This window comes from Tachypleus tridentatus, chromosome 9 (genome assembly GCF_004210375.1).
Source record: "Tachypleus tridentatus isolate NWPU-2018 chromosome 9, ASM421037v1, whole genome shotgun sequence".
Lineage (NCBI taxonomy): Eukaryota > Metazoa > Arthropoda > Merostomata > Xiphosura > Limulidae > Tachypleus > Tachypleus tridentatus.
Window position 1 is genome coordinate 43,594,113 of NC_134833.1, and position 248,179 is coordinate 43,842,291.

Below are 248,179 nucleotides of genomic sequence, written 5' to 3' on the forward strand. Positions count from 1 at the left end.
GCAGTTCCCACTTAACTCGTGGGCAAAGACTTCTTAAGTTGCTAGAGCTCTAGCTACCTACTTTTCTGTTTCACTCCCTTAAGAGAATAACTACTCTATCCATGTAAGAAAGAGTTGTAAACTGACATCTTGTGTATGAAAAAAGACAGTGGTTTTCATAAAAGTAAGTCAGATGATATCTTCAGATGATATCTTATTTTTTAACAGGAATGATCAGTTTCTCGTGTGGCACAAGTCACTCGAGAAAAATATGACGTACGTTAATTTATGGCTCCAGCCATGCAACGTGATATTTTATCAGTCTGTTAAAAACTTTATGTACAACAGTTTGGAGACGGGGAAGTCATTTTGACAGACCAGATCTAACTTTCAAAAAAAAAAACAAAAAAAACACACACACAAAAGACTGTCTTCCATCTACAATGAATGTACACACTGTGTTTCCATTTCAATTAAGATTATTTTATACATACATATATATTTCTGTCTAGATTTTTTTTATTGTTTACGAACTTATTTAAACTCAGGATCAAAGTTTAATAAATATTTTTTTCGAATTTCCTGTTATTCTACAAAACTATATGCATAAAAGATAGCTAACGCAACACGTGGAGAGACAGTGTATATTGTTGTTTTGCTGCAGTTGGTATACTATAAATCTCGGAAACTAAAACTGTAATTAACGCTTATTAATCGTAAAACTACAGACATTTCACCATGAATATTTGAAGATTTCGAACATTACAAACCGTTTAACTTCAGCGGATTAACGTCAGACATATTTTTACGAAGGCATAATATAACTTCAGCTGTGAAAAATTCAGTATGATAATTGAAGAGCTAGCTAGCTCCTCGTTCAGTGAAGTATGTCTATATCAACTCAGAATTAATTTGCTCATCTGAACCATTGATAAAATATTCAGTTCCAGATCAGATATAAGACTTAATATTGTTTGTAAATTTGTGAAACTTTTGTACATAAATCATTATTTGTAACAACCGTTATCATACATTGTATTATTGTTTGTATATTAAAATATATTTGTATTAAGAAAAAAAAACCCGATGTATTAATCTTCTTGGCAAATATCATAAATTTGATACATTTCGATATATGAATGTAGATAAGAAACAGAAGAATTAGCTGAAAACCATCATGTACGAGCTGTGTCACCAATTTGACCAAGTAAAGAAGCAGGTGATCTATCAGCTGAAAGGACTAGTTGCCGATATAGACTATGCACAAATGCATGAGAAGGCATAATTAGCAATGGTCTTTGTAAGAAGAACATCCTGATCAATACATTCATTAAGATGGCCTTCTTATAAGATTATACAACGTCATCAGAGAAGTGGATGGTTAGATCTGCGTATCTTCACCAAGACAAATTTCAAGCACTTGGAGGGTTAAAAACCAGCTGTCTATTCCAGACGGAAATGTAGTGCAATCAAACTACTCTCTGATAAATAGACAATGTTATGCAGATTTGCCCATGGTGCATGTGCAATTGCAAAGATACATATAACTACAAAGTCTACTCATGAGATAAATAATACAGCCATGACTAATGTCTCTGTTGTCCTAAATGGAAAGAGCAAAACATCTGTTCTGTATGTATATTAGTGACACATCAATGATGGAGTGCCCATACATTGTAGCACAGCAAAGATGTCATACACCCATAAATACACAACATTAGTACTTTGACAAGTTTTAAGGTACTTAATGGTACCAGTAACAGCCATCACATTAACAGGTCCAGCATAGTCACCAATAAACAAAATCATAACTATTAGAATCTAAGTTTGAATTGGCTACTAGTTTTGTAGAGTATAGTGAACAATGTGCATGATAATATTAAATGGTCATATAAGTTCTTTCAGGACTGAATGGAGCTTGGTAAGTGCTGATAAAATTATAATAATGAGAGAATAAGATTATGGTAGAAATAGGAGTAGCGAGGACTCTAGGGGGCCTCGTGTTATTTCATACATTTCAAGTTAGGCCACACTCACAACCTAGGAAATCAACTCTGTTTTGGCAAATGGTAATAGACTAGAGATTATAGGAAAAGTTGTATCTGGCTCGGTACAAATGGTGTTGACCACAATAACAAAAGTAGTCATTTTTAATCTCAGATCTAGAATTGGCATCCAGGGGATGGACATGCGAAGAATTTATTTATCATTTTTGCCTGTGCAATGGGTAAGTTGATGTCCCTTCGAAAAGTCATCCAATGCCATCCAGTAGCAACTGATTGCATGAATGTATGTAGTGAATGAAATAATAGTATCTCCATCTACACACTGATGTGTCTGTGCTATGTGATAAGGTCATAAGAGCTGTAATGCACGTATGATCCACGTAATGACAGCACTTATTTTGTTAATTCACTGTACTTTCCTACAAATGTCTCTACCAATAAAGGATTAAGATACAACAAAGATGGCGATGAGGATGAGATCCAAAATCTGCGTACAAAAGTAAAACTCTTCAAATGCAAGAAAGTAAGTTATATTGTTAAAGCATGCAAAAATAAACATATGTAACAACATCAGCTGTGAAAAACGTGTGATCATTGAAGAGCTAGTCAGCTCCTCGTTAAGTGAAGTGTACTTATATCAACTTAGAATTAATATGCTCATCTGAACATCGGAAGAGAAGAAGTGGTTTGTGCCTCTCTTTACAAAAAAAACACACAAAAAAACTGGTAAGTTCGAAGTTAATAAACAAGTTACAAAATATAATATGACATTCACTATTGATAGTGTGTCAACTGTTTCCATTGTAGGAGAAGAGGTTCCCCAAATATTCACAACATATGTTGTTAGATGAGCCAAATATAAATAAAAATCATACACAACTCACAAATTTAATCTTATTGGACAAGTTTAAATGAATGTCAGTTATGAAAACTAAAATAACTATTGCCACTGATTATTCTTAGAAGTCAGAAAACAGCGCTTTATGGACAAAACTAGATGAGGGAAATCCCATCTGAACTGGAAAAGTATATTCTTAGTAATATAGAATACACTTCAGCAGGTGCTACAAAAGTATCAGTTTGTATTTGACGGAGAGACAGGCAAAATGAAGGATTTTGAAATCAGAATTGAGCTGATAAAGGATGTAATATCGAAGCTCCTTAGGCCAAATGTATATTATGGATTTACATATCGAGAGGTAAGAAGAAAATGGAATGATTACCAAAATAGAAAAAATGAGTGGGCATCTCAAACTGTTGTAGCACCCAAGGCAAACAGCAAATGTTCATTAAATGGAGATTAAAAAGTGTCCATAAATAATGAGGTAGTGGACCAGCCCTACCCTCTTCCTATGTTTGACGGGATATTTACTACATCGGCAGAAGACACTTGTTTCAATAATATTGACTTGTCAAATGAATATGCTCAAGTGAAGGTAGAAAAGAAATCCAAAGGATATTTTACCGTAAACGTAGTCAACGAACTTTATAAAACAATAGATTACTACATGAAATAAAGATAACATCACATATTTTCTGATCTATCATAGATTAGATTTTATAGGAAACCCAAAGTATGTATTGGTTTGTTGATGATATTTTGATAACAACTTTGAATGATGAATAACGTCTTTGCCATGTTGAAATGGTACTGCAGAGGTTATAGAAGTATAATATTCGTACCAAGAAAGTGAAAGGTTTGCTTTGTGGTCCCACAGCGAGTTATTTAGGCCATATTATTGACAAAGATGGACACTATCCTCTTCCTAAGAAAATAAAAGCAGTTGCAGATGCCAAAAAACCAAAAGATGCAGAATTTCTCAACAAACCTAGCACTATTCAACAACTTACTTCGTAAGTAAGTTCATGGAGATGAACAATATATTGCAAAAAGGCATTTAATGATCTAAAGGAAATGCTAGCACGTGGCGATGTTCTGACTCATTATGATGCCAAATACTAGTTTCTATTGGCATGAATGTATCACCGTTTGGGGTTATAGCAATCTTATCACATCACAATAAGAATGGAGAAAAAAGGCCAATAGCATTTGCATCCTGCACTCTGGCAACAACAAAATTAGGATATTCACAAATTGAAAATTAAATTAAGCTCTCGGTCTTGTGTATGGCGTAAGAAGTTCAAAAAGTATTATATGGTTAGAAGTTCAATTTGAGTCAGACTGCCAACCTTTAACTAAAATATTCGGAATGAAAACTGAAATTCCAATTCTTGTGACTAATGTTTCAAAGGTTTACTGTTCCGTATATATAATATCTGTCCTACTTGTTGCAAAAACGTCAGGGATGACAGTGCCCTTCTTTGGTAGAGCAGATTATATGTATGGGCCACAGCCTACCATATACTGAGTAATTAGCACTATTCACCATGGATAAATCCAAAATTCCTTGTTAAGCATAAAGCATTGGATTAAAATATTTCTACACAGTATTTTAAGTGAGTTGATCAACAGAAAGTCATCTCTAGAGAATAATAACTATTAATTAATTTACGAGTCCAGAAAAATACAATCATTCAGTGTTCTGTATTTCAATGTAAATAGATTGTGTATTTTGCATCACACATCATTTCTTAGTCTAAAACACAATAAGTTGAGTCAATGTCAAACTTACTTTGTAATCTATCCTGCCAAGCCTCACATTACAAAATGGACCTATCTATAAATCTTTGGTTATATATGGAAGCTAATATGTAAATTTGGGAATAACACAATAGATAGAGAAGGGAAGTTGTGATGTCATGGCCACAGAATGTATTGAAGAGCTTTCTGTTTTTATAATGTGTATACTTCTCTGATAACTCTTGAGTAAATGAGTTTAAAGCAATTTTTAACTGAAAAAAATGACATTTTCTCCAAGTAAAAACATTTATGACTGAGGAGATGTTTCTTGCTGGAGAAAGATAGCTATTTGTGAAAGATGTCAAGTCTAGGAGGAATTATTTTCTTGACATAAGACTTTTGCTAATGTTGTGAAGGTCTCTGACATGAGCTTCCTCATAACTACCAACTCAGAAAGACATGCTAATACCTGATGACCTCGGAACAGCACATTGGCAGTTGCCCCTAAAGAATAATCTTAGTTCAAGAGTAAAGTTAGTACCTCAAAAACGTGAGACCATATAAGGGTATTTACATGATTTCCAAGGTTTTACTAGCTAGAACATCACAGCACTAGGTATGATTAAATGCATTCAAAAGGGATTGGGTATACTGCTGTGGATGATCTCAGCTAGTACAGCTATTCACACAGAAAGTGAAATAGTTTGTACCCTCAAGTGAAAAGTGTAAACCACTGGGTAATACTGAGTTTCTTAAAGTCGATTCATATTCCAGGATGAACTTGTATTGTTATGCACTTATAACATTAGCAACATCTCAGTCAGGCATTGGTGAAGAATCTAAGAGAAAAAAAAAAAGAGTCTTTAAGCATTCTAAAGGTTCCCACGAGTAAAGCCAAACAAATTTTGCGCCAGTATCCAAAGTATCAGCAAAACTAGACAAGGACAACTTCTTGAAGACTTTCCAGCAGGTAACTGCTTGAAATTACTGAACTCAAGAGCAGAGAATTTAAATCTTATTATCTGGAATGGTACAGTCTTGGGAGTCTAAGTATCATTTTAAAATTGTGAAACAAAAAGACTAGAACACTTTTATAGCTGAGTTTAACCACCAGTTTAAACCAGTGGTCCATTAGGTTGAATTAAAGGCTTGAAATAGGAGCACCATTGAGAGTCTATGTCCTTACAAAAATGATATGTATTGTCTGTAGAGCAACGCTTGTTCTGTTATGCCTTCACTTGGCTTGAAACTGGCCCCTTACAAAGGTGATACGTATTGTGTGTACAGTGAAGCATATTATATTATGCCTTTGCTAGATATAATTTAACATAGAACTCTGTTGGACTCCTGATTGTTATTGAAAAGAATTAAAAATCGTATTAATATATATTACATAGAAAACTAGAAATCAAGTGAGTAATTATGAGTTTATGTGTTTTCTCATAGCAAAGCCACATCGGGCTATCTGCTGTGTTCACCGAGGAAATACGGCCCCTTATTGCAGCAGAGTGAATCCAAAGACTTACCGCTGTCCCAGCAGGAGACAAAAGGTAATTATGGTCAGGATGTTCTGTCCAGAAAGTTTAGTGCAGGCTGCCATGCCATAAAACATCAAATACTTTTCTTACATCTGCTATTACCTGAGCGTCTACTCAACTATTCAGAACACACAACCAGACTTGCCATCAGTCATGAGGATTTACAGGATATTCAGCTAAACATAGAGTATTCTACTAAACTGCTTCACATTTCTGCTACCTCACAGCCGTATTCCAAATCACCCTACTTACCAGAATCTGCCATAATAATACCAACAGTACTAAAAGTTAATTCTTATTTAAATACAGGTAACAAAACGAACACGCCATATTACACCTATAGTTCAGTAAATAATATTACTTTCTACAAATCTTTAGACACTTTGTTTGTTCAGAAGTTCGAGCAAAGTTATACGAGGACTATTTAGCAGTGAAAAACTAGACGGATGACAGCTAGTCATTACCACCAACCTCCAGCTATTGAGCTACTCTTTTACCAACGAATAGTGAGATTGATCGACCTTATAACGCCCTCACAGCTGAAAGAGCGAGCATGTTTGATGACAAGAAGATTCGAACCCGCGCCCCGCAGACTGTGAGTCGAGCCTCTAACCATATGGCTATTCCAGGCCTATCTTTAAATGAACCTTATAGTTTTTAGTGAGTACAAGCAGAAATTCAACAATTTTCAAATTTGATATTTACAATACCTTTAATTTGGAACTCTGACTGAACATTCTGCCTGAATTAAGATTGTTTTCGTCTGCAATAATATTGAAACTTATTTAATGTACTACGTCTGATGTTGAAAACATTTTTCACAGATTCAGAATCAGAGCTCACTTTTCTAATTCAGAACAGTTTTCAGTGCTTCTACAATAGATCTTTTCCTGAAATTTAAAAATGATGTTAGTACTTGGACTCCACCTCCCGATAACTCACTGTACTAGACTTCTTCACTTAGGAATGCAGAAACGAAATTAATAACCTAGATTTGGATGATATAGTTAGATTAAAAATTTCAGGAAATCTTAACTTTAAAATTTGAGTAACATGCAGAGAGAATTGACTTTATAGTCAAGCCAACTGACAAGGGAGGATAATTCACAACAATTATATATATATTTACAAGAAACTCAAACCTAATTAAACAATCAATGATATTAGATACAAATTTAGGAAGATCCTTTTCCAAGTTAGTGTGAAATTGTAAATTTAACCCTCAAAGAATTATTTATTGACTGAAATACATCCAGTAATTTTTACCCAAGATCCACAAAGAAGAGGTTCCAGGCCACCACTTTCTCTCAGCTTGCATATGACCCTCGGAGAAATTTTCGTGGTGTTTTGTCGTAATATATTTACCAGGATACATTGAGAACCCAAACAATTGTCTGATTATTTTCAAAAACATTCTTCTCACTAGCTGTGAAAACTGTATATATTTACCATGGACATTATATCTCTTTACGCTTGAATTCCACACACTAAGTCTTCTTGCGCTCAAGCATTTTAAGGACCTAAGTCCTCCATCACACTCTATTTTTCGTTTGGTTGAATTCAAATTTAACATAACTGCTTTTTTTTTTCTATGGGGAATGCTATAAACAAACCCCTGGTTTCGCTGAGGGACATTTGTTAGCAAATCTGTTTGTGGGCTATGTTAGAAAACCCATCTCCTAAATACAAAATTTAGTTATACATTGCAACTAAAAAAATCATGAAATAGTTGGATATTTTATGTAATTTCTTAATAAATTACAATACATTTGTATGAAACATACTTGAACCATTTTCGAAACGCTGTGCAAAAGAAAAATAAATATAGAGGTAGTTTATGAATTTGACCGAGTAAAAAAAGTTGCAGTTGAAAAATACTATTAATAAAATTTTATTGAAGTGCCGTTGTAATGGATTTACTAGTAAACACTTATTTTAATATATATTTCATTTTGATGCGAGTGACGTATATTGTTGAATATGTATTGCGCAAGTCCCGCCTGTTCTCTATATTTGCAGATTCTTGAGCGTAAGAATCAAAAATACATATTTTTAAGAATACATTAGCGTATCTTCTTATATTATTGTAATTTCGAGAATATGTCCTTAAAATTTATAAATCGGTTTGTCGAGAGACAATAATAGAATACTATTGTTCAGCTATAGTCAGTAAACTATAAGCCTTGAAATCTACGATTGTGATTAAGTTTATTAATCGAAAAACTACAGAATTTAACCAGGAGCGTCTATAGATTTCGAAAATTACGAGCCGTTCAACTTCAGAGGATTAACTTCGGACGTTATTGTTTCTACGAAGCCATTGAACAACTTCAGAAATAAAAAACAACAGACGTGTAAAGAACAGATCTCGCTAGCACTCCCGTCAAGTGAAGTGTATCTGTTTATCAACATAAGTAATTTGCGCCTCGTGGATCTGGACAGTTGATAAAATATTCGGTGCCAGACCAGATAGAAGATTGAAAATTGTTTGTGAATTTGTAATAACCGTTGTGATAAATTGTAATTTTTATACTAAAATATATTCGTGTTAAGAAAGAAAAGTGTTTTTGGCAATTTTGCATTTTTACAAAAATTAACAAATGAAAGCAATACATTTGCTGTTTTCCAAAATTTAGTAACATATGAAAAATTATGTGACACAGTTATCGTGCATAAAACACACATACACATGTATACACAAGGCTATCTCATCCAGCTCTCCCAATTTTCAATCTTGTCAGATTGGGAATGACAAAAATTTACCTCTTATCAAGCCATTATTATGCAATTGAAAATAAGCACTGAATAGAATACAAATGAACAGGTAAGACGTGATCTTTATGAATGTCAGTTAATCATTCACTCCAAAGAGAACATGAAAATGGAGATATGGGCAATTTTTCACCAGGTTTTAAAGAGAGAGAAAAAAAGACGATGTTTCAACTAAATACATTTTATATTGTCTACATTTTATTTATATTTTTATGATTTTTAAAACATCTTGGAAGATTGTTTGTTTCCAAGTGAGAATCTAACTATGTAGGTAATTTGGCAATTATAGCTTGTATTTTTCAAGATAAGAAATTATACATTGTTCCAAAAGATTTGGCACTTTGTTGCATAAAATTGGAGACTCGTTAAATTTGTTTGTTTGCTTAGAATTAAGCACAAAGCTACACAATGGGCTATCTGGGCTTTACCCGCCACTGGTATCGAAATGCGTTATCTAGCTTGTGAAGACCGCAGTCATACCCCTGTGTCACTTGAGGCCGCATTGTTAGTAAGAAATTGTCCTATTTAAAAAAAAAAAAAAAAGTCAAACATTTTTCAGTCGAATATAAGAGAATAATTTTTTTTTCCAAAATTATTGGGAAATAGAAAAGACATACGAAAAAAAAACCCATTCAATTAATGTAAAGAAAACTTCGATCAATTGCTCTCAACTGAAACACCATTAAAAATTTCTTGAATGTTTACAAAAATTAGAAAATCTGTGGTCGACTTTATTTGAGTATCGTATTCAAGTCTTATAATTATAATTTTTTCATAAAGTATGCATCTTATGCTTTATCAAAGTGAAGCCAGATTTTACAACAAAGTACGAAATTTTTGCAAACTTTTTATTTATGAATTGTAATTCAACATCAAAAGTTAGTTTGTTTTAAATCAAAATTCAGTAACCATGGAGATGAGATATTGTCCTGGATCCTATGAAAATGAGGGAGTTTTACCGAAAACCCCTGAAGAATTAGGCCTATTATACTTTCAAACACTACAATGTTTACCTAGTCACTTAACGATTTTCAAGAATTAGAAAAGTATATAATAACAGAATTCTAAATACACTTTATGATATTCATTATGGCCAGGTGGGTTGAGGCGTGCGACTCATAATCCGAGGATCGCGGGTTCGCATCCCCGTCGCGACAAACATGCTCGCCCTTTTAGCTGTGTACCAAACACATCGCGGGTTCGCATCCTCATCGCACTAAATATGCTCGCTCGTCTTTTCAGCCGTGGGGGCGTTATAATGTGACGGTCAATCCCACTATCGTTGGTTTAAAGAGTAGCCCAAGAGTTGGCGGTGGGTGGTGATGACTAGCTGCCTTCCCTCTAGTCTTCCACTGCTAAATTAGAGATGGCTAGCGCAGATAGCCCTTGAGTAGCTTTGCGCGAAATTCAAAACTCCTAGCAACTTGAAGCATTAAATAAACAACTACAAGTTCTCTTCAATAACAGTAAATAGCCAGCACTACATTCTCTAATGAGTTAATATTTTTCTCTGGAATAAAACATAAGAAAACTGTGTTTACATGCTCATGGTGAAGTAGAATATGGCACTACATTGAGTAGGAACTGTAAACATTTTTGTGTGAATGAAAAACAACCGAGAAAGATGAAACTACACGTATATATGAATGTTTAAAACATAATAAAATTATATTCTGTTACAACATAATATTCAAAGGTAATATTTTTATTTTTTGTTCCCTTATACTTTCCATTATGTTTTACACAGTTACTCTATATTCATCATAATTGTATAAAAATATCATTTCAAAATAGGAACAAGTCTTCCTTCAATGTTTCTAAAACAACTTTATATTGAATCAACAAAGGATAAAATTAACACTAACTTTTGTTAAAGCACTAAATTTGACTACATTTACATGTATTTATTAGTTTCAACTCAACTTTATACATCTCAATAACTTTATTTCATATATTTGGACATAAGCAGGAACTATTATTTCTTCTTGCTGATATACATTTATATAGAGGAAAATAATTAGTTGAAACAGCATTTGATAGTTACCTGTTATAAGGAAACTGTTTCAAATCATCACTAATTTTTATCACAATTTTTAACTAAAATATATGCAATACAATATTCACTTATTCACACAAAAAAATTAAATATGAAACTAAGTAAGGACTTTCTTAAACATGAGGATAAAGTGTTAAAACTCTTGATCTACACTGTTATCAAATCTTTTGTAAGTGAAAACATACACAGTAAGGTGATGTAGAAATAAAACTGCATTTTTGAAAGAGAACCATTTTTCAGATTCCAGCTATAAATTTATTATAATTTCTAAACCTTATTGACCCATTACTCATAAAGGGCTACTTACGTTTCACCAAAATTAAGAAAACTATATATATATACAACATAATACACTTACTATTATGAATATGAGCATTACAGAACACAAAGCTGTGCCTGAAAAAAAAACAAGTAGTGCATGAAAGGCACTACTCAAAGCAGTCTTTAAGTTGTAATAGCATATATATGTTTAAATAATGAGGGAGAACCTTATTTTGAAATAATAGACAATCTTTGGTGATCACTAATAGTATCTGTCAGGAATACACACAGATTAATACCATAAATAAAAAGTAAAAAAAAATACCAAAATTATGTAAGTTGTGTTTATAAATTTAAGAAAGTGTACGAATCAAACAATTCTGTTATGTCAATAATACAGATCAAGTGATATATTGAGAAATAATGAAGCTAAATGACATGAAGAATTGAGTTCAATATAAATTTATGAAAAGTTAATGATTTAAAACTTGCTCTTTACAAGTATACAAACAACTTTCAAAATAAGGTTCTCCCTCAGTTTAAAAAACTACTTAATTAAAATAACGAAACTCAGACTACAGTTTTATGCGCACAAAAAATTCCAACTAATTATTTATTATTAACTTGCATCTGTAAAATTTTATTTTTAAGCATTAACAAATAAAAGTCTGACTCAACAAGCTGGAAACTTGCTAACAGTTTCGATCTTAACAGCAATAACTACATTGAAATGATTATTGGAATTATATTACTCATAGCAAATGTAAAATGAAATAGTTGAATATTTCTAGCCCATCATTTGTTTATTTTATTTGTAATATAAAGATTATGCTTATGTTAGAATTAGACTATGCATAATTTTGTGCCTTACTAAATAAAAATATTGAACTTTCTATAAAGTTTTTCTGTCTCACCTATTAAAAATAACATATATTGAACAATATTTTATTACATTATGTAAAATGACACCAATTATTTGTGCAAGCTCAGAGACATTATACCCAAATAAAACAAACACTATTACAGAATGAAATATTCTTTTTTATTCCTTGTGTAACACAGTAACCTCCTAAAATAAAGGTTATGCAAATTATTGCAAGCTTTACTATGTCACAAGTTTCCCAAACTGTTAATGTAATACATATTTTGGAAGAAAAAAAAAATGTATAAAACAATCTATGCATACCTGTGTTCCAATGTAATAAACTGTGAGAGACAGACCCATGCTGTTTAGCATAGTTCTTTGACCATTGTACCTGCTGTTCATTTTAAATCTGAACATTTCCAATTACAACTAATGAGTATGACATTTTGGAGAATAAAATACATAATTATTCTTCACCTAATATAAAATGATATACATATAACAAATCTAATTACACTTTTAGCCTTCATTCCCACATCATAATTTCATTGGGAGGCTTAAAAGTTTATTAGTTCCACCATTACGTAGTACAGTAATCATTTCAGAAAATTTCATTACATTTAAGCATTTATAAATTTTTCATTTTAAACAATTACTGTCATCAAAATCTCATTCAAACAACACAATATTTCATCATTTAAAACTGTAGTATTATTATTTAAAACACACTGTTAGAGGTTAATCCAACTCATAAAAAAAAAAAGTGTTAATCATGCTCCTGCTAACAACTTCACCTTGCTCTATATAATTAAATAAGCTTTTAAAATCTACTGAACAAGTAACATTTATCTGAAATCCAATTTATAGCACTTCTACTGTTACTTGGTTTCAAACAAACTGTAATACATCCTGTAAAAATTATGACACTAACATAATTCAATAGTGAACTACAAGTATGAAAGAAAAACTCTGAATACACAAAGAGGAATGTGTAACTCTTTTAAACAGCACTACTAAACAAAAAACTCATTTCTATGGCATCAGAAAGCATGTGTCCCTTTGAAGTATAAATATATTTTAGGATAAGAAACATAATTTTGCAAACACTGAAAGTAAGCAAAGTTATAGTACTTTTTTTTTTACTTATATCTAAACGTACATGTACAAAATATCTAGTGATAATTCAAAACAGTTGAAGATATTTATTTACTGTGAACTGTATTTATGACAGCTGACAGGGTCACAGTTCAAAGATGAGTACATCATATGTGACACCCATGTGATATATTTCTTATTCCTTACTAATATAAAAAACAAATCTTTACAAAGGTTTCCTTCAGAACATGAACAAATAAATTTTCAGTACAGACAACTCTATGACCTTGGTCTTGCTGCCTTTCTTAAACTGCCAAGATATATGCCAGTATGGCATGATATTTGAAGTCAGATTATTTTACACCTTTTATCTACATTTGTAAACAAAATTATATATATGACTTATTTTCACAGGTCCATAACTAAAGTTTTCAGAATTTTCTGCCTTACTGAGCAGCCAAGTTTGTTTTTCCAACTTTATCTGTTTCTTCTCATGATTCCAGTTATATCATCTACTTTTTATGTATCAATACTCAACTACTTGTACCACTTTTTACAGTTCAAAAAAGATCTAATGAATAATTTATTTCCCTACCATTGAAACTCACTGGCTTCAGAAGTAAAACCATAGCTGTTTGCTTTTAGTGGTTGCTTTGAACAAACTTTGGAATTTTTCTGCTTTTAATTACAGCTTGTATGAAGTTAATAATAGTTTTAATCAATTTACATATTTTTAAGGTAAATGGCACACAGTAAAGCAGTATATGCAATTGTTTTTAATTACTCTGAAAATCATTATGAGCTGCCAGTAACATTTATTTTGTCTGAATTTTTTAAAGTGTCTATGTCCACCTAGGTGGCCTGTATCTGTAAGAAAATTAAATACTAAAAAATACTAATGAAAAAAAAAGGCTGATATTTATCATGCATATGGTTTCATATTATTATAAAATATCCTTAGTGCAATGTAAAATAATTATACATTCTGATTTTCCTTAAATAAAATTGTTTTTTACAACACCTACACAAACATAATTCAGTCTTTTCAATTAATTCATACAGAGTTTTAAATACACATAAAAAAACTGGCTTATATACTTCTCAGCCTACATAAATATTGAGCTCTTCTAAACCCATCTTTCCTCTGTGTTTCCAAGTGCGATATCGAGCCAAATCCTTTCTTGTTACAATTCCAATAACCTAATCACCAAGTGAAACAATATTAAACTTAGTATAAGGCTACCTTTTACAACACCTTATTACTGTTTTTGATGTGTTAAAATGTTTATTCACACAAATAATATCATAAGATTTCTTTCTTTCCTCTTAAAACAATTTCAACAAAAGTACTGAACAAGGAAAAAAAAATCATATTTATCTAAATAGGTAAGCTAAACCCAAAATTAAAAATCTATTCTTTCTAGTAATAAACTTTTAGTGAATTGAAGACAACTCTTAAAACCTTTTTTTCATCCTTACCAACTAAACTGTCAGTGAATTTAAACTGCCATTGATAATTAAAAATTGCACATTGTTAAATTCTTTTTAAAGTTTCTATAATTCTAGTTTGAAAATAGTATTTAATATTAAAAAAATAAAAAAGGATTACCTACTCTTCATGTCACCATAAAACTTTGTATCTAAGATGAATTAATAATTAAAAGCATGTGACAATAAAAACTGGGGTAACTCTATGACAGCATGAGCTAACTTATAATACAAATCAAGCATCTTGGAGACAATTAATAATTTGTAAAGACTGATTTTTGTTATTATACAATAAAACTTTGAGAATATACAATTTTTGGTTGTAAAATTATACATTTTTAGTATTAAAATAAGTTTCAAATATGTCATTGCTTTTGAATACTTAAAACCTTTTTGACTTATTGCAATCATACTGTCAACAACCATGTGATTTAAAGTTCTCAATGTCCTGAAAACAATGTAGAGCATGCACCAACTTACCCATAATTTCTACTCCCACATTGCCCATTATACATGAATCTGAAGATCTTACATAAGTTATGCTTTCACAAAATTCAGATTTATAAGATGCAGCTGGTTTTGAGGATATAGGTACCAATGTATTTCAGAGGAAAGTGCCTGATTGAAATTCATTTTAATTCTAAAAATTAAAAGTAGGTACATGTTCGTTTGAACCATGGAAAGCAAGAATACCCATACTGAGAAGGGATAAGGGAGGTAGACTGAGAGTTAAAATTAGACAAAAATATAGGTTAAAATGCAAGAAGATAATAATGTGTACTACACAAAAGTGTTGGAGATAAATCCAGGAAATATTCAAAGAGCTGGATTTGAGAGAAATTAGTTGAATGGACCTGCCTTATATAATGATTGAATTTAAAAACACTCTGAATGAAAACATATTTCTTAGCAAGATTCCACTTCTCCATGAACATCCTTTAGTTTGTACAGAAAAAAGGTTTTGTCAGGGTTGTAATGTGTTCACTTGCAAAGCTAAAACATTGTGGCATAACAGGTAGGAGAAATACTTTTATCATTTTCCAGTAGTGGAAGGTTATCAAAAGAGTAGTCTAGTCAAAAAGTATGAGTGGGCATACACCCAGGGCTTCAGTTATTCTTCATCTATACTTAAAGAGGCCAATGAGACATGAAATTGAACAAAATCAGTGGCCATTCAAGAACAACTGAAGATCCAAGCTGTCCAAAGCATAGAGCTCAATAAATTGAGAAAAGTGCAATAACAATATTAAAATAAAACAAAAAAAAAAGAGATGTTCCCCATACTAATCAAGCTTTAATATAAAATTTAAGAATGAGAATCTCACCTCAGGAAACTCTAATGTTACCCAGAGATGTATTCATAGAGAAGGCAAAATATTTGCCAATGCAATATCAGCCTATCAGTCACCAGATGGCACCCTTTGTCAATTTTCAAAATGCATTTCTTCTTCAAAAAGCATCTAATTAGAGGATTGAATTATGTCTGGGAAAAAGACAGAGGTTCAAATAAGATGCAACAATTCTGACTAGATGAATCCATACAAATAAGATTATTCCAAATCCAAGATGCCTGTGCCACCACAAACAATAAAAGTGTGAGCAAAACAGTAAATAATCATTCAATAGAGAATACTATATAAAGCCAAAGTACAACAACAAACTCGGAAAATGATGAATCCTCAATGTAGCAGTTTCCAATTAATGTGCTATAAACTGCATAAACTATTTTATAATTAATGAACAATTAGTAAAACTTCAGACCTTTTTTAACAGCAGAAAGTAAAGAACTTATTAAAAAAAGAACTCAGATAACATTTTAGAGGGTGGAAATCTCAACTTGTGAGAATCAACTTAAAATTAGCCTTACAAAATTTACACAAGTTTGTTTAGTAGCCATGCACAAATTTTGGCACAGTACATCTAGCCATTTTTGCTGTAGGCTTTGGTACTTGAATGGATTTGAAGAGAAGCCTGACCAAATGATTAAACATCTTCTCTTTCAAGAATAAACATAAAAAGTCCCATGACTTGCATAGGAGTTTTTTAGCAGGCTCACCAAGGTTTGAAGAAAATATTCAGGACTGTTTTTATAAAGGCTTGTGAAACAATAATAATATAAGTAAAACTAATAACAACAGGAAGAATAAATATACAACCTTTTAACTCTGTCTAGTAATCTGAATATCAAGTTTTTCCTATTATCAATACTGGCTGGGGTTCTTGTACCCTGGACAGAAGTTATGTAAATTCATGTTTAATGAAAGGTTATCTTAGGACAAGAAAAGTTGTTTCCCTTATATTTATATAAAAGGCTATAAAAACAGAAAAACACAAAATGTTAAACCCTAAATTTTCATGCATCTCCTCATGGACTCAACAAACTTTCATGCCAAATTTGGTGAAGATCCATCAACTGGGAGAAACAATGGCAAATAAAAAACAACACAAAGCAGTCATTAGAGTCAAAAAAGCAAAACTAAAAATGTGTGTGTATTTCCTCATTGACCTAATGAGCTTTCATACTAATTTTGGTGAAGATCTATTCACACTCTGCAAAGTATCTACATGGACATACAACAGACAGTACTATTGTATTTATACAGATGATGCCAGTGCATTAGATCCATGTGTGATGTATTTGTTACATCATATCTGCACCCTGAAAATGGAGAAAAATAAAGTTCTCCGTGATGGGAAACGGAGGTGAAATGGTAAAACTGTGACCCCTATTGCAAATATACATGCACACAGGATAAATATTTTATGAAGTTTGGGCTGAACATGGAGTAACGAAAACATTTTTCCAGTATTATATAAGCAAAAGTTCCATTATAGAATGATTTTTAGCAGCCCTGACCATTGAGATAGAAGGCCTTGAGCATTGTTTCAAGAATAAGTCTGCTTCTTAAGATGGTTTTTACCCTGTCCTTTTAAAAATTTTTGTGAAATTCCTGGGGAGTCTCCATTATGAATCAATATCATGATTCATGATTCTAATTCCTATGAAGAAAACTAGGATACTAGGAAAAAACAAAAAAAGATTTTCTCCCACTGATCTGTGAAGAGATGGAAGAAAATGGCAACATGTAATAGTAAATCTTTAGTGTAATCAAGGGAGTTGAAGAGAAAGAAATTTCCTGATAAAATTAAGCTGTAAATGGATGTTGCTGCAAAACAAAAAACCCATTGGAGTTTTCAGATGATGCAAGTATACCACAAGAGCATGACACTGTGAAGTGAAATCATTATTCTCAAACCAGAAGGATGTGTCTGACAGTAGATATTGAAGATAGAAGAATTAGAACATGAGACATCAAGGCTTAAAACCACTGGAGATTGTTAAGGTGTTCCTTGAATAGTGTTAATCTAAAATCACACTTGTGCCAAATACTGTTCAGTATTACATGGGAGCTGCAGTTGTGAATAAGCAACCCAAAAGCAGATAGGTGGTCAACTGAGTGAATACGGAAAACTAGCAATAAATTTGACTACTTAACAGACAACACATGTACCCAAAACAATGTGAAGAGAAAAGCAATGGAATGATATATTACTATCCATTCCTGATGGCACAAAGTAAAATGACAGGAGTGTGGATAAACAGGGACATAAACAATCATGTATATCCACTATTGTCATACAATGGTTTTGACTAAAAGAAAAGTCATAATAACCTTATACTCAATTTTGAAAACAAGGTACCCCAAGGAAAAGATGAAATGAGGCAGGTCCATGATAGGTCCTTAAATTATTGATATTCTCAGAACTACAAAGTTAGGAGTAAAAACCAGAAGATGTGTGATAAATGATTGAAACTACCTCTTTCTGAAATAAATGAGATTTTCTAACCCAGAGTTTGTGAGGATGAAAATAAAAAAGATTTTAAGATCAGATTGACGGATCTATTGAAACCAAGGAACAAAACTGCTTGAATGTAAGAAAAAAAATCTCATGGGTTATTAAAAGATGATTTTAATGTGATTTATTAATACTAATTTACAGTGTCATTTTTTGATTCGCAAGCCTCAGCTTCCATAGGGAAAAAATATGGAACAAGTTAAAAATATAATCCAGTGATGAAGGATACAAGAATTACTTAAACATTAAGTATAACAAACATATGTAAAGAGATGAAGCTTGATTATTAATCTGATTATAACAAGCTAAAAATATTTGGCTTACAACTCATTTCAATTTGGTAATATAAGCTCACAAAACAAAAGTGACATTCACTTGGGAGTAATTAATATTTATGTGAGTTTTCAACTTTTATTACAAATACATAGTAAAGTAAGGAAAATGTATATACATGTGTGTGTGTGTGTTTGATTAGAATATGTGAATTTAATGCTTTAATATTAAGAAATAACAATCACCATGTTTATCACTGGATAAAAATTTGAAAGAAATAGGATTAGTAAGCATTGTTTCACAAATTCAACTAAATATGGTATTCCAATATTGTTAGAAGGTTTAACTTAAAATCTTGGAAAATGTTAAGTAATTTATGACTTTCAATATGACCTCTCTGCACTACATATTGCTATTAGGTAATACTTACAACAAGTTCTTAAACATATGAAATGAAACTAAAACAAGAAAAACATTTTATGCTTTCTTAAGTCAATTTTCAATATTTTTATTCCCATAATAATTCCAGCTTTAACAGTACAGATGAGAATAAAAGGAGTGACTGATTCAGCTTGAATATTTGCAACTACAGCAACAACAAATAAGAATATAATCCAATCATTAAGAAGTGCTTAAAATAAACTAATAGAGAAAAATAAAGAAATCAAAATAAATAAGCTAATATGTAACTGAAAACAGTTAAATATTAGTTATTTACTGTACATATTAAATTTTGTTTTTATGCAATAGTACAAAACCAACAACATTTTTTGGTTTAACTGAAATTAGTTTCTACTTTAACATTCTAAAATCTATAAAAATCAACTTATTTACAATTTGTACAACTTAAAAATGAGAAAACCTTAATTATGTGCACACAAATTTAGAATTTAAAAAGTGTTCAGAAATAATAAAGATATACTTCATTAATATTTGAAAAAACAACATCCAAACAGTTTAATTATTACTCAATCAAAAACTGTAGTGTCAAGCAAGGAATCCTTACAATTACCGCAATTATGTGATAGATAGCATTAAAAGGTGGTAAAACTATCATTCAGCAAGATTAGATTTGTTACTACTTTGAATTTTCGATAAAACAGTCTTTAGTCAAATCTATCATTGCAGCTGGAACGTATATATCTCAGTGCTCCCACTCCCACACACTGCAACTGGGACAGATGTTTCCCTTTGCCATTCAAAATTGCCGCTTGTGACCTATAGGAGTAAAATAAATTAAGAAGTATTTATTGGTATCCCAACTACTGTTGACATATAGTTTCCCTCAGTGTTTTCCACCTCGCTCTTCAGAAACCAACAAGGTGTGTAGACAAAATGCAAAGTAACTGTGTGCCAACTATACCTGCATGGCTAAGGCAGTGAGTAATAGCCATAATTATTAAGCAAATATACTTGATGTGCTTGAATGAGATAGCTTACAAGATAGTGAACCTATGTTAAGTGGTATTCAAACATGTGATGACGAAAAGGCAATGAAGCAAGAGGAAGCTAACTCTTCATCTAGTGGTGATAGTCAAGACGATGAAACTGAACCCAGCAGAGGTAGGCATAAATGGCATCAACAAAGGTAAACATTTCTCCCAGTCACAGCAAATAGGTTAAAAATATTTGTGCAATATAATGCCATATGTTCTGAGCCACACATAGAAATAACTTACCTATAAAGCAATTTTTCTGATTTTGCACTTACTGTTTTAAATTATACATACAAAATAAGATTAAATATACAATGTTTAGCTGAAAACCACATGCATAAATTTCTCTAATAAATACTTTATGTTCTAAACCACCATAACTACTTAAAAGCCATACCTCATGTTGATCATTGACTACAACAATATGTCGAAGTCCAAGAGCCCTGAAGAGACGAAAGATACGAGGAAGAGATGCACTCTGTTCAGAATAAAATATCTTTCAAATTCTTGTACAACAGTTATGATTTTTAAAAATAAATCAGAATTTTTTGAAATTCCTCAATGTTTATACTTTGTGTAATAAACTATTGTTGAGTTACTTATGTAAACAGATGAATTCTGAAAATTAATTCATCAAGAAAACTGAGTTAAAAATGGTTAAGTTCAAGATAATGAGAAGTTGAATAAGTTCAACAATGAAGTTTAATGTCTTTTCAATTTCTTTAACAATGCAAATGAGAATTATTATTCAGAAGTAAAACCACATATCATTGCATATTCTATGTCATCAATGTTTTAGGTAAATTTTATAACTGTCCGACAGACTTCCATTTAAAGCTAATATGGTTCAACAAATTTAAAGCTTTTGATATAAACTAAGTAAATGGAGATTTTCTTGACCTGCTACCAAACAGAATTTGTTCAGACAGAACTAAAAGCTTCAGGCATAATTTAAAGTAAATAAGGATTTTCTTGACCTGCTACCAAATAGAACTTGTTTATATATATCTAAAAGGTTTATGCATGAGCAAGATAAATAAGGACTGTCCTGACCTGATATCAACTCGAATTTGTAAAACTGATCTAAAAGCTTTGTGCATAAACTAAGTGAATATGGATTGTCTTGACCTGCTAACAAACAGAACTCTATCAAACAGATCTAAAAGCTTCATGCATAAACAAAGTAAAGTTACAATATTCCTATATGGAAAATGTATTTATGATGGGTACTAACCTCCCATCACAAAATTAATTATTCACTTTCAGTGTTGCCCTCTATACACAAACTATTTTTCACATGCCACAAGCCTTCTACTGCTCCCTCTTGGAATTGAAAGACTCAAAGGTATCTCTCACAGAAATCATCATGCATCACTTCTCTACCAATAGGAGAATGACATGCTCATGCAACCCCTCTACTGAACCATCACTTCAAAGTACGTGAGAATATGTAAACACCAGATTAAAGTGGGAAGAATGGTGGAAAGTGTGAAGGGAGGAAAGTACTTATCAGAAATACATTTTCAGTATTGGAAAATTATAACTTCCAACACAGTACTTATCTTCTCTCAAAAAAATTAGATAGAATCCCACAGTGAATAGGAGAAGATACTGGTTCAATGGAATGATAGAAGTATACACCTTCCCACAAAAAAATAAAGGTGTCCAAAGGATACCCCTGAAAATAAGTGTCAAATCCAAAGATCAGATGAAGAAAACTGCAACACTTCTGTATAAGATATGATCTTCACCTCACTGTGAAATGTGGAGAAGGTAAAAGCAGTGAATGAAAAGAGCACATCTAAAGGTAAAAGAACTGTTAGGATAGTTTTTCAAACCATATAAAATATAATTCAATCCCATAATTAGAAAAGTGGGTAAGACAATAGATGTGCCCTCATGTATAGAGTGGTTAGGGCATTATGAATCATACTCTGTTAATCAACTATATCCAAAACTCATGCTGTGAGGGTATGAGGAGGATCACATCATTTAAACATGAAACACAAAAGACCAGGGGATAGAGAATTACTCTGTCTCTCAGGTATATCACAAGTATTAACACTCAGCTATTGATCTGGGAACATGATATCTGGTATTGAAAGGATGTCTATAGCATACAACAACTCCTCCCAATCAAGAAGAGACCAGAACCATCCAAAAGGCAATAATGTTCCGAAATTAAGATAGGACAAGGGAGCCAAGAGGACAAAACAGCAATGATCCCATGTATCATTTCTGTGATCCACAACACAAGACAGTGCAAGACTGACAACTCAAAACATGTGTGAAAACTTGAATTGATTGCTTCTATTCTAAATCCAAAACTAGGCCATGAAGTAACAACACTCATGCAGGGGTAAGATGATGGCTCCCAATCAAAAAGGTGAGCAGCACACTACAGGCATGGCAGGAACAGACATTTCATTCCACTTAACCTTAGAGCCCTGGGTGGTATAGTCCAGGAAGTGCATGTTTATGAAGCAAATATTGCAAGATTATCCATCTACAAGTAATCTTGTGGAACACCCCATCTCAACAGTCAACACTGTTGAAGCCATGAAATATAATGCACAAGTCAACATGGCTATACAGTGCAGATTTCTAGTTAAAGAATGTCTAGTTAGGCACCCTCAACACAGAGTAGGATCCAAAAATGATAAATGAAAAGAAGGTCCTTGAAAACAAAAGTGGAACCAGCTATAAGGAAAGCAACTTGATGGGAGAAACTGGATCTACTTACCAAGGACTAGATAAAAGCCAGGCTTGAAGATGCAAGCCATTAAGTATGGGATGTTTGACCCGGCAACCAAGATCAACAAAGACAGGCAGGAAATAATGGAAAAGTAGCAGGTGCTGTAACCACAAAAGCCAGAGCTGAGCTGGCCAGAATGGAGCAATTAGAAGGACCAGACAAGAAGTGGTATGAATGAGAGAGATAATCCAATAAAGTAATCAGATAGGAGAATATAAACATAAAGGTACATGTGGGACCAATCTTGGCAGACAGCATCAACTATCAGAGCCTGTGATACCAGTGACCAAAATAGATGTACCTTGCAACTGATGCTTGTTGCAAATGCATCCACATAGGAAGAACACTACTGACTGCAAAGCTCCCAGAAAACAATGTATCTAAGGACCACTAAATCAGATATATCTAGTCAGGATGAGAAAAACAAACTGCAACAAAACTGAAAGCACCTGGTGCATACCACACAATGAGATGATATGTTCCATGCAGGCCCAGTGTAATGATGCACTGTCCAAAAAAACATAGATATCTCAACCAGATAACCCCTTGGTGATTGACATATATGCCACAACCGTACAACTGTCAGAATGATCCATCACTATAAAAAAGTCAAACAAGAAGCAAGTGAATCAATGCCCAACATACAAATATAAATTCAACAGCACTGATATGCGAAGCTTCCCATTGTCAGAGAAATGGTCCAAAGCTTCCTGGTGATTGATCCATGCACCCCATCCTTGCAGGGATGCATCTGTAAAAAGATGTAGATCCAGATGTGGGGGAGAGAAGTGTGGATACTATCAACTGTTTGTCCAAAAGGAGTCAATCATTATGAAAGTGTAAAAGCACAAACTGATCTGAAGCTTGCATGAGATGAGACACACTAATCCCATCTCTTAATTGTGAGGCAAATTGATCAGCATGAATTCAAATGTTGGGGAGTGAGGAAAACCAAAAAGGGTGGGAAGATTGATTATGGAGTAAGGAAGGATGTGAATCATAATAAATTGCAGAAAGAGATAAAACATCACATACTTGAGAAACAAAATCCAAAAAGAGTGCATTACTTCTAACTGATTCCTAAGGTGGGATGTGGGAAGGTACAGTAAAATCACTAGGCAGAAATAAATAATCAAAGTCCTTATCAGTCTAAATACACTCTGTTTGGGAGGAACTGAAACGAGGTCCACGAACAAAGTCTGGCAACATTCAAACTCCTGGTAGATAAATGAAGATAAATCCACTGTTGGGTCACTGACACCCGAGGCCCAGAAAAGAACATCAGTCACTGAGTTGTCCAGTGAAGTGGTGGTGCAAATATCAGAATCCATTGTAAAAATGAGTCCAACAAATTCAAGAGGTGAAAAAGAATAATGTAAATGGAACCAAATAACAAAATTTTAAATTGAAGAAATTATCTGAATGAAAACTAAATAAAAAAACCATTTTGTGAGGAAACTTACACAAAGAAGAAGCAAACTAAGTCAGTAAAGATTGTCTTGACATAATACCAAATAGAACTTAAGATAGATCTAAAACCTTCATACACAAACAAGATAAAGATTGTATTGATATGCTACCAAGTAGCTTTTGGTCTGAAAGATATAAAAGTTTCATAAATAAACTAACTAAAACAGACTGCCTTGATCTTACACAAAATTTTGCAAAATGAAGCTATCACAAAATCTATTAAACACATTTTTTTAAAACACAAATGCATTGAAAGAATGGCAAAGAGAATTGTTATGAAAAAGAAAGTGCTGAAATAAATAAGTAAATATCAACTTCATTGTGCATTAAATATTTCAATGTTGTCCTTTTCACCATTTTCTAATTAAATGTCCATTATCCCACTTAAAAAGTAATTACTCATCTCACTAAAATAAAAAAATTATGAATATTTTAATGAGACTTAACATAATTTGACTTTATAACAAAGAAAATAATGCTTTTATATTCACATGTGAAACTGCATAAGCTGATGGGTTCATAAAAGGCCTCAGATCTACAGAAAACTCTCTCTCCTGTGGTGATATGTGAACTCGCTAGAAGAAAAAAAGAAACAAGAGTACATTGTTATTTTATATATTCAAACAGAAACTTTCTGTAATTCTCATCTGAGAAGGTGTTTACAAAGACACTTGGAGGACTGACTTAAACCTTTCAAAATTAAACATTTCCCCATAGCTTAAAAATATAAAACTGTTTGCTAACAATTTACAAACTGTTGGTTTTCTGATTTGGAAACCAGGCTTAAATAATTTGTAAGTTAACAAAATATAAATTAGGGATAACACTTTCAAAAGAAATTTCAATAAAGGGACAAAATAAAAATTCAGAATAAAAAAGTCTGACAAATATTTTTTGAAATATAAATTTAAAAAAATTTTCTTTAAATTATAAATTTTAAATTAAGTGATACATTTTACATATTGTATATTCTGTACACAGTACAAGTAATTTTATGCTGTAATTAAATAGATAATTTTGTGTTTAATGACAAAACAATATTTCATGTCAGAAATACTATTCTGAGCCTGATTCCAGTGACTTCTAATTTTTAAGAACACTTTTTCATATATTTACCTTTTTTCAATCTTGTATGAACAAAGTAGAAGAATATCTTTCAATAAAATGTGTTTTATAAAAAACTTTAAAACTTTCTTTGAAACCTCTTGAAACAAGGTTCACTGACTAGCCATCCATCCGGTACTTAGAAGCAACAGATTATAAGAAAGGCACCATCCACCACTAAATATTGGGGTACTTTTTCACCAGTAAATAGCGTGAATTACTGTCACATTATAATGCCCCCAATAGCTGAAAGGGCAAGCATGTTTAATGAGGATTCAAAACCAAACTAATTTTCAAGGAACTAATTTACAAAATTGACAAAATACGGATCTCCAACAAAGTTAAACTAATAACATTTTATTATGTTTATAACAACGACAGTTAACAGCTGTACACAACATTCTAGAATTGACAATAGCACTTGAGCAAGTGTTAAACACTTATTCAAGAAATAAACAAACAAAAAAAAGTCTGCTTTGGTTTGAGTTTGATTGATTGATTTAGTGTTTTATGGCACAAAGCAGCTAGGCTATCTGCACCAAACGTCCGGTAAAAAGGTAAAAATAAAGTAAATGTAGTAATATACATAAAAGGAAATGAAGGTAAAACAAAACATTATTGAAAAACAGAAAAAGTATAAAACCAATGTTGACACCTAGTCTACAATGTTAAGAGAGAAACCAGAGTAAAGGAAGTTGTAAAGTACTTACTCAAGCAAAACGGTAATGATCATAACCCGCCAGGAAGACTAACAGGTAAGTTCAAGAAAAACCGTCAGTCACCTGAAGTTGGCCTTTCCAGTCCTGGTTCTGGGTTATGTGTCATAGCAGCCATTATCAAAATGTAAAATAATAGAAGTTTTAAAAAAAACAAAAAACACACCAAAATCGTAATAATGAGTAGCCAAATGTCCAGTAAAAGGGTAACTCAAGTAAATGGAGTAAAATTTGTAAAAGTAAATGAAGGTAAAAACAAAACAGCAATTAAAACAGAAAATTGCATAAATCCAATGTTGATGTCCAGTCTACAGAGTTGTAAAGTATTTACTCTAGCAAAATGGTAATGATCATAACCCGCCAGGAAGACTAACAGGTAAGTACATCAACCACCGTCAGTCACCTGAAGTTGGCCTTTCCAGTCCTGGTTCTGGGTTATGTGTCATAGCAGCCATTATCAAAATGTAAAATAATAGAAGTTTTAAAAGACACATAGAAAATCGTAATAATGAGTAGCCACATGTCCAGTAAAAAGGTAAAAGTCAAGTAAATGGAGTAAAATTTGTAAAAGTAAATCAAGGTAAAATAAAACAGCAATGACAACAGAAAATGGCATAAAACATATGTTGACATCCAGTCTACAAAGTTGTAAAGGACTACCTGTAGCAGAATGGTAATGATCAGAACCCGCCAGGAAGACTAACAGGTAAGTATAAGAACCACCGTCAGTCACCTAAAGTTGGTCTTTCCAGTCCTGGTTCTGGGTTATGTGTCATTATGGCCAGTACTAAAAGGTAAAATGATAAAAGTGTTAAATGACATGCAGCAAAAGTGTAATAACAACTACAAAGTTGTATACGACTACCTGTAGCAGAATGGTAATGATTATAACCTGCCAGGAAGACTAACAGGCAAGTATAAGAACCACTGTCAGTCACCTGAAGTTGGTCTTTCCAGTCCTGGTTCCGGGTTATGTGTCATTATAGCCAGTACTAAAAGGTAAAGTAGTAAAAGTGTGAAATGACAAGCAGCAAAAGTGTAATAACAACTCGCCAGGACAACTAACGAGTAGTTCAAACAGCAGCGTTAGGCACCTGAAGTTGGCCTTTCCAGTCCTGGTGTCGAGTTATTTAATGTTCTGGCCATCTACCAATATCAAATTGTACAAGAGAAAATGAAACTGTTAAAAAGGAACCACAATTAAAAAGGCGTAATGAATAAATATGCAACACTTAAATGAGATTAAAAAGATTAATGGCCATTAAAAAACTAAAAACTTTATCAAGGTGGACAGTGTCACCATCACCAATAACACTATCCAATGTTACAGATAAACCCTGGGAAAAAACATGTTTAAAATATTGCCATCGTTGAGAATCGTAACGATGGCAAGATAATAAAATTTGGCTGATAGTGATTTGAGTGTTACACAAACTACACATTGGTGCATCAGTTCCAGATAAAAGAAAACGATGAGTTAAAAAACTGTGACTGATTAATAGTCCAGTTAGAACAACTTCCTCCTTCCGAACTTTACAGAAGCTAGATATATAGCCAAAGCTCAATATAGGGTTTTATTTGAAAAAGCTTGTTATCACGTTGCTCACTCCAAGTGGACTGCCAGCTGGCATGGAGCCAAGCCTTGAATACAAGACCATAGTCCATGTACGGTATAGGCACACTGGTGACAGTGCCGGAGCAGATAGATTTAGCTGCCGTGTCTGCAAGCTCGTTCCCGCGAATACCAATATGGCTTGGTATCCAGAAAAACTGGATAGAAGTAGCAGTTAATGAGAAATGGGCCAGTCGGTTTTGAATATCAGCGAGAATAGGGTGTGAGCCAACATGTAGCGATTCCAGGGCCAGTATAGAACTAAGCAAGTCAGTATAAATAATGCAGTTGGAGTACTGCTTAGCTGCAATATGATCCAGGGCAAGAGATATGGCATACAGTTCAGCAGTGAACACAGAAGCTGTAGAGGGGATTCTGCGCACAACTACAGAACCGCAGCAAACCATAGCAGAGCCCACAGAATTACATGATTTGGAACCATCTGTATAAATGTGAACGGAATGATTGTTCGAAAGACGTTCATTAAATAAAAGACGGTACTTCCAATCTGGAGTATCTGCCTTTTTTAAATGACTGAAAGAAAGGTCACATTTGGGGGCTGTAATAAGCCATGGTGGGATGGGCTGACCTGTGGAATCTGCAATATTATCCAAGGACAGACCCAATTGCGCCCGGATGTAAAGGCCAAACGGAGCAATAGCAGATCGTCTGTTCTGAAAAAGTTCGGCCCACCGAGGAAGGAAAACACATCCCCAGGTGGGATGCTTTGTTAAAAAACGAAGTTTTGAAGAATATTATAAAGATAGTTGCAAACAGAAAAGGTGCAGAGAATGTTCATGAGATTCAACGTATAAGCTTTGAACTGGAGAGGTACGGAAAGCCCCAGTGCAGAGTCGAAGTCGTTGGTGATGAATGGGGTCCAGCATCTTTAAGGCCGAGGGTCTGGCAGACCCATGGACCATTGATCCATAGTCGAGTTTTGATCGAATAAGAGCACGATATACCTTTAACATTGAACATCGATCTGCTCCCCAACTGGTAGAAGAGAGGACACGGAGGATGTTCAGTGCTCTTGTGCATTTGACCCGAAGCTGCTTTAAGTATGGTATAAAGGTCAGCTTACGGTCAAAGATAAGCCCCAAGAACTTGGTCTCAGGGACCACTGGCAGCAAAACTTCACCGATATGAAGTTCAGGATCAGGGTGAATACCCCGTCGATGGCAAAAGTGCATGCATACGGTTTTAAAGAGAGAGCGAAATTAAAGCCATTCACCATAGTCCACTTCAGTACACGATTTAGGGCAATTTGTAGTTGCCGCTCAATAAATCTCATGTTCGACGACTGACGAGATGTGAAAGTCGTCGACATACAGCCCATTTGCAATAGTGAGAGGGAGTTGTTCAGTGATGGCATTTATCTTTATACTGAAAAGTGTGACACTGAAAACACAGCCTTGAGGGACTCCAAGTTCCTGTACAAAAGAATGGGAAAGTGTCGAACCCACATGAACTTGGAATCTCCTGTCCATTAAAAATTTTTTAATAAACATGGGTAAATGGCCACGTAACCCATATGTATGGAGGTCTCGCAAAACGCCATACATCCATGTTGTGTCGTAAGCCTTCTCAATATCAAAGAATATTGATACAAGATGTTGGAATTTGAGAAAGGCTTCTCTGATTGATGTTTCAAGATGAATTAGGTGGTCTGTGGTGGAGTGCAGTCGTCGGAACCCACACTGGGTGGTCGAGAGAAGGTTGTTTGATTTGAGGAACCAAACAAGACAAGCATAAACCATCCTCTCTAAGGTCTTACAGAGACAGCTCATCAAAGCAATTAGACGGTAGATTGAAGGAATCTTGGGATTTGTCCCTGGCTTAGAGAAAGGTAAAATAATAGCTAGCGCCAGGCATCAGGAAAATCATTCTCCTGCCAGATCTGGTTAAAGACAATCAGAAGGACATCAAGAGAAGCAGGAGATAAACAGTGCAGCATGTCATAATGAACATCATCAGGTCCAACAGATGTACTGGCAGACCGATGAAGGGCCATTTTTTAGTTCCACCAGTGTAAAGGGACAATTATAGTCAAAGAAAAAGTCAGTTTGAAAGGAAAGAGGTGAACGCTCTGACCGAGTCTTGATGGCCAAGAAGGTGGAGGAACAAGCAGAAGTGCTAGATACCCGGCAAAAGCTTTCACCTAGAGTATCAGCGATGCTCCGGACATCAGCCACCTCCTGACCATCAGAGAGTAAGATCGAGAGGGGGACAGAATTGTAGTGCCCATTAACCTTTCGAATCTTGTCCCATATGATCTTGGAACTGGTGGTAGAAGATATGCTAGTTGTGAACTTAATCCAAGATTCCTTCTGGCTTTGACGTCTTACCCACCTAGCATGTGCACGGACCCGTTAGAAAGCGACGCGGTTTGAAAGTGTGGGATATCTACAAAAAGTATCCCAGGCCCGTTTTTGAGCCTTCCGTGCTAAGTGGCAAGCAGGATTCCACCACGGACGAGGATATCGTGGAAAACGTGTAGAGGTTTTAGGAATACACTGAGCAGCTGCTTGTATAATACAGCCAGTTACCGCTGCCACACAGTCGTCTATTGATGGCTGATTTACGATGGCAGGATCAAGTTCTACGAGAGCAGTGAAAGTGGACCAGTCTGCCTGATCCAGCTTCCACCGGGGCACACAGGTAGGGTGGCATCAACCACGGCCAGTCTCTCTCAAAAAGGATAGGAAAATGATCACTGCCTAGTGAATTACTGTCAACCCTCCATGACAAATGGGAGAATAATGAAGGGGAGCAAACCGAGAGATCAATAGCGGTAAAGGACTGACTAGGTGTATGAAAATAAGTGGAAGAACCAGTATTGAAAAGAGAAAGATTGTGATCAGAGAGCATACGCTCTACAGAGCGACCCCTCCCATCAATGACAGAACTTCCCCAGAGGGGATGATGTCCATTAAAGTCCCCCAGGATTAGAAATGGAGATGGCAACTGTTCAACGAGAGCATCAAGGTTTGATTGATCAAATGTCTCTCCAGGGGACAGGTAGAGAGAACAAACAGTGATGGTATGACCCAAGGAAACACAGATGGCTACGGCCTCCAAGGGTGTGTTGAGTGACAAAGACAGGGTGAGCACATACTGATCAACCAATAGTGCCATCCCTCCATGTACTTGTCCATCACACAGCCTGTCATTTCTGTACAGAGAAAACTGCCGAATGGAGACTGTATCAGCAGGTTTGAGAATTTTTTCTTGCAAGGAAAGACAAACAGGATGGTAGGAAGCAATCAGTGTTTTGATATCATCCAGATTATAACATAAACCTCGACAGTTCCATTGTATCAAGGAGGCCATTTTTAATGACAGGTAGGTGAAGTGGTTGGAGAACCATTCTGTTTACAACCACGTCTTTTTTCCTTACTGTCCTTAGTCGGAGGAAGTCTATCAATCTCCATGGATCCTGCCCTGGGTCGAGTGGGCAGGTCATTGTTATTGGAAGGGGATTCCAGTGACTGAGGACACGAACAAATGATTGTTTTGCCTCTTGGGGTGGAAGAAAAAAGATGTATCAGAAGAAATGCCTGTATTTGAAACTGAAGGATGTGGATCTTGAGGTTTGTTGGAACGTATGGGAGGAACAGAGATGGGTGTGGAAGTCGATTCATCAACCTTTTTAACCGCGGAGGTCAAAAGGCTTTTCATTTGTTTTGAAAACGATTCTCTTGAAGGCACAGAGAGATCTGGCTGCACTCCCACTGTAGTTGTGGAATGAAGTGCAGCAGCATATGTCCGAGATGGAGTGGTGAGCAGCAATTTCCAAGCCTCAGGATAACTAATGTTATTTATCATTTTAAAATGCTGCACCTCTTTTTCCTCCAACCATTTTGGGCAAGAACGAAAGTAGGAGGGGTGAGAACCATTGCAGTTGACGCAATGTGGGTCCATGTCACATTCATAGGCATCGTGGTCCTTGCCCCCACAACGAGCACATGTCAGGGAACCACGACATGATGTCTTTGAGTGGCCGAATCTCTGACATTGGAAACATCAAAGAGGGTTTGGTATGTATGGCCGAACCCTGCAAATGAGATAACCTGCCTTAATGGTGGCAGGTGCACGTGGTGAAGTAAATGTTAAAACGAGGGTATTTGTTGGCAGTGTAATTCCATCTTTTCGAGTGGAGATGGCGCCTCACTGCAGAAACTCCTTGAGTGGAGAGACCAGCAAGAATCTCTGACTTGGGGACGTTCTTCAAATCCCTCTCAACAATAACTCCTCGTGATGAATTCAAGGTAGCATGAGGTGTAACCTCAATAGGTATATCCCCAATTGCCTTTGAATTCAAGAGGAGTTCACTGTGTTGGGATGTGGATGTTTCAACCAATATGTCTCCAGATCAAAGCTTCATTACTGACTTTGGAGAGCCAGCAAGTCCTTCTAGTCCCTTCTGAATAAAAAAGGGGGACAATTGCCCTAAAGGTTTTTCCGAAAGAGAATGTAATATAAGAAAATGAAGTACGTGTGTTACAGATGTTGAAGATTGCTGTTCAGAGTCTTCAAGACGTGGTCGCTTACCCATTGACTGTTTTTTCACTATTTTATTTAAATTTTTTGAAGGAGGATCCATAGGGAAAAAAAAAACATTTCGGTACCCACTGACTCCATCCACCATGGAGCCCTACAAGGGGACGCACTACAAAGTCATGCAAGGACAATGCAGCAACGCCAGGGTTTCCTGAGCACTATACCCAAACACTAGCATCAGGCACAATGTCCATAACACCCATTGAGAACTTCCAACACTGGTACTTGGTTGACTCTAGCCCAAGTGGATCAGCTGATTGACCCAAGGGGGGCCACCCATCTGCAGGAATTCAAAGCCAAAGTGGTGTGTCAGGGTTGGACCCCTCAATTACCAGGATCCTCTCCTCCCCTTCACGGGTTGCCACACACGGCAAACACGTGGGTGGATGTTTAAATCCCAGAGAAGGTAACCATACAGAACAGAACCTTCCCTGGGAGGTCCCCTCACCACGTACAGGAATCCACACCGAGAGGCTTTGGTTTGAGTTTCACACAGAGCTACATAAGGGCTATCTGCACTGGCCATCCCTAATTTAATATTGAAAGACTAAAGGAAAAGCAGTTAGTCATCACCACTTATTGCCAACTCTTCTGCTGCTCTTTCACCAACAAATGATGGGATTGACCAACACATATGATGCCCCCAAGGCTGAAAGTGTGAGCATATTTGGTGGGATACAGATTTGAACTCAAAACCCACAGATGGCAAGTTGAATACCCTAACCACTTGGCTATGCCTAGCCTAAACATATAAAGAAACAAGCTACAAATTCTAGATTACTACATTACTAAATCAGCATTAAGGATTTCATCTTTTACAGTTTACAAAGTATACTTCACTTCCAGTTTAATAACAAGTGATAAAACCTTGTCTTTCTCTCAAACATTGTGATTTAGCCAGAAAAACTCAAAATTCCTGAAGTACATAACCAAAGCCAAATAATAATTATAAATAACAATGCAACTTAATTATTTGAAGCACTTAGTAAACATTATGAACCTTCATTAAGCCACAGATTCAAAAATATACAATGGCAATTACACCAAGAATTTGTTATACTCTATAACAAATGACATTATGCAACTTGCATACAACACAATAAATAGTAGGAAATAAAATATATGTTATAACAATAACCAAATCACACATATTAAAAGAGATTTGAATCAAATGGAAAATCTGTGTTATTCAAAGATGGAAGAAATATCTTTATGCATAACTTCTCTTTCATCAAAAGTTCAGTTTCACACTTAGCAGCTGAGAAGATTCTTAAGTTTGAGAGAGAAATCAGATGGCCTATTTCTGCATTATGTTGCTAGATGATGGAGTTGAGAAGGTAGTAACTTATTTCCAGCTTTGACTGATACACTCAGATGTTCAAGTGCTCACACTTAAGTGCAATGTATGGTTCATCTCATGTGATGACATCTTCCATTTGACATATGCCAGTTACCACCCATACAGCTTTTGATGGTTGAAATGGCTCTTGTGCTACTCTTCAGTTATGTTGTTTACCATTCCAACTGAGGTTCCCTTTTGAACTGCAACAGGCTAATGTGTTCTCGGACTATTTCTTCTAACAAGCTGTTCAATTTATTTCACCCCCTTTAGTGTGCAGCTGTTAACTGGTTATGAAATAGCCTGTTTTATCTCTGCCCAAATCATGCTGTTCCTTGCTTCACTGACATAGTTCAACAACACAGATATTCCTTCTTTTAAATGCAAAATGTTTGTATCTTGCATGCTTTTCTTTTTGTAGAATAAAACTTTGGAAAGTCCTGTAATATGACTCTTACACTCAGTTTTTATCTATTTTTACTTCATGTGTGTGTCATAATGTATTCTTACATCTCAATAAGTTATCTTTCTTCCAAAACATTTCTTAAACAATATATTTTAACTTTCCCATACTGTTATATTAATAAGCTTCTAAACTTTTAAAAACAAAATGAAAGTTAAAATTGAAAGATTCCACCTTCTAAATACAGGAAAATTTTCTACAATGTTTGGCACAAATTTCAAGAATTAGAAAAAAAAAAGGAAACATAAATAATTCCTCACACAATTTAATTAATTTAAATACTTCTGTTCAAAACAGCTACACAAATGGTAAATTGTGTTGTATATACAATTTTATGCAAATATATGAAATCTTGTTATTTGAACACTTTTGAAAGATAGACCTTTAAATAGTGCTCAAGTTATAGTTTCTCACTGTTGTCCTGAATTGAATTTTTTGAACCAACATTTTCAACATCATAAAAAATAACATGAACTAAAAACCTGTGCAATTTATACATCTACAACTCATTTGATTATTAAATAAATAAAAAAAAACACTTGTAGCATAAATCTATCATATAAACTAGTGCAACCTGAGTACTTAATATAAAACATACTTGTATAGGTGGGTATCTTGGATAAGCATCTCTGAAATCATTTAGAGTAAGTTTTTTGCTAGCCCACTGTCTTTCTGCTGTTTCATTGAAAACCTGGAAAATGAAATTTACTTCCGGTTACATAAAGGATTTCATATTAAGCAAACAGCGAAAATATATTATACATATAAAACTAAAAATTAAGATAAGTATAAAAGGTTTCTATTGTTTACGTGTATTGTAAAATACATTTTGAAATAATCTACCTTATACGTATACTGTTATCTATGAGATAATTCTCTTACTTCAGTTTCTGGTGTGAGTGGTTCCGAGTTCAAATCTTACATTAAGAGAAAGATGTGAAAATCAGAATTATCACACAAAAAATAGCTCTAAACATAGGCTGTTCCAAGACCTTGACATATGTCTGAGGTAGAGCTGTAATGTGAATACAATGTACCTTATTCTCACATATACACATTTTGTATCTACCAAGCTTTTGAATTTTTATAAGGTTCTAGTTTGTAAAATCCTAAGTCTAGTCAATATCACATTTCATTTACCCAGAGGTACTACCATTCTGTAACTGGTCTAGTTATCTACTGTTTCATGGATTAGTTGTATTATGACCTGTTTTATCTTTGGTATATATGAATTCTATACAAATGTGACATGGAACAGAGCTATTTTCTGATTCATGCAATCTTACTTGTAATTGGTCAACAATAAAGAGAATAAGGACTGGGGAAGCACTTTTTATAATTCAGGGAGATTTCATTCTGCTTTAAAAAAGAATAACATCTGTGGTAAAGTGCTATGATTTTGTGCTTTTTCTTTAATATGTATGCTGTACACACACTGCCATATCTTAACTTCAATTTGAAGTTCAGTTTTGTTGCAATTAATTCTACACATTTCAATCCATGATGACAATGTATGGAACAGTCAAAATGTATTAAAAGTCTGCCAAAGAAAGTAAACAAAATTGCAGCTGTTTTCCTGCTGTGTTTAAGTCTCCTACTGAATAAAATCCACATTAGGTTATTCTCAGGTTAACAAAGTTCCAAACTCTTTTTGGTAACCTTAAGATGGTTGAAACATTGTTTTCTACTTTATTTTAATAAAAGTTTTAATATCCATATCAGCTGTCTTGAGATATACTGTTACTTCAAGTGGATTTCTTGTCATCACAAAAATCCACAGATATGTAATCGAATGCATGTACACACATGCTTATTTATATCTGTCCAAATTCAATTAATCGTATGAAGCAAAACACACGTTTGCCAAAGTACAAAATAACGGTTTGAGAAAACGAAGGTAAAATGCTATACATGCTGTGAAACAGAAGTTCACTTTGATGTAGGAGATAAAATAGCCATCCTATGGAGCACAGAGCCAGTAAGAAATGTCAATTTCTGTGGTTTAAAAGCACCACAGGAATGTGCTGTATTACCAAGATGTTTCAAAATAAAATGTTAACATATAACATAAGTTCATGATAAAAAGAAACCCACTTCAAGTAAAAATGTTTCCTGGTTAACCTGAACATGACTGAAGAAGGTGGAAATGTTATTCAGTACTTTATGTTAAAGATTTAATACCCATATCAGCCATCTTTAAAATACATATGACAAAAATGTCAGAGTCCAATGTTACCTAGTACTCTACTGTTCTATTCTTATAGCTCTGTACTACCAGTAGGCTGAGAGTTAGGTGAGTGATGGCCAACTTGTGAAGTCATTGACTTGAACGAAATCATCACAAATAATACTACATGTCATATACAGTCTGTTTGACTAGCTAGTGAGTAATGTTTCTTGGTATACTTGAGAACATGGTTCTTAACAATATTCTTGCCATTGTTTAGCTCAATGTACATGGCAAGAGTTTTAGTGAATTCTGGAACAGTATAAAAGTCTAACTGTGAAGGAACATAATAGCTTTGCAAGTAGGTTTTTTTTTTAAATCTGTAGATTCACTATGTGATGAAACGTGGAATATTCATCCATTACAGAATAGATATGCCAATGCTGACTTTTCTGTTCACTCCAGATATTGTCAGATAATATCCATACTTACCTTTTTTTAAATAGCATTCTTTATTGGAAAATGAGATGCCACTTTCTTTCATAAATGCAATGTATCTCACTCTTCTATAGTACATTTCATATTTAAAATACTTCTGATATTTTTAATATGTTCTAATTCAGAACATGCTCAATGCATTCAAGGTTACAGGTCTGAGGAGTTACTTTCTATAGCTGGTTCAGTCTAGGAACTTATCAATTCTTTCATGGGCTTCTTGCATCATGTCTTACTTTACTTTGTATGTATGAGTGCTTTACATATGTCATGTGAAGTAGGGATACTTCAAAGTTTTGCAATCCCATTTGAAGTCAGACGACAACAGAGAGAATGTGGATGGTAAGAGCAGTTTTGGACACCCATGAAGAAAATATGGATCATTAAAACATCATTGGATAGCCATATAGAGAATATGTATTGTGAGAACAGTTTTGGAAAGTTAAATAAAGTATAAGAATTGTGAGAGCAGTTTTTGGGAGCTATATGGAAAATATGAATCTTTAGAACATTTTTGTAGAGCTGTACATATAACATGAATTTTGAGAACAGTTTTTTGAAAACTATATAGAGAATATGGATTAGAGCAGTTTTAAAGAGCTATAAAGAAAATGTTAATTTTTTGAGCAAACTTCGACAGCTGTAGATAGTTAATATGAATTGTAAAAGCAGTTTTAGTGAGCTGTATAGAGATTATGAATCTTTATAGTAGTATTAAGGACCACCATACAGAACAAAAATTTTTAGAGCAGTTTTAGGGAGCTATATAGAGAATATGAATTGTGAGAGAAGCTTTGGACAGCTCAACAAAAAATGTGAACTATTAAGAGCAGTTTTGGACAATCACATAAAGGATGAGGGTAATTAGCAGTCTTGGACAATCAAAAATAGAAGATGAATTATTACAACAAGTTTTGTACAACTACATAGAAAAAGAGAATAGTGAGAACAGTTTTGGACAGCTAAAAAGATTTGAATAGTGGAAGAAATTCTTACACACAGAGGTTAGCTTCTGCTTTGAAAGGATGAGACTTAAAGTGGTGTGTTTTTAAGAATGTTCTTCATTGCATATGATGGCCTGGCATCGTGATACTTCAGTTTTAGTTTAAAGTTTTAATTTTAGTGAAAATAAGTATAACATACAGATTTTTCAATTCAACTAAAATTTTGAGATCTATCTCTGAGATAAATGGTGGTGATAAGATATTGCAGATATGTACAAGTTCCAAAAGCTTCATTACATTAAGAGGGTATACTTCATTGTTTGAAAACTAATTTTGTGTTCCAAACTTAATCACTTATATTATGCATTATACAAACCTTGTTGATATTCCAGAACTCACAATTATAAATCTTGAATAACATTTAGCAAAAACATGTAATTTCATGACATTTGTTCTCAGAAGTTTACCTTATTATGTGTGTGTGCACGTATGTAGAATCAAAGGAGAAGAAAAGTTGTACCTACAAAAAATTAAAACTGTGTGTACATGTTCATAAACCAAAAAATTAACTTTTTTTAAATTTAAGGTAAATAAAAAAAAATATATATTTAGTGTCAATGCTCTGTCAAACACTAAGGTTTTAACTTTACAACTTCAAATCTTGCCAATAAAATTAATCCACACAATATATACAAAACTAAAAAAGAACATTTCATTAAAATTAATGGAAAATCTACATTTCTTAGCTGTTCTTTTTCAGTCTTTTTAAGCAAGAAAGTTCAAAAATCTGGGATTGATACAACTTTTCTTGGGTACTTTTATTGGCCTAAGGATATATTCATCGACTTATTTTCAATAATATGTAATAAAGAAAGTACAAATGCCAAATGCAGTTCTGTTTTTTATCAATTATTAACTTCAAAAATATCATTAAAACAAATATTTTAAATTAATGGTTCTTCCTTGGTGAAAACTAACTATCAACAGAATCTGAAATTCTTTCATAAAGTTCTGATAGTGCTAGTAAACTGCACAAACAGAACTTAAGTAATTATTTCAGATAGCTATTTGAGTATGTAATTATGATAACAGTGAAATCTGGCAATCTATAAGATTCTGATATTTCCAGGATTAATTAACTTCACCACATTAGTTTACGCCTGTCTTCAATTGTTTCTACAACAAATATCACATAACATAACAATAGGATAATATACACCTACCTTGTGCTGTAGAAGTACAATAAGTTGCCACCTAAGGATCAATCCACGAAACCTTCCAAATGTTCGATTATCTGATGGGGAAGCTGGCTAAAATAATATAAAACAAACTGTCTTTTGATTTTGTAAAACTGCTGTTAGGTATAAAAGTCGTCCCTACTTAAGTATTGCTGATAAATGAGGTTCTCTTCATTCTTACCACCCAGCATTAAGAGATACCTATGTTATGTTTATAGGTGATTTTTGGAAGTAAACTAGCATTGACTGAAACTTATGTTTTGGTACAGGTTAAATGTTGAATTTTATGTAGAAATAAAATCAATTTGCAGTTTAACTTCAGAAATAGAATACATGTATCTACAGAGTTTTACCATTAGAAAAACTAATATTTTATTTGTTGAGTCCTTTAACATGTTAAGGTAGATATAAGGTTTATTTTGTTTAGTTACTTCACTATTTGGCTGTAAGAGGTTGGTGATAAGGTATTTCTGTTTGGTTACTTGACTGATATAAAAATAATCTTTTGTTAGCTTATGTTTTCACAAAAATAAAACAAATAAACTATCATTGTGTACAAGTACTTGGTGTAACAATCATTAATTTAATGGAGGAGTTCAACATATAATTAAACACACTTTTCATTTTTAAATTCTGTGCATACCTTTCATAAGTCTTTCAGTAGCCTAAATTTGTGTTAAAAAAAAAAAGTCCATCAAGGGAAAATACTTGCTTATTATGATGCAACCTCAAGCTATGAATTACCCTTGGTAATTTACATGAATAAAAGGAGATGCAAAAGCTTATTATGCATTTTTCACAATTACAAGTATTAAAAATAATTTTCTTTATGATCACAAATTTTTCATATTATAAATATTTCTGTTTTACATTATATTTTGTGAAGCAGTGTAATAATTAGTTCAATTTGTTCAATTTTGAGTCAATATGTTGAATGTTTCATAAATAAAAAATAACACAAAGTACATGCGTTAAATCATACTACATATGTCGATGACAGATTTAGATTTGTATTTCAAATATCATTAAAAATATAAAAATACATAAACAGCACAAAAATTCTTACTCCTATTTGTCTTTACTGTAACTTATGGTATAGTGGACAACAGAACATTAAAGCTAGAGAGGTGAAATAACAAAATGTAACCTAATTATAGAATAAACTGTAGGCAATATTTTCCATATTACCAAGACTCAATATGAAATAAAATGCTTTGGTAAACTGTAGATCATATATTTATTTGTGTGTTTGTAAACCTATATTATTTACTTGAAATTAAGGAAATGTAAGCCGAAGCAAGAATTTAACATAAATACATTTTCTGTATAGGAAAATTATAACTTCCAATACACAACTTATCTCCTATCACAAGATGGGCAGCTATTTCATTCTGCTTTACCAAGAGTACATTCCACAGCAGGCATGTTTATGAAGCAAAATATCATGAAGACATGAAACTACAAGTCATCTGGTGGAACACCCCAACTCAACTGTGAGCATCCAAAGACATGGAAGATAAAGCCCAAGTATTTATGGTTGTACAATGCACACCTACATTTACAAGAGTACCTAGTTAAACACCACTCACCACATAGCAAGATGTAAATAATGTTGAATAAGGAGAAGTCTCCAGAAAAAAAAGTATGGATAGAAACTTACCAGTCAAAGTCTCACTGAAGCCTTGAAAATGGCCAGACATGGCAGGGTCATTCCATGTCAAATCATCCAGATATTGGAACATTTTTGAGGTAACTCCCTCAGAATGCCTTGAAAAAATTCACATGTGCTCATCTACCCATATAATGAAAAACTGCCAAAGATTAGATCAATCTCTCTAATAGTTTCTGATTTACAGCCCTGTAAAATTTTATTTTTATTTTTGGCAAATTCATTTTCGGGCAACTTTGGCTGCTTAAAGCTTGAAGAGTGATGGTGGTAGAAGGCTGAAAGTTGCTACATTGACTGAATAAATCTCACATAATTCAAAACTGGTCTCAAACCAAGTTTATGTCTCTTAGGATTTGCATAGTGAGGCTGTAAAATCACCTAAAAACCCCAAATCGTAAAAAACATTGGTTTATTTAACAAGCCATAGCTCTAAGACTTAATATGATACAAAGCTGAATTTTTTTTAGTTTGCTATAACACATCAGTTGATAAATCAGCAATTGTTGTAATTAAAAGTCTATTAGATATCCTGTAAAAATAATTTAGTTGCATGCAACTTTTTATGATTTAGCTAAAAGTAGCCCTACTTTAGGCCCCAGTTTGACCATGTCACCAGTTATTCAGCTTTTTCACATTTTTACCATATATTCTTACATCTCTGAACATGATCTTCAAAAAAAAATCAAGGTTGTGAAAAATAATAAATTAACAGGCAGCCTAAATAAAATATAACTGATTTATTTGAATTACATATTTGTAAAACAAAATTGGTTGTTTGGGAATGTTGAGATCTTATTTCTGCAGTCAGTGTAGGAAACCATGGTCCCATTGATTGCTTCATTATTACTCAATATTTCACACAAAAATTCACTTCTGGTAAAAACTTTCACTTTAACTGAATATATAAATGCAATAAAGCTCAATGGAGAAAAGTACCAAAAGTATTTGCCTATTCCTCAGCAAGCTGATATTAGTTTAACTTCAGATAAACAATACATCTGCAATATTAATTTAATTAATTATATACTGTATGACCAGTGACTTTTTTTCTTACATCATCCTGAAACATTAGAAATCTGTCCAAAGACATTTGGTTACATTGCACAAGAATGGCTAGATTCTTTTAATAATTGAAGAAATTCTGATGATAACATAATCCTAATTTATTGTGCAATAATGGATCAGTATAAAAGCCAGTGATGTAATCTCAGGGGTCATTAGACCATTATGACCACTGAGATGGAGGGGTATGCATGATTTATCTGAGTGCAGTATAGGAACTCATTTAGCTGATCCATGTCACTTAAAGAAGGATTGCTGTAAAAATGCAAAACTGTGGCAGATATTAGGTCAAATCATAGCTTTATTCCCCACTCTACCAACAAATTGTATATGAGAAGGCTATCAGATGATGTATACACAGTTGTAACTGTTGGTAGTAGTAATGAAAGTGATGCTGCAGCAGCTCAAATAGGATCTAATGATAGCAATGACAATTATCAGCCAGGGAAATATGTGGCACGCATATACGATCATGAATAGTATGTGGGAAACAAAGATAGATCAGATGAGCATTCTGATGTATTGGTGTCATTTATGAAGAAATCAAGAAACGAACTGTTCTTATGACCTGCAAGGTCACGCAAAGATGAAAACTGGATTCCTTTCCAACATATTCTTTGTCTGATAAGTGCACCTACCATGCAACGCAGTAGTGCTCACCACTATGTTCTAAGTCAAAGTGCTCTCAACATAATCAAACTCGAATTTCAGAAATTTATTCAAGCTGTCTGAACAAAGCAATGTTTATTTGATGTTGTTTAGGCTAATTTATCACCAAAGCAGTTTTTGAAACATTTCATTGTCATGATTATTTCAGTTTGGTGTGACTATAATATTTCTCAGTTATCCCCTGTTGTGGCACTGTGCTTTTTGTGTCTGATTTACCTTTGTATTTATTATATTATGAATCTTAAACTCAGCCATATCTACATAACTGTAATATATACACAATATATTTGCATTGCCATGTGATCTAACTAGTTATACCAATAAACTTGTTCAGAAATGAATTAATTCTTTCTTGTTTCTTACAACTTCATTATTTAACATGAAAGGCTGGTTAGAATAATGCAGTGGGATTCGTAAAATTCTGACAGGTACTTTTCAAAACTGTATGGATATATTTGCATACAGTAACACACGTGAACTGAATTTTTTTTAATAAAAAAGGTATGGTCAGAGGATACTTTAAAAAATTATAACTCAAAAAGTAGGTTGTATCATATTAAGTCTTAGAGCTGTGGCTTATTAAATAAATCAATGTTTTTACGATTTTGGGTTTTCAGGTGATTTTACAGCCTCACAATGCAAATCCTAAGAGAGATAAACTTGGTTTGAGACCATTGTTGAATTCTGTGGGATTTATTCAGTCAGTGTAGCAAATTTCAGCCTTCTAACACCATTACTTTTGCAGCTTCAGGCAGCCAAAGTTGCCCGAAAATGAATTCACCAAAATTAAAAAAAAAAAAAAATTTACAGGGCTGTAAATCAAAAACTATTAGAGATATTGATCTAATCTTTGGAAATTTTTCATTATATGGGTAGATGAGCACGTGAATTTTTTCAAGGCATTCTGTGGGGGTCACCTGCAGCACCCTGGACGATTTGACATGGAATGACCTGGCAGATGAAATCCCAATAAAGAGTAAATCTCTATGCAGTGGAGATAATGGGAGATGAATGTACTGGGTGTGGTACACATGCTGAATTGCACAATCTTCTCCACTAGATTATGATTAGAAGCAAGAAAAAAATGAAGTGTCAGATCTGATAGAAGGACACCTGAAACAAATTTCAGGAGGAATAAAGTAGAGAGGAACAGTCCAAATGAACCAAAAGATGAACCCAACAGGTAATGGTAGAAGGTGAAAGATTGCCAGGGGATAAAAAATCAGGAATTTGTACCCTAGAAGGACATAGTACAGGTAATATAAGAACAAAGAGTCCAGGCACAGAAGCCTATACTGAACTGGTCAAGAATAAAGATGTGAAGTGAAAAAAAAAGGAAAACATGAGAAAAGTAAGAACCATCTTCTTGGGCTGTCAAGGTCTTTAAGAGAAAGGAATGATCTGGATAAAGAAGACAGGAAGGGTGATAAAAGGTGTGCGAAATGTCAATGGCAAACAAATCCAATAGTTAATGTCCACAGACTAAGAGAAGAAAGAAATGAGTTTGAAGGAAAAGATGAAACATGGAACATGAGGAAAGTGGTTTAAACAGGGGCAAAATAAGGGAATGGAAGACCACAATAACATCCTAATCCAAAAGCTTAGGTTGTCTGCATGAGCATGGTAAGAACCAGGGAAGTAAAAATTCTGAAGTATTGGAAGAAAGAATAAATAAGGGATAAGGTCACCTGATATCCAGAAAGCAAGAAGATAGAAAACCCACAGTCAAAGAGTCAAGTGAGAAATTCCACTACATAATTCACAGTAGACTAGACAAGCAAACCCCATAGTTGTATATCAACTATAGAATACATTTGACTTATTTTTGAACATCACCATGGATGATAGATTGATGGAATTAGCTAACAAGGAAGAGACTTAACATGCAAAACCAGATCTTCTTGCTTCTTGCCAATGACCACACAAAAGCTAGGCATGGAGATGCAGAACATGAAGCATGTAACTGAGTTTGATGAAGAAGGCAGGGAGAAAATGGAAGAGGGACAGGAGGGGCAAAGATCATTTGTAGCCTTGGAAACCATAGATGAGTTGGCTAATAAGAAGCAATCAGGAGAACCCAACAAAGATTGCAGCAGATGACAGAAATCACCCAATGAAGTAACTGGATGGAATGGTAGACAAAGATACTTGTGTAACCAATTCCAGCTGAAAGCATAGATTACCAGAGGCTGGGGATGAAGTGCATGTGAACAAGAGATAGGTAACTTGGTGTTAAGGGTTGTGGCAAAATCATCCATGTGGGGAGAATACCACCAATGGTAAAGATCCCTGATAACAAAGGATCTAATGCATACTCTGTGAAATACATTCAGTCATTAGTACAAAAGACGATCAGTGACCAGATTGAAAGCACCTGAGAAAAAACACCCAATAATATGAATGAAATGTGTGGACTACGTTCCCTCTTGGTGATTGATGTGTTACCACCATAGAATTGTCTGAATGAATATTCACCAGACAATGCCAGACAAAGAAAAGGAAGTGATTCAACATCTGTTGCATGTCAGAAGTTTGAGAACATTAACAAGTTGCTTTTCTCTACAGACCAGTGGCCAGAAGCCTTTTGGTGATTTACCCATGCACTCCACCTGCGATGCATTCTGTGAAAAGATATACATCTTGATGCTGGAGAAGAAGAGGCATGTCCTCTGAAGTATGTGCTTTATTTGATCACCTAAATAGATCATCTAACAAAAATAAAGGAAGACAAAGTTGGGTGGAAAGAGGATTCTGAGCAAGATTCCATTTATCAGGAAGCACCAACTGAAGGGATCACATTAAAAAGCTTTCAGTCTAGAAGACTCATCAGGTTGGGAATAAGAAAGAAAGCCAAAACCTGAAGATTGAAAAAGATGATCAAAGTCATCATTAGCCTGCACAGGATCAGCCTATTCTGAAGGGGTCTGGGCATATAAAGGCAGAAAAGTCCACTGTTAGGTTGCCAACACCTGAGAAAAAATGCTAGTTGCTGATGTAGACCCTGAAGTGGTAAAGTTAAATTTAGAATTCATTACATAGAAAGATTCACCACATTTCAGAGCAGAAAATAAGGTAACTAAAATTAATTGATACTAAAGGAAGAAACAGGATGAATGAAAGCAAATTAATTTGAAAAACAACCACTTGTAAGGAAACAAAATCAAACATGAAGCATTAAACACATGCAAAAGTACTTCCAAATCAAAGCAATGCCAGATGAAAAGTAATGGTAGAAGAGTGTAGAGAGAGTCACAACTTACATGAGCATGTGATGCAAGATAATTTGTCTAAGAGACATTTTGGAATCTTGAAATTCTAACAGAAGGGAGCAGAGGCTTCAAGCATACATAAAGAAAAAGACTGCTTATATATAGGACAGCACTAAATGAGAATAGCAAATCTGTAATATAAATACAATATAAATACTGTATTGGAATAAAACATTTCTACATTACACAAGTTATTATGTAATCACAGTTAAATACCTGAAAGGTAAATAAACTTACATTACCTCAGTGCTGTCAACTACTGGAAAACCATTGTGAGGCTCTGATGTTAATGTGTCCACTATCCGTCCAACTTTCTCCACTGTACAAAAAGTCGTTACTGGATGACTCATCACCTCACTAAAAATTACATTTATCATTAGGCCAGAATCACAAAGACAGTAACTAATAAGACTTGCAATCAATTCAGTTACTGAAAACTAATAGTGGGAAACACCAAAGCTGGACAAAAATAAGTAGCAAGATGTCATGGATTACTATAAAATTTATATATTTTTTTTCTAACCAGAAATAAGTTTGTACAGTTGTGTCTTATTCACAAAAACACTGACAACCTATTGTGATACTTTATAAAATATAAATATTGCATTATGGTGAATTTGGAAGTATATTTATACAGAGTTTGAGAAGGGGAAATTCAAAATACATTTTAAGTCCAGAGATACAACTGTATTTTTGGATTTTTATATTTACACATTTTACACAAAATATCAAATGCAAATATTGCAATAATATTTTCAAATGTATTTATGTTCTTGAAATTTACAAGGATGAATACTATCTCAAAAACAACGATAATTAGCAACAAAAATTACACTCAGTTCTCTGACACTACTTTAAAGTCACACTGTTCAGCAGTACCAGATTAGAGTTCTGGGACTCTTCTGATAAATTTTGCACCCCACCTCCCAAATTAGACAAACCATGTGATAAACAGTGTATAAATATAAAATTTTGATAAATTCTAACTGTCATATATACCCAATTCTCCTCTTTCATTTTGTTATTATTTTACCCTACAGTGGCTGATACCTCTTCCGAGTTGAGACCTTATACAAATCCCCCTAGTACACGTTGGCTAATTCTGCATCTGCTGTTCATTAACCTCATATTCAAGAACTATTTGTAATATTATATGTACAAAATAGTGAAAAATGTATAATATTGTATATGGATGTCTTTGCAAAACATTTTCCCATCAAAACAGTTTTTTTTTACAAAAATTATTTTACATAATTAATACTTTTCTAAAAATTCTTCTTGTCTCTATCCACCTAATGTCCAGTTATGACAATTGTGGATATGGTTTCTTATGTGGATATGTTTAATAAATTCAGTAAACACAAAGAATTTAGTGTTAAATTTTGCAAAAAGCTACTCAAGAGTTATCTACTTTAGCCAACCCATATTTAGAAATTATAAGACTAGAGGGAAGACAGTAAGTAAACATTATCCACTGCTAACTTTGGGGACACTCTTTAACTAAGGAAAATTGGGAATAACTGTCATAATATAATGACCCCAGACCTGAAAGTGAAAACATGTTTGGTTGTGGGATTCAACCTCACAACCTGCAAGTTGTGTACCCTAAACACTAGGTTATGCCATGCCTAAATATATCTAATATTATTTCAATCAAAACCTAAATTGGATGAAGTGCAGATATCAGGGTTCTTATAACTTGTCAAAAAAATTAAATGAGGTCCATCTTTTATGATAATTTAAAGAGAATCTTGCATTCCTTCACTATTATATCAAATTCAGAGGAAGAGTCTCTGGCTTATTCCTAACACATATATCTTTAAGTGATCATATACAAGCATCAATGTACAGAGATTTTAAATAAAAAATTCTATAGAAAGGTTTAGTTTGTTTTTGACATTGGTGCAAAGCTACACAAGGGCTATCTACACTAGCTGTCTCTCATTCAGCAGAGAAAGACTAGAGGGAGGGCAGCTAGTCATTACCATTCATGGCCAACACTTGGGCTACTCTTTTACCAATGAATAGTGGGATTGACCATCACATTATAACACCATCACAGCTGAAATGGTGAACATGTTTAGCATGATGGGGATTTAAACGTGCAACCCTCAGACTATGAGTTGAGTGTCCTTATCACCTGGCATGTTGGATCTCTACAAAAAGTACTTGCACAATCTAAATATTTGAAAGGAATTATGGCAGGAATAGAGTCATGGGTTAACCCCATCACATAGCTCAAAGGAAAGACAACTGACACATCTAGCCAATTCAAAGGAGTCAAAGCACTAGCAAGGTTACAGTGACGTAAAATGTAAAATTATTATAACCACAGTAAATAAGCCTTATGAAAAATACAAGAAAATGTACACTATAAACAAAATAGAAAAAAAAACAGATAACTAAAGAAATATTTTAAAATCCAGTATTAGACAATGGTGAAACTCTGACATTATTTTCAATTTTCCAAAATTGTTTTAATGTCCTGTGCTTTCACCATTTTGTTGCCTAGCAGACAAAAGGTAAGAATTTTTTGATTTCCACGTTTCAATACATTTAACTCTTTCAGCATGGGTTCAGTCTCAAGAACTTACCTTGTAACCATTTTGTGCTTGTTATAGTTTTCATGCTGTAACTTTCAAATTAGTAAATGTATCTTAAAAATTTTGGAAGATTATTAGTAAACATTACAATGCTTTCATACACAAAACGTCAAATGTTTTATTAAGAACTTGAGATTTATTAAAGTATTTTTCTCAAGCCTTTTTTTTTTCACATGTTGCCTGTCCAACACGTAATTTTCATTTGAGATTAAAAATACTTTTATACACAACAAAAGTTTCAAATTTCACATGAAAAATCTTTATGATGTAAAAATAATTAATTTACAAATGTTTTATTAACAAAAAGCTATTTCTTTTATCTGTAATTTTCACTATGGAATCTCTGTATGGGTTTTGGTAAAATTAACCCATTTCATAACCACTAAAATAAATTAGGAAATGAATATAAATTGTTTTTTTTTTCATTCTTGAATGACAGTATAATATGAAAATATAAATTTTTAGACTAAATAGTTTAAATCTCATAATATTATACATCTGTCTATATCTATATATAATTTCTTTTTTTAATTACATTGACCTTTTAACCATACCTGACTAAAAATACAGAAGTTACAATGATATAGCACATGTGCACTCACGTAATTGTATCCAATAAAGTAAAAACTAAAGGTCAGTTTTGTAAAGTAAAATACAAGTAAAATACTTGGCTGTATTTTAGTACATTAGTATTTTGAAAAATGCACTAGTCACATTTCAATTACTATAGACAATTACTATTTAGAAATAAATTATTAATCTTGTTATTCTTAAAACAGAGAACAGTAACAAAAGTAAAGCAAACAATATCTTCCAGTTATGACCTTTGTACTTGGTTGCTGCTTAATGTACGTTGGAAAATATAAAATGAAATTTTATATTTTATTTATGTATATATAGTTGAATAAACAAAAAATCATAAATTACTGTATCAATACCATAGAATTCCACTATAATTTATAAAGCTTGGTAACTAAAATGTATTTCCTAAATTGAAAAAAATAACATCCTAACATTTTAAAATTGTTTAGAAAACCACTAAGAGGACATTCTGATCTTTTGAATGGTTATTCATGTCAAATATTGAAGTAAGTTATTAAATCAAGATGGTAATTTAACTTGTTACTTTATCCATGACCAGTTTTACCTTAGTTTCTATCACTGGGCTCCAAAATCAAACCAAAAAGTATGGTTCCTTCCCTCTTGATTGTTCTATGATATTTCTGTCATAATATCCTAGACAAAATTTCCATGCAGTTGCTTTCTCTATTTTACTCCTTCAAATACCTTTCCAAATTTTTATGGCCATTACTTATATAGGTCTGGTGAACAAAGCAAGGCAGAATTAAGTATAAAAACTGGGGTATTATTCACATACATGCTATACATATTAAGCCATATTAATGTTATAGCTATCCAATATCAAGGAAATCTTTCCATAGACACATCTAAATGAGGTGACTGATCCAAACCAATCTTGGAATGCTCACCTAGCAGTCCAAAAGCAAACCAAATTCATATTAAAACTTCCCATATATTGAAAACTGAAAATATTTTACAGAATAAACCCTATATCATCAATGAAGTATCTTTTGTAAATTGCTGGGTTTGAATAAAAACTTACACACAACAATATCCTACAAATTGAAGACTGTAAATAACATTTTTAGCATTTTGGTTTCTTTTCCATAGTAACTGCTGCTGTTTAAGTTCCCACAATTTCCTGATTCAAACCATTTAACTTCAAGTTTATATATGGGTTAGAATAACCATTTAAATTTGATGTACAGAAGTATTTCATAATTAAAATATTTTGTAGGATATTTCTTATTTCTTGATGCAGAATGTAGTTTTCTGTAGAAGCAAACATCAAAATTATTATTAAATTTAATACAATAAATGTACAACATCCAGGCAGAAAAATTCTTAACCACTTCTTTACTGTGAAATGAGCTTCTTTGAAACAAAAAAAATAATGCAAGTGTTTTGTCATTTCTGCTAAGTTTCTCAACTTGACTTCTAGACCTTTTCACTTGATTCACTTTGTCTTAAACAAGTTTCTTGGAGAATGACTGATACTGAACATCCTTGCAGATATTTCTCTCATTTTAACTAGTTTGTGTTACCCACATTTTCAAGAGATATGAGAAGTCTCCAAAAAATAACTTGCAAAACATTTAAGATAAAACATTTAAAGTGAGTTGAAAAATTTCAGAAAAGAAAGCACATCATCTATTGAGAGTTCACTTTTACATGAAGACTTTCACAAAATCTGTCAGGACTTCACCAAGGGTAGAGCTAGGTATATAACTTGCCCCTCAAGAAATTAGTCAAACTGCATACCTACTTAACTTCTGTCCATGGTTCATTTGATCCCTTTGCTGGAAATATGATTTATGCTTTCTAATTTTTTACCTTAAAAATGCCTTTGAGACCATACTGCAATATCTTCAGCTAATTCACTTGCCTTAACTTTTGCTATGCACTGAATCAACTTGCAGCACAAATATAATTCTTTTGTTCTTTCTAATTCCCTTTAGATTGAGAATGCCATTTTTTTTATTTTTCAAATGCATTACTTTATTGCACAATTGGTTTTCTTTGGATTCTGAGAAGTATATTTTTAACTTCTCATTTTTAGACTGGAAATGAATATGTTGACCATCTTACTGAAGTTGCTCATAAGGATACATCTGTAAATATTACATCTCCTTTTGGTCTGAACAAAATGTATTGTAAACTGTTCTTCCATATAACTTGGTCTTTGATATCTTTGGTGGCTTTTTCCCCTGCTGGTTGATTCATATTTAGCATTCTACACTCTACACATTGACAACATTTATGTTCACTTTAGGACTTGTGACCCAAGTTTGATTTTAAAATAGTTATTTGTTACTCTCTTTCATGCAGAAATTATAGTATAACTTCAGAGACTACAAGCTTTTTTGGTTGTTTCAGTCACTCTTTTTCCAAAACCAGAGTCTAACATATTATTTCAGGTAGGAAACTTTAACAAGTGCTCAAGATCTGTTTCTTCTTTTCAATCTCAAATGACACTCGCCGTTTTTCATAATGCTTGATTTCCTCTAATGTACAAGATATGTATTTTTTAAAACTATTTTAATACAACATTTAAGTTTTGGAGGTTTTATATCTTCGCTGATACAACTTCTTAAGCACTTCTTACCTATGAATGGTAAATTATATTTGTGGTGAGAAAGACTGGAGGATCAAGATAGGTCAGCACAAACAGAAGAACTAGTTTCCTTCCATATACTCAGTTTAAAGGTGGGAAGAAGTGTTTAGAATATGTTCATTGTCAAAAATCAATGAAGACAGTATCAAGCTCATATCTGTGCTCTAGAAATGATAAAATACTGAACTCAATGTTTATTTACAGTAAAAGTTTGTAAGGTAAAAGAACAAAGCATAAACAGAAGTTAAATCTTTCAAGGAGAAGTAACTGGCAAATATTGCATCTGTAAATGAAGGATAAAAAAACAAATAAAACTTTAAATGTTTACAACAGAACAGAAATGATACTTCTGCAGTACACCAGGGTACTGTGTACAAAATATCATTACTAAATATTGTGCATGTATACACTCATGTGAATAATTTTTCATTACAACATAGTTACACCAGAGTTCCCTAAAACCTATATTTTTAATAAGAGAGTCTGTATTTATAATCATAACAACAACAAAAAAGGCAATCAGCAAATTCCATGCTGTTTCCATGTCAATAAATAAATTCCATGTTCTAAAGTGCTGGGAAACATGTTTGTTGAATTATGTGATTTTCAATATTGGGAAAATGTGTACATTGAATTAAATACTTGGAAAATAATGTCCAATTCCATGCTTTCTAAGTAAGTTAAACCCTGTTAAAATCCTGTTTTTTGTCTAAACTGTAGATTGAGAAGACAAAATTCTTGATAAGTTTATCAAAAGATATGCACATGAACAAATAAGACATCATAAAGTAGAGACTGATGTCTAGCTCATGAACACATTAACATTTCAATTTTGCCAACATCCATTTTTTTCATTGTTTCAACTATTTTGTAACTATTAAACTTTATTAACTATAACATTATCATATTTTACTTGATGTATACATACATCATTTGAATTTTATTTTCCTTAAAAATTAATGACTGTAATTCTCATTGGATTCAGTTATTGAAGTAATATGTTGATATTCAGATACATTTTTACTTTATATCTTTCCTCAAATTTTCTTTTCAAATGTATAATGGTTGCACTAAGTACAAAGAAAGTTCAAGATTTTACAGGAATAACTGTACATCCCTAATGACAGTGTTCACTAATGGCAGGTACCATTAATCTTTGTTACACCAGAGGATATTCTTAAATTTCAAGTTTTGTAACCATTGCAATTAATACAGCAAGCTCAAGATTTTCATCTTGCACTAAAAGCAAATGTTGAACAAAACTGTCACTAATTGAGGGTTATCAGGTTATAGGTAGGTTTATTCTATACATTATTTTATACATGAATAAACATATACTAATTCAGGATTACCAAGAGTTAGGTTTATAATGCATGTGTGGATGTCTGTGCGAGCAAGATTATTTGCAGCAGATGACTGAAATTTGCTAGCAGTAAATTTCAACAATAAAGAAATGGCACAATGCCCACTTCTTTAAAATTATATATTTAACCTAAATGTACATACAAATGTTTGTTACACAGCTGAATCCAGAGCTATAAATACTTCCCTTTTTTACTCAAAAGTCCAAACAATCTGGTTCCATAACTTTGGACCCTAACTGGCAAGATGAATTATTCTTCTCTACTGTGTTATTTTAATAAAATCAGTGATTATTACACTCTAAAAGTCACCACTATACACATTTCATAATCAATCAGTCTATATCAATCTCTATCTCTCACTAACTTTTTCCCTTTTACTTAACTTACTATCATAAAATTTTCTACACACTAATAAATATATTATGCAACAAATCTCAATTAAATCAATGTTTCTCAAATTTTAAGGATTTGTGTACCACTTTTGAAACTTAAATCTTTTTGGTGTACCAATGTGTGTGCGTAGGGATGGGTAAGTAGTCACTGATGTCCGACTGCTGTCCAAGAGAAGAGGATAGTCACAATCTGACACACAGACAGGATTATCCAGATATGGACATAATGAAGAAAACATTGACTTAAATTTCACATGAAAACAGAGCTTGGTAATTAAACTGACTATCTATGAGCAGCAATTATACCAATTAGTGTCACAAACTACTTGATTACATACAATTCCAACTGTCAGAAAAACATCAATTGTTACCAGTTATTCTAACAATCAATCAAATTTATGATTAAATCAAATATTACAAAAATAATCAACTAATCACAATATTACCATTAAACTTGCTTGCACAGACTCTGTTATAGCAAAGCTATTAAGGCTATCTGTTGCTGTCACTAATTTTCAAACTATTAACTAGAAGGAAGACAACTTTTGGCTGCACCAACTGCCAACTTATTTTTTTGTTGTTGAACAACTGACTTGAGAGAAGGTTGATTGGTTGGGCATTGCCTACTAACAACTGTAATTTTTATAGCCTTCAATTTTGTTACATTACAGAACTATCAAATAGAAAATCAGACCCCTCTTGCTGCATCCTCTATTTCAGGATTTGTTAATTCTATATTATCCATAATCAACTGAAAACCAAGGTTTTAATCTATTAAATAATGTATTGTATAACAGTTTTCTAAATGAACTATCAATTTCACCTTTAATACAAACTTCCTTCCCATGGGTAAGATAACTAGCTTGGATGAGTTTCTAATTGCTCTTGATGCATTGTTATAAACATAGAAAAGTTTTGAGAGTTAGAGGGAAATTGTCTACTTTTTGCATGTTATTAGCCTATGTTCTTTGGTGTATTATTTAATCAAATGAAATGTATTTAGTGCATCACTAACATTAGTATAAAAAACTAAAAGTCACTGACAATTGTTTTTAGTAGCTAAAATGTAAAAATAGGGATCTTTCCAGATTGGTTATGATTATATCAGGTTAAAATAAATAGTAATAATAATATAATAAAAACATTTCATGAAGCATACATATGAGCAGCTCAGAATAGCTTGTGGGTTATGCAAATTGGTGGTGTAATGTGAGCTGTATAGCTATATGTGCACCAAATGATTTACAAATGATAATGGCTTGGATAATAACTAGACAGTTCATAGGGTAATAAAATAATAAATCTGATTATCAGTAGATGTATACTGTTACATTAAGCTACTTAGGATAAACAAATGTAGGTTCATGTTATAATTTAATGCCATTCCAGGAAGAAAAAAAGGATAATTTGGATTTATTTATTTTTTGGTAGTTATGGAGTCAGTCAAATTGACCAATTTCATTTTGAAACAAGCTAAAGTAAACAGATAAAATATGAAGTTTTAATAAAATAAAACATTCAAAACATATTTAGAAGATATTAGGGATTACAAAAAGAAATGCAAGACTTTTTAGATGAAGAAAAATATTTTTAATTTTAACATGAAAATTACTTTGCACATGAACTACTGAAAACAAATACTCAATATACTCATGGACAAATCTTTTAATTTGAAAATACCTCACTAAAAAATATGATTTTTTTGTGTGTAAGAGACTTATAATGTTAACCGAAAGACTGCCAATCTTGATAGAGATATACATACAATATTAAAGGTTCATAATATACATATACATTTAGTATATTACAGTGATCTCTAACTAATCTGTTTGGCCAAAACATAAAATATGCTAATAAAACTGCAACTTAACAATATTTGGATAAGAATTAGTAATTTTTGAAAGACCTTTTTCATGTCTTAAACACGTTTTGATGATTTAATTTTCTATCTCACATTCATATACCTTGTAGAACACTGTAGTCCATAAGATATATAGTTGGTTACTGAAGCTTAAAAACTGACATCTTTTATGTTAAAGAAAAATTGTAGCTTTTTGTAATTTTTTAATGGTTACTTCTCTTATTATACAAAGAGATCAATTATGGTCATACTCATACATCATGATACAAACATACACAGTGACATGTGTGCTTCCATAAAAATGACTTATATGCAAGGATTTTACAGCATTTTACAAATGGTTTGGATAGTTTCATGATAATATGCTGATTGACCTGGAGTGTAAATTCATACAAAATTTTCTGGATTTTATTGTATATTGTCAAAGTTGAAACCATAAACTATGTTAACAATTATAAATAATAAAAATAGCAAAAACCTGGCATAGATGTTGTGTGACAAGGGTGGGGGTTCCCAAGCTAACAGTGGAACACTAGAAAGCTGGATGTGAATATCATACAAGCCCTAAAAAAATAAAAATTCAATGAATTAGAAGATTAAACTAAAGATGTACTTAGAAGTGTTTCTCAATATAATTACTAATAGTGTAGAAATTAAAATATAGTATTAACTTTTCACTTTAGATAAAATACACAGATAGTAATGACAAAAATAGTTACACACACACACACACACACACACACACACACACACACTGCTGGCCAAAGTTTTAAGGCCAATGAATATAAAGAAAAATATGCATTTTGCATTGTTAGACTCAACCACTTATTTGACCAGAACTTCGAAAGATGAAAATAAGAAAAGGGAAAATAAAAATAAACTTTTTTAGCATTTAATAGGGAAAATGTGAACACTATGAAAATACCCTTAATACTAGCTGGTCAAAAGTTTAAGACCATACCAAAAAGAAGTCCTAAACATGGTAGGAAATGCCCAACAAGAGGTCTCAGTAGTGAATTGCACAGCCGCCATTGCGAATAATTGCAAACATTCACTTTGTTACGGGGTCAATATAAGCATTTGCAGAAGGCTGGCTGGAATGTTATTCCAAGTGGTAAAGATGGCTTCACGAAGATCATGCACTGTTTGGAATTGATGTCTATTTCTATAGACTTCCCTTACCATCCACCCCCAAACATTTTCAATGGGGGTTCTGTTTGGACAAACACTAGATGGTCCAAAAGAATCACGTTATTCGCCATGAAAAAGTCCTTTGTCCTGCGAGCATTGTGAATTGCAGCATTGTCCTGCAGGCATTGTGAATTGCAGCATTGTCCTGCTGAAAGATCCAGTCATTTTCACACAAGCAAGGGCCTTCAGTCAAGCATTCCAATGTAGTCAGCTGCTGTTTGACACCCCTGTATAACTTGAAGCTCCATTGTTCCATGGAAGGAGAAAGCATCCCAGATCATGATGGAACCTCCTCTACTGTGTCGTGTAGAAAATGTCTCTGGCGGGATATCCAGCAAAGTTTAACAGACCTGTTTCGTGGTGTGGAAGGAGGCGTGGCCTTTATAGACATTTACATTTTTTAAGCTTTCTCTCGTAGATGCCACCTTATTTTTCTTGACCTGCATTCTGCATCCATAAGGGCCTTAATATGGTTCAACGAATGGTTGGTGTCTTGCTGGACAACCCGCCGAATCCTCCTCCTCAATGCCGGCAAAATTTTCTTGGACCGACTACTTAAAATTCTCATTCTATATCCCTTAGGGTCTTTTAAGAAATTTGCAACAGCAGTTTTACTATGACTAATCTCACCAGCAATGGCACGTTGAGAGAAACATTGCTTTTGCAGTTTGACAATTCTGCCACGTTCAAACTATGTCAACTTTTTAGCCTTTGCCATGTTTTTCTCAATGTAACACAGGAGATGCCAGTGGGAGATATTGACAACACTAATGCTTGAACACAAATGACTAAATTTTGTTACATGTTTACCAATTAATGCTTCGTTTCAGTATGGTCTTAAACTTTTGACCAGCTAGTATTTAAGCTAAATTCATAGTGTTCATATTTTCCCTATTAAATGCTAAAAAAGTTTATTTTATTTTCCCTTTTCTTATTTTCATCTTTCAAAGCTGTACTCAAATAAGTGGTTGAGTCTAACAATGCAAAATGCATATTTTTTCTTTATGTTCACTGGCCTTAAGATTTTGGCCAGCAGTGTATAAACTAGTGAAAATTAATACATTTTGTTACAGTTAAGTGAACAAAGTCACAAGGAAGGACTCCATTAAAAACATCAAATCCAAAGCTCTGACTAATTATAGTACTTTGTTATAACTTAAAAACAAGCCAAAACAAAAATAAACAAAAAATGCTGCAATAATTGAAAATATCCCAGGGTACAAACAATAATGTGGGACTATAAAATGTACCCTAGGTTTTGGAGGTGGCTGCTGAAGTAAAACCCACTTTGTGGTGGGGGTACACTGTCTGTTAATCTTAACTTCCATTTATCAGCCTCACATAAGAAATAAAAGAGTAACAATAAATACAGAAATAAAAATTAGGAGAGCAAAATGTGGGTGCTCAAGCCCACAGAGTCCCACATCTATATCATCTTTCACTGTCTGCAGATAGTTGTGAGAAGGTGACTGCTCTCTGAAGTAAAGAAGAACAATTAATTCAAATAAAAATAAGAATAAGAAAATGAAGTACTACCATTTGGGGGCAAGTTCAAAACTTATCTCTTGAAGCTAGCATTTCAACCCCAAATATGGTAGAAAGGCACTTATTGATACCACAAAAGATGAATTATATTGGTATGAAGCATCCCATCTAGTTATCTAAACAAACTAGTATAGCTCCCAACCACAAACAGTTTATTAAGTCTACTGTGACTATCATGTTCTAAACAAGCTTGTGCATGTGGCAAGGTGTACATCCACATGAAGTAGTGCCAAGTTGTTAAATGATCTTATTCATAAATAAAAATAGTTATTAGAAATTTTAAGTAAAATTTCTCTAATTTTTATTTCTTTATATTTATTTAATACATTCTTATATTTGTTACAGAATAGTTTAATAGCTTTGAAGTTTCTTTATTACATCCATTAACTATTAATTTTTGTATCAGTATTTCAACATTACTGATAAAAATACTGTAATTTACTACAAATTTTACAATATCTGAATAACTGCAAAGTTATGCTTATAACAGAAGGGTATGGTACATTACTATTAAAAGAGGGTAAATGCTAAATTAGAAAGGCAAAATATTTTTTTTATCAAAAATATTTATATTGACGCCCTTATCAATTATTTTAATTTTTAAATCTAAATAATCTATTTTGTATTAGATATTGAGTACTTTACTTGAATTCTTAGTTTTAAGTTCCTTCTGAAAAAGCAGTAGTAACACCTAATGTAGGACACCAATAAAAAAAAAATGTCTGTTTTAATTCTCAGAGAATTTATCCACAAAGTAGACATATGTTTAAATTGGAACTTCAGGTGGGACAAAAGTAATAAAATCTTAACCAAAAACCTCATTCCAATGCTAAGAGAATACTAAAGGTACTTGATAACTGATTAATCATTTGATTTGGCAAACAATTATATTTGGTTAAATCATTATTCTCACATGAGACTTGAGTAATTGGAATCTTCAAAAATAGTAAAATTGGTAATGCTAATATCAATTAATTGGTTATTTTCATGAATCGTGGCACTATATGTAATTAACTCTCTCAAATTTGCAACTCTTAGATTGAAGGTCAAGTGCCTTAACTATCAGGTCATACCACACCCAACAACTTAAGTAAAATTACTAAAGAAATACAAAGCATATTTAGATCAGTAGTATAATTACTACACTTTCAATTAATATCTGTTGTCATGTATTTATACTAGCAAAGTCACATTTGACAAATTAACTTTTGTCAATGTAAATTTTTGAAATATTACTTAAATGCAACAAAATTACTTATTATCAATTACAATTGTGTCTCCATTCTTTTGGTTTCCATTACTTGATGTAACCTCATCAATCAGTGCTTTGTAAAAAGAAATACTGGAATCAATTCTTTCTTTGCTAGCTAACGGCTGGCACATATTTTTAGTACTATATTTAATGGGACAATTCTTTTCTCATGTACTGTACACAAAATACTTTAGTCAAGAAATTCCTCTACAAAACTATAAGTAATAAGATTCTTTTTTATCATATTGTTTTTCTTGATATTACAGATTATGAAATTTTACAGCATGACAGCAGGATTTGAACTTCCTAAGCAAAACTATTGAAGTACTTTTTGTTTCAAACAACAGTTCATTTTCTCCCTCAATAAATCATCTCAAAGAGAAGCATACCTCATTAAAATAGTCTCCAACCCATTTGGCCACCATAAGAACTATCATCAGTGGAAGACCAAAAGTAATATTTCCTGTTGCTTCAATCAGAATAACCGTCAAACTGATTGTCATTCGTACCACACCACCCAACATGGATGCTGCTCCAATCAAAGCAAATTTTCCTGGACAAACCCAGTCCTAATAAATATATATACAAACACGATATTTTCATCATTTAAAAATTCTGGCCAGTTACTGATGCTCTCATAGTATTTGATATGTGTTTGTAAAATTATGAAAACATTTACAGTAACCTAGACAAATGGGTATAAATAGAAAATTGTGTGTAAAAAATAACCTATATAGCTTTAAAAACTACAGCTTCTACTCATTTTTCCTAGACATCCACCATTTAGATAAAATGAAACAATAGTCTATCTACTGTAAAATAGTATATAATTAATAAATATGCTAAATAGTTATATACAATAATTGTACTAAAGGCTATAACATTAGTTATATATGACCTGTCCTCAGAATTTTATAAAATAAACTGCTAATCATTACCCTTAATAACAAATTTTCATGAAGTTATAGTTTAAAAATATGGTTGTTTTCTAAGTTTGGATACATATACAATAACTAGTAATATCACTGCAATTGACCAGATACACTTATGTGTTTTCTAACTAAATGTAAAATTGTTCAAACATTAACTGAGTTTTGTTTTAATTATTAAATTTTTAAGTTATTACTTGCAAGATACTTTAGTTTCATTGGTTTATGTAAAATAATAAATAAATTTAAACATATGATATAAATCAAAATTAGGTAAAATACATGCTTCACTAATATAATGTAAATGATTTGTAAGTAAGGTTTGAATATTCATACAGCACAAATACTATTCCTGTGTGAGTGGAGAAGATTACAAAGTTTTCAACAATAAATTTTCTTTCCAAGGTGTTTTGTACCAAGCTCATAACAAGGATACATTTCCAATAATTATTAGCAGACAACTCTTAAATATTTAATCTAAAATAATACCCTTAAAAATTATTGGGATAAAACATGATAAAACTGTAGTTAAGGCACAGAGAAAGAAGTTTATTATTTAGACATATATTTGTGGTAGATCAGAAAACCAATGCATATTCATGTTTTAGATGTAATCACCTACGACTTTAATTACTTTGAAATTGTAAGCTTGAAGTTGAATTTCAGTTTTTCTGTGACATTACTGCATGTACAATAGTGTGCAAATTTATTAGAACACCCCCACTGTTCCTGTAGTTCTGATTTGTTGCCACATTCAAAATAAAATAATGTATATAAAATGTCACAAAATATGATCAAAATAGGCAAATTACTGATTTTCTCACTTTATCTACAAATTCAATGTTACAGTTAATTAAGTGAACACTTAAAGAAAACAAAGGCATAATAGAGTTATGAATAATTAAGTAAAGTAGATTTTGTAAAAGTTCTACAAAGACAAAGTGATGTAATACTGTCACCCAAAATTGTTTTTAGTTTCTGTACCAGTCACCATTGACAAAAATTTGAGATTTTTATATTCTGAGTTTTGAAAATGCAGGGATATGTCACATAAACATACAGTGCTGTACAAAAAAATTATGACAACATCAAAAATTAGATTTCAGGCTACTTTTAAAGAAAAATGGAAGATGAATCACAGGTGAAACATCAGTTTTATTAATCTCCATACTCAGTAAAACAAAAACTCCAACAGAACTGCTTAAGTTCATATTTTGTTAGTCCCCCTTTTGTTTTAATAACTGCAGACAGTCTTTCAGGCATTGTTGAAGATGTTTAACTAGAGTGTCCTTTGGGATTTTACTCCAAATGGTTCTAATACACTCCAATAAATTTTCCTTGAAAGTAACTTTTGATTTGCCAAGTTTTTGATCTATGAAATCCCAGATTTGCTCAAGTGGGTTGAGAACTCTATGAGGACCATTGTATCATTTGAATGATTTCAGAACCTTATTTCTTAGCTAAGGAATTTTTGTACAGGTTGTATGAGTGTTTGGGGTCACTTTTTTGTTAGTACAATCCTTTTCTAATAATAGGCAAAACACCAGGTATAAAATAACAGATCGGTATTTGATGGTACTTGTATTAGTCCATTATTCAATATATTTTCCAAATATTTTCTGTTGTCCCAGCAGAAAAGCACCCCCAAACCATAACACTTCCTATCTCCATGCTTTATGGTAGGTGCTATGCATTGAGATACATTTCACCTTTTTCTGCTATATGTACAACACATGTTTTCACCATATGTTTCAAACTTGTAACTCAACTATCTATAACACCTTTTTCCAATCATGAACAATCCAGTTTTTCTACATTTTTAGCAAATTTCAGACTCTTGAAATATTTGGAGATTGAAATTGATTTTTTAAATTGCTACACAACCAAATATTCCATTCTCATTCAGTCTTCTTGATAACATAGATGTGGACACTTTACTGTCATTTGGTACATGGTCATTTACTTTATACTTGAGATGAGTGGCAGTCTTTCTTTTGTCCCAAAGGCTGCACAAACAAAGATTCTTAACATAAGTATCACTGAGTTTTGGTGTTCTACCTCTTCCTTTCCTATTTTCAAATTTACATATCTCAGTCTCAAAATCTAGGGTATACTTGACAGTTTTTGCAGAGCATTTCAAGTTTACAGCAATTTGTTGAAGAGTCTAACCAACACCACATAAAGCTTTTAAGCAAACTCTCTGCTCTACTGACAATTCTATACACTTTTAGGCTGTGGAATGATACGTTAAATATATAGTGTTAAATATTGTTTCTATTGAGGTTTATTTGTGAAGTGCCATTAAAGTGTTTTCTTCTAGTATATACTGGTACCTTATATTAACTTTACACCAGCTTCTTTCTGTATAGTTCAGAAACTGTATGGATTACATTAAGAGTTATTCAGACCCTAAATGTGATCACTATGTCCATTCAAGCAGAACCTTATGGTATGCCTTTGAAACAAGTATAACCCTATGATCTACTTATATAATTCTCTAAACTTTTTGGGCCATGACATGACAAAAAACTTAATATAAAGTGGTAAATATTGTTTTTATCAAGGTTTATTTGTGAAGTTCTAATAACTAATTTCATCATACACCAGTACCATAAACTAGCTCCTTGCTAGCTTCTTTCCATATAGTTAAGGCAATGTATGAGGTATCATGACAGTTATTTCAGACCCTAAATTTGACCAGTATCTTCATTAAAGTAGAACCATTATGATATGCCCTTGATACAAGTATATGGGAAATCTAAATAACGATAAATATTCTCACCCTGGCTGATTCAGTTGTCAACAGGGATCAGTGAAACATTAACATGGTATTGAAATTTACATTTTGTAATAATACGAATGGATTATCCCCATAAAATGAAAAAAAATGAAAAATATTCCCTTGTCTTCACATTTTTGCAGAGTGGTGTACCAAAGATTTTTTCTTTAAACATTTTCTAGTACAGTTAATACACAGTGTGGTATTGTATTAAAATTCCATAAGAGAGAATATACATGCTGAGTCAGAGCCAAACGCTTGCAAGATGTTGGTTAGTTTAAGAAATAGTGTAAAAGATCTTGGCTGTTAACCAAACACTATTATGTACAAATTTGAATACTACAAAACTTAATTTTATAACATCAGGAGACAAAAGAAAAAAGCTCAATGGAACAGATGTTAGCTTCCTCAAAACCAAGTACCTGAAAAAATGTGAAAATAATTACTCATGTCGAAATAAGTCATACATTGATAATAAAGTGTCAGAAAAATGCAGTCCCAAGAACACTGCAGAACTGTGGTCTTTGGGGAAGAGTAACAGCATTAAACCCTTACTGTGCAAAAAGAAGGAAGCAAACAGATTAACTTATGTGAAAGAACATGCATCTTGGTCTTTGAAACAGGGGAATATAAAGTGTCTTGTAAAGATCAATCTAAATTTGAAGGTTTTTTTCCAACCATATTTACATTTAACCATGAACGAATAAGAAGTTGTGGAAGTAGTACCTGTGATGGCTTGGGAAGAAATATCTGCAAACTGTATTGGTTATCTTCACAAAACTGATGGACATCTAGATCAGCATCAGTGGTAACTCACAGTTAATACTACAGAAGATGCAATTGATATTTTACTCTCTTTCCTAAAAAATAGAGAATAGTAAAGCAGGTAGTTACTTTAAGACATCTTAATTTATTTATGTGTGAATTCAAGATTTGTTTTTTTTTATAGAACATTACATCTGTAACACTGTCTTGCCAGACAAGGGATAATTACTGTTTAAATTATAAATCTCCAAAGATAAACTGTCACATTTTGTTTAACTAGTCACTGCATATCATTTAATCAAAATAGTTTTTGTTTGCATCTTACAAATGCTAAACAATCACAGAATCACTGAATTTGAACCAGCCCTTGATAACCTTAAGTGTTTTGCAGTCTTTCAAGAATTTTACATCCAAAACAAAGACAGTATAGGTAGTAATGTGAAAAATAAGAAATATTTATTTAAAATTTCTGTCTTACTTCTCCACCTCTGATAAGCTGCCACTGATCACGATCAAGTACTACAGTATGTTAGTTCATTATGCTAAACCATCTGGAGAAAATCTGACTCAGATGAATTTCATATTTCAAGAAGATAAAGATCACAAACACATTTCCTAGGAATGTGAAATTTATGTGGCAAAGAAATAAAGCTCAGGAGATCTGTTGTGAATAGAATAGCTGACACAAAGTCCAAAATTTAACCCTACACTAAAAACCTGGAATTTACTACACTTCATGATTGACAAAAGTATGAAATATACTAAAAAAAAAAGCTTTCAGCCACATTATGACAACAGACAAAGTTTCACCTACAAATTTCATTTTGTAATGAAACTAAGATATTGATACCAAAGGTGATCATACTAAATATTAGCAAAGAAATTTAAACATATTTTTTGTATTCTAATTATACAATACTTTTCTGAAAGATTACTTTGCACTAATTATAAAATAATTTTCATAGTAAATCTATGACTATTTTACTTGTAAAATTCAAAATGAGATTCATGAGGTGTTCTGATAAACTTGCACATTTGTACATATCTGGAAACTTGCTGATAATTATATATATATATATATATATCATGCAACCCAATAATGTTCTTATATTACACACCAATATTATTGCTGAAGCTATAAAAGCTTACATATTTTACATTGCAGTACTCCAGTATAAACCTTACATTTTGAGATGCTAAAGAAAATAAACAAAAAATTCTGCTAAGTACACATTTGAAATGAAATTTCAGCCAGTCTTTCATTCCATCATTATTTCAACTTCTTAAAACTTTGATCCATCAATTCTCCAACAGGTAAAAAAAAAAGCAAACAACACACTTAAACAGACTAGAGCATATTTATAATATCTGATACTGTTCACATCTTCTTACCCCTGACGAACAATTTATAAAACTGTATAATATTTGACAAACCTGTCTATCAAATAACCATTCAGCACAGATGCCCATAATTCTACCCCAAGCAGCACCTGCAAGAAGCGTTGGGATGAAGAGACCACTAGAAATACTGAGTCCATATGTCCAGCATGCCAGAATGAAGTAAAAGAGAAAGAAGATCCCCAGAGAAGTAAGAGTCCAGCTTCCTAAATTATAGTGTTGATTTCATAAACAAGTTTTTCAAAAGCAAATTATAATATGATAAAACTGTATTTTTTTCTTCTTAATTTGAGGAAGGGGAAAATTTGAAAACAAGAAATCCTGTTACTTTTAAAAACCAATGAAATATAACTCAACTTTAACCTCATTAAATTGGATTTCCTGAAAATGGTGTTTGCTATATTCAAACACCACAAATAAATTGGCAATTAAATAATAACCTACATAATAAAATTACTTTTAAGGAACATTTCTGCCCGAAGAGAAATAGACAACTTTTGGACTGTGTGTAATCTTTATTAATAAAATAACAACAAAAACTTACAACACTAACTGGTACTCTGTAACTATCATGAGTTAACTTTATACTTTTGGTCAGTTTCCAGTAAACTACATCTTTTAACAGACATATTGAAATACTAATTTCTCATACAATTTTGAATAAACATACACTTATTCCAAATACCAATTGATAAATAAAGCTAAAACTATATATATAACAAAATTACTAATATTTATTTATAGGTAATTATACCATGTCTTTTGGTTTTGGTGCACACCACATTAAAGTTTTCTTTCCTAATCACACTGTGACATGTCTGACAGTCTGTGGGTATTTACAATCATTTGATATTTATCAAAAAAATGTTACGGTTATAGTTGTTTACTACTACTTTTTTAAATTTGAAGGGTAAATTCAATATTTATTTAACAGAAGTAATTTTTCCCACCAAAGAAATTTTAAGTTTTATTGTACTGTTCATAGAGATCAATTGCTTATTACAAGAATTAGAATGCTAACAACAGAAGCTACGTAAAATTTCCCTAGCAGAGAGGTTGTAGTAATATTATGAGCAACAGCTTTATGAGAAATGGTTGCATATGAAGAATGGTAGTTTCTCAAGGTAAGATGATGTGGCATTCAGTACCAATATATGTTCTTACTTTTTAACTTCATTTTTTATTTATTACATGAGTCCTATGATAAGAAACTAATTATGTTAGATGATGTGTATTCCTACCACTGAGTCAACTTCTGCAGATACCTCCACTTAAGATATATTTTACTCTTCCCACAGTGTAGTTTGTATTCTACTTTTTCTTTATGACTTGAATTTTTATGCAAATGAGATTTTTTTTGTCATCACACAGTTCAAAGATAATAACTCTTCAAACAAAATATAACATTGGTCTCTATACATGTTCTGACAGTTTCTCTTGTTCATAAGTTTTTGAATGGAAGACTCAAGTGCTTTAGCAAAACTAAAAAGATTAAAAATGCCTTGTATAATTATGCTTTCTTACTTAGGTAGTCTAATTCTTAAAAACTAAATTGCTGAATTGTTACATACACATTATACATAATTTCAACTATGAATTGTCTTTAAATCAACACGTCAGAAAACATATTTTTCCACTTGAAACACTATTAAATTTCTAGTTCTCTTACTTCAACTCTTTACCACCACCACCACCAACTTTAATAGTAATGACTCGTTCAATTTTGTTAATAAGATCATCTCACTTCAAACCCAGGAAGATTACTTTATGACCAGCTTTGAAATAACATTACTTTTTTTACCAAAATTCCACTCAATGAAACTATCAACATCTACCTTTATAATATTTTCAACACTGACATGCAGCTATTAAATGGTTTAAATTCCTAACAAATGACTTCTTCATTTCATTATTACCAACACTCATTTTTATTGATTTCTTCTTTGACCAAGTAAAGCATTGTTGTGGGATAATCTCTTAGACTTGCCCTAACTAACACCTCTCTCTGTCACTATGAAAAATTCAGCTTAACAACTGTCTGGTTAAATTAAATATGATCCACAATACAAAGTATGATAATGACACTTTTGTAATATATTATTCTAAAGATTATACATCAAGTATTAAGAATACCTAAATTCTTGTCACCCCAATTAAATTTTACTTTAAACTGAAAACAACCTTACTATGTCCTTTTCAGATATTTTGCAGTTTTTTCTATGTCCATATACCATCAGAAAATCTCCACATGTGCTTCAACAAGTTTTCACCTTACTACAAATAAAACCTGATCACTTACTTATTAGAGCTTACTGGATTTATTATTCTTACTATTTCCAACATAAAACTTTACACATTAAAAAAAAAAAAAGTCTTACATGGACCTTTTCTTGAAAGCATCACTCAAGATTTTAATGAGACACTCAATATCCTCAGCAACACTTAACAGATTATTGTCCTTAATTGTCTTCATGTATTTATGCCTTACTTAGATACACAAAGCTTAAGCTTTTAAAAAAAGCAACCCACTAAACTGTTACATAAGTACAATAAACCAATTCAACTGATAATTGTCTTCAAATGAACATATCAAATAAAATATTTCTTTCCATTTAAAATACTGAATTCTGGCTCACTTTGTTCAAGGATCATTTTCTCATATACATGTGGTAGCTGAAATGTTACCCACAATGATAAAGCCAAATGCCATTTAACTGTACATATCCATGAACACTTAAAGATTTCCTACAGAGCTAGTCATTTATCATCTCCCTGCACTTCTGCTGTTTGCACACACAATCAAACTAATACATATAAAACCCTATTGATGATATTTATGTATAAGCCATATGAGTTTGTGACTAAAGATTACAATTATCAAACAATATCTCTCTGGCTTAAATAATGAATTCTGGTACATATCCAAGTTAATTTTCTGCTTCTTACAGCCCTCTCCCCTCCTTTGAGTCTTTACACTGCCCTTACAAATAATGCTTAAACTTTTATTCAACATTCACATTATTATTTGTAATTATTCTTTTGCGGTTACCATAGGAATTTACTGAATATTCCGAATCACTGGTTAAATATGTTGGTATTCATCACTTCTATAGTTGCATTATTCATCAATAAATTTATTTAATTTTGAAATGCTTTCATTTCACATAAATTGACAGGCAATATTGTGAATCATTATAACATCACTTGAACAGCACTGAAACCTAGGTTTCAATATTTATGTTTTAAAATGCATAATTAAAAGGTTTACATATTTTCTTAAGTATATTTCAAACACTGCTGCAGCTCTCAAAGCCTAAAATCTTATGCAAGTGTGAGATAAATTTGTCAAAGGCTTTTGCATATCTGCTAAAGATACTGTAACATGTCTTGAGGACACCCAATAATATGTGTCATGAAAATTTCCTATTCTTCTTTAATATACTTTATTTTTCTTACGTAGTATAAGTAAAACCTGGTAATCAAACACATGGTTAAATAACGTAACATTACAATACTTTTTATGTGCCGTTAGTGGATCTTTGAAAACAAACTTCAACTCAAATTAGCCTACACTAACAAGATTAGCAGAAATCCTGCCCTATGGGTGCCTGTTTGGGCTTGTAATTACTAATCATAATATTCATACCTACTGAAAAAAAAGAAAATATTGAAAAAGTGAACGTTTTTTTAAAAAAGGTGTTTTTTCTAGGAAGTACTGTGTAGGAAAAGTGTTAGGATTGTGCTCTTTAATCATATGCAATGCATGCATCAAAATAATTCAATGTATAGAGCTCAAACTTTTCATAATATTTCTTGATATAAAAAGTAATGATTTATTCATTAAAAGTGGTCCTATTTATTTTTTAAAAAATCATTCTAAGAACTCCAGTTTCTCAGTTCTACGTTTACAAAATTATATTAATAAAGATATAAATAAACCTTCATGTACAGTCCCAATGAAAAACATTCTTTTTTTAATTAAAATAGTGTTCTGCTAAAGAAAAATGTTTGTTGCATATAAGAGATACTTTTCTAATTATCTGAATCTTGAATAACCAAATTGTGAATTTTTTTATGGATTTTTGTTTGTAGTGCTATTCAACAGATGGAAAATGAGTTTTTGGTTACATACATAGATACTAATACATTTTCTATGTATATTATATTAAAAAAAAAAAGATTCTAACCTGGTGGATCATGAAAGAGGCTCTTTACACTAGCTTCTGGAGTTTGAAACCAGATGGCACCCAAGGTACTATATTTTCCATCCTCACAGTGAAACTGTAAATTGATTTAACATACATATGAAATATTCAAAGTATTATGTTACTAAATTGTTACTTATCAAACCACATTTCATAGAACAGGTGGTTAGATGGAAATTCTAATTTCTTTAGATGTATTTAACTATTATGAAAAAATTTGTTAAGTTGTTTAAAAATATATATCAGTTGAAATTTAACTTCTTACATCTTTTAAATAAAAACATTTCTAAAGAACCTGGTTAACTGGTCCAAACTTTTCATATGTTATTGGTTTTAAGAACTTTCATTTTAGATGAACAGACTATTCCATGAGTGATTACTGAACATTCCAAAACAAAACACAGTGAAGTATCTGCATCTTTGATACATTTGCTTGCAAGAGTGGAAAGATGAAAGGCTGACTCTTTAAAGACATTGAACTTAACAGCAATAAATTCCAAATGCTATGAGAAAAAATACACACTACTGAATATCAATCTTGTCATAGTGATGATCAGGGCTGGCTTTAAGGGTTTTTTTGTACTGTTTTTTAAATGTAACTAATTTAGTTTAAGAGAGTGGAACAGTTAAGATGAACCAAGAACTCCCAAGTTGTCCCAAAACGTTATTTTATGTTAGGTTCCATTAAAAATACACACAGTCTAACATTATTTGCATAAAAGCCCTGTTCACAGCATAATAAATACATGCTGTTCAACACCAATCACATACAAGTCCAGTCAGACACCATGAAAAATACACAAACCTTAAATTCAGTCAAATGCTGTGAGAAAATAATGTCTGGGAAATCTATGTAACATCTTCCTAGCATTTGAAATATCATTCAATATCTGTTAAATTGTCAAATAGCTAAAAAAACAGAGATGAATTTCATGAAATATAGTTTTCATCAATAAATGTCTACATTAAATTGTTTATGAAAATGCACTGAGGAAATAAGCTGTAATTGAAAAGATCATTAAATACATTGTAACTAAATTTGAATAATAACCTTAAAACTATTTAAATAAAATGTGAATGTCTAGAGAATAACTGAAATTAATAACTAAGTAATCAATACACACAAAAGGATTGATATGCTGGAAAAATGTATTAAAGACAATACTATGATTAGGAAATGTGAAGTTACAATCATAAATATGCTTTTGTACAGAATATTATATTTGCTACATCCTTGTTTTTTTTTTTTTTCATTGTGGTATGGTTGGATGTAGGAAGTTCTTTAAGTAACCAACTAATTTCATTTTTCCCTTAGTTTATATGCAAATGGGGTCAGCTTCATTCATTGTTAATGTCTTGTGTGTTTTATCAATACACTGAAAGTTAAAAATTTACCAGTACTTGCAGCACTTTTATAACTTGCCAATTGCTACAAAATTCAGTTCTTGTCTGTCACATTTATACTAACATATACATAGTTAATATTCAGAGACAGTGGGGAATTTTTGCCAAAACCTTCTAAGAAATTCTGATAATTTGAGTGTTTATAAGAATGTGTGGTGTAACAAAATCAATAATCTTTGCACATATTACTGAAGTCAAAGGTTCTGCACTTTCATAGGTATACAAGTTTTGGTAATTTCCAATTCTGAAACTGTTAGTCCACAGATTAAAACTTACTGCCAGATTACCAAATACCACCACAACATAAAGAAAAGGAAGAATATGCATTTTATCTTCATAGAAAATATTTAACACTACATTGGTACAAATACAGTTACATATAAAACAGCAACAGCACCTGATTTTATACAAGTAAACTTTAGTTGAAAATCACAGATAGAAGATTTGAACTCTAGCACAAATAAAAAAACTGTAGTTGTAGGTTATAGCATTTTCCTGAAGAAAAGTATGATTTGAATAGTTTTAAAATTATATTTATTTTAGTTATAACAGGACATTTTTTAAGTTTTATTACAATGGGTATGGTCAAGTATAAAGTTTGATTTAATACTAGCCCATCAAGCCTTTTCTTTTTTCTTTAAAGTTTAGATAATTACTCCTACTAGTAATTGGTTATAGGATAATAAAGCATCAAATATTAGATGGAAATAAAATTTCTTTTATAAGTATTAGATAACCAAGAAGGATAATTTATTTTGCATGACTGTTTCTTACAGTAAACTATTCATATTAGCATTTAGTTGCATGAAACTAAAAATGCATTTTTCACTATAGCTGTGGTACTGATATTAATGATTAATGGCATAAATATTAGTTAATAAAGGATATGGTGTTACATCTATTTTCAGTTCAATAACATTTAATCTACAGTTTGGCCTATCAAGTGTAATACAACCTTAACTACAGTTTAAGTTTTTTCAATTATTGGTAACTTATAAAACACGTAAAATAAATGTTATTATTAGTTAAATATAATATTAAGGCTATTTATTTGTTACTTCATGTCGTAAAGATAATCCTAATTACTTTAGCAAGAAGATAACACAGTAATAAAATTGTGTAATACATTCAACTCTAATGTTAGGCTTAGCAGTGTTGCCAGATTTCAACCTTCAGATTATGCTCAAAATAAACTAGAGATGTAAATTGGGTAGCTGAATTAGTTAAAGATACTGATCTAACAAGAAAAAACTTGGATATGAATTGTTAAATATTCAAGATAGAAATGTTTCTTACAGACAAAAAATTAGTATCAGCAAATAAAAATTAGGTCATCTCATAAAGGGTATGAAAGATAAAAGTAAAGAAAAGCATTATAAATATTACAAGTTTAAACTGACTGAATGACATGAGATTTGTAGAATTACAAAACAGAATTGTTCAAATGGGAAATCAGGAAATTAAAAAAAGAAAAAAGGTTGATAAAAATGTAAAAATTAATAGCAAGAATTTTTCATACACACTAAAGGTAAGCTTTGTTTGTTGTTCAGCTAATGCTACACAATGGTTGATTTGTGATATGCCATCAGAGATTTCAAAACTTGGTTATAAGCATTACAGAATTATATTTCAGAATTACAGTGGAGTCACTGGGAAAAGGGTAAGCACAATGTTAGAGTAAGAGTAGGGCTGTCAAGGACAAACAGAGGGATGCTAATATATGAAAATTATGAGTTTAAAGAATGCTGAAGCTCCCAAGCCAAATAATATTTACCAAAGGATTTTGAATTAGGTTAAGGATTGTGTATGCAGGTCATTGGCTACAATTTGTTTTGAGAATTTGAATAGTGAGGAAATATACAAAAACTAAAAGTTGGATAATGTTACTTTTCGTTGCAAGTGAGAAGAAAATAAAATAATAAAATTAAATGTAAATAGATATATACTGTTATAAGTCTTAAGTTCTTTGGGATAAACAAATGTAGTTTCCTGTTATAACTTCTAGTCATTCTAGAAAGAAAAAAATAGTTAATTTAGATTTATTTAATATCTTCTCCAAGGTGGTTATTAGGTCAGCTGAACTGACCAAGTCCATATAAAATTTAATCTTAAAATAAAAACCACTTAGCACTCAAAGTAGTCAACACTCTGATTTTCATATATTCATGGATAAACCTTTAGTAAAAATAATTTATTAAAAAAAATTATTTTTTTTGTGTATGAAAGAGTTGTAAAATTTAATAAATGCTTGTTAAATTTTGTGAAGATACACACAATATACTATCACAAACACCACCCTATGGTTGACTGTTCGGTCAGGATCTTGACGAAATGAATGGTATGCTTCTCTATCACAAAATTGCTCCTGACTTCTATATGCATCTCAGGTAACAAATTGATGTGCACCTGTATTTCAGGCTTGTTCTTTATTTCTTTTCATTGAATCTTGCCTCATAACAGCATGATGATCTCTTTTTTGCTCCTTCTTTCTGTAATTTACATCATCACATAACACTTTCTTTCACAAAGTTTCAGACTTTCTCTGTGATGAGTTACTTCCCAAGTTAGCAATTTCTGGTATTGTGATTTTCAACGTTTTTGGTCACCATATACTCATCCTGAAGAAAAAAATGTGTGCAACTTACAAATAATAATTTAGCACAAAATTCCTGCAAATTTATGCAGATCAAATTCCATACAAATGCCTTCTGATCCTTTTGGTCATATAACCATTCATAGCCTTCACGAAGATTCTCCAACAGGAAAAGTCACGTTTCTTCTGAAATATTGCAATGGTTCTCCACTAAAAGGCTCACTTCTAAATTGAACTCACTTTAACATTTTAGAAGTTTTATTTAAAATAAAATTAATTTTCATTGGTAATAACAAAATTAATGTACAAGATTAAAATGGAGAGAAGTAGCATTTCTCCATTAAGGAAGAGAATTAAGAAAAAATGTTTAAAAAGAAGGACCAATTATTTTTTAAAATAAACTTTATAAATCTAATTTTAAACTCTGTAGGAAATTCCACTTAGGATGTTGAAAATTTGAAAGAAATTTCATTGAAATTGGACTTAAAACTGTAGGAGGAACTCTGCAGACAGATGGACATTAGTTTCTTATATTTATATAGATTAAAAGTTATAGTATGGAAACTGTAATGATTACTTTGTGGCTATGAGGATAATCAGATTGCTAGCCTATATACATGTATATATATATGTATATTACAAAAATAAGGAAATACAAAAAATGTCTTAAGTTCCAGGTAGCTTCTATAAACATGACAGAATTCTCCTAAAAATGGGTCCACAATCTAATGGGATACAAAAATTTGACTGATTTGAAAAAACTCTGAAAATTAATTTCAGGTAAAATTATGATACAAAATAAGTATGGGCTAATTAGGGCATATTATACTACGACTCATAAATGGTAATTTAATAAAAACCAAACCTCTTACCAACTTTATTATAGATACACTACTAATGCACATTTTGGCAAATTGTGAAATCTATGGTATCAAAAGATTGAAATTATGAGTTAAAATTCATTATGAGAATGTCAGTTAAGCAAAATGGTAATGCCACAGATGTGCTAGTATATGTTTTTGTATTTATTTCAATATATTCAAATTGATTTTGATTCTAAGAAAAAAAATTTTCTTTCAGAAAATTGTCAAACTTTACCTGCATAATGTCTATGATGTTTTTAAGTAAATATTAAACATTTTTTTTTTACAAAACTATATTTTATCTGCTGTTTTCTCTACCTTGATAAACCTTGTAACTATCATAAAAAATTAGGAAATTTTGTCTAAATCACCCCTTTTTTCTTGTTAAAATGACTGCAATTTCTAAAACAAAACCACAAATATTTATTATTAATAGCTTAAGACTTGCATTGGTATATACATATCTATATATATATATATATATATATATTTATTTTACTTCTGGGCTGTGTATAACTAATAGTTCTGCCACACAAGTTCAAAGTCTTGCAGCAAACATGCAGCTCACATTATCATACCAATTAGCATAAAACTAGCCTTTATAAAGCCTTTCTTTTATGTGTGATTTTTTACTAGCTTGTTTCACTAAATAGATGTGAGCATGTATGCATGCATGCATGCACCCATATCATTAAGTAATAACACCCAAGTGCACACCCTCAGGATTCACTTAGAATATACATGCAAAATGTCAGGTTTCCACATTTTTTATTCTTGGATTTATGGCAGTAACACCCCCACACACACACATAGCTTTTATTATTATTATAGATTTAACTTTTTCTAGGTAAGTTTGCTACATTTAGTGTTCGAGTAGGAAAAATAAGGTAAGATATGAAGGTTTTATGTTTTAAAAAATTTTGATATTCATTTAGAAGGTTCTAGAGGTTGTGTAAATTAAATATGAAACTGTTAGATGAAAAACGTATTTTTATTCTTAACTCAGATCAGTAGAATCTAATAAGACAGACTTAGTAAATACACAAACAATGCTTTGGTAAAAATACTTTATCAATGCTATGAAATTTTTGTGAAGAAAATACTTATAATGTTTACTAAAACCTTACCAAATTTTATGAAGACCTACCTGCTAAATTCAGAATTACAGTAAACATTAATTTTCCAGTACGAGTTCTATCTAGTTCACCACCTTGTGCTCTTGAGAGTTAATGGAGAGTTTTACAGTAATTAATTTTATAGTAAGATAGTACAATTATTTTATGAATTATACTATGTTTGGCAATTTTCATATTCTTTCAATTATCAAAATTCTAGAGTTTTGAATCTGAATAACTTGAAATTAGAATGAGAATCTTAATTAATACAACAGCCAGTACTGTAAATAGTGTTATATAAAATACTAAAACGTTTATCATTAGGCCAATTTTTTGCTAATGATTTACTGATTTTGTCAGTATTTGTATCAAGATTTTCCTTGGGACACTGAATTATGGTTGAGATGAATTCCGAGTTAACTAATAAAAGCAATAAGGATGATTTTCTAAGACAATATGTAATTAAGTATAAAATAATTTATAATAAAATAAATTCTTATTTTTCTGCTTGCATCTTTAGTTATTAGATAATAAAGCAGAAAATTGAGTAAATAAAATAACTTCCTAAGGTTTACCTGTAGTGCATACTCAACTGGATCACTACCTAACACTTGACAATCCCATGAAAAGTACATCATGGTGAATCCAACTGTTGCTGTCATCACGCCTACAAGTGTAGCTTCTATAACTTGAAGCCATTTTAAGTATAGGTACCTTGGAATGATGAAAATAAGTCAGTCAGTTAGTTAAACTAAATAAATATGTTATGCATAATATAGAAGATTAACTTAAATACTTTCAATACTCACAATTATTAACACTCTACTACTTGTTTACAACAGTGCAAAGCTAGTCCTTAAAATGTACTATCAGGAATTGATTATTCAAAGTTATTTTCAGTAAGTCTTCATTCAAATGAAGATCTATGCATGCACTTTCATTTCAAATATTTTTTCTTTCTTTTGAAAAAAGTAAAACAGTTTCAAAGGCATGAGGAATAGAGAATAACATAATAAACTTTAAGTGAATTTTATTCATTTTAATTATATAATTTAAAAAGTATTTCCCACCATCACATGTATCAGATGATTATTTAGCATATTACATATGACATTTATAAAGTAAGTAGTAAAAAAAATATGGTTTATTTTGAATTTTTGCACAAAGCTTCACTAGGACTATCTGTATAGCTGTCCTTATCTAAGCAGTGAAATGCTAGAGAAGGTAGCTAGTTACCACCACCAACTTTTAATTATTGGCTACTCTGTTACCAATGAATAGTGAGATTGACTGTCACATTGTAATGCCCCATGACTAAAAAAGTAAGAATGTTTAGCAGGATGGAGATCTGAGCCCACCAACTGCAGATTTCAAGTCAAGTGCCTTAATTACTTGGCCATAACAGACCAAAATAAACAGGGAATTATGTATTAATTATATAAATTTGAAATAACTAACATTGTACAACAACAAAATAAAACACATGAAGATAGAAGCTGTTAAAAATATAAATTAAAAAAAAAACTCATCAAATTGCAATTTTGGTTTTAACAAACTACTCCTGCCTGTTTGTACAGTGAATGTCATTTCTATGTCTATAGTGAGGTCAAAGTTATAAGTTTCTTTGTTGATTAGTGCAATCCTGTGAATAAGTTCTTTTCTTTGTATTTTTTTTTCACTGTAAGTGTGCATATCTGGAAGAATATTCTTTATGTTGTTTTGTAACAGATGTTATTTCAAGATTGCTAGTGTCAAAACTGTGGTCTCTGCTCAGTGTAAGATAGTGTAATTTGATGTACAGGAATACTTTATCTTGATTTTTACAATAGTGAGCCTCGTCTGTAGTTCTCAGCTAAAGGTCACAATCCCAAGAATCATGGTACAACCAAAATCTAAAGATTTATAAAAACAGAATTTCAGTATTTAAGGGAATGTGTTAACCACTGATTTTCTTTTTCTTTTCACAGTAGCAATACTTAAAAAAAAAATGCATGAAATGTTTAACCTTTGTAGTTTCTTGATTAAACTTCACTAGAAGCAAACAGAAAGCTGTCTGTATTCAAGTTTATATTGCTTACATCCTAGACAATGGAACCTCTTTCTTATTGAAAGATGGTGATGCAGTAAGATGCACAGACAAATACAATGCAATTCAAGGATTCATAAGATAAGATAACATATTTCAACAACAAATATCATGCAAATGTTTAAAATTCTACATAATATATAGTGTTTTCATTACATTTTTAATCATTTAACTTAGATGCAGAGTAAAGTTAATATTTTTTGGTAGAGACAAAATAGAAGGTAAATAAATAACAGTTTTAGCATCTAGGTTGGATATTAGGATTCAAGTCACTAAAATCACAAATTTTTATGATTTGGAAGCTGCAGGACTACAACCTATACTCCCAATAAGAAAATCAGCACAAAACAATACTATTTTATTATAGATCCCCAAGTTAAGCAAGAAGCTTAAGAGGTTATGCTTCAAGATCAACAGTGGAACCCCTCTAAGCGGCCACCCGTTGAAAGAGGTCATTCAATCAATCCCTTTTTTTGTTTACATAATTCCTAAGTATGTACAGTGGAACCCCTCTAATCAGGCCAGTTTGTCTCAGTCCCGAAGGTGGCTGCTTTAGAGGAGTTCCACTGTATTTATTTTACATACTTCTCACAAATAAGTAAATATTAAACTTTTTCATTCTATACAGGGGATGGACAAAAAGTGCATCCCCCTGAAAATGTTACATCTTTTATTATATAACAGAAAAATATGTAAAAATTATATGTTTTTAGAATGCACTTGATAAGATCTGTTCAAATATGATTAAATCCTAATTTTGACACATAAATACCTGAACTTTATGATTTTAGTTGTGTTTTCTTATAAAAAGTGTTGTGCATCTGCTGTAGTTTCTTAAATTTTCTTATTCTAATTAGTCTACAGAACAATCAAACAAGTCTCTCTATAGTTAAAGAGCCATTGAAAGATATCTTAGAAATAAAATTGATGTAATGGAACAGTCTTGTCAATCACCTGATATCAATCTTATTAATGAAAGATCACAAGCAAATCACAGGAGATGAATTTTTTAAGTACTCAAAGAAGAATGGCAGTCAATCACTTAAGAATATCTGCACAAACTCATTGAAACCATGCCACATTGATGTGATGTGAAACATACCATATCGATGTGATGCAGCACTGAAATCCAAGGGAATACCAACTAAATATTAACTTGTGAAACTGTTTTTTTTTATTTTGAGTTTTATTTTTATCTTTGATAATTGGAATAATAAGATTTAGGAAACTACAGCAGATGCACAATATGTTTTATAAGAAAATGCAACTAAAATCATGAAAAGTTCAGTTATTTACAAAAGCCAGTGTTAAAATAAGGATTTGAGATCATATTTGAATAGATCTCATTGAGTGTATTTTAAAAACTTACATATTTTTCTGTTATCTAATAAAAGATAAGTCAAATTAGCAACATTTGGGAAGGTCACTTTTTTGTCCACCTCCCCTGTGTATATTTTTAAGATCTTCTCTAATAATTGTGGTTTAACACTATATTTTACACTTACGACTAAAGGGCAAGTTCTTTTTTAATTAAAATAAAGGATTCAAGAATGATGATGATTTCCTTAAATGGAAATTATAAGTAAAATATAATTTGTCAAAAATCCAAATTCAGTTACTATATAGTCTCATGGCACACGGCTTATGTTCATAAACAATGTTACCCGCACTAACAGTTTTCACTCTCACCCAAGAGATCTAAGATATATTTGAAGTGGAAGTAGTTGGTGCAATAATCACCTCTGCACTGTAGAGCTGATTCAAAGTGTTTAAGTACTGTGGATAATTTTCAACATGTCTTTATAACAGAATTAGTTATAATTTACAGTATTTGGGTTAGCTTGAAAAAGAAATAAAGTGTATCAAGTTCATCTGAAAAGATGATTTACACCTAATGCACATCATGATCATGTGTAAGAAGAACAGTGAAAAATACCTAATGTCACTGTGGTCGACATAAATCCAGCAGAGAAATGAACTGACAAAATGTTTGAAAAGTATACAAGTAGAGTATAAACTGCAGATCTTCAGTCTTTCTTAATAAACAAATTGCTTAATGAACAATGACAGTAATTTACTTAAGACAGTAACTAACATAATAAATCTGCAACTGCTAGTTTGTAATTATATTCAGAAGTAGGTTAATCTGTAGCCTAATGAAGTTATGCTCTTTTTAATTTGTCCTACTATTTGTTTGTGCAAAGAACATGCATTAAATATCATAATAAATACGACCCACAGTCAGTAATTAAATACATGCATAAACAAGGTAAAATCCTATGCAATGTACGTTCACTATATTCTATGCATCAAACACACACATATTGGGTACTTCCAGTTCTAATATACCCAAGCATTCTCAAATGAAAGAGAAGTCTGTTACAGTACCAACAGCATCCTAATGTTATTTCTGCTGAATTTTTAAGCACCATTCTGATAACAGACTGTAAACAGATTTGTATCTAAGAATAAATGTATGAAGGTTATAGTTCTCATTTACATAAAAACTGAAGGACTTACCGAAGTCGGAAAACAGTGAGTTTATGATTTAAATAATTGAAGAGAGCTCCAAACAGACCACCTGAAGGTAAAAAAGAATAAATAAAAAAATTAGTATAACAAATTAAATGCAACATTCATTTAATAAGATACAAGTATTAATAAAACCCACAACTAGAAACAAACCATGAATAAAAGTAATAATCCAATTAACTAAAGCTGTATGAGATTTATTTATAGAAATATATGAAAATTGTATTGTAATTTGAGAGAAGTTTGTTTGTCCTCTAAATCCTCCTAGCCTTTTGCATTTAGACCTGTCAAGTTAGGTTTAATCAAGTGGGAATGAATTAGAATGCATCCAGAAGTTATTTTTCTTTTAAATGCATATATTTCAAAGTTCCAATGATAGCTAAATATAGATTATTAAATGGGAGTGGCCACTAGAAGTACTGATAAGATTTCTGCAGTTTCCTCTTTTATTACAAGGAAAATATATATACAGTTTATATACAGTCTATGTGTTTTCAGTTATTACTAGTATACTTAGCTTAAAACAGAAACACTACTGATATTCATAACTGGTGCAATATTAATTTTACAGTCTCATTTCAAATCCCATCAATTTCTTTTTCATACATTGTTTATACATATTTTCAAGATAGACACACCAACATTAGGAGAGATGTTTTTATGTCACACATTACTTACTGCTTTTTGATAAAAAAAAACCTATAAAAAATAAAGTAATATTTAAATAATCAAGCCCAATTGGCATAAATGATTTTATTATGTACTTTCAATCTTTATGGTGCCAATGTCATATTTCTATTTAAAAAAAAAGACATTTTTGTTTTCAAAAGTGTTAAAAATTTCATTTCCAAATGTTATCAATTATTTGAAGGATCTAATATTTGTCAATACAAACTTCTCATAGCAAGTTATCAACATTGTATGCTTTGTTGTATCTAAATATGTAATTTATTTCTTTTTTGTATTTTACACATCAGTCAATATATGATCATACCAAAGAAAGCAAAAACTTAAAGAACAGAAAGGACAACTGAGAAAAAAACAACAAAAGGCGAAGATCTAATAACAATGATACTGTTAGGTCTTAAAGAATTTAATTTCAAAGGGAAGCAACAGCATAAAAGAAGACAAAATGAATGTTCTGTTAACACAGCCACAAATCTCACTAAAGTTGCAGACACAGACAGAACAAAACAATGACCATTAGCCACAAAAATCAATAAATATATCATGTATATATGAATTTGTTAAGTTTCATAAACCTCCTATTATGCATTTGTTAATTGAATATAAATATTAATTTTGTATTTAGACTGTAGCAGTAAAATAATTTTAACTCTATTTCAACAATTTTAAGATTATCACTGTAGAAAACTTTATCCATATTCCATCAAAATTAGCAAAACCGACAAAACAGTAACTAGTGCGAGCCTTAAAAATCATAAAATTTGATTTTGTTTTGTAACTTAGTGTGCTGTGAAATGTTCAAAACTTTGTTGTGTGACACTTTTTGAAAAAATTAAGAATATTTGACTTATTTTTGAATTTTGATGTTTTGTCGTTGATCAAAAAGTTCCATTTTACATAATTAAGTTTCAACTTAGTTGATATTAACTAAAATATTTCCTTTTTTTAAACCGTATTTTACTGATGACAGTAGTAATCACTTCTGACAACAAACAGCATCAAAAACAGTTAGAAAGTTTTAAATACAACTGAAAATGGCAGATTATAAATTATTTACATCAATGCACAGTAGACAAAGTAGTGTGTGAGTATGTAGCAATTCATGGTTTTGTGGGAAAGTGAACAGATGGAATTCTTGCACAAATGGACAGTAAAACTTAATGGGAAATTCAAAAGATGTAAGGAAACCCCCCATAGATCTGAAAGCTTTTATAGTTTCTTTAAATATTATTTTCATTCCTGAAATTTGTTTGGAAGCTACAAAAATTTCTTCAGAACATCAGTTGGATTTAATTTGCATGATAGGTAGCATCAAAATATTACAATGATACAGATCCTTATAAACTAAATATTTCTGCTAAATTTAATATTTTCAAACAATGCATATAATTGTTTTATTTTGTTGTTGTTGTTAAGCACAAAATGAATTCTGTGCTAACATCACTATAGGTACTGAAACTGTTTTTAACATTATAAACGTTCAGAAATTATGCTGAAAATGCATTTTAAATAGGTACTATCTCCACTAAAAAATTAGCTATTCCTGTACAGTGCTGCCCTCTACATGCAAACTTCTTCTATATCCATTCCACAAGCCTTCTGCTCATCTCTCCCACTGGAATTGAAAGAAACTGCAAGATGATGTAGATAATGGGAGTTAAACATACTGGGCATGGTTTACTTGCCTGATTGTAGAATTTCCTCCAATGGACAAAGAAGAAGATGAGAAGCGAGTGAAAATGTAAGGTGTTTGATCTGAAGAGAAAACACCCAGAACAAATTTTGAGAGGAATAAGGCAAATAGGAATAAGCCAACTGAATCAAACATCAGACCCAATTAGTAAGGGTTGAAGGTGAGAGATCATTAAGAGAGGAAGACTGCCAGGGAATAAAGATTCAGGAACTGGTACCATGTAAAGAAGCCATATGAGCAATAAAACAAAGAACAGCCCTGACTGGACACAGAAGCCTATCTGGATCTGGTTGAAGACAAAGATGAGAATAGAATGACAGGAAATAGGTGAAAAGGAAGAATTACTCTCCAAAGCCTTCAAGGTCTTGGGAAGGAAGGAATGACCAAGAAAAGGAACACATGAAAATGGTAAAGGCAGATGAACAAAAAATCTTACGGTATGGGATAAAACCATCCAGTAACCTGCGATAAAGGAGATCAAAGACCCCCGGGCTATGGAGCAATTCTACCACCTGAGCCATAAATATGCAAGTGAGCAAAACATCCCCAATTTGTAGATCAAATGCAAAATGCCTTCCATATCACTAATGCAACTCTATGAAAGAAGAACATATGGAACCAGCTTAAAGGAAAGCAACTCAAAGGGAGAAACTGGATCTCCTCACCAAGGACTAGAAAAAAGCCAGGTGTGATGATGCAGAATATGAAGTGTGGGATGAAGAACTGACAAATAAAGATGATGAAAAAGGAAAAGAGATAGTAGAAGAGGTACAGAAGAGGAGAGTAGCAAATGCTGTAACCATGAAAACTATAGCTCAGCTGGCCAATAAAGTGTAATCAGGATAACCTAACAAGAAGTGATATGGATAAGAGATTATCCAATGAAGTAAACAAACAGAGGGATAAATGTAAAGATATTTGTGGAACTAAGCTTGGCTAAGCCATAGATTGCCAGAGCCTGAGAAGGAGGGACTGGTGACCAAAAGAGATGTAATTTGTAATTGGGGCTCACAGCAAATGCATCCACACAAGAAAAACCCAATGTATCCAAAGCTGCATGAAAACAGAGTTCTCAGGTTGCCTCCCTCAGACATAACCAGCTGGTTTGGGAAAAACAATCTGCTACAACACTGAAAGCATCTGACACATGACACTCAATGAGATAAATGTGTTGCATGTGGGCCCAGTATAAGAGATCCAATGACTAAAAACACAAGTTTATCAATTGGGTGCCCACTTGATGATGTGCCACCACTCTACAAATGTCAGAATGAACCACTACCAGACAATGCTGGGTGAGAACAAAATCATGATTCAACACCAGAATTTTGAGAACGTTGAAATGCAAAGCACTTTCATTCACAAACCAATGGCCAAAAGCTTCCTGGTGGTTGATGACCATGCATCCCAGCCCTGTAGGGATGCATATATTAAAAGAAGTGGATCCAGACAAGGAGGAGGAAATCTCATGTCCACTAATGTATGTGCCTTGTCTAACTATCAAAGCAAATCATCTCATAAGGTAAGAGAAAGGATAATGGGAATAAAAAGAGGATCCTGCACTAGATTTCACTGATTGTAAAGAGCCCACTGAAGGGTGTGTTTTCTTATAGCAAAGCCACATCAGGCTATCTGCTGAGCCCACCAAGGGAAATCAAACCCCTGATTTTAGCATTGTAAATCTGTAGACATACTGCTGTACTAACGGGGAACCCCACTGAAGGGATCTTATATGAGTATGACCATGAGGAACCAATAACATCATTAATCTGCGATGATGAAAAAATCCACTTGTAGAGAAAAATATATGTAAAAACAGCTGGTATGGGGAGAAAACTCTGTAGAGGAGCAAACGTTTCGACCTTCTTCGGTCATGTGAACCTGAGGATGATCAAAGAAGGTTGAAACGTTGTTCGCTCCTCTACAGTGTTTTCTCTACCCCATACCAGCCATTTTTATATATATAAAAACGCCACTAAATATCACATATGTAAAAGCAAAAGAACCTCATTAGCAGTATCTGATGCAAATGAGAGGGTGTGGGTCAACTAAAACTTCCACAGAATGAAGTTTTAAACATAATCTAGTTCTATTAAGTAGAATATAATATAATAGTGAAAACATTTGCAACTCACTTAAATATAGCCTCTGAATAATTTAGTGAAAACCATAACACAACTACTACCGTGTTTCTCCGATAATAAGACCTACCCATAAAATAAGACCTAGTGTGATTTTTGGGGATAGTTTTAATATAAGCCCTACCCTTAAAATAAGCCCTAATTAAGAGTGGCAGGAAGAGGAAAGAAATAATAAAAAAAAGAATTTATTAATTAGTTTAATAGTTAGTTAATTAGTTTCTTTAAGTATTAATCAGTTAGTTTAATAGTTTAATAATAGTTTATTTTAAATGGTTAGTTTAATAGTTTTACTTTATAACTTCATTTTTTTAATATATCAAAATAAGACATCCCCCAAAAATAAGCCCTAGTGTCATATTTTGGAGTGAAAATTAATATAAGCCCTGTCTTATTTTCGGAGAAACATGGTATTTCTTGTAGGAAAAGTATACTCTTCCATGAAATTGTTTTCATCAACTTAACCATATTTTCTCAAATTATGTACATGTTTAAATGGCAATACTAAGTAGTTTATTTCCCAAAGAGAAAGGATAAAACATTAAGTCCAAGAGCTCTAAAAGAGATCATAACATTCCATACAGTGACATAACAGAAGCTAAGTACCTTCACATATTCTGACATAAACCAAACATTGTGACCATTAAAGTCACATAATATGTCATGCATGAAGATCACCTCCTCAAACAAATCAACTAAAAATTCAAACTAAAAGTATCTCAAATGTAATACTTACCTATGGTTCCCATAAGTACATAAACTGGTAATTCCACAAAATTATAACTGATGTTCTAAAAAAGTTTAAAAAAACCAGCAATTAGTTATCACTACAAAATACTTGCATACAAAGAAGTATTTTGAAATAAAGATGCTTTGAAATAAAACAATTTTAGAAAATAAGATATTTTACTACTGTAACATATACAGAAATAAACACAAAACTAATTCTAACACAAGTTATTAGAATTAGAATTAATTTTATGCATATATTTAAGTCATGGAAAAATATAAATTATAAGATCAACAGGAAACCTTAATATTTGGCACAATAGTAAACAAATTATCCATCCCATTTATTTACCAGCCTACTATGAAAAACACAAATAAAAATGTGATCAATAATAACTTTGCAAGTTAAGAAAAAGCAAATAAAATGAATATATCAATAAAACATCAAGTTAGGCTCGTTTCAAGTCAATTGTAGAATTCTGTCTATTACAATGTTTATATTCTGTTGTTTTCATATTCCTTTAAACTAAATCATGTATATTCTGCTGTGCAATCTTGCAAGAATAATAAAGCATACAAATTTCATAAATTTATTTTACATCTTGCTTTTACATCTATTTAGAATGCAATATTTTATCTCCACAAGAATTGGTGTAACATTTTCATTTATTTTTTATAATATACACAATTAAGTATACAGAGCAATTATAAATTATGGCTTTATTTTCATAACAAAATATGTTTGTTATAGGTTATTAAACTGTATATATAACATGGTACAAATTTCTGTAAAATGCCATCCACAATGAAATTTACTTTTCCCACTTATAAGAAAATTTCTATTTACTACCACAGTAATGTTTCTTAAATTTATAACAAAATTCTTCTAAAGTCTTTTCACATTATTTTCACAGAATTTTAGTACTGCAAATTTAATAAGTTTAACAACAAATGATAGAGAAATTCTTTGATTTTATGTAAATAATCCAAACACAATGTTCTAAAGATTCTGTGCATTATGAAAATAAAAAACAACAATGTTCTGAAATCCAAAAATTTAGGAATAATTTTTTGACTTCAAATTTTATCCACAAGCTCTGAAATTCAACTAAACATAAAACTTTGTATTATTTTTTCATTGTTATTTATTATATTTATTTCCATTCTCAAACTAACTAATAGGCTATATGATAAAATTTCATTGTATAATTGTGCCATGTCACAACCTATTTATGCAAAAATGGCTCATTTGGGTTGAGAAAATATTTTACATAGAAGAGCAAACAATGTTTCGACCTACCTCGGTCATTGTCAGGTTCACAAAGAAAAAAGGTAACTGACCGGAAGCTGACCACATTTTTTCAATCACATTAACTCTATACATCCCAACATTAACTTCACATGTGAACAGGAAGAAAGCGATCAAATATCATTTCTTAACCTCAAAATTACAAGAACCGACACACAATTCAAAACAGAAATCCACCAAAAAATCACCCATACTGGACTATACATTCCTTGGGACTCAGCACATGAAACAAAACAAAAACCCAACATACTAAGAAACCAAATAAACACAGCCATAAAACTATGCTCACCAGATAAAATTAACAATGAATTAGACAAAATAAAACAATACTTCCTCAACATCAATAAGTTTCTTCCACAAACCGTAGAAAACATTATATGCACACACCTAGACAGAAAGCAAAATCAACCAACAAAAGTAAATATATCTCACGAATCAAAAAATCACGAAACCATATACTGCTGTATACCATATATTCCTGACATCAGCAGACAACCAACATTTGGCAAAAACTAGTAACAAAATATGACATTCCAGTTAATACCAAATTTATTCAAAAACCAGGCACAAAACTGAGGTCTATACTGTGTAAAAACTACACTGACAAACACCACACCAACATTATTTATAAAATACAATGTGATAACTGCCACGACTTCTATATTGGAGAAACAAGTAGAAAAATGGAAACCAAATTCAAACAACATAAAAAGTCACCTTCACACGTTTTCAAACACTGCAAGTCAAATAAACACAACATAACCATAGAAAACACTCAAATACTAAATAAAGAAACAAACATAAACAAACACAAAATTAAAGGATACAACAACTTATACAACAACTTAAACCCAAAATAAACCAATATAAAGGAACGCCTTTATACCTATATTAATATAATATTAGGTTGAGGAATAATTCGTGAGCGTTTTTAAATAATTTCATTCAAGCATTACATGCAAGACTATACAATACTTCAATGCATGAACACATTACACCCAAAACATTTATTATGATACTTTATTTCATGTAATACCTAGGTATATAGTATGCATTGTTGTAAACGAAATTGCAAGAAATTAAATGCGAAAAGCAGATGGTGTCGAAAATGCTCGATTTTGTCAACTTGACATTCCATTTAATGAGCTGAAAATGAAAGCAAAAATTAAAGACATGAAAATCAAACACACCATTTATTAGAGCAAAAAATTATCTACCAAATGACATGAAATATTTTGCAAAAGCGTTTCATTTATGAATATATTTTTTTAACTTGAAAAAACGCTCACGAATTATTCCTCAACCCAATAAAATAAATAAAATTATATATTCAAACATCTAACACCGCCCTCTACATTCCGACACTCAGTTACACAACCCCTTTCAAACTGTGGTCAGCTTCCGATCAGTTACCTCTTTCTTTGTGAACCTGACGATGACCGAGGAAGGTCGAAACGTTGTTCGCTCTTCTATGTAAAATATTTTCTCAACCAAAACGAGCCGTTTTTGCATAAATATTTCTCTACAAGTGGGTTTTCTCGACATCACTGATCATGTCACAACCTGTTCAAACCAACTAAAAATGATCCAGTTGACTAGCTAATAAATTACATTTTGTAGAAATAATTGACTTATCATATAAATTTATCATTATGCCAAAACAAATAAAGGTCTAGTCTATTTTATATAACATAATATTACATAACAACAAGGGATCTATTGGTGCTTCTAAGCAATTTTTGGTTACAAAATAAAACTAAAAATCCATTCTAATAAGCATCCCTTAGACTCCTTTAAATTAACTGCAACTACCACACTTGAAGATGAACTATTCAAAAAGCCAGCCACTCAGTTATTAAAATAAAACTGTACTTTAATTTTACCATTTTCACCATTAAATACAAAAAATGACAAACATTATTCTCTTAATAGTCTTACAGTCTTAAAAACTTAATCAGATTCTTTTTAACTCTTCTTTCTTCAATAGGAAATACAAGTTTAGAGATCTTAACATATTCTTATATGAAAACCCCTCTATCCCAGGTGTTATCCTAGTAGCCCTCCTCTAAGCCATTTCAACAATTCAGTGTCCTTTCTTAGGTCAATTGCCCAAGATTGAATACAGTATTCCAAATATGATGTAGTTAATGACCTATACAATGATATTATAACTTCTTTACACTTATATTCAACATTTCTATAGATATAACCTAAAATCCCATCTGTTCTAGCACTAGCAACAGCATATCACTTGGATGGCTCAGAAGACTGATGACAGCAAGAACACCAATATCTTCTTCCATAACACTATTAAGGTTAATCCCATCAATATCATACAAATTATTAAAACTATGATATCCCACATACATTTCCCTGCATTCAGTATAACTAAATGTTATTTACCATTTATTTACCTAAATCACAAAATAATTTAAATCTTTTTGTACAGCAGTAGCACCCTCCTCACAGCCAGCTAACCAAAACCGTAAATGTCATTAGTAATTTTAAACAATCTATTTATCATTCCTTCACCTCTGTTATTTAAGTAAGAGAGCAAAGATCATAACAACAAGCTCTTAGGTATCTCACATGTAACATTAACCCAGTTTAACCGAATTCCATTCACAACACAGTTTTCTTCAAGGTAACCAGTTTATTATCCAATGAGCTAGTCCATCACTCATACCTACATACACAACTTTTTTTTAACAATTCTATTTGGCACTTTGTCATATATATTTTTAAAAGTTAGATACATCAAATCCACACCTCTACCTCCATCTTCACATGCAGTAACCTTTTCAAAGAATGACAAAAGCCCAGATAGGTAAGATTTTCCTCAAGTAAAACCATGCTATTTAATAAAACTTCAAAATTTGTTAAATGGCTGCAAAGTATCTTTTACCAGACTTCCAAAAACTTTTCCAACCACTTGAAAAGAGGAGTATCACTAGACTCTTCCAGTCTTCTGGCACTTGCCAGAGATTCACATTCCTAACAAAACAGTAGTAAATGGCTCATATATCCAATCCTCAAACTCTTTCAAAACCATTGGGCAAATATTATCTGGCCCAGGAACTTAATATGATCATCTTATTCAATTCGGTTTCCATTTATAAACTGTGTAGGATAAGGAATATTGCCTAAATATTCATTAATGAAAACTGAAGAAAAAATAGAATGTTACAGAGTCATACTATAATCATTATATGTTTGCCTTTCTGTATCATCCCTCAAAGGCTCTACTTCCATCCCAGCTTTTTGCTTACTCTATGTATTGGAATAAATCTTCACTGTTAACTTTACATTTTCAACCATTCTTTTTTTATATATTGTTTTTTTTATCATTTTCTCTTTATCTTCTATAATCCTTCAAACTAACCATCAATGCAGTCACTTAATTATTATATTTGTAAAGCTTTTTTTTTTAATTTTATATTGTGTACCTTTTGTAAGACACCCTAGTTTTTTACTTAAAGTCACCCTCATTTTTTTTTTATATAAGGAACATGTTTATCCTGAAAATCAAGAATAAATTAAAGGTTTTTCCACATTTGATCAGTATCTCCAATTAACTTATCTGTCCAATTTATATCATATAATTATTATTTCATTACATCAAAATTTGCTTTTATAAAGTTTGGGGCCAAAAAGTAATCTCTTATTGTACCCACATGCAGCAAAAGACCAAAATTAATTGAGCAATAATCATTTGCGTTTCGATGTTCCCCAAACTCCATTTCATCAACCATTTTTTTAATCAAAAGTTAACAAAAACTTCAAACAAGCATTGTTCCCAAAAGGTTCCCTAACCAATTGTTGAAGAAAAACATTCTCCTTCAGGATTTGATTCTTAATATTTCTCAGTCAATATGCCTAAAATCAAAATCCCCATTGTTATTACGCTACAAGATGATGTACCCATCCTCTGTCAAGGTTATGAACTTGTGTGTGTGTTTTTCTTATAGCAAAGCCACAAAGGGCTATCTGCTCAGCCCACCGAGAGGAATCGAACCCCTGATTTTAGCGTTGTAAATCCAGAGACATACCGCTGTAATAGCGGGGGGCAGGTTATGAACTTACAAAAGCAGAAAGTAGGAATAACTCAATAAAACAATTCTTCACAACAGCCTCATGGTGGCTGTTGCAGGAGAAATTTCAGCTGAGTTTATGTAGTATTGCAATAGTGGTAATTTCATTTTTCCCATTATTTCACTGAAAGTTTGTTGGTTGACATTTATTGGCGCAAAGCTACGAGGCTATCTGTGCCAAACAACTGGTAAAAAATAAAAAAGTAAAATGCACATAAAATGCAAAAATAAATTTGTAAAACTAAACCCTTCAAACAGCTGATACAAACTTAAAATAGAAATAAAAAGGCCAATGGCCTTTAAAAATTTAAAAACCTCACTAAAGTGGACAATGTCACAGTCACCAATGACACTATCCAATGTCAGGGGTGAATCTAAAACAGTGGTTCTTAATCTTGTTGAAGGTACTGAACCCTGGAAGTTTTGTACTTGCATTCACTGAATCCTTCATAATTGGAAAAATAAAATATGATATTTTCAAATTCAAAACATAAGCAGATATTTTATTAGTGCACAAAATGAACCATGCATCAGTTGCACACAATATCACTGTGCTCAAAGAACAAAACCAACAAAACATGAATTTCACACAAAAACATAACTCAATGAATATTTAGTGCAAATCAATGTGACTTTTGCTGTTGCCTTTCAGAAACAAATTCAGAAATGTGCAGTTTCACCTTGGCAAGTGCCACTCTCATATCATTTTCGTAACAAAGTCTGTTCCTTTTCTTCGTTTTAATGTCTTCCATCCTCGAAAAGGATTGCTTGCAAAGATACATTGTAACAAATGGTATGAGTATCTCAAGGGCTTCCTTAGCAATAAGAGGATACGCTACAATTTGGTGACACTAAAACATTGAGAGCATTGTTGTTCTGAAAAGTTGCTGTTGAACCTGGCTCTGCTGAAATCAATGATTTCGTCGAGGTATTCATCGACATCTGCTGTCACAACACTAAACGTGAACGGCTGTCTCACTCATGCTGGATATGACTCTCTGTTGGGGAAGTATCCATTGAGAGACTTTGCAAGCTCATCTAAGTGCATGGCAATTGCTTGCTTCAGTTCTGCAGGTACAGAAATGTCTCCGATTTCAGACACATCTTCCATCTTACTTACACAGTCATCCAGCAGGGGAAAGTTTGCGAAGTTATCATTCTCTGTTCCTCATTTCCATAACGGTAGCTTTTTTTGAAAAGCCTTCAGGTTTTCTTCCACTTCGATGATGTTGACTCCACCGAACTGCATCTGTTGATTGAGAAGATTGAGAGCATTGAAGATATCGGCCATGTACGCCAAAATGAGAATAAACTCAGATTTTTAGAAGAAATCTGCATGACAATGTTGGTGCTCTTACAAAAACAGGGCTAATTCCACACGCATGGCAAAAACACAATTCAGCACCTTTCCCCAGTATAACCACCGAACGTTAGAATGGTACAGAAGTACCTCAAATTCAGAGCCCATTTCATTACACAGCTCTTTGAAGATGCAGTGCTTCAGGGCACTATTTCACATCAAGTTCACACATTCCACTACATTTTTAATACTTCTGCCAGTTTTGAAGGAAAGTTTTTTTGTTGCCAATGCATGCCTGTGCAGAACACAGTGTGCTACAATGATGTGTGGTGCATCAGCTTTCACCAGCTCACCAAAACCACAGTTTTGTCCCAGCATGACTGGAGCTCCATCTGAACGAACTGCAGAAACCATATCCCACGAAAGATCGTTGTATCTAAAGAAGTCATCCACAAGTTTCTTCATGTTGGCTGCCTTAGATGTTGTTATAAGAGGCTTACAAAATAAAAAATCTTCTTTCATCTCGTCGTTCTTCACATAGCGCACGAATACAACAAGCTAACTTAGATTGGAAACGTCAGTGGTCTCGTCAAGTTGAAGGCTGAATTTTGCTGGGCTTGAAATCAGATTTGCAACTACTTGAGCCAAGATGTCATCTATTCTGCTGCTGATGGTGCCATTTGAAAGAGGAATTTGGGATAACTTATTTTCAGCAGCTTTTACCAGCATGATATTCACCATCTTCAATGCAGCTGGTTTTACGAGTGCTTCACCAATGGTGTGTGTGGTTTGCCCTGCTTTGTGATCAAGTACGCAACTTCGTACGATGCTATGAGGATCGGTTTGTCGATCGTTACAAAGCCGAGAACAGGCAAAGTAGCCTTTTCATCGAACCTGGCTCTCTTTACCTTGAATTCAGCAAGTGTTGTGTTCTTTATTTCCCATCTCCATGCAGCTTTAGGGAGTGTTCTCTTAGTTTTGCTGGTGCTAGACTAGAATTGGTCAACTTGGCATTGCAAATCATGCATTGAGTACGCTGACTCCCATTATGTTCCGTTATACATGTAAATCCATATTGTACGTATTTGTCCAGCCACTTTCTGTTTTTGCTCGATATAGTATGAAGGGATTGAAAGATTAGGAAAAAAATTGCAAATAACGCACGATTACTACAGTCACAAGTCTAATGCTAAGTGCACGATATTCCCTGCAGCACAGATATTAAGGCCAAGTGATGTGACGTGACAGCCACAGCCAATGATGGCCAAGTGGAGCATGACGTTACGAATCATACGAGTGGGGTGAACAGAACGACACACACAGTGTGTGTATCTTGACCTCTGCTGAACCCATGAGACTGACCCATCCAATCCCTTGGGATTCGATTAAACCCAGGCTAAGAACCACTGATCTATAAAGAGCTAAGCCAGTTGGTATAAATAGTACAGTTCATGTACTGCATAGCTTCTCTGTGATCCAAGGCAAGAGAAATAGCATACAATTTTGCAGTGAATACAAAAACTGTAGAAGGGATTCTTTGTGCAACCACTGAATCACAACAAACCATGGCCGAGCCCGCAAAGTCATCTGATTTCAAACCATCGGTATAAATGGGAATGGAAGAATGTTTGGCAAATAGAAGATGGTACTTCCTATCAGGAGTATCTGCCTTCTTCAAATGACTCAAAGAAAATTTACATTTGAGGATGGTAATAAGCCATGGTGGAATTGGCTGAGAAGTGGAGACAACAATGTTATCTAAAGACAGACCCAAATCATCCAACAGCACCTGTATACAACTGAAAAAGCATAGTGTATTGAGGAAAAAAACACAACCCCAGGTGGGATGCTGTGCTAAGGATCAAAGTTTTAAAGCATACAGTAAAAACAGTTACAAACAGCAGAGGCGTAGAAGAGGTTCAGGAGACCATGTACAAACTCTGAACTGGAGAAATGCAGAAAGCCCCCATGCACAGCCAAAGCCCCTGATGGTGAACTGGGTCCAGCATCTTCAAGGTTGGAGTCCTGGCACAGCTATAGACCAGAGACCAATAGTCCAGTTTTGGTTGAATGAGAGCCTGATAGATCTTTATCATAGAACATCAATCTGCTCCAAAAGAGGTGGAAGAGAGGACACAAAGGATGTTCACTGTCCTTGTACATTTGACTTGTAGCTGCTTGATTTGTGGTATAAAGGTCAGAATACAATCAAAGACAACTCCAAGAACTTTGCCTCAGAGACCACAGGAAGCATAACTTCAATGACACAGGGTTTAGGATCTAGGTGAATACTCCGTTAGCAGCAAAAATGCATGCAAATGGTTTGAGAGAGAAAAGGTAAAACCATTTGTTGTGGTCCACAACAGTAAATGACTGAGAGCAGTCTGTAGCTGTCACTTAATAAACCTCATGTTCAACAACTGACATGAGAAGTGGAAGTTGTCAACATACAGCCCATTTGAAAGGGTAGGAGGAGAGTTGTCCAGTGATGGCATTAATCTTTATACTTAAAAGCATGAAACTCAAGACACAACCTTGAGAGACTCCAAGTTCTTATGAGAAAGAATGGAAATGTGGAACCCACATGGACTTTAAATCACCTGTCAATAAATAATGTTTAATAAAAATGAGCAAATGATCATGTAACCCACACAAATGGAGATCTGACAAAATGCCATACCTCTATGCAGTATCATACGTCTTCTCAAGGTCAAAGAGTATTGATACAAGATGTCGTTTGAGAAATGCTTCTCTGATTAACATTTCAAGTCAAATCAGGTGGTCTATGGTGGAGCACTGTCTTCGGAACTCACACTGCATGAGAGAGAAGAGATTGTTTGATTCGATGAACCAAACAAAATGAGCATTAACCATCCTCTCTAAGATCTATAGAGACAGCTCATCAAAGCAACTGGACAGTAAATTGAAGGAATTTTAGGATCCTTCCCAGGCTTAAAAAAGTGAGGACAATAGCCTAGTGACAAGCATCAGGAAAAACATTCTCAACTAGAAGAATAGCAAGAGAAGCAGGAGAGAGATGGCACAGCATCTCCTAATGGATATCATCAGGTCCAACCGATGTCCTGCCGGACAGATGAAGAGCAAGCTTAAATTCCACCAATGTAAAGGGATGATTATAGTCATAGAGACAATCAGTCCAAAAAGAAAGAAGCAATAGCTCTGCCCTAGTCTTGAAGGATAAAAAGGTGAAGGATGATGCAGAAGTGATAGATACCCAGCAAAAGTTTTCACTGAGAGGAATGGCAATGCTTTGAGTATCAGCAACTTCCTGGCCATTGGAAAGCAAGATCAAAAGGGGAACAGAAGTATACTACCCACTGACCTTCTGAATCTTGTCCCATATGACTTTGAAACTGATGGTAGAAGAGATGCTGGTTGTGAATTTAATCTAAGATTCCTTCTGGCTTTGACTTCTTATCTGCTGAGTATGTGCATGAGCCCACTAAAAAGCTATGTGATTAGAAAGTGTGGGATATCTACGAAAGGTATCCCAGGCCTATTTTTGAGCCCTCTGTGCTATATGGCAGGCAGAATTCTAACATGGATAAGGATACTGTGGAAAACGTGTTGAGGTTTTAGGTATAAAGTGAGCAGCTGCTCGGAGAATAGTCACTGCTGCCACAAAATCATCTATCGATGGCTTGTGGACAACAGCAGGATCAAGTTCTGAGAGAGGAGTGAAAAAGGGCCAGTTGGCCTGGACCAACTTCCATGGGGACATGCGGGTTAGGTGACATTAACTACAGCCAATCTCTCTCAAAATAATCACTGTCCATTAAGTCACAGTCAACGCTCCAAGAAAAGTGAGGAAAAAGTAAAGGTGAGTAGACAGAGATCAATAGCAGTAAAACACTGACTAGATGTGTGAAAATAAGTATAAGTACCAGTACTGAAGAGAAAGAACTTGTGATCCAAGAGCATACACTCTATGGAATGATCCCTTCCATAAATATCAGTACCTTCCTATGAAGGTTATGTCCATTAAAGTCCCCAGGATGAAAAAGGGAGATGGCATCTGTTCAATAAGAGTATCAAGGTCCAACTGATCACAACTCTTTCCAGGAGACAGGTAGAGAAAATAGACAGTGATAGTACAACCCAAGAAAATATGAATGGCTTGGGCCTCCAAGGGTGTATCGTGTAGCTAAGATAAAGTGGGTACATGCTGGTCAACCAGCAGTGCCACACCTCCATGAACTTGTCCATCACACAACCTGTCACTGTGATATAAAGAAAACTGCCAAAAGGTGAATACACTGGCAGGTTTCAAAAATGTTTCTTGTATGGAAAGACACACAGGATGATAAGAAGCAATAAGTGCAATCAGAACAGAAATCTTGACAGTTCTACTGTACCAATGAGGACATTTTTAATTATGCAAAGGAGAATTGGGCAGAGAACCCTTCTGTTTTCGATCATGTCTTTTCTCTTTATTCTCTTTAGTAGAAGGAAGTCTATCAACCTCCATGGATCATGCCATGGAAAAAGATTCCAACAACTGAGGGTATGAATAAACAATCATTCTGAATCTCAGGGCTGGAGAAGAAGGTGGATCCAAGGAAACTCTTGAACCCAGAGCCAAATGAAGTGGATCCAGGGAGCTGCTGGAAAGAATAGTGGGCACAGAAATGGGTGTTGATGTTGACTTGTCAACTTTCTTAACAATGTAAGACAAAAGACTTGTCACGTGGTTTGAAAACAACTCTGTCAGAGGCATGGAAAGATCTGTCTGCACTCCCACTGTAGCAGTGGAATAGAATGCAGCAGCAAAAGTCCAAGATAGGGTGGTGGACAGTACTTTCAAGCCTCTGGGTAAGAAATGTAGCGAAACATTTTCAAACACCATTTCACTGAAAGGTCTACTGCTCTCAATGAGACATATAAGACTTTTGTGTGCCCTTCCCTATACTGAATTTTTGTGTAAGGACATGGTTCCATCTATGAATGTAGTTAACATTAACTTACACAAAAAATAATAAAAATGCTCAACAGCAATACTGGGGGTGGAGGATGGTGTTAATCATCCACTAACATGCCCCTTGTTACAAGCTGTCATACCACAAAACATGGTTGAGTTGTTGATAAAATAGTCCAGCAATATAGGCACAATTACATAAAAAACAGACTAACACAGATGTTTGTGTTTTATATATACAGATTAACAGCTGAATTCTGTATGACACAGTAGTTTCTCATTAATTTTATCTGTTTCTTCTGGCAGTCTGTAACAAATTCAAACTAAAAGCCTTTTTCATTTACAGCCACTAACAAAACTCTAAATAAATTCAAACTAATTGTTATTAGTTTTATTATCCTCAAATTCAACAGGGTGTAACTCACATTTTACACATAAAACCACTATTCTTCCCATGTTTTTCATACTCTTATCCCTATGAAACAAAACTATAACCATATCTTTCAAAGACATTTGTCATAAAAATTGTTTATGTTTAGCTAGTTTTTAGTTATTTTCTTTATATCAAAATCCTCTTTTCCAGCCAGTGTTCTTAAAGTTATCCACTTTATTTCTTATACTTCTTGCATTACAATAACAACAGCTTAGCCTACCATTACAACTACTTTTCTTCCCACACTATATCTCTATATATATTTCCTTTTTTCTTCACTATTCTGGCCATCTTCACTGTCGAGCATCATCCCAACATTATAGGGCACTACTGACCGAGATGTTTTTTTATATTGCTGATTTAAATTTATTGTTTATGTTGTTTGTTTCTTGTTCACTTTAGTATTGATTATTTCAGTTCATTTTTATATTACATGTGTGTGTGTATCTTAACACAAATGTGTCAACCATAACCAACATGTAGGTGTATAGAAATTTTAAGATAATGAATAAACTTATTTGTTCCATTGAATTTTGTAAAATTTTACTCCACTACAAAAGAAATCACACATGTAAATCAAATTAGAATTCTCAGTGGAAAAAACATAAAATAATTTCTACAAAACAGAGAAAAGCAATATTACTTACATCAAATTTCCCAAAATTAATCAACCCAGAGTAGGAGAGCTGTCCAGGATGATCATGATAAGCACTGAGCACCAAATTCAAAGTGAAAGCTGAGATCATTGAGCAGAAAAACTGAAAAGATAGTTATTAAACCTGTAGCTCAATAAATACTTTCAACACAAAATGGCCATATCATTTAATTACTTTGGTCTTTTTTTACAAATTTAACAGAAATTTCAGCTTTTAATAGCAAGTTTCATTCTTTAAAATAAAATTACCAAAATAAAATTTATAATTTTTCTCAAATCCTTTCATGCTAGGTATGAAAATTAGGACCAAAATTCTGCAACAAGCCTAACTATTTAGGTACAATGCAGCCAACAGGACTCAAAATCCTTTAACACTGAACAAACCTTATTTGTGTATAATAACAAAGCTGCTACATAAAGTGCAAGTGTCCAACCTTCCTTCCAACAATAAGTAATTGTTAACAGATATTATATTTGTTTAAATTACTAATGAATCATGTCTACATTTTTCTTGTGAACAGTAATACAAGTAATACAGTAAAGTTTTCTTGTAAAAAGTAATAAGTCATACAGCTTGTAACACTTCAGAACCATTGCTTTCAATAATAAACAACAAAGCAGAATAGATAACTCTTTGTTTCAAAAACGTTAGAGTTCCAAAATTCTGCAAACCTAATTATAAGCATTGTTTTGTTGCCTTCAAAATAAAAGTTGAATGTTACATATGAAAAACAAATTCACTTTACCATTACTAAAATATTCACTTGAATGAAATTTATGCTATTAAATCTTTAGGTAAAAATATTGTAAGCATAGATTCATTTACATTGGAAGATGTTTTTTTGTGAAATAAAAGTATTTATGTGGAAAACTGAATACATTATATGAAAACAATTTTGAGAATGCAAATCAACAAGACACAACAATAACAGCTAATGTAAAGTCCTTATCCAAATGAGTGTATCAGAACTACATTTCAACATTTTTTGGCATGACGTTACCAAAAACTGAGTTGTTGGAATTATAATGTAATAATTCTTTATAAGACAAGATGTTTGAACTGGATATTTTAAATTTCCAAGTTGGGAATATCTATACAACTTAATGGTAATGAAATATAAATCAACTCAGAGCACCAAAAGACCTATAACAAACCATACCCTAGTCATGGTAAGCAAAGTGTTGCATCTTTTAAAAGATCAATGGAAAATACTACTCCCACACTGCAATCAACAGAATGTAACATAAACAAGAAAGATTTCCATCTGGTAACAAAACCAACAAAGTTTAGGTTCATCAAGACAAGATTTTAAGTCTATCTCCCAATGAACTATCACATGCCTCAAGCAGTAGTACAATAAAATTGGATTTAAGTAAATCTTGAAACACAGCACCTATGCACTTTTGTGTAATCAAACTATTGAAAGAGGAACTAAGAAAATGGGATCCTTGGACAATAGAGAGATAACAAAAACTCACAGGGAAAAAATTGTGTTATGTACACAATAGCTTTAGAACAGAGTATTTTTCAGTGGAAACTATACACCTTAAGGACTGTTAAGATATGTAGTCATCAGATACAATTACGACCAGGTGAGACGACATGGACTGTAATGATATGGTGAGCTTCCAAGATTGTTTTTATATAATGTGTTAAACCTCTAGTAATGATTCACTAGCCATTATGATAATATGTTACATAAACAATACAAATCATCATAAATTATGCATGGAACATGCAACTCACACTGAGCTATCAAATTAAATTATCCACGAGCTACTACAATCAGCTCCTGTGGGTGTCCTGTGAAACATTTTTATTTTGCTATTTATTTTACTTTATTTTTAACCAACCTAAAATATCCTTATTTTTTACATTTATTGCTTTTTATAATTATACATAAATAATAAAAATAAAATACAAGAAATAAAACACTTATTAAATCTTTTTTCTTGCTCTCGATTGTCAAAGAGATTCAACCATAATTTTTTATACTACTGATAGTACTGCAATTAATACATTTAATTAAATAATGCTCCAAACAATGTAAACTAATAATATATAAAAAGTAGAAAATTCCCTAACCTTTCAAAAATTTTCTGGTTTTCTAACTCTGAGACAACAATAGTTACAAATTCATCCAAACTAGTCATTCTTATTATGGGTGAAATTGATATTCAACCATTCAAAACATGACATTATACATGTCATTTGATGGATGAAAATCTTGAGTTTCTATTGATTACAGGTAATATATATTTAAACATGAGAGTAAAATATTAACAAATTATGAAAAAAGAACATGTGACAGATAGGTGTGGCAGTAGAAGTCTGATTTTCTATTTGTTATCTCTATAACCAAACAAAATTGAAAACTGTAATGAATGTGGCTCATCTGAACAATGTCAATTATATAGAGTAACTTATTTTTAATTTTATACTTTTTCAAGGGTTGGTGAATAAAACAAAAGGTGTCACATGTGCCACACTATGTGAAATACAGGATTTTTAAAATATTGCCTTATAGAATTAAGAACTTAAACTTGCATAATATTAAAATATGGATTATAAGCTAAAATTTTATTCTACTCTCATTGGAATAACAAATAAAGTAGTTTTATAAAATTTTGAATGTAAAACACTATGCAGTCATTTGTAGTAAAGCATACCAACTGGATATTAAAGGTATTAACAACCAAAAATTTTAGAACCTAAGTCAATAAGGATAAATTTAATCCAATAACAGATAACAAAAATCAACATACAATGCTCCAGGTAAGTGTTTGGTTCCAGAAGCTTGCACCTTCTTCCAAACTAAAGAGAACTCCACCTATATTAAACAAACGAGTTTTCAAGAACCTAATTTTAAATTAAAAATGATATTTTTCAGGAACTGTATTTGCACAGTATATTACAGACATAACCTCACACACATAGAATGTACATTAGTACAGTGAGTATTACATAATATATAAAAAGAGAAATCTAAGATTATAAAACATGAATAAAAAAGTTTATATTACAATAAATAAAACTGATAAGATGTGGAAAATGAAGCAAACATAAATGTTCAATTTCTTATACATGGCATATGATGGAACTTAAACTCTAAAATAAAATTTTCTTTATGTGAGAAGTTAAACCAGTTCAAACAATTTTTCAGCTTACTCTGGATGATCATGATACTCTGAAAACAGGTGAAAACAACACAACTTGGAGCTAAGTGAAACTTGCCAATGAATTGCAAAGTTCATTAACCCTCTTGTAACAGGTCAATATATTCCACATCAGCTTGACCAGGAAAGGACATTTATACAATACACACAGTAATTATGAGATATCCTCACAAAACCTGGCAATACTTTGTTAGATGGTACATATCTTGTGCACAAAAATGGCACTTTAATTGTCATTAAATAATCATAAATAATAATAATGCCAGTATTTCAGTTACTCAGGTGGTAGAGTTAGATCAAAAAGAATAATAGTTAGAAACACTAATTTCAATTAATTGATTATTTTCATGACATTAATGAACCTAATCAATGTTTTAATTGACCAATTACTTTATATGAAACTAGTCAATGTAACTGATGTTCATAGGAAATTGCCCAGTTCTCGCAAAAATCAGTTGTTAAACCATCAATGAAGAAAAATTTCATAATTTTTACAGTGCCACTTATAGTTGTGAAATTTAAGTAAATATATTCAAATGTCATTCTTATTATACATAATCTAATATGCAGTGTCAATTTGCATGCATCAATTAAAACTAAAATTTCATTATTTAGTGATAACAAGAATATATATAAAATAGTTTAAACTACAGCACATTAAAATATTAGGAATAAGTAACTACCATAACTTAAAGACAAGAAAACCTTTTAATACACTGGTAATATTCTGAAATGATTTTACAATTTTTGGGGTTACAAGCATGAACTGTTTTCTTGGAAAAGTAAGCTAAACATAGCACTGATTTCTGAGATATTTTAGGATTACTTTTCATTTAAGAAATGAAGACTAAATGAGAAATCAAAAGAAATAATAAAACTTTAGGTCCTTGCAGATGAATGTTTGTCACAAACAGGTATCTGTCAACATCTCCAGTCAGTAGGTTTTTGTTGTTATCATCATATTACAAATTGGTCAACATCTTACAGCATTAAATTATTATCATATTAACAAAATTCCATATACAGTTAGCTAAAACACTGATATTAGAGTATGGTTAGGTATCTCAAGAATCTTTAAAAAATTATCTGATTTTGAGTGTTATACTTGTGTTTACTCACTTCCAAGTTAGTGTAATTGATACATTTTTAATACACAGATTCATAATGCACATGCAACAACTTTTTTTTAAAACTTGTATTGAAAATTTAGTGGGGTTACTTTTCTATAAATTTATGTTAATAAACTTATTGCCAAAATATAGATTATAATCTGAATTTTTATATTACATACATTTTAGGTTCCCTTTTTACCTTTAAGTAATTTTATGAGTGTTCAGTTAAGGCAAAAATACATAAATACTGACAAATCATAATATGAAGTTAGAACCACCAATCTTATTGCTTTTCTGAGAAATACAAAATTTAGAACCAACATGAAAAACACTCCCATATCATTTTACCTTTCAAAAAATGTCAAGAACAATGGCACTGCTATTCAATTATTCATAACAAATAAGAAAAGTTGTTTTTTTCTCTTGAAGATTTCTTATAATGATCATTTTCTTTTTCTGCTTAAAAGAATGTATTTAGCTCTTGTATTGTAATAAATAATTTTTGGCATAATCTAGGATGGCCTAAGTACAGCTTTAAAACAATTAACTGATGATCAAATGAGAAACATTATGAGATTAAATGTGATTTTCTATTACAATTTTCTAGAAAGAAAAAAATAATCAAGGTTTATTTGGATTTTTCCACTTTTTTCTGACATACACTGCTGAATGTAAAAATTTACCAAAAAAGTTATTGATATTCATTTACGTTCTAGAGGTTATGCAATCATATACAAAAATTGTAAAATGAATAAAAGTATTTTTATTTTTAACATGAAAAAATCATCTGTCACTTGGACTGACTCAGTAAAGGCTTTGTAAATTCAGAATCAAATATTTAGTGGAAAACCTTTATCAAAAAATGGACTTCTTTTGAACAGAATTAACCATATTGTTACAGTGTATCCATTAGGTACTTGCTTTTATAGAGATTGATACACAGTTCAACAACACTTACAACAGCTCTGAGCCTTCTTAATGTACTATCATAAAAAGAAGTAAAATTTTGTTAAAGTAAAAGTATTCTGTACCCAAAGGATAAGATTATTTTAATTAAATATTTATTTATTTATTCTTGTTTTTAGTGTTCAGACTCTCTGTAGTTTGAGTACAATGTGATTTTTAAGGTTTCTTTTGAAATAAATGAATTAAAACTTGAATGATACAAAACACTGCATAATAATGTACACTGAAATGCTAATTTCATTGACATAAATTGATAGTGAAGTTCGTTAATTAAATTTTGAAAGAAACTCGGAACAAACATGTGTCATGCAGTGAAATACACAGAAAGGGGGACCTGCAACTGTAAGGTTATATTTTTCACAACTATCTCAATGGACTTGCATCTCAGAACAGCTGCTATGAATATTAACACTTTTATTGATAAGCAGAGAATAAGTTTTTGACATTCCTAAATCTGAAGATGACCTAGGAAGGTCGAAATGTTGTTTTCTGCTTATCAATAAAAGTGTTAATACCCATATTCTGAGATGCATGTTTATTTCAAGTGGGTTTCACATCATTAAGGATAATCTCAATGAATTATGCTGATCACATAGCCTGATAGTGAACATCAGAATTTCCATACTACAACTTTTAATATGCCTTGTGTATCAAAAAAAACAACAAAAGGTTTTAGTAAACATTACTGGTCTTTTGTTGCAAAAAGAAATAAAATCTGAATTTCTAATAAAGTATTTTTAGAAAACATTTGTCCACAAATATATAGTCAATGTTAACTGCTAAGTGCAAAGTAATTTTCATGTTAAAATTAGACTTTTCTTCATCTGCAAATTTCATTTGCATACTCTCTCTATGTTCCAAAATACAGATCAAACATTTCTTTTATAACTCTATACAGCACCAATGAATTTAACTGACCTTCACAACAGCAAAAAACATTATAAGTTGAAAAATACAGAGTAAAGTAAGTAGGACTATTTTATTATTTTTAGTATTGATCTTGAAGATTCATGGTACTCCTAAATTTTTTTGCTTCTAATCATTTTTCATCTATTTTGTATAATTACTGTTAGCAACTGAAGTAGAAACCTGCAAACATGTAGCAATGAATCTTTGCTCCTGCCATAAAAATATTTTTGTGACACCATAATATGACACTGTTGATAGCAAATAACCTATGCAGTACAATTACCAGGCTTTCCCACAGAGAAAACAGTGAGAGAAGATTTAAACAACTTCTTTATAGCACAGTGGTTGCAATGAGAATTCTCTAACGTAATAAAAGTGCAAGAAAATATTTATGACATTGCTCTGTTCAAAGTTTAGGCCAGTGCAATAAACTTGACAGGTATTTGAATGTCAATTATTCTTCCAAGGTGGTCATAATTTACAATGTGTAAGTGTAAAAAGTGGGTAAAAGCTTATAACTATGTGCATATATTACTACTATTTACTAATAAATACTTCATTTTTAGTTGTTATTAAAACGTAAAACAGTAAATAAAAGATATACATAAATACAATGATTTCCAATACTTCCAATGTTTTAAAATTGATTTGTACTTGTGCATTATAACAGCTAAGCTTTGCCTTAAGTCTCTTTTCTTCTCTCAAGTAGATGGGAAGGGGGGCAATTTTTGCATATTTCAAAGATGCATTGAATAAATATCAAATAATTCTCATATTACAGTACTGCTACATATATTAAGATATCCAAAAAAATGTGGAAATTTTCACAATGACATTTAGAACTTGAATATTGAGTAACTTATCATTGGTTGATTTGTTTAATCCAATATTTGTCACTTACAAGGTGTCTTAATTGGCTTATGTTTTAACTCCACTCAGAGTAAGTCTCAAAACCCCCAAACCAACATAGACGAAAAAGAAATTTTGTCTGATTTTTCTCTACAACTTGAAACTTGGACAAAAAGCTACAAACACTACACAGAACATCAACCAGGCATTCGTCATGAATCTGTTACTGAATGTACATTTCAGTGTTGGTTCCAAAGGTTTCGACATGGGGATGAAAGTCTTGAAGAACAGGAAGATCATGGAAGGAAGCCACCCTTAAATGAAAACACATTAAGGGAAGCAGTTGAGACAGACCCTCACACAACAGTACATGGCCTTGCATAAAAGCTAGGCACAAACAAATCAAACATTGCCAACCACCTGAGTGCAATTAGAAAGATGAAAAAGTTGGATAAGTGGGTTCCATATGAGCTGACTGAAGTTCAACAAAACGGCGTTATGAAACTGTCAAGGATGACACTCCAAAAATTGAATGAATTGGGATTCAAGGTTCTGCCTCATCCACCTTATTCCCCAGACATTTACCCAACATGCTTTCATTTTTTCAAGCACTTTGACAACTTTTTTGAACAATAAATACTTTCAAAACCAGGCAGCTGCAGAAGAAGCTTTCAGGAAGTTCACTGACCATAGAAAGTCTGATTTCTACAGAAGGGGCATAAGCAGCATCATTACACAATGGCAAAAGTGTGTTAAAGCAAATGGTTCTTACTTTCATTAAAACATGTTTTACAACACTGGTTTATATTTTTCCAAACTTTGCAGTTCAAAAACGACTTTTATATTTCTAATCTTAAGGTTAGCCATGCCCACTTTCTAAGTCAAAATTGTGTTGCTAGGTGACAGTTTGAATTTGAATGGCATGCATACTACCAACAAAAAGAGGAGATTTTCCACTATACACTTATAGCCTTAAGAAAGTTCTACTAATTAACAGATTTGTAGCATGAACTAGAAAAGAAGCTTAGTATACTTGTCTTATATGTAATAGTTTGCTTAACAGTTTGTAATGGATATGCCATTATACGTTTAATTTAATACTTACGCTTGTTTTAGTACAGTTTTTTTGTTGCGACTCACATTCTTAACTGTGTATTCTGTAAATCCCACCTGTTCTCAAAATTTGTAGAAGATTCCTGAGAGTAGTAATCAACAATATGTTTTAAGGAAACACAGTGGGAAGTTATTAAAATTTCTACAAATTTGTATGATTTGTATGAAAAGTGGCTACCCAAGAGACATTATATTATTGGACAGTGTACCATAGGCCTCTCAAGCTATAATTGTGATTAACACTTATTAATCAGAAAACTAAAGAATTAGACCAGGAACGTTACAAATTTCAAACATAAGAAACCATTCACCCTCAGTGAATTAATTATGGATGTTTGTATTTCTAGGGAGATATTAAATATCTTTGCCAGAATAAATCAGCCTGTAAGGGTGTGAGGCCAATCAAGCTAGTTAGGTTAAACAAGGTGTGACAATATCAACTCAGAATTAATCTGCTCATTGTGGACTTGGATCATCGATAAAATATTCAGTTCCATACCAGATATAAGAATCAGTACTGTCTGTAAATTTGTCAAACTCTTGTATATAAACCATCATTTCTAATGACTATTAGTAATAACCACTATTATAAATTGTATTGTTTTTATGTTTATATGTTAAAACATATTTTTATTTAAAGAAAAATTGTGTGAATCCATCTTGTTGGCAAGTATCATAAATTTAACACATTAACATTTAATTAACTACTAAATTCAAATTAAAATTGCTAGTTATTTGAAATTGCAATATGTAACATACAAAATGAAATAAATTACAATATGTAACAAGTTAGATTGCATTTATGTTTTACATTTACATTTTAATTAGTTATGTATTATTTGTGTTTATAAATGCATATTTGAAAATTTTATGATTTTATACATTTAACTCAATGTAATTTGACTTGTGGAAATGTCTAGACAAGATGGCATCATTCTTGTGTGCAAGTGTTATTGAAAGAGTTTGTAGACAACCTTTGCTCTGTAATAACTATTAGAACCACGGGATCATGTTAGCAGGAACAGGTTGGCATACTGCATCAAGAATAAAAGAAAGAATTGGAAAGGAAAATGAAAAATGACTACAAGTGAAGATAAAGACATCAAATTATGTATATGAGAAGAAAAGAAGATTAAAAAAGTCTTCAAACATTTAAAAGGTATGTACATATTTCCATTTCTTAAAGTTAATCATTTCATTTATTTTCAAATTATTTTTCATTCAGCTCAAACAATTTTAGTGAATAATAATGGCATCAAATACAGCATTTATTATGTTGCTGATATTCTTATAACTTCATAAATATAGAAGGGTACAGTTCATGAACAAAATGAACTGCAACTTGAAATATAACCATACAGTTGTAACAGCTCCATGGTACTACATTTTCCTTTCTTGGTAAATTTCTTTATACTGTGGTACATGAATATATCATCTATAGCAGGGGTTCCCAACGGGTGGGTCGCGACCCCCCAGGGGGGTTGCAAAGAATTGTTAGAAGTAGCTTGGGATAACATTAATTTTATTTCATCAATTAAATTTTCAAGTCGCGAGTGCCAAAAGGTTGGGAACCCCTGATCTATAGCATTTACTTTGAGTCTTTTTTTGTTTTGCAATGGTGTTAGTTTCACACCACATTTATTGAGAAATACATTAATTAGAATTCATTCTAGCTACTTTTATTCCTTTGTTTTCAAGTGGAGACCTGTTCTGCTGGAAGAGGATACTGTTGTAATGATGTATCTTGTACAAGGTTGTTTTTAGTAGTAGCTTCCAGTGATCATTCATGTGATGTATATAGGCTATGATCACATGTATGTTGTAAATATAAAGAGCAGTTACATGGACGGAACTAGTCACTTTGGACTAGATAAATGACAAATTTCTTGCAACACTGGATTTAGACAGTATACTACATATATACTGCTTCAGTAAAAGCAGTTGTCTAATGCATGTAAGTACACACACACACTGTATTTTACCGTGATAATAAAGACTGTTAATTTTATAATTCACTTTCTGTTCAGTTTCATTTTTCCATCTCACATCACAAGTCATTTAACAAATGATTTAAAATATTTCATAATCAATATCTTGACCAAATCTTCAATTATTAGATGCGTCTATCCAAATCTCAAAGATTGATTCAATTTTGCTTAGGTATACTACAGTACTCCCCATACATGAATCTTCAAATTTAAAAACAAAATTATTCCTAAACTTATACTGCAGTTATTAGAATTTTAAATGTTTAGAAAATAAGTAGTTCTATTCAATGAAAAAAGTGAGCATAACAGAATTACATAAACAATGAACTACTCTAGTTGTAATAAATCTGTAACACACCCTTCAAATAGATTTAACTATTAATCCAAACAACAAAAGCAAGTACGCTATAATAATTATGCTATGGAAATTATTATACCAGCTTAGAAATATAAAAAAAATTACAGTTCCTGATGGCAGCAATGCTATTAAAATGATTCAGTAAGATATTTTATTTACTTATTTGTTAACAATGATAAAGCAACAATAACAGGAAACCTAATGTGCTAATGCACATTAGTCTTCAGTGTTCTTTGATTTAAAAATTTATGTGAAGATTTTTAGTTTAGGCACAAAACAATATGTACATTATGGATGAATTCCAGTAGTAACCTACATGCTTAACATTACCAGACAGCAATTTATGAGGTTAATACTTGTTTTTAAATTAAAATCATTGTCAATATTACATTTTAAAGTAGAAAGCTCAAAAATTACAAAAGTTTTGTTTTTCTTAGTCCAAGTAAGTCAGGTATGTTTGATATCACATCAACAAAAGGTTACTAACCAATTAATAATCAAACAACAACAAAAAGAGTAGAGATACTTTGGTTTAATATATAACATAAAAATAAAATTATTGGAACTGAGTTATTCTCACTGAACGTGTTTTTCCTAATAAAAGGAAAAACGTTCTGGTAAACTCTCCAAAACTCTTAGCACAATATTTAGAAATTAAAATTATATTAAACAAATATTTGAAGAGTTTTCTTTTTTTTTTCAATTGACTGAATTTATCAAACTGTAAAAATGTCAGTTTATGATGTTACTTACAAAAAATATGTCAAATAACATAAAGATTACATTTTTAATAACTATATGGTAAAACCCACAGTAAAGAAAACTGTGTTTATTGATTTGTTTTTATAGAAATAGGATAAACTTACCTACAGGAGCTCCAAATGCAGCTGCCACACCAGCTGCTGCACCAGCAGAAACAAAATCTCTCTTTTCATGATCTTCTCGAAATTTATGAAATATCTGTGATATAAAATAAAGTAACCCCTAATGTTGCAACACATACAGAACAATAATACTTCAAGGAAAGTAGAAATTTCATAGTCATGAGAAGTATTTGGTTGTCTTCTGAATATTTAACTCTCTCAACATGGGCTCAGTTAATCTGTATCCTTTAAAGTTGTTTTAGATTTAACATTTCTAACATTCAATAAAGTGTGTATATCATCACAGAATTTGGCAGTTTTTCAGTTAATAATACAAGTCTTTCACATACAAAAGATCATACTTTTGTAGTGACATATTTTTAATAAAATAAAATAAAGATGTGTATGAATATATTGAGTATGTTTTAAATAGTCTGTGTGCTAAATAATTTTCATATTAAAAATACTTTTCCTTCTCTTAAAAATTTCAAATTTCCCTTATGTAATCCCTAAAATCTCTCATTTTTCAAACATTTTTATGCCAGAAAAACTTTATACTTTAGCTATTATTTTCTCTTCCCTATTTCAAAACAGGATTGGTCAATTTGACTGACCTCATGACCAGCAAAAAGTAAAATAAAATAAATCTAAACTTCCCTTTTTGATTTCTAGAATGACTTCAATTTCTAACATAAAACTACATTCCTTTATCCTAGGTAGCTCTAAGTTCATAACAGTACACATCTATTTATAATCAAATGTCTGACTATGAACTGAATCATCATGAGCTGTAATTCACCCAGAGTATGTGTAGCTCATGTTACACTACTGAACTACATTACCCATGAGCTACTAAAACCTACTCAAGAACTTACTTCACAATATGTTTTTATTATATTGTTATAATTAATTTTACTGAATCTAATCTTAACTAACCTAAAAAGATCTCTATATTTATATCTTGTATACTTTTATAATTACACAAAGAGTAAACATGCAAAACAAATAAAATATTTTTTATTAAAAAAACTCTTTTTTTTTTTTTTTTACAAGTGAGAGCAAGAGAGTTAACCATAATTTGTTCATATTAATCACAGTAATGTACTTAATTTTTATTTAATTAAATAATGCATCAAACAATATAGACTAATAACATAAATAAAGCAGACAAATTCCTTTACCTCTCAAATTTTTTCTGGCTTTCTAACTATGTGACAAGCGTCACTACAAATTCATCCAAGATTATATTAAATTTCTCATGGGACTGGTATTGTTACTCTGAGGGAAACTGATACTTAACCATCCAGGCATGTTATACAATATGTCATTTGACAGATGAAAACCTGGACTTTATATTGGTCACAGTAAATACATAATTAAATGTAAGATAGAACAACTAATGAATTCTGAATGAGAGGATGTGACAGGAGGGATCTAATTTTCTATTTGATAGTTCTGTAACTGAATAAAACTGTTTGCTTTGTTTTTTTAATTTTGTGCAAAGCTATATAAGAGCTATGAGCATAAGACTAGAGGGAAGGCAACTAGTCATCACCACTCACCACCAACCTTTTTACCAATGAATAGTGAACTGACCATCACTTCACAATGCCTCCACAGCTGAAAGAACAAGCATAAGTGGTATGATGAAGATTCAAACCACAATCCTGATTACAAGAGAAGCATCCTAACCACCTGGCCATGCTGGGTCCAAACAAAATTGAGAACTATAACATTTTCCTTGTTTACAAATTATAAAATCAAACCCACTTGCCACATTTCATTTGTCACATCCTGTTTCACAAATTGTCAATAGTTTTCTCTGATATTTCATAATGTTTTATTTATAATCCATGAAAAGCTAGTTTCAATTTATTAAATAATATATTACATTGTTTTCTGTACAGAAAATTGTCTATTTCACTTTCAGTCCAAATTTTTTCCCATGGAAAATACACTGACGAGTTCAGCTAAATTTTTAATAGCTCTTGTCACATAGTTAGAAAGCCAGAAAAACTGATAGTTATAGGATGTTATTTGCTTTTTATGCATTATTATTATTCTATGTTGTGCATTATTTAAGTAAATAAAATCAAGTCAACAGCAAATGAAAAGAGACCAAAATAAGCACTATATTTCTTGTTTTTGATACATATTTATTTATTATCATAAAAATTAACATTTTCCTCAACAGAAAATGTATTTTTTAATAACATTTATCTCCACTGACACTTATAGCCATCACTCAACCACCAAGGTTTCATTCTTTGCCCATCTAATCACTGATCTGATTTTTTATCACTTAGTCCAGTCTCTTATACCCGACTCTACTGCTCTTGGCAATATACTCCTTTCCACCTCTATCAATACACCCTCTATCCTAGTCTGTATATAATCACCTCATTCAGATAATGTTATTATTTTTTGAGACTGACACCATTCCAGTCTCTAATGCTGGCTCTTAGTAGGGAGAAACAGTGGAAGAGTGTTGGTGGAGTTATTATTGGAAATACATTTTCAATTTATGAAAATGTTAATTTCCAAAACATACTTACCACCTGCTAATAATTATGGTTAGGAAAACACACTGAGAAGGTGGAGGGGCCAGTGAGGGCATCATCCACCCAGAAAGCATCTGCAGAGATCATTTGCATAGCAAGATAAGAGTGGTAACCGAGTGGGGTTGGGGGAACCACACTACATCCAGAAGAGATATGCTCTTCATCCAGAACACACTTCATGCATCAAGGATGGAATATTACATGTGTAATCTCTAATACAAGCCAGCCCCAGTCAGGCAGATGACATTCCACGATTTGGGGATGGAATTAAGGAGTCTTGGGGCCAATATCCCACCTTGGAATCTAGAGCAATTGGAACACATTATCATATACAGATAGAGACTTGATTGGATTCCAACCTGTACCCATAGTGAAATGAGTTCTGAACCATGTTTTAATAATGAAGAGTATCCAATAAAGATTCCTTATATAAGCAGAGATGCCAACTATTTCAAATGACTGAGCTTAATGATTTAAGACAGAGCCCTCTATCATTTGCAGCTACTAGGCCTGACCAATGTTTATTATTATTTATTACTGCTATAGATAGCTCATTTATGACTCTGTTTTGTGTATTTAATAAATAAATTTTAAAAAAATATTTTGAAATTATGTCTTATTTAGTTCAGAGTAACAAACATACTGGTAAATCAACACTGAACATGCACAAACAGTGAGCAGAAAAAGCCTTTGTGTAAGGACTAGTTTATGTCATGTTTATAACACTTATTGTAATAGTTTTGCAGCTGTTGCAGCCTTTGCTTTCATGAGAATGTCTCTGGATGGTTGGGAGTCATAACATTGACCATTTGACTGCATACACATATTGTGTGTTACAATATTGCTGAAAACTGAGGTGCTCAAGTTTGGTCTGAACTTGCTTTTGTTTTTTAGTCACTAAACTAAATATCCTTTCATTGTCAGCATTAAAATGGAAGATTGTAAGAATTCCAAGCATAACTCTATGCAGAATGTTATACTTCTGGTTGCCATTTCCATCCTTAACTGTATACAGCTGAACCCAAAACTTGTCAACATTCAACTGAAGGACAGTTTCTGAGAAAGTATTAATTTGATAGTTCAAATATTGCCCTTCCAATTTGTCAATAGTGTCGTGCTCATGTGTATTGACAAGGACAGGATACCTGTTTGTGAAGAAGCAAAGTGGGTCCCACCCATTATTATCCCAGTAAAAAAGTATTCACAAGGTATACTCACAAACAACTCTTGCATTATGTAATTCAATTGGATAAAATATGCTGCACATTGACCGAGTGATTTTATAGTCTGTTACTATAAAAACAGTAAACACTGTTGGTAAGCATGCTTGAAATCATTTTGCCATCTTCACAACCTAATATTTGTACAATGGCTGTAGTTTTGGTTCTAGCACAGCCATATTTTTTTGCTATATCAGAGTCTGGGAACATTTTTCTGAATAGATGTCCTGCATGATCGGCTACAGCTAGAGGTAAATTATGAGCAATGATGAATTGCGTGAACATCACTTCTGCATTTATGGTTTCATATTGTGAATTCTTACTCATAAATGTTGTTATCTGCATCGTTTTTGTCTTCACCTCAGCCTTTTGTTGGTGAGATGCCGATTTTGTATGTCTGGAACAATCGTTTATCCCACCATGCGCCACAGAAAAAATCGATGTGACAAACTGTACAAAACGCATGACTGTCACTGACTTTTGATGCAATGACCAGATATTTTGCACTATACTCTTTCTAAATTTTTGATTCACAGTTTTAGTCCTTTTAGATTTGCCAGAAACAAGACAATCTGGTGAACAAGGCCTCTTTTTTTCCATCTTGTGAACGATCACATTGGTGTTTCTATGCCACTTAAAAAATGAGAAATACCATCTACACGAGTGCTGATTGGCTGACAAGCACTGACAGATTCCCCCACGTACCCAGTATGGAGAAGCACTGCACTCAAACTATTGGTAGACGTTGGAGATACAAATATTTTTTATTATTTCAAGCACAGACATGATTATCGCAAGTAGCCATTTGAACTGTGTCTTTTATTTTTTATCAAAATTTATTTGTATCTCACTAGAAACTTCCTTTTCACCCCTTTCAAGCCCTGGGGGAACAATTTATCACTATATCATATAGGCCTATATAATATATAATAATAATGGGAGTTGCAACAAGTCGTAATATTTGTCTGTATGAGCGTAATGTACACACCAAAATTGTAATGATTACACTCAAATCGTAATGGTTGGCATCTCTGAAAAAGTGGCAATAGATAAAGATAGATCAGAGTAAAAAACAAAATATGGTGGACACACCTGGGTGAAGTGGGTCCAGTTTCCTTGTGAGATACCACTGGCTATAAGACTGTCCTGGATCATCCACAAAAGCTGCTTCAGAACCACTGTAGAAATGCCTCCCCACACCAAACATATGTCCCCATCTCACAGTGAGTAAGATTACAAACACCCTCAACTGAAAGCAGCCCTACTCCCCACAAAAAAATTTGAGGGATGTTACATAACAGGGGTGGAACAGAAGTGGGCTAAATTCATGTCTGGAAACTGCATGTCACTATTTTCTTTTTTTAATAATAATCATTAAATATGATTTATACAAAAAGCCAGTTAGCAACACAAAATTGCAAAAAATGTATGTTAATTATTCCAATATTTGTGTAGAGAAACCTATGTATAAACACTTTAAGAAAAACTGATAAAATTATCTGAATGAGGTGCCCATATTCAGTGTCAGGTGGACAGTGTATTGCCAAGGACAATTGAGCAGAACATAAAAGACTAGAGAAAGCAAGAAAAAAATTGACCAATGCTTAGATGGGCAATGACTGAAACCCTGGCAGTCAAGTGATAGCTGTAAGTGTCAGAGGATGGTAAGAATGCTTTGGGAGAAACTAAAATGTAAAAATCAGAAAGTTGTTAGTTTTGATAAGATTAGGTTCAGCAAAATAATAAATAATAATATTTATTATTATCCCACCCATTATTATCCCAGTAAAAAAGTATTCACAAGGTATACTCACAAGCAGCTCTTGCATTATGTAATTCAATTGGATAAAATATGCTGCACATTCACCGAGTGATTTACAACTTGTGTGGGAGGATATGTAGTGAGACATGTTTCAAAAAGCAATAAAACAATAAATGTAAACATAAATAGATGTATACTGTTATATACTTGAAGTTATTTAGGATAAAGTATTATGATTTTCTATCAGAGTCTACAGTTTTAGTAAAAAATATGTAATTAAAGATGATTATTTTGTCTACAAAATACTTTTAATGTTTACTGAAAGCTTGTAAATTTTGTGAAGATACATTTAGTACCTTTAGAGTCATAGTACATATATGACCATGGTAGATACATTTAGTACCTTCAGAGACGTGGTTACATGGTGGTTGCAAAATCATGTAAAACGTGAATCTGTTCCAATCGGATTAATAAAAGAAATATTTCAAAAGTATCTTTCATTTAAAAATTTACTCCTCTGTTGTACTTTCTATGTTACATTCCCCATGTTTTTATTATTACAAAGTACCAATGTTTAAATGGATAGATAAAACAACCTACTTTCAGATCTTTACGGAATGTTGTGCTTTTCCTTGGGATATTCCAGCAGCTATAACTGCTCCACAATGAATCATTGGACCTTCCTGTTGAAAAAATTGTAATGTTCAGTCTAAATCTTATGTTTAAAAATCTTGTCATAATGGAAGCCTTTACAAAGAAGAACTTACAAACTGTTCAGATATACCATTAAAAGAGAATCCAATTAACAACTTACCTTGACATGTACTTTTAGCAATTTTAACAAAAAAATCATTAACCAAGTCATATCCACTAATCTATTAAAATGTCTTGTGAAATGATTCAAAAACTATTTTACAGTCCAAACAAACTCCTTCTGCTAACACAAAACCTTCATTTGCACTTAATTGTATGGAAGAAGGCAAAAAATGATCCTTTTTTTTAAAGATAAAAAGAAAACAGAATGAGTTCATCAAGAGATGAGTACTTCAAATACTGATTAAAAATAATAAAAAAACATTGCTCTCAACCAGAGACTAACACTAATAATCACAAGGCACTGATCATCTTGGGTCATGAGAACAGTCAATAGATCTACTGATATTAGGTTAGTTACAGAAATATGGCCTAGAAAAAAATTAGCAAGGCAACATCTAAATTAGGGATTACACAAGGAACATATAAAATTTTTGAGATGAGGATTAGTATTTTTAATCTTAATGTGAAAATTACTTTGTAATGGACTATTCAAAACAAATACTCAGTACATTCATGAACAAATTTTTATTTCAGTTTATGAAAAATACTTCACTTAAAAACATGATTTTTCTGTATGTGAAAGACTTACAATGTTAACTAAAATACAGTTACAACAGAAAGTGTTCGTACCCGTGTCCTGAGTATCATGAGTAGGCTCACAGAAGTATAATATGTTATAAATATTATCACTAACACACATCTACATAAATCTTTATGAAATTAAATGACAAATAAACTGTTTATAAACATAGGAGGGGCAGCAAGTGTTTGTGCATCTACTTTATTGGTAAGTTGTGTAGCCTTTTGTATGAATTACTTGGCGCAATCTCTCCTCATAACCCTCCATGATCATTTGACAGTACTCAACTGGTATTTTCTTCCATTCTTCTTTACAGAAGGCCTCCAACTCTTGCAAGTTTTTTGGATGATGCTGATGAACCCTAGTCTTCAACTCATGCCAAACGTTTTCAATTGGGTTGAGATCGGGTGACTGCAATGGCCACTTCAAAATGCTTATATGGTTTCTCTGCAACCATGATTGCATATATTTCGATGTGTGCTTAGAGTCATTGTCTTGCTGGAGGATCCAACAACGCCCAAGCTGCAAGTTCGGAGCATCATTTTTGATACAAGTGCCTAATATATATCAATGTGCTCTTCTTTTTTCATGATTCTGTTGACATGGTGAAGGCTGCCTACACCAGAAGAGCTGAAGGAACCCCATAGCATGATCGAGCAACCTCCATGTTTAAATGTAGGGATGGTGTTCTTTGGAAGATTTCGATCCCCCTTCTAATGGAAAATATAGCAAACATTATTGTGGCCGAAAAGCTTGATTTTAGTCTCGTCTGACCAAAGAATACTCTTCCAATAGGTAAAGGGTTTATCTACTTGCTTTCTTGCATACCTCAATAGTGCTTCTAAATGAACAGGCTTTAAATATGGAGTTCTACGAGGACGGCATGCTTTGAACCCAGAAGAGTGTAACATGTTCGTAACTGTAGAGGTGCTTACTTCAACCTCAGTTTCCCTCACCAGTTTCTGTATGTCATTACGTGTTAAACAAGGGTTCCTACTAACTTCTCTGAGAACCTTTCTCTTGGTTCTCTCTGGAATTTTGGTGGGGCGTCTGGAACGAGGGAGGTTAGCAGTTGATCCTTTAAGCTTAAACTTGGCAATTATGCTTTGAACAGTAGATTTTGGCCCATTAAGTTGTATAGCAATACTGAAAAGAGACACACGAGACTTGTACTTCACAATAATTCAGTTTTTTAAATCACTGGACAGTTGTTTCCTGTTTGCCATGATGATTAAGCAGATAATGACGGAGACGGTGCTAAATTGCGGAAGTAAAATTTTTGCTGGCTAAATTCCAATAATTATGAACCCAGTGTCTAGTTCTGGAATGGTATAATGTAGTTTATTTGCCAAACTATACAAAATTTTTACAGGAATATCAGTTTTTTCACACATTCTGAACTGTATGAAAACACTTTCTGCTCCTCCTATTTTTGGTTATTTGTTTATAAACAGTTTATTTGTCATTTAATTCACATAAAGATTTATGTAGATGTGTGTTAGTATAATATTTATAATAGATTATACTTCTATTAGCCTATTCATGATACTTTTTAAGTTATGAGCAAAAAACCACTCGGGACGTAGGGGTACAAATACTTTCTGTTGTAACTGTACTGTCCGATTTTGTAAAGATATACACACCATACTGAAAGTCAGAAGTATTAGATTTATAAAGACTTTAAAAAAGCACAAAGAGGTCAAATTAACTAAGCCTGTGTCAAGAAAGTTTAAAAAAAGAGGAAAATTGATGGTAAAATATTTCTGAGGAGTAAAATTCTGCTTATTTCCAAAATACTTGAAGGGACAAGGTTGAGGAGAAGGAAAAATATGAGGGTGAGCAGGAAAATTACGAGAATAGCAAAATGGACTCAGAAATAAACTTATAGTCCAATAGTGAGAAAACTTAATATCAAAATAACAGAAGGATACTAGTGCCAAAAATTACAAGCAAGAAAGATAATAATCGTGATACAAGTTGAAACTCTCTAAAAGATAGAGGACTGCAAATGAAAAAGTGGCAAAAATATAGCATATCTTGACTGTGACTGTTAATGGAAAGCACATTAAAAAATATAGCATATCTTGACTGTATGATTGTTAATGGAAAGCATATTAAAAAAGCGAATAAAAACACCAACTATACAAACTAATAAGACACTAGTTAAAACAAATATTTCAAACAATTACAATCTTAGTTAAATGATTTTTATACAAAAAATGAAAAAATCATATATAGCACTAACACTGTGGATTTTTATGTTATAAATGTTACCAATTTACATGATTAGATTTGTTTAATCATATAAACAATCAAAAATAATCATATTGGTCTTATAGGAAACACAGTTCTCAGTTCTTTTTCTATTCTTAATAAACACAGAATAAACTTGTGAAAAAAATATCAAGTAACGTTTAGACCTTTCCAACAGCGAGTCCACCAACAACTGACAGAACAACACCAAGTGCTTTCACTATAAAGGTCTTGATGCGAACAACTTCTGGAACTTTCACACCATTGAGGTAACATTTAATCACAGGAATACCACTGCCTGCTGCTACTGGCTGAAATTTAAATTGAAAATATATTAGTTTATTACTAGTAATTCTTCAGAATTCTAATGATATGCAGTTATATGTATCTGTTATAAGTCACTATTTTCTAACAACATTTCAGAAAGTTCAGTTTTATAGTAATAAAAAAAGGCAAAATTATTAATTTTAAAATATGTAAGATAGTCCTGTTCTGTCAATAACATAATGGAAACTAATATAAATTCATATTTAACTTTTCCTTTAAATTTATATCAATTTTGACCATATAATGCAGATGTACATACTAGACACCAAGTCATAACGGGGTCAATTATTGTGGGCTTTATATTTTAAATTATGCCACCTTTGGCTTCAATAATAACAAAAATCCTTTGACGAATATTCTGAACTATGTTCTACAAACTATATAGAGTAATGTCTTCTCTGTTGTTGATAAAAGCTGTAATGATTAGTCTAATCTAATTCTCTCCACATATTTCTTTGTAGCAAACCGTTTTTCTGCTGTAAGAATAAAATTATCAGTTAACTACACAATTTATCAAAGCACTATGTAATTTAGTGGTGCAGTCATAGTTAGATATTATCTCAAGCTCATAATGCAACCACAAACTTAACATATTACATGCCTTTACACCCAACAGAAAATAACCACAGACAAATTCTTTGCCATATTCAGATAGTACTTTAAAACTGGAAAAAGATGGCTCTTATTTCTCTATAGTTGTTAAAATTCAAGACTCATGCACTTCATAAACATTAAAACAATGGTTACCATATATTGTTAGGGTTAAAAATAATGCCTACATCCCAGAATTTTTCAAAATACCTATAAAACACTTCAGAGATTATAGTGTTCACATGAGGCCAGAGTGTAAATTTATGTCTGTAACAAAGACTTTCTAGTAATTTTCACATCATATACACTTAGAATTGAATCAGACCCTTGAAAAAGTTTAAACATTTCTTGCTTCTAAAACTTAAAATAAAAATAATAAAAGGGTTCAGAATATGAAAACTACTTAAAATAAAGGCAAGACTACTCTGTACAATCAGACTACCCAAGGCATTATACAAACAAAATAAAAATGCTTAATAAAAACAAGACAACTCTACTACACACTTTCTCACATTTAAATATTAATTGATCTAAACCCCATGTAAATATTATAGCTAATTTGGACAGGACAACAGCATCTGTAGCATGAATACAAGAATGTCCCATATAAATTATGTGATGTTCAATAATCACCATCAAATACTTGATATTTATATAAATTTAACCCATAGCCTACACAGGGAGTCCAGCTCATCAAACAAATTAAATGTGCTAAATTATCAAAATGTGCATCTTCTGTATGACCTATCACTCATCACACAAATCTTGTACATTTGTTGATGAAAATCTTTTTCCCAAAAGAGGAAAGCAATGACCTTTTGATCTCCAGCACAGCTTGTATGAAATGTTACTTATCAGAAATTATATGTAATCTCAAACAGCATCCACTCTACAACATACTTCTTTAGAGTACATTCATTGTAAGGTGCTTTTCAAAATAGTTTGCTTAATAAACAAATGTATTCTATAAAAAATCTTTTAAGCACCTAAAGTCTTTGGTACTTACTCCACAAATATAGTCTAAATGGTGTGCATGACATAATGGTATGAATAATAAGGGTGCTGCTTCAATTCTCTCTCACTGTTACAATTTCTAGGTAACAGGTTGCCAAAAATATTTTAAAACCTAACAAATTCAACCCAAACTGACTACTTTACTGAGGACAGTTTTTATGTTAATGTTAACTAATAAAACTACTTACATTCTTTGTTTTTAAATACATTCTAATTAATATATTTCATAACTATATCACTTGATAGCAAATTCTAACAATACATTTTTCTGTGAACAACCCTCAAAAAACCTAATACAGCCATTAATGCTACAAAAGTTTTTCATCTAAATACAGCACCATAAACAAGCATTTTGTTTTCTAAGCTTTATATAGTGAACAAAAATGCAGTATAATTTAGTCGTGTCATTGTCCTACTAAAATTATTTGTCAATGCTTAATTATGTTTTAAGTCATTTACAAAATAAATATTCACAGAAATTATCTAAAACATTTTGTATTATTCTTATCAAGATTATGTTATTCTTGTTTGCAATTACATTTAAAAATACAAAGTTACACATTTATCAACTATATCTTAGTACTTTAATATAGTTATGATGGCTTATTGTTTTTTCTATATATAAACAGAATATAACTACTGTCAGCATGCTTTATCAAAAATCTCTCACCCTTTTCCTTCAAACTGTTCATTCTTTAATACTTCCAACAGAGTAAATGTTGCTGTTAGATATTTAACAATTAATTAAACAAGGAAGTTCAAACACTGAATTTTAAAATACAGCCTCAGCAAAATATATGTTAAAGCTGCATGAACACAAAGCAGAGCAACAGTTTATTTTGACTTCCAGGTTCTTATGCAGATTTAATAAACAGTTTCTCATGGTGACCATTAATCAGCCAATTTACCAAAATCAGTACACACACAGATACAATACATCCCATTAATTAAAACTCTGGAAGTAGAATAACAACAGGAATACAAACCATGGTCACTCTCTCATTTCATATATGCAACTGAGGATGCTGTTTTCTTAAGGAAACATTAATCAACAGTCAGAAATGCTACTCTAGACAAAACATTACTGTCCAATGGCACTATGACAAGGGCAACACTTAATATTGGATACTTCTCACCGTGTATTTCACTGTCAGGTCCATGTCATGAAGTGTGTGTGTTGTCTTATAGCAAAGCCACAAAGGGTTATCTGCTCAGCCCACCGAGGGGAATCAAACCCTGATTTTAGCATTGTAACCATCTCATGGAAAGCTGAACAAATGCTTCAAAAGTTAAAAAATTACTGTGACTGCACTAATCATACTATAAATGTTTTTTTTCCAGGAAATATTGAATAAGCTGATAAAGTGTTTGTACTATTTTAAATCAATTATTATATTATTTTAAATTGATTATTATCAAGATATTCTTAGTAACATAGAACGTAATGGTCATTCTTCTTCATTTGGCAAAAATTCTAGCTTATTTTAAAAAGTGAAAAACTTGTAGATTATGGGTTATAACAGTACAACTCCTACGAAGATTATTCTTAATATTCCCTACAAGTAAGAAATGGATGTATAACTATGTGCATTACATGTTAAAACAACAGATTATTGGCTACCTAATAATTTTAACAAAATATTGTAGTTTTTATTTAATCACTCAACATTTCACCTCACAGCTTTTCCAGGAGGGTTCAACCATAAATACAAATTGAAACTGACAGTATGAAGTTTAAAAAATTTATTGGTGTTATAAAGGTCATTTATTTGTAGTAAAATATCTTCTACACACCAATATGTGCTAAAGAAATTAAAATATGAATGTTAACATAAAACATCTTCACAGTTGGTAAATAAATCATGAATTGGTTGCAACTTATTGGTGATGCTTCTCTTTATATCTTGGAAACTTTAGTTCTTGGTGAGAATCACAAGGTATTTCAAGGGAATACAACACAAACTATTAAGGCAAGGGAATTCAGTTTTTTTTGGTATCATCAATGTGAAATGAAATTGTCACAAGTTTACTATTGATCTGTTGACTGAAAATTCACTTCTGCATAGAGAAATGATCCATGTGTTGCTAGTTTTTTTTATCATATTTTCAGAAAACAGGGAAAGTGCAAAGAAAGCATGATTTGCAGAATTCATACTTGGAAAGCCTTCACAAATAATGGTTTCAAGAAAACAAACAGAGCAAGCAAACATGGTCATACCTTCGGGTGTAGACTGTCCATTGCCTGTTTCTTCAAAGCCATCAATTCATTTCTGAAAATGTAGTCTTGAAATTTAAATATTTCTGATTTTGTCAGAAAGCTAACCTTATGAATGAAGACACAGATATAAAGTTGAAAATGTGCCTCACTGAACAGAAGCATCATAAAAAATTACCTGTTCTACTGTTGTAGTATAACCATGATAATTATTTCATAACAATACAAAACCCAATAATCTGAGCACTTCAAAAAAGGTCTACTGCTCATGTTACTTTATCTTGTACATTATGCTGAAAAGATACGAGATGAAACTGTTGAATGCCAGAATAAGTAGGTCATGGAATGACTCCAAAAATCAGCTTCAATTTTAGATTCTGTGCAGAAAAGAAAATTTTCTTATGTGATTGAAATGTGGTCTGTTTAATAAGTATGAACCCACAAGTGTGATTACATAAAGCAAACACCATTCCCTGCAAGAAGCAAGAACACTTGACAAAAACTAAACAGTCTATTCTGCTGAGGTAACCTCATAAAAAGTTCCCTGTAATTTAGTTTACCATTAATTGATACCTTAAAATTTTTGTCACTTTGTTTATGACATTCTTTGTCATCCTGTCTGTAATGCTGAGGCTTTCACTGTCATTACATGCCTACCAAAGATTTAAAAGATGTTCTTTTCTTTCTGAGTTAGAATATATATATATATATATATATATACATCTTTTTAATCTAACAAATATGATGTTTTATGCAATAAAACCAATAATAATTAATTTGTCTGTTTTAAATATTTGAATGTTGGATCAAACTCTTATCACTTTAAATGGCATTGATCAAATTTAATCAGATGACTGATAAGCATTTTCAAAATGATTTTTTGTTGATACTCACAGCCTATCACAGTTTGAAAAATAATTTTAACTCCACAATAATGATCTTGTATTTAAAATATTACTTTTCTAATACTTCATCCAGAAAAGTTGCCTTGATTGATAAAAGAATGCACTGATGAAAATGAAAAATTTTGCATGTAGCAAGTAATAACTGTGACTATTTTTATGTTGTCTGAAAACTTCTGGCACTTTAAAAACCAGAGTGAAAATGAATCTTCAAATGCTTCACTTTACAGCAATAATATAGAATACTTATAATGTACTTAGTATATGTTATTTAAGCACAAAACTACACAGCTGTGTGAGCCCTGTTCACTATGTGAAATCAAATCCAGGATTTGTTGTAGGTACATAAACCTGATACTGACTTACCAAATGGCATCATAATATGGATATATTTGTAATTAAAGCAGCAATTCAACCTAATCAACATTCTCAGGAGATATATTTGAGCAGAAGGTATTCTGGTGTAATTTAAGCAAATCAATAATTTTAAATATTGCAAAAACGTATCACTTCACTTACTTTTACTTTCTGTCATTATTTTTTTCTTAAATATTTGGCAAAATCTGAACTTATTTAAAATCTTTCATTATTTTTTCCAGGTTCTTATTAACATTTTCAAATTACTCTTGGAAATTTCTAGCTATTCTTTATAAGTCTAACAATTCAATAATTATTCTCAGACATTTTGCTCATAAAAATCTAAATGCAGTCAATAAAATATAACTTTTTCCCCAATATTTATCTTTATTCAGTTACACTTTCATTACCAGTATTTTTTTAACAATTCAGTAACACTTGTTGGCTGTATTAAATAACAGTCATAAATAAATGTCACTGAGATTTAAGTGTAACATGCACAAAACCAGAGTTGCAAAAGCTACTACTACTGGACTATCAAATACAAAAGTTTGTTAAATTTTTCACACTATACAATAAACTAATATTAAAAGCTTTATTAAACACAACTACAAAAGGTATCTGATATAATCAATTTTAAGAAACCCAACATCAAAAATACTGTATTACAAAATAAACTTTTTGTGTAATACTTACAGCAAGATATGCAACAAGAATGGCTCCTATAGCAACTGATACTGCATTAAAACAAACCCACATTAAATAAGGTCTATACAGACAGTCTTCTAGTACACAATCATCTACATCTGATTAAATGTTAAGGATTATTCACAGACACAAAAATATTCTCAAATGTTATACAACTTCAGTGAAATTCTGTCACTGTATAATATTTTTATGAGAAAAAAGGACAATTTTTATACTTTTTTCAACCTTACTTTAAGTTCTAAACTATGATGTTTTCAACTTTTAAATAATGTTAACATTACTGCTACAAATAAACATTTAGACATTTGTCTTATGATTTCCATGAAACATATCAAGAAGTCTCTTTTAAACTAAGACATTATTACTCAGCTGTTAATTTGACATTTTTCCTTTAATGTTTTGCCAAGTTTAGCTTTATATTATTTTTGCATAATTAAAGTAACAAGGAAAGCTATTACTCAATTTCCATTTAAGTTCAAACTGAATCCAAACCTACAAAACAGACATAATACAAGAAAAAGTTCAGACATCACAAGGTAAGCATGATAGTCAAGGCATATTTCAGTTTAACAAATTTTTATATTTTCATTATGCATTTATGATTATAAATTAATTTCAAACATGCATATACCTCTGAAATATGAAATGCCTTTCCTTCGAGTTGTTGTAACAATCATGAGATGAATTTCTCAATATATGCTAAGTATAAGATCAACTTATCCATAATTCTTCACCCTACCACCCTCATATTACTTACTGCACATGAATCATGAAATCTTAAGACTAGCTAAACTTTTGTTCAATGATTTGATTTTTTATGTTGCAGTATATATGGTGAGTTTGGGGATGAAAGAGAAAAATAACATCTGTGGCATTTATATTTCGTAACAGAAAAAGCTTACAGGTCATGATAACAGAATAACAACATCAAAAATTGGAAGAGAAGAAACAGTATTTCTGAGGCATGAACTCCTGAAGACAGTCTAACAAGATTGGTACACAGCCAGGAATAGTTGTCTGAAAAATGTGCAAACATTTGAGCTACATGAGAAGATAATATCACTTCTATAATAAAGGACAAGACAGCATCCAAACATCAGGCTTCATGGAAAAGCCAATATTTTCTTCAGAGTCAGTGATAAGATCTGAAATATGTATGTATTTACATATATACACACACATGATGTGAATAGAGCCAAAAGATATAAGGAACCACAATACCACCTAAGGCTGGCATAGAAGTTTCCAAACTGGTAATAAAAAGAGGGGCACCTGCAAACAGACAACATATTTGGAGAAACCACAACTAACTCAACCAGTGTGAAGCAATAAGGAGAACTTGCAAACTGGTGATATAATCATGGCCAACACCTGAGGAAGAAGATGAAGAGCAGGGTTAGCATGGAGAAAAAATTCTTTAAAAACAACCTCCACTAAAGAAGTAGGATCTGCAGCTCACTGACCAAGTGAACTGGAAAATGATGACTCTTCAATCTTGTAAATGTACCAATCAGAGGAAGGTTACAACTGCTGGAAGAGTGAAAGAAAAAAGATTCACAATTTAAAGACAAAATGACAATCTTTGGAGAGATAATCCACCAGAATGTTCACTATCTGGCACAAAAGGCTGAGGAATATACATGACATGAACTGAACCAAAGAAGAACACGGACAAAAACAGACATGGGAAACAAAATAATATATTCAGCAGAATGCAAAAATGAGTAATGCATCTCATCCCAAATGCTATGTAGTTTCTGAACTTTTACCATCCCTACATCCAAAACCTTCAGAATAAAATTTCTGCTGCTAGTAACCATAAGGTTTTCTTTTAATGACAGAAATATTACCTCCACAATCAATGTATAAATTATGAATTTACAGGCCAAAATATAGCATACATGTTAACAGCATAATTGTCAATAAGAAAATCTGATTATGATGGAAAAATAGATTATATAACATCTATTGACACATACACAATACACAAAGAGGGACACAATACAATTATGGTTGTATGATACATGCTCTGAATTGGGCTAAGGGCATTCAGAAATTCAAGTTACATGGTTGTTGACAGCATGAGATTAAACACAACAAGGCTTTCAGTATTTCCAAATACTTTTCTACACGATATGAATTCATTTTGACGTTTCTTCATATATACTTTTTTTTTTTAAAGTAAAATGTCTTTGTACAGATTAGGTCATTTTGACAATCCTTGCAATCAACCACATATCCACGAAACTATACATACTATAATTTTGACTATAAAAAGTGCATCTTCAAGAAATTTAGCATGTTTTAGTACACACTTCATATCTCTGGTACACAAAAAATAATTTTAAATTAAGTATTTTTGTTATTCATTTGTCTACAAATAGATAGAGTCAGAGTCAGTTTATGGTATATAAAGCATTAGAGTAAGAACAGATACTACATATTTTCTTTTTAATATATACGTGTGTGCATGTTTCCAGAAACGTAGATAATAACAAAATTCTGAAATGGATAACTTAACGTAGAGAAGCTTCACATGATACAAAAAAGATTGAGACTTTATATAAATATTTCTTTTTGAAATTAACAGTTGCATAAAATTAAAATTAAAAACTTTGTTGTGATACCAAGTTTACTGAAATACATGGATAATAAAGCAGTTTAATTCAATTTTTAATATAATTCTGTTAAAATATTGTGCAATACTCATGTTAAACCTACCTATAACTGAGTTAAGAAGACTTACCATACCTTGTTCAAGAACTAACATAAGCTTTTTATTGTAATTCTGTCTCTGTCTGTGTTTGTGTGTTTGCAATATCCATAATGAACCTTCCTATAACTAAAGTATTAAGACTTACCTACCTTGTTCTAGAGCTAACAAACTTGCTGACAACATGGAAAGGTAAAATGTTATACTGTACTTGATATTCTTTATAGCACTATTCATAAATCTGATATAAACATTCTATTATCCACATTCAGGTTTTATTAAACATCATAACTGAATGTACTGGTAAGCTTTATAGATGAACTTACAAAAATAAATTATTCATGAAAATTTGGCACCTATTAATTGATGCAGGATAAGATTACAGAAACAAGAACACTTTGGAGTGTTTATACTGCTTAAATAAGCTTCACATTTCATTCTTCTTAATTAAAATAAAATATTGAAAACTGAATTGACTTCACGAATTCTAAAGAACAAATTTTAACACACAAGTACAAAATGAGATATTTCATGCTTGATTTAACTGAATATATCTGTAACTAAAATCTCTCTATTTAATGATATACTTTTTGAAAACAGGTTAAGTTAAAAATGTGCATCAGATCAACATTAAACAATCTTATAGGATAATTAATAACTTCATTTAAAAAAATAACTTATCTATGTAATCATCAATCACTATGTAATGATTTATATAAATTCCACAATAAACCTGAAAGTGATATGAGGACAATATAAATACTTTTAAATCAATATGAACTTTTCCAATTCTTACGTACAATTTTCTCCCTGTTTACTCATTAAAGCTAAAGTTTTAAAATTTTATGGGCAGTAACTAATGTTTCTTTTAATATGGGTTGTGATGACATTCATGTATAATAGTATTTTTAAACTGTAGATTTTTTGTTCTGATGTAATCAAATTTAAATTATAAAGTAATAACCAATAATTAGTTGTTCAACAGCAGAGGAGAACAGTATCGATATCAACACACATCTAAAGTGAAGTATGGTGGAAGGCCAGTAGAAGCACAAAACATCTCTACTAACGATGCTGGAAATTTTCAAAACACCCAAGGTACAATCAGACTCACATCTATTATGCCATTACCTTAGAAACACAACTTATTGGTCAGGAATTTATCTTCCAAAAGAGAGTAATCCCAAGCATGCAGCAAACGTGTTGAAACAATACATGGAAGGAAAGTTATAATTTTCCTATACTGAACATGTATTTCTGATGGGTACTTACATGTGCTTACAAGATTAGCTATTCTCATTCAGTGCTGACTTCCTACAAGAAAACTTTTTCTTTATGCATGCCCTACCTATTAGAATCAAATGATTCCAACATATCTCAGGTTAGTCATCATGCATTACCTCTCTAGTAATAGGAACATAAGTCCACTCATATGACTGTGACTCCCTCTATGCATCTCTCCTGGACTATCACTTTGAAGTTTGGCAGAAAACAGAAGCACCAGAAGTGTGTGAGGAAAAAGGTGGGAAGTGTGAAAAGTGGAAAGTACCCATAGGAAATACATTTTCAGTACAAGAAAATTAGTTAGAATCTCCCACTGATTAGGATGAGTGACTAGTGAGAGGTAAAAATAGATGTACCCATACATGAGAGTGTCTGATTGAAAGACCCGAAGATGGAGTTCAACACCACCTCTCACCAGATGTACTCTTTCCCCATGTCAGTCCTGAAGGGCTGAATAGAAAACACTGAAGGAAACCATATATCAACATCAGATGGAATATCAATAAATACTTTTCAACTCATTTTTTTCCCATGTGTCATGTGTGGCAATTTTGAATGACAATAGGAAACATTTGTCCCAGTTGCATTGTAAAAGGGTAACAGCACTGGGAAATATACATCCCAGCCACAGTGAAAGAATTAACATAACATAAGATAGATCATGGGAAACAAAAGGATTTCAGGGAATAAGAGTCGAGAACATGAGCTCCAAAAAAAAATGCAGGAAGTGCAACCTAACATCATAAGAAGCAAACCGGACAAAACAGCCAATTATGACCAGAAGGGAGATATTAATGGGAGATAGAAGTTAAAGAAAAGAATGTGAAAGTCAAACAGTCATTACAAGCAGTAAAGGTTGGAGGGATGAAGGACCAACCAAAAGGTAGTATGACAAAATAGAAAGGATAAAAGAAGCAGGTAACATTAATAAGGTAGAAATATCTGATGGATGATTTCTAAGCAAGGAGATGAAGGAAATAGATCTTGAGAGAGAGAGAGAGATGATTGATGGAACAGAAAGACAAAGGTGCAAAAGGAGGACAAGAAAGATGTAAAGATGACCATGCTGAATTTCCAATCATGCAAGTCAAACGAACAAGGGGGAAACACAATTCAAAAGGAGAGAAATGACAGGGGAAGACAAAACCTGAACAAACAAAGTGTTTAACAAGGTTGTCCAATGGCTAGACATGATCAAAGTAGAAAAGCCTTTATAAAATGGCCAGTTGAAGATTAGGAAAAGATGAGAAATGAAAGAGTGGAAAGGACAAAAACAACATAAAAGAAACCAAAGGCAGAAGGTATGCCACCATCTGAGGTAAATGAATATGAAAAAAGGACTAATGGATAAGGAAAAGACAGATGCAACGTGTGGATTCAGTCCCTCGGCTGATACAATGAACCTGAGAAAAAACAAAGATTAAGACAGAGTGTGGCAACATCTGGATGAACAATATCCAACCAAAGACAACAAAAAAGGGATAAAGACAGAGGTAAGGGTAGGGGCAGTGAAAACAATGGTTGCCCTAACCAGGAAGGAACCATCAGAGGTTTGGAATAATAACAGAATTCTGGAGAAGAGCTGAATAGGTTGGTAAGCACAGCTGTGAAAATCCCTCCAATATTGACAGAACATAACCACCCCAAATGTCAGTGACTGGAGAACAGAAAGTCAAAAAGAAGAAAATTTGATATTTCAGGTGGCAATTGCACAAATGAGGTTTCCCTGTCTGAAAACACACAGACAAAAAGACTCAAGGATCAAGGGACCATTTCATGAGAATTTTTCTGGGAAGAGTAGCCACCAGATTCAGGGAGCCAGAAAAATGGCAAGGCAAGACAACAATGTCGTGAATGTAAGCCCAGAAAGGAGATTCATAATTTGAAAGCACATATTCACTACATTGTTGTCTTGGCTTGCCATTTTCTGGCTCCCTGAATCTGGTGGCAAGACAACAATGTAGTGAATGTAAGCTCAGAAAGGAGATTAATGATTTGAAAGCACATATTCAGAATTGATAGTTACTACATACAAGTGTTTATAATCACAATTATTAGACCAATTACAAACAAATTGGTATTTTCATGATAGTCTGAGGTAATACTTATGCATATCAGTTTTTGATATTGCAAATTATTGGTCAGTTAATTACAAACCAAGTATTTTAAAAAGCAGATATTGATACTTCATTCAGTTTCCTGAAAGAAAATGTAGGCACACTTTTGTATGTGATGATTGATTTATTGTGTCTGAAATTCATTGGTCATATAAATTTGTCGTTCTATATGACAAACAAATAATTTCAGAATCTGATATATTTAGTGTTTTTATTTGTAACAGAAAATCCTCAATTACTGAACACAATTTTGAGAAATTTTTCACATACCCACTCTCCTGTCTGCTAAACTTAGGATCCATCTAAATGATTTCACAAAGAAATATATATTTGATGAAAGAAAATGTTTATTTTATTCCACACAAATGAGCAAAAAGTGTGAACTATTTAGGTGTATTTGAAAGATTTAGAGCCTACTTATATGCTGGTTCTTTTTTATTATTCACTATTGCACTTAAAGCAGTTTGTGCATTGGCAAGGTTTTAAAATTCCTTTAGTTTTAAGACACTTTGCAACTGCTCCACCTTACAATGAATAACTAAGTTAAAAGGAGTTTCCTATACTGTGTTTGTGTTTTTTCTTATAACAAAGCCACATTAGGCTATCTGCTGAGCCCAATGAGGGGAATTGAACTTGATTTTAGCATTGTAAATCTGTAGACTTACCACTGTACTAGCAGGGGGATTCCTTTTCTGATATCAGTTTAGCATGAGTATAAAAGTACACAGTGCAATTTTAAATTGAACTTACCAGTACTAGAATTTTGTTTCCAACCATAGCACTCCTCCAACATTTTCTCCATGGACTTGAATACACAAGGTTGAAGGGCCTACTTAACAACAGAAATGGCAGACTTCTGTAAAACAGTAGTCAATTCTCAACCCTGATAAACAGTCAGGTGTTTAAAAGAACTAACACATACCCATGTGCAATTTTACTATTTAAGTCCTTATTAAAACTGACTGCAATTATTTAAAAGAAATTGAAGATCAAATAATAACAATAACAGTGTAAAATTTCTCCAATTGCTGTTAGAGGAACCTTATATTAACATTTCAAATAAAATATAAATTGGAAAGACTTTCTAAAAGTAAATTTTATTCCATTAGTTATTTAAAGTAATTTAGCAATCACAAAATATCACAAACAGCAAAATATCCTTATTTCACTTCCACCTTCACAATCGTATGTTCATAATAATACATCAACTCTGCATATAATACCATATTCAAATATGTAACATATACTCCAAAAGCCCTTTTATCTATGTATATTAAAATACAATTATTTCAATACATATTTTCTAAATAACTCATTTACTTTTGTGTTGAATGACTACAGAAAACCTTTTTTTAAAAAGGATACATTCTTTCAATAAAGTGTACTTGTATGTTGATAACCACTCAACGGTAATGTCAATACAGCATGCAGTTAAAGCTGTCAGAATGCCAATGACAAATATGACAATCCAACGAATAAGATCTGATTTGATTATATCCTGGTAATAATAAAAAAATCAAAAAAAATCATATGGTTTAAAAAATGTGAAATACCATTCATATGTCAAATATATAACTGCTTGAATAGCAAGAAAAGTACTACATTCCCTTTCTCAGATAATATCATAACAAAGTTACATGAACGTTTTGGAAATAACTATATATATATATATATATATGTGATAAAGTCAACAACAATAAGCCTAATCAACTTTTCAGTATTTCACACTATTGGGTCTATCACTTAGGGTTTTTTACAAACATTTTCAAACCAATTACAACAAATCTTAATTACACATTATAATCTTTAACCTTTGATCAATTCTCTGTCAGCTTATCTTTAATTTATATTTTGTTTTCTCCTCACACACTATTTCCATAACATTTTACCACTTATCTTGTTTCTAACCTTCTAAGCTATTACAAGTTCATAATCTTTGTTTCCAGATCTTTATACTTTCCCATTTTTAAAATAACTTCTGTAATTTGTTGCCCATTCCTTCACAATTTTTTCTCACATAGCCCTTAGATACTTAATTTCTGCTCATTCTAAATTCATGCATGATGATCTATCTTTTGAAAGTTCTTCAACTTCACGCTTCTTGTTTTGTGATGCATATTATTCTGGGCTGGATTTTGTATCAGACCTTTTAAAATGGAAAATCTCACTACCTCTTTCACTGGGCTGGTGCCAAATCTTCTGGGACTGAGCAACTTAAATTGACCTTAGTAAGTCCCATGGTGTCTAAACCTCCATAAACTGTACCTTTGATGGAAGAAGCAGCACCAACAACCATGTTATTGTAAATTCAATGAAGCCAAACTTCAAGAAAGCACAGTAACAGACACCATTGACACTTCACAATAGTCAGCTCTTTCAAAGAAACACCAGGACCAGCTCCTCAAATGTCAAGTTCAAAGAAACCAATTTGTTCAGGCCAAGCCACCATTTCTGCTGAGTACATGGCTTGCTGCCATATTAGTAATCATGTAGCCAACAAAGATGAAGCAAGAGCCTTCTCCTCAATAACAGCTAAACAAATATATATATATATATATATAAAAGCAGCAACACTAAAAAAAACAACAAAAAACCCAGAGACTGTCAAGGTTGGAGATACTAACTATACCACTCAAGACAGTTAAAAATTGGGCCTTCTTAGAGCAAATTGATACATGTGGCACTGTCGAAAGTTAGCTACCAAATGGATGAAGACTTGAGTCCTTTAATACTGGAAGTGAGGACTAGACATGGCAGAGATGTATGCTTCCATTTCAGTTCAAGGATGAAGTATGCTGCTTAAAGATGGAGCTAAGAGATATAAAAAAAACCTGAACTAAAGCTGGAGACAAACAGAACACTATCATGTCAGCAAATCAAAGAACCACTACTGCATAGAAGGATCTATTGATGGGGCTGAAGAGAGAAGGAGCATTACATATCCAGAGTCAACTCCAGGAAAATAATGTAGATTTTGTACATTTCCTTTAATTGAAGAATAAGGTTAAAAATATACTGGTACTTCATAGTTAGGTTCTTACTTCATTTGTATACTTTTGGTTTTAAGTGTCTAATCAAGCTTTATAAGTCTATAGATAGAATATTTAACTTTTATTATTACTTCATGTCTAATCTATAAAGGGTTATTTTAAGGCACTGTAAATAGTTTTTGTGATATATGATTGGATTTAGTTTTTGCATCTTGTTTTACAAGTTATTTACTACATGACTGTACTTACTTTATAGTTTGCTTCATTTTTCTAATGAAATGGTAACTTAGTTATTTCTGTATATGACATTGAAGAGTATAACTTGTTACATACTGCATGTGAATTTAGTGTATTTATCTTTTCAAATTTTTGTGCAATGATTATACTTTGTGCATTGATTTCACATCAAACAATTTAAATAATTTTTATATTTTGCATTATGCTGAATTGTAGTTATAACTATTGTATGTCTAAAAAATTCATTCATTTTTTAATGAGCATGACTCATGTTTAAAGTTTACACGTCAGTGTTTATTTTACTTCACCCTTTATAAATCTGAGGTTAAAGTCATTATCATAAACATTGTGTTTGTATGATATATGTTAAGAAGGGTATTGCTTGATTTTTAAGTGTACTAAAAATTTTTAGTGTGAAAGATTTTCCTGTTTTTAGCTACAGTGTTATTTTTTGTTTTATTGTTAAGTACAGTTCACAATTAAATGGTTTTGTGTTCTTTGTTCAAGAATTATTTATTCATTTGTTCTTTGTAAAGGGATTTTTGTAACAATTTTATTTGCTAAACAACTTTTGTAATGTGTGTGCTCATTTCTTTGTTAAAGGTTATTTTGATTTTTAATGTGAAAAACATTGATGCTTCAAGTTTTAGTTATACAAACATATAGTGTAAGAACAAAAAGAGACCTGCTGGGCCAATTAGGCCATCCCATATACAATACTAAACTCTAAAACAGAAATAAAACACTGACAACCAGCCTTTATGATTCAAATATCCACTGAGCCTTCCATTAAACTCTTATAAATTAATTGCCTCTGAAGGTAATTCATTCTAAAGGCCAACCACCCAGTTATAACAATTAAGCTGTCTTAACAGAAGATGTGATCCAAAAATATAACCTCCACGGAATGATCCCTCCCATCAATATCAGTATCACCCCAAAGGAGCTGTCTCCATTAAAGTCACCAAAGATGAAAAAGGGAAACTGCAACTCTCCTATAAAAGCATCAAGGTCTGACTGATCACAAATATCTCCACAAAACAGGTAAAAATAAGAAATAGAATTGGTACAACCAAAGGAGATATGGATGGCTATAGCTTTCAAAGGTGTATTTAGTGGCATAAACAAAGTAGGTACATGTTGGTCAACCATCAATATCACCCATCCATAAATTTATTTATCACATAACCTGTCTTTTTTGTGTACAGAAAACTTGGTGAAAGGTGAAAATATTAGTAGGTTTGAATAACAAACAAACAAAATAGTAGGTTTGTAAGGAAAAACACACGGGATGATAGGAATTGATCAAAACCTTAATGCCATCCAATTTAGAACAAAAACCTCAACAGTTTTACTGCATCAAAGTGGCTATTTTTATTCAGGTGGGGAAATGGGCCTAGAACCCTTTTGCTTGCAACAAAATTCTTTTTCTTTAGTGGAAGGAGGTCTGTTGATCTCCATCAAACCTGCCCTGGAATGACTGGGCAAATATCTATCAGAAGAAGCAGGTTCCAGTAACTGAGGGCATGGACAAATACTCGCTCTACCTTTCAGGGTCAAAGAATATGGACCCAAGCTGTAACTAGAAACCATATCAAATGAGATAGACCCAAACGGACACTGAATGCAACAGTTAGGACAGAAACAGGAGTAGATGTGGACTTGCCTACTCTTTTATCCATAGAGAGCAAAACAAAAACTCTTCATATGATGTGAAAAAGACTGTTGGAAGCCTGAAAATATCTGTATACATGCTATACATGTAATTCATTATGAGTATATTTTAATTCTCTCACAGTGGGCTCAGTCAATTCAACTTCAAAACTGACCTTCAGAAATTTCATACAAAAGCTTCTAATATCATTTATACATCTTCATAAAATTGTGTTAAACTTTTAGTAAACATTAAATGTCACTTTCACACACACACACACAGAGTATTTAAAAAAGTATTGTCACCAAATATTTCTCCATGAATACATGAAGTCAAAGTGTTGACTTCTCCAAGTGCAGAGTTATTTTCATGTTAAAATTAATAATTTTTTTCATGTGAAAAAAAATTGTTCATTTGTATAATATCTAAAACTTCCTAAACAAATTTTAAAATTTATTTTCCAGACAAACTATGTTTTATATTATTTTTCATACTCTAACTCTATATGACCTCATAACCATCATAAAGTAATATCAAAATAAATCTAAGTTGCCCTTTCTTCATTCTAGAATGACTTCCAACTGAAAGATGAAATAACATTTATTTATACTTAAATTTTATTGTTTTATTGCTCTTTGAATCATGTCTAACTAATACTTCTGCCATAGAAGTTACAAAACAATTGGCAAATGTGTAAATCATATCACCCTATAGAATTACATAATGCAAGGCAACTCATGACCCCAAAACAATGTATGAAACTGCATAGTAAATATTAAAGTATCTTCCATAATGTCTCAAATAAACAATATTTCCCTGAGTATTGCACTTAGTTATCCCTTTAATTTAATGTTCAAAAAACATTGAACATTTATTAAAAATACTAAATTATCTTGCTTTTAGTGCAGCATTTTTTAATATTGGCTTATAAAATAAGAAAGTAAAATGTAATATTACAATTCAGACTATAAGCTACACATTTTATGCCAAGTTTTCACAAATTTTCACAATTTAGTTACTTTTTTTAATAATAAGAATACAGAAGAAAAAAGCAATACTTACCTGGATCTTTTTTTATATAGTCAGTTAAACTTAACCCTAGTTTTAAACTAAAGATATTACTGCACAAAATAAATTTTCAAGTTATGCACCACAGAACACACATAACAATGTCCTTCACCTACCACAATTTTTCTGGCTTTCTAACTTTGCAACAAGAACCATTAAAAATTAATCTAAACTTATTGTGTTTCTATGGAAATAAAGTTTGTACTAGAAACAAAATAGACAATTCTCTGAGCAGAAACCAATGTGACATAATATGCCATTTGATAAATTAAAACTTCAGCTTTCTATTGATTATAAATAATACCATGTTAACCATAAGACAGAACTAAAGGCAATTTCTGAAAGAAAGAACATGACAGGTGGGTGTGACAAAAGGAGTCTGATTTTCTATTTTATGGCTCTGCAACCAAATAAGATTAAAGGCTACAAAAATACAAGTTATGCTTTGTATGAATGAGTAATTTACATTAAATGTCATACTTCTCAGAAAGGTGGTAAATAAATTAAGAGAGATACCTAGAAAGCAAAATGTCACAATTTTCATACTAGGTGAAACTCAGGATTTCTTTTTATTGCCTCTTAAAATTAAGAAATTAAAGCTTATGTAATATTAAAATTTGGATTATTAGCTTGTTTTATGTCAAATTCATTAGATAGTTTAATTAAATTTTGAACAAATTCACTAAAACCTTGTAACATGAGCAGAAAATGATGCACATAGTGACAAGATTGATATATTTTATGCATACAATTAACTAACCTGATGTTTACATTCAATTATTTCAAAGCTATTTTTAACAGCAGCTGGCACTGAAAGAAGTCAAAATATTTAAGAATCAATATTTTTTCTGCTTATGACTTTTATTAAACTGATGTGCATTTATTAATTGTTGTGTTGCTTATATTTAAGTTTTATATGCTTAAAGTTGATTTAGAAAGCATTTTTATCATAGTTAGCATTTAATAAAATAAAAAATTCAAGCTTTAATTTACATTTGACACAATCTTTATGTATGACTAGTATTAACTAAACTTATCATTTACATAGCTCAACATGTTAGAAATTGAATGTACTAGTTGCTATATTTTCCTGATTAAGTATAGCTATCAGTCCATCAAATGCTACATATGAATGTAATGCCTTGATAATTTGATTTATCTGCAAGTAACTACAATTACAGAAAAGAAAGAAAGCAGAAGAAAAAAATGTGTTAAGTCACATAAAACTTACTCCATATCGTTGTTGTCTCTCCTCCTCTAAAAATATAGTATTTTCACATGTGTCATAGTCAAGACTCTGAATGAAAAAATAAAATTTACAATTGTTTTAAAACAACACAAGTTATCTGACTTACAGTCTTCATTTCAACCATAAAGCATAAATGGGCAACATTATATAACCCTTTTTATGACCAGTTTGTATTCACACTGACATTTAATCACGGCACAAACCTAAAATTAGTATTTCAACATTTAGATAACTTTTTAATACCTTCACCCAATTATTTAAGCTCTGAACATTTACCTATATAAAGATTGGTAGCTAAAAAAATGTAAGAAACTGCAAGTTAATCAATCATTTCAAACTAATTCCCATTATTTCTCAAATGAACAATTTCCTCAGTCTCACATGCAATTATCCCTTTAATGTTTAAAAACATTTAAAATGTTTTAATATTTATTCTTCCTCTTTCTAATACAGCAATAAATTTAGAAATTCATACAAATTTACATATGCTCAGTTCTCTAATGATAAGTTACCTACAATAGCATAAGCCTATACCATGAAAGTATTTAACAAATTCCAATTTTTATTTACAACCTAAATTTATCTAATATACACATAATATATGCATAATATATAAATTATAACAATCCGTTATCTTTCAACAACCAATTCAAGATTCTCACTTTATCATTTTAATAAAACATTGTGAGATAGATCTTAAAAAAAGGTTAAAGAATGTAAAACATCTATAATACTTGACAATTTCATAATGAAAACTTTAACCACACTATAAACAGTTAAATTTAGATTTCCCATGCATTACATTGTAACATCAATGAAAATACCAATGTTCTGAGACAGGAAATGGTATTTTTAACTAGAGGAAAACAATGGATTTTCTATATCTCACTCTATCCATCTATAGACCCCTTGTTGATAGTTTACATACAAATCATTTTTAACCACTTTAAAACACAGTTGTATTTGTCCATTTTTGTACTTACTGTTATGCATTATGCAAGTCTAATATCTTCGTTTGTGTTGTTATATAAATATATTATGTGTACTGTACCTAATTATCAACATTTTCAAAAGCATACAAAAATTTTATTTTCTGAAACCCCTTACCTGCACACAAATAAAAGCGTACTGCAAAAATGTTGAAATTTAACAATTATAAAAAGCACAATTTCTTTTTATTAGAAGAAAAATTCCTCTTAATAATTTTGTGAGCCACAGACACAGATTTAGTGTTTTTCTAACCAATTCATTAAATTTAATTTGGCATATACATGTATATTTAATTAGCTAAACCGACTGCCAAGATACACTAGTTATGAAGTTAAAGCACAGGATTACCTACAAAAGCTGTAATGTGTTCAAACTAGACCCAAAACCTCAGTGCTTTCAAATAGATGACTATTCTTCAGCAAAATAAAAAATATATGTTTTAATATTACTCTACGTAACTAGCTAGCTGGTTAGATGTTAATATTTATAATATTACTAGTGGTAAATTAATCATACAACTTCCTGCATAAAATGTATAGTATAAATTATTGATTACACATCACCAGGTACAAAGAGTTTGAACACAGCACTGAATGAAAGAAACTACATCGTGTTTGCACACTAACACACATTTATGTACATCACAAACCAGGAAAACCAGTAGATACATACCAAATTTACAATGTATATGGCAATAAGATAGAATATTTGTCTTTTTTAAATATCATGGTTAGTAGGTGGAGTTCATAAAATGGATTTATGATGTGGACAACCTGGAGGAAGGTTAGTTTGTTAACATTGATATTTTGATACACTTTCATAGAACTTCTTCAGGTCTGTTGTTTGGGGGCTTTGTCTTTTTTATCTTGCAGAACATATGTTATGGAGAGCTCTTACATATTATTGTCTTGACTATGTAATACTTTCTACTACAAGCACTTCCATTAAGGTTGTCAGTTACAGACTGGTAACTGAAGGTTCAGAATCATGTCACAGTACGTGTTGGGCACGTTATCCAAGCTCTGACTAAGTATGTCACGAAGAAAGAGTTGAAAGAGAACTTCCACCAAACCCTGATTTAACAAACAATGTTTAAAAACAAACACAAATGCAGGTGTTTATGGTGAATATGTTGAACTGGCAAGAGAAGAATAAAGAAACGTATAATCATTTCTCTTACCAGCTTATTGAGCTCGTCCCTCCTAAACTATATGAAAATAAAAATATAAAACCAAAATAAATCCCAAAGCTAAATTTAAATTGTTAAAATGACAAGTTAATGCAAAAGCAAGCCCCAACTCTTTCAAAAGTTAAGCTACAAGAAGCTAGTTACTACAAGTTATCTGTTAAATTAAAATATGATTTATTCAGGATAGTAAATGTCAAATTTAAGCAAAATATTATAATCTAACAACTGTTAAAACATTTACTACTACAAGAGCCTACTTGAGCTTAAATACAATACACAAAAATGACAAAGTATGCACATGACTCCTCCTTATCCACCACTTTTGTTCAGTGCAGTTCAAGCTCAAAGGTGTGGCAAACACCGGCCATTATCTGACTAAATGAAAACCTTCAAAACATTCAAAAGTTAAAATTTACAGTTGATTAATTTCCATTCCCAAATCTCTGTTCAGTGCAGGGATTTTTATTAGGAAATTTAAAGCTACCTTTATTTTTCAGATTTTTGTGTGGTTTTCATTTGTCAAAGAATTCACTTTTGTGACCAGTGTCTAAAATGCATTCATATATAACAGAAGAGTTTTATCAACTGTCAGAAGTTTGGTGTTCTTGAGTCTGTCCTATGGGTCTTTCTATTTATCTATAGCACAGTACCTAGTAGCAGCCAGTTTTTATATGTATAATGCCTTTTAATATTAAATAACCTGGAAGTTGTTTATTTTTTTGTTAGAAGATTCTTCTATGGCAGTTTCAACCTGAAGAAGACTTGAACTTAAGATTTTTTGCATATTTTCAAAATGTTTTAATTTATTTTTGAAAATGTAAATTTTTAACTTCAAGTTCTGTTTCTTTTTTCTTGTGTTCTTTTCTGTACTTGTGCATCTCAATGTTTTAGATACCTATTAGCTTCAAAGACAGTTTAGAGATGCTTTAATATTTTGGGTAAGTATTTATTACTGCAAACTTCAGTAGCTCTACTGAACAAACAAGAAAACATCCTCATTTTTCAGGATGTGAATGGCTACAATTAAGAAGCTTTATTCTGAAGTTGGAAGTAGACTACATTACTACATAGAGTAACTGGTTTCATAACTGTGTCCATGTAAAGCTTATTTTCATACAGCACAATTCATCTGTTTGTAGTAGACTATAGAAAGTTAGTAAACATGTCTTGAATATCAAAACCTGTTAACATATCACTTGGTTGACTCTGTAGACCTTTTCTGGCCCACATACCATCTGGTCTTTGTTAATGACTCGATTATGTCACTTTGTAATGGTGACAGATGAGGAAGGGAGAATATGACAATATCATGGCATAGTGATGAGAGAGCACCAACAATTGGGCTGAGTGACACGTATGTTTTGTGGATTTTTAGCAAGTTTGTATATTTGGAGAAGTCTCAGCACTCAGTTATCTCAATATGGAAAAATTTTGAAAAATCAATAGCAGAAAAAGCCACCAAGAAGAAAAACATGTTGAAATAGTTTATGCACAAATCTCTGTAATTTGGCCATATAGTAAAGAAATGACAAGTAAACCAGGAATCCCAAATGAGATGACCCCAAAAAAAGGTTGGAAAAGTGAAAGAAACACTTGAAGGGGCAAGTAAGGCTAAACATTCAAAGAGTAGTGTAACAAGCCTCAAAATTGTAACCTCTGATTAAAATAGCACCAAATGAAATATATATGGGTCACCAGTCAACTCAAATGTATTGTTTTGAATCTAATGTTCAACCACTATAAACCAAATGAAGAAAGCAAAGAAAGGTATACATATCTTGATGTGGAGAAAGTATCCAAGACCTTGATCTTGGTCATAAATAATCAAGGGCAGTACTAACTGTGAAGTGAGAAAATCATCCATCTTGAACAAGAAAACATCAAATTTCATTCAAGTGAAACAGGTCTATAAAAAGATGCTAACCTTTTATTTTCTTGGGAATAACAAGAAGATGGGGTAAAATCCAGAACTGGTTCAAAGAATTTTCCATGACATTCTAATCAGGTAAAAGTGGAGAGTGGAAAAACAGACAAAATCTCTGATAAGGCATTTGGGTGATTCATTATACTTTAGCAAATGAATTCGATGAATGTACGGTATCAGGAAACTGAGTTTTCATTTGAGTAGGCCTGATATGGTCAGCTATCCATAGAAAGAGAAGGGTGTATTGGACTGTAATACGAGAACAAGGATCAGAAAAGTGGCAATCCCATGAGTGTAGAGGATAAGATACCTTCTGGGGCTTCCTCGTCCAAAAAAAAAATGAAAGAAACTAATATGAGAAGAGATGGCTGATAATAACCTACATTATCTCAAAATGTTTAAGCATATAAAACATCCCTAAGAAACCTCATAACAAAAAATAGGGTGTAACAGATATCCCCAAGAAAAGACTGAAGGAAATGAATATCATAAACTAAGACAAACTTGAAAAAATACATCAAGAAACAAAGAAGCCAAGTTAACTGGGACACAATGTAAGAAAAAAATCAAGGGCAAAGTGGAAAACATATTTCCCAGTTCCCTAGTAGAGCTTAGAGGATCATGATATGAAGTCTCTAAAAGAAAGTGAAATTGAACAAATGGCAAAGAATTTGAATAAGTAACACTAATGGGTATATTGACAGTGAAAAACAGAAAAGGAAACCAAGAAATGACAAGGCCTGGCATGGCCAGGTCGTTAAGGCACTTGACTCGTAATCCTAGGGGTGTGGATTTGAATTCCTGTCATACCAAACATGTTTGTCCTTTCAGACATGGGAGCATTATAATGTGATGTCTAATCCCTAATCCCATTATTTATTGGTAAAAGAAGTAGCTGAAAAGTTGGTGGTAAGTGGTGATAAGTTGCCTTCCCTCTGGTCTTATATTGCTAAATTAGGGACAGTTAGTGCAGATATCCCGTGTAGCTTTGCATGAAGTTCAAAAATAAACAAACAAATGAAGTCTCGTGCAACAACATGAAATTTAACACAAAAATAACTGTAGAACGAAAATAAAAGACGCATACAATGTAATTCGAACATGGAGAATATTACCTCACAAAACCACAAGCTACATGTTTCTTCTTGTACAGAGAGATAAGTAAATGGTTTTGAAGCCACAAGCTATGTAAGACATGCTATGTTCCTTAATCTGGAGCAAATGCATATTACCTTCCTGCATGGAAAGGAGCACTCACACCACATTTGAGTACTTGATCTGTTCTTCCTGGAGCTCCTCAAGTGATAATTGTGGGATCCACTCACGAGTAGGATCTCTTACTGTATGTTCATAATCATTATAACAGACACGGTTTTAATTCCCACAGTGTCCATAATCTGGATATTCAGTAAACACTTTCACTGCCTGAAAAACTTTTCACCTGCATTTTCATGATGTGGGCAGTAGTGTGTGACTAAAATGCAATGCTGTGATCTGGAGCTTGAGTTAGCAACAACTACATCATTCTCTGAGTAAAACTTCCATGACATAGTCAGAATATAATCTATTCATGTACATCTGATTTATCTTTATCCACCAGAACAAAGATTGCAATGATTGGCATATACCAATACCCATCCTATCCTAAGGGACCTGGAATGACCGTCACTTTGGTACAAGTTATTTGTTGCACTCTTCCAATTTGGCATCCATGTCTAAATTGAAATTTTCTGGTTTCCTGGAGATATAACAGCAGTATTCACTATATGGTGTTCACTATTCACAACTTTCTGCACTGTCTATCAAAATAAACAGAAGTGTCTACCTTGCTACTTAGCATGTTAGTGGTAATTTGTTCAAAACTTACCCTACTCCATAGACAAAGCACATTCAGAGCACATTCAGAGCACATTTTTTTTCAGAATGACATCCTAGCAGATGCATCAGCTGCATACCATTCTGCATATACACCACAGGATAGCAACAGTTTGGTTGCATCACAATAATGGGATACTGAGATCAAGTCTGAGTATGATGGTTATTCCATGGTAAAGTTGCCATAGTTACTTTTACAGAATTCTCTTGTAAGTGACACAAAGTACCTGAAAATGGTAAAAAGATCTTTCAAACTCAGATGATGCTAGACAGTACTTTCATAAACCTGTCAAAAATGGTATCCAAACAGTCCAGAACATATGCACAAATGATCAAGCTTTCACTAACATCCTGCTTATAATCTCTGAATAAAGCCTAAAGGGTTGCTCTATTTTCTACTGAGTTGAGACAATTTGCTAATGACTGTCTCACTGTCCCAGAGTTGCAACTTAAGTGAATGCTCACTAGAGTCTACACAACAGCCACCTAGGTTTAAAACTAGGCTTTGCACATACTTTTTAGTTACCTGCCTAAAACATTTCAAGAAATGGTCCAAATCTTTCTTTGTCTTTAAATGTTTGTGGTGTGATCTCATTTACCTCAAATGTTCTTATGTCTTCCCAGCTGATATGCCCACAACATTAGGGGCACAAAGTGGTAGAGCTACAAGGGACCCCAATGTCCTGAAAAGCAGTAGTCTCCTGATCTAGGATGGCAGCAAGTCCATTGCTTCAGTTGAACCTCTAGCTCCTCCATGGGTTATGTCTACTTTTGTAGTACATCCCCTGGCTCAGATAGGATCACCACTGCTGCATGAGCAAGTCACTTTGCCATTCAGCATACATTGTCTTACCTACAGATGATATAGCTCTGATTGGTGGGCACTTAAAGTGCATGCAGTTTTTTTTTCTGATAATCTTATATTATTTCAACAAAGAGATGATGATGCACTACTCTGGCTACTATCAGTCTGAGTGTCTTATACAGACCACACCATCTGGTCTTGTACTCACCAGCTACTACACCAATAGTTATTTCCATTGTAATAAAGTTGAAAATCAGCAGAAGGACATCACCAACCATTCTGGAAGCACCAAAAGTTCTTTTCTACAAGTCAGTTATAAGAAGATCAGTCATGGACCTTTATAGGATAGGCAAAAGCCTTACATTCAAATTCAAAAAAGACCTTCTCCTAGACCCAACAACTCTCTGAGACAGCTATCTTCCCTAAGCAACCAAGTCTCACTGTTGTCCATACATCCTTCTAAATGTAGAAAATGCTGTTTTCTTTAACTGAGAAGCTTTTTAAACACAACATACGAGATAAATCCAAATCTGATGAGTAATCCACCTTTTAGAAAACAAAATTTGGAGATGGTTTAAAAAGCAGTTGGCTTGTGATCTAAGCTTCTAATATACACATATACACAAGATTGTCAAAATAGTCAAAATTTTTTCATTGCCCATTGAAGTTGTCTCAAAACTTTATAATGTACAAGAGTTCAATAAAAAGGTAATATGCACAGCAGCAGATGCAGCTCTGCAATAATGATATCCTGGCCATAGCATCAAAATGTTCTTCTACTTATCCACACTGGAGAATATCTAGGAAAAAATAAATTCATTTAGAACTATATGAAGCAGACCCACTATCAGTGATTCTCAAACTCTTTTAGTCTGAAGCTCTCTTGATGTGAATAAAAAAAAAGTTTGACAACTCCAACCTATAACTTTAGTGTGATGATTAAAACTGTGCTGTAGTGAAAACATACATTTCCTTTCGACATACTGTATCATTTAATTAATTCAACGTAATTTTTTTATCAACTTATTCTTTAATTAGGATTAAAATTTATTCTTTGTCATTAAAAAAAATGAGGCTGGAATGCTAACAACACATCTTTTTGCTTATTCCTCCAGTCGTAACTGTTTTTTGAGTGTTTTTTTTCCCCAAGGCAAACATCTTCCACAACTGGCTGCAAGGCAGTAAAAATGACAAGGAGAAAGGTTTTGTTCCTTAATTAAATAATTATTTACATCAAAGATCTGGTTTGGCCATTTTTAATGGCTAACTTTCTTGTGATGCAAATTTCACTGTATCTAATTGTTCTTTTTTTCTTTTTACTAATATATATTTATTTATATCCCACAATATAGTCTGTACCCTGGGATCCTTTTGATTTGAGCAGCATTTATTTATTTTTGTTTGGGCTTGTTTTTATTTATTAGAAAATAACATTAATCAGAAGTTTGAATTTGCTGTTTTTAACACAGTTATTCTTTTTTGATTTTGTTTCACTTTATTTGACTGTTGAATATTAATCTTCTATATACATATATTATCCACTAAAATTCTTTCTTACAAGAGCTTGTGACTGCTCAGTCTTACCTTTATCTCATCTGCAATTACTACAAGCTAGCTGCTACTGTCAATGATTTATTGATTAATACTGTCCTACCACCCACCACACACATTTACAATGTTTTGGAATTAAAACACTATAAAACTTTAGGTAGTTAAGCATGTATATTAATAGCTTTATAATACACACAATTTTATGTATGTTAAATATGATGTCTTTTTGATAACTGGGAAAAATAAGTAAATAAAAATGTTTAACTCACCTCATACTGTTGAGATAAAAGATTCAAAGCACCAATTCTGGGTTGTTCTACTTCATCATTGAGAGACTGGCAAAAGAAAGAAAGAAAACTCTTGAAATTAATAGCAGAAAATACATAATACAATCGTAGAAGGTTATCTTTAAAATAATCAGTTTTAGTAGCATTTTATAAAAGTTGCTTTTAATATATATATTCTGCAAAAAGGTGTACACCCTTTAGGAAATGACTTAGAATTATTGTTTGGCATCATTGTCTTTTTCCAGTTCTTATGTTCTCCATTAAAAAACCTCTCACCCTTAACATCACTGCAAAAGGAACTTTCAATGAACTTAGTATGTCTAAACTAATGTATTAATCATTAAAATAGTTTTTTCAAGATCTACCAACAATGTATTATAAGAAACCATCACTGCCCCATTAAACAAAAAACAGAAAAAGCAGGTCAGCTACATGGTCACTAACAGGGATGATGATAATGGATTCATATTTAAATGTTTTCTTCTGCCAACTTGCCAGTTACTGATATGATTGCTTCCAATGTTGGAACTTCAGAAGAGTATAGGCATGGTCAGTAGATGCATCTTTTTACACATTAGATAAATGCCATTCACTAAAACCAAAATTTTACTTGTTGCTTTAAAATATGTGTAGTTGAGCAGTGGATTACAAATAGAATGTGTAACACTCCTGGTAGTGAAGTAATCTGACTTTCATTCTGTATATGTCAAGAATTATTGTATGAAAAATCACTGAACTGAAACATTCATTTCTGAGTAACTTAGCTTACTTTGAATCTGAACAAACTATAATTTGGTAGTTCATCTGGTACTTACAAAATTTGGAGAAAATAAGGGAAAAGAAAGCTTGTTTTTGATATTATATACATCTTAGAGCTCTAACACTATTAAATTTGTACTTGCTATTCTTTAAGCCTCAATCATATTTAGATAACTGTGTTTGTTATACATACACATGTTATGTATAATAATATACATGTAATAATATTAACTGTATTAAATTTGGAATGGTAATGCTAATATGACTCAAAAAGGCCAAATATCACAATACAAAAGTCAGCATTTTCCTACAATAAAAGTGCACTTCTGATAGAAACCTCCCCTAACAAAACAACTTTTCTCAATGAGCACTGCTCTTGATCAATCCAAATTTTTATTGCACATACCTAGCTGTCCAACTCCTGCATATCGACATGCAAATAATCAGGCAGAAGCTACCCATCAATAGTGGTACAACATCACTCCCGTTGTGACCAGCACCCTCTTCATATCTGCACTTATTAATCACTTTAAGATTTGTCCTAAGACATACACCACATATCATAAGGAGTGGGGAAACTGGGTGAGAAATGTGAATGGAGGTGTGGAATCAAAACAAAAAACATTACACCACAGCAGGAGACTGTACCATACCTGACCCAGAAAAAAAATAGGAAGGATTCCCAAAATGCATACCACAGATGAATTAGACTCCTGGGTAATGAGTGAATAGAATGTGACAAACCTCATCGAACACCAGGTGCTATCTGAAATGGTACATCAAATGCATGGTAGGCAGAGGATCACCATCTTCTTCATCTGGGATTGATAGGAAGGACAAGTTACTGTACTAAAATCCATTTCCACCTGCACTCATTTCTAACACAACCAACACCATACCTGCCAGGAACCAATCTCCAGGAAGGCAGAAAGCTATAGCTAGATAACATCTCAGATCCATAACCTGAGGAAAATGGGCATGGTACTTCCAGTCTCCACTAAAAAGGGGAAAAAATGCACTGGAGAGTCCATACAACTGTATCGCCAGACCCAGTTGAATGGGTGACCACAATACCCTATTTTGAAAAATACAACCTCCAGGTTGATAGAATCAACCAAAATCTGGCATTATCAGGTCCACAGTAGAAAGAGTCTCAATGCCATGAAGCATCACATATGAGCAGCAATCTTTCTGTCTGCTTTACTTAGTTTAGTCCACAAGTGTCTAATTCCAAATGGACTTATTTATGAAAAAAAACACATAGACCAAACCTGGGATGTAATTAATTAGTCACAAATAACAAAAACACACACACACACTATCAACATTTCCAGCATATGAAATTGCACCTCTGGTTTGCAGGAGGAAAGGCTACAAAGTAATAGAAACTGAGCATGGTTGCAGGATGAACAGTGCATATTTTCAAACAAAAAGCATGTCTAATTAGGCACCACATGCCACAGAGTGGATCCACAATACACTAGTAAAAGGCCCTTGACAAAATGAGTGAACAAATTTCACCATACCAAAATACAAAGATCTAAATAAATTTTACAGAAATTTAAGTCAACTGACTAACAGGAAAATTCACAAGCAAAAACCAACATGTTTTTATAGTACTACTACCAATCATTATAAATGCTTGTTATAGTTTTCACAAAACTTTAAAGTTAGTAAGTAGTCATAAACTTTTTAATATTTATCAGTAGAATCTACAATGCTTTCACATGCATAATATCATAATTTTTTTACCTAGTTTTGAGATTTTGTGAGTAAAATTTTCTTGTGTCCTTTTTTCTTTTCAGGATGTTGACTACCCAAAATACAAAGTAGTTTTGACTTTAAGATTAAAAAATACTTTTATTGCATAAAAAAAAATTGAAATTTCACATGCAAAATCTTCATAACCTCCTGATAATTATTAAACTTTATTTTATCTGTTATTTTCACTACTGCATCTCTGATATGGGTTGGGTTGATTTGACCCATCTCTTAAATAGTCATAAAAAATGAGGAAATAAAGAAAAAAAAATTTCCATTCTAGAATGACTATAAATTATAACATCAAAACACAAATGTTCATCTAAATGTGCATTCATTCTAGTGTATCCAAGAATATAAAACACCTTTACAAAGAGCCCTGTCTTGGCTGTGTTTTAGTGGGCTAGTATTTTGTAAAATACAGTCACATTTCAGTTATAATACCTCAGAGATATTTATGCTATTACTATATACAAATAAGTTCTTAAACTTATTTTCTTTAAAACAGAAAACAGTAAATAAAGAAATACAGCAAATAATTATTTCTTCTAGTTATGACCTTTGCACTCATTTGCTGCTTGCCATGGATATATATTAAGCCTTATCAAATTTCACATCAGAAGAGCATAAAATGAGAATTTTAGATTGTATATGTACATGTTGAAATAACCAAAATAAAATTACAATATCAATACTATAGAATCCCACTATAATTTATCAAGGATAGTATTTGGGTATAAAAAGAATGTGAAATTTTGAGATTACTAATGTCTTACCTTAATGATTTGTCCAGTCTTAGCTGAAATCATCAATAGCCAGAGGAAAAATACTAGGGAAAAGAAGCCAAAACAGAAGCAATTTGTGGTTAAGAAACATGGCAAAAGCATCATTGTGAAGAGTACTCAAAAGAAGACAAAGCCTCTGGAAAACAAGAAGACAGAGTTGATTGATTGATTGATTTAGTGTTTTATGGTACAAAGCAGCGAGGCTATCTGCGCCAGACATTCGGTAAAAATGTAAAAAAAATAAAAAAAATAATAATAAATAAATAAATGTAGTAATAGACATAAATGGAAATGAAGGTAAAACAAAAAAGTATAAAACCAATGTTGACACCTAGTCTACAATGTTAAGATAGAAGGCAGAGTATAAGAAGTTGTAAGGTATTTACTCTAGCAAAAAGGTAATGATCATAACCCACCAGGAAGACTAACAGGTAAGTTCAAGAACCACCGTCAGTCACCTGAAGTTGGTCTTTCCAGTCCTGGTTCCGAGTTATGTGTCATAGCAACCAGTATCAAAATGTAAAAGAATAGAAGTTTTAAAAGATACATAGCAAAATTGTAACAATGAGTAGCCAAATGTCCAGTAACAGGTAAGTTCAAAAAGATAAAAGTCAAGTAAATGGAGTAAAATTTGTAAAAGTAATTGAAGATAAAAGCAAAACAGCAATGAAAACAGAAAATGGCGTAAAAACCAATGTTGACATCCAGTCAACAAAGTTGTAAAGAACTACCTGTAGCAGAATGGTAATGATCATAACCCGCCAGGAAGACTAACAGGTAAGTATAAAAACCACCGTCAGTCACCTGAAGTTGGTCTTTCCAGTCCTGGTTCTGGGTTATGAGTCAATATGGCCAGTACTAACAAGTTAAGTAGTAAAAGTGTGAAACTATATGCAGCAAAAGTATAATAACAACTCGCCAGGATGACTAATGAGTAGTTCAAACGGATAGTTCAAACAATAGCGTTAGTCACCTGAAGTTGGCCTTTCCAGTCCTGGTGTCGAGTTATTTAATGTTCTGGACATTGTCTAATGTCAAATTGAAGGAGAGAGATTAAAACTGTAAAAAAGGAACCACAATTAAAAACGTGTAATGAATAAATATGCAACACTTAAATGAGAATAAAAAGATTAATGGCCATTAAAAAATGGCCATTAAAAAATAAAAAACATTATCAAGGTGGACAGAGTCACCATCACCAATAACTCTGTCCAATGTTACAGACTGACCCTGGGAAAAAAATATGTATAAAATATTGCCGTCGTTGAGAATTGTAACGATGGCAAGAAAGTAAAACGTGGCTGATAGTGATTTGAGTGTTACACAAACTACACATTGGTGCATCAGTTCCAGATAAAAGAAAATGATGAGTTAAAAAACTGTGACCAATCGTAGCCTAGTGAGAACAACTTCCTCCTTCCGAACTTTACGAAAGCTAGATGGCCAAAGTCCAATTTTGGGTTTGATTTGAAAAAGTTTGTTGTCAGGTTGCTCACTCCAAGTGGACTGCCAGCTGGCACGGAGCCGAGCCTTGAAGACAACACCATAGTCCATGTACGGAATAGGCATAGGAGTGATGGTACTGAAGCAGACATATTTAGCTGCCATGTCTGCAAGCTCGTTCCCATGAATACCAACATGGCCTGGTATCCAGAAAAACTGGATAGAAGTAGCTGCTAATGAGAAATGGGCCAGTCAGTTTCGAATATCAGCGAGAATAGGATGTGAGCTAACGTGTAGCGATTCCAAGGATATAAGAACTAAGCGAATCAGTATAAATAGTGCAGTTGGAGTACTGCTCAGCTGCAATATGATCCAGGGCAAGAGATATGGCATACAGTTCAGCAGTAAACACAGAAGCTGTAGAAGGGATTCTGCGCGCAACTACTGACCCATAGCAGAGCCCACTGAATTACCTGATTTGGAACCATCTGTATAAATGGGAACTGAATGATTGTTTGAAAGATATTCATTGAATAAAAGACGGTACTTCCAATCTGGAGTATCTGCCTTTTTTAGGTGACTGAAAGAAAGGTCACATTTGGGGGCTGTAATAAGCCATGGTGGGATAGGCCAACCTGTGGAATCTGCAATGTTATCCAAAGACAGACCCAATTCATCCAATTGTGCCCGGATGCGAAAGCCAAACGGAGCAATGACAGATCGTCTGTTCTGAAAAAGTACTGCCCACCGAGGAAGGAAAACACATTTCCAGGTGGGATGCTTTGGTAAGGAATGAGTTTCGAAGTATATTGTAAAGATAGTTGCAAACGGCGAGGGTGTAGAGAAGGTTCATGAGATTCAATGTATATACTTTGAACTGGAGAGGTACGGAAAGCCCCAGTGCAGAGTCAAAGTCCTTGGTGATGAATGGGGTCCAGCATCTTTAAGGCCAAGGGTCTGGCAGAGCCATAGACCACTGATCCATAATCGAGTTTCGATCTGATAAGAGCACGATATACCTTTAACATTGAACAGCGATCTGCCCCCCAACTGGTAGAAGAGAGAACACGGAGAATGTTCAGTGCTCTTGTGCATTTGACCCAAAGCTGCTTTAAGTGTGGTATAAAAATCAGTTTACGATCAAAGATAAGCCCCAAGAACTTGGTCTCTGGGACCACTGGCAGCAAAAATTCACCGATATGAAGTTCAGGATCAGGGTGAATACCCCGTCGACGGCAAAAGGGCATGCATACAGTTTTGGAGAGAGAGAAATTAAAGCCGTTCACCAGAGTCCACTTCCGTACACAATTGAGGGCGGTTTGTAGTTGCCGCTCAATATATCTCATGTTTGACGACTGACATGAGATATGAAAGTCGTCGACATACAGCCCATTCGCAACAGTGAGAGGGAGTTGTTCAATGATGGCATTTATCTTTATACTGAAGAGTGTAACACTCAATACACAGCCTTGAGGGACTCCAAGTTCCTGTACAAAAGAACGGAAAAGTGTCAAACCCACATGAACTTGGAATCTCCTGTCCATTAAAAATTTTTAATAAACATAGGTAGATGGCCACGTAACCCATATGTATGAAGGTCTCGCAAAACGCCATACTTCCAAGTTGTGTCGTAAGCCTTCTCTATGTCAAAGAATATTGATACAAGATGTTGGCGGTTGAGAAAGGCTTATCTGATTGATGTTTCAAGTTGAATTAGGTGGTCCATGGTGGAGTGCTGTCGTCGGAACCCACACTGGGTGGGCGGGAGGAGGTTGTTAGATTCGAGGAACCAAACAAGATGAGCATTAACCATCCTCTCTAAGGTCTTACAGAGACAGCTCGTCAAAGCAATTGGACGGTAGTGTGAAGGAATCTTGGGATATTTCCCTGGTTTAGAGAAAGGTAAGATAATAGCCTGGCGCCAGGCATCAGGAAAAACATTCTCCTGCCAGATCCAGTTAAAAACAATTAGAAGAATATCAAGAGAAGCAGGAGAAAGATAGTACAGCATGTCATAGTGTACATCATCAGATCCAACAGATGTACTGCCAAACCGATGAAGGGCCATTTTCAGTTCCACCAGTGTAAAGGGACAATTATAGTCAAAGAGACAGTCACTTCGAAAGGAAAGAAGTGAACGCTCTGCCTGAGTCTTGATGGCCATGAAGTTGGAGGAACAAGCAGAAGTGCTAGATACCCGGCAAAAGCTTTCACCTAGAGTATTGGCAATGCTCTGGACATCAGCTACCTCTTGGCCATCAGAGTAAGATCGAGAGGGGGACAGAATTGTAGTGCCCATTAACCTTTCGAATCCTGTCCCATATGATCTTGGAACTGGTGGTAGAAGATACGCTGGTTGTGAACTTAATCCAAGATTCCTTCTGGCTTTGACGTCTTACCCACCTAGCATGTGCACAGGCCCATTAGAAAGCAACCCGGTTTGAAAGTGTGGGATATCTACGAAAAGTATCCCAGGCCCGCTTTTGAGCCTTCCGTGCTAAGTGGCAAGCAGGATTCCACCACGGACGAGGATATCGTGGAAAACGTGTCGAGGTTTTAGGAATACACTGAGCAGCTGCATGTGTAATACAGTCAGTTACTGCTGCTACACAGTCGTCTATTGATGGCTGATTTACGAAGGCAGGATCAAGTTCTGCGAGAGCAGTGAAAGTGGACCAGTCTGCCTGATCCAGCTTCCACCGGGGCACGCGGGTAGGGTAACATCGACCACGGCCAGTCTCTCTCAAAAGGATCGGAAAATGATCACTGCCTAGTGGATTACTGTCAACCCTCCATGAAAAATGGGAGAATAATAAAGGGGAGCAAACCGAGAGATCAATAGCAGTAAAAGACTGACTAGGTGCATGAAAGTAAGTGGAAGAACCAGTATTGAAAAGAGAAAGATTGTGATCAGAGAGCATCCGCTCTACAGATCGGCCCCTCCCATCAATAATAGCACTTCCCAGAGGGGATGATGTCCATTAAAATCCCCTAGGATTAGAAATGGAGATGGCAATTGTTCAACGAGAGCATCAAGATCTGATTGATCATATGTCTCTCCAGGGGACAGGTACAAAGAACAAACAGTGATGGTATGACCCAAGGAAGCACGGATGGCTACAGCCTCCAAGGGTGTATTGAGTGACAAAGACAGGGTGGGCACGTGTTGATCAACCAACAGTGCCACCCCTCCATGTACTCGACCATCACACAACCTGTCATTTCTGTACAGAGAAAACAGCCGAATGGAGACAGTATCAGCAGTTTTGAGAAATGTTTCTTGTGTTGAAAGACAAACAGGATGGTAGGAAGCAATCAGCGTTTTGATATCATCCAGATTAGAACGTAAACCTCGACAGTTCCATTGTATCAAGGTGACCATTTTTAAGAATGGGAAGGTGAAGTGGCTGGAGAACCTTTTGGTTTACGGCCCCATCTTTTTTCTTTACTGTCTTTAGTCGGAGGAGGTCTATCAACCTCCATGGATCCTGCTCTGGGTTGGGTGGGCAGGTTTTTGTTATTGGAAGGGGAATCCAGTGACTGAGGACGTGAACAAGTAATTGTCTTGTCTCTTGTGGTGGGAGAAAAAGATGTATCAGAAGAAATGCCTGTATTTGAAACTGAAGGACGTGGATCTTGAGGTTTGTTGGAAGGTATGGGAGGAACAGAGATGGGTGTGGAAGTCGATTCATCAACCTTTTTAACCACTGAGGTCAAAAGGCTTTTCATTTGTTTTGAAAATGATTCTCTTGGAGACACAGAGAGATCTGGCTGTACTCCCACTGTAGTTGTGGAATGAAGTGCAGCAGCATATGTCCGAGATGGAGTTGTGGACAGCAATTTCCGAGCCTCAGGATAACTAATGTTATGTGTCGTTTTTAAATGCTGCACCTCTTTGTCCTCCAACCATTTTGGGCAAGAATGAAAGTAAGAGGGGTGAGAACCATTGCAGTTTACGCAATGTGGGTTCATGTCACAGTCATAGGCATTGTGGTCCTTGCCTCCACAACGAGCACATGTCAGGGAACCACGACAAGATGTCTTTGAGTGGCGAATCTCTGACATTGGAAACATCGGAGAGGGTTTGGTATGTATGGCGAACCCTGCAAATGAGATAACCTGCCTTAATGGTGGCAGGTGCGTGGTGAAGTAAATGTTAAAAGCGAGGGTATTTGTTGGCAGTGTAACTCCATCTTTGCAGTGGAGATGCACCTCACTGCAGAAACTCCTTGAGTGGAGAGACCAGCGAGAATCTCTGACTCGGGAACGTTCTTCAAATCCCTTTCAACAATAACTCCTCGTAAAGAATTCAAGGTAACCTCAATAGGTATATCCCCAATTGCCTTTGAATTCAAGAGGAGTTCACTGTGTTGGGATGTGGATGTTTCAACCAATATGTCACCAGATCGAAGTTTCTTTACTGACTTTGGAGAGCCAGCAAGTCCCTCTAGTCCCTTCTGAATAAAAAAAGGGGACATTTGCCCTAAAGGTTTTTCGAAGAGAATGTAATATAAGAAAATGAGGTACATGTGTTACTGATGTTGAAGATTGCTGTTCTGAGTATTCAAGACATGGTCGCTTACCCATTGACTGTTTTTTTACAATTTTATTTAAATTTTTTAGAGGATCCATAGGAAAAAGGAAAAATTTCGGTACCCACTGACCTCACCCACCATAGAGCCCTACAAGGGGACGCACTGCAAAGTCACGCAAGGACAATGCAGCAACGCCAGGGTTTCGTAAGCACTATACCCAAACACCAGCATCAGGCACAATGTCCACTACACCCGTTGAGAACTTCCAACACTGGTACTTGGTTGACTTTAGCCCAAGTGGACCAGCCGATTGACCCAAGGGGGGCCACCCAAAGGCCGCCCGTCTACAGGAATTCGAGGCCAAAGTGGTGTGTTAGGGTTGGACCCCTCAACCACCAGGATCCTCTCCTCCCCTTCACGGGTCACCACGCACGGCAAACAAATGGGTGGATGTTTAGATCCCAGAGAAGGTAACCAGATAAAACAGAACCTTCCCTGGGAGGTCCCCTCACCACGTACAGGAATCGACACTGAGGGGAAGAGGACAGAGAGACTGGTCTGTCAGATAATTTTGTCTGCACTGCAAAAATTGATCTGTGACATTATTAGATGCACATGAGACATGACATGCAATAATATGAATGTCTAAGAAGTGGTCCTAAAAAAAGAAAGTCCAAAATATGAATGAAGAGAATTATAACAATGTGCTGTCCTGGTGATTGAGATAAGCAGCCACTGTAGAATTGTCGAATGAATCATTAAAAGATGATTTCTGACCAGGTGGAGAAAATAAACCAAAGCACAATACACAGCAAGAAGCTCCAGGATGTTAAAATGATAAAACTTCTCATAAGCAAAGCTTTCTGTTGACTATTCCTATGTCCCCCATTCCTAAAGGTATTCATCTGTGAAAATGTGTAAACTTGGACAAAAAAAAAAAAAGAAAAAAGAGGGACACCTGTTGAGATGCTAGTCTTGTCTAATCACCAATGCAGGTTGTTCACCTGAGTAGGGGAAAAGGTAATATAAGCCATTACAGGATCCCTTGCGAGATTCTACATGTGCCCAACCTGAGGGGATAAAACCTTCCATGGAAGACCACACACCCAAAGCAATAGAACCTTGTGAGCTTTAATAGAGGTAGCAATAAGAGCTTGAAAAATAAAAGCCCCACTGAACAAAGTTAAAGATGAGAAAGTTGGGCCTGGCTGAGATGGGTATTGAAAACACCCAAATGAACAAGCTAATGGATAATACACAAAAATTTATTCTCCTACTTGATTAATCAGCCCACTCAAGATGCCTCCAGAAGTAGCTGTTGAATGTAACAAGATTCTTGTTTGGAACAAGCTAACAATAGCCAGTCATCCATATAATGATGAAAGCTCAAATAGAGAGCATCTATATAACAAGCAAATGCCCTGACCACTCAACAAAAACATATTGGGTGGAAGCAAGCCAAAAGGGCAGTGTACAAAACTGATAAACACCCTGTTGTTTACAAACAGAAGATACGGACTGGAATCCACTAATTAATCACCAGCACTGTTGGCATGGCAACATGTATATCTACCGTGTTTCTCCGAAAATAAGACAGGGCTTATATTAATTTTCACTCCAAAATATGACACTAGGGCTTATTTTCGGGGGATGTCTTATTTTGATATATTAAAAAAATGAAGTTACAAAGTAAAACTATTAAACTAACCATTTAAAATAAACTATTATTAAACTATTAAACTAACTGATTAATACTTAAACTAATTAACTAACTATTAAACTAATTAATAAATTAATTTTTTTTTATTTCTTTCCTCTTCCTGCCACTCTTAACTAGGGCTTATTTTAAGGGTAGGGCTTATATTAAAACTATCCCCAAAAATCACACTAGGTCTTATTTTATGGATAGGTCTTATTATCGGAGAAACACAGTATGTTAAAAAATACAAGATGAGAAATGCCTGGAAAGAGAAACTGGTAAAGGCTGAAAAGGAATAAGACAGGAAATAGGAATAGGGGGAGCTTGTTTTGGCTCTGACTACAACAAAAATACTAACAAAGAGGAAAGGGTAATGTTGATGCACAGACTCAACAAATAGTCCCAAAATCTCATGTTCTTGATCAAAAACATACCACCAAAGAAAAGAAGCCATAGATAAATCCTTAGGAAAAGGAGGCACCAAATGAAAATGTGACAAGCCTGCATCTCAACCCAGAAGATCCCAACAACAGAGAAGTCACGTGTGTAAGACAGCGCTGAATATAACAATCTAGCTCACATGGATGCAACAAGGGCAAAGCTTTCCTTCAAAAAACCTTTTGAGTCTCAGTGGAACACCTCAAAATGGAGATAGACAATAGATAAATACCATAGATTGGAAATAAAAGTAAGATAAAAGTGTGAAAAGTGTGGATTGGTTAAGCACAAAAGAAAATTAGAGACTTTCTCCCACAGAGATAAAACTGACCCCATCTGCTGAGAATCAAAAAACAGACAGTGAGCCTGATAATAAACTAATGCAAAGTGATCTGTAGCCCCTGGACAGTGAGACATGCGAGAACCCTCAACCATTTGAAAAGCAAATTGCTCAGCATGAATCCTAATACCTGGTGAGGATGGAAAACTAAATATGGAGAGGAAGAACTATCATGCAACAAAAAAGGATGAGGATCATAAAAATTTGGGGAAATATATAAAACATCACATAACTGAGAAATCATGTCTAAAAATGCAGTATTAGGCCTAGCTTATTTGACAGCAGGGACAAAGTAAGACACAGCAAAATCCAGTGATGGAAAAAGGCTATGAAAATCATCAGCCCAAACAGGTTCAGCTTGCTCAGGAAGAAGTGAAGTTTAGGAAAAAAAGGATGACCCATATAACAATCAACCTTACAGTGGTTAATCACAAACAAATCCAACAATGGATTTCCCACACCAAGAGCCTGTGAAATAGTGCTAGAAGAAAGTATGATACTCAAAGTGGTAAAGTGAACCTTAGAATTCATTGCAGAAACATATATCAAAGAAAAGTGTTTGATGTAAAAGTGCAAGTGCAAGAAAAAGAATACTAACAATAAGAAATAAAGTAAAATGGTGTTTCAATCTAAAGAAAACAATTAATGAAAACATTGTGCAACAAAAATTAAACAATTAAAGTCACAAATGCTAATCACACAAATAGAACCAAAAAAAAACAAAAACATATGGACACAAGTACTGCCAAACAAGAAGAGAGTTTGGTAGAACTGAATAGAGAGAGTGACAGGTGCCATGAGAATATGTTGCTCTCTCATGATTTGCACGATATATACTGGAATCAGTCAATTCAAAGTGAGGGAAGATAAAAGGTTTTTTGGCATGCATAAAAATATTTTTGCATAGAGCTAAATAAGAATAGTTATTTATGTGAGAATAGGTAACTTGCTATACTGGAAAACAGGAAATATAATACCTACTTCATTTTTCTTTTCTTTTTTCAGTGTCAACTATCAACAATACTAAACTACTTTACACCAATGGTGCTAGTACACTAAATTTTTCTTGAGGAATTTGCCATAAAACACAAAATAATAACACATCAAAAATAGAAAGCATCCTCTAACAGCAATTTTTCTAACTTTCTAACTATGCAACAAGAGCTACCAATGTGTTTCCTGTTGGAATAATTTAAATTCAAATTGAAACAGACAATTGTTCATAGAGAAAACAATGTCATATAATATGCAATTTCATAGATTAAAGCACTGGCTTGTTATTGGCTATAAATAATACAATACTAAAAATCAAAGTACGGCAATTTATGAAAGAGAGGATAGGACTGGTGGGTGTGGCAAAAGGGGTCTGATTTTCTAGTTTTGACCTTGTAAGCAAATAAGATTGAAGTCTATAAAATTATGCTTTGCATGTGTAATGACAATATAATGAGTAACTTCTCAGAAGTATGACAAATAAATAAGAAAAAATGGGACACCTAGATAGCAAATGTCACAATTTTCATAACTGGAAAAGTGGAGGACCTTTCAAAACATTGCTATATAACATTAAGAACTTAAAGCTTATATAGCATTAATATGTGTCTTACTAGCTGTGATTTGAAGCCCAGTTTATTCCTATAACACAAAAATAAGGCACTTACAATAAGGTTTGAGTGTAAGGTAGTAAAACCTCTTGATATCTGCAGATGTCTGTATGGAAAGACTTAGTTAAAATGAAAATCATAATTTTGATTGATGAATTAGTTTATGTTTAGGTAAGCAATTATATTGTTTAACAATTAAATTGCCCAGCTCTAGTTCTTACATGACAATATTTCCATCAAAGGTACCACTCTAGGAGCATTCCTTTGAACACTTTCCAAAAATTCAATGTCCTTTCTTCAATGTTTAGATGAATTCCTAATCCCAAACCAATCTGCATCAATATAAAAAATAAGCTGGTCAAATTCTTAATCACTTGATGTTGGCTCTTCAGTTGTTGTTCTACTTGAATATGCAAGTTGAACTGACTTTGGTGTAACAAATTTAGTTTTACAACCACAGAGATACCTAGCATCTGCTGCATGTTAGTTCCTGACTGATTCTTGTACTCTCACCAATACCTTATAATAAAATATTCTATAATAACATGGAGCATACTGGTATATCTCGACCATCCTATCATCTAAACTAAACTAGACTATTCATAAATAAATAAAATTTCAATCCAGACCTTATTATTCATATACTTATCAAACTTTCTCTTAAACTCACTTAAATTCACTGCCTTTACAACATCTGAAGGTAACCTATTTCAAAGGCCAACCACTGTGTTTAAAAAATAAAATTGTCTTAAGTAAAGATGATTCCTACCTTATTAAAATATATATTTAGTTCTATAATTTTCCCTGTTAAGTATGAAAAATGTTGATGCATCAACATTATCAATTCCTTTTATAATCTTAAACATTTAAATCAGATCCCCTCAACTTTTTTTTTCAAGAGAATGAAATAGGAGATTTCAGTCTCTCTTCATATAACATCTCCATCCCAGGCACCATTTCAGTAACCATCTTCTGAACCCTTTCCAACAGTTCAATGCCTTTCCTCAGATGTGATGCTCAAGCCTTATAGTGAAATTACAATCTCTTTAAATTCAATCTCTGAGATACAATCTAAAATCCAACTTGCCCTACCACTAGTAACTGCACACTGTTTGGAAAGCTTACAAAATTGATCAACCAGAACATCAAAATATTTTCTCCCATAACACTGTTATGGTTATTCCCATCAAATTATACAATTCAAATTATAAATAAAACTCATAACACTGCACTTCTTTACTTATTTCACTAACTTTTTTCAACCACTGAAAAAATGACAAATTTGCAAGTAAATAGTACATTGAATGACCAGCATTATACAAATTAAAGGCTGACTCAATGTTTCCCTGATTCTCATAATGTAGCCATGTTTTGAAATATTTTGCAAAAGTTTGGTCATTAACATTCATAAACATTTTTGGTATTCTAAGACCACTTTCATAAACTGACCTGATCTTAACATCATATGCCTTTTAGCAAAATCAGTTCAATAAAAGTGTACCTTACAACAATAGCAAACCCTCTGCACTCTTTCACTCAACCACTTTTCAATCCAATGAGCCAACTTACCCTTCACAACTAAAAGAGAGGGTAAGCTGTCTTAATAGAGAGAAAAATGGCTTAATGAATGAAGCAAGGGGTTGTTATAAATATAATTCAGTCAAAGTAGACATTAGTGAAATTAACAAGAGCATAACTATTATAGAGTTCCAAGTAACTGTACATGTACAACTATTTTCAGGCACTTTTCCACAATGTACAATAATTACTGTGGACTATATGATTATTAAATTTTGGCCAACAAGACAGGAAAATCTGCTGGTATCTCTTGCTTGAGAAGAATTTTGGTCACCTTGCTTTTCCTGGCTAATCTGTCAGTATTGCTCATGTTAGTCATTGCAAGTCAAACAAGTGTGGGCTAAAACACCTAAACAGAGTGGACTGTGACATATCAAGAGCTATGTCATAAAGCAGCATATAGGCTTTGACCCATTAAAAAAAAACAGTGAAAGTATTTCCACTGATTATAAGAGAAATTGGCAGGGTACCAGTCTGTAACTGACCAATTTGCTTAAAACTAATCTCTATAACAATCTCCGGCTGCAGCTTAGCATTTACATCTTAAATTAATGTGATTAAATACTCAATACCTGTAATAAATCACTATGAACCACATCAACTAGCTGCTGCATTTGTCATTATGTTTAGCATTATCTACAACATAAAGTAATTCTTTGTCCACAGTTGAGCACAAAAAAACTGGCACATGAGATAAATACAAAATTGGGAATTTAAAAACCTACAGCTGGGAATAGTAAAAAAGTAAGCAAACAAGGCTAACCTTATTTATTCAAACTACAAATGTTTCTCTGTATATTTAAAAGCATGGAACCAAAATGTAGGTTTGTATTTCACTAAATAACTATAGTATTTCCTACCTTGCTCAATTTTTATAATCCCTATTTGAAGGTTTTTAAATTTCCAACTTCTATTTATCTTTTGTATAAAGTTTCTGTATACATATAGAGAAGTTAAAGTGGTTTTATAATCATGTATATGATCAAATGAAAACTACATAATCTTCATGCAGACAATTGTAGTTTTTGACCACACATACTGATTGTTACTGTATCCCTAGTGCAAATAGATAACATACATACCAATCAAATATAGATTACCATAACCAGGACTAACAATTTGGCCAAACCTATTATAGCCTATATTGCATGTAAAATATTGTAGAATTTTTTCTGATAGTCTTTTTTTCATGTGTATGCAATCAGACAAAGGTAGCAAAAAACTGATATTTGTACATTGTTAATCACGTAAAAGATAATATTCAAATGAAAATCACCACGTTTCACCTGACAAGAGAAACATATAAAAAGACTCCTCACAATTAGAAAACCTGTTGTCATAAGTTACATTCAAACTCCCACCCATAGTATTTAACTACTATTGTCTTTCCTTTTATACCATCAAAGCATTACGTATCATCAATTGTAAATATCTCTGAGAACATTAACAACCTATAAATACCAAAAATGAACAAATGACACCAAAAATACTGAAATGTTGTGGTACTGAAAAGGAGGAAAATATACTTAACAGAAATAAAAACTATATTTTATTTCTTTTTTTTTCTTTATAGTAAAATAGAAATTAAAATAGTAAAAATACCATGAAGCCTAAGAAATTATGAAATCAAAAAGGAAGACAACAGATTGATATTAGTTCATAGAAAGTACTTTGGCATGTGTGGAACTTGAAAGGAAATCCTGTTGTTTTATATGCATTAATAATAATACTTATCAGGAGTTCAAAACAATAATTTTTAGATAATGTGTGCATTTCAGTAGCTCTAGCTTTGAGTGTAAAGTGCATTTTGGTATTTACTAATTTAGCATGAACAGGTGCATATATGACATTTTGCATATCTTTTTTACTGATTTAAGGCTACCTCATTGAACTACGTAACTACACAGCTGTGACCACAATAGTATATATATATACCTATGCATTAGTAATGACAGTAACTTACATGAGTCAAAATTATGCATGCATTTCGGTATATAATAAACTGAAGATAAAGAGTATGCATAACTTTCCACGATTTTGAGATAGTAATATTATATTACTCATAAACTGTATAACTGTAAATTATAGATACTCTTCACGATACACATTTCACAAATGAATAAAATCTGTGCATATCAATCTTGTTGGAAAATATCATGTTAAACTACAGTCTGTTGAGAAATGTTAAGTTTGTGCAACATAATAACATTAAAAATAAATGTCAAACTCATAATTATATTTAAAATTTCGTACCGTTTGACTTCTTACAACACGTTCATTTTGGAGAGAGCGAGACGTATAAGAGTTTTCCACTCTCCTGGAACATGGTGAAAGAAGTGGAGTGTTTTCTTCATCGGAATCGCTATTAGAATAAAAATATTGTTTTCTTCTCACATTTCCACTTCTTCTGCGATTACAAGCTTCCTCCATTTTCGTCTCGTGATTGTTTATAACGTCACCTGCTGGTTCTACACAAACAAACCAAAAATATTTTATTCGTGGTTTGCATTTCACAGAATAATCTGCAACAACTATTTTTATACAATATTAGAAGTGTAAAATAATAATAGTGATAAATTCGTTTAAATGAAATTAGCGTGAGTTAAAATTGAGGTGTGAGAAAACTGACTTCATGATTACTTGACTTTTCAACGTGATGTCATAGCTATTGAACTGATGATTAACAATTAAAATGGATTAGATAGTGATGTGGCATATGAATATATTGTGCGTTTATATCTTCTTGAAACTATATAGTATACGTTTTTCATTTATTCTGATACGTGCAGATTTCACGTATCATGTGGTCGAGAAAATCGTTAAATTGATTTTGTACTACTAGCCTTGAGTCCTGTATTAGTTCTGGGACATCATACCTGGACAGTGTTTTCAGACGAAATGCCAATTCTGGTCTTCTAAAAGTGACTTATATGGGTATAATATCAGCTAACTATAAAATCAACGTTCAAGTCTTTCTCATGGCAAACTTTTTGATGCATTTTCCAAAGTCAGTTTGGCGAACTTTTATATGGACCACCCAATGATTTCGGGCTTGGAGTGTAATCCCTTGACTACCACCCTAGGCCTGGCATGACCAAGCGTGTTAAGGCGTGCGACTCGTAATCTGAGGGTCGCGGGTTCACCAAACATGCTCGCCCTTTCAGCCGTGAGGGCGTTATAATGTGACGGTCAATCCCACTATTCGTTGGTAAAAGAGTAGCCCAAGAGTTGGCGGTGGGTGGTGATGACTAGCTGCCTTCCCTCTAGTCTTACACTGCTAAATTAGGAACGGCTAGCACAGATAGCCCTCGAGTAGCTTTGTGCGAAATTCAAAACAAACAAACAAGACTACCACCCTTATCCGTGGTCCTGTTCTTCGCACATTTTTTCTGTGGGCAAAAATGGAAACGTTAATATGTATAAATACATATCTATGACTAGCGCTTTTACCACGAAGTTAACTATATTACTGTCTTTCTTTCTATACATTCAACTGAACATTTAAACAATCATAAGCACTAGTTCAATGTTTGCAATTACCTAAATCATGAACAAAAACGAATCGTTTACCAATGCACCTGATTTGTAAGAATTTTGTAAACAAAGGAATGGGCTGTCATTAAAGTCTTCCAGGAATGAACTACTAACAATAGCTCAGAGAGGCTCTGATGCTACTAGAGAGTCCAAAAAATTCCACAACATTGAATTTTCAGAGCCAACCTATTCCATATGGAGGAGTTTAGGCTTCAAGCAGCCCAACAGCACGAGTCAATACCATTGTTGGTGCTACCCACATAGGTGAAGACCAAATAACAGTGTGGCAAGTAATTTCTTCAATTATGAGGTGCTGCACAAGTAAAAGGAAGTAGCATGCGTTTTCGTCTCTTCGATACAATCACTATATTCCTGAACCTAATAGTTTGTAGATGTATTTCGAGGGACGCCTAAGCCCTGGGAAATTAAAGTTGGTATGGGCACTAGTGAGATTACATCATCAATGTCAAAGACCAGACTGACTAAAAAGACAGTTCCTATCACTAGCAAAGGAGCTTCGACCTTCAGGGATGGATCTGTTGAAGTATTGCAAACGATAAACACTATCACAGTATCCTTGGCATCACCAGGAATAACTAAGTATATAACTCCCTTGCAAGTCACTGAAAATAATAAAAAATCGGGTTACTTTAGAGCAAATTCTAGCATTCAGGTTCCATTGTTAGGAGAGAGCAATCACATGCAAGAAGGTCTAGACTCTCTACAAATGGGAAGAAGATTGGCTATAGCAAAGAGCCACTTATCAATAGTAATATAAGCAAAAGACCTGGTATCTGTGTATCAGGCTAGCTGTAGTAATGAGAACCTAGTAAGTCCATGAGAAGACTTTTTGTGATTATTTTATTTGTATACTTATTATTTGGTCCTTGTAAAGAAAACCACGTGGGGAGAATTCTGATTTTTTGATCAATTATAAATATATAACAGAGCCAAGTGGGTGTACTTAAACAAATATTTCCAAAAATGGAAAAGATGGGCGAGGATACTGTGTTTGATTCGCTAAAGAGAGTTATATCTCAATAAATAGAATAGATAAAAAATTCTTGTTTTACATTCTACCTTGTAACTATCGGTAATTTAAGTATATAATTTATAAGACATTATATACTTTGTATTTGAACATCACAAATATTTCATTTGAATCAAAGCTGCATTCAACATACCAAATACCTCACAAAAATCGGTGAGTAGGTTGTTTTTCTATAAATATTTTCAAATAAAAACTTAACAATGAAATATTAATTATAATATACACTTTAATATTTGACCTATTCACGTGAATTAATAATGTAGTTATTCAATAAAATTTTGAATGTAGCTCTACAAACACGATGACATGCTCTTTGACTCCTGACCATAGAAAAAAAACACTCGTGGAGATAAGATTAAAAAGTTTTCCTTAATCGTGCACATGTTGTTTGTTGTTTTGTTATCAAGTGCAAAGCTACACAAAAGGCTATATATGGTCTGCTTACCACTGAGAACCGATACTCGGTTTCTAGTGATGTTCGTCCGCAGACATACCACTTTGCCACTGGAGGGCAATGTTGTACAATTATAAATATTTAAATATATATATGAATTGTGACTTTCATTAAAAGAATTGGCTTAGTTCGTCAACTCCAGGTTGCGAGTTCGAATTATCGTCACCAAATATACTTGCCCTTTCAGCTACAAGAGCATTATAATATTATTATCAATCTAAGTATTCACTGGTTAAGAAAGTAACTCAAGAGTTAGTGGTGGATGGTGTCAACTATCTACCCTCTTTTTAATCTATCACTGCAAAAGTAAGGATGACTAGCACAGATAATACTCAAATAGTATTGGGCGAAATTCAAAACAAAACAATATTTGTTTAAAACTCACCTTTGCAATAGATGAAATGGAATTAACGTGTATATATACAAGTTTTTAAAGTGGATCAGTTAAACCTCGTAAGAACTACTGAATTAGTTAGAATCTGTGAAAGACTGATTAGAAATTGAATGAATTTCGGATTTTAATGTCGATACACCATATTTTTATGTACAAAAAAAGTGAAAATGGTTGCACTAGGGAATATAAATATGAACCTTAAAGGACAACCGTTATCTCAAACACTTTTGATTTTATAACATAGTATTAGTATTTAAGATTGATTACTTTTGTAGCAGATGCAAGGAATTTAAGGGAAGTGTCTTTAAATATTTCAATAACATTTCATAGATGGGACATATGGATCATCAGATTCCAGGTTGCACCTAAATGTTTAGCTGAAATATCAATAATATGTTCTTAATTTAATTAATTTTGCAGTGAGAGGCGAAGATTTCCTCTCTGTATATTTTACTTATTTATTTTCTTGTCCTCAACTGGCCAAATATTGAAAAATACTATTTTTTTCAAGCCATAGTCTAATTTTTTCAGGATCTTATTTCAAAAATTAGAAAGAAATATTCAACTGGTAGAGGACGCTTAACGACGTTTGTGGATGAAAATCTGTTAATGTTTTTTAAAATGACTTTGAACTTAAATTCAAAATATATGTATAGGTCAGAGTTGTTCTTTTAATATATATAGTTTTTTAGAATTCTGATTTAAATTTAAATACGTCAGATTTAAAGTGAAAACTAAATTTGAATATTTGCGGAAATACTATTTAAGCCTGACGTGTTCAAGTGTGAAAAATTATTGAAATGTCGAGTAAATCGCCTATAAACTTATTGAATTTCTGTGTTTTTAATTCCAGTTTAGGACCAAAAGAAGGAGAAGTAAGTTATTTATCAAAATTGAAACTTTAAAAGTATGATAATTTAATTTATATATATATATATATATGTGTGTGTGTATATATAACGCTAGTGTTACTGTATAGTGCGAGTGCTTATTCAACAATAACAGTACGACTACAACTGATATTGCCACCTGTCCTTTTTGTGTTTTTCACGACTACAACACTCTGTAAGTGAGTACATTATAATTATTATCCCCAACCGAGATTTTGTTTCACTCAGTACTTCATTATTGAATTGAGATTGCTAGCTAGAGGGAAGGCAACTGGCTACAAATTATTTTCATTAATGTTATCCATGACTTGTGCTTTCCAGAATTATTAAGAAATGTTTAATTAAAGCTGTAAAATTAGTGCTGATTAATAATTAGTGTATCTATAATCATGATTTTTAAGAGGAACTGCCATGGGAAGTAAAGTTGCATCTACATGTAATGTTTTTGGAATGAGCTTTGTAGAAGTGATTTGTATTACTGTTAATCAAAGAATGAAGTCATATGCTAACTCTCATGGGATGTCTCACTTGCTCAGATACATTGATGATTGTTTTGTTTTTGGTAGAACACCTTATATCAAGTTAATTTCATTTCCAATTCTAATCAGAATTTACAAATGACTTCAATTGATCTGTTTTTGTTTTTTTTAGATGTTACTCCTGTTAACTTAGCATCATATGGGGTATCTGTATTTTTATGCTAAATAGTTTCTTTTTTTGGTGCTGTTTGTGTATTTAGCCATTGTATCTTTTATTCATGTTCCATGTTTAGAACCTTCCCATCATTTATCTGCTCTACATCTAAGAGTTCCTTTATCAGTCTTGTATTCTTGATGCACTCTGGAGTTTTGTGATTGATCTGTCCTGCCTCAATCACTTCTGAATTCTTTCCCTTGTTTATTGTGTTGTCATTTATTGGATTTTGGTGGGCCATTCCTCCAGAACTGTGGATATTCAAGGTCAGTGTTTTATGTTCTTATGTCCACTTTCCTATTTTTCAACCCTTGTGGCACTCTTAGATTTTTTGAATGCAGTATTGGGTCTCAGTTTCGTGCCTTGTTCTTTTAGCTTTTTGGGTCTGTATGCCTTTGTCTCTGACTACTTATTCACATACTTTAGCTGTTCATATGTTCATATAGGATTGGACCTGTTTATACTTTTATTTCTCATCTCGTTCATCATTTTCCCTGGGTGATTTCTTTCATCCTTGCCACTCTGGCTGATACAGATTTGTTTTCTTCAGTTGGTTCAGCTCAATTGATTATTTTTGCTGTGTATCAATTTTTCCTACTTTCCAGTTTTTTTTGCAGCTTGTGTGGCATGCTCTTCCTTTTCATTTCCTTCCAACTCCTACCTGTATTCTTGGTTGGATCTGGATTAATTTCTTTGTCTTATATATGCTCTTGATTGCTTCATGTCCTTAAAGGCTTCTTTCTGTGATCCTCTTTCCTGCTGTTTCATTCCCTGGCACCACACTTCTGTTTTTGACTTGTTTCTTCTTCCTTTACCCTTTTAGTTCAGTTTTTTCTATTCTTTGTCTCTTTCTTCCTGGTATCTTCTCTTTAATAAGGTTTTTTTTTTTTCACCCTTGTCATATGTTTAAGGTAATTCTTCCATCAAGTACTGGGACTACACCTCATATGTTTACATTTTATTATCTACTTTGGGTAACTGTTTCTTTCTCGATTGATAATGTCTTCCACTTGTCATCATTCTTCACTCTTCTGTAAGACTGTGACCGGGTAAGTTATCTTTGTGTGTGTGTAATATATATATATATATAATATAGTTTTCCAGACGCATCTCTCTTTTTTTTTTTCTTTATGGATTTCACTCTATGGCTAGTGATACTCATCCAAATATATTTAAGAATGACTTAACAGCTATAATTTCCATAGCTACTAAATGCACACTGTTTAGGTGGGGTGTTACACAAGATACTTGCTTCATTCACATACCTGTTCTAGACTGTTCTAATCTATAGATTTCCTGAAAACAGTAGAAGGGAAAAGCTGCCCATTCCTTAGATTGAATAAATCAGGAGTGGTCTGCTTTTGAAAATAGTTTTCATGGTCTCCTGTTGTACTGTTTCTTATATTTACATTAATCTGGATTCTCCACTGCAATTTCTTTGTTTTTTTTACTTCCTGTAGAGTATGGGAGTCCTGGATGTGATAGTAATATAAAGTACAGATACATTCAGTTGAGAGTAGGGTGATTATATTCTGCTGGTGTAGTTGTCTAGATTTCTTCTAATTTAATGCTTCATCTTTGAACGGGTCTATCCGAGGGAATATTGTAGCTTTGGAGTGAGTCTTCAAAATTACACAATTCACCCCTTCAATTGATATCCCTCATCCTACCTCCACACAAACATTGGTTTCCATTGTAGGGTTCTGTGTTGTAGTTGACTTGTCAATGACTTGTTGCAGTTTATATCTTGTACTGTTTTTTGTATTTTAGCTACTGTATAACATGGGGCACATCCTTTTTTTTTTACTTTCACCCACATTACTGTTATTTATGGGATTGAGATTTAGATAGTGGGTGTTTTGGATCCCACTCCAACCATTGTTCTCTCTTTTCTAGGTGTACTCTTCCATTTCTTGATCTGTAGCTGCATCTTTTTCACATTAGGCACTAAGTATGTCTGATAAGTGGTATGGTTTCCCATTCACAATCATCCACTATGAGTATTTCCCATTTTAGCATGTTCTTCAACTTTTTGGAAAGATGCTTCTTTTTTTTCTTTGCACTGGTCCCTCCCCCATCTAACTCAATGTGGGATTCCAGCTATTTATGAACAGATATAATGTATCTTACTGGAAGTTATAATTTTCCTAAATTGAAGATTTATTTCTGATAGGTACTTGCCTCTTACTACACTTCCCATTTTTCCTCCCACTAAAAACCAGTGCTTGGATATTTATGTGAATGGAAGTAAGTTTCAATAAGAAATACATTTTCAGGATATGGAAATAATTTCCTATATGTTTATATTTTAGTTCAGTAAGTGCATTGATCTTTTTCTTTTTTTGTTTATAAGTTAGATTAACCACTATGACCCAGATATTTACTGATACTGTCTTTTAACTTTTGTCTTAAAAAGGAAGGTATGATGTTCAAAATCTGCAGAATTAAGTGAGGAAAATCAACAGGCAATGTCATGTAGTGTAAGTTACTATGATTAGAAGGAAGAATATTTGTATTAGACTGTTAATACATTTACTTAAAAGTATTTGTAATTTTAAAGTTCGTGATGTTTGTATTTAAAATATATCTCAATCTATTTTAAAGTTATACTACATGCTAATGTAGTGTTTAATTATCTAATTTATCTGTATTTATTGTATTTTAAAATAGTGTGGAAAAGTAAATGTGCTTTTATGGTTACTATAAAAGGACTAAGATGAAATACTTCAAATGTGTTTAAGAGCAAATGAGAAAGCACTGTATTAATCATTTACGTAGCTCCAAAACTTAAGTATATGAATTATATTAAAAATCACATTCAGTAAAACACAAATTATCAATCTGTGTAGTAATTAGTAGCAAGCAATCGTTTAGAACCCATTCTATTAAAATATTGCAAGGGGGGTATTTGTAGTTCTTGTATACTTGTAAGATGGTTTCATTTGTTTTACTATATGAAATTGTCAGTAGTATACTATACCTTAGAAGTAATAATAATTTTCAAAAAAGTTTTAACTTTTTTTAATGATACATTGATAACATATTTGCCTTGTTTATAAACATTTTAGTACGTATTTTGGTTTATACTAGTCAAAAGCTCAGTTTTCATTTCTATCTTGTCCCCCAGTGGGACAAAGGTAAAACTTCATAATTATAATGTTAAAATCAGGGGTTCAGTTCCTTTCAGTGGATACAGAAGAGGTTGCTTTGATGTCAGAAAATGCACACATTTCTATCTTTTAAGAGTACACATTTCATGGAAAGACTTTGATTTACAGGGTACATTTGTATTGATTTCAATGGTTGGGGTAAATTTTTGTCTTTTTTCTTTTTTGCATAGTAATAATTTAAATTTGTTGAAACTGTAACACATTGTTAGTTTATATTGTAAATATACATGTTCTATACTATTATTGGGGAAAGATTTTATAATAAGTACAGTTTTTTTCATCGTGCTTTTCCCAATACAGAAATGCACATTAAGTTAGCCATTCTGGTTTAAATACATTTTAACCTATAATTGACAGGTGTTAAAATTTTAGGTGCATGATAGATATTATAGATAAATAAAAAAAGTACTCTCACCAGTTTTTCTTTTTCCTTATAGGAACTTAAAAAGATCTTATATTATTATCCTGATTCAGCTGACACAGACACAAAAATTAAGAATGTAGGTCTGTGTGAAGCTCTTATCAAGTTTACAGAGTAAGTGATTTTGATTCGTACAGTATGAGTATTGAGGTGATCTGTAGTATTTTTGTTTTATATATCTGATCAATAATATGTATGTTTGATTTTATGATAATTTACTGTTCAAGTTCAGGCTCACTTATCTTCATTACTAAATCCTACTGATAGGATTACACTTTTCATGAATAATTTATGACTAGGAAGATGAAAATGCTGATTTAGTGCCAAAATGAAGTATGTAAGTAATTATTTTACCATGTAAATAGAGACTTGATCTTTGCATATAAAATTACTGAAAGCTCAGTTTGACTTTGGTTTCTTTGAATGTCACTCATTGGAATATTGCTTTTCAAACAAATGCAGAATTGAAGCATTCAACTTAGCTGCTTCATTGCTTGTTTTTTAGTTTATGCTTATTTAAGAGGTGAATGGAGATGCTCTTAAAAGTATGCTATATTTATTTTGATGTTTTAAAATTAAATGTTACCTGTTTTAGTTGGTATGTTATATAAGTGCTTTACATACTTACTGTAATTAAAAAAAAAAAAAAACAATTCCAGATTTTCAAGTTAGAATTAGTGTTTTTTATCAGTAGATCAGATTATACCAGATAATAGTAGTCTGACTGTTTTTGAACAACTTGTAACATAGTTCAGTTGCTTAGTAATGGCAGCTCTTAACTCCTTAGACCTGAGTGGATGCTACCAGCACTTGATAAAATGTTTCAATTTACTTGTTGGATGGCGATAGCATCTGATAGCATTTACATATCTTTGGCTGAAAACTAATCTAAACTATACTATTATCTACAACATTAAGAAAATGAAGTTTCACGGGGTATGATGTTATTTATTATGAAATCAGGAAAATAATTCTGATAGAATGTACAAAAATTAGGGGTTTAAAGAATTAACAGTTGGAAAATGGAAACCAAAACTATGGTGTATTTCAACACAAGAAGTTTTTTCATTCAATTTTTAAAACATGCATTTTCTTTTAATACACAATAAATAAAGAATTTAGGAATTGTCTTTTGAATATTAATAATATCAGGAAGCTACTCTTGAACTTAGACTGAAAAACAATACTCCCATCATACACATTGTTCTTACATAACTTTAATATTAAACCACAAAACTACAATATTGTTCAATAATCAGTACCAAGGTACAATTAGGATGATGTTTTATAATGGTGGATGAACAAGGATATAAATGTGCATGGATTTCTTATCAAGCAGATAAGTTATTAATTCTTTTGGAATTTGTGGTGTATCCTCTTGAACTAATAAAAGCATACATTTGGAAACCTAAATATTGTTCCTCATGTATTGCACTTTCAAGTAAGAGTGGTAATTTGTTGAATTTCCATTTAATATCATCTTTTTGGAAATGCTCAGGTACATTTTGGTCATTATAGCAAACATAATTTTTTCATTATTATTTCATAATAAACATAAATCTATACTTATAAGCATTTGTAAACCTTTTCAGAACATTTAATCCAAGTAAACCATGTGAGGCTCTGCATACGCAGAAGACTCGTCAGCTGTTTTATCAAGCTGAGACAGACTTTTGGATGGCAATGGTAAGATAAAACTAAATTGTTTGTACATTTAATCTTAATAAGAAACTGATTTCAAAGTTTAATTTTGAAATTTATTACATTTAGAAATTCAAATCTTCAATTTAAATTTTAAGTTTGTATTGCCAGTAAATGTATGATGCTGAAGAGCTTTTCATCATTGTGTTGTTTTAAAAATGAAAACAATTAATGAGTATACTGATAAAAGTACTAAAATTTAAGATAAACTAGAGCTTGTTATAGCAATATATAGTTTTTAACCTCTTGAAGATCACATGCAACTGTGTTTTAGACTAGTATTATATTTTAATTGAAGAATTATAATTTAAACATAATAAATATAATGTTAAAGGATCAATAAATCTTTAAGTACAAGTTGTTTGTGATTTATTTCAGTGTTTTGGGCTTAAACTCTTTGGATATTCCTTTGCACCTGGGAATGACTTTTATGCATGCCATGAACTTTTACAACATCATCTTCAACATTTAGTTAAATGGCTCTATCTTTAATAAACTTGGAAGGAATGCATAGATAGCTTATAACTCAGTTTTTATTATCTGATTCTCAGTCTATGTTTTTCTGTGTCATAATATTCATCTGACCTTTTGACAACTACACTTCAGTATTTTCTCAATTTAAAAATGGACTGCTGTAGCTTCCAACTAATCAGAAAAGCTATACATAATCATGAAAAGGAATTTAAAATTTGGACCCCTTATATTTTTAATTTGCTGACATATCAGTGAGTTTGTCAAACCCACCAGAGGAGTCCTTGTTTCATTATTATTTTATGATACTGGACATATTTAAAATCACTAGAAAGAGCAGATTTTTCTTTATATGAAGCTTACAACTGCCCATTTAGGTTACTTAAATTATCAGTAGCAAGTAAAGGTCTGTACATAAACTGAGCAAACTATTTACATTCCACTGCAGTATGCTAAAGTTAAATTTTTCCTTATCCTTGCAAGGCACATTGAGCTGATGCTTACAAACTGTGGTTTCAAGTGGCACAAGTGTATGAGAATGGAGACCCATTTTTCTTTGATGGAATACTAGTCCATTGCAGGTTATCTCTCAGCTATCAGCTGGTACTATTATGTTGCTAGTAGATTGAAATAAGGATATAACAGCATGAAATGGACTAGTGCCACACTTACAACCATCCAAATACAAGTCCAAAGCAAGGAGCTACTGGGCTACACTGCTGTAAGAAGTCTATGCATTTAACTTTTTTAAGCAAAACTGATGTGCCTTTAATTCAACAAAACTAGATAGTTATAGCAAAGAAGTGAATCGGAGAATAAATTAGGCTTCTTTATCATCTTTTCTATGCTAAATTGCAAGTTTTGGTGAGATAAAGAAATATTCACATAAATAAAAGGAATTCTTTTTGTCCACTTATGATTTAGGAAGTCAGATAAATTATAGAAATTTTAGAACATTCTTTTCTGATACCTAATGTGTGTGTGTTGCTTACTAAACCATTTCTCATATGCTTTCCATTGAAACCTATCCCTAGATAAATTATGTTTTAACATGAAATGTGAAAGTGCATGATACAATAATCATGCAGCAGTAGCATTCCACCAGTAGGTGGTAAGTGGGTGACATATCCTATTTGATCAGTAGATCTTCATAAGCCTCTGCACTTGAAGTTAACTTCATTCTTGATCTCAGCATTGCTATGAACATATATGTTTAATTTTACTCTTCAGTTTTAATGATTTTGTCTGAACTTTATGATTTGATTTCATATAGCAATCTTTGGTGTCATAGGTACTGTCTTTCTGACTATTTATTTCGTCATTGCATGAGTTTTTCATAATTTTTTACTTACATGAGATATATAATTCCATTTATTTTTGTTCATTTTTAAACAGTGGTAAACTATAAGCTGTATATGGGTTACCTTTTACATTTTTCAAAACTGCTGAAATTTCATCTTGAATGAAATTGGTTAATATTCTTTACTATGGTTCTCTGTAGAAATTGAAATACCAAACAATGTGATGTCTTGAGACTCCTCAGAACTTCTACCATATTTGTGATTGCTGGAGACTCTTTGTATGTGGAAGATGTCATCACCAGTTTTTGCCATTTAATAAATTTAGCATTTCTTTCCAGTTTCTTTGGTTCTGAGCATTTTTCTTTATGACTCTGATCACAAAGTCAACATTTTTGTCTGGCTATTTGCACTGTCCAATTTCACTCTGAGTGTGCCATTTTTTTATTAATAAACACACTATTTCTTTCTTTCTCTCTTTGTTCATTATGTTGATTTTTTTTAACTACCTTTTCCCTTCAATGTCATATTTTTTCATAATCTTTATTACATGTTTTAATGCTGTAGTTTTTCTCTTTGACTTGACAACTATTCATGTTAAGTTCTTCTTGTCATAACATCATTCCCATTCTTCCTCCCCTTGTTCTCCTCTTTTCTTGTGACATGGTTTATGGTTATTCCTCTTTCACTTTTTTGGATCCTTAATATCTGTCGGAATGAGGACTTGTGTCTTGAACCACTGTTTGCCACAAATTCTTTAATATATATTCTTCACACCTTAAAGCTTTGGGCTGAAGCTGCTTGTCAATCATTTTTCTATCATTTCTTTAATCTTCTCTCTTGACTTCTTCTGTGCATCTATTATTTTCCTTGGAATGTATACCCTTTTCCTCTCCTAAATCTCCTTTTCCCATCCCATAGGGTTAGCCTTTGTTTGCCCCACCAATAACTACCTCTCTCTGTACCTAGTTGACTAAGGTTTTGTGGTGGCACCTTTTTCCTTCTTTGCTAACTTGTAAACTTCTTTCATGGCCAATTATAGGGTCAATCAAGTCCTTATTCACTGCCTCTGTCTTCCCTTCTCTCTCTTTTTCCATTGTTTATTCTCTACCTTCTGATCCTCATCACCTCTACTGTCTCAAGGACATGATGTCAAAGGTTTTGGTTTTGAAGTCACAGAGGGTGTCATTTCCCCTTTCTGGATTACTATTTCCACCCCTTCTTTGTCTCTTTGAACTCTGGGTACTGAAGTATTGTACTTCTCTGAACTACTTTGGATGATTCTTCGGTTTAAGATGAAGGGTTTCTTCCTCTTACAAGGTTGTTTCTCCTTTGCCTTTGAATGAAGACATCCACGTTTTGGATGCCTTTTTTCACATTCCAGTAGTCCTGTCATCACAATATTTCCTTTGGTTGTCTGTTGCAATAAGATGTACACATTTTAAGCACTACCCTTTTGCATGACTGTTATTCCTTAAGTCTTCACTTACTACCTCTATAGTTTTGACCTTTTGTTTCAATTCCTTTCTGTACATTTAGCTGCTTTTCCCTTCTACATAGTAGGCCTCCTCTACAGGCACATCCCTTCTCCTTTGAAAGGCTCTTTATCTGTTTTTACTTTATTGGTTGTTCCAAATTTCAAGTTGATTCACCTCGTACTGCTTTTCTCATTACATTTGATTCAGGTTCATACTTCTCTATTTAATCTTTGAATCATGGAGTGTCTTTTCACCTCAGCATTTCTGTAGCTCTTTAAACTCTCACCGATATCCTTTCTAAACACATTATGGGAGTGTCTGCATGATACTACATCATGTATTAGAGCAGTTGATGTTGAAACACAATTTAGGTGAGAGATAGCTCAGTGTTGGAAGCATGTGAAAATTCTCAATAGTAGGTGTGTTAGAAATAGTTACTGTGTACAAAAAGGTATCCACTGGAAATATATTTTCTGATTAGCAACATATTAGTGTTCTAATTTGCATGTATCAAAGTTACATGAATTACTTTTTTGGACACCCAAATTTGTAAAACTGAACGAGTTTTAGGGAAGAATGGCTTCTCGTTTGGACACAAGCAAACCTATTTAAGAAATTAGGTACCATAGAGCCTTGTTTTTTATTTATACGTCATTTCTTGTTTTATATAGATTTTTTTAAATAAAAATAATTCAATTGTTAAAAAATTATAAACTTCTTAGCATAGTCTCATTAAATTATAGTAAAATAATATCCATATTATCAAAATTAAGGCAGATTTCTTTGTGTTTTAGTATACATTTGTGGTCTATTAATGTTGTGCCTGTCAATAAATCTTATTGGTCACACTCTGATATATTTTTTATGCAAGAATTACTGACTCGGTGAATATAAAGCATATCAATAAAATCAAAAACAGCTGTGAAAAGGTTAATAGTTAAAACTATTGAGATAAGTAATTTTAAAAGGAAATATTTTTAAAAACTACTGACAGGAAAATGGTTACATTTTCTCTGTTCTCCCTCTTTTATACCTTATTTAAAATTGTTACAAGAGGTACAGAATTTATTGTAAATTACTTATCATATTCAATATTCCATCAAAGCATAATTTTTATCTTTCATTCTTATTTGTTTACTCAGCCATAAAGTAGAAAATTGGACCCATTTATCATACTCTTCTGACACATTTTCTATTTAAGAAACTGCCCATAGTTTTCTCTGATGTTTAATACTATGCATAATCAATATAAAGCTAATATATTAAATGACATAGTATTATACACTGTTTTCTGTAAAGAGAATTGCCTATTTTACTCCCCATTCAGACTTTTCCAATGGAAGTCACATTTATGAGATTAGCTGAACTTTTATCATTTGTTGAGAAAACTAGAATAATTATGATAGCTGTAAGATGTTTGCTTTTTAAGTCTTATTATTCTATGTTTTTAGATGCATTTTTAATTAAATAAAAATTATTTATTGTACTAATAACATCAGTATAAAAAAAGTGCAGCTAAGTGTCAACAGAAACCAACAAGAAACAGATAAGTACTATATTTGTTTTTCAAGTGCATTCTTCATTTGTTGTTATAAAAGTAATTAATGTGTAAAAATTACTAACATATTAGTTAGACAAGCTTAGAATAGGTAAGAGTTCATGACTGTGTTGTTTTTTTTTCATCTTCACTAAATTTCAAATGCCTTCAGTAAGTTTTAAGAGTATTTTAAATAAAATTTTAGAATTTTTATTTAATAATTTTTACTAAACATTCTGTCATGAATGTATGGAATCAGTGTTGATTGCTCTGACTGCAAAGTGGTTTTCAAGTTAAGATTAAAAATGCTTTTTCCTTTGAAAATTGACAGTTTTCATTTGCATATTCTCTAAAATCTCCTAAATAATTGTCATTAAAACTCTATTGTCTGTTGTTTTCTCTACCTTAATACCATAAAAAAAAAAACATGGAATAAATCTGAATTTCACTATTTTGTTTTAGAATGACTTCAAACTGTAACAGGAAAATACATTTCTTTACCCTAAATATTTTAAAGCTCAAGCTCACAATAGTAAGAAATTTTTCACTTTAATTTTATTGTTTTCCTGGCTTTTGAACCACATCTAAGTAATAATCCTACCACATAATTGTTATATCACTCAGTGAATATGTATCTCGTATTATCCTGCTGAATTATGGAATGCACAACTACGTATAAGCTGCTCATGAACATCCCTCATGAAAATTTTCTTTTTTTTTTATCTTATTCAGTCTAATCGTGTTTAACCTAATAAGTTTCTAATTTTTACAATTTTGTGATTTTTATAACGGTGTTGAAAATTGAGCTAATGATGTCAATGTATTGCTTTGGGAATAAAGTTTGAACTGAAATTTAAATAGATGATTCTCTGTACAGGAAACAATCTAATATATTATGTCATTTGATAGATTGGCTTTGTATTGGTTATAAGTAATTTCTTTATCTCATGGTAACTCTCTTCCTCTTGAAATCTTCCTTTACCCTCACTGGTTTGGCTTATTCCTTATTGTCCCCTTACCAATGTGTTTTGTTCTGTGTTATCTCCCATAAATTCTGACACTTCATCCTTTCCCTTGTTTCTCCTCTTGGTTTTGTGTTAGCTTCTGCAGTCGGGCATGTGGACCACCATTCGGAAGCTCATTTTTTATTATTTGCATCACATTGTGGTTTCTGATTTCTCGGGGTATTGCTCTACCATCTGTGATTATAATTCAGACTATGGTGTGGCTATGACACTAAGTAAGTCAATATTAATGCTTTCTTTTCTTTGTGGGCCCTTGCTTCAAATTTAATCTCTGGGATCCTGCTTTGAGGCAAATGGTGCCTGACCAGGTATTCTTTATATACACTAACAGTCCTACACTGTATGTCATGTTGATTTGTACAGTTTTTCCATGGTTCCACACAGCCACCTTTGAGGGTGTTTCAATAACCTTTTGATATCTGTTTCATAAATAAGCCTATTCTGGATGACATGAGTATAACAGATGCTGCCCATCCTTGCCATACCTCAATTGAATAAGTTGGTATAGTCTGCTTTTCAAAATAGTTTTATGGTCACTCATTACACTATCTTGAATGTAGCTATTCCTACAAACTTCTCAACACACTATTTTCCTCCCTCTTCCTCCAATGTAGTATGGGAGTCCTTACCACTTACCATTTTCAAGCCACTGGGATGGTTGACCATAGATGCATTCTACAGGATAGCTCCCAAAAGTTCAGAGTAAGGCAGTGTCATTCTACCAGTAGAGAAGGTGTACTATCCTATAGATTGAGTGGAATATACTATGGAGCAAGACATATCAATGTAATTCACCCCTTTGATAGCAATAGATTTGTAATCTCATGGTACCTGGCTTTGGACATTGACTAAATCAGTTAACTCAAGACCTCGCACAAGTTTGCAGTGGATCATGGAGGGGATATGTGGGATGTTTCTGTCCTGGGCACTGGTCAGTCCCTCATTCTCTCCAGCAATGGGGATGTTATTGACCTTTGGGCATTTCAAACCAGTTTTATAGTTGTGGAAGTTGATTGTTTGTGAGTAACTTCCCTTTGATACTTGTTAATGCATTCACAGACTTCTTGCTCAAAGCTGATCCTGGGTTATGCCCTATAATCAGCATTTTCCTCACATTCACGATTTTAGAGCTTCAGATGAATTTGGTATGATTCTCATCCTACCCTTGTGTGATTGGCAGAAACCATTGAGGTTTTGTATATAGTTAACTTACTAAGTATGGTCTGCTCTGCCTTAGCCATTCTACACCATGGGACAAATTCTTCACCATCCATTTTATTTTTGTGGATTGTGTTTTTTATATTTATCCTATTGCGATTGCTCTCCCGACTTATCCTCTATCACTCGGATACGCTCCCTTCCTTTTCCACCATGTTTGTTCTTAGCTGGTCTTTGTGAGGTAATACCTGGTTCAGAAGTAATGTAATGCCCCTTCTTTATTCATCTGATCTGTTTTCTCTCTTTTACAGAAGTATCCTTCAGACTCTTTTGGGAGATGTATCTTCCTTCTTTGCACTGCTCCCTCCTCCTCTTCAGTGTGTGGTTCTAGCTAATCTTGAGGAAAGAGGAAAGTTCCATATCAGAAGTTATAATTTACCTTCCTTTCCACAATCTTCCTGTGCTTATATTTTCTACCAAACTTCAAACTGATGGTTTGGTAGTAGTGCACTGAGGGAGTTATGTGTGGCATATAATAGTAGTGCTCTATTATTGGTGGAATGATGGTGCATGATGATTAGCATGAGAGGCATGTTTGACTCTTTGATTCCAATGTTGGGTGTGGAAGTGTTGTGGCATGCATTACTTCTACTCAAGCTATCCCTCCTTCCTCCCCACTAAAAACCAGTGTTCCTGTTTTTGCCAAAATTTGAAGTGATAGTTCAGTAGTATCAAAAAGAGAGAGTTGGATACATCAGGAGGGTGTTACACTCCTGTTGGTGGAAGGCTTTCTTATGGTTATTTATGTGCAAGACACATTGAACCACATAAGTTGTGGGATACATGGGCATTCAAGGCCTGTGGCATGCAAGAAAGTTTTTGCATACAGATGGCTACACTGAGAATAGCTACACATGCATTTCCTTGTATCATTCAGTTTTGTAATTATTATTTAGATGAGATTTCACATGTAGCAGGGTAACAGCAGCTTAAAGAAATAAGGAAAAATGGAATGCACTAATATCACCAATTTGTATGTTTATTGATTTACTGTCATTTATTGACTTAATCAGGCCAGAAGTGTACAGTGTGGGAATAAATTTTCTCATCATTAGGTGTGGTATTGCTAACTTTCTTACTGTTGATTTTGTATTGCTTTAGAGTAGGTCTAAAAAAGTCCCAAATCATTACTAAAACTGAAACAGATTTTGATATAACTTCCAAAAAACTAAATGTCAAAGTTGACATGTTTGAGAGCCAACTGTTTTTTGTTTGTTTTTTAATATAAATTTGGCCAGAAACCTAGGTATTTTAGCATAAGCAATAATTAATAAGTACTTGAACAAGAGAATTAACAGATAAGATATACAGGATGATTTTCACAAAACATTTTGGCAAAGGATACAATAAATGACTTCTAAGTTGCTTTATTAACATTTGAATCACCACCTTCATGATACAAGAGAACAATAGGTTTTTTCTTTTGAATAACAAGATTTTTTTCACTACTAGTTTCATAAGTATGTTGTTGTTTTTTAGATACTCTCCTCATATCTTTAGTAGTTATATTAATGGATATCTTATCATAGTCACATCTGCATGACTGCATTTGTTGCACTTGAAGCACCTTTTAATTCATCAGTTACAAGTAGCATGATCCATGAGATTGTATTCTGTTGCTTATGTAGTATTCTTTTTTAATTCTTGTACTTTAATGTGGAAAGTAGCACAAAAAAAAAATCAGCTTTTGGTCAGAAAATGGAAAATAATGGTCAGGGGAAGGGCAAAGAATATTAAATAACTCTTGTGTAATAAAGTTACCAACTTTTCACAGAATGAACATCTTAGTTCACAATTATTGTTCTAACTTGTTTTTAATAACTTAAATTTTTTCTAGATGTTGCATTTTTCAGATTTTATTACCAGTCTGTGCCTGATTTAAAATATAGATTTAGGGTTAAACATTTGAAAAAAAATCAGAATTATGCTAACTGAATGAATACCTGTAACTTTGTATGTGTCAGAGATATAAAAGTTGTAATTATCTTTATGTTCTAGTTCACAAACATGAAATCCATTGAAGACCACTTGTTTAATTGGCATTAGGCTTCTTTAGCTGTAACTATTTTAGGCTGTTTAAACCATCATGTAGGATAGTTGTATATTGGTGGCCAACATTAACTCAGTTTAAAATATCTTTACACTTGCTGTATGGGGTGAAGAAACAACTTAATTCCAAGAAATTTGATTGTCACTGGCTGAGCTGTGGAAGGTTATGGAATTTGAGAAGTCTTCATAAGAGGTTAGCTATCAACTTGAGAATGACAAGACCAATAAGTGTAATGCTGTTTTGTCATTGTCATTTTTCTTGATGTAAAAAAAAGCCAAATTTCATGTGTTTTTTTCTCAAATATTACTTTAAGTTCAAATTTTATTGTTTCTGTTCACATCTTTTTTTAAAGTGCCATTTGAATGTTGTTTGACTTCTTAGCCCACCATGTTGTGTTTGAAAGTGCTCTATCAACATTCCCACACAACATTTCTCCTGAACTTAAAAGAGCTTATTTTCTGCATCTTTTTATTTTTTCAGGAAATCCATCTGAACTATTACAATTGAAGAGAAGCATGCCAACAGGAGGTGATTAGGCTATTAATATTGTGATTTATGTCTTCTGGTCATTGTTCCTGTTCAAGATGAGCAACAAGTAATGTTCATTCTCTTGTCTTGTCCCTTTGTTTTCATTTCTGTTGACATTTGCTGTTTCTACTCATTCATTTTGATTTTATCAACTGGCCAAACAGAAGAAGGAAATAAGACTGGTATTCTCATTCTACTTGGAGTCTTTTGTTCTGGATGAATATTAAATAATTTGTTCATTTTTGGGACCCTTTAGGGTCCCTGGGTCTGACAGATGCTTCAGTCTGGTTCTTACTTTCATTTTTGTTGCCCTTATTGTCTCTCCGTTCATACTTAGGATAACTTTGGGTTGTTCAGCAACATTTTATTAGTTTTTAATAGAAGTTTTATAGCTTTTACAATAAGGATTATTATTTTTTATATAAAGTAAAACATTTTAATCACTGGTGTGATCATTCTTCTTGTAAAAACTTCTCATAGGAATCCAGTCATATTTTTATCTTGGATACACTTTTTATAGCAAGTCAAAATGTCCAGTATTTACACATGCTCAATGTTCATGGCTTTAATTTTGGCTGATCCTCATTGTTATTTAGAGGAATGCTTTTCACATTTTCTCAGGATTATTGATTGTTATTTTGCATTACCAATTCTTTTAAAAGTGGCCTTAACAGAAATTACTTAGGCTTTATGATAAACCGTGCTCCTTATCTCTTCCCCCTCTACATCAATGAATTAGTTCTTTCAATTGATCCTTCTTGTTTCAGTGATGTCTCCCTGATATCTCACGAGAGATGTTTAGGTTACATCTTGCCAAATTTCTGTTTAGTGTTTTAGCTGTACAAGAAATAAGAAGATATTCTTAAGGATGGCAAGCTAAGGTATCTGAATAATGCATTTCCATTTGTCTGTCCAAAATTTTCTTGATCAAATACTTCAACCTCACACCATTAGAAAGACCTTTGTACAGGAGTTTGGATTGCATATTGGCTTTTCCATTTAGAATCATCATACTTTTTTTTGCTTAATCAAACTCTTAATACAATGAGTATGGTACATGTAGCATAATGTTGTCATTATCAAATGATGAGTGACTTCAATTTTAACATGTTCTTTTTATTTGTAAGACATTTCATGCAAACAACACTTTTAACCCATGTGTAATTTGCAAAAAAAATTAATAGTACACTATATATCATATATATACAATTGCTATGGGCTTTCTCAACTTATTTCAATCTAAAATACAAAGTGCAGTTGGTTCAAAACCATATGCTTATTATTTTGTGAATACCCATTTGTTTTCATTACAGCTTTCAGTTTGCAAGAATTTAGCTTTGGTTCATATTACAGACTGCTATGAACACCTTTTAACTACTTGTTTTTAATACAGGTTTTATTTTTCATTTATGGGAGTTTCCTTATTTCAATTCATAAAGCTGTGTCATATGCTAAATGCTCAAAACTGTTTTGTACTCTTGACACTTTTATAAATACCATTGCTATACTTTATTGTTTACTTTACATGTAGTAGTTGTATTAAATAAAGTTATGTCTGTATGAGTTTGCCTTATTCCATAACATTTTTTTCAAATAAACCAAGATTTATCAATCTAACACATACGTGTGGTAACAGAGGTATAGCTGTACTGCCTCTATGCTTTTTTGAAATATTAATAGGTGTTTGGAATTGGAGTAATTTAATTTTAAAAACATTTTGGTTTCTGCTTCAAAATATGAATGTGTGTGTGTGTGTGTGTGTGTGTGTGTGTATGAATGGATTTATCTAGTCAAAAGTTTACATGTTATATGTGCCTTTACAATTATTGTAGACCAAAAAGAAACCCTCTGTGCATGTGCAGCAAGGAAGAAGATTCCTTCTCGTGGATGATGGTGCTTTGGTGTGTGCTCGTCCTATTTCTGTGTATATGTTTTTCTTCAGCACTTATTTACTGGAGGTGATGTTTCATAGTTCTTTATGGGATAGAAAACATTTTATACTTTATTTCTATGTTTTCTTAATTGTTTATATTGCACTGGCTCAGAATTGTTGAGCCCATCTTTGAATTTATCTGCGCCTTTTTAGTACTTGTGAGGTGCTGCCAAAGGCAGTTTTGTGACTTTTTTTTTAGGTGAGAATTAAAGAGGTCTTAGCCCCAAGAGTATTTTCAGTCATTATTTATTTCTGGTCTCTTTATCTGAGAATTTTCCAAAATATACTTACCTCCTTTCACATTTATAGCTATTACTCAACTGTCACAATTTTGTCCTTTGCCTTTCTAAGCATTAGTCTGGAGAAAGTGAGAAAAATCAATTTTTTTATACTTCACTCATTTGCCTTTGGTGATATTTATCTCATGATACTCCACCTGTGTCATTGTGCCCTCTACCCTGTTACTGTATATAAACACTTCATTCAGATAATGTTATCACTTTTTGTTTTGGCAAAGCATTGCTAACAAGTTTCTCAGTTTTCTGATCATTCAGAGATACTTTGAAAATCATCCATGTTTGCTAGTTGATTTTCATAATAAGAATTTAAAAAAAAAGTTTATATTCTGATTGGCAAGCCAGTTTATGGTATGAATACCCAGATTATTATTTTTAGGCGTAGAGGCAAATCAGGTCTCTCCTATCCCACCTCTGATATCTAATGTCACACGACTACTGGGGGCAGGACTCATTACACTGCACAACAAAGATTTTGCTTCTAGAACACTGTTGGGTGTTTCTTATAGACTTTTGGCCGTTGATCATGAAGATCACCAGGACATTGCTACAATGGAAAAACGATATCAGGGCAACTTGAATCTGTCAATGCTTGCTAACTAATGTTGGACTTTGCAACGTGATGCACCGGACATTGAAAACAAATGAAAATCAGGACCAAAACACTTTTTTAATTATGTTGAACTTAATAGCATATTAGAAGCATAAACACAATTAAATATGCTATTGCCGATAAACAGTTAACTGTCTATTTCTCAAAGTTCCTACGTGACGAAGCAAAACCAAAACTATATTTGTGCATACCCACCAGGTACCTGTCACAATCAGCAAAAACTTTTGAGGAAGCAAAACTTTAAAAAAAAAATTGTTGTGCAGTGTTATCAGCTGAGACTGTAAGTAATCTTGTTTGCAGTGAGAAGGAGACATTCAGTTCTGCAGTGGCCCTCTGGAGGTCTTTTGGGTTGTGGTTGAGGGTGATCCTCAACATTCTGGTGAAAATTTAGATATGCTGTTTCCTTCACCTTCTGTTAATCTGTTGGCTTTACAGTTTCCCTGCTGGAGAGTGGTGAGTGGGCAGAGTTGCAGTGCTGGGGTCTGGGATTCAGTTCCCCATAGTTGATGCAGCGGATGGTCCAATATTGCTTTGCTCTAGCACAGAAAATTTACCTGACAAAATGTTCTAGTCAATGGTAATCAATACAGCATTTAAATGACCTATCAAAAACAAACAGAAGATCATTTTGGGGTAAACTGCTTTTGATTTATTTTCTTCTGGTGGTTCACTGAGAGTGTGATGTTTTGGGCTTTGTACCAGTTGCTTTTGAGCCTGGTTCTTGATGGCTGAAAGGTCTGATGGCAAATTTTTAGTTTCATATCCATCCACCCATATTGTGGTTCATGTTGGAACATTTACTTCTCAGTTATGTGAAGGAGCAGTTTTGTCATACCTAGCAAATTGTTGGAACTTCATGATTGAGCCTTCCATCATCAGGCAGAATCATATTCTGTCTCTCAAAGTTACATCTGCTCCATGAATTTTAGGATTCTAAGGCAGAGTTTATGATTAACCTGAATAGTTCAATGTTTCTTGATGGGCCAGGGTTAGTCTACAGACTTGCAACTCTCAAATCCAACATTTTTTTTCATTTCATTTTATTAGAAGACTCAGGATCACTAACTTCATTGATGAAGAGCTGATCCATTGTTAGCATGCATGTTAAATTTTTGGCCTCTACACTTCCTGTTGATTTTGAATACCAGAATTTCATCAGCTTTTATATGAGGTTATAGTTCCACCTCTATTTTTGGATCTTGAGCCCTAATCTCAGCTCATCTGTATCTTGGTGCCTAGAGTATATTCTGTCTGTATCAAGGGTTCCACTGCTTGTCTCAATTTCTGGCAGTGGTGTTGGTGATTATTCTATGCCTTCAGTGAGGGCCAGGCTCTGAGAATTTCTGAATGTGTGGTAACCTTAACCATGGATCCAGGAGCACTGCAGGTTCTTGGGTCAGGATTAGTCATTAAATTCAAATCTTCACCACTGTTATCCACCTGTCTTGTAGAGTGTCTGTCTCCCACAGATCATCTGGATTTGGATCTTACTTCTAGGACTATCAGAGTTTGGTTGGTCTTGGGATAGTGAGTGAGTAATGCTAATTTTTCATGGGTTTTATTCCAGTCATTTGTTGGGCCTATGCTAGACAGGAGTTTTGTGTTCAGTTATCTAGATTCTCCAATGTTCACAAGTTATTCATTCCTCAGTGTGAGTTGACATTTCTTTCTGGTATTGTATATGACCAAGTTTGTTGTAGTTGGTTCTTGCCTGTGCATTGCTGCAGTGGTGGAGTCCCACCAGTATTGGCATATTTTTGTGCACAAGGATCAGGTACTGCAATTTATTGATCTTACCTTTGAACTAGCATTGTTTCACAAGGGTTCTGCTGTATAAATATTTTCTTATCACCTTCATTCTATTGTACTGCACACACACCATTCCATGAATGACTGGTGCTGGCACCAGCTCATCAGTTGTCACATTCCGATTATACTTTCTGAAACAAAATAAAGCAGGCTTTATTTTTCAGACTGAGACTTCCTTGCTTAAATTCGTTATGCCATCAGTCTGGGTATCATGTGTTTTCCATCTTGTCTTTCATTTAAGCTCAACTGACTACCATCTGGCTCAACACCATGGAATAAGCACCTAACCTTCACTCACTTCTCCTTCTCCCACTGCAAATGTTTTTTTTCTCTTCTGGAAATTTCAGCATGACTCATCTTTCATGCCTTTGGGCATGAGTACAAGATATCCTTTTAATTGTCTTTATGCAACCAAGAGATCATAAACATGGATTCCCAAGTTTCTTTAATCAGCATCATTCTTTATTCACTTGGTATTGTTAAATCAGGACACTACCACAATATGGGTTTCTCTACTGCCACTACACCAATAGTTCCATCTCTTCACAAATGCCTTGCTTCAGGATGGGGTGCATATATCAACAGTCAGGAATTCCAGGGTCTTTGCATGAACTATAATTCTTACCCACACAATGTTTTAGTCCTTCCTTTTTAACAAGCAGTGCCTCATTGTGTGGGGTTATTATGGGGAAAATGGTTAGGTTTCACCTTGAGAGCTCTGTGATGGTGACTTGTGTTACTCCACAAGGAGGCACTTTGTACAGGGCTTCTTGTTTTCCAATTTTGGACTTCCATTCATGGGGGGGATTCCTAACTTATCACCTTCCTAGCTTGTCATGTCTCAACAGAATAGATGCTGCATCATTAGGTTCTGTTGAATTGGTCCCCATTTTGTAATTCTGATTGGTGTGTTGGCCTCTCATTGAATCACTTAACAACTGTCTTTAACAACTTTTATCTTTCATTATTTCCATGATTTAGCAATCTCTTCATCTGAAGGTGAGTATTTTAATTGCTACTTTTCAGGATCTCTTACCTTATTTTCACAGAATCACACTCTGTGGTGTTTTTGTTGCCCAGGCACTTGTGCTTTCATAAAAAATTCTATACTAACAACCACTGATTCAATGTACTTTATACAAGTTGCAACAGATTCTGTAGGAATGAGTTATTCCATGATACTACATAGAGGCTGACTGGGTGGTATTACTGTACTATGCTGAACTGCTGTTAATGGAGTATCTTGAGTATAGCATAAGGGGATCCTGCCAATCTTTGCCAATCATTGGATTGAACAAATTGGTGTCAGATCCAGAAGATTTTCCTCTAGAATCTTAGAGTGAATTCCTCCACTATTGGGAAAGAGGGAAGGTTTAGTGCCCTTCTACCTAGATCCTTTAGTATTTTTTCCTAGCTGTAGGTAAAGGTGGCAACAGCCTACATAGGAATCTACTTGTAGTAATGGTTCAGATGTGATTCTTAGTTATTTGGTTGGGGATGTGCAAGGTCCTTCTTTTTGATCAATATTAGTTCAGTATATTCTTCATAGAAGAAGGTTTATTGTCTCCTTATAATTTCAAGTGCAGAATGGTCCTATCCCAATTCTTTGGTTGAGCACAGTAGTTCCACATTCTCTCCAGAATTGCAGGGGCAAGTTAGATATACCTCACTCACATGGGTGGGGAGTGAAGATGAGTGCTCGTAATTCTAAACCAGATGAATTCTGTTTTTGATTGAGTAAGTTTTACATGATCCTGTTATTCCAAGTCTGTGGTGTTGCCTTTTGGACTTCTACAGGTTGGATCCACCCATCTGTTTGTGTGTATGTATGTAACTTTTCCATTCCAGTTTCCCTAGCCATAAACAATATGGGTTGTAGAGACCATGAACCCTTAATTCCAACTCCCAGTGGAATCTTGGCTGTCTATTTGGAGCATAGTGGTGATAAGTCATGTAAAATTCCAACCACAATAAAGGAATTAAATTCTTGGTGAAGAGTATACCTGCTATGTATGTAGTGCAGTTCCCCTGTTAGGGTGCCTATTTACTATTGACACACCAATGATCTTTGCAAACACTTCCTGTATAGATAATACTCTTACTAGATTTTCCAACTTCTTATTGTGAGATTCTATCTGTAAATGGGAGAAGAGGTATGTTTTGGAAATTAGCATTTTCCTAAATTTAAAAAGTATTTCCAGTAATATTTATCACCTCTGACACTCCTTTTCCTCTCCACTAAGAGTCAGTGTTACAGACTGGGATTGAGTCAGTCTTGAAAAAGTGATATATTATTTGAATGAGGTACTCATATACAGTACCAGGGTAGAGGGCACACTGGAGTAGGCGGAGAGTGTCACCAGTTAAATATTATATTGTCAAGGGCAACTGAGTGGGGTATACAAGACTAGAGCAAGTGAGAAAAAATTGGACCTATGCCTAAATTGGTAAAGGAAAAAACCCTGGTGATTAAATAATAGCTCTAAGTGTGAAGGAGGCAAATGTTATTGGAAATGCATTTACCATTTATGAAAATGTTAACTTGCACTACTACATATACAGAACAATATATTGCATTCTGACCCTGAATACTTGTTATATCATCATTTGTTACTGTACTTGAGAATGTGCATGATTCTATAGGAACATACAAGCCATAATGAGGTACAGGTTAAGAAAAATCCTTTTATTTCTGATTATCCTCTTTTTGGTGTGATCTGACTATAACGTTTATCCATCACTGTAGATTTTCCCATGAATCCACTCCATTGATTTTTGATTCTGGATTATACTTATTCTTTGCTTGAACACATCTTTCACTTGTGATCTGAGTTGTTATTTTGCCCAAGACCCCAATTTGTAGTGGACTAGTGGTCCCTGTGACTTTCCTTAGTTCTCTCTTTTACATCAATGTAAGCACTATAGCTTTTATCATTTCAGAGGTAATTCTATCTGATTTTATTTTTAAGTTTTTAGAATTAAAATGAATTCCAAATAGGTACTTATCTGTGAAAAATATTCCTGTCCACCTTCATGCATTTGAGAAGTGTCATATTAATATGGTTATCTGTCACAACTGCAACTAAGAAAAATCTGAACTATGTGCAAGAAGTCATGTGGATGTTGTAAGAATTGAGAACTGTTGTCTGCATGGTGTCAAGGATGTTAAGAACCTAAAATTTCGTAATTGTTGACAGTAGTTAATAAATACAGGCTTATATCATTTCCAAAGTAAATACCTGTTTGAAATTGATCTTAATATAAACAAAGTTAAAATATTGCATTCGTGTCAATTTGGGTGTCAGTGTTAAAAAAATTCAACATACGTTTTTTTTTATGTCAAACATTTTCATGTGTTTTCCTCAAAGGATAAAGATGTATATATCTTAAGATTTTTTTTCATTTCTTGCACATGAAATATTTATTTCAAACATTGTGAAGTACTTTATGCCATATTGTAGTTTTGTTCATCTAAGGGCATTTTATAATAATGAGAAAAAATAATTTGTTAATACAATGAAATTACTAAGTTTTCAAGATTTGAAAAATGTTTAAATCAAAACTTTCAAGAACATTATTTGTGTTTGAAGAACTGTATTTCAGTAGGAGTCAAAATAAATAGAAGTGAAAAAGTATGGTCAGTAAAAAAAGTTGTGGCAGTTTGTCCAGTTGTCAGTCATGATGTGTTCCTGTAGTTTTCCAGAACTGCAACAACAAATGGTGCCTCACTGCCTAAACCATAAAGTTCATAAAGCAAAATTTGATTTTGAAAAAACAAATGTCGCCAAGATTTTTCAGAATTCTGAGTTAACTACCCACTCTTGTTCAAAGATTCCAAGAAATTTTTCTTTGCCATAAGCAACTCCAGAAAAATAGTAGAACAACCACTACTGTTGTAGCAAAAACATGTTAGTTTTCAGGGCCCATTACACTCTTGATTATGGAGGAGGAAGGCTTGCAGCAAAGTATGTGGACTGTGTTTACTCTTGACCTACTTCAGGTTTTACATGAATACCATCAACTAAACTAAGTAAAAATAGGAGATTATCGGTGCAGTGATGAGTATCATATCAAATACAAAGAATTAACTCAGTGAAGAAGGTCCTCGTGAAGGGGTTTAGTGTGGTTGTTTAGCAAGTTTCATGTAAAATTTAAAGCCAACTGAAACATTCAAGATATTTCAAGTAAATCTATTGACAACATAAATATACACAAGGAAGTTTTTTATTTCTCTCTAATTCATGATTTAGGTAGATTTTTTATGATGAAATAAAGGTGGAAATGGATCCCAGCTGTGTCTTATACATATAATTTTAGTGTAAAGGGTTTAAAACTATGGACTGAAATATCTTGTCTTTAGGTTAGAATAAAACCTGGGCTACATTTTGTGTATGAGGCATTTTGTAATAATATATTGGTGTTGTGTGTGTGGTTGGTAGTTGATACAAAAAGTTTTAGTTAATTAAGTTGTTCTTGGTTTGATGTGTATGCCACTGTCTTGATCAGTGGTATCTATATACTTATCTCCAAACTTGTTTCAGTAGAGAATGAAGACTTATTGATGTAGATAGCTTTCTTAATCCTTATTGTTTTCCAAAATTCATCTCTATTAATGAGCTTGTAAATGTCCCAATTGATAGTATGTCTTGTTATAAAATCACATTCTAAAGTGATGGAGTTTTGTATTTTCAGTAATCTTGTATTATCTTTGTTATTTTATGATGATGCTAAATTGTAGTTCTGTTCAACCTGGTATAGGTTTTTTAATATCTTCAAAGGTAACATTTTTTTGCTTTGAAGTTGATACAACACTTTTTAAATCACAAAACTCTGCCATTTCACAACATGCTTTTATACCATCTCATGCTATCCACAGAATAATTGTTATTTGTTCAATGACAGAAACTTAGGGATAACTAGTAAGATATGGCAACATTCTACATAAATGCACAAATTTGTCAGAGAGACAGGTTTTGAAGATTAGTGTAAAAAAATTCCTATTCTAATCTGGGAGTACTTTTAAATTGTTGTTATTTTAGCTATCTTCTGCATCTAACCCGCATTTCAATAAAGCTCTGTGAACTGTGTGAGACATTTGGCACCCATTTGCATTTTTTATTTTGTTTTTCCTCTTTTTTTATTTTATTTATTTTTTGCTGTATATGTATGTGAGAAGATTTAGAACTGCTAGTCATGGTGCAACATATTAAGTTTTATATGTAATTATTTTGTTTGATATTTCACTTTAGTTTACCAGTTTTGTTTTATATAACAGTTTGTGCTATTTTTCAAATTAGACTAGAGATTTTGTATGATTCTATTCCATGGCTACATGTGTTTTTTGAGCTGAAAATTAATTGATGATATCAGTCTTTTATTTTGACTCAATTCTAATATTCTACTGCCTTCTAAAGGCCAAAAAATTGAAAGTTACACCTCTATTTATATCCTAACATGATGTTATTAAGGGTGAAAACATCCATTAGTCACTTTAAATTTATGTTTTGAGCTGGTATACTGATCATGCTGCCACCTAGAGACAAGAACACTCTCCAGTCATGGGTATATTTTTACTCCAGCATTAATAAATGCACAATGAACAAGAAATTGTAAATATGTCTGAGGCTATTAATGATAAAAAAAAATCCATTGATCACCATAAATTTGAGCTGACCCTACTGCCTTCTAGTGGAAACAAAAATAATTTTAAAGTCCATACATTTGCTGATCTAAATATTGGAATATGTAGAATAATTATACACTGGACAGATATGATAAATATTCAGTTTGAGCTGGGCTACATTTTACTGGTCCCTAGAGGCTGTGGGAAGAGGGTTGAAATGGTTCTGCTTTTTTGTGATGTACAAAAAAAAAAGTGCTCATGTGATTATAGCACAATTGCTTATGGTATTTAACATTTCCTATGATTTAATAATAATTCCAGTGCACAAATGCAGAATATAGTTCCTTGGATGATTATCTTAAGAAGATAGTAACCATTCCTTTTCTTGACTACATTATCAATAATTTTTCCTCCAGATTTGATGCACATGTAAAGTAAGCAGCTTCATTTCAGAAACTTGTGCCATCATAACTCACAATAAAGTTTTCTATCTATGATATCATACACTCTAGAGACTTTTACAGGAAAGATTTGTAAACTCGTATGTTTGATGAAAAATTTCTTTGAAGGAAGAGAAAATGACTTTTTATACTTCTCCATGACATGCCTTAGGTACTGGCTGACTGCTTAAAAGATATTTCTGTGTGCTAAGTATCTTTATGTTACTGAAACTCTGCCACACTGCCATTATGTTAATGTAAATGTTTGGCATCTTTTCTCTACAAGTTAAATAACCACTTGGGTTGTACATGGAGTGAAGAAAGTCTGAGTGCTCTAGCTTTAATATACAATCATTATGATACAGTTATCAACAATGAAACTGTGTTGTTTATTGGTGGAAAATCACCCCAGAAGAATGGAGCACAAAATAGTATATTAGCTATTTCAATCATTGGCTATTATATACATACATATATACATTACTGAAATAACTAATATAGTGTTTTTGTGCAGAGCTGTTTAGATTAGTAATATAATTTAACAGTTAACACCTACTTTGCCTGGAGATAGTATAGTATTTTATTTTAATAAAATGTACATATTTATGCAAATTTAAACTTAGCTCCCCATGCACTGTTACAACAGAATTATGATTTAATTTTCATTGGATGTTTGTGCATTTTATATAAACAGCCATGCAGTTGATAAGCCATATTTAATGCAAAATTTGTTCTAGATTTAATCTCGTAGCACCTATGTTTTTAAAAATTTTCTGAGGGGCATATCCCCAAGCCCATTAGTATATTTTGTATGCTGATTGTGCTTCTCACAATGTGTTTCCTTTGATCTCACTGTCAAGTGTTACTTCGTTTATTATCATCATGAGATATTACTCTTGTTTTTTTCTGAGTAGTTATGTCATTTGGAGTTTGAGTGATTTTAACTTCCTGTCATTTTGTTTGTCTGTAACCTGGTTACACATTAAGTATTAGAAATAGTTGCTAAGTTTTGATAATTTTATATTAATATAATTGATGCTTGAAACTGTTGGTATTTAATGAAACAATAATTACAGAAATGAGGAAAATCAAGACAGTTGAATGTTTCACAAACACATCATTTATTTAATGCAGTTAAAGGTATCATCAGACTGAAATTTTCGTGTACAGTTAATGCTGTTTTTCCTTTCTGATAACATATTGTTACTTGAGGGATAACATTTCAGCCTATACCTAATGATGTCTTTTATGGTGAAACCATGGCTATGAATAAGTGAAGAATTTGTGAAATGTTCAATTGTATATTTTTACTCAATTTTGTAATTGTGTTAATTTTCTAAGTGTCTTTGCAACAAGTATTAACAGTTAGTGTTTTGGAGCATTAAACAGGTTTACTGAAAAATATCTGTTTATGGATTTTGATTTCAATTAATGATACTTATCTCCAATATCTAAATATTGTAATTCCTATAGGATAATTTTAAATAATATTTGTATAAAAGCATAAAACATGCCAATATGTGTTGTGAACGTGTTAAACCACAATAAAGGAACATAATTTGGCTATGTAAGGATTGACAGTGGACCAATATAATTTGTAAGTTCTTAAGAAGTATAAGGTAGACCACACAATTTGAGATTTTTTATCTACTAAATATTCTTTTATTAAAATATTTACAATAGCATATAATATTTGTATTGGTGAATAAAAATGATGTTTATTATAATTTTGGATTACAGACAGTGAATGTCCCTACTCAGCAGAGAACTAGAGATGGCCAAGTATACATTGAATATTTAGCAGATGATGTTCAAGATCATGTGTACAAGTCTGTGCTTAAAACTTCGTATTTAATGTTCAGGGTATGAAAACGTTTTTAATATTCAGTATTATATCATATCAATGTCTGTTTATTAAAAACATTCAATTTATTTAAAAACTTGTAAACATTAAATGCTGAAAAGATGTATGTTAAATTCTCTGTCTGTACAACTAATTTTATTGTTCCAGCATTCAGAGAGAAATAATCTCTAATATTACCAGCAACTTCCCAACAATTAGAGAATTGTTTGAGAAGTGTAGAACATCCCAATATAGGTAGTAATTGGGTAATAAATAATAAGTAAGAATAAGAAGAAAAAAAACATAAATACAGTGATAAAAACTTCAGATACTTCTGCAGTATGATATAATAAATGTTGAAAAGTAATGTGGAAGTGGCAATTAAATAAACAGAAATAAAAGAGTACTAATTATTTTGTGTAAGAATCATTCCCAACATTATGAGGTAAGAAGTCTTGTGTATCTGAAGTTGGTTCTTAATTTCAAATTAAGTTTTTCTATAATATTTTGAAGTTACCTTCCATCAGTTCTTATTTCAATATTTCATATACATTCACAATGCTAAAAGTCTTAATTTTAAAACTTTTAGCACTCAAACTGCATAATATATTGAAATAAAAATAACTTGAAGGGTAAAACCTATCCAGTAAAATAATGCTGGTATATTTGAAAATTTAAACAATGTAAAACAAAGTAATTAATTATTTCTCAAAGAGCACAAGTCTGTAATTTCAAGCTCATGTTTTCTGTATGGCAAAATTGAGTATGAAAATATTTTATAAAAGAAATTAGAAATAAACTTTAAAACTGCCATGTAAAACTTTAAAAGTTTGTAAGTTTTTGAATTTATGTGAATATTGTAAATATTTCATTGAAGACAAAAAACAGGATAAGGAATATTCAGTTGAATAAACTATATGTTAAATTTTTTTTGACAAATTTGGTAATTGCACTTTTTATGCTTGAGAGTTGGTAGGTGTTTCTATATACATAACTTTCATTTTAAAATATTTAGGAACTTGTTAGTCTTTAAATTCTGCAAATTTGTTTTGAGCTTTTATTGCTACAACTGTTGCAGTTGCAACTTATTTTTTCATTTATTTAAGTTTCAAGAGTTTTAGTAATGCTAAATTTTAAGTATAGTGCAGTCCACTTAAGCTTTCTTCCTTATATTTTTAAATCACATGTGGCTAATCTTTACAAAGAATAATCAGAAGACATGAAAACGGTTGAGTTTTCTTGAATACTATTTAAATCTACTAAAGAAAATGGTTTCATTGTTGTTAATAAAGATAATTAGGAAGTGATTACTCAGATTCATGTATTTGGTCCACATTACAGTATTTTATGTGGTCTCCCAAAAGTATAGAAGAGTTACTTTACTTTAATATGAGAAAAGTGTTATCAGCTATTTATTAATAGGAGAATCAGTTAAAGAAATTTATAAGTTGTTTTTTTTTCATTCCTTCTTTTATGTTATTTTGGATACATTCATGTCTTGATAAAGAGTAAGTCATTATTCAACTTAAAGATGTAGTTTGTTTGAAGTTCCAAATTAATTTTGAGTTATAAAAATAAATACTTTTATACATAAATAGTCAGTCAGGTACTTAAAGAAGTTTCAACAATCCAAGAAGTAGTTATTTTGAGTGAATGTTGAATATTGAAAATTGTCAGTTTTTATATGTATGGGTCTGATATTTTACAGTCCACTTGTTTTACACTAATACATTAAAATTAAAACAAAGAAATGTATACAAATATTTGTTACACCAGTAATAGTTGATAAGTGTTGGGATCAAGTTGTATCATTATTTGAAAAAAATATTACAAATATAGAAGAAAAGTGCTATCAAGAAACCTACAATGTTACCTTTGGATGTGTAGTCTCTCGTCAAAAAATTTTAAATTTCCTTTTACAAATATTTGTATAATTGTTTCCTATCACAAGCAAGTTATTTGATATATTGCAGCCTAGCACTCATGATATTCAGTAGTGTAATAGTATGAGACTTTTAAAGAGGAATTAAAAAAAAATGTAACTAATATGAAAAGATTTGGGAAAAGAGAAATCAAAAGGAAATGTTGATGAGCTAGGAAAAAAAAATTATTGATTGAAACTCAGTTTTGACATGAAACATTTTACTAGTTTGTTTTGTAAATTTTTTTACCATACTCTTTCAACAGCTAAGTGACTTCAAAATTTGGCAGTTATGTTAATTTGAAAAGAATATCAAATTAAAATTAGAATTAAAGTTTATGATTTGGTGATTGAGGATTTTGGTAAAAAAAAGATAGGAGAATTAAGCTACATTGTAAGTAGTAAGTTTATAACAATGTATGTTTTTTGTTTAAATTAGAATGTTAAGTTTTCTATGACTGCTTCCTTTAAAACTGTTATCACAAAATCCCACTGGATGAAACTGATACATTTTAATTATTAGAGTATAAGAGTTGTAGGGCTACATCAGGTGGTGTGTCAAATCACACTTTTAAATCCACAGCAACACTTACATGAATCACTGAGAACAAACATAATGCTCATGCCATCATCTTTTTTGGTATACCCATCAATTCACCTGACTGTACATTTAGAATTTTATGTACTGAATTCTGTGTAGGAACTCGAAATTCGTATATATTGGAGAATATGTAGAAAGTGTCAATATGTGGTAAGACCAACCTTACTCTCCTTTGTCAAGGCTTGTAATAGTAGAGTTGTAACATCAGGTAATAGTGCATAGTTATGGCCATTAGATTGGGTATCATCAATATTGGAGGAAGGTGTTCTTAGGAAAGTACTGAATGTGGAATTTGTTGTTTTTATAGATGGTGATGAGTTCTACTTATATGCTAACTAATATTTTAACAACATAAGCTTTTGAAAATTAGAAACAAATCTTTTATGAGATATATAACTTCATTGCAACCAAGATTTTGTAAATTCAATGGAGCAGATTTGAGCTCTTAGCTTTAACAATAATTGTAAAGCACGGGTAAGTTATTTCCCACTAACATGTAAATATGCTGCTATACCATCTGTAATGCAATACATGTACCTTTTATACCAGAATTCTGTACAGCAAAACCTGAATTAGCATATCCTTCCATACAAATATAAGGGAGAATTGTGTTTGTATGAAATTGTTTTATAGTTGGAATACTGTCCATGATACTAGTAAAACAATTCATATAAACATCACCTTCCTTTTTCCTTCTTTTTTTTTCTTGCCAAGGTATACATTTTTAATCATTTCTTAAATTCAAAGGTTTAGAGTACATGAAAATGGAATTTGATTAAAAAAAAAACAAAAAAACATTTTTAGTGTAATAAATGTTTGTATGCTAAAATATGACATGTTAAAATGATATCATTTTTCTCTTTTCTTAATTAAATGTAATTACTTGTATTATTTCTGGATCCTGGAATATCTAAAGCATTTTCAAAACTTTATTGCAGGCTTTTTGGTAGAAAACTATTGCATAAATTATCACTTATGTGTATACCTTTTTTCTTTTAAATCAATGTTTATAACTGTGTGACAAATGATGAAACAAACTTGTTGACATAATAAAATTATTGATTTGTGATTTTGTTACCGAAAATACCAATATAATTTTATTTTATATGCTGCTTCAAATGTTCTTACATTTGTTTTCAGTGATTTCATTAATCTGTCTTTTTTTTTTCAGTTGTTCAATGGAACATTTCAAAGAATTTTAAGTAAAAGTGAAAATGTTGAGATGCTTAAAGAAAAACTATTAGCATTTTACAAAAAGGTAAAATATAATCCATTTCACTTTTCTTTTTTACAATAACTTAAGAATTTCAATGGACCATTTATAGATTGTTTGTGCAAAAATAACATTAAATTCAAATGATAAAAATAAGAATCTCAGTAAAACATTTAATGTACATCAAAGACAGTTACTGGGTGTAATTAAATAAAACTGATTTGAAAAATTTAAGAATACTTTTCATTTTAGAATTAAAAACTTTCAGTGCTATTCCAAAAATTCTATTTTATATAAATTTAGTCAATTTGAATTTGATTGGTACTCATTAACATACTTATTTTCTTACTTTATTTTACTGATTGTAGTAGTCACTGTTTCAGGCTATAAATTGTTAACAAGGTCAAGCAAACATTACAGAAACTGATAAAGATTTATCAGTGACCTAGGATCTGACTTTCCAAATTGGTGTTAGGTCAGAAGACTAGGCAACATTATTTAGAAATAATTTTTAGGAATTTGTATATAAATCAAGTTAGATAATAATAGTTATAAAACATTACTTGCTTTGTGCAAGTTATTTTATGCTCTTAAATACATAAGCAAATAAAAAATATTTAAATATGTAGTGGTATCCAAATTACAAAATAGTAGGGCAGTGTTTTATCAGCAGATTGATATACAAAAATGATATTAAATGCAAGTAATAAATTTCTTATTTTCATACACATTTTTCTAGTTATAAAAGTAATTGAAATGTAAAAATTAGAAACTTGCAGTTTGGATATGGTTAGGTAATGGTTTAAAAAAAATTTCTTCATGAGGTATTCTCCTACATTGCATCATTCAGTTTGCCATGTGGGATTATTAATCTGACTCTACTTAAAGAGCAATAAAGCAATGAAATTAAATAAAAGTATTTGTAAATTTTTATGAATCATGAGTTGTTTTGGTAAATAATATCAATCATCTGTTACTTTTCATACTCAAACATAAAACTGACTCAGTCAATTTAATCAATTATGCAATCATCATAAAAGTAGTTACCCACCTACCTTATAGATTGTAACAAAAAAAATGATATTTTTTTAGTTGGATATTTATTTAGGGGGATATTAGAGGTTATGTAAATGACAAGTGTAAGATAAAAAAACGTTTTCTAGTTTTAACATGAAAATCACCTTGTGTGCTGACTTCATACATTTACAAACAAATCTTAAGTAAAAATAATTAATTTAAAAACTTATTTTTTTATTTTTTTGTATACAAAAGATTTCTAAGATTTCTAAATTGCACTCCTGCTGATGAACTTCACAATGACTGAGAGTTTAATTCAAACATCAAGAAACTGTATTTATTGTGTCATAGCCATGTTCTGCAAATATTATGTCTGTATTAATATAATGTATGAGTTTGATAGCTACCTACTCTTCACCTCCTAGAAGTGTGATGTATTATAACATCTTTCAATTTTATGTAGTCAACAGTCATAATTTTTACAAATTTGCAATATAAATTCAAAATAATGGCATATATTTAAAAATAGATAGCTGTTTGGTATAATAACTTGGTAATATTATTTATTTGTAATACACAGCATCAAAATGTTAGTGCTATGTGCAGAATTGGCTTTGTTGTTGTTGAAGGCTGGAGACAAACCATAAACTGGTTCTCTTTCCTTGTGTTCCTGTAGTTTAGATTATTTGCATTAAATTTGGTAAAACTTGTTACATGTAATCAATATTTTATAAAATTAAAATATATATTTAACTTTATTTGGCAAGTCAAATTTTACCCTGATACACACAAATCTCAGTCTCATTATTTCTGATTCCCTTGAAAATAAGGATCTACAATAATCCACATTGAAACCCCAAAGGTTTCTGCTAAAGATAAATATCGAACTCAAAGTTGCTGTGAGAACTCTTACTGTTCCTACTTTAAACAAATGAATAAACAGCGATCTATTCTAAGGGTCTGGTGAACACTGCAAATTTGTGAAACTTTCTTAGATACCAGAGTTTCATAGGGCAAACTTAGCTTTTTATACATATCAAAACAAATCAATAGATGGTCAAATTTGCTTCTAGCTTGCAGTCAGCAAGTGATTTGTGTGTTTGTTGTGTACAGAAAAGCAGCTATCTTTCTAACTACATTACATGTCATCTTTCTTGTGGGAACCAAGGAATGGCATGATTCTAGCAAGACAAAAAAAGGCTAAACCATGATTAAGATCCCATGTAAATCATGCTTGTTGTATATGATGCTGCCATGTTTCAAAATTTCAGCCTGTACAATGTGCCAAATATTTTAATTCTAATTTTATTCAGCTTTGTCTGATATGTTCCTATAGCAAATCTACATAACAGATTAAAATTAATTTATTGCAAAGTGAAAAATTTATTGTTTGTTTTTAATCATTTTTATTATTATGTTGTGTTCACAGTACTTACCTGTCTTAAAACTGAGCCAAGCAGATCTGCTGGATGTATATCAGGGTATACATTTTCTTCCATTGGACAAATATGCTTTTTTAAAAGTTCAGTGTTTTGTTAATCTACTTGAGGCCAATTTTAGGTAAGAGTTGTTTTTTTAATGTGTTCTGGTCAAATTAAATAAATATTTTTGTTTAATATACCAGCATAAGAATGTCATATTTACTTGACTATGCACTGTTTAGTATGGGATGGTGTCATTTTTATGAGGTAGATGTTAAAATTGAGAAAGTGAGCTTTATAATATACTAGTAAGCTACCATCAATATGGCTTGTTACATTAAAAATTCTCACATAAACTTTGAAAATAATTTAGGCTTTTAACAAATACAAATTCTAACATCCAATATAGAGTTGTTATCCAAGACGTCCCATTTTAACTTAAATAATATAAACATTTGAATTGTAAAACAAAATTCTGATGCCAAGTTTATTGATATACATTGATAATAGTTAATTTCTTAAACTTTGAATGTTGCTCTGTAAAGCATCATGATCTGGAACTGTACACAAGAAATTAATAATAGTAAGCTATAGCAGCTTTACTTAGTTGTAGATAGAACCTATTCAGTGTCTTACAATAAGTTTACTTAAATATTACCTTCACATCAGGTAGACTTACCTTTTGAAATACTGAAAGCCTTTCTTTGTTGACTTTGGATTCCTTTTGTTTATGAAACATGATAAATTTTCCAGTTGTTCTTTATGTATTTCAAAGCATGTGTCACTTATCCATAATTCTCCAGTCACCTGTTTTCCACATTATTTATTGTGCAAGCATTAAGGGATCTTGCATTAGCTTTGATTTTTCCATTACAGTTTATTTAGAGTTTATTGTTGACAATTGTTAACATTATTTCTGATACAAGTATATCTGCTGTTATCCAAATTTTTGTAGTTTAGTTGGAGGCATTACTTAAGCAATTTTTTTTATAGTATGCAGGGTGAGTTTATAACAATGTCAACCCTTGTTGTTCAGTGTACTTATGCTGTTATGTACTTGTATTCCTGGCATGTATTACAATTATGCAAATGCTTATTTTATGTAACACATAACATTTTATTTTGGTTTAAGTAAAGGTCAGTCTTTTGATTATACCTTATTGCCTCCAGAGTTGAATTTGCTTGCCTTACTCCTGATGACACTTTTTTTTCTTCTTCTCTCAGACATGTAATATTTTCAATGTTGAATCTAGTTCATTTAGTATTATTTCTGTTACTATGTGATTGTCATATTCCTTTTGGCAGTTTTTCCTGTTGAGCATTGTTTCAGGGTATTTGTCTTTTTTAATAATCTGACCTCCCCTCCATATATTTATATATCTTAAAAAATGGAAATTTTGCTTAATTTTCATATTTGCAAGGCATTTTATTTTAACTTGTTTTACATTAAAAGGAAGATTGCCAACAGGAGTTCTGGTTGTCATTATCTTCCAGAATACTATGTTTGAAGCTGTTTGATGCTTGCTGAATTATTCTTACTTTTCATGTTGCCCAGCATTGATGTAAGCAGGATGGGTTTCTAAATTACTTCTTCATCTGGGCTTTTTGGGGGTATCTCAGGTTTTTATTCATTTTAGGCCTCTTAGCTTTGTGTGTCATGGATTTATCAGATCCTTTAACTCCATTTTTGGTTCATCATTCTATTTCAACTATTCCAGTTTCTGTTACAATTTTATCTGGAAGTTTCAAAGCATTTACATAACAAGAGGTTAACTTCATGTTACCTCAAAGTTTTTACTCTCATCTCTCTGTAGTGTCAAAGGCAACAGGAGATTTGAGACTGGTCATCAATTTCTAGCATCATTTGTTATGTGAATATTTGTACTTACTATGTGTAACCCATAAGAATATTTAATATAATAAAAAAATTCCTCTGTAAAAGTTTTTGGATGATGAAGGGGGGATTTCAGAGATTTATTTACATGTGTCAGTTCCCCCATTGAAGCAGTTTATCAGTCTCTGGCCTTCCTTTATGTTTTGTGTGACTTAAGAATATTATATCTTTGCACATGTAGTCAAACCAGTAGTTGATTTTCTTTACACTCAGTATTGATTGTCCTGGATGATTGAAAGATTCTTACCCAGTGGTTGATTTTACAGTTTACATCTTCTATGGGCTGGATTATTCATGAGTCTAAGTCTTGGTTTGTGCTTGCACAATATCATGTTAATCTAACATTTTTAATAATACTCTCCCAGGAACTCTTTATCCATCTCCTTTGGCTCTGTGCAATCCATGAAATTGTGGGTACCCCTACTTCTCTATCTACTAAACACACCCTCTCTGGTGTGGGAAGTATGGCTTCATTTTATGAGGTAATTCCCACAGATTGTGCTTACTTGAGACACCATCAATAGAATTTTGCTTGCCCCTTTGTGGAGTCTGTCTTTCCATATGTTGTCCACAGAAACTTTCTACTATTCTTGATTACCTTCAAATTGGCTTATTTAAAAGTTACATGATCTCATTTCCCCTTTCTTTCATCAGGTATGGATCGAGATTTTTCACCAGTACCTTTTTCTCTTGGGATTGGGGTGATATATTGGAGAACTATTATTCTTCAGTCTGTACCATTCTCCAATATCTTATTCTTGTATTGTGCTGTTGTAACTTTACTGTTCAACATGTATGGCAATGGTTATACCACCTTTGTTAAACTATGCTGTGTTTTAGTCTTACAGACTGTTCAACTGCAGTGGCATATATAAGCATACAAGTGAGACTCACAACCTTTGTTTGCTTCAGTTTTTCTATTACTTTGGCTACTTTCACATCATTGGTTGTGCATCACTTGTTGCCTTATTTAGTTTCCATTTCCGAGTCCCTTTTCTCTAATGATATGGATGCTTTGAGCCTGTCTTGGAATAATATTTTTCTCTATGCTTTACTCTTTATTTTATTATCTTTCACAGGTATTAGCCAAGGTTAGTTATCTTGTTGTCTAATTCTTCTTATTGCCTATGTTGTTCTACTCCATCATGGTTTCCTTAAAGGTATTCTATTCTCATTAATATTTTGATACACTTTCTACAATGACATTTACTTTATACAACTTTGTGGCTGGCTCTTATGCAGTTCTTTGTTGGTAAAACTGGCTTCTCATTTTTGGTAGCAAAATGTTATATTTTTGCAGTTTTCCTCATTGGCAGTATACCAATTTTGATGGTCTACCTTTACAATTTGGTGGCTGCAGAATTCAGATTTTTGTGTTCCTTTTTTTATATTGTTGTTGGATCACAAAGAATGAGATACATACACAGATTCACACAAGGAACTACTCTTAATCTGAGGGCTTTATAAGTTTACAAAAAGAACAATATGCTGATGCAATACAAGGCAAATGATTGTATATTTGTATGTATATCTACAAAAAAAGAAAGGTTGTGTGACTAGCAACACCGACAGATTTAACTTTCTACAATGGTAGTGTGTATTTTAAATAAAAATAACTAATGTTCCACTATCCTGTGATGCAAATTATACACTATTCACTTACTGGCAAGTATAAACAAATGCGTAACTGAATTGTTGGTGAGACCAAAATGATCCACATAATGAAAAAGAAATTTAACTTAAGTTACAAGAGAATTACATGAGTTATTGAAAAGTAAAATTACAGAAAAAATGCACAAATTTTTTAGTGGTAATCAAAAATGAGAACTTTAATGAGAGTTTTTCTTTAGAAGTGACAGTTACAAAATGCCATCAAAATATGGTTTAAATCCAAAATGAATCTCTTATTCTACAAATAGTCTCTTTTAACATTTACACCAGTATTGTTTAGTTGAAATTGTGGTGAACTCTGCATGAAATATATCTAAATTCTGCTTCAAATCCAGATGGTCTGTGTTATATCTGTGTGAAATTCTGCCCTCTCAGGCTCCAACAATTTGGAATATTAAAATAAAGCTTCACATTCCTGACACAAGAAAACAGTGATTGGTGCCTATTAGATCAGTTGGTTATTGGTCAACAGCAGTAAAGATAATGGGCAAGTACACTCAATTTGCCAATAAGAATAACTCAGCATGCCATAAGAGAATTAGATGAGAAGATACTTAATGTCCAGTTGATCAAATTATCCTTTGGAGAAAATTAAAGTTAAAAACATTATTAAGCTGTTCTGTATTTCTACCATAGGAGGTATGCAGAAGTAGAAAAGAAATTTGATAAACTTAAACTAGAAGGAGTGAAAAATGTATAACAGCTCAATACTACACTGTATTGCAAGAATGGAATCTTTCTGAGGAATAAACATCAGTTGTTTGTACTTTATGATGGTTCTTGTTCCATGGAGCTTCCTGCCTTTACATAAATGAATTATCAGAGTAAGCATGATAGGTCAGTTGCACAAGCTATTTCAACCACCTTAAGCACAGGTTTAAGGTCAAATCTCATTACATTTGCCATTTGGCTATGCCTTTGCCTTCTTACTCCCTGTAGCATTTAGTAAACACCAAGCTAAATGGGGATGAATCTGCAAAATTGTTTTGCTGTTTTACTTTCATAACATCAGTAGACCTTCAGTCTCAGTATTTGCTTCCCACTTTTAGCTTTCCTTCAGATTTAATGAAACCTGTAGCTTGTGAGTTTTGGTTTTTACTATTCAACACCCATTGTTAACCATATCCAGGATGTCTAGGATTGCAAATAATTTTGATTTCACAGTAAGCAGTATAAAACAAGAAAGGTAAAATAATTCAATACAGTTTCTTATTATGTATCAACAATCTGTATTTATACCAATTAACCCAAGCATCACTCATATAATGTTTAACCTCTGCACTTGTCTTAGGTAACAGTACCCTTGATCATAAATCTGTGGGTTTCTGAGGATGAGAAATATTTTGATTATATAAAAAAATGCCATGGAATCTCATTCTATGAGACTCCATGCATTAATTCATCCAGTCAAGTCTTGCATGTCAAATATACCCTAACATTTGTTCCAGAAAAATTTCAACTTTGATGCTGCAATGCTGTGAGACAGTATTGCCTTCTGATGGATGATAATTCTTCTTCAAGTACCTTTAAAACCTCTGCATTGTCGTTCTTGCATGGTATTAAAGATACTGGGAATGGAATTATTAGTATCACTAGTTGTCTCAGTTCCAACCTGGATGGGTATTATTTATGCTTTCATTGTTATTTAAGTTCTGATATTCCCAGTGCATTTTCTTCATGTTAATGAGTCCATGCTTGAGGACATGCTTTTTCTTTGGTTATTCCTGAGTGTCCACTAATTTGACCACTTATGTAATTCATTAGCCATTTTTCATGTGGATGAAAATGGTTTTCTGCTACTTTAGTGTTTCTTTTCTTAATACATGTCTGGGTTGTTATCCTGAGAACATTTCATCTGTGTTCTGTTGTTCCTCCCAATTCTGAAAATCATTCATCTTGAAAATAGTTCTGTAGTTCTCTATCTAGGTATTATATATAAGAACCTCATTCAGATAACGTAATCACTTTTTCGTGACAAAGCATTCAGCATGGGATTCTATCAACAGGAGTGTTGTGATTAGTTACAAATTACATTGGGATTTTGAATGTGGTTGGTGTTTTTCTGGTTATTTTTTATTTCTGTTTGTAAGTTACTTTTATAAAACCTTACTGATGGGTATGAAATTCTGAGTTAATGTTTCAACTACATCGGTCAATCAGACCTCTTCTCTTATGCCTGTACTATCTAGTGTTTTGTCAGCAGTGAGGGGTGGGGTCATTCTCAGTCAAATCTATCCATGAGAAGATCTTTTATAAAATGGAGACATGAGGATTGAGGGTTTCTTAGAGAGGGATTCTGAGGCAGCTTTTGCAAGTGTCCTGGGAACAACTGGTGAGAATTTAAACTTACTTTTTCTGGTTTATTCTTTTACTAGTTTAGTCTCAACAGATGATTATTTTGACCAGCCACCTTTAAACTCTTTTCTTTGGTTGTTTACTTAGGTTTGTGAGGTTTGGAATACTCTTATTGCATTAGACTCTACTCTTTTCTTGTTAGCAAAAAAGGACAACAAGTGACTACTTGGTTTTTTATACTTCTCCTTATTCTCCTGTTCATACTGGGAAATTTACCACTCAGTTATACAACAGGATAGTTATGTCTTGTTCCCTACAGTTATTGGATCAGCATACTTTGGCTTACTTTCTCAAACTTCTTGCAGTAAATTGGGCAATGTTTCAAGGTCTATCCCTCTTGAAGAGAAAAATTGTCATGGTACATTGCAACAGTTCTACAGTGGTATCTCAGATTTCTTTTCAAGGAGGCACACATTTTCAAGACACATGTTGCTATACCTTGAATCTTTTCTCTTTGGCTCATTTCTATCATATCAGTGTTTTAGCAAGTCATGTTCCAGGAGTAATGAATTTAATTGCAGGTCACTTGTCTTGACTCATCTGGATTCTTCCAACAGAATGGATGCAACATCACAGGTTTTTCAGTGGATTTGCTCTCAGTTAGGGTCTCCAACATTCGATACCTTTGCAACATGTTGAAATTCTAAACTGTAATTGTTTTGGTCTTTACCTTATCCTCAAGTACTGGCAGGAGATGAGCTCAGTTGGTCCTGAACAAGTTTATATCAGTATGCTTTCATTTAATTTTACTGTTGCCCCAGATTCTGACTGTGGTTAGTTCTACTCCTTATTGCACCTTATTGCCCAAGCATGGTTCCACTTCTTCAGTATCTGCAGGAATGCCTATCTCTGCCTTTTCCACATTAGCAGTCTCTGTTGAGATAACTTCAATTAGACAATATCCACCAAGGTGTTTGGAAACTATCTTCATGCTTGGAAATTATATGGTCCTTTGCCTTTGTTTTGAGTTGCTAGTATGAACAGAGTTTGTTTTGTTTTCTGAGTTATAAAGCTAATGTGCTTGGTTTCATGTGTATATATTGATTGGACTTGTTTTTTTAAATAATGATGCTGAGCTTGGGTGTAACACTGTTGGACAGCATACTCTTTCCTGTCTATCCACTTGTCATGTAGGAGAATGGAGTTCAATTCCCTACCAGAAAGGAAATTTTCTGTTTATTAATTTTGTCATTATTAATTATTAAATGTCCAATTGGGCCCCTTGGTGGCACAGTTTAGTATGTCTGTGGACTTACACTGCTAGAAACTGGGTTTCGATACCTGTGGTGGGCAGAGCACAGATAGCTCACTGTGCAGCTTTGTGCTTAATTTCAAAAATAAATTTCAGTGTTTATTGAAAGTACATATATGTGTAAAAAGAAATGTATTTATATTTCTATGTGTAATTTGGTGAAAGTTTCTGTTAAAATATTAGGACACTTATGAGTCATTTAATTAAAGCTATTTTTAGTATTTATCACTAAAATCTTTGTAAAGAAATATGGTTTCATTTATGTTTTAATTGCACATAGTTCTAATTGAAAACATGTATGGGTAATTTAAGTTAACCAGGTTGATTTGTTGGTATAAAGATATTTATGTTGGTTTGACTACCAATTAGCACTACTAATCTCTTGCAGCCATATTAAGTACACTGCTTTCCTGTATAATGACCAGCTGGTCTGGTAAGTTGAATTTATATGTTTCACAAACCATCTTTTATTACTTAGGTCACTAACTTAGAAATACCTTAGAAACAGTAGTTGCACTTATTACTAATCTTGAATTAAAATAAAAGTTTTATCAGTATTTTTAAATAGCTATGAAAAACTACACATACACTAGTATTATCTATTCCTAAACTACTTTTAGATTTGATTGCTATAAAAAGTGTGGGTAATCATTTCTTTGTTATTGGTCTATCTAGTTGTGTATTTGACATCCATATGAAAAATAATATTTGAATATAATTTTTTAGGTATTAAGCAATATCAAACAGAATATGTGGAGTTAAGAAATCTTGCCAGTGATATGAATTAGGTAATATTAAGTGTTAATGAAGTTCTGATGTATTAATTAATTATAATGAATTAAATAAATGTATTATTTCTAAGTACTTTTAATAATAGATTAATTGTCAAACTTGTTTTATTAAGTTCTGGCTTCAATTCATTAATCAGTGAGACTTTGTTGGGATAAATTGATAAAAAAAACCAAAAACAACAACCCAAAATCCAAAAAAAGCCAAAGAATATTGTGTCCTGTTTTTTGCATCAAAACTTGTGTGTGCATACAAACCATGCTCTGTTCAAGTTACATTTTAACATAACCTTGGTCAGCCATTTTCTAGTTTTATTTGGTTATAATTCTCTCAGTCATTATACTTGATGATAAGTTAAATATCCACTTGCTACAACCTTAAAAACAATGTATAATGTTTATTGAAATTAAGGGTATTTTTGTTTGTATGTATACTTTTGGTTTAAACTTAAGAACATTTTAAATGAAAATCATACCTGTGCATCTGCTTAATGAAACATTTGGACTAAGTTATGCTCAGTTTAGTAGCTGTTGGCTGAATTTGAATGATGATTGGTCATGAGAAGGAAAACTTGGGGTGATAAAAACTGCTCAGGCATGAGAAGCAATCATTGAGCACTGTTTGGTACTTGAGGAAAACATATCTGAAATACTATATAGCTTGAAACTTGCAAGGTTTCATTAAAATAGAGGAACGAATGGTCATCATTCAGTTACTAATAATGCAGCCACACCATGATTTTAATGTTGTGGAACAGAAAGTGAGATCCATTTGTAGCAAATCTCAATAGCTTGTGAAACATAGTTAGATCATGGCACTATTTTTCTTAACTCTTTGTGTGTAAATGGGTCAAAGTATACATATGTCATTTTACATGGTACATTCAAAATTTAACTTTAGTATCAATCAAAATGTATTTTATAATTAAAGTTTTAAAATAAGTTTCAGTTTCTTAATTTGAAAGGAAAATATTTAATAAAATTCTTAATCTGCACCTTTGTGTACCATGTGATGTATTTTTGCTCCAAGTTACGAATTTTTAATATTCATGACTTATAGTGTAGCTATTGCTATGACATAATTTAATTTTATAGCATTCAATCTTTTGCCTTATTCACATATAAACAAAAAATTCAAACCCACTTACTACATCCTTCTTTTATATGCTGCCTGTCATAAAATAAGTTTGCTTGTATATGCTGTTACATTATTTATGATCAATATGAAAAGAATATTTTAAGCTATTGACTTACCTGTAAGATCAGCTCATTTTAATGACAGCTTTGGAATTATTTGCCCTATGGATTTGAAGTTGCTATTACTGAGTTCAAATTGGCTACATAAGGGAATTATTTTAACACATTTATAGAAAACCAATTAAATTATAATAGCTGTAGGACATTATAATCTTTTTACCTGTGATTATTTTGTGTTCTAAATTCAACATTTGATATAAATAGAAATTCAGTTAAGTACTGATATAAACTTTACTATAAAGTAGGATTAACTTTAAGAATAACTGCAAAAAGGTAAAACCTATGTGTAAATGCACAATTTTTTTTTTTTTATGTGTACATTACAAAAAAATAACTTGTATTTTAGGATGTGTACATTTGTTTTCCAACTGATATTCCAAATAATGCTAAATGTTAGTATGTAGATTTCCCTGAATTATCTTAGAAAATAAGGAAACTGCCAATACAGTATTATTTATAATAAATTTCTGAATTCCATATTTTGTTTTATTTTTTTTTTTTTTAGTATTTACGTTTACACATTTTAAAATGAATTTTATTTAATTTGAAGTTGAAAATATTTAAGTTTAAAATTTATATTTGGATATTTTAATAACTAAGTTTCTCAAAAAAGTAGATAAGCATAGAGAGGGCTTTAATATTGGATTAATTGTTTCTCATAGAGAACAGTTACGTAAAGTTTAAATGAACATTTTCTTTAGGAGTGTGATATTTTGGTTGAAGATCTGTGTTTATACACAATATACCAAATACTAGTCTAAAATACTAAAAATTAAAACTTGCTGAAATAGATAGTTAAGTTTTCAAGTTTGACATAAATATCTTTATAAACTGAAACATTTTCTTACACAGTGTTTGAGTGTGTTTAATTAAAGTATTTGGAAACTTTGTCACAATCCATTGTTACTATATCTGGTCATGTTCTATCTGACAACCATTCATCTGTAGCATATCTTTGCCATCATTACCGTTGGGTTTGAATGCAGTGGGGGAACTCTTCTGTTTGAGTTTCTTCATTGCTGGAATTCATTTGTTTGCAACCAGTGGGTGCTTCAGGTTCTGTCAGAAGGATTTATTATTCTATTTCCTTTCCTCCTTCTCAAGACCCTATAACCAGTCATCATCCATCAGAAGCAGTTTAAGAATTGCTCATCAAACCTGTTCCCTATCCATCCCAAAGGTTTTTATCCCTACTTTTTCATTGTCATCAAGAAAACCAGATTGGAAACTGGTAATCAATTTATCTTGCCTCAACCACTTTATTTCACTACCCTGATTCACCACGGAATCTTTTCTCACCCAGAGATGGGCATTTTCTCTGGAGTTGTGGATGACCAATTTGTAAGGTGCTTGAATCATACTATAAATCATAATGTGTAGTAATAGAATATTGCCCTCAGATACTTGTTAAACTGTCAGTTTAGAAATGCTTTACATTATAGATTTAACATAATTACATACAATATAAATGTATTGTTTTTTAATATAACAAACTTTTTACATGTAAAAAATGTATGCATTAGTAAATGTATGTTATTTATTGTCAGGAGTGGATTGGAACAGGATAACATGCAAGTATTATATATGTACCTGACACTATCACTCATTCCTTCATTCCTGGAAACAGAGATCCAAGGTGGTTCTGTTATGCCTTCGTCTAAAGTTGGTCTGGGATCTCATTATGGGAGGTATATTATTTTTTATTAGTAACTATTGTTTAATATTGTTTAAATGTAATAAAAAATAGCTTACTATACATTTTTAAAAGCATATGGATTTTTCGTTATGTCAGAACATAATATGTTTATATCATGGTTCACAGACTTGTACAACTAGTGTAATTTGTTAATCAATTAATTTTTCTGTCTATCAGAATGTACATAATATTTTGCTGTCTTGGTGGATAAAGTTGGAAAACTAGTGAAATTTGCTAATTAATTACTACATGCACACCCTCAACTGACAAGCATAAAAAAAGGTTCCAGTGTGTTATGTTCATGATTTATTCAGAAAGTATTTTCTTTCTGCAAACTTCTTTCACACAAATGTAATTCTTGGCAAATAAATCATTTATTATGCTTCTTAAAATATATAGTATTCTTGTATTAACCTACTGTAAATAAAATGGCACACTTAAGTTTTACTATCACCATTAACAAATAAGGTTAGCACTGTTTTTATTTTAAAAATAATTAACAAATAGATTGTTTTGTTTCCAGGCAAAGTCATCTGCAGCTGTGCAGAAATAAAAATATCAATTCTAAAATATTTGTGGGGTTAAACTTATTGAAATGTGTTAAGAATTAACATGTATCAAATGGCAATAAAATATAAAAAGTAGATTGTAGGCACAATAATTTAGAATTAAGTTACTTTTTAATCTTAAACTTTACATGTGAAAATGTGTTACACATGCAAAGCAACTGAGCTTCTTAAAATTTAGAAATAATAAAATATGTATTCACTTATTAGTAACCTTTTTAAACAATGCTACACAGTATGTACACTTTTCCATACTTGTTATTCCACACAATTCGGTGTTATTTTAAACTTTCATAAGTTTGTTTATGATAACTTTGGAGTCTTGAAAGTGAAGTGTTGTACGTATAACTATTTAGTTACTTGAATGGCTTATAATGAATAATCTTAAATATTATTAGGAAAATACTTATTTAGCCAAAGTAAAAACCTAGTATTTGAATATTCTTTAAGTAGCTTAAATATAAAGCAAAACAACATAAACATTAGACAATCATCAATTATTTTGTAAAATAAGGCTTTTAATAATCATAACTTAAAATTTCAAAACTATTAAGAATTGAATAAAGATGTTTAGAACATTTTTGATATTGTATTACATAACAAAATATTTGGTAATGTAAACTATTAAATATCTCATGTTATAACGTTAGGAATATAGTGCCTTTATTTTGCATTTTTATTAAAATCTTCTGAATATACAACAAGGTATTCTGTGGAAATGTAAGATGAATTTAATATGCATATATTTCACAATACAAGCTGAAATACAGTCAAGTGTATTGAGAAATCGGAAAAACAAAGACTTGTGTATATTAGCATTATAACTTATGAGAACTTGTTTAAATTGCACATGACTACACCAATATTTTTGTTTCCACTTTACATTGCTTCCAACAATGCACTAATCATAGAGCTAGTAGTAACTAAACTGTAGTTCTGTTTATATAAGTAAGCTAGCAAATTAACACAAGCTTGATGTATTATACAATACTTAGTGATGAAAATCAGTTAGTGAATTTAGGTTTCAAATTTATCACATCATTAAAAGGCTGGCATGAAAAAGTGGAAAAAGAATACTGCTTTGGAACTAGGGAGATGTTGCAGAATTGGTAGTTATTTGTCCATGATTGGAAAGTTTAGTGTTCTAGATGTGCCAATGCCTGTCACAACTATACCAAAACACAAATTCAGGAGAATAAGAGTTATAGTATCAGAAACTTTATAGTATATTTGACATTAATGATTAAGATTACACAAAGATAGAATCTTTAGAAATATTTGAGAGCTTAAAATGAATCATAAATAAGGATTCAGGTCCAGTTGGGCTAGAAAAATTTACTTTTTGAAATCTATATTAAAAGAAAAATAGAGATGGCAGCACTGTTTATGCTAATTGATTTATCTGAAGATATATAAACAGTACAATAGGTGTTTTCACATCTTTCCTGTTGTGATGATAATGTGTTGACCTACCAAAATATGTAAAACTTGTTAGTAAGGCCTAGCGCCTTTAGTAAAGTTTTTAAAGAGTTATATAAATTTGAAGATTATATTATTGTACTTTTAATAAGTATTTGATGCAAGGGTTGTTAATTTTGATCTTAAATTAATATACATGTGTCTGTTCAACATCATAAACTCATGACCAAACTCAAATTCATGTTACATTAAAGGGAAGCAGTTACTGAAAATTTCCAAATTTCTTCCTTTTTGCATGGTAATTGTAAGAATACATGGCCAATTCTTTCTGTATCATAAGAACCCCGTGTATATACTAGAAGTACATGAAGTGAAATATTGTGTGTGGGTGTGTATGTTTTGTATGCACATATATTTTCAATGGTTTACTTTCATCTTTGATAAAAGAAAAAAGAGCTTTATTATAATTTTAGGTTTATGACCGGGTTCTCATCCCAAAATGAAACAGTCAACCTAAGCACTGTTCCTACTTTGTTTCTCACCACGCCTGATTCAGTAGAGGATTTTCACTTACTTATCTATAGAGCGTTGAGTGCAACTGTGTGCATGTTGGTTGAATGTAAGTAAAGTTTTATGAAGAGTAATATTTCACTACCTGTAACTTTAGCTCCATCATAATCTCCATAAAATAAGATATACTTTATGTTGAAAGTTTGATAAATCATTCTTGACAAAGCAGTTTTATTATTCAAGCATAAAGTTTAATTATAGAAGCTATCATATAGTTACTCAGTTTCTTTTTAACATTTTGTAATTAGATATATTAACATATTTTTAAATCATTATCATTCATACCTCGATGTTATATGTTAAACTCTGAAAAGTTGAAGTGTGCTACCATTTAAAAATTATGATCATTAAACCTTTGTTTACTTACTGTGAACAGTTCCTCACATTCTTTTGTTTACCTTCATTATGCTCTCATGTAAATTATTCTTAATGATATATTCATTTGTTGGAAAATAAATTCTAATATTGAGTACTAGAACCATAGCAAAAATTTTAAATATCTACAGGGTGTTTGGAAAGTCACTGTGCACAGGAGGTAAATATGAATGACAATTATAAACAGTATTGAAAGTGACCCCCGTTGGCATCAATACAGGCCTGAATCCTTCTTATTTTGTTTCTAAACACCACTATCAGTTGCTGGCTTGAAATAGACTGAATAAAATATGATTACAAAACTGCACAGTGACTTTCCAAACACCCTGTATAACAAATATGTCGGTATTACGTATTCTGTCTTCAGCAAATCTGTAAAAATAATGCATAGAAATTTCTAACATAACTGTACTTAAACTTCAAATTCCATGTAATTTCTATGTATTTCCACAACAAAATGTCAACTTCTCCTGTCTCCCTAGAAAACTTTTTAATTTTGATTTATGGATGTAATGATTGTGAAGCTACAAGTGTACTTTGTTCAAATAGCTCTGTTTTATTTTTAACCTGAATGTTTTATTTCCTAAAACTGTTTATTGCATTTTTATATTAGTAATTATGCTAAAGATTAAGTTTGTTTTTCTCATAGATTTCCTAAAGAGGGGATGTGTAATTCAAAAATGTTTACAATTTACAACTGTTTCTCTAGCTTCACTGTTATGTTATGTAATGTAATACTGTTAACTACTATAATGTATATTGTGTTTTGTCATATTGTTTTCACTATCCTTGGTAATAAGTGATTTAACTGTAAAATTATTGATTTATTTTATAAGTTACTTGCATTAAAGAAACTGAAGTTGTAAGTTATTATTTACCGGAATCAGTTTTTATTACTTGTAAGGCTAGAAACCTTTATGTTAAGTAAGAGGTGGAAAATATGAAAGATAAATAAAAGATTTTTAAGTACATTGTGTACTGTAACTGTTATAGAATTGCATTCTTATGTATTTAAAAAAACTAAAAGGCTTATAATTTAAGAAGTGGCAATGGTGAATTTTGGTGTTTTAGGATTGGCTTTGGTACAACAATTATCAGGCTTTTTTAGATCAGTAATTACTGTTTATCCTTGCTAAAATAACTATTATAAAGTTTTCATTGGTAATGGCAATGTTTTGTAGAAACAAGAAACATGCCATTCAGTGAATACTCAGGTGTACCAGGACTGTTATTTTATACAAACACCCAACTACCTAGTGAGAGAGCATATGTATGCGTGTCTATGTATATATATGCATCTGCACAATTAGAACAAGAATGTTTGTTTGCAGGTGACAAATGACTGTCTTAAAGCAATAACAGAAAAAGAAAATTCCAACAATAAATTTAAAAAGGCATCCAACTTGTATGTGTTGGAGGATTCTGCATAGGATAGAAGATAACTTCTTTTATATATTATGATTGTTATGCTACATAACATGAGATTGATGTGCCCAAGAAATTAATGACAAACTTTAGGGGTGAAAGTTTAACATTTCACTGATATTACTATCAATGAAATTACTGTTTGAAAAAAAGCAGGCTTGTGATGTACATCAGTTTTCAAATTACTGTGCTAATTATACACCAGAGTATTCAAAAATGCTAAACTGTACTCATTGATGTAAGGAAGTAAAGAACATTTCTGTAGTTGTCTCAACAGAAATTTACAGAAAGACCAGTAAATGTCATAATGTAATTTGTTTTGGAAAAATGCTAGAGGTAACTAATGCACTAAATCTGTCTTTCCAACGTCATTAATTTGATAAGAAAAATTAATAATTACATGATCTGGTTTTGTTAAAAAAGCTGATGTTGAATAGAATGAAACTGATTTACTTAAGTAGTGATAATAATTATTAGAATTTTTATCAATAAATAAATAAAATCTGATTTAGAAACAAGAGTTTTCCCAAACTGTTGGAGGGGAGTGTAATTTTTAATTGAAATATTTTTGTAGCTTATACTAAAAATTAATACAGTGTGTATAAAACTGTATTTTTATTTGTTGATGACCTGGAGTTCTCTGAGAAGAACCTAAAAAAAATAACTGGAAATGACTTAAATATCTATACTATTTCAAATGTTTTAAATAAAGGAAGTTCTTTTAAGTGTAGGTGATTTTTATTTTAATCTGAATTCTGAATAAAAGATTTGTATAAGGTGGAAATAAGGCTGTTTAAAAGTTTAAGAATCCAGAATACTGCTTAAAGCATATATTTAAACACGTGTTATGAAGTATGAGGGAAAGCCACTATATTTATAACCCTACAAGATTCTCTTTATTTCACAGTTTGCCAAAACCTACAAACTTATACATTGTGTGAGAACATAATTTAACAAATTTGTCAAATTATAATTGTATAATACATTAGCATCTAAAGAACTGTTTTACACATAGTTGTCATGAGAAGTGAAGTAAGGTACAATATTGTATCCTTCTATGGTGTTGGGAATTTGTTACAGGGCTACTTTATTATTTTAGAACACTTAACATTTGTACTCTCTACTTCACATTACACACATGTGCATTACTGCCAGGGGGAGGATTTGGCAGCATACCAGCATGCTGAAATAAATTTCAACTACTTATTGTATAAATTATTATGTAACATCTAACTTTATTAACATTGTCGCATGTGGCATCACACTACATTTTGCAGTACATTAATTAATAACCAAGCTGGTTGCAGTGCTATTACATGCATGGGAATGGGAATATTTGCATCATATTTTATATGTGTATAACAGTGTAGTCTAAAAACTATATATATACAAATTTGAAGGAAGAATTACAAACTTTAAACCACATTCTAACACTTGTTTTTGTGTAATAATCTAAAAAATGAAATACTGCATTATTAGAATAATTAATGAAAATGTTACCTGACCTGTGTTAATGAATTAAGTTTATCCAAATGTTTTGTCAATTTTAACTAAAAATTTATTGTTAATGAAGCTAATTAGAAGTACATAATCTTTATAATTCATTTATTTTTAATGATGTAGAAGCCTCTCAAAATTATGTTTTAAGAAGTTTAACTTAGTTTTGTTTAATTGTAAATTTTAATATTTGCTTTTAGTACTATAATATTGCCTAAAATGACAAACATGATTTATTGCAACTTAAAGATTTAAGCATAACTTTATTCTTTTTACAAACATTCAAGAAATGATAACATGATTGATTTTTATAATATTTCATTTTTCTCTGGAGTATAATACACCCTTCAACCATACAGTTTATTAATAACTGTATCAGTGGACTTAAATGTAGAAAGTCTTAAGAACGGTAATAAACCTTATGGTACAGTACATAATGTTGCATTTATGTTAAAGTAACTTTATTTTTTCTCAAGTCAAAGGATAGATGTTACTTAAATAATTGATTTATTCTGAAAAATCTTCAGAACATTGCTGTGAAGAGGAGACTTGTACCAAGGCCAGTACCAAACTCACCAACCATATAATAATAGTAGAATTAACAGTACTAAACCATCTTTTTACACTGAGTAACAATAAGTCAATAATAAAAATTAAAATAAAGTTACACAGTATTAATAATGAAGTAAGTATTAAAATGGCTACTACTGGCTTGGTGCATGCCTGAAGTTGAGGGCTCAGAAATACAGATGGTGCAATGCCACTTGGATTGCAGACTGTGAACATGCTTTGATTAAACTCCTTTATTACAAGTACCTAAAAATAAGAGGTAATTAAAACCAATAGAACAACAAAATTCTTCTTGTGCCAGTCTTTTAATCAATCCTGCAGATTGGAATTGATGCATTATCTTCTTTTGACGTTATTTTCATGTTTAAGTATCTCATTTTTTTTGCTGTTTTCTGTTTAGGTAATCACCAATTAAGCCAAGAATTTTTCAGACGGTTAGATAGTTTTCTAGGGCCAGCACTCACCACATTAGCATCAGATATTAGTGAACAGTACTCTAAATTAGCAACATCGTAAGTTATGATTTCCTCACTAGTAAAATGTGTTTCAGTGTGGTATATATCTAATGAAATTATTCAACATATATTTGTATATATATATTTTTTTGTTTTCCTGTGACATCGAGTAGTAGAGAACAGCAGTAGATTAATGAACAAGCTTTTAAAGTAAAATATGATTTGTGTGTTTGTTTTGTTATTCTTTAAATGCATGTAAATACAGATAAGCCTGTTATAATCAAATATAATAATATTGCAGATTTATTTTTACCACACACACACACATAATATTTATAGATTCTTTAATGCTTTATAATCCAACATTTAGTAACCTAAATTAATTTAGATGTATATGAATAATTTTGTGTCATTTTGCCAGATCTATTAGTTGTCTGGGTCAGACCAACTAAACCATAAATTCAAGTTAGTATAAATAAAATTAAGAATTCTACCTTTTTTAACTATATACTTGTTATATTTTTCAAGAATTTACCAAATTTTGTGAGAATACATTAGATGCATTCAGTTATAGTATGTATAGTTTCACAGTTATATGCTATTAGAAGGTCATTTTTATACCATTTTTCTTTACCAGTTCATAATTACTGTTGGTGCTGCATAATGTAGTACATACAGAAATGATTAAATTATAAAATACTTTAGAGGTCTATGGTAATTTCATGTAATATGATTTCCCGAAAGAATAAATTAGGTTGATCTTCTATCTGATGGGTGAATTGGAAAGATGAATTATGAAATAATAGTAAATTTCACTAATATTACTTGAGTCTGTGCTTAAAAATGTATGCAAATTAAGTATTTGCACTAACTTTTAATGAAGTATGTGTACTTTCACAAAATTTTGTAGTTTTAGTAAAGATTGCAAGTGTTGTGCAAAAAAAGTCTGATATTTTACTTAAGGGTTTTTGTTAAAATTTGGTTTGTGAAGTTAAGTCTGTTATGTTACTAGTCTGAGTGCAAAGCAATATTCATGATATAATTAAAAAAAATATTCTTTATTCCAGAAATATAAATATTATTTGTATAGTCTCTGAAACCTCCTAAATACATTTCAAACATTTGTTTTCAGTAAAACTTTTATAGTTTGTTTGTTATTTTCTCTTCTCTAACTGTATAGGGTCTGATGAAACTTTGTAGAATGGACGGCAACTGCCTCTTGTGGAGACATAAGTGTAGAGGACGATGTTTGGAAAGGAGAAAGACAGTTGCCATCCATTCTACAAAGTTTCATAATGAATAGTCTACCTAAACAGTCTATCAAAGAATATATAGGGTCTGTCAATTTTTCCAACCTCATAACCATGATAAAAAATTAGGAAGTATACATTATCCTTTTTTGTTCCGTAATAACTGCAAATTATCACACAAAAGTGCAAATATTTAGTCTAAGTAGCTTAATTCTCATAACATTATACATTTATTAATTTTATTATATTGACCTTCCAGTTCTGCCTGACTTAACATTGCAGAAGTTGCATTCACACTGGCACACATGCACTCATATTAATATATCAAATAATATAAAAGTGGCCTATACAAAGTGACCCATCTTGACTGTGTTTTAGCGTAAAATTCAATCAAGTTTCATTTATAATACATTATATATGTATTTACATTATTACTATTTGCAAATAAGTACTTAAAATTAAACATAACTGTAAATAAAGAAGTGTAGGAAACTGTTATCTCTTCTTGTTAAGAATTGTGTACTCATTTGCTGCTTGTGGGTTGCTAAACTTATCAAATTTTGCAAGTGGAGGATGTAAAACAAAACTTTTTTTTAAAAGATTTTATAAATAACTTTTGGAATAATCAAAAATCATAAATAACTACATCAGTACCATAGAATTTCACTATAATTTATCAAACTTAGTAACTAAGTTGTATTTGGGTATAAAAAATATATAAAATTTCAAACTGACTAAAGACTTAACACACCAGTTTAAAATCTTGGATTGAAAGAACAAGTTGATGCCATAATATTTCAAAATGGCTGAGAAAGTTCCTAGAGGGACATTCTGAACTTTTGATTGGTTATTCACATGACATAGACAGAAGTATGTGTACATAAGGAACTGTTTCCAAAAATCGAAAGAGGTGGACAAGGCTACTGTGTGCATTTTGGAACACCAGCATGTAAAAGAAATAGGAGGTTCTTATTTTAAATTATAGCTTGCCAATATTATTAATTTGAGTTCTTAGTTCAAATGAAACTATAGACTATGTATTTGGACATCACAAACACAATTTAAACCAACGCTCCATTCAACAAACCATATGACACAAAAAAGTTGATATTTGTGTTATTGTAATATTTGTTTGAAATTAAGAAATTATATAATACCAAAATATGAATTATAATTTGATACCAAACATATTTAGTATAAATTCATAAAATAGTTGTTCAATAACATTTTTTATGCAAGTCAACAAATGCAATGATGTGGCCCGTGATCAGTGACCTGTCACAATAGGGTTAGTTCATGATTTTGAAAAAATATGCTATCTAAAAGGTGCTTTCACTAACAGTTAATTTTTGTTCCATTTACCAGAAAATTACTTTTATGAATCCTATTTGTGTTTTTTGCAGAACAACGACTGACACCCAGCTTCGATTTATTTATTTCAACCACATGAATCTTGCTCAAAAATCAAGTATTCATCCAGATGGCAGGAAGTCTACAAGTCTTCCAGTGCCCTCTGATATCATGAAGCTCTTGGCTGACATCAACTGTGATCTATCAAAGTAAGTGTTAGTCCAATATTATATTGAGTGTTTGCATTAATGTAGAGTGTTGTTATATTAGCTTTAATGTGGTTAAATTTTTTAAGCTCTGAAATTCTTTATTATCTATGATGGTATAATGGACACGTAATTTTTTTAATCTGTATATAGTCTGGCAGTTCTTATTTGACAATATTTTTTTAATGGAGTAAATATGCACAAATTAACATGTCTTTTTAATAACATGCACTCACCAGTATATAAAGTTCATACAAAGTACTTTTGATATCCATAATTAAGTGGAATATGAACAGTTTACTTTTCTTTTATATTAATTGTGATACTAACCTTCTCATGCTGTGTACACCTTTACTATACATGACTCAAGGTTTTAATGTCTTGCATTCAAAATTTTATTAAACTACTTTTTGTTTATGCTATACTAATCAGCATAATATAAAATCTGAGCTAATAACCCATCTTTTAATAGTATACAAGTTTTAAGTTCTTTATTGTACCTAGTAATATTAAATGAAATCCTGAATTTTCACTAGTGACCCATTTTCTCTAGGTATCATCTTTATCACATTTTTTATCTACCACCACCCAAGAAACTCCAAAATTAAATGTAAATTACTCACTATAAAATCTTCATTGCTGAAACAAATCATAATTTTTATGCCATTAAATTTCTTTTTGGTTACAGAGATATGAAACAAAAAATCAGACCATTCTTGTCACACCTGCCTATCATATCCTGTTTTTCAGGATTTATTAATTACATATTACTTAACTTTAATCTAGATATGCAGTATACCAAAGCACTTTGAACAAAATTTGTAGTTATCTTATTTCATTAAGGGTATATTCAACAAATAGGAATTCAATGGAACTAAGAAAGGAAGTAGAGTTAAAAGCTTGGAAAATAATGTATTTTGGGAGAAGGGTGGGTTTGAGGTTAAATTAAGCAACCAGGTCCAGGAACCTTGCTAGTGATGAGGAGGAGCAGGTAGGGGAAGCAGGTGAGATCACAAGGGATGATAATGTAAAGGATAGAGAAGTTATAATTGTAGGTGCCTCTCATGTTTGGCATGTAACTAAAGTAGTATATTTTTGCTATCCAAGGACACTGATATAGAATATAATTGATAGAATCAGAGAAGATAGTTCATGATTCTAGTAGCAATGCAGTTTGTGTTTTTTTTTTTGTGTGTGTGGTGCATGTTGGTTCTAATGATGTAAGAAATGATGAATCTTATTGGATTATTCATATGTATAAAACATTAACGAGGGCATTTAAAAAAAGAGACCATAGCTTGTCAGGGATATTCCCAAGGAAAATTGTGGAGATGAGATGCTAAATAGGTAACTAGGATTGAATACCAGGATTACATCAGTATGTTGGGATGAGCAAATAAGTTAGTTGGATTTTTGGGGTAATTTTAATGGGAAAGTTAATATTTTTTGGAATGGATGGCTTACACTTAAACAAGGCAGAAAATAGTATGTTAGCAAGGACTATTTACATAGCTGTTGTGGGTGATTTGAAATAAGGCTAGACAGGAGTTAGGGCTATGATATTAGAAGTAGTAAGTATAATGTAAAAACATGTACAACAGGCATAAAATATGAATATATTTTAAAATCTATGATTAATTGTCACTGCCCTAATGTAATGAGAATTAGAATTTAATTAGTTTAAAGCAGTTGTGGAAACTGAAGATTTTGATATTATAGGTATTGCTGAGACTTGGTTGGATTTGAACAATTTTGATGAATGATGAGATTGTTCTATGAGGAGAGACTAAAATCTCAGTTTCTTTCGAGAGGAGAAGGGTCAGAGGGGATTTGATTGAGGTGTTTAAGATTATTAAGGGTATTGATAACAAGAGGTTATACATTCAAATATTTGTAGCATAGAAGTCATCTGCAGTTTAGACAGTATTACTTTTCAGACAGCTTGGTTGGCTCTCAAAATGAGCTCCCTTCAAGGGTGGTGGAGACAGAAAATTTAACTGTGTTCAAGGAAAGATTGGATGAATACATAAGCAGTAAGGGGTGGCTATAACTGGGACTGGAATTTATTTTTTATTTATAACCAGCAGAAAAAAATTCAAGGTTTCCATCTATCGAATGATGTATTGTATAATGTTATGTTCTAAACACAGAATATTCAGTTTCACTAATAATTCAAATTTGGTTCCCACAGAAATCACAGGGGCTAGTTTGGATGTATTTGTAATAAATCTTGTTGCTTAATTAGAAAGCCGTAAAAATTGTGATTGTTCAAACATTCAAAATTTAATTAAACTATTATTAACAAAATATGTCACAAAACTTGGCATTAAAATGTAGTGTATAATTGAAATTTTAATGTTATCTAACTTTTAATTACTTAGATTCAAAATAATATGTTACATAAATTCTCAGTCTTCACTTCTACAGTACCTTACCTCCTCTCATATAAGTAGCTATCCTTAATCAATGCTGCCTTTTACGTGCAAAACAAAATTCAAATTTCACAGGCCTTTGGCTCTCACATATCTTACAATCAACAGATTCAAATACATCTCGTATGTAAATCATAAAGCAACAGCCATCTACAAATGAGAGTGCAATACATACCCTTGGTGTATGTGACTCCCTCAGTTCGATTCTGCCAAACTTATTTATTGTTTGGCAAGTACTTGTGTAAAGACATTTTTATTGTGCTCTACAAAGTTCTTCAACTTTGTGATTTTTTTTTTATTATTCTGGAGTAGATTTTTTGTTTCTGTTTGTTTTTCAACAGTTAGACTTTCCAGATGACATATTTTCACAGTTGTGTATTTTTTTTATCAAATGATTGTTTGATTTTCATTTTAACACCATAAATTCCAAAGTTTTAGTTTTTTTTTTGGAGGTCATACCTTCTACTAGTACACTCGTACAGACTACAGATGGAAGTGACTATCATTTGCTGTAAGATTGTTATGTGGATCAACCTATTTCTACTGATCTTGCCCCTAGTTCTTCTGAACATGCCAAACTTGTTGATGTTGACAAAGGTTTCAACAGCCTTTTCCCTCCACCTGATTTTGCTATGTTATTTTGCAGAATTGGCTTAGCTTGATATGGCTTTTTCTTTAACATTATTTCTCAGTTATGTTCCATTTTATACATTTCTCCAATTTCATATGATCCCCATCCTTCTTTGTTACATGATATCTTTTCCTCTCAGTATTTGGTTGCTGTGTGGCATTGTTATACAGGTAGAGAAGAGCTTGATGACCAAGCTTTTGATGAAAACACACCAGTTCAAATAAATATATGATCTGTAAAGAAAGCATGGTAAACCACAGATTAAACATTGTCATAAAATAAAAAGTATTTGGTAAATTGAGATAGTTTTAGGTACTTCATATAACTGAGAATTTTAAAAATGTACCTGGTTAGTTATTGGCTAGAGGTAAGCAATAAATTGGCTTGGTTGTGTAAGCTTAATTAACTTAGTTCTTAACATTCTAAAGTTTCACATAAGGTCTCTTTTTCAGAGATGGGATCAGAGGATCCAAGGTTCAAAGCAAAATTTTTCTGTGGGGGGGACTGGAGTACCCCAAAAAAACTTGCTTTCACTAGGCAGGTGCCTAAAAGTCTGTCTACTTAGTGCCTGCAAGGAAACTACAGGAAAGAAGGAGTTAGCACTACATAGAATAATAGCAATACACACCAAACATAATAAAATGTGTTTTAAATAGATGGTTAGAAGATATGTTTGGGTCTAATGATGGATTATTCTGTCTGATTAGATGAAATGGAGGGATGTATCTTTGCTGAGAATTGGATGCATGTGACCATGGTTTTAACTTTTTAATGGTTTAATAGAAGAACTCTGTATGGTGGTGTCATTGAATTGTGGATTGTAAATGAATAAGTTAGTGGAAAATGAACTGTCATTTTTATAAATAATATATATTAATGGGCTTAAAATGGAACCTTGGGGTAAACCAGCCTCAAACGAGAAGGAATTTGATATGGAATTGTTATTTTAATCCTATTATTTCTGTTAGAAGAAAACTGGAAATCCAGCTAATTAGTTTTCTTGTAACCTGAAGTTTATTTAATTTGTATGTGAGGCTATCATGCCACACTGAATCAAAAACTTTTCTTACCTCAAGAAAAGTGGCTGTTATGGTGAATTTTATGTTATATTCTTGGTATATGGTTTTGATTAGTCTTACAAGCTAATCTGTGGTTGTCTTCTTTCTTCCTGTAGTTTGAATATCGTTATGTTTTGAGAAAGTGTGAGAGATAGTTGGAAACTATTTTATCCATAAATTTGTCTAGTGTGTTAAAAAAGATAATTACCTGTAACTATTAAGAGTTATTACAGTTGCTGTATTATTTGGGAATGACTTTAATGATTGCTGATTTTCAGATTAATGAGTAGTGTTCTTACTGTAAAAAAAGTGCTTTTTCTCTGCTAGATGTGTTAATGTATTATCTGTTGGACTTTTTAAAATTTAATTGTTTATTTGATCTTCACCTAGTGCAGTAATTTTATTTTTCCTAAGATTAGGTTTAATTTTGGTAACTGTGATTGGTTGTATATGTAAGTTACCTGGAGAAGGATGAAAATGAGATGGATGAGGTAGAAAAGGATGGTTGGAACATTTCAGAATTGTTTGTGATGTGATTGTGTATGTTATCATAGTGCTTTTTGTCAAGTTAGTCTTCAGAAGGTTATAAAAGAGTTTTGTGATATATTGGAAATATGTTAGCTATTTATTGGCCACTGATTGCTATTATATTGTTTTAATGTATGCTGGCTATTGATGTTAATTAGTTGTCAGCAACTGATTTAAATTTCTTCAAGAAAAGTGATTAGTTAAATGTGAAGTTATTTATTGATTTACAGAAAGTGTCCTAGTTGTCTGGTTGTTGTGACATTATGCTCTTTTTGATATGACTGTTCTTTTTGTTTACCAGAGCTGTTAGATATGGTCTGTGTTATGTGTTATGATAAAGTTTTGTTTTAGTTTACATTTTTCTTGTATTAGTTAATGAATTTCCAGGGTGGGTTTCCATGAATTTGTGTTCTGATTCCCCATTTTGCTTGGAATGATTTTATATATGGCTTGTAATATAGGATTGGTGATACCTGAAGCTTACTTATTCTATTTCGTTTTGATTACAGGCTGCGTACCTTAAGTATTGACCAATCTATGGTAAAACATTTAATATTTTGGATAATGATTGATTGTTGTTATTTGAGTTAGGGTATAACTGAAAGAATCATGATCACCACTAATATTATCATGCACCATAAAATGAGAAAAATGTGAAATAAAGGAAGTAGGAATGATAGCTGTATCTAGCACCTCTTGTGAATTATTTGTGTGTTTTAGTTGGTTGATTGGTATTTATGGTTATAAGATTGTTATTGCTTATAAATGCATGTGAAGTTTTCCATTTGTATTAGTTAATTGACAGTTGAAGTTCATATATTTGTAATTGAGATCCCCTATAATGATAATTTTTGGAGTATAAATTTAAAATTGTTTGAAAATAACTTATATTCAATGGGGTTGTGAGTGAAACAATGGTAGGCAGTAAGATAATGAAAGGTTTATTGAATGGATGGATCTGACATAGAATGGATTAGTTATTACATTAAATCAGACATAGTGGAAAGATAATTATTGTGTTTTTGTGATAAAGCAGTGCTATACCTTTGCTATTTGTTGTTCTGGGTTTGGTAAAGGTTTTATAATTTGAAACTTGTGATTATCCTTCAAGACTGATTTGTGATTATCATTACTACTAAACTGACCTTTATGCCACTATTGAAAAACACATACGAGAATAAATTAAAATGTACTTTGGATGTGCAAGCCATTTCTGCATCATGTAACTGCATTGAGTAGGTTAACCAGGTATGGTGTCTCATTTAAATTAATGACATCAGCATGAATTTAGTTACAGAGTTGATAGCTGAAATTTATTAACTGATAAACTGCCTTCAATGCTACTATGTAAAAAACTTGCCAAAATAAATAAAACATACATTTGGATCTGCAAGCCACTTCTACATGAAGTAATCGTTTTTGAGGAGGTTAACCAGGTTTAGAGTCGCCAAAGAAAAGTAGTGTATGTCAGCAGTGTGTATCTCCATAGCCATGTATGGCATATATGTTGGGTATTTCCTACACTGATGATTGGACAAGGCTAACATGTCAATGGGAGTTCCACTTCCTCCACCTTATCCAGAATTTACATTTCCCTTCAGGACTGGGGGTGTGGGTCAATCAGCAGGATGCTTCAGATTGGTGGTCACAGGCCTAAAGATCTTACCATGTATTAACATCCTGGAGCTACTGGTTATACCTTGTCTGTAATCATTTTCTTCATCTTATCAGGAATTTTCCAGTCATGATCCATTCCAATAAACCTACAGTGGTAGGTTATCTTAATCACCAAGGTGGAACCCATTCTTGTTTCCTTTGCAGTTGGACCTTGAACCTCCTACATTTTGGGGCACACATCTAGCGCTAGGTATCTATACCAGTGCATGTCATATTCTTGGTGCACTTTATTTCTGTGGATTGTCTTTCCCTTCTAGATATTCTCCAGTGACTATGCCTTTAGTGGGGTACTCCTCACTTGAATGGATTTGCCACATCTCTTCATACTAAAGAATTTCTGTTTTGGTCTCCAATTTCTCAGCATTTTGTTTGGATGTTGATGTTTTCAGTCAAGATTGAACCAGCAGATATATCTGTATATTTATCATCCAAGATTGATCTTGATTGTCATGTTGCTCCAAGTGAAATCCTTCTGATTGCTCCTTACTGGTTTGCACAACTGTGGTTCCTGCAACTGTTGCAGCTCTAATCTATCCCTCTGTCACTTATTTCTCTTACTTTATTTCTTCTATGTCAACCCTTGTTACCATCATTTTATCCAGCCCTACATATTCCCCATCTTCATACTGGTTTCTGTTTGGTCCTTGGCAAAGAGATTCAGTTTTTGTACTGGTGGGTCACTTCTTTTTTTAGTTTGTTCCATTCACCCTTCCTCTATGGTGAATTGTTTTCTGCTATTGGTTATTGAGTCAGGAGTTTTCACCTGTTAGACCCACTTGTTCTTGTATTATGGATTTTCTTACTTGAGTGTTTTGTCTCCTTGACTGCTGGTTATTGGGCTGCTTATCCGTTGACTTGCCATGTACTGTCCATTGTGCCTTAGCCACTTTATACCCAGAAGCACTTCCATTTACTTCCCTTCACATTTCAATACTCTATGTGGTTGAAATTTGTTAGATGGTAGTATGGATCCTTATCCTACCATTGTTTTCTCCCTTAAGGATGTTCTACTTTCTTTTTCCACCTGTGACACCTCATTCCAAACTGGGTAAAGAGTATACCTGATAAAGACGTAATGTAGTCTCCCATGTATGATCCTCTCCCATGAGGGCCTGTCCTTTTGATGTTTTTCAGACTTTGTTTCCTTTGTTTTTCCCTTGCAGTGGTCCTTTCATCTATTCCATGTGGGATTCTAGCTATTCTTGAGAACAGAGGTAATGTACCATATCAGAAATTATAATTTTCCCACATTGCATTAAAGTTATAGTTTGGTAGAATCAAATAGAGGACGTTGCATGCATCAAAGGAGTGTCACACTTTTATTAGTGGAAGGTTGTTGCATGAAGAATTACATACAAGCCACATTTGAATGAGTTGATTGTAAGATTTGTGGGAGCTCAGGACTTGTTGCATATGAAAACATTTTTTACACATAGAATACAGCACTGCGTAAGAATAGCTATTTGTGTGAGAAAACAGTATTAATAATTCATTATAGGAAAATTATAACCTCCTTATGCAATGTGGCCTTCTGTATTTTGAATTTTGTTTTTAAGGTTTTCTCGCATTTCCATAAGTAGATACGCTAACTATAGATATTGACAAGTTATAATATAAAATAAGGATATACCATTTTCTTGATTTTCTGAAATGTAAATAAACTTGCCACATGCTCCCACAATCTCTTTCCAACTCTTTTTATTTTGTCACACTTTTTTATAAAAGGTACATATTTTCAATTAATAGAAAGGCCATTATATAAGCTACATGATTATGAAGATAATCTGTTTTGTATTCCTGATGATGATTGCTATTTTGCAAGCAGATCTTGAAGTGTGTATACTGAAATTCTCATTCTGAAGTGTAATGAAATTTTTTAACCTATATATATTAGTTAGAAAGCCAGGTAAATTATAACAGTTTTGGTACATTCTATTTTGGTATCTAAAGAATTTTTATATTCCAAAATACATATTTAAAAGTTAAATGAATTATTTTTTGGACAGTGACCATGAAGAAAAAAACATGCATCTGAATGCAAACCAGCCTAAGGCTAAGATAAGCACTAAATTTCTTAATCTTTATGGACTTTTTTTTTGTTATATATATATTTTGAAAAAAGTGACTTAAGTTAAAATTAAAAATTTATAGGTTATATATGTAAACATGAATGAAAAAAATTAAATCAAAAATCTTTTCATGATATTACTAGAGGAATGCACAAGGAATACCTATTTAAACACTGCATGATGTAACCTGAAGCTTTATTTACTGTGTATTATCCTCACTTCCACTGGGTGATACAATGCTTGACAGGGAAGTTAGATGCAGTTCAAAGAGCAGAAGTAAAATTAGATGAAAACAGTTCTGAAAAAATAGTTTCAAAGCTCTAAAGATAAATAACTGTAACTGTATTACAATCTGCAGTCATTATAGAAAAAAAATGTATTTTTGATAGCTGTTGAAAAATGGAAATAATAATGTTAGAGTAGAGAAAATAAGAGTAAGTATAAAGTTTTATTGAAAAAAAAACTTAATTCATTTAGTTTCACTTGAAATATGAAAAATATTTAACATGAAAGTCACATTTCAGTCACGTTAACTCACTAAAGTCTTTACTTACTTATTCTCAGAGAAGTCTTTCATAAAAATACTTTTATTAAAAAGAATGAAATTTTTTAGGTGCAACAGATTTGTCATGTTTTACTACAAGGTTGCTACAGGTTTTGTGGTACATTTGGAGTCGTATATATGTTTGTGATTATAAAGTTGATCGAAACAGCTGAGCTCATATTTTGTTTTGCATGAAGTAACTGTTGGCTGAAAACACTAAATACTTTTAGCTTCTAAACATTTTAATGATTGTACATGGGTGGCACTTAAAGAAAAAAGAATTATTTTTGTGTCTTGCATAGTTATAATAGCTTGAAAATGGTGTAACTGCAATTCAAGATGAAAGTTTTGGATTCTCAAGGCAAGCAATAGGTATAAATAATTGGGTGTAGAAAAAAAATATTTTTTTCTTTGCAGTAATAAAACTAGGATACATGGTGTATCACACAGCACTTTCTGTATCATTGTTTTCTCTTAAAAAGCTTGAAATGTTACAGAATCAAATTTTTATACAGTGCTATTAACATGCACTTTTTCCAATACATTATCTTACCTCACCTCACAAAATAACTTTTTCCAATTAGTACTGCCCTCTATCAGTGCAAATTTTTAATGCTCCACCACTATCCTTCCACCTCCTGCTTCTGCATATTCATATACATGCAGATGATCATGCAGTAGCTCTCCACCAATAGGAATGAGAGACAATTCATATTGTAGCCAGTGCCATCTTCACGTCTGCACTCATTAATCACTTCTCAGCTGCCATTAGTACTTTACAGATGTGCTGGTTTTTATTCAAGGATTTGTTGATGTTTTCATTTATACTACAAGCTCAGGTCTTTTACTATGTATTTAAATTTTTGCATTTTGAAATTATGAAAGATTGTTTTTCAAAATGTTCATACTTTTTGAGGAGGTTTTTTTTTAACTAGTTTATTGTGGATCTCACTTTGTGGCAAGTAGTGGCTGACAAGGAATGTTTTTTCCTCATTTAAAAATCTGGACTGTCCATAAGTAACCATGTTCAGTGTCAATTACATTATAGCCCTTTATATTGCAGACTTAATGTGTAATTCCAGATGCTGCCATGTGTTGCTTGTGTGTCTCCATTCTAATGATGTCCATTTCTAAACAATTATGTAGCAAGATTGGGTTATGTACACTGTAGAGATTGATGCTTTGTGCCATTGAGACTCTTCCTAGTTTGATCAAATGTACAATTACAGGTAGCATCAGATTTTAGTGATTGATTTGGTCAATGTAGTAGCTTTACTTTTCATAACAGGACATCATGGTCACTCGTTGCACTGTCTCCAGTGATGCAGCCCTCAGATCCTCCATCTCCTTCCCTTCTTTTTTCTAATGGGATACAGAAGTCCTTACCACCTACCAGTTCCTAGCCACAGGGATGGATGATGGATCATGAAAGCACCTTCTCCTGAGTGATGAAACATACCACTCATTTGAGAGTATTGGTGGTATTTTGCAGGAATCAGTGGAGTATAGCACTTTCTACCACTGAACTGAAGTATAATTTCAGATGCCATTAGGTTTTGGTTACAGCACTATGCCATATTATTGTCTGTATCTGACTGATTGTTTTTTCTTACTATGCTATACCCCCTTCCTGCTGCCTTCTGTAGGTACTTTTCAGGTGGGTATGGTGTTGGTTGGAGGTGGTCCAGTCATGATTAGAATTGTCATTAGTGTGTTGCCCTTGTAATCAGAATCCTGATGTACAATTTCAGGTTCCACCAGGTTTCGATTAAAGTACTCCACCATGTCATTGATATGTATATTATTACAGTTTGCCAGTAGAATTACTTAATTACAATATTATAGATATTTAAATAATTATACCATATTATTTCAGTGTTTCACTTTTTTGTGTAATTAGTGTGATCCCATTTAATGCATAATTATTTGCATAAGTAGCATCACAGATGAACAAAAAGTCTAATTAATTTCACTTTTACATAACTAGTATAGAATGTATCTTTTGTTCTAAGTTATATTCAAGTACTTTTTTTAAAGTTTTTACCAAAGTGCTTTGTGTATAATTATGACATCCTTTTAAACTAGATATACAAATACACTAATAATCTTGTTTGGGTAAAGTTTACACGTCAGCAGTCATTCCATATAAGTTTCAAACAGCTTGGCTCTATATCTGTGTCTACTCCTGTTGTGGGTTTAAGTTCATGTAAAGAAGTAATACAGGCACTTAGCAAGTTACTATGGGTTAGTCTTTCTCTTGATATATTTATTTGGAAATAATCATTGACATAGCTATTCTAATGATTTTGATATACCACACTTTGAACCCCTGGAATGACCTGAAGGTGTAGTATCTTCTTGTTCTTACTTCAGTCTTTGGCCCATGTGGGCATTTTTGGAAGCTTTTTAAAACCACAATAACCAGTTACACATTCTTACTGTGAATAAGAAACCAACCAGTTGGTGAAAACTTGCACATCTTTCAGTATACACATGAAGATTTGATTAATTTTGTGTATTTGTATTTTCATTGTTGTCTTTTGCTTTTGAAATATTACTCTTCTGGATATTTGTAACTTTTTGAAGGACATCAGTAAACTTAATACCACATTAGTACAAGCCAACTAAAAGTTATATATGTAGGTAGATACATTATTTTATCTTACTTTAAAATAGTAACAAAAATGCATTTTTATTGTAATATATTAAATTTATCTTGATCAATGTAGTTTTTTCACTTAAATTCATTCTGCTTGCACTTATCAGTCATTTTCAAGTGTTTTTTTTTTCTCAACTTTGTAGGATAAATGATTCAGGAGAGATAATAATGAAAACCATGAGCGAATGGTGGGTTGTAGGGAAGATGTCAGATCAGAGGGAATTCTATGTGGTTTTGAATCAGAAGAGTGCTAATTTGATTGAGATTAATGGTAAGAATTACATTTTGTTTCTTGTGAGTTTGTGGTATTTGGCTAGTTTATATTTGCATTCAAACTTGTACAATTACAGCTGACCCTATTTTTATATTTACTGTAATTCTTTAGTTACAAGATAAATGCTGCTAGGTAGAATTGTTACAAAAAAGTCATAGAAGTATAGAACTACAAAAGCTGTGTAATAATTCTAACAAATAATATAGAATGACAGAAAGTACAGTTGAAAATTGCTTTCTGTTATTTGATAAATATAAGTGCATGGCTAATTATTAAGTATTTAATTAAATGGAAGCATATAAGCTACTAAAATTGTCAAATTGTTTTTATTCTTATTAGATTTTAAGAAATAATTTCTAATCTGTTTAAATGTCAGTGTTTATATATACAACTCTAAAAGTTTGTTTAAATACTGCTGTTACTATTTTGGATTTAACCAGCTTTCACACTCATAAATATAGTCTAGTCATCATCATTCTTAGGCCAGAGTGAAAGATGAATCAAGGCTTATTACTTACAAGAGCAGTCATTTTTTTTATATTAGACATTTTGTACTTCATCTATGAAATAGATCTGAAAGCATATTTAAACTCATATTTACAAATAGTGTTTCTGGATATTCATGTTTGTATACAATGAACTTGAATGAAAATTCTTGTTTATTAATAGCTAAGTCCTAAGTATAATAATACTTCTGAAATATCAGAATTTGATTGAAATAGAATATAGGTTGAAAATAGCTTAGTTTGTTACATTTTGAATATTTCCTAATAGTGATCTCTTGGATAGTAGTGGATACAGTCACTTAAATTTTGTTATTAATTAGTAACTTTTTCTATTAAATCTTTTCTTTATTAATGAATAAATTGACTGCAGTCTATGTAGCAATAATTAAAGTTTCACAAGATATAATGTCAAAAGTATATTAATGATGTGATATTTTGTTTTACAGAGGAAGTGAAACGTCTCTGTGCATCACATTTTCAAAACATATTTTTTCTAGATTAGCGACAGTTTAATCAAGTATGCCATGTTTCTGTGATCATGAAATGTAAATTAAATGTATATGTAGAACTGTCAATAAAACTGTAAATAACAGTTTTAATAAATTATTTGAATATAGCGTGAGAAATAGTGTTAATTCTGAACAATAAAACATACATTAAATTTAGTATGTTCTGATTGTTGTGTCATATTGGGAATATTTAGTTATTATAAGATCTTATAAATGTCTGAAAACTTGCAAAATCTGTTACAACAGAACTGTAGAAGCAGAAAGTAAATTTTTATAAGTACCTAAAAGTAAAGAAACTAATCAAAAATACTATTTTACAGAGAAAGTTGCTTATTTATACTCAAAAATCATTCAAAAAGAAAGGACTGTTCTATTAATTGACAAAACCTTAGTGTGTACCATTAACACATTATATCAAACATTTCCTGTTCGATAGTACAGAAAAAAATCTAATTAATTAAAACAAGGAGCTAATTTTTTTTTTTTTCCAAAATTGATACTGTTTTAACATTTTATGTAATAATCCAGTTTTTTTGTAACATAGGAATATGTGTAGAATAGTACAGTATTGTTATGTTTAAATCCATTATTTCTGTTTGTATGGTAGTCATTTGGTGTATTGATAACTGTATTGTATGTTAGTGTTGTACTTGAGGTACTTTTATAGCTATTTATAAACAAAGTTATTATTTCAAATTGATATGATTTAATTGTGTCTTAACTACATTTTATTGTATGATTTCAATATGTGTTTTTTCTTCCCTTAGTATTGTTTTCCTTATATTTTAAAAACCATGCTTATACAACAAATGACACACATGGCTTTCAGGATATTTTGAATCATTTAACTTCTGTCAACAAAACTGAATGGCTATTTCTTTAAGACCCACACCAAAAATTGAATTTGACCACATTCAGTAGCAGTAATAACCAGGATTCAACTTGGTTTAAAATCTGTGATATTCCAGAAAATTGCCTCTTTTAGTTGCATCCTCTTCAAACCATTTTGGACTGTATGAGCATTTTTGCACTATCATTTCGAAAAGCATCTGTGAAACAGCACTAAAATACATCATATTGGAGTGATAAGTAATAATTTTTGAGTGCTTTCTGAATTTTATTTACCATTTAAAAAAAAATTAAATAACCTATTCTATGCCATGACATTTCCCATACCAGTACACCACCTATACTTCAGAACAACCTAAGCAGTTTTAAGTACTCAGTAAGGTTTACTCGGTATTTATACACTACTTGTATCTTAATAAAAAAGTGATTCATAGAGGCTACTCACCTCTTTACAGAAATGAGTGAGATCTGTTACCTTGTGCCACAACCAAAAACATTATCTTGCATGCACCAAGCTTCAAGTGAAGCTCCCATCCCTATACGTTTTAAGGTATGGTGTGACAGTTTTAATGCAATTAGTAATCACACTGTGCAATAATTAGTGCAATAGGAGGAGAACACATCCTCCATATGCAGTACTACCCTTGAGCATACTGTGTAAACCAAAGGCCTCGTTCTTTCCTTAATAGGTTAGTAATTCATATTCTTTTGATTACAAATTATGAAAAATTTGCACTTATTATTTACTAATTTAAACATTTAGTTCCAATTCCAAACATTATATTTCAAACCTTTATATTTCTTGGTTTCAGAACTTTTGATACAAATTATTATCCTTTCTTATATTAATTTTATTTCTTCTCATATTCCTTAGAGCACAGGTGGTTCACAGCGTGTATGTCGCTGCCTTTATCTTTTCTGAAGTTACATTTCAAATTTAATTAAACAACTTCATTATCAACATATATTACCTCTTAACAGTTTATGACCTTTAACTTTCTGTGGAATTTTGTATTTACATTATATATATATGTATATATATTTGAACTGTCAGTTTGTATTGACAGTGCTTTCTACTCTGAGATATGAGCAATAAACTGAAAGCTAAGTACATCTGCTTCAAACAATGTCAGTAATTTTCTCTGACATTTGATGTTGAATTATTTGTAACTAATTGAAAGAGAAGGTTTCAATGTAATGAATGCAAAAGGCTCTAGAGCCATTGAAATAAAGTGTTTTAAACTTTTTGCCATAGTTGTCTTTGTTTGCAAGATTCTGTGTGACTAGGTACATGAAATATTTAACTGACTTCTAGTTTAGTTAGAAAGCCAGGTAACTTATATTACTTTTAGTACATCATATTTTACATTAGTGATAATTTCATATTCTAAGTTGCATATTAGAATTTATAAAAAAATTTCTGAGATCTAACTGTTGTTACTAAGAGTTAAGCCTAGAATTTCACATAGACTTCTGTTCTACAAGTACAACTGCATTAAAAAAAAACATTATTTCAGATGTAAGTAGAAAAGGTTTTGTTTTTTTAATGTATACTTTTATTATAAAAGAAACTAAAACATAAAATTTCGAAACCTATTAAGTGAGGAAAAAGAAAAATACACAGCACATGCTCAATGTGAATGTAAAAAAACTAACACATATTAGCTTTGGTTTTAAATATAAATAGAGTATAATTGTTTGTTTCAACAATGTGCAGTCAATTTATAAAGAAAAATGAGTAATTTAAATTTGTTTCATATTTTTGTCATGTAGTGGTTACAAGGTTGAATAAGGACCAATACAGTTAGTGCTAGGGTAGAGAGAATAACAGATAAAATATAGATTTATTGAAAATGAACTTTTAATATTAATGAACTATTAATAACTTCTTGGAAGTTATAGAAGTCATATAAATTATATAAAAAAACAGATTACACAAAATAGCTTTATTCTCAGCTTGAAAATCATCTTGCACTTGACAGTCTGAGTAAAGTAAAGACTTTCTAAATTCAAAGATAAATCTGGAGTTAAAAAATCTGATGTTTGGCATACAACAAACTTGTAATGTTTAATTCAACCCTGCCAAATATTGTGAAGATATGCTTCCAACGTTAAAAGTTAAAATATGTACAATTTCATGGGCACAAGGTTAGTTAAAGTGACTGATCTTGCACAGATATTTGGTCCTGACACCCCGTAACAGGAGCTGTGTTTCAGTGGTGACTTTAGATATTTTTTCCAACTTCATACCGAACCCCAAGCCCTTCTTCCTCTCAGACCTTGAGATTCATATTGTATGGTGCATGGTTGCGATTCTTATTCTTTTCTTGAATATCTTCTCATTTGTTTTTCTCTCTTTCACTCTCAGTCTGCTTGTTTTCATATTTTTCTTGCTCAACTTTGTTGTTATCTGTCCATGGTTCGCCTTTTTTCATTGAGAACATTCACATGTATCTATTCTCTACCTTGACCTCGAGTTCTTTTTCCATATTGATCTAATTAACCTAGTTTTTTTGTTTGTTTGTTTCTGGAATTTGTTTTAGTTACTTTACCTTCTGTTTGTTTTTAGTTTTTTCTTTCTCAGATTTACTTAAAATCTTAGTGTGCACTTATTCTTTACGGTGAGGTTTTGCAGAGTTCATTATACATTGGAAACTAAAACAGAGTTAGCTCATCAGCAGTCATCTCAAATCACTTTGTTTTCTCATTTTCTTTCGTTTAGAAAGTCCCAAGTTTCACAGCATCGCATCTTACATGGCTTTTCACTCCCATCACTAGAGTTGTAATGGGCAAACAGTAATTGAATTATTTTATCTGTATAAATGGATTTGGCTTTTACGACCACTCCTATTTCAAGAAATCAAGCGTGTCATGGCACACACTGGGTTTTGCGTAGGTTAAAGATGCGAAAAATCGTATTGAAAGTAAAGAGCATTACATAATAATGGACATAAAGACATTAAAACAGCCCATGAAGGACGTTTGAAAAGTAGTTTAATAGTTAATGTAAATAACTGTATCGATGCTCAAGATACGATTTTCAACATAGAAAATAATGTTCTTCCTAAAAGTGATAAAATCCAAAAATAATTTAAAAGTTAACGTTCAGTTACAGTGAGTTTGTCGAAGGTGAAAAGAAACAAACGTCATTCAAAAAATGGAATAATTCTAAAGTTGAGTAATTTAGAGAATAATACAGAGATGCTGTTAAAAACTTTTAACAGAACTGACTTTGAAGCAGGCGGTTTTAGATGGGTATTGGGAAACTTAGCGAGTTTAGAACTTCGAATCAATAAATATATTGAAAGATTCACCATTTATTCCCCCTCATGGCACAGCGGTATTTCTACGGACTCGCACCGCTTGAAACTGAGTTTCGGTATCCGTGGCGGTCAGAGCACAGATAACCATTTGTGCAGCTTTGCGTTTAACTTCAAACAATCAATAGATTGTAATTTAACGAATTTAAAGATAAAGAGTGATAAAATCGATCTAATTCCAAAAAGCAAAGAAAAATGTATTTCGTTCACGAAAAAGTCTACATTCTAAAATCAAGATTCAGAGAGTCATTTCAGTTTAATGCTAGTGGTTTACACAAAGAACGAGCTGTTGAAAAAAGAAATGCAATATTATCAAGCAAGTTCGGTCGAACCCATGTTTTTGTGGTATAAAAATTACGCTTATATAGTTAGAGAGCAGCTGCTCGTGATATTTAACTTTTTGAATATTTGTCGATTTTATGAGAAAAGCCACGCAATTGTTTAAGCTATATTTCATGCAAAATTGCTCCAGATTTAATCTTATAACACTTATTTTTACAAAATTTCTATAGGACATGCCCCCAGACCCCTGTAACATTAGCATGCTTCGTTCGGTATATGTTAGCTTTTGATCTCGCAAATTACAACCTCTCTTTCAAACTTTCTGCATGCGGATCTAGTATTTGCTAACTGATAAAATCAAACTTCTAGTAAGAAGAGGAGTTCTATTTCTCTTTAAGTATATGGACTCGGTTGATAAATGCGATAAAACCGATTTGTCACTCAGAGAACAATTTTAGAGTATATTAAATGAATTTAATACGTCAGATGATGATTACAAACATACTAAAAACGTTTAGGAAGAGTTTAGAATATTCTCCCACGTTTTATATCTTAATCTTAATATAAAGACTGGTGTTTTGATATTAAGTGGTATCTCTGAGAACTTTTAACATACGGATTTGAAAACACGAATTACTTTCAATGATACCAAACAGCACTTGTTCTAACATGGAAAACAATGTTAAAAAATGACTAATACTGAATTAAAGTTATTGACTGCATATCATATGATCTAAATATTTGATAAAATTGTTTATGGAGGTACGTCTCAGTATTGTAATATATATAATAAATGAAATAATAAATGCATGAAATATTATGATCGTAATAAATACTCTTTAAGTTATCTAGATGCTAATAAACTACATGGATAAACAGCGAGTTATTATTTACCCTGTGAAGGATTTAAACGGAGTAATACAAATATAAGTGTAAGGACAGAACTTGATGTGAAGTATAAAAAATTACACGATATACTTCTGGCACTAAAGAAGGAAACAGCGACCAAAGAAATAAAAGTAATGATAATATTTATACAAGTAAAATAATACGCTTCACTATAGGAACTTTGAATAAAATTTACCATTAAGAATGAAACTGAAAAAGAAATCGTAGAGTTTTAAGAGCTGTAGTAATCTGTAAATTTTAAAATGATTCGGTATTTGAAAAGACTGTGGAAAACATTAGAAAATTAGTTGATTTAAAACTGTGTTTTGATGCAAATAGAAACACTGGATAATATTAAAGACAAATACAATTGGAAAATAATTAATTTGTAAGGCTTGGGTCTGAGATAAAAACACATGATTATATAATATGTATGAAGTATAAAGATTTAAAAATGTTAAATTAAACATAGAATTATATCTGATGAATATAAAGAATGTTTACTTGATCAAAAAATATATAAGGCTATGAACCTAATGAGAAATAAACAGCATGAAACATTTTCTGTTCAAATTGACAATAAACCCAAAAACTTGAATGATTACAAAAGATATTAGTAGAGAAGGAGCGACCACGAACACGGAAGTAAACAAGATACAGTTTTGACAAGGTAGAATAAGTCAAGCATATATAATTATACTATGTAATAATGACAGTTTCTCACTACGTGGTTTACCGTCAGAGGGCATGACCCAATTTTGTCAAGGTAACATATATAATTATAGTATATGAAGATGTGATGCTAGATAATTTTAAAGAATACAAGAACGGCATGTTGTTGTTAGTAATAGATGATAATTATAGGCATCATTTTAAAAAGGAACAGTTGTGTAAGTATGGCCTAAAAGTAAAAATATTGTGTTTTATAAAGTATATATTTAGGCATTTGAAAGAGCTTTCTACTTTTAAAAAATCTATTTAGTTTTAATCCATTTACTGAAAGTGAAAAATAAACATACGCTATGAATAACAGACATGTTTCCCAAAGGATGAATCTGTCCAACACTGTGAAGCTGGAGTAAGTTTATTTCTAATAGTTTTAACAAAAAGACAATATTAATTTGACGAATTTGAATAATTTTCTCTGCATTTACTTTATTTCCCTTAATAAACACCTATTAAACGTCCCGAGTTGAGGCATTTATGAATTTATAATATTCTTTAAAGGCTGTCCAAATGATCTTTTTTTTAATATTAAGTTAAAAGTCGTATACACGGCATTATATTTTATGACATCTCTCGCCAAACATTTGACAGCATTAACGATAATGTACAGAACATACTCAACAAGACTAAACATCAGTTGAAATCCAAAGATACGGTCAGAGCCAGTGTATTATATTTAAACTTAGATAAACTCATTAGCACATGTTTAAAAGATAAAGATGTGTTTTCAGCTGACATGATCCTGCAAAATATGGAAAAGACTGATGAGATTAAAAAAAAAAGGTAAAAATGAAATAAATCGTTTAAAATTGAGGCCACAACTTTACAAATGTTTGTAGGTATCAGTTGGTATAAAATAACTCATATTAATATTGATCTTTTGAAAAAATGGTAAGTGTTAACATTAAAGAAAAGCAGCAATATCTGCTGTACCAATGTTGTTATTCTATGATTGTTACATCTAATAAAACCATCTAATTAGAAATTTATCAGTAATCAATAATTATCACTACTTGCAAACATGGCTAGTGAACTCTATGGATCATGTAATGTTCCAATTTTTCCTTGTAGAACAGAACAGATAATATTTTATAGTAATTTAAAAGTTCAAATACTCACTGTGTCTTTAGATAATTCCAATAGAGTTATCCACAGTGGACTGTCATGTCCTGAAGCATTTTTCTCTGCGCCATGATAACCGTTTCAAAGTTATAAAATTAATGAAGGTTTCATTGGTGTCCAGTACTAGTTTTCCGATTGTGATAAAGGGTTTAGTAGCATAAATAACCATTATTGTGTGAATTTTGAAACGTTTATTACAGTAACAGCTACATAACCCATCGTTTGTGCTGATTGTAACAGATTTTGTAAATCAATAAACTGTTATAACAGTCACAAAAGTAAAAATGGAAAGCAGAGTTTCATCGTGTGACAAGAATTTTCAATATGAAACATTCGTTGTCATTGACAAGACAAAACGTTGTTCTGAATTCTACAGATGTGGCAAAATACTTTGCATGACGTAGGAAATTTGCATACCCTCTACAAATATGTCTCTTGCAATCAAATGATCTTACAGACTGATCCAATTATTTTTGTGTATGCTTTTGAAACTGACTAAGAAACAAGGGGGCTCGCGATTACTGTGTAGTACACGATTTTAATGGTAACTAGACAGTATCTAAAGAACTCAATACATGTTATGAGTTATGGTTGTGTAATTCTTATGTTTCTTAAAAAATAAGAACTTCAAAACACATCACATTATTTAATCCTTCAAGAGATGAAACCTATTATTGCTGTAAATGGTGGAAAGATAATAATTATGATTATTCAACCCCTTAAAATTAGGGATATCAACAGTTTCATACTTATCATCATTTCCTAAAAACTTTGGTTTAACTGAGTTACAAAAATATTATGTAGGGAGTGTAACACTATATGAATTTTACGGGTGTTTTTATCATGGATGTAGTTTAAGTTATGATCCTTTTACAAAGTCATTTACAAGTGCCGCTCCATTTTTATCTTTGAGTGGAAAACCCATGTACATTTAAAAAACACATAGATAATCTTCAGAAACTATAACTGTACTTAACGCTTATTAGTCGGAAAACTACAGATACTTGAACAGGATTGTTTATAGAGTTCGAACATTATAGACAATTTAATTTCAGTGGATGAACACAGGACGTTAGTATTTACAGTGACATTATATAACTTAAGCGGTACAAAACTCATATGTGATTAGCACAGAGCTAACTACCTATCCGTTAAGTGGATTGTACCTATATCAACTCAGAATTATGTCGCTCACCGTGATCATTCGATAAAATATGAAGGAAGTTCCCGATCGGATAGAAGACTCAACTGGGGCTGATGATAAAGATAAGTTAGAGATCCATCTAAAACTCAAACAAATAGAGCATGAACAAGCCCTATCGTAGCTAAGAGAATGAATTGTATAGAAGCTGTAAAAAAGAATATACAAGTTTGTATTGAAACCGAGAGAGAACAAGCCCTATCGTAGCTAAGAGAATGAATTGTATAGAAGCTGTAAAAAAGAATATACAAGTTTGTATTGAAACCGAGAGAGAACAAGCCCGTATCGAAGCTAAAAGAAAAAGTAAACGTCTCGAGGTCGAACAAGCTTGCATTGAAGCCAAAAAAAAGAAAAGAAATTAGGCTGAAAGAAATGGAAATCAGACTCAACTCCAATCGACCAGGGAAAAATAACAACTTTGAACTTAATCATTATGTTAAAGTAATATTATTTAGTGAAAATGACGTTGATAAACATTTCCAACATTTTAAGAAGATTACCTACGCCATGGAATGGCCCATCGAAAAATGGGTTTTATTATTACAAAGTGGTTTAACTAGTAAAGCACAATAAACCTATGCGGCTCTCCTCTCTAGAATATTGTATTATGAGAAGGTTAAGGCAGCTATTCTCTCAAAGTATACGAGTTAGTACCGGAGATTTATCGCCAAAAGTTGCGAGATTATAGATAACAAGATAGTCAAACTTGTATGAAATTCGCCCTCATAAAAAAAAGATTGATTTGATCGATGGTGTAATTCTATGGCAACAGTTTTGACAAACTAAGACAATTATGTTTAATTGAAGAATTTAAATGTTCGTGACGACCTCAAAACTTACTAGGATGAAAAGAATATTGGAATATTACAGGAAGCACTTGCTTTTTGCAATGACTACACTATTAGTTTCACAGTACAAAACAGATAAACCTAATGCTTCTAGTGCTGAAAGCCACCAGAAAGACGTTTGTATGATCTTTCTTAGGTCTTAGATTTATTGAAGAACAATAAATTTCTCATTAATTGACGTAATATCTGTTATAATTTTGGTGTTATCTTTCATTAAATAATAATACTATTTAACATATGTTATGTACATGCAATTTGTCCTCAGACATACCCCAACAACTCCAAAAAAAAGAGTTCAGACAAAGTTTTACCTTCTGCATGGATTAAGCTCTATATTCTCAGGCGTCAGTTCCACACTTTCCTTTTCAACATACTGTTCAATAAATTCCTGTTTTGCATGTGACATAACACAGTGAGGAAGCATTTTTTAACTTTGCGGTTTTACTTTTAGAAATGTGTCTATATAAATTTTTAAACAGTTGTGTGGATTTTTCAGCGAAATGATACATTTCTTGATTTTTTAATTATTTTATAGCCACATTCTATTTTTTAACTTTGCGGTTCTTTTAGAAATGTGTCTATATAATTTTTAAACAGTTGTGTGGATCTTTCAGCGAAATGATACATTTCTTGAATTTTAATTATTTTATAGCCACATTCTATTTTTTCACCTCTTCTGTAATCCATGTGTTCATTAAAGCTCTCTCTTCATCCAACAGGGATGGTATTCTTAAATCGACACACGACACAAATAAAAAGCAAAAAAAATACAAAAAAAACACGATAATTTTTATCTCAGGGCTACAATTTTGAACTTAATTCAACCAAAATAATTATGTACATCCGAAAAAAAAATGTAGTGATAATGAGACGAGCAACTGGATACCAAAATTATTTATTCGTCCATGGATATAGAGAGATGAATGTACTTTATTATTTTTTACCTTCCTCCCTCTCATATAAAATTCTAATGACGTCGACTGTATTGTCATATAAACTGTCCCATATATTCAGGAAAGGAACTACTGTGTGGTCCTTAAAAAACTATTTAAATTTGTATTGGTGAAAATTTTATATGATTAATTTAATTTTCGTGGAGCTATATGCAGTTGCTAGTTACAAGGAAAATAACATTTTAGATTATCTCCACAAGATCAGGGAGATCAATTACGATGTCATTGGTCAGACCATATTTGGAGTATAGTTTTCAATCGTGAGATTTTTGTCTCAAAAAAGAAATTGCATTGTTGGAAATGGTTCAGAGGAGGGTTAATAGGATGAAAAATATGTTATCATACGAAGATAAATTAAGATACCTGGACTTATTTTCTCTTAAAAAATGAATAGTTAGAGGGGAACTAAAGTGTTGAATATTAAACGAACTGATAGTGTTGACACTCTCTTGATACGTAACGGTGCGAATGACAGGACTAAGGGACACAAATATAAATTTTGGTGGGGAAGAAGTCATTCTTCAACTATATTTCTCTAACGGCTTGGCTTCACAACAAGTTGCCTTGGACGCAGTTTACTTAAGAGAAAATATATAAATATTTAAATGAAAAGGGTTAGTTTGAGGTAGTTTTTTTTAAGGGTTTAATGTACTTTTTAGATACGACAGCTTAGATGGACCAAAAATTCCTTGTTGTCCTTTAATGTTATAAGAAGATGAATTCTTTCCATTTGCTAAGATACACTGAGCTCGACCAGTGGTTCAAAAAATGCTAGTTAATAAAATATCCAGTTGTACCTGTCCCTCAATCTCTGCACTAAGTAGAGATTGTTGAATGTTTTCTATTGAAAATTCTTTGTTGGCGATATTCTGCAATACAATACGGGAAGTTCTGTACTGAACAGAATGAATTGCCGAAGAGGTGCCACTTCTCTCTCTGTCCATCGTGAACTCGCTACGTAATCATTTTCACAATATCCCAACCTAATTCAAGTGGCATTTAGCTATTCTTGGCTGTGGTTGGGATCCATCTAATTGAACTAATGATCTGAATGCTTAACCACATTTTGGAGTTCTTAAAAATATTTGTGGTGGAGGTTAATTCTGCTACATACATGGTGCACCATCTAGTGTAGGTTATATCTGAAGAAGTATTATTCAGATTCCAAAGAGGTGCAGCTTCTATAATACATCATGTCATACCCTACTAAAAAAAAAACAACGTAAGAATGCCTACCATTTTTCGGATACTGTCACCAAAAACTGTAAATTGGACTGTCCTGTAGTTTAAGGAGAAAAAAATATCCATGAAACCACAGAATATTTTGAATGACTGTGTTAACCAATGTCATAATAACCATTGAATTACAAAGTTACGCTCTTGGACCATTGTCATGTTTTTTCAAGTAGCTCTACAGTTATATAAGTAGTAGTAGTAGTAGTAACCTGTAATGTGATCTCGTACATCTTGACAACATAATTTGCTGAATAACATGTTCAATTTACAAATCACTTTAACGTTAAAGAGAGTCAACCACTTGGGTAACCCCAGTGTCACAACTTTAGCTCTGCTATATTATTATGCTTAGCAGAATGCTTCAGTTCATTTTACTGCAGAGCCAAATCACTGCAACATCAGTACATTCGCATATAGCTTTACTATTTGTTTCTTGATAAATTTTACGTAACAGTCAGTACTCGTATTTTGTAGCAGTAAGGTTGTCTTTACTTCTGACAAGCAGCCTCAAATATATGCTACTCGTACATTGTAAAGGGCAACTTATGTTTGGAATTTGACATAAAAGATGTAATTCCCTACCGATGGACTATAATCTGCTATGGAGACCTGAATGTTTTTGACAAGAATAGGCATATCATCATTTCTATGTAGCTTCTATAATTAGGGTTAGTCCCCCTTCAATGAATTATATAAGAGCCGTTGTCCATTTTCCTGTCAAATAATGCGCAGGTTAAAATGAAGTTTCTTTTAAAGTTTTTTTTTAACTCTTTCCTTCTTCAGTTAGGGAAATGCCATTGCTTACCTACTCACTAATTATTAAAAACAGAAAATTGAATAACAACTGTTATAACAAGCTTTTTTACTCATTGGTTCTTTCGGAAAGTTCTTGAAAGTTACTTTTGTTCTTGTCACTTTTGCCAGTCTATGTGGAATTAACCCACTTTGGTCATATCTTTATACATTAGTATGACAGAAAATATATACACAAGATTTATAATACAAGTAGCACAGACCGAAGATGTTTTTCACAATATTGTAATGTATTTATTTCGATTCAAGATGATACTGTATAATAATAGTATTTCAGATCTTTTGGTTCTCACAACTTACTATCCAAGTGGCATTTGGTTCGACAACAAATTCGTCAATTCAGCTAACTGATAAGAGAGAAATAGTTTTTTGAAATGCTACTCGTATGTGAAATACAATAGGTTAAAAAGTTATGGTTTAAATTAAAGTGAAAGTTAATTATGCATTAGAAAATAACAAGACGAAAATTGATTGTAAAAATGTTAGGAGTATTCACTTTTACTTCTTTACTA

At 32.2% G+C, this 248,179-nt stretch overlaps 2 protein-coding genes across 4 annotated transcripts; one reads left to right on the plus strand and one right to left on the minus strand.

The window, feature by feature from the left end:
* Window positions 1-10,565: 10,565 nt before the first annotated feature.
* On the minus strand, window positions 10,566-163,758 carry LOC143225156 (H(+)/Cl(-) exchange transporter 7-like). The gene is given in 24 exon segments (XM_076454097.1): window positions 10,566-14,353; window positions 20,606-20,686; window positions 24,925-25,008; window positions 34,829-34,921; window positions 39,060-39,146; window positions 45,986-46,100; window positions 55,638-55,723; window positions 59,537-59,716; window positions 65,055-65,224; window positions 69,206-69,299; window positions 75,774-75,912; window positions 79,805-79,865; window positions 85,071-85,125; window positions 97,780-97,890; window positions 100,554-100,618; window positions 109,126-109,219; window positions 115,266-115,291; window positions 115,294-115,348; window positions 118,482-118,625; window positions 124,417-124,526; window positions 131,908-132,040; window positions 137,723-137,788; window positions 146,344-146,409; window positions 163,557-163,758. Coding segments are annotated over 24 exon segments (2,391 nt in total). The 5' UTR covers window positions 163,734-163,758; the 3' UTR covers window positions 10,566-14,254.
* A 3,534-nt stretch (window positions 163,759-167,292) lies between these two features.
* On the plus strand, window positions 167,293-237,526 carry Ccz1 (vacuolar fusion protein CCZ1). 3 transcript variants are annotated; one of them, XM_076454102.1, is made up of 13 exons: window positions 167,293-167,611; window positions 171,927-172,024; window positions 173,503-173,596; window positions 195,671-195,793; window positions 199,467-199,553; window positions 201,955-202,085; window positions 209,507-209,551; window positions 212,711-212,851; window positions 215,318-215,463; window positions 219,682-219,793; window positions 222,390-222,545; window positions 234,284-234,411; window positions 235,367-237,526. In XM_076454102.1, the coding sequence occupies exons 1-13, from the start codon at window positions 167,537-167,539 to the stop codon at window positions 235,420-235,422; spliced, it is 1,392 nt and encodes a 463-aa protein (XP_076310217.1). In that variant the 5' UTR covers window positions 167,293-167,536; the 3' UTR covers window positions 235,423-237,526. The 3 variants fall into 3 exon arrangements, with proteins under 3 accessions (XP_076310217.1, XP_076310218.1, XP_076310219.1); XM_076454103.1 differs by lacking the exon at window positions 167,293-167,611 and adding an exon at window positions 167,722-167,801; XM_076454104.1 differs by lacking the exon at window positions 167,293-167,611 and adding an exon at window positions 167,774-167,805.
* The last annotated feature ends 10,653 nt before the right edge of the window (window positions 237,527-248,179 follow it).

What these genes read in the sequence shown, in the direction of transcription:
- Ccz1 (XM_076454102.1), top strand. Translation starts at nt 167,537, where the DNA reads ATGTCGAGTAAATCGCCTATAAACTTATTGAATTTCTGTGTTTTTAAT. An exon ending in TATTAGCATTTTACAAAAAG is followed by an intron (nt 199,554 to 201,954) that starts GTAAAATATAAT and finishes TTGTGTTCACAG; the next exon opens with TACTTACCTGTCTTAAAACT. An exon ending in TGTGTGCATGTTGGTTGAAT is followed by an intron (nt 215,464 to 219,681) that starts GTAAGTAAAGTT and finishes TTTTCTGTTTAG; the next exon opens with GTAATCACCAATTAAGCCAA.